The 213,609-nt window shown below is 40.3% G+C and overlaps 12 protein-coding genes across 18 annotated transcripts; 4 read left to right on the top strand and 8 right to left on the bottom strand.

The window, feature by feature from the left end:
- Positions 1-39,295: 39,295 nt before the first annotated feature.
- On the bottom strand, positions 39,296-129,236 carry LOC106655972 (multiple PDZ domain protein). 5 transcript variants are annotated; one of them, XM_023463444.1, is made up of 41 exons: positions 128,792-129,236; positions 128,165-128,250; positions 127,589-127,971; positions 127,340-127,465; positions 127,135-127,250; positions 98,273-98,415; positions 92,779-93,101; positions 88,946-89,239; positions 87,806-87,982; positions 86,750-86,969; positions 86,371-86,672; positions 86,066-86,287; positions 85,821-85,994; positions 85,597-85,755; positions 84,719-84,961; positions 84,417-84,647; positions 77,646-77,748; positions 76,046-76,396; positions 74,874-75,289; positions 73,990-74,795; positions 59,364-59,632; positions 58,531-59,014; positions 57,333-57,603; positions 56,819-56,920; positions 55,388-55,513; positions 50,554-50,667; positions 48,756-48,814; positions 48,106-48,337; positions 45,875-45,965; positions 45,591-45,787; positions 45,414-45,508; positions 44,879-44,948; positions 44,747-44,791; positions 44,440-44,541; positions 44,273-44,344; positions 44,070-44,193; positions 43,835-43,989; positions 43,573-43,731; positions 43,327-43,461; positions 41,945-42,112; positions 39,296-39,499 (listed from the first exon to the last, which is right to left on the bottom strand). In XM_023463444.1, exons 2-40 carry the CDS (start codon positions 128,178-128,180, stop codon positions 41,948-41,950), a joined length of 7,872 nt encoding a protein of 2,623 aa, XP_023319212.1. In that variant the 5' UTR covers positions 128,181-128,250; positions 128,792-129,236; the 3' UTR covers positions 39,296-39,499; positions 41,945-41,947. The 5 variants fall into 5 exon arrangements, with proteins under 5 accessions (XP_023319212.1, XP_023319216.1, XP_023319215.1 ...); XM_023463448.1 differs by having other exon boundaries at positions 87,806-87,961; XM_023463447.1 differs by lacking the exon at positions 128,792-129,236 and adding an exon at positions 128,638-128,719.
- A 7,799-nt stretch (positions 129,237-137,035) lies between these two features.
- On the top strand, positions 137,036-145,359 carry LOC106655973. Its single transcript, XM_023463430.1, has 18 exons — positions 137,036-137,120; positions 137,202-137,287; positions 137,372-137,633; positions 138,435-138,564; positions 138,634-138,785; positions 138,860-139,135; positions 139,822-140,133; positions 140,235-140,327; positions 140,404-141,043; positions 142,708-143,261; positions 143,331-143,509; positions 143,580-143,719; positions 143,800-143,949; positions 144,030-144,119; positions 144,192-144,546; positions 144,623-144,819; positions 144,898-145,044; positions 145,140-145,359. Exons 1-18 carry the CDS (start codon positions 137,045-137,047, stop codon positions 145,357-145,359), a joined length of 4,059 nt encoding a protein of 1,352 aa, XP_023319198.1. The 5' UTR covers positions 137,036-137,044.
- Positions 145,360-145,442: 83 nt separating this feature from the next.
- Positions 145,443-147,104, bottom strand: LOC106655974. The gene is made up of 3 exons (XM_014376583.2): positions 146,791-147,104; positions 146,501-146,694; positions 145,443-146,324 (listed from the first exon to the last, which is right to left on the bottom strand). The coding sequence occupies exons 1-3, from the start codon at positions 147,102-147,104 to the stop codon at positions 145,960-145,962; spliced, it is 873 nt and encodes a 290-aa protein (XP_014232069.1). The 3' UTR covers positions 145,443-145,959.
- A 489-nt stretch (positions 147,105-147,593) lies between these two features.
- LOC106656144 (TM2 domain-containing protein CG10795) lies at positions 147,594-148,848 on the bottom strand. Its single transcript, XM_014376834.2, has 3 exons — positions 148,412-148,848; positions 148,182-148,263; positions 147,594-148,107 (listed from the first exon to the last, which is right to left on the bottom strand). Exons 1-3 carry the CDS (start codon positions 148,608-148,610, stop codon positions 147,831-147,833), a joined length of 558 nt encoding a protein of 185 aa, XP_014232320.1. The 5' UTR covers positions 148,611-148,848; the 3' UTR covers positions 147,594-147,830.
- Positions 148,849-157,502: 8,654 nt separating this feature from the next.
- LOC106656087 (forkhead box protein D1) lies at positions 157,503-160,080 on the top strand. Its single transcript, XM_014376751.2, has 2 exons — positions 157,503-158,151; positions 158,238-160,080. Exon 2 carries the CDS (start codon positions 158,260-158,262, stop codon positions 159,421-159,423), a length of 1,164 nt encoding a protein of 387 aa, XP_014232237.1. The 5' UTR covers positions 157,503-158,151; positions 158,238-158,259; the 3' UTR covers positions 159,424-160,080.
- Positions 160,081-175,556: 15,476 nt separating this feature from the next.
- On the bottom strand, positions 175,557-185,794 carry LOC106656037 (protein disabled). 2 transcript variants are annotated; one of them, XM_014376659.2, is made up of 7 exons: positions 185,030-185,794; positions 181,939-182,153; positions 181,724-181,867; positions 181,501-181,635; positions 181,187-181,417; positions 180,851-181,111; positions 175,557-180,646 (listed from the first exon to the last, which is right to left on the bottom strand). In XM_014376659.2, exons 1-7 carry the CDS (start codon positions 185,064-185,066, stop codon positions 176,594-176,596), a joined length of 5,076 nt encoding a protein of 1,691 aa, XP_014232145.1. In that variant the 5' UTR covers positions 185,067-185,794; the 3' UTR covers positions 175,557-176,593. The 2 variants fall into 2 exon arrangements, with proteins under 2 accessions (XP_014232145.1, XP_014232146.1); XM_014376660.2 differs by having other exon boundaries at positions 181,187-181,288.
- Positions 185,795-186,661: 867 nt separating this feature from the next.
- LOC106656156 (survival motor neuron protein) lies at positions 186,662-188,025 on the top strand. Its single transcript, XM_014376849.2, has 6 exons — positions 186,662-186,832; positions 186,982-187,154; positions 187,251-187,365; positions 187,448-187,730; positions 187,792-187,862; positions 187,930-188,025. The coding sequence occupies exons 1-6, from the start codon at positions 186,787-186,789 to the stop codon at positions 187,983-187,985; spliced, it is 744 nt and encodes a 247-aa protein (XP_014232335.1). The 5' UTR covers positions 186,662-186,786; the 3' UTR covers positions 187,986-188,025.
- Positions 188,026-188,055: 30 nt separating this feature from the next.
- LOC106655975 (katanin p60 ATPase-containing subunit A-like 2) lies at positions 188,056-190,352 on the bottom strand. The gene is made up of 9 exons (XM_014376584.2): positions 190,280-190,352; positions 189,972-190,042; positions 189,721-189,897; positions 189,340-189,637; positions 189,110-189,278; positions 188,935-189,047; positions 188,642-188,850; positions 188,132-188,566; positions 188,056-188,074 (listed from the first exon to the last, which is right to left on the bottom strand). Exons 1-9 carry the CDS (start codon positions 190,337-190,339, stop codon positions 188,056-188,058), a joined length of 1,551 nt encoding a protein of 516 aa, XP_014232070.1. The 5' UTR covers positions 190,340-190,352.
- An 8,990-nt stretch (positions 190,353-199,342) lies between these two features.
- LOC106656282 (omega-amidase NIT2) lies at positions 199,343-202,104 on the bottom strand. The gene is made up of 5 exons (XM_014377152.2): positions 201,964-202,104; positions 201,748-201,894; positions 201,411-201,595; positions 200,723-201,125; positions 199,343-200,640 (listed from the first exon to the last, which is right to left on the bottom strand). The coding sequence occupies exons 1-5, from the start codon at positions 202,010-202,012 to the stop codon at positions 200,549-200,551; spliced, it is 876 nt and encodes a 291-aa protein (XP_014232638.1). The 5' UTR covers positions 202,013-202,104; the 3' UTR covers positions 199,343-200,548.
- LOC106656281 (G-patch domain and KOW motifs-containing protein) lies at positions 202,042-204,483 on the bottom strand. 2 transcript variants are annotated; one of them, XM_014377150.2, is made up of 5 exons: positions 204,247-204,386; positions 203,688-204,146; positions 203,270-203,580; positions 202,574-203,069; positions 202,042-202,128 (listed from the first exon to the last, which is right to left on the bottom strand). In XM_014377150.2, the coding sequence occupies exons 1-4, from the start codon at positions 204,384-204,386 to the stop codon at positions 202,579-202,581; spliced, it is 1,401 nt and encodes a 466-aa protein (XP_014232636.1). In that variant the 3' UTR covers positions 202,042-202,128; positions 202,574-202,578. The 2 variants fall into 2 exon arrangements, with proteins under 2 accessions (XP_014232636.1, XP_014232637.1); XM_014377151.2 differs by lacking the exon at positions 202,042-202,128 and having other exon boundaries at positions 202,170-203,069; positions 204,247-204,483.
- A 483-nt stretch (positions 204,484-204,966) lies between these two features.
- On the top strand, positions 204,967-209,482 carry LOC106655976. Its single transcript, XM_014376585.1, has 4 exons — positions 204,967-205,055; positions 207,373-208,060; positions 208,140-208,536; positions 209,148-209,482. The coding sequence occupies exons 1-4, from the start codon at positions 205,048-205,050 to the stop codon at positions 209,480-209,482; spliced, it is 1,428 nt and encodes a 475-aa protein (XP_014232071.1). The 5' UTR covers positions 204,967-205,047.
- Positions 209,483-210,894: 1,412 nt separating this feature from the next.
- LOC106656112 lies at positions 210,895-213,257 on the bottom strand. The gene is made up of 3 exons (XM_014376788.2): positions 213,008-213,257; positions 211,978-212,516; positions 210,895-211,902 (listed from the first exon to the last, which is right to left on the bottom strand). The coding sequence occupies exons 1-3, from the start codon at positions 213,144-213,146 to the stop codon at positions 211,126-211,128; spliced, it is 1,455 nt and encodes a 484-aa protein (XP_014232274.1). The 5' UTR covers positions 213,147-213,257; the 3' UTR covers positions 210,895-211,125.
- Between the last annotated feature and the right edge of the window lie 352 nt (positions 213,258-213,609).

The following is a 213,609-nucleotide window of genomic DNA, read 5'->3' as shown; positions in this document are numbered from 1 at the left end:
TTGCGATGGTGTATGTTAGATTTCGATAAAAAAATCACTGTGGTACTGGTACACGTTCAAACAGTCATTTTTTTTCAGTAATTTTTAGGGTCACGCTCAAATACTACTGGTAACTCAACATTAACTCAAATCTTATCTTAATTTATATGGATTTAAAGAGGACAAAATTTCCAAGAAATTAAAAAAAAAGCGCGTCGATACAATAAATCTAGCCCAAGATAGAAGCATTTGAAAATCGACAAAATTTCGATAAATTTTTTTGTTGCGATAATTTTGTTGCCGAGTGTACATTGAACGAGAGCACATCATAATAGCCGCTGCTGCTGCCGGCGTTTTAATGAACGAATAACGTGTTCGACGTACTATATCTTGTTCGCGCAGCTTAGATGAAATATATAGAGCGTCAAGTACAAGCTGGCCTTCATCCGTACGCGGCACGTATATAATACGAGTTACCGAGCTGCAGGTAAACTTGCGAGTTTTTATACACTTTCTCGGATTCGTTCGATCCTCGCCGTGCAACTTCTTCTAATTTTTTTCTCTTCTTCTTTTTGCATCGGGCGCGCGCCGCGTGGCGAGGGAATTTTGTATAAGCTCGAGCACGAGCTGCTACACGGCCTGACTATATGCAACGACAAGGGCAAAAACGACTTTCTAATGAGTTGTATCTCTTTTTGATTGTCGACGACTTTTCTGTTTCTCTTTATTAAAACATTTTCTGGGCCGCCGCTGGACTTTTGGAGAAACGAATCGAATTTATACGACGCTACGAGGATAAAGAGCATAAAGGTGCCAGGGACACAGTCGGGCAAGTACTGAGCGCAAGGAGGGAAAGTTTTATCTCGAGAGCGTGAGCCCAGCACACCGGATTTAAGGAAAACTTTTGCGAGAGGACATTAAAAGTTCGATTGAGGAGCAGCTCCTCGAAGAAAAGAGCCAAGCTGAGGCAGAGATTAACTCATTCGTCGGACAAGTTCATTCGCCTCGTACCGTAAGAGGGCAAAAATTATGCCTCGAATTTTACTTCGAGCTCGATTTGTATGAATAAAATAAACGGCTGTGCGGCGCCGTGTAAGCGTACGAGGCTCTTCGTGCGCAGTTCGAGCATATTCCGCAGCGCGGGCGCGCGCGACTTTGTGCATACAGAAACGGAGAAATTTCATATCCTATTTTCAGTGGGATCGAGTTCGAGACTCCTGCAAAGTTGTTTCAGCGCCAACAAAAAATGTATCGAGTCGTTTGTAAAATTGGAAGTATAGTAATTTTTCCTCTATTTTTACTCCAAGCACGATTATAGTTTTTGAAAGACATCGATTGTCGCTGTAGGATCAACTCGAGCACATAAACGACGCGTGTGCACGCGCTTAAGAAGTGAACTGTATTATCGCCAAAAGTAACAACAGCGCGAGCATTAGAGCGCGTATTTTCTCACGCGTAGCGCTCGACACGCGATTCCGAGCAGCAGCAGCCCCTTTTCGTGGTGCTATGCGGCGCTCGCGCGGAAATCGATCTCGTTAAAATCACTTGTACTTTCTTTTGAGCCCGAGGCGGGCCAAATTGTCGAAACAGCGCCAAACGAGGCGATCGCGTCACGCGAACCTTTCACCGGCGCATTTTTGCGCGCGAGCTGACCCATGCGAGCGTGCGCGTACGTCTGCAGCTTATACGACACCGGAATTTCCTCGACAAAAGAGTGACGCCGCATGAATAACGAATAGATAGGACGTGTCTTGGCCTAGCCTGACTCCTTCCTATACATATATGTACGCATATATGCTCCGAATATACGTATGTACGTACATTCCCCATTTGGCGCGTTGAACTGCGACCTACTTTTTCCGAGCTTATCGCGAATTTTTTCAATGTCTTAGGGACGAGTTGAGAATGAATAAATAAAGCTTTATAATACGCTGGTGACAATGCACCGAGCGCCTGCGAGTACGTGGATAAAAGTAAAAGCTTGCTCTTTTTACATACTGAACCAATATCACAATTCAAATAATTCTGATTTTTTCTTCGCTAACGAATGTGAGTAATTTTCAACTCAATATACGCGAACATTTCTGACAAAAAAACTTTTTTTCGGCTCTGCAAATTTTAATGAAAAGCTTACTCAAATAAAACGAACGTATATGGAATGGAAGATTGATTCAATAGAATAATAGAAGTGAAGGGAGCAAAGAATCACTTGGAATTAAAATTAAAATATTCATCTGTTACTATAGTTGTATCTAAAATATAGTTTCAATTTTTAAGGAATGAATTACGCTAGGAAAACGTTCGTCTTCAAATATAGATGGCGCATTACTTGAAAATGGTAAATCACACAGATAAATTATTCATTTCAATGCTTTATATCATTACCCCACATTTCATTCTTCGGTTAACGCATCATAGTCGAGAAGTCAATTGACTTGACTAGGTGTCGTTCACCAGAAAAAAAATTAAAAAATTAAAAAGACCAAGAGCAGTCTCTAGACGCGCTCTACTGTTCATTGTCATATTTTGTTAGTACTTTTGATTCGATTGGACGAAAAATGTAGTACAGACTTCAGTTTCAGATGGCGCATTAGATAAATATTATTGTCTCGAAAGCAAAGTGTCGCTTGTAATACTTTATATTTTTCAATGACTTTCAACTCTGCAGTGAAGCTGAAACGGAGTTTAGCACTTTTAATTCCGATTTAGCTTCACCGGCATATAAATATAACAACAATAAAATATTTACTTTATAAGCACGATTGACTTGAAAATTTTAACGATTCCAACTAAACATTGAATTACTTCGTAAGTTGGATTAATCTTGTCATAGAACATTTATTTTACTCTCATCAATAATTATGTAAATTTCAATGATTATACTGCTGTTATTACACATCTTTTTTGTTCTTTTGAATCGATAGCTCGTGTGTAATTTTACTTATTTTGGGCTTTAATTATTTCTTTGTGGAAGTACGGATGATAACTGTGAGAAATAACGCGCAATCAAACATTAAGTTGTACACTCGCACTTACGTGGACGCTGCTTGTATTTTCAATCCTGTAAATGTGCGATTTTGCGGAGCAAATTGCATCGAGACTCTTGGCGAGTGGTATTAGACGTCGGATGAGGGTTTTCTTTTCGCTGGGAATTAATTCGATTGCGAGATGTCCTACTTCGAGCACGAGGAAAAATGCAAAAAATGGCCGGAGCGCACGCGTAGCATATATCAGTGTCTCGTATTCACGTCAAATAATAGAAATCGCGACTGCAGAGAAGCTTTTCAATCCGTCAAATTTCCATTTCTCGGGAAAGGTAACGAGCGTGTTAAATTGATATCAGCGTATGACTTCATAAATCTCATTATCTGGACGAAGTAGCGAATAAAAATGGGAAGCGCGAAGTAAAGAAAGAGATAGATGGAGAGGAAGAGAGAGAAATATCAGTGCTCCACTAATGGATAAAAGCTCATTCGGAATTTCATTAATCATAAATTTCACACGATTTCTCAGAGAGCGTTGGGTTAGTCGATAACTAAGGCTTGGCAGTATATGCGCGAAGGCACGCGCCAGCGATTTTGGTCCTGAAAGAGAAACGCCTAGGAGATTTCGTGAGTGTGCGCGCGTGCGGCAGCAGCAGCTATTCCGCGTTAATTAAAAAATTTATTTCTACCCCGAGCCGATCTCTCTTGAATCTTGGAAGTTTTCGAAGCTCCGCACTGTACGCACGCTCGATTTTTATCGTTTTCCTTTTTCTTTTCTTTTTTTTTGCAGCTTATCCGATAGAGGAATTTGATTGCTTGGAAAATCACTCGTAATATCGATTCCCATAATCGCGCGGGGCGAAATTCGAGTTTTCTATTTCCAATCGGTCGTCTAGATTCCAAAGCAAAGATACGTCCCGCGAGCAGATTAGCCGAGAAAACGTGCTCTCGTAACGAGTGTGCGTATAAACTTTCGTGAATAGCATCGTATTATAAGTCGGCGCTTTGAACAATAACATTGTACGCGAGCGCGTTTTTTCTCTCTCTCTCGAGCCTCGACACTTTTAGCCTCTCTCGCATTCATATAGCGTGGATATAATAACGAGCTCGCGCGCGCCGACAACCGAAAATTTTCACTCTCGCAGCGCAGTGGATTAGTATAGTACAAGATCGGTTGCTTACGGTACAAGAGAGTACAAAAAAAGCTCGCACGAGTGCATCGACACTGTCTTATACTACTACTACTACTATACTCGCGCACGTACTTAAGCGGCGTCTGGACAAAAAAGGTCCCAGAGCACTTAATATGATAATGCGTGTACGAAGTGCAGCAAGTGTATATTCGATGTACGTAGGCCGCGGGTCTTGACTCTCGGATGTTTTTTTTATCTCTCTCTCTCTCTCTCTCTCTCTGTGTTTGCTGGAAAATCTCGCGAGCGTGTGCGTGCAGTGCAGCGCCGGCTATATTTATGCGCTCGCGGAGAGTCTGTATACGCTCCAGTTTGATGGAATCTCGTCTCGGTACGACTATATATATACGTGCGCGCGGATAGCGATGGACTTTCTCGTGCGGGTGTTGTAAACTACACCGTACACGGAAGGTATATATTATGTGACTCGAGCAACTACATCATGCGTCTGTGTATGTATGCTCGTGTAGATATACGAGTTGATGTTTGTTCGAAGAGCTGCTGCTGCTGCTGTGCATACACGAACTTCCTGAGGCAGCGAGGCAGGATTTTTTTCTCGACACCGGTCGACGGGCTCTATGAAATTCTGCAGTTACTAATCGTCGCTGCGATATACGAATACGCCTTTTGTATAGTCTTTTCCAAGACACACGAGCGAACGCAAGCGTGAAAAACTCGACTATTTTCGTTCAGCTTTTTCTTTTTCGTGCAAAAATTTTTGTTATACGAGCTCGCCGTGGCAGCGGAGGCGCGATAACGTGCAAGAAGAATACTCGAGAGAGGGAACAGGACGAGACTCGAGTTGGCGCATGTACACACGTATATATGCGCATATAAACTGCGATGGAAATGTTTGCGAGATTCAACGCTTTATTTTCGAATGCCAAGGTGTTGGCTGCGTTGCTACACGTGTAAGGGACACAATAGGCACGTAAACAGCATACTTTATACGAATGGTTCATTGACTCCGTCGGAATCTGCAAATCCTTTTCTTCCCTTTGAATTTTTTTTCTCCTCTTCCAAATTCGCGTCGACGCAGAAAGACCCAGGATTTTTATATTGCTATATACGTCGCATTGAGAAAATAGAAATCGAAATGCAATTATGATTTTCGCGAAAACGATTAAGCTTCCTTCTATACATGCAGTATAATCGATGGCGGCGCGCACACGAAAAATTTGAAACTCGTCCCAGATAAACACAAGAGAACATAAACAAATGTGTGTGTGTGTGTGTGTGTGTGTGTGTGCCTCGAGTTGCTCGCTGCTCGGCATCGAGACGGATTGTATAAATCTTCAATTCGTTCTCTCTTTTTTTCCGTGCGTAATATAAACATTGATCTAGATTTTAAAGCATCATCAGAGCGTATCATCACTTTTCTAGCTCGGGAGAAATGAATCCATTGTAAATTATCGCATATTCGCTACGTATACGAGGAAGAGAACGAGCGAGAGAGGAAGAAGAGAGCAGAATTCGCCGCGAGGGAAAAAGTATTTTACACGCGTGCACATGAGGCGCATCCGTGACCGTACATTATATACGCGCCAAAGTTTTCAGTCTTAAATAGCTGCACTGACACAGACTGAGCGCTAGTACATCGGCAACAACAACAACAGCACGTACACACGAGCTCGCGCGGTAAGTATATCACTGGCCAAATGGCAGCAGTCGCTGTGGTATACACGAAACATCCAAGCCTGCAGACAGTACGTTACGCATTTCGCGGCTATGGGGCATTGGAGCACATAGCGCATGAAATATCATCTTCCGCTGCTGCTACGGCGCCAAGACGAAAGAGAAAAGCACGTGCGAATGCACACGCGACCTCTTCTCGTATACTATACAGCGATCACGAGTCGCATTCGCGAATGCAGTCCATGGCAAATAATGCGTAAAGTACAACTGATCCAGCCACGCTGCAATACGTTTTCGAGCTTTTGCGTACCTCAAGCCACTACCTATACGATACGAGTGCGACCGAAGTAATCCAGCTCTCTCGCGCAGGAGGCTAATAATCGCGCGCATGCACTACACGCCTCTATTGGCGTTTTCACGCGCATACAGCAATCGTGCCTTGCGTTTACGATCAGCAAAAGACTTTCTCGCGATCGTGCCGGAGCGCGTATTATTGTGAGCTCTTTATAAATAATAGATGGGCCTTGAGATCGCGAATCTTTCGCGCGAGTGTGAAAGAAGCGATTCTATACACGAGTACGCAGACAATCCCTCCTCCTCCTCCTCCTTCTTCTTTCCGCAAAATTCTATCGCGATATATTTTTCCTCTCGACGAGGCAGAGTTTCGAGAAATTTTGCGCGATTACGCAAGCGCGCGCATGTGTGCCGTACTGTGTGTATGGCATCGGCGTAGAAGCAGAAGCAGCTCGCAGTAGCTTAGATTCACCGAGATCGAGCACCTATACATGCATAGGCGATTCAGATAAATGCATCGCCGCCGAGACCGAGAGAGTTGCAAGGCTCCTCTTATATGTGTGTGCCCTCGGTGTATATAGCTATCGTATGTATAGGAGCGCGGAGTCATGCCAGCCGCAGCGGTGCGCTGAAACACATCCCGAGTATGGAGAAATTCGTCGGAGTAGGAATGACTTATCTGATCAGATATTCGACTGCGCTGGCTAGCCAAGCTGCCTTCCTCATCCTCCTCGTTTCAGCCTCTCTATCTACCTCTCTCTCTGCGCGTTTGTATGGATGTATACGTCATATACGTAGTTATATACATATAGGAGAGCGAACACGAGCATGTTTGCTGCGCCGCACTCAAACTTCTTCCTCGGCTAATAATATGCTTTACATCGGTCTTATTCGGGAAAATGATGGTTGCATTATAATATGCGCCTGTGCCCACATAATATCTAAATACATTGTACGCACGCTTACGGTAGCGCGCGATTACGATTTATTTGCGCAAAATCAAATTCGACGTAGGCTGAGGCCACCATATTATAATATTATGTGCGCGCGGTATACGTTTCGCTCGACTAATCTCATAAATGTCTATGATTATGCTCACACGGATATATGCTCGTTACGAGTATCCAGCTACTCGTGTACAAACGCTTACGCGTGCAGCTGCACATACATTGTTATAATAACTACTGCGATGAATTAACGAGGAAATAACGCATCTATTTGATTGTACTTTCCATTATACCGAAGCTCAGTTACCTTTTAGAGAAAACATCGACAAAACATTTCGGGTATTCCGCCCAAGAGCTTACGCGAGAGACTTTCGGAAGCTCAAAAATCTGTCGTCGTTGTATAAAGATGCACTTCCGCAAATTCTCTCTCTCTCTCTCTCTCTCTCTCTCTCACGCACATCTAATGCTCCACTCCATTTGCATTTGCATGCGGTAGTATAGAGGCCAAAGAGCTCGTGCGCGCCCCCGCGCATCGTTTAAACTGCGGCGCTTCCTCGTCTCTTCTTCTCTCTGTGCCATGCCAGCAGCGAGGAAATTAGTCGGAGCTCGCTGCTGCACGGCCCGTTACCGCCGCTGATGCCGCTTACATACACCAGCTACTGCAATTGCCACCAGTTCTGTACTCCCCTAAAATTACAAGTAAGATTTTCAGTGGCGCGAGCGAAATGGCATTAAAGCCTCGCGACGAGGCAGGCAGCTTCGCAAGGGGTTTGTCTGTGCGTGCCTCAGACTCGCTATCTCGCGTGCAACACAGCAGCAGCAGCAGCCAGCGACTAAAACGCGCTTATCTACCTCGCGCTCCCACTTTCTGCCTGCGATATAATACATTGTATACGCGCGCACACATAAAGAGCTCGACACGCGTGCTCTGTGCATTTTCTTCTCTCTCGGGCGAGCTTTTTAGTAGCGTGCACCCCCGCGGAAGAGGAGGAAAATTCGTGTAAAGCACCTTATACGGGCCATTTGCCGAGCTTTTTTCGGAGCTTTCACCGATCGCTCGTTGTAACGAACTTTACGCTCAACAATTTTACTTTGTTGCTTTTTTACAGCGAAAGCCTTTATACAATACCCAGACGAACCCGATTTGCTCGAAATATGTTGCCTTCTTTTTGCATAACGCACACGCACACGCGTACGCACGTTGTTCGGATACAAAAAAATCCGATCGATAGTTACGCGATTGCCCTCGCACGTTTCCTTCCTAGAAATTACACTTTGACTTTCGACAATGTCGATATCGAGCAATAAGCGCGTCGAGTTAATAACGAGGCTTGTCTCGGCTTGCGCTTTGTTCCACCGCGATTGCGGCTCCATAAGTCTACGTATCATAACGTGCAGCATGTACATACGCACAAGGCACCCGTGGCTCGAGCTTTCTATTTCGTATTATTTTGAGTGAAAACTCGCGACTACACAAACGCAACGGAATAAACGCGAATCGAGCGTTATATTTTTATCCATTTATAATTTATCGATGCAATAATGCTCTCGACTCTGGCAGCGAATAATTTTGCCCCCTGCTAGTAGTACAGCACAACACGCGTGGAACGATTTGATTTACAAATCGCGCGCGTGCGCGCCTTTACAAGCTTCCACCGACTTCTTGTTTATAATCATATCTTACGGACTCGAATACGCTCGAAATTTTTCGTGCACACAAAAGTTCCGCGCATCGTAGCGAGTGCGTGACTGCGTGCGGTTACGCAAATAATAATGAACGATGCAGAATGCAAATTTGAAGTTTCATCGCGCTTGCCATTGTTTGATTAAGCAAGAGCGCGGAATATACAGTTTCAACTTTTGCACGAGTAGCTTTTTCGCTTGTTTCCTGTTCTAATTGAGTACTTGTAACAGGGCTGATTCGCGAGATCATCCAGTTGGAGACGAGTATGTATAATGACGAGTATTTCTTTGAACTTGTCTCAAATGTCGTTGTGCGATACTCATGTAACTGCTACACAATCGTTTTAGTGGTAATAATTTGTTTTAGACAGCTCATCACGCTATTTTCCTTTCAATTTTACTTTATGCCTAAAAAAGGAATTTCGTAAACGTAAACTATACAAATTTGATTTGGCAGTTTCTACTTCATTCGTATGGGAATTTGATCGTATTAAAAAAAAAGAACACTAGCATAACGTAGCTAAAACACCTAACGCAAATTTTTCTTTTTTCCTAACTTTGGTAAACCTTTAACTTTCAAAGGACCTACGACACCGTTTTTTTTTATAATATCGGAATAACTCTGTAGCTTGGCAAAGAGATATGTATAAACTGTATGAACTATTTGAAAGTTTAAATGAAAGTACAGGATCATATTTCAAGTCTAGATTACAACATAGTTCAAGTTTAATTATTACATCAGCTGAAAGTTTTAATTATAATTACATATATTGTCAACTGTATAAATAGTTGTCAAGTTTGAGTGTTTCGCTATTTTATAGAAGATTATGAAGTAAAGATCAATGAATTTCAAAATTTGAACAAGTAAATAATACCAATTTATAGTCAAACTTGTAATAAATTATTTGATTTGCAAAAATGCAAAAACATTGATATAATTTATAACGATAAGTCGCAGTTCTCGTTTTATGATGAGACTGCCTTTTTGTTCGTGGAATTCCAATAATACTGTTAGTTTGAAAAAAGCAGCATTCGATTTTTTTGGTGCAGTCTAGTTTCTGATGATATAGTCATATGAAGTAATTAAAACTTACATTTAAGGTATTATTTATTGTCTTACTTAATACCATCGAATCAATTTCATTTATTAACGTGTACTCGACTGTTCATTCAAAAAGTATAAGAAAAATAAATTCACTCATAAAGAGGAGTTAATTTTTTCATTGTCATGGCTTATTTATAAAAGTACATTTTATTACAATTTTTTTCAAATAAATTTATAATGACTATTTTTCACAATAACGAAAGATGTAATATTAACAAATAATGCAATAAAGCGTGAAGAGCCCGAAGTCGATATGTTTTTCTTCTTTGAAATCACACAGCTTTCATTCTGCTACTGATATTGGAAATAATCCTGGAAAATCAGTAGAGAGATAGAAAAGATTTGATTTAATGTTCACTTATCGGATAAAACGAGAGTATAACGTCATCGATGCTTTTTGAGGAAACGCCGACTAATGCCGATAGCACATATATAAATATGAGTAAGTATCAGAATCGCCTTTCAGTTATTGCAAGTGCAGGCTCATAAAAGGAATTTTCACAAGATCGAAAGTGTGTGCCGAAGTGTCCTTGAATTTTTCGCTGCACATTAAATGCGCTGGTATTCAGGTCGCCGTCGCTATACGGTCGAGGCACTGCTGCTGCACCGACTCCTTTAATAAAATCCTCATTTTTCCATCGCGCAAGATCAATGCTACACGCTTTGTTGCCGAGTCGCTATTCGTACGTAGTGTATATATACGGCTGCTATTATTATAAGAATTAATATTTTCACCTCTCGAGTCGATAAGCGCGCGCATAAAAATTGCTGTACATTGCTTGCGCGAAGGTGTATTATACATATCGATTACCATTATGCATACGCACGTAATTTTTCATCGCACAATTGAAAAAGTTTTATTGTTGTTCTCATTGACTCGGCTGTTATAATAAAAGCGTTTCACATGTACTTTATTAATGCTCCCAACCCTCGTCGTTATTTTATCGCTTTAACGGGATCGGCGACTGCTGGTCGGTGCATTACGGTCGGACGAATCAATCGCTGGCACAAATCAAAAGATAATTGCCAGCGGTCAGTGGCGAGCGCGCGAAAAAGATATACACTATACTGCGAGTCGCGCTAGAGAGTCAAGGAATAAAAATTCAAATTAGTTTAATTAAATTTTTTACGTAACGCGAACACCGCAAAATCGTCTTAATTATGTTTCTCATTAGAATATATAGTGAAAGTTTGATCGAAATTAAGCGCTCGCGCCTCCCGCTTTGAAGGAGACTCGAGAGAGAGAGAAAAAAAAGTGCACGATGCCATAAGCATAAAATTTGCCCAAGGAGGTAGCAGCGGTATATACGGCAGCATTTCCGCAGCCTGCGAAAGAAACTACTCGCTCGGACGAGATTTTGCATGCATATACATGCAGCCACTGCTGCTGCTCGTCGCTCGCGCGTCATGGGCAAATTTTTTTTTGAGCCAAGTCATTTGTGCTCTGCAACTTGATGTACAGTATAGTTACACAGATATTCTTTGCGGTGCGATGGTGCATTTGGCACGCAGTGCATAAGCGATCCTTCCTCGCGATAAATCACGGGGCGTTGAAAAGGAAAACTCGTGTTTATGGGTCCACGCCCGAAGAGCAACATAACGATCTGCATTTGTATATATTATATATGCGCGTGCGTACAACACACAATGGCGTTATTGTTTTAAATTTCGTCAGCGAGGAGCCACGCGCTGATATTCATCAAAGTGCGCGATTGACTCCTTTTCCTTTTGCGTCTTTGCGCGCTTATCGGCTGAACGTTTATTACGCCGCACACTAGGAAGTGCGTATAATATACAATACGCAGTCGCAGAATTACGTCGGCAGCAGCTCTTGATTCATTCGCAATCCTTTGGCGAAAAAGCTCGCGGGCCGCTGCAATTTAGCAGCTGTTCTCGCCATCGGCGAAAGAGAAATTTTTCTCGCGCCTGTGTGTCTGTCTGTCTGCTGCTGCTGCTGCTATGAGTAGAGTAGTTCATCCGTTAAAGTAATAGTCGCCGAGAGACGCGTGTAATACGTAATCGAACTAGTTCCTCACATTCGTGCGCGCTGCAGAGAGTTGTGCAGTAGCAGCAGCAGCAGCAGCTCGCGGCGATTGAACAGTCATGCTCGCGACGCTCAAAAGTTGTTCTGGTTTTTCCAGCTACTGGAAACTCTCGCTCGGCGTTGCACGTAGGTATACATGATATGCGTGCCTCGCGCTCCTCGATGCGATTTCATTTTGTTTCGCTATGACACATACGCAGGCTGAAAATGCACTAAAAAATAAGCCGCGGGTTTATGAAACTATTTCTGTGCGATAACTTCCGACAGATCAATGCTGGAGAATTGTGAGCTTGCGCGACACGTGGACCCCGTAATACTGCAGTCTACGTGGTACGGCGTTATTTCGCTTTCAAGCGTATAATATATCCCGCACAAAATCGGAGCTGCAGCGCAGCCTGGCCCTAACATTTTATCAGGAAAATTTCGAAAATGCTTTCTGCCTCTTCTACTACTCCGGGCTTGGCTTATAGACGTCGAGGACGAGGACGACGACGACGTTGAGTTCATTCTTACACTATACCGCACTCACGCGCAAACTCGGTTCTTATTACTTTACGAAGCTTCCCCGAGGTGTACGTGCCACGGGCGCGCGCGCGTTTACCATTACACGTGACTACCGCGCCAAGCTGCCAGAATAGATGCCTGCAGCTGCTGCTGCTACAGCCACTGCGGCTTTGAGAAAACTGCGAAAAAAGAAAGAACCGTAGATCGCGAAAAGAGAGGAGCAGCTCTAGTTAACTCGACGATGTGTATTTTTTCAACTGCGTGTATGCATAGCGTATAGTACAGTGCCTTACAGAATTCGCTCCGTGTATGCTCATTTTTCACGCGCAGCGAGCTGGCGTACGCGCATGTGTAATACATGTATTCGCCTTTCTCTGTCGCAGGCGCCCCGGCATTTCGCTTTTTAACGATGCATCTCGAGGCCCGAGGTATATAAGAAGCCTCTTCTTTTTATAAGACATAAACAAAGTCGCACGAGCTACTCGCTGCATGTGCATATTTATACCGTTCGCGAATCGTGCATATGTGTATCTCGTACATACGTGCAGTGTACCTGCACTCGGTGTGTGCATATGACTTTTTCTCGCCGTCCTCCTTTCGAACGTGTATACACGAGCGCCAACCGATACGATTGCTAGCCGCAGGATTACAATGAAAAAGCTCGGTTTAAAATCGTGCACCTTTTTTTTGCGCGCTACGATCGAGCTTTGCGCTCTCGGGTTATTTGCTATACGTCAGTAATTTTATCTTGCGAACTTTTGTTTTCATAACATGTTACGTTCGTTGGGCGCGCTCGCAATGTAACCAATTTTTTTTTCGCTCGATACGCTCGAGCATCGTTTTCCGCTGTCCGATCTGTACCGGGGCAATATTATTTATTTTACTTTTTTTTCCTTCCCCGAGTATAGATGGAGCGCATTTTAGTGTATGAGTCGAAACTTTTTATGCCTCTGGCACACGACTGGTTTTTATTTTATTTCCAAATAGATTTTTATGTGCTTTATATGAAATGCGCGGCGCACTCTTTCCTCCTTAAAGCGCTGAAAAAAAAATTTATACATTTTACGTATTATCGTCGTCGTTTGCGGCTCTCTCGCGGCGCTGTGTACTACAGCATGTGCCGGCTCAAAGTGTATAACAGCAGCCGGCGAACGGGAAATTTCACAAGAAAGTTCGGCGTGACAGGTCTACATCGGCAGGCTGTATATATATAATACTGGCAGAAAGAGCGCGAGCCGTGCACTCTATTATATTACAAAATGAGCGCGGAGTATATAGGAGACGTCGATGAAGGACACCCACGGGAAAATGAGATATCCCTTTTACCCCGCGTGCGCAGTCGAATGCGTTGCATCGATAAAATATTATTTCTCACACGTAAAACGTTGAAAAAGTTATATTGATGAATTAAAAGGATCGGCGCGAGTCCTTGTGCCAGCTGGAAGCTGCATAGCGTAGGCGCCATGCGCTCGAGACTCATAATTTAGCTGAGCGAAGCGAAGTCCTACTATTGTTAACTCAGGACGGCCTTGTAAACACGATACCTGAATAACCGTTCAACCGATTAGGTCCAAATTTTTATGGTGCCTTTCTAGCGACCCGAAGATGTGCTGTATAAATTTTGGAATCGATACGATCATTTTTCACCCCTCTATCAACCCTTAAACTATTTACGTGATTCTCGCGTTATATTCATCAGAATTTTTGTATCAATATGTATCTGGAGGATTAAATAAATAAATAAATAAATAAAAATATAAATAAAAAATAAAAAAAATAAAAAAAAATAAAAAAAAATAAAAAAAAAAAAAAAAAATAAAAAAGAAATTTAATAAATAAATAATGCTCTAGATCGAGTTGGAAGCACTTAAATGATATAATGCAAAGAACAAAAAAGATTTATAATATGTTAAATATTTTTATCATCCCTTAACGTCCCCAAGTACGTCTTCAGAAATGTTTTCAGAATTTTTGTGCAGTATTACATCATGCTTATACCCCAATGATATTTATAGGGTAATTTGAATTATGTTATAAATGTTATATCCCTCCTCATATATGTATTTATTTTTTTTTTTTTTTTTTTCAAACGTGAATTTAATTTATTTGATACTGTAATATCATATATGGGTAAGGCTCAGAATTTTTTAAATAAACCTGCGCTCGTATGTCACCGATCTTGACGCGCTTTTGGTATGTTATAGTACATATTAAAAAGGTCCCAAAAACAAAATTTTAGACCCCCTCCCCCCTCCTACTCCCCACTTCCGGTATAAACGTCCATTTTCGATCTCTATTTTTTCTGAGGACATCAAGTAATTAAAAAATCTGAAAAAATTCATAAAAATACTTTTCAACAATCCAAACAACCTTGAATTTTTTCAGATTTTTCGAGTGCTTCAGGGCTTCAGAAAAAATTATTGAAAATTTTGAAAATTAATATACGGCGCTACGATGCAATACAAAGCCCGATCTTTTTTTCCACTTATTTTTGACATCAAATTACATAACCTCAAATTTTTTCAGATTTTTTCAGACAGAACGCAAGCTTCTATAGCCGAAAAACCCCCTTTTTTTACGAAAATAATTTTTTTAAGGCGATACGAAGCCTTAAAAAATCTGAAAAAATTTTTTTCTTGTTTTTCAAGTCAAAATACATAAACTTGAATTTTTTCAGATTTTTTAATTGAAGGCGATAGAATCTATGGCTGAAAAACGCTTTTTTTTATAAAAAACGGTTCCTGGAACCCAGAGGTTCCGGTAAAAAAATTTGAAAAAATATTTTTCGAATTCCTTGTCAAATTTTAATAAATTTTGACCGTCGCAAAATTTCGATTAGAGCCTCCTAGCTCATTCTAGAGCATAACAAAGATTCGAGTGAAATTCTGAAGACAGTCATCAAATTTACATTATTTTTCAGATGTCTACATACCAAAAGCGCGTCAAGATCGGTGACATACAAGCGCAGGTTTATTTAAAAAATTCTGAGCCTTACCCATATGTATTTGGATAATTCGAAAATATTATTAAATTTTTGTTAAATAAAGTATTTCAAACTGTTATAAATTAGACAATTTGATATGTCATTGTTTAATATTGCGGTTCTTCTTTATTCCTAAGTCTTCAAAATCGCATTTAAATCTTTCTGATTTTATAGTACGAAATAAATGAATAAATAAACATATAACCATATTTCGCTCAGCTTTAGCAACAAATGTTGCCACTAGTATATAGATGGATTGTAATATACAGCGGAAAGTAAATCCAATGGAGTGTACATTTTCCGACCTAGATCTGGCTGAGGATCGTTAGCCCAGGAAGACGATCCTGGCTCATAATAACGCGCGATAACGAGGTTAATTCGAAATTTAACATGGGCGTGCGCGTTTTGAGCACGGAGCACGCTCAATTAACTCGGTGTTTCGTTACCTCGGCAGAGACAAGTCTGCAGGTGAAATAAAAACCTCGTGCACCTCGAGCAGTATTGATAATGCACGAAATAAAAGAAGGACGCGTTTGATCTTCACGGTATAACGTCACGCGCCCGCGTCTCTCGTTTACGATTCGAGTTACAGTGCCTTTTTAGCGCGTCTATTTTCTTATCGCAAGCACACGAGAGATCTCTTTTCTCTTTCCCTCTTTTTCTTGCGTTTCCTTCGAAAAAAGCAATAACTTTTCCTCGCATATCGTTAATTAGTACGATAGTTTGAATTTACGTCTCGGGTGTTTTCGAAATCTGCGCGTAGATCGATCTATCCCACAGCTGTAGCTTTTCATTTACAGCGAGCGCAGCATATATAGAATTACAACTGCGGCTCGTATAAGTACTGATGTAAAGCAACGGATATTTTATTTATGCTCGCGTTCGTCACGATTTTATGTCTGCATTCGCGCACAAACAAACAACACACAAATGCGAACGCGTAAAGACGCTTCCAAGTTTATAACTGTATCTTATCTTCCGCACCGATGACGAGAAGAAATATAGAAATTGAAATCCGTATTAGCAGAGAGCGTGTCTACGATACATATAATGCACATGTATCGAAAGTATTAATTATCCGTCCTGGACTTTTTGTTTTCCATACAAATTGAAAAGTCTCGCTGTCAGCGTGTGAACAAGTGTCTTTTATCGTTTCGTCCTTGGGTTTGATTTATCCCGCGTTTAATGTACCAAGAACGAGATTAGCTTTTCGATACGATCTCACACATAGATGAAATAAGAAAAAATGGAAAAAATAAAAGTAATGCAATTGATAATGAGCACATTTGCTCGGGTATTAAGATAAAAGACAAGACAACTTCGTGATACTCTTAATCCAATTAGCTTTTGCCGGTGCAAGCCGAGAGCAGCGATTATTAGTCTCGTACGTAAGAAATATTTCCATAAAAGTGATTGTAGCTGTGGCTGGAAAATGAGTGTGAACTCGATGCAAATGATTCCGCCGTAAAATCTCGACCGTATAATCGATCCCAACGGCGGCGCTTTTAAAGGCTGCATTATACAGCCTGAATAATGACGCTCGAACGATCGCGCAAAATTTTCAAACGTCATTCGCGCTAGACTTTTCTCTCTCTCTCTCTCTCTCGCTCTCTCGCTGCGCCGGTCACTCAATGCAAGTGCAAAATCTGGCTTCGCTGCTATACAGTGCTCGAGCGAGCGCGTGGCAATTGACCTAAAAAGTCGAGCGCGAGAAGACGTAAAGCGAGAAGAGAAGACGACGAGAGGGAGAGAGAGGGGGTAAAGAAAAAATAACGCGGTAATAATAGCGGATTTCCGAGCGCGAAAGTGACTGTCTCGGCCGAGACGTGCGCGTGCATGTATTGTATTATATGCGCGCGGGAAAGCGACAGCTGCCACTGGACACGTATATGAGCAATTCTCCAAATGAAACGCATTTTTTTAGGTAGAATCGCGACAAATTTTTTTGTCAACCTACGCGGATACGGACCCCCGGGAAATGTTTTTGGGGGTCCTAGGAACATGTAACCACGTAGGAACCATTGAAATTTCAATAGTGCTTATTTTTATAGCTACTTTTGTGATTTAGAGGACGAAAAATCATGTTTTCTCGTAAATGCGGCTAATTACTCAATTTCTAAGTCGCTGAAAAAGTATCAAAACTCATCTAAAAAAAATAACTGGCTACTGTGTTCGATAGGAAATTTTCTCAGCTTTCCACTGGTGGTATCAGATATTCCGATAAGTCGCACATTCGCCGAGAAAATCGCCATCAAAAGTGCCAAGCTAAATATCTCGAAAAACTCGGTAAGGAAAAAGTGATCTTTGAGGTTTAATTTCGATTTTTCCTCGTGAAAATGAAATTTATCGAAAAATCTGACTACACCATAAGAAAGCTGAGGAAATTTCCTATCGAAAGCATATCTTTATTTATTTTTTCGGTGGAATTACGAGCTAGTTTTGATTGTAGCGAGCCGAAAACCTCGCGACCGCGCTGAATCAGCTCGGAAACAGAAAACAGCGAACAACGTGAAAGAAATTCCCATGTATAACATTGTAATTCCACCGAAAAAATAAATAAAGATATGCTTTCGATAGGAAATTTCTTTGGCTTTCTCATGGTGTAGTCAGATTTTTCGATAAATTTCATTTTCACAAGGAAAAATCAACAATTATCCAAAAAGTTCACTTTTTCCGTACTGAATTTTTCGACATATTTAGCCCTCAATGTGTGATGGTGATTTTCTCGGTGAATGTGCAATTTATCGGAAAATCTGATACCACCATTGGAAAGCTGAGAAAATTTCCTATCGAACACAGTAGCCAGTTATTTTTTTTAGATGAGTTTTGATACTTTTTCAGCGACTTAGAAATTGAGTAATTAGCCGTATTTACGAGAAAACATGATTTTTCGTCCTCTAAATCACAAAAGTAGCTATAAAAATAAGCACTATCGAAATTTCAATGGTTCCTACGTGGTTACAGGTTCCTAGGACCCCCAAAAACATTTCCCGGGGGTCCGTATCCGCGTAGGTTGAAAAAAAAATTTGTCGCGATTCTACCTCAAAAAATGCGTTTCATTTGGAGAATTGCTCATATACGTACGTATATACCGATTGTTTAATGTATCATATGTTTATGCACAGACAGACGAGGATCGCGTGCGCAATTCGATATGTGGCCCGATCCACGGCTGCATGCAGGATTCAACGAGGGCGACTTTTTAACCGAGCTCCATCGCTGCGAGACAGATTTTGGAGTTTTAGCGCTTGCACATGTACTCGCGCAGTCGGATTGTGAATTGTAGCGTTTCAAAAGTTCCGACTGTAAGGAACGGCCCTCGTGACACAATTTTTCCATTTTATTGCGGTAGCTGAGTTTAATTTACATCGAGATATACACTACGGTTGAACGATAAAAATAGATTTCATGTTTATGGAAATTTTAATTCTACGCATTATGAAAACTTATTGACGAGGCATAATAAAAATTAAACCTCGTGATACGAGTGAGTGCGTAAAAAGTATTAATTGCGATGCGATCGTGGTATAGGAGGACGAATACACAAAAGCATCGAGTACGTGCTGTAGAGCATAGTTGACGATGGTCCATAAATAATACGTAATGGATTATCTAAGCGTTAATCATATAGGTATATAGCGCTTGTAAAAGGCCGTTACAGGATTAAAGCGCGCGCACTGCTCTTCCGGGACACCTTAATTACGCGAGCGATGATTAAAAAGAAGCAAAAAAAACCTAAGGACGGCGCACTGCAGCCTGTAGTGATATTTTTCTTCTTTCTCTCTCTCTCGATGACCTCGATATTCTATTTACTTTCACTGCCTGTAAACACATATACGTGCGACGTGGCACGCATGTGTGCATTATGTACGAGAAAAAATGTTGCGTTGTGATGCGATACAGGTTTTTGCTCGAGCACAGTATACACCTGATATCGCACGAGGGTCCCCCTTCCTTCCGAAAAAAAAATCCTGCCGTCATCGCGATATCAAAAACGAAAACTCGAGCCTTCGATCGGCATTCCGTAGTGAAAGTAATTTTTTTAATTATATTTCGGCTACTTTGTCCTGCACCCAGCTTTTATGCCGCAGCCAATGAATGAGTACTAAAGCGACTGCAATGGGACATAAATAGCTGATTATAGGAGCTATATAATCCGCGTTTATGCAAACGCTTACTGCAGTTGCGGCGCTTAGGGATTAGTCGGCGATACAAACGAATTAGAGAGACTCCGCCGACTACCGATTCAATGGGTCTCGCGTAGCTATAGCTCACCGTTGCTGTTCGCTAGAGATATTCGCAATATGAATTATAATAATGGGAACGTCACGCGTAAACGCTACAATCACTTTCTCCAGGCGACTGTACTCGCGCACTGCTTTGATACGTTTATAAGGCCGATCGCACGCGGCCAGTCATTGTTTTGAAGTTTCGAGCATTATTATTGCGTGTGCGTTATAGCGAGCAGCGAGTTTTGTTGCGAAACGAGCTCTATATATCGATCCGTCGAGTCGAGCTAGGCGACAAAGGACGAGCTTTGGATTTTCCTACGAGCTCTGTGTCCTTCTGCTGTGGCGCATATTCGACAATGGATGAATGTAAATAATCTCGGTTACTGGCCACCGATGTATACATAGACAATGGTAAACGATATAGGCACCGATCCGATTTTGCGCCGCCGAGATGATGTTTCGAATGAAAATTATAAAAGAAACTACTGCAGCAGCTGTAACGCAATACGAACGGAGCACGCGCCAATCGATTTCGGACAGTTGGACAAATTTCGTACACACTATCGCAGCAGAGACACGCGTGCAATTTCGGCCGAATATCTCGTATATTGTGGCAACGGTGACGGCGGCAGCAGCTGCCATCGTGAAATCGCCCGCGGCGCCCGATCGAAACCGACAGCTAAACGTCTGTACACGAGGCGCACAGCGGCAGCAGCAGCAGCAGCAGCAGCGATTTTATCTGCGAATAAAATTTGCTTCATTTTTAAATATGTGTGTCACTATAAATTTTCGATCTCGGCGAGAGATGGATGTGTGCGCGATCAGAAGCGATCGCCGATTAGTCCTAAGCCGAATCGATGGATTAATCTTTTTTTTTTTTTGTTTTGACCCGCTCTGCTCTACATATTGTTGTAATGTAACTTTCTAAAAAGCCTGTATATCAGGCCGAGGCAGAGAAGAAAAAATTCTGGACGCGCGCAAAAATGTGCGTGCGAGCGAGCTGCAGCACGCGCTGCAATATAACAAACACACACACGCTCGCGCTCACACACGATCAATTTTTTTTTTTTGCATAATAATAATTCGGAGCGTATAGAGCCGCGAACGCGCGATGCACTTTTCTCGTAAATTACAACGCGAGCCGCGCCGCGCGCGTGAATGTGCATTTACTACACATGTAGTGCGCTCCGTACGTATAAGAGTATAGTGCCAGCGGCGGCTCAGGCGGCCGTTAAAGCCGCAGATGAGGTGTAATTTCAGCTCGAGCTACTATGGGACTATCCCGTATATGCATAGTGCCGCGTGAGTATATATATGTAGTAGTAGAGCAGCAGCAGCTACGCGTGTGGTTTTGCGCAAAACGTCGTATTATAAATGTCTGTCGTACTTGAGCGTGCCTCGTGAATTTCGCATTATTGCCACAGCGGAACGTGCGCGCGAAAAGTCCGTCGAATTTTCATATACGTTTTTTCGTTTAAACTTTTCGCGCGCATCGCAAATACATAAAAGCGAAACGCAACTAATTTGTATCGTGAGTGGAGGGTGGCAGAATAACGAAACGAAGCCGTTGATGAATCAGGTTGACGGTCATAACAATAGAAAAGTATGTTTGCCGCTTCACTCAGAGCTTATTGATATACTGGCAGCGATAATCAAAGTGCATCACCTGCGCATGTGTAATTATAATTAACGTTTCCATTAATAATTATCAACGTCTATTGACGTTACCACTGTAATAACAAAATACATAAAATAAATGTGTCATTTGCTATAATAATGGCGAGCGCTTGTCGATTGCGTGGGTTGACTTTCTTTTACACTTTTACTATGCTTTAAAATACTCCAATACTCTCCCTGATCTTGTTGACCGAATCGCGTCTCACTAGCAGAAATTCTTTCATTTTCGCAGTACAATAGTAAAGATACTGACATTTTTTATATTCGTGCAATGATCACGGCTAATCGAGTGGCTTTCATGGACGTATCGACGAAACATTGGAAAGTTTTCATAAAAGACAGCGACTTTGAATTTACACGATTGGCAAACGCGCTTGTCTATATATGCGTACACGCAGCGCTGAATAGAAAAAACTAATGCGTGCGTGAACGAGAGGCGCAGAGAGGGCACATTAATGGTAACCGCGAAACGTCGGAGCGACTAGTGTTCCACAAAATCGAATGAGCTTTTCAATGTAAGCGAATATACGTACGCACGCGTGTGTGCTCGATGGGCGTCGTGTTCCATTTGTGCGCGATAAAAATCCCAGTTTTACGCACCTAATAATTCAACCCGCTCCCGGTCTGAAAGTGAAAGAAAGCCTTAATGTATATTTGAACTACCTGCCGCATAAAAAGGCTCGGGCATACATGTACACGAGAGCGTGCGTCTCGATCGTCGTTGGGTGCTGTGTTTGCTCGACATAATCAGCGCCGGGCTCGTTCAATTTTCCTATACATTACACTTGTCAACGGAGAAACGTCATTACCACTCGTTTTTTGCAGACAAACTTTGTATCGAGAATAGGGAGAGAGAGAGAGAGGGAAATTTTCCCGGCTTTTCCTATCTACCACGGTAAATAGGTGAACTCGTAGTGGATCGATGCAAATTGAATAGCTATGTTTTGCTCGTTTTTTGCAAAGTTAGCTGTACATATGCATCGAACTTCAAAATCAATAGATATTTTTATGCAATGATAATAATTATGCTATGAGCAATTACTGCTTTCATTAGTATTATTATAATTAAATCTTCAATAGTGCACTACAATGGTGGGTAATATCCAATATTGACGACTATTTCGACTGACACCGAGTGCACATCCTGTTGTGTTTCTCCTCGACCTTTTTTTGTCATACATATTGGCTTATTCAGAGAGGAAGTTTACTTATGGAAATATTGTCATCACAACTTAATCGTCTCAATACGATGCACTGTTTTTGCTATTGTTTTCTCTCCTTTGTATCTTCACATCAGCTTTGTCATTGCTTTATTTTGTTCCTGTCGAATCGTTATATTCTGTGTATTCTCCGATATTGACCAGGGAATCCGTAATTTTTTTTTTAAGCTCCGAAGGACCAAAGTCCTCAGCCATAAATCTCTCTTTCTCTCCGTCTCGCATGTAACACACATTTCTTTCTTTGAGTGCGTCTGCGCGCGCGTGGTACACATATATTGTTCAAAGCGAGCAAACTTTCCGTTACACTTTCTGCATTCGCAATATTTATCTGTGCGCTCTAGCCAAGTGTAAAATTCTATTTAGACGTATAGACATGCGCGCACAGGCTGCACTAGACATACCGATCGTAAGGATAATGCGTGTGTAGAGTTTCATGCGCGCGCTCGGAATAATCATTTTTAACAGTTATAAAATGCTCTCGCACACCCATACGCGCGCTGTATACGCTGCTGCGCGTAGAGGGTAATTTGAAAAATGAAAGTGTCAGAAGGATATAGTCATCATGCCGTTAAATGCTTCATCGTTTTCCGTCTATGTATATCGCAAAAGTGTTATAAATATATCATGCTCAGTCAGAGGAGCGAGCGAATATAAATTTGATATTTAAATATCCGATGAGAGCGAGAGCAAAAAATGCGAGAAAAAAAAAGGAGGCGCGTTCACGTGCAAAGCGTCCGTGTTATACCTTATTTATACACAATATTTTTTTCCGCGACACGTGAATACGAGCGAGCGGACGATTTCACAAATCTATGCGAAATGACCCATAATGCCACACGTGCTCGGGCTCGTTTCGCCATGCCCTGCCACCGTATACGCGCAAGTCTAAGTATATGCTAGGATCGTTAATATACATTGCTCATGGCCGAGGAATGTTGAACATTTGCCAGATATGTATAATACATGTATACAACGTTCTTTTTTTTTTGTGTTCCCAGGCATCGTTAAATTTCTTCTCTCGCTAATCTCCTGCACTCTGGAGTTTTGCGCGAAAAAATTATAGCTACATTTTGAGTTTATAAGCAAAAAAATAAGAGGAAAAAAACAGGAGAGAGAAAAAAAAGAAAAAAGAGCAACGATAATTCAATCTCGTAATAAACTCTTGTCGACGTATCAGCAGAAGTAGCAGCAGTGTACCACACCCGCGAGAAAAGTCGTTGTACCCAGCGGAGTGAGAGAAGGAAGGAGAGAGAGAGATAGAGAAGGAAGAATATATATCGCCACCCGTGCCACCGCCGACGCCTCACGACTATGCGACGACTTTTCGCGCGAGCTGGCGAAACTTTTTCATCATTCGAAGCACGCGCAATGCCCGAAGAAAAGCTATATGTGTATAGAAATATGTGTGTGTGTGTGGATGTGGGTGTGTGTACGTACACGCGTGCAGCGATGCTTTGTTTCACCCTGGGGAATAACTTGGCTACATCGGCTATATATTTATATTCGTATATGTACGTACGTTACCTGCTCTATGTATGGGCTGCGCTCTTATAATGTAAATACGGATTCACTCAAGGCAACGGATACTAGATACGTGTGTTCACGAAAGAAAGGAAAAAATGGATAACCAAAGGAAGAAATACGTCGAGAAAGATGAAACTCAAAGAGAGAAAAATGAACGAGTGTGTATACATCGGAAATCGTGTTTCGAATGTATCGAATGTAAAATGGTCGCGCGCAGGAGTGCAGAGTGTATACCCACTGTGCTGGGTATATAGCGAGGAGACAGGACTGCGCGACGACGGCTATATATTACACTATAGGAAACTAGCTGTTTAATTACTGTGTGACCGCTGGAATCCGCTCATATATATACAGACCGCACTAATTGAGTTTGGAATAATTTCACGATCAACCGCGCAGGTATATATCCTGAGAGTTCCCCCTTGCCATGCACTGTGCAGTGTACACACTGCGTATCTACGGACGCACACGAGCACGAAGAATCCTCTCCTGTCGTATAATGGATCTTGGCCTGCGTGTGCCACTGTCGTCGGCGCGTAAATTAAGCTTGAAATACGCCCAGCGTTTTATAATATAATGTACACCTCTGCGGGCTATGAACTCGGCTTCGTTTTCTTCTTCCTTTTTTCTACCTCCGTCGCTCGATACGCGAGCCGTGAGCCATTCGAGACCCGCAGAGGCGATGTGCGAGTGTATTAAAAGCACTTGAGAGAATTCTAGAAGCTCGCGTATGAAAGCTCGCGCGCGCGCTAAGGCCAGTGCAAATAGGCGAGCTGGCAGGCAGTACAGCTACCGTTGAAATATCATGTTTTACATTTTGAGTTGTAAAGACACGCTTTTAATTAAAAAGTAGCTTCTTTTATATTCCATGTGGGTGACCGAGGCGAGCTAGCTAACTGCCATAGGGTGTAACATTTTTTCATAATTCAGCACGCGCGCACTCCTTTCTTTCTGTAATTGCACTCGTAATTTTTTTGTCTAGGGACGTGTTGTAAATTACGCGCATCATAATGATTTTCTACTCGAACTCGCAATAGTCGTAGCTTTGAATGAGCGAGCATGTGACGAAAGTTTATCGCTTTTTCGGTGTAGATTTTCGCTCGAGACTTTTATAACGCCAGGGCTGGAGAGGAAAAAGGCATGTTTACAGCGCAAGTATACGAAAAGTTTTGGAAAAGCTCTCGCTCACTTAGCTTCCCTATATGAAGTTGATACAAAAACAGGAGACAAGTTTGCGCCCGAGTATGAAAGGCAGGATTGCTGCAACTATACGCCTTGTATATCTCTCTGCGTGCGACGCCAAGGAAGAGCCGAGCAACGCACAATCGGTAGAGAGAGGATATACAAACTTTTTTCTCGTATTTGTCACTTTTTCTTTTTTTTTAAACACGAGTAACTTTTTGCTTTGCTTTTCATACGCATACGCGCGCAGTACGCACTCGATCGAACGCGTAGCTTTCGCGATCCCCGTTCGAGCTTGAATTTCGTCGTATGCACGCATTTGGTGAAGAGAAAGAGAACGAGAGAAAGAGTGGAAAAACTCATTAATACGCACTAATCAAATAATAAAGTTACGCGCAGCGCGAGTCTCTCTTTCTGTCTGTTTGTACCTGTGCGCGCGAGCTTTAAATTTATCTTTCAGTGTCACGGGTTCGAAACGAGATTGCGCTAATGATGTTGCCAGCACGCTCCGGCTCATACGTATACGCGTGCATACGCTATAATGCTATAGACCGACGTGTACCGCTCGCTGTACAGCACGTAAACAGATGCACACGTAACCAGTTACGTGGTGTGCATATAATGTGCTGCAGTACACACACATACACAGGCGGAGCACACGAAAGCAAAGGTCATAGCACGATCGAATCTGTGCTTATATATAATGCGCGTGGAATTTCACGCAAATGAGAATTTGCTCGGTTTGCCTTTGTATAAGCAGCTGCGCGCACTGCGCAGTTGATACGATCGACGCTGCATACGGACCCGAGCGTGTTAAGTACACACCTATAGCCGAATCATCCTCGGCGTTTTGTTTCGTTTCGAGCTTTTGCACAGCTTTCTCGAGCATTACAATACATAATGGCTCGACGCGCGTATACCGCCGAAAAGCGACACAACGATTGTATTGTGCTGTCGCGTCAAAACTCGTCGTCGTCTTTTTTGTTTTGTCCTTTATTTCTATATAAGTGAATTTGACGCATGCACTTTTGCGCGCGAGGAAACGTTTAACACGTTCGCCGAGGTGTGATTTAATTTCACCTCGCGGTTGCACTGCCGCGCGGCAATAAAGAGAGCGGGCCGGGCTCGATGTTACGCGCGTCTACGCGTGTACGTACAAGACACGGCCGACATCTGACACGCTACGACTTGTTATCAAAATCTCGTTAATGCTTCTCTCCCATTCCGATCGGCGAACTATGCGCAGAAATACTTCCGCTGTTTTTCCTCCTCCCCTTGCGAGCTCTCGCGCAGCTTCGAGGATAAGAATTCGCTCCTTCTCGAGTGTCGATATATACTACTATGTACAAAGCATCTGGCAGTGGAGCTCCGATCATATTGATTTCCATTTAATTAACCCTGTAGAAGTTGGTGCGCTTGGTCTTTACTTGTACGCACTTGCGTTGATGATTTTTCGAGACTCTCGACCGACCGGATCGAGTGAATTTTTTTTATCGCAGTTCATTTAAAAAAAAACCGAAAGTTTTCAACTCGAGCTCTACTTCGACTCACGGGGAACTTTGTATACTTGGACCGTTTGATCGATGATGTGCAAACGCTTTGGAAGGAGAGAAGCCGGATGAAAAAAAAGCATATTACATTTTTAATTACGGGACTTACATCGAGGACCGAAGCGAAAAGTAGGATAAAAAGCTCGTCGCTCGACAAAAGAGTGCGACGAGGAGAAGGGAAAAATTGTTGAAACGCAAAGAGTTCGGGAGGGAAAATTCTTATGTAAAACTCGTTCGTCTTACGAGAATTTTCGAGAAAAGTCAAACACGCTCGGGTGTGTGTAAAAAAAGAATCTGCATTACTCGCCGAGAAAAGTATTTCCAGCTAGTCTGCGCGTCTTAGGTTATCGAAAAGAAGGCATTTTCACGGAGCAAAAAGCGTTAGATCAAAGACTCGTCGCTCGTGTTCGGTTGCAGCGAATCTAGCAGCTGCAGCGACAACTACGACGACTACGAGCAGTCGATTGAATTTCGGGCTCGCGCGACGACTTATCGCGTTAAAATCGATCTACATACACACATCGTCCGCGCGGATTACCTCATACGTATTCCGCTTGAACGATGACGAATGCTAATAACCGCGGCGATGTACCTTCTTTTGTTGTTTTACTATGGGTGTTTTTTGTTCTTGTTACACGTATGCGCAGCGCATATGATGTAATTCGCGCGCGCGAGCACATGCAATAGCCGCAAGATTATAAGCTGCAGCGGCCGCGTATATGGTGCACGAGCCAAAAGCATGTATCGGATTGTGCATATAGCGAGGCGCACTGGACGTATCGGATCCGAGGCATCGTGCCGGAAAAAAGAGAAAACGCGCCTATACAACCTCTGCGCGCATCGTGTATATTCCGCCTTGTGCGTTTTTAATGGAGTTATCCTTATAACTCGTGTGCGCTCCTTTTTCCATCTCTCTGGACTCGAGCATGGCATTTATGCGCTTTGCTTTTATAATCATAATCTGTCTCTCTTTGCCGTACGGCAGATCGTCTAACGATATCGTTGCAGACGTCACGAGTGCAATGCTTATAATCCACTTTTCGTTCATTACGACGAGTCTCTCTCCGCGATGCGCTCGCTCTTTTGCAACGCGATTTTCCGTTTGTAAACAACAATTAAAAATTTTATGCTTTTATTCGTAGACCGAAAGCTGTACAAATCAGACGACGATTGTAAATTTCACCAGACAAGTACGGGTTCGGAGAACGACAATATTTTCCGTACATAATTATTAATTAATTTGAAGTTTAGTCCTCGCGACGCGCAAGTTTAATCTTTACTCTCGGTCCTCGCCACGTTACAATCTCAAACTAATAAACATCAGAGGAAAGTCCTTGTAAATTTCTCAAAAAAGTCGATGTTACGAGCCGAGCGCGCTTTTAAAACAATGCCCCAGCTGTTTGCGCCCGAAACTTTATAACAATGCAGTTTGTTGTAGTCTGAATATTTGCATGGCTCGGGAAGAAAGTTGAACTTGTCGGCTTCTCGGCTCGTTCGTCGACGCCAGTTATTAAATATCGCGTATTATATAGCAGCGGCGAGGCGAGCGCCAGCGATAACGACTATATATATCTGTATCGCCGCGCGGACTGCGAATTTTCTCTACTTTACGTTGATGATCGCATCACATTGTTGCTCCCTCGAGTCTAACAAATTGAATTTGTTTTCTCGAATCACCAAAATATTATTACATTATAGTACAGAATGCTGATTTTACACGCGCTGTAATTTTGGTATACAAAATGGGTCAACGAGCATGTGGCAGCTCGCGCTTATATACGCTTTATACTTTCTCCGTGCGCAATATAATGTGCAGCAGTGCAGTGGCTTCAGTACAAACTGCAAACTCTATATCTATACACGTAGACGTTTTATATTCAGTCAATTTATGCATAAACAGCGCGCGAAAGATCGAGTCATTGTTCCACCCACTGTAATCCAGTGCGCGACGACGGCTAATATGGAAATTGGAATTTTCCATCGTTTTTCATTGCGTGAGTGCGGTTGTCAACGTTCGTGCCAACGCACTCGAACACGGCCGTAGGCAATGCTGCTGCCCAGCAGTCATGACCAATGTCCGCGTGCAAACATTCCATTAATTCGGCCGCATCGGCGAATCTATCGATAATTAATTTCACATGCAGAATATACACGCGTAATATACAGACATATCGTAGAATATAGCTGCGTAAACACGAAATCACAATTTATACCTGCAAATCGATCGAGCTGGCAAATAAATATAAGGCGGCCTTTGTCGGGTGCAAGCCCTTCTGCAGTGCTGCTGCGTGCTTATTTATTCCGAAACTCGAGCTAACTTGGCGCGCGCAGCTTTTCCTAGCGAGCAATTTCGTTCGTCGAGTATAATGCAAAAAGGAGGACTGTGCGAAGCACTCGATATATACATCGAGGAAGCAGCAGGTATGTGCACGCAGACACCCCGGATAGAGAAGGTCTGACAAACTACAGGCTTCAGTCGAATTGAATTTAAAAGCGCCTATGGTCCTTGGGGGCATGGAAGGCGACGAGGAGCTATAGCTGTGCTGATAGCTTTGAACTTTTTGGCCCTGCACAGCTCTCTCTCTCTCTCTCTGTCTGTGCTGTAGCGTAGCTGTAAGCGAGCGCAGAGGATGTATATCGTTTACCGAGCTCAGCTTGCGCGCATAAACGGATCGCCGTAAATTGTCTCGTGCAGCCACGGTGGACGCAATCAAAGCCTTTGGCATCGAGCTAGCTCGCTTTAATTTCGATTTTATTGAGATTCGTCGGACGCGAGGAACACCGAGCGAGGCAAATAATGCAAAAGAACTCGCGGGTTAATCGCACGCGCCGCGGAGCAGTTCGCTTGACATTAAAATCCAGTAAAGCATTCGAAAAGGAAAAGAGTCGAGCACGAGCGACGACCGCATCGTAAATTAGAAATCATTAAATGTTGAGTAATTATCGCTTTGATCCTTTTTCGTCGATTAAAAGACGCGATCCAGTATCCGAATAGCTACCTACAGTTAATGCGACACACACTCGAGCTGTAAATACATGCCGCGCGCGAATGCGTATATTCAGTCTCTCGGCAGCTAATCCACTCGGTCGCTTTATTATTTAGCGGGACCGGTACTAAGTATATCGAGATAGATCGAGCGAGGCAGAGCAAAGAAAAAAGGATCCGATCGCTAACGTATGATTTGGAATATTTACACGGAGATAGGACGGCCCCCGAGATTTCTCGCAACGACGTTTTACCGGTCTTGCATCTTAACGTCAGTGGCGTATAATCAGGTATTAATGCACACACGTGGAATAGCCGCGCTGCAAAGTTCATAAATCTCGTTCCGTAATAGGTATGCTCATATTTGAACGATGACATTGACACTCGCGCTTGATTGCACTTATCAACGAGCGACGTTTGTTTATTTTTCAACGCAAAAGATAGCGTCGCGCGTGTAGCTACAAGATCGGCACACATGCTTCCGTGTGTGTATAGCATGTATATTTGTATGTATAGACACACGACCGAGAGAAAGTACCTATATACAGAAGCGCGCAGAAGCGAGTTTTGCCAGGAAAATGTATTACTTAAGTATATAGGAGCCGAGTTGAGCGCGGGCGAGTTAAGACGTTCGCCTTCGATTCCATGCATTATTCAGTAAAATCTGCGCGAAGCTAACGGCCGATATATCATACGCGATACAATGTGTACAAGGCAGGTGTGTACATTACACGTTTATTTATATTACGGCCACTCGTTGGCAGTCGCGCGGCCAATAATCCGTATATATATACTATATACGCGGCGCACTCCGCAGACAAAAGAAGGCATTATATACCGCACACATGCAGAGAGGCAGTCCGCGAGCTGTACATGCGTGCGCGCCGCGCACTGTAACGAGGTAACAACCTACATTAGCCGAGCACATGCATACACCGTCTGTACTACGTTTCCGGCTTTTACCGGAGGATTTAAAAAGTTGTTATTTATACTCGTATATGTACGATACGCGAGCACGCCACGAATAATCGTAGCGGCAGAGCTGCTGCTGCATCGACGAATATATTATACGCTCCATCGATGTAAAGTAGCTGCCACGGGCAAGAAGAAGATGCGACAGGAGCGAGAAAGAATGGAGAATCCGAAATCGATCAACCTAGAAAGTAAAAAAAAAAAAAAACTAAGGAGAAGAAGAGGCAGCCCGTAAGAGTCGCAGCGACGATTTTACGTGCGATCGTTATCCTAGTTTACTCGGCGCTCTCGGGCTCGCTCCGCGCGCACTTTTCACAGGATTAACATGATCATCGCCGCGCACTCGGCTCTATGTGCTATACGGCTCCGCGAAGCGCGTGCAGCACACCACTGTTTACGCTTTCGTGCATTCTATCGCCCGACGAGCGATGATGAGTTGCTCTCGTTACTTTTTTTTTCTTCTTTCTTTTTTTTTCCATGCGATGCAATATTATACCTGTATACAGACACGCGCCTCCCGTATAGCTCTATGGCATACAGAGAGAGACTCTTAATTATGAGCGAGGAGAAAGAAACGTATACGATATATATAGCAGATCGCACTTGTAATGATTATTCGTTCGCCGATGAATTGGTTAATTGCGGATCATAGATTTTCGCCCGCGCGGTGGGCGGCGCGAGAGATGGAAATGTCGGATAAAAGATCGTGCTCGCCCGAAGTAGGAAGAGATTGAGATCGCCCGGCCCGAGATCTCGCCGACCAGATAGCGCCTCCGTATGTATACATTAGCGCGAACTCGTTGAGTTTTAATTATATGTCATTGAGAGTCGAGCATTATATACACACGAGCGTCGATACCGATACATAGTATATGGGCACACGCGCGCGCGTCTGTGTATTTCACTTTCGATCGCGATTTGCTCTTTTTCTGCTTTGTTTATTATTAATTGCTTGTTTTTTGATTTTAACGAATTACTCTTGCGATATTTACCTCGATATGGTCGAATTTTAGCAATCAGCGTGCGAGACTGCGAACTGCGCGAATCGCTCGAAATAAAGCTAATTGATAATTCGGACACGAGGCAAAAAACTCGGGCCTCGATTTTAAAGAGATTAACCCGATTTTCACTTTTTTATGCGCGCGCTCGGACTGCGCTATCGAACATGGATTTTTTTCGCCCGACTTTTATAGATACATATACAGATGGCATGCAGATGGCACATTCATTAAATCCGCAGCGTTGCAAACATGCTCGTGCATCCAGAAAAAATACCACACATATGCATGTACGAGTTTACAGAGCTTAACGAGCTTTATAGTGGCGCCGCCTCGAATCTAATATCGAAGTGGATGAAAAAATCGGCAACATTTTTATGCGTCCACTTTCTTTGGAAATTCGCGTTTGCATTATATTGCATAGCCCGAATCAACAATTACGATTCGCGCGCAGCTGAAATGGAAAAACGCCCGAGCGTTTCCTCGGTCCGTTTGCGCGAGGCTGCGCCAGCGTGTGCCGCTTGTCTGTATAGTATGTATACGGAGCCGGGCTGATACCCCGTGTAATTACGCTCTCGAGCTGCAGTGACAGAAATGCAGATATACATTTTCTTCTTTATCAGGGAAAGTTAATTTTGTTTACGTCGACGTCGTTATTAAAATGATAATCTATATAGCATAACTTTAATTTGTTCCGTGAGAGATTTCATTTGGGCCGAGATTTCTGTGCGCGCGAGTGCTGCACTGCCAAGACATTGTGCCTGGGGTTTCATTCTTTTTACATAACGAATTTAATATACATTATTGCAACGCAATATCTCGGTTTACAGCAAAGTTTCGTCTCCTGTGTCTGTGAATTGCGCTTCACCGACGACATTTGTCGTTGTTTTTTCAGCGAACGTTTGCGAGCACGAGTAATGCTCACGCATACTTCGAATTCAATGAAATTAACGAACTTTAAGTTGCCATTTGTTTCTGAGAATGTCAGAAATGCAAGGATACATTTTATCAACGTATCAAATAAAAAACATTCGTATATGAGCAAAATTATTTTACGCACTTGGAAGGGTGCGAAAATTCAAACGAAACTCATTCTATTTTTAATTTTGAAAAAGGAAGAAAAACTCACCGGTTAAGACTCCTTCGTTTTGCACTGCTAACACTTAATACGAAATAATCAAAACCAAGATGCACACACAAACTCGTATAAAACACTGATCGAAATATCTATGTCTTCCTCTTGAGTCAAGGAAAAAGTCAGAAAACAAACGAAAAACGTCAATTCAACTCTCGAGGATGAACAATTTCAAAGATGCAAGCGGAATCGTCGTCCGGTGCGTCGCTCATGTATATACGCGAAGCGAGGATCGGAACACTGTGGTCGTTGCCGCGTGCTTTATCGGTCGCGGTAGGCTCGACGTTTGGGACTTACTGGCCGATCGTTAAGCATGTCCGTCGGCATGGGGCTTACGCGAGTCGAGTGGCAGTCCGGCGAGTTTTCTTCTTCTCTCGGAGTGCAGGCGCGCGCGCGCTCGCTCGAGGGGGGCCCCTTCTTGATGTAGCCGTCACGTAGGGCCCCACTCTCTCATTTCGCGATTTGCGCGCGCTGAAAGAAAGTAGTCTGCACTATACGCAGCCAGCGCAGCACACGGGTATAAATATCGCCCCTCTCTCTCTCTTATTCTCGCACACAGACAGGTACTTGCAAGGCGATCGCGCCGTGAGTAGGTTTTAATGTACTGCCGTGTGTGTATTTTATGACTCGTAGTAGATACTTGTACGTTTCGAGGAAACGCGAGCGGGCGCGCATTCGAAGCGCCTTGGGACGGCTCCTGCAAGTGTGTGTGTGTGTGTGTGTGCTTCATCGCGGTATTGCACTATTATGGTCTGGCGCGCGCTATATTCTCGGCTGGCGTCGCGAAAGTTATTAGAATACGCGAGGCGCGAGCAAGTACGTTTAAGACGACGACGGCCCAGGGCTGCTACTGTTGCATGTTCAAACGTTATACGTGACAAAGACGACGCCGTCCCCGCGTTTGCACGCGCGCAACGTTTGTATGCACCGCGACTGTCTACGTATATGCATCTATGCCTATACCGAAAGTGTCGCGCGTTCGTTGCGAGATACGTACAGACCAGTCAACTTGCATGCACAGGCATAATAATCAATGCGCACGTTTTCGATGCATCGATAACACGTTGTGGGGCAATATCTGGAACGAGGTGTTATGTATGCGCGACTTTTACATCGGAAAATACTCGCCACGATCGCACTCGAATTCTTTTCATTGTTATTTATACGAGGAGCATTTTTCCATCGTTATCTACTCCTTGATTCGTTAACATTTTGGCTTTTCGCGCGCGCACCACGCGCAGCTGGGAGGATAATTTATGCAGCGTCGACGATGACACATAAAAGTATGCGTGGAATCGAACGCCCAAGCTCGCGCTCTCACCTCGAATCGTTGAAAAATGAATGGCATTTTTCCAATTCATCGTACGCAACTTGCCTAGCCTGCAGCCACGCATCGCGCGCGCGAGAGGAGAGCCTGCAACTTTGTCGCAATGCGCAGAACTTTGGAAAATATTTGTTAACTGCCGCGCGAACGATGACATAGCTGAACTGCAGCGGCGTGCCAACACTCGGCGCAGAATATAGACTATAACGAGCACGGCTCGCGAAGCTCGAGTACGTGCATAAATGCTCCTCGCGCGCGCGCGGGATAAAAGCTTATACGTACCTATCCTCCGTGTGTACGCGCACAAGTACGTGAAAATAATAACGAGTTGCCTTTATAATTTTATTTCGGGAATAACGTGCGCGGAGCGGGGGCAAAAATTCATCGTGTGTGTAACGCAATTGCCTGCGTATAATACGGTATGTACGCACTATAATGAAACTCCGCGAGCTTCGCTTGGATCCGAGTATGACTAATGCACGAGTGTGTGTACTGTACTGACAAGTGTATGCAGCCGATGAAAAAAATATAGGACAAGTGAAAGTGCAGCGATTATTTTTGCCTCCAAATTGGAAAATTATCATTTTTTAATGCTCACGCGCTAGAGAAGTTCGTTCATAATTTTTTAGTACTTAATCAATGAGAAAAAGATCGTTTTTTTTTATAAAAGTCTCGGAACGATCGGAAAACCGATCCAATTTCACAATATGAGTCACTAAATGCAAATTCACATTTCGCACTAGTACAGGCAGCTCTCTTTTAGAAATAATACCCGACCGCGGAACATAATCAATGCCAGTGTCCTATTAATTCAACATCAATCTATTACACGACGAATCTATTAGGTACTGTGGCATGTGCAAACCTTTCTAAATGGCGCAACCGTAAAATACCACCGTGAAGTCATATATGAAAGAAAAATACCACAAATCTTGAGCAAACTCATTTGCTTTTGGTTGTTCTGTATGATTGTTTGAATGTTTGTTTAGCATATACACGTTTGAGCAGAACTTTGATAATATCAAACACGAGAGCCGCAGCAAGTTGAAATTTGTAATGGTAACTGGTCACGTGTATCGGATTAATTTTTGGCCTTCTTAAAACAAAAGTTGAAAGTTTAAATGGATTTTGATTTCAACGTTTTATCAAAAACTTTCTTGAGTATATTAATGTGATCTGTCAATTATGAGTGAGTTGACGTAAATAGCTGGATACTTTTTTCATATATTTATCAACCGGTTCAAGAAAGGGTCATCGCGAATTCCACTGTCATACAAATAAATCAAACTTGTAAGAAAGCTTTCACAACGTAAAAAGTTTTATATAAGCCGAAGAAAAACATTGTAAAACTTTTACCGTAGATATTTAATTTTCATTTTTACAAATAATTAGAAAAAAGAATTTATCAGGTTAAATAATAAATAATTGGTAGCCAATAATTATCTTTCAATTTTTTTTTATTAACTAGATCATATAAGGATAAAATCACGACAGTCTACGAAAACTTCTTACACTTTTGTTTTTCAAATGATTTGTTTTGAAAGTGATATTTTGAATTTTTTATTGTATTATTTGAACTTATATAAATGCCTTTGCCATCCACCTGTTCCTCTTTAACAATGGTCACTAATTACAAGCTTCGAATAATAATGTGCACTTTACATTAGCGCCAATAAACTACTTATTATAAACTGTCGAAAAAATCTTTACAGTATGAATAGCAAAATGAATGTATTACATTTAAAATGAAATCCCAAATACTGTGCCACGATTCGTATCTACCATAAATGTGGAATAAGTATGTGAAAAAATTGTAATCAATATTTTTTGTATTTGTTGCAACCATAGATTATCAAAAACTTAATACAGATAAACTTTCAATTTCATAATTAACCATTGGATTTTATCGTATTGAGCAAATTTCAACAGCAGTATACAATTTGCAAACGATTTTCACATCTAAATTTAACAGGCAATAGATCAATTACAAATTTAATGTCACATAAACTTATAAATATGTTATAAGATTAGCTTCGTTATATTATTGGTGAATATCAACAACAACTAAAGTGCTTTTTTCGTAATGTTATAATTCACTGTTCGCATACACAAGACGCAATAATTTTTGATGTATTTTAAAATTCATTGAGACAAACCAACAAAATGTGACATCTTAAATCTTTAATGGCAAAACTCAGAGACGGCATACGCATTGATCCAATTATAATGCAGCAAATACTTAGCAGTGAAGTTTTAGATTTTGTTGGTTCGGTATACTTACATATAAAGATATATCTTGGTGTATTATTTTTTTTCTTTTGAAAGTTTCAATTGCCTAAACATTCATAGGAAAATTCATTGGTGTGATATTATGTGAAACTTTTATCCTTAAAATATTCCTTCGCTTTTTTACTGTACTAAAGAAACAAATTTTTATACAATATTATTTTCACTATTCATAATATTTTCATACAAGAATTTATCATTTGTTCGTTTTAATGAATGATAAGAAACTATGGTATGTTCTTATATGAAATAAATGTAATCGATAAAAAAAGAGATGAAGAGTGTCTTTAATCATTTTTATCTATCAGCCTCATTTTTATGATACAATTCATTTTTCGCTTTTTTGTAGTATATGTCTGTATGTATATAGGATAAATTTAATATACTTTAAAAATGTATGTAATATCAATTAGTGACATTTCAAATGTACACGCGATGCAATAAATAGCTATCAAAGTTGTTCTCATTCGTTAGAATTTTTCATTTGAAAATCTCTTTTAAACATGTACTATTTATATTTTTTTCAGATTATCGATTCAGCGTATCCTAATTACAATTACATCAGATTTCTTAAACATTGTCTGATGTTTGTTTTTACATAATGCACATGATTGATGAACAATACATGGCATCAATTCACACTATTATAATAATGTAAGGGTTCTATGATTTATAGTAGAAATATTTCATTTTCAACGTACAACGATAATTAAATCTTCTATCAATTCTATCGCTCTGAAGTTTACGCTAAATAATATTTTTAAAAATGTTCATGTAACACCCAAATAAGAAATTGCAGCTGATATCTTCGATTCAGCTTTTAATATTTGTCGTCGAAACTTGTTGGTACATTTAGCGCAAATTAATATTAGTACCTTAGAGATATTTTTTTATATATTTAACTTTTACACTACTGTATAGAATATTTCTATAATTTAATCTAACATTATAACACGACTTGATTTAATCGACGAGTATAAATGCATATACATTATTGTTTTACTTTTTTCTGGAATATGCAGTCACGTAATTTTAAGAAACGCATGTTTTGTTTCTTAACAGGAGATACTGGAGCCAAAGTAAAAAATACATTTTCTAAACGCGATTTTTTTTTCATTGAATTTTATTTAACTTCACAATGATCTTTGTTTCTTGTTCTGGGCCACATAGATATTATAGTTAAAAAATATTCAATGAAAAAGACCAAAAAACACGTTTAAAAACTATTTTTACATTGACACGAATTTTCTTGTTGTATTTCTAATTTTATTAGAAATATAAATATATTAGGATTTATTTTCCTACACTGATTTCATCTAGAGTGTTATACTTCAATTAATAATTTATGTAGATCTAGAAAATGTTACACTTGTTTTGGTTATAGAAATGTATTTCATAGTTTTTTTTCTAGATTGAAATTACTTTGGCAACTGTTTATTGCCATTAATTTTTAAAATCCTAAACAATATCACGTTTAAATGCAAGAAATTACATTATGTACACCATCTAGTAATAATACCTTTACTTAATTTGTTATTTTTTTAGAGATACTTATGTTCACATGGATATATGTTTTACATTATTCACAGTTTTTCTTATCTACAACCATAAATCGAGACACGCCTCAAAATATTTACTGGTAATAAGATTTTAATTAAACATAATTCTCAGTGAAATAGAGAGAGTATAAATTTTAAAAAATCGCGTTTTTACAAAAATGGTTTAATTCCTTGAAGGTTTGTTGTTAAAATTAAAAAACCGAGCTATCAAAATTTTGTTATTATTTTCTGTTTGTGTCTCATTGCTCAGTACGTTTTAGATCTATATCTTCAATATGTGAGAAATGTATCTCAATTATCTCAAGAGAATGATTCTAATAATTTTTTGGACTCTAATCCAAAACTTGCACTTCTTCATTTTCATGTGTCAAAATCATAATTTATGAGAGCCTTCTAAACTTGACACTTTAAAGGAATTTAAACTAATTTGGTCCCCAGAAAGCTTTTCAATAAACTGTTGTCGATGCATGAAAATTTAAGAATGAGTTCTTTGGTTTGGTAGAGTATTTATTGATAAAGAGATTGTTCTTCGGGTAATGATAGCTTTTTAAGACTTTCCTTGTGATATATTTTGTGATCATAGAAAGAATAGCATAAACCAATAATTTAAAATTTAATTTTTTACTTCCAAATTCAAGAAAATTCGAGCTGTTATTAACATTATTTATTTTTTCTAGTTATTGAAAGTTATTCATTATTTTAAATTTTGATAAAACTAGAAATGATTTAAAAATGTCTTTGAACGTCTTTAAATACCCAAAGAACTTCTTTAAAAAAAGTAGGTACAAAGTCTAGTTCTGCACTATTAGAAAGTTGGCTTGCTCTCAATTTTTTCCATTCTTGGACTCGCGTCATCGAGAAAACTTATTTGATATCTAGTTGTATTATATAATTTTATAAACATAAGACCATTAGAGTAGGATGATGTTCAAAATATCGGGTTTTAGTCACTTTTTCTCATTCTGAAACACAATAACTTTTTTGTTATGTTTGAATATAACTGCCCTATGGAGTGCAGTATTTGGTTCATCACTAGTTCAATATAATGTAATAATGAGAACAGTTGAACATATAAATGATTAATTTCAATTAATTTCACGTATTAGTAGGTAGAGTTTATCATATTAGTACTAATGTTACACGTTTGCACGCATGGACTGAAAATCCAGTACATCATAAACGATTGCTAGGTCGTGTTATTATTCTCACTCTCGATATCCGACGAATTTAATGTAATTAATAATAGTACACATCCTACTGTATCGTATTTTTTTACAAAAGTGACCCATACAGGACGTTGGTTTGAATTTTTTGATAACCTTTCTTATGATTTTTTTTTTATTCATGGTTATTTTTTTTCCTTTTTTTGTTATTATAGACTATTTATAATCCTAGGTTAAATTGTAGTTTTCATATCACACTAGAGTCCTTTTGCTGGTTTTATGCAGCTGATGGAGTCGCGTAAAGGTTGGGATGGGTATTCATCGTAGTTCTGCCTGCAGAACCCTGTGAACATGTCAGAAAAATATTATGAGTATCGCACTCGCTAAACATGACCAATAATAAAGAGTAAACAACATTGATTAAGTAATTATCTATTAACATTTATGATAAGTTTTCCGGAAACTAGTCCAAGTCGAGCCTTTGAAAGAGTGAAAATAGCGAAAATTAAATATTTATCTTGAACGCTGAAAATACACATATGTCGTGCGTGTAAACCGCAAACATTTTATAACGAAGTGCACGAGATTGAGTATTTTCCATTCATTACTTAAACCCATTACGAAATCTATGCGCCGCTCTCCGTACATAAATGCGAAAATACTAGGCTAGTTTACTGCGCCTTGTACGTTTGTGCCGCGCGCGAAAACATTTCGAAAAGTACCCAATATAATAAACAGCGAGCTACGAATTGCTTTCTTATATTGTAGCACTTCATACATCTTGCAATACAGGAAAATATCTTTATTTACGAAATTCGCACGACATTTTCCTACTCGGGCGTGGAAAACTTATATTTGTTTATGCACTCGAATGCAAAAAAATTTATATACTGCACTCCGCGCAGAATTTATTGCAGCGACAAGGCTCGTTCGTTGAATAGTACAAAATTAATTCGGAGCACGCGAGTGGATTATTACGACCGGTCGCGAGCTGGCCAATTCCTAATTTCTTATTAAAAACCTCTGCGACGATTCAATTTGGTTACCTTTGTACGTTGAGTTTTGCGCGTGTTTGTTTTCCATTTTAGTCGGAAAGTATCTCTCGAAGTTGATATCAGATGTCTTTTTTGCACGAGAAGCCATTAGCGGCACTCAATGTATTATTATATGCAAAAGGGTGGTGGGTGCACAAGAGATTCACCAGAGCTCGGTAAAATTATTTGGTTTTTGCCTCGGAGCGACAGTCGGCAGCTGCGGGTAGCCGCGCGGCATTAGCACGAGCACCGCAACGGCGTTTTTGCTCTGTTATTATATATTTAAGCGGCTCTCGCGAGGCAGGGGGACATTTATGTGGGCGAGACTTTATAATGCATCTTTTGTACGTTAATTTCGTGCAATTTTAAGGTTTACTTTTCCGATGAAAAACAGCAATTTCACCGGCGAGATAATGGCGCCAGACGTCGCGCGAGCTCGCAATCGTCGGCCCATTAATCTTTTACTCTTTATTTCTTCACTTTCGAACGTGATTTCTTGGTAATATAATGACACATCTCTCGATTTGGACAAGTTTTAGCGGAATGGCAGAAAATTAAAAAAGATGGATTAAAAGGCGCTTAATTTTCATAATAAAGTCTCGGCTATTAACTCGAGCGCACGCATTGAAGGAAAAAAATGAAACGGTAGCTCGAGTTTCCTTATACACAAAATTTACTCGATTTTAATTAACATGTTACGTTGGACCGCAAAACGGCTGCAGTGGCAACAATTAATTCAAATGTGCAGTCTTACGGGCATTGACGTAACTCCTCTCTCGGCCGCGTGCATTATATATAAATATAAATAAGCGCTCTCTCGCGCACACGCACACACATGTTCGCCGTCGGCACGTGGTCTCTCTATATAACGACATTCCAAAGGAATGAAAAAGCAAAAATCGACGATATGCATCGCACACGTATACACATGGATACATTTCGGCGAGAGGGAGAACACGTGGTGGAATATATATAACAGTATATACAAGCCGCAAAATGTAAAATGACGGCTCGGCATCGCTAATGTCTTTTCTTTAACTCGCATAATCGTGCACGAGAGAGAGATCGTGTTTATAAATATAGACACGCTCGATAACGTATATGCGATATATAATACGTAATATGGGCAGAAACGCTGACGGGTGTGTAGCGCCGAATGACAAAAACTCGCGGCTTATGGAATTATATGGCTTTTCTGTAATAGGCCGTACTACTCCGTAATATCGCGCATGTATGCTATATAATGTATAAATAGAAGCGCGTATACACGTAACGCGTACCTATACACACAAAATGCGCTCCTAATAACGCGGAGGGAAAGGAGTGCGCGCGCGCAAAAGAGAAAAAGAAAAGTAGATAATCAATATAGATCGGCAATATATACACGACGACGTTTTCATTGCATCGATACAAACACGTGTATACTTGGGTGTATTCAATGCGAGCAAAGTATGTGTTTCTGTGCAGCGGAGAACACAAGGTATTACGCAAAAAGACACACGCACCTATCAGCGAGACCGTGTTATTATAAATGTGAGCGCAGTTATCGTGCTGCTACGAGTTTCACGGATTGTGTCGTCGACGCCACGGAAAAAGAAAAACACGCACGGAGAAAGGAGAAAAAATGAAAAAATCGCTCCCCATTGAATCGCAGCTTATATACTGCTTCTTGTATATAGCTCGAGCTGCGCTGTGGGAACTGGCTCGATCTCGGACTGGCCTAATACTTACTGGCACTAACAGTAGCAACTCACCTGTCACTTGTTCTTGTATCTGGCGAGCTTCAATTGCACCGGATTCGAGACTTTCACGTGGAGTGCGATATCCTCGACCGGTGCGTCGCGCAGATCTTGCCCACCGACGGCGACTATTCTGTCGCCCTTCACGATCTTGCCGCTTTCCGCTGCGCTGCCGCCTGCCACCTGCACAAACGTGAACAAAAATAAATATATTTATACGTGTGAAATTCGAAATTGTATTTATGCATTAGACGCCGACTCGGCTTCGTGTTCGATACGCGAATATAAACTCGCCGCGTATATATACAACAATCACGCGTGGCTCCCGGGAATCGCGAGTGGAATTTCATGTTACCAGCAGCCGTATATACCCACGAACCGATATCTATAGCATATACACCTTCGAGTGCAATTCCGAGCGTGCAACATGTTACGCTTGGATTTTCCAAATGACACGACGAGTATTCACGATACGGTATTATACGGTATGTATTTTGGAAGCCCAAATAATAAGCGGGATATATGTATCGACTGACAGGGCGAAAGAAAAATCTAGACAAGGCCGTTGACGTACCAGTCGATTATTACTCAAGGTGCTTCGGAGCAATGTGGTTAAGTACTGCTCATTACCGAGACATTTGAAAATTTCAAGGAATGCGAAATAGTTTATTACCGCGCGCTCCAGACAATCGACTGACATTCGGTCGAGTTTGCGTTCTTCGATAAACTAATTAAAAATTCAAAGCAATTACCTACGACGTTTGACATTTTTAATGTAATTTTTGTCAATCAATCAATTTGCCAATCGATACAACCACGCCGATGTGTCTTGTTCGCGTGTGGCAAAGCGTCGAGCGCGCGACTTTTGACTCTTTCATTGTCACGCTCTCGCGCTGTCCACGCGCGCACCACCAAGAGTGAAAGTCATAAATATTACAAGAAAATATGCCGTTTACCTTGCGCGCCGAGCTGACGCCGCGACCACCGTAATAAAGTATTTAATGCCATGGAGCACTTGATAATTGCATCCATATGTACATGTAACTGTGGAGGTTTGATGATTCTAAGAAAAAAATGCGCGCGAACGCGGCTATTTTCTCACTCGACGAGGTGTGCGCGTGTATACGCTATAGTCGACAACGATTTCGCGCTCGCTCGCAGCCGAAATAACATTATATTTCATATTCCTCCAAACTGTATAAATATCATGGGATTTCTCGGAGAAATGGTTATCGCGTCGGATCGTATCGACGATATCGAGTCGCGAACGCTTCGTTTTATTGCAGAGAACTTTTACTCGGTCTCGTTGTTCGCGACGTAACAATCGTTTAATGTTCTTTTGATAAAAATTAAAATTATATTTTTCTCAAGACGAAAAGATAACTGAAAAAGCTTACCACTTCGGAGACGTAAGCGCCTTTGCCGCTCTTGTAGCCCGTCAGACAAAGACCGGATCCTTTTCCTGATTTCTTTGTCAACTCCACTTCGAACTCCTCGACTGCCTTCTCGTCCCGATGAACTATCATGATTATCTGTAAGCAGAAATAATTGAACGCTCGTACATAAGTATGTATATAAAGGAGCGAAAGAGAAAGCATTGCATCAACAATCGGAGTGCTGCGCAGCTGCTTATGTATACTCACGGGTCCCTGCGTTATTCTCAAAACGGTCTGATAAGCTTTTTCCGAGTCCATGGCTTTGAAGGGCTCCTTGTTGATGTCGACGATACGGTCGCCGGGCTGTAGGCGACCGTCTTTACCAGCAGCACCATCTGGCAGTACATCGAGTACGAAGACTCCGTTCTGCGCAGAAACAGAAAAAAAACAACGAGAGCATTGCATCGGCGACGAAACATTTCGGATCGAAATTTAGCCATTTTCAACTCTCTTTTTTCTCGAAACTTACGGATGGCGTGTCGGTGCCTCCGACCACGTAGAACCCGATCGGCTTATCTTTATCTTTGGGGAATTCGATCGTCGTGTCTTTGTTCATTCTAATCTTGCAATCTTTCGGATCACCCGGTGGCTCATCTTTTGGCTTTTCGTCCTTTTTCTTGTCGTCTGCAAGAAAGAAAGCGACTCGTTGGAAAGTAATTTTTCTCAAAAAAAGGAAAGAGAGAAAAGGATCTGATTAAACTTACCTTTGCCCGACTCCACGACTTCTCCTCTGGCCCTTCGTTCTTCTTCTTCGGCAACTTTGCTCTGATTAGGATTACATACTGTGAGCACGACAATTCCCTCTGCTTTTTTCAGTAGCGCAGTGGCCTGAATAAAAAAAAAGTGAGAGCTTTGTTAATTACCGGTTGAAAGACGTATCGACAGAAATTTGTTCATCAATAATTACCTCGTCGTACGTGGCTCCCATAACGGTGTCGGCATTGACGGAAAGTATCATATCTCCGACGTTTAAACCAGCCTAAAGAGTGGAAGGAATAGAAAAAAAAATTTGTCATTTTATGGCATAGAAGTGAAAGTCTCGTGTTAAGAGCAATATACAAAAGTCGATCTTACTAATTCAGCCGCACTGCCAACTTGAATGTCAGAAACGAATATACCCTGTCCGACTTCGGCGTGTTTACCTTCGATTATCATTATTCCCAGTCCGTAGGTGCCCTGCGTGCGACAGAAAGAGAGAGCGTTTGAGTGTGAAAAATAAAAAAAAAAGTATTAAAGCGATAAGAATTCATGACTTTTGCAACGTGCACGTGGATACGTTCTTATTATTATTATTATTTTTTTTTTTACAACAAAAACAATAGTAATAGAATTGTGCATGGATCGAAAGTACGCGTTATATTGCCTCGAAGACGAAAATTACCTTCTTTATTGGCACGGGATGGACGCCTTTGAGATGGCTGTAATCCTGCAAATTCGTAATAATGAAATTTTAATGAGTTCCATTCTCGAAATTGAAATCTAGTGTAATTAGGCGATGTCGCCTCTCTCTCACCTCTCCAGCGAGCGCAGTTGGGAATTGCGTGACCTGCTTGACGGCGCAGTTCTCGATCGCGTTGTTCCTTCTGTAAATTCAATCATTTCGAGTCAAACGTCGCTCGACAAAAGGGGGAGCAGCAATGCGAAAAAGTGACAAAAGACGGCAATTAGTCAAATTCTAATGTATACAAGTCGGCGCGTATTTGTATGTAATAAATGTTTACACAAGCGATGTCGAGATATAATAGATAAGCGGCACAAAACACACGCACATAGCTACGTGTTAGTTATTATCCCGAGCTCGAGTTATGCACACAGCCGAGTCGGTCTCGTTGTGCAACGATCACGGGTTAAGAACACGCTTATAGGCGGCGAAAGAGCCGCGCGTTCGACAAGACCAAGGTCGCACATAGGCTACTGCTGCCGAGGCGACGCAACTGGCTCGCGATAAGATGAAAAATGAACGGCACACGTGCGATGGAATTTCCATCCATCTACCCCCGACGAAAAATGCAAGTGCGATCCGCGCGTGCGAATAACGTTATTCTCACCGTATGACGATGATCTTGTAAGTCGTTACGCCCATTCCTTTGATCATCGAAGAGGCGTTCAAGTGACATCTGCCTTGAAACACGGCTCCGTTTACCTGCAGTAAGAAATTTTACAGATGTTACTTTTTCGATGCATTGACCACAAAAAAACGATTTCGTTGCTCGTCGAAGATTTACCTCCAACAGTTCGTCTCCTACTTGCAGCTCTCCTTGCTTGGCCGCGACACCGTTTGGGTTGATGCCGCAGATGAAAACGGCCATTTTATTACGATCCTTGTGTCCGGCCAGAGAAATTCCTAATCCTCGTCGATCTTTTTCCAAGACCACAAAGTGAATGGGCTTTTTCAGATTCGCGTATTTCTTTTGTATTTTTTCTAGATTAATCAAATGCAACAAAACATTAGTCACTCTGATGGTGGATTATCATGAAGATAAATGATGAAGATATTGTATCGATTTACTTTTTGTATAGCCGAATTCGTCCTCTTGTTCTGGATCGGCAGCTATTTCCTCTTTGGTCCTTTTAACGTTGCCGGCACTCCTTCGAGAAATCTGTAAATCAGCGAATTATTGTATAACAACGATCCTTATGGAAAAACTTAATGGTACGCAATTAAAAAGCATTTAAGAGAACGCGGGGAATAAAACAAACAATTTCTCAGTATCGCGGAGACATTCGAAAGTGTTGCGTTACGCGTGTTCACGAGTCATTGTAGTAAATTATTACTTCCGATGTGCGTGCTAACTTATAACTATAATTTGTCAATGGGAAATTACGCTGGACTATGTCTGTGACATTTTTTTGCTGCACTTACAACTTACGCGCATGTAACGTATGCGGCGTCACGATGTGCGATAATTTAGTACGGCGCGAGTAGTAGTAGTGTATCAACGGCGGGTGTATGTTTGTTTCGTAACTTTGGATAAACTGAACCGAAACGCAGTACTCGTGTGCAGTTCGTATACGAAGTAATTTTAACCATCGCGCCTGCTCGGCAAACGTTTTAATTTGCTGCGCTCGGCTTCAAAATATTGACGTTAAATTATAATGAACTCGAGTATTATTTCCATCCGCTCGCTTGTAACGTGTACAGTACCTCAAAGCGAGTTGGGAAAAATAAAACTCATACGGATTGGTCTGTAATTATGATCAAATTTGTTACGCACGTCCGAATTTGGCTGGAATCGCTGCAGTCGGGTTTCGTGCACGAAAATCCAACTGGTTTTCAATGAATTAAGAGCTTCTTCGCTCTAATTATTCAGCAGAAAACAATCTCGAGGGAGCGCCGAGACTTTCAATTTGTTAAAAGCGTATATAAACAAATGGAACATTTTCAAGGATCAACTTGACGCATTTCGCATTGAAATTTTAACCTTTAATAGTCATTCGCGAGTGGAGCTTTCTCATTCTTTTTCCGAGCTTATAGCGCGGCCAACGCGGTGGTTTCTACCGCCACGGTAATCCGAAGAAAAGGTGAAACTCCACAAAGAGAAGCAGAATAAAAAAGTTGAAACAACGAAAAGCTGCGCGAAAAGCAAAAAGTGTTAATTTACACGCTGCGGTATACGTCGCGTCTTGAAAAGAAAAAATCCCAAAGCGAAATATTGTTACATATTGTGGCTGTTTGAGCAGCACACAGCGGCCCATATTGGTATTCATATGGCGTAGGTTTTGAGAGACCTTTGGCGCACGCGGCACTGCTTGAGCTTTTCAAGTGGCATTATGGCAATGATGTGGCTGCAATACCTTTTTGCTCGCAGCTCTCTTTCTGCTCCGCAGTAACTAAGTATTACAAAGCTGCCACTGTCGGGGTAATTAATTGAACTTATCTACTTTTTTTCGCACAAAAACTTTTCTAAGGATATATAGTCGAAAAACTTTTTCCAGAATATATTACTTTTAATAATCAGTGCTAACGTAGCTTGCAAAATTTAACTTGCCAAGCTAACACAAACTCCGAGAGAGCTTTCGGTATGCGCAAAAAGTATATAGAGCGTAACGCAACGACGTTTTATTATTCTTTTGCAGGAAGAGCCCGTGTGCACGAGGTATATTAGAAAAAATTCAAAAGACTTTGAAGCTCGAAAATATTAGCTCTACCGTATGAGAATTACCGCGTGTACAGTTTTAGACGGTAAAAATTTCATCGCCGTATGAAAACGAAAGAAAAAAGCTCGTGATAAATATAATGCTCGAGTTTGTAGGCAACATAGAAGCCAATGTAAAATTGTTGCAATTTGCGAAAACCTAATTACTTTCACGGTGAAGCATCCAATGGCCGACGGCATTTCTCAAAGCTTTATCTATTGCAGCTACGATATATATACATCCACAAACGTCTGGCGATATTTTCACAATCCACAGGAATGCATGAATGAGAATCTTTGTAGTTACAAATTCCGACGCATTTACGAACTACATCGCACTTCGCGCACTCTTTTCTTGCATCGTATTTATTGACAAAAGTCGAACGAAATATCGGCCGTTTCGCTCGCGCTTTGAGAGTCTGTGTACTTGCGGCGAATCGAGCACAACTGCCTCTGCGACTCGCAACGACAACGTGTTCTTCGCTACGCAGTGTATCGAACGTCGCATGCGTGCGGTGAAGCTATTTTTAAAAATGAATACATCGCGAGCACTTACGCACACATACGAGAGTTAGATATTCGTCAAAAAAAAGCGTCGACTCACCTCAACGCCACTTTTCGTGTAGACGTTGCCCTCGAGATCTCGAGTGTCCTCCTCTTCCTCCTCGGAGCTTTCGCCGGATGAGTATTTTTTCTTATCGGACGCCGGGGCCGGGGTGGCTCCCCCGGACGCGGACGTTTTCGCCTTGGGCTCGTCGTCATCTTGGCTGTACTGTTTACCTCCGGTTGCCGGTGGCGAAGGTGCTCTCTTGCGGATCGATTTTTTCATCGATGACCTGGAAATTCGCACAAATTTTCTTTCTTTACACAGGCTGACATTTTCATTCAGGAATGTGCAGCAGGCTCGATGTTATAAATCGAAGTATCGGCCTCAGGGCTCGCGCGCGCGTTATATTGTTTCGGCATAGAGAAACAATTTTGATGGACTTTTTAAGCCAAAGATAACATTTATCTTTCATAATACGAGGACGAACGTTCCAATCTCTCGGAGTATATCGGCTAGTCGTGTGTGCGCGCGCGCGCGCGAGCGTCTGTTGTAAAAATATTAGTTTCCAATTTTATATATATCTAGGAAACGATCGAGCGAGTTTTGCAGCGATACACGTATACCGCGTCGACGAAAGACGACGGACAGAAAATTTAATTTCATAAAATATAGAAATGCTCGTATATATCAGAAAGGATGAAACTGACCTTCGTCCACTGGGACCAGCACCATCTGACGGTCCTTCGGAGCCTTTCGACCTTCCGTCCTGCAATCGGGATACAAAACGAGTTATTACGAGCCTTTTGATAGGAGATCGATATAATCAATACGCCACGTTATCCACACAAGTCGAGACTTATTCAACTATTCGCAATTAGTATATCAAAGACTTTCTAATTACAACTAGAGTCTAATGTCATGAATCATTGGAAATTGCAGTGTTCGCGCTCGAATAACAAACACGGACAAGTATCAAATGTTTGCTTTACATTATAATAAGAAAATCACGTTATTTGGTGCTTTCTCGGTTATATTTGAACGTCCAGCTCATTAATGTAATGGTCGAGTCCGAGCGAAAAATCAATCGAACTAACAGCAGAGATACGTATGATATTACTCGAGTGCCGCCTCGAGCTCTTTTAATTTTTTGAATTATATTCATGTCTAGCCGAGTGCAAAAGATTACCTTTAACGCCGAGTAGCCAGAAACACACACGCACACAATCCGAGTATTAAAAAAAGTCATAGAGAGGTGCGTGGGTGCGCTGCTGCACACGCGGACGTGACTATATACCGACGGAGCACCGTAAAAGTAACAGTCCAGGCCGTATTCGCGATATGATCTTGAAGCTCTGACTGGAAGTTTTTTTTTCTCTCTCTTGCTCTCGCGCTCTCTCTCTCTCTCTCTCTCTTTTTTTTTCTCTTGCAAGAAATAGCTAAGAGAGTAAAAGAAAAAGAGACAGAGAGAGAGAACGAGAGCAATTAGGAAAAGAGCTTTTGGTATTTGTTAGGCGTCACTCGAAGAGATAAAGTTGAGAGAGGAGGCGTTGTGTATATATGCGGAAAAATAACGACGAGGCGCGCGAGATAGAGAGACAGCCTCGATACACTTGTATTATGTATACAACTATACACAGTTTATATCTATACAACTGCAGAATTTCCTAAATATGTATGTGTGTGTGTGTATGAATTCGCAAATAAAAACTTTCTTTCATCTGTCTATTGCTTCGCGTGCTCCGTGAATAATATTTACCGAATGCAGCTCGCATCGATCCATTTTTCAAGATACACAAGAGAGCGCCGAGACGAGCTTTTGTGCCGGGTCGCGCTCGGAAAAATTCGCGAGATTTCATAGATTCCGATTGCGCAAAATAAATGACGATCGTTGTGGTTTTATTTATTCATTCTTTTGATTCTTTTGACGTTCGAAGGCATCGGAAATATGCACGACCGGTCGCGTGAACAAAAAAAAGAAAAAAAAATAATTCAACAAATTCCAAATAACTGTGTGTGCATCGACAGAGCGAAGCTTGATAAAATGCAGCGCATTACAATCGATGCGCACGGAAACTTGAGTATGGCGATAAAATGAAATATTTAATAATGCCGGACTAACAAACGTTTGTCAATTTACAAAGCAAACTGCGAACTGCCTCCGAGCTGCTCTCGAGAGCGATCGAATCAAATTACGTTAGAGCTAAAAATCGCGTCGGACCTTTTTTTTACAATACGACTGGATTTCGGCTAATGACGAGGTATTCTATCGCTCGGACAAGCAGAATTTTAAAGTTCAACAAAAAATTTCTACGTCAATAATGAATTTGGCTCGAAGCTAACTCGAACGATAAACTCGACGTTCAAAGATGTGTATGGAAAAAAAATTGAAATAAAAATAAAAGAATAAATAAAATAAAAAAAGGTAGAAGGAAAATTGGCTAAAATATTCAAGATGTATACAGAGTTAGTAGACGGAGATGATGTAGAGCTTGAAAAGTCACTGACCTGTATCAGTTCCGGCGACCTGTTAGACGGACTGTGTCTGCGTCTGATCGACGAGCTCGGCGACGCGCGTTGACCACGCGCTCCTCCTCTCGAGCCATCCTCGTTATCCGGACTCTGTCGGGGCAAAGAGCAGAGAAGGAACGTTTTCATGATTTACTATATGGATAATGAGGCTTCTCCTCACTCGGCGCATAAATTAATATATAAGCCAAGTTAGCTTAGCACACGCTGCGCCGGGGCTACGGGCGAGAAAGAGCAAGAGGTGTGCTGGCTGTATACCTGGCCTCGCGTAAATGTGTGTGTATGTGCGCAAGCTCGCGCTATATAGTCTTGCCACCCTCTCTCTCTCTCTCTCTCCCACAAGCTTAATTAATTTTCACACTGTTGCAGCTCGGCAGTAGTAACATCACGTGCTCCTGCCACTGCTGCTGCTGCTGCTTTTGCTCCAGATTATAATTATTATTATTATTGCTATTATTATTGAGATGGAAAGGCTGTGCACTTCTTGCTCGCTCGAGCCCCGAGTAATAGCTATTTAATTGAATATCGTCGTTTTGGCGATGTTTCACTTGTCGCGAGATCGACCTTCGATCTTCTCTGCACTGGATACTTATTTGAGAAAAAAGGATACGTCGATTCGAACGAGTTAAGCAATGATTCCAGTTTATTTATGTTCGCGTATTTGCGATTGCTCGGGCGTTACACGTATACGGCTTGTTCGACCCGTAGTACGAACGAACGTAACAACAACAACAACGGCGGCAGTGGCAGCAGCGGCAGCAGCAGCAGTAGCGGACACTGTTGCGAGTCCTGGAATTAATTGTTCCGACTGTACACGCTTTGCCGAGCAGAGCGCGTTGAATGGACTGAAACGTTATTAACGACGACAACGTAAATAATTTTCAATGGTCTGTAACGATGTTTTGAATAAAATATATATACACGCGCAGGTAAACGAGTGGAGAGCGCAGCAGCAGCGTTGTGCACATAATGGAGCGTGTTTTGTCGAGCACTACTACGGCACAAACTCGTATGCTAATGGATCGCGACAATTAATCATTTTATATACGCGAATGCAAAAAATTGCCAGCGTCGAAATTCTCGATTGTGTTTATTAATTAGTGCGCAAGGATCGCGCTGGAGTTCAACGCGCGCGTCTGCTAGCAATTATATACGATGGCCTTTACGATTCAATCGGCTCTGTATATACAAGCTGAGTCAAAAGATGAAGAGAGAGAGAGAAAGACAGAGAGAAAAGAAGAGAAAAGAAAAATGTAAAGGTATCATTTATATATATGAAGTTTGCTCGTGAGATGAGGAAAAAAATACTCCAACAAAGTTTTTCCTTCTTACTCCCCTCCTTCTTGCCCCCTGTAACCACCCCGCCACGACTATGGCTCCTCGACAAGCTGACTAAAGTTTTGCAGTTGGATGCTTTCGCTACCCGACGAATATAATATCTACTGGTGCACGGAGACTCGAACGGCTGCATTATACAGAAATAAAAACATCGCGACGCCTCGAGTTGTATAATTATTATTGATGGGTCTGCGAGTAGTCCGAGTCTTATAGGTTTTCAATGAATTATATAATAAGGATGAAAATAACGTCAAGACCGACTGAAAGTTTTTCCCTTTCGCGCGCATCGTAGCAAAAGATATCTCCGATTGTTGCCGCGCGCGAGCTTTCGAGACTCGCACTCTCGGTGAACTTGGAATAACGGTTGATAAGTAGCTCCGAGCGCAAAAATAAATGTCTGTGTTTATTCGGGGCTTTTTTGTCGGAGCGCGCTAAAATTGAATCGAACTCTGCATATATAGCGAGGCTTATTGACCCCTAAAGCAGCGGCGGAAGATTTTAACGAGAGAGACTCTTTGGGACGAGTTTGCGTAGCACTTGCTATGTACCCGATAATCAGGCTATGTATAATCGAGTAACAAACTCGTCAACTCGCGTATACACAGGCTCGCTGAGCTGATCATATACGGTATACGTGTTGGTCGTTTACTTTGTTATTTTAGTTATCTCGTCGCTATCTGTCTCGCGCACAGCGTATTAGGTTCGTTTATGTATACACGCTAATTTCCATAGAGCTAATACGGCGACAGAGCAGCAGAACAGCAGCAGCAGCAACAGCAGCAGTGCGGCTCACTCGCGCGCGCTCCGCTAAAGATACGCGACCGCGTGCATACATGATAAATTTAAAGTTTGTCTTACGGCAGCTCTATACAGCGACTCGAACCGCGTGCGAAAAAATGTTTATGAGCGCACGCTCACGAAAAGGGAAACTGGGTCACGCGCACGCACGCACGCATCGATATAAACTACATGGACACACACACAGAGACGCACGCACGGGCAAAAGTCGTGAAATGAATATTTTATGCGCGAGGCACTGAGCTTGCGAAGCGCAGTAGCAGCTAAAACAACTCGAAAATTCCATGTCGAGTGTATAGAGCGGCAAGAAAAACAAAAGGCGCGCCGATGCGGCTAATAGAGCTGTACGGCGCGACGAAGCTGCTGCGGCTTAACTAGGAACGCGCGCGCGGGGCAATTTGCTCGCTAAAATCAAGATCCCAATGGGGACTTTGAGTGTGGACAAAAGAGCACGTGGTCGCGTCGCATATCGTGCATATCGCACCGCGAGCTTCGCTATACCGCTGCTGCTGTTGCTGCTCATGCACCCACCCCCCGCGCGCGCGTGACGGCAAAAGCACACAAGACCACTAGACACTGTATATAGCCATGTCCGCATGTGTAAACACGAGTTTATAAAGCAGAGAGTCGAGCCGAGCTTTGGCCTGGCAATGTGAACTGAGCGTACCGCATTATGCTTTCTGTCGCTTGACTGTCCGTGACTACAAAATATCACGCGGAAGCACATATAAAAAACAGTCGCACGAGTCCTCCGAGCTAGCGTGGCAAGAAGCTACCCCCGAGGTTACTATCGCGACGACATGACGACGTTACTCCGCTGTCGTAGGTTCGATGTGGATGATTAATACTGCTTGATTAATAAGGTATAATAATAAACGCACAAAAGTGACGAATTTTCGAGCGAAGAGCCGCTGCATGGCAAGCAGCGCGCGGCTACCAACTGAAAACTCGTGCGCTGCAACGGCTGAGAGAGTATACGGACGACGAGGCCGCCGCCACCGCCACCGCACCACCACCTCGTGCCACTGCTGCTGCTGCTGCTGCTGCTGCTGCTGCTGCTGCTGCTGCTGCTGCTGCTGTACACGAATCTCCACTTCTAGCAGCGCGAGCAGTGCGCGCAGGGCGGCAGCTGCTACTTCCACTACCGAGGGTGGATGGGTTGAGAGTATGTTGCAGCAGCAGCAGCGAGCAGCAGCGGCTGGATGCAGAGAAAGAAGCAGCACTACCGGGGGGCTATACAGAGCGCTTATATAGACTGGCTCTCGTGCTATGTACGCGCGCACAGCTACACACTCACTGAGTATAGAGTCGAGAGGATGGCACGTGCGATGGACCGTGTATCTTTGCCTTTTTTTCTCTCTCTCACCCTCTCTCTCTCTTTCTCTCGTGTTCTTGTAGTGTGCACAGCGACGATGACGACGCTGCGAACGATGAAAAGTCCATACGATATACGTGTACTGACCTAAAGAGCTCGAGCCGATTCACACCGCGCGCGCACCGATATATAATACGCAAACAGACATAGTCAAAGTTTTCCGAGAATCATTGGAGCCAGAACAGACGCGCGATCGGTCCGGAGGCTTTGTTTATTGTTCACCACCCAGCACACAGCGCCCGACGCAAGCTCAAAATATGCCCAGACGCTATTGGCCTTCTTTTATTCTCTCCCTCTTTCTCTCTACTCGCAAGTGCGCGCCTATATTATACTCATCCTTGCTACTCCATAGAGCTCGAGCTTTACTCGTATAACTTACTATGTATACTGCACACGCTGTATAGGTGCACGTAAGAAGTTCGGCTTCCATGCCTCGAGTCTCTTTTATTATTCGACGTTCTCTCCACGTGTGTCCGTGTTTGTGTGTGTGTGTATGTAGAGCCTAGCCTGCAGCCCTTTTTTATTGACTAAGAGTGATTTAAGTTACGACGGCAATCGTTTCACTGGGCTCTACGATGCCGGCGCAGCTTTTACCCCCGTTGCGGAGCTTCGCCGCGGTAAAAGCTCGCTTTTTATGTTTTGCGCAAATTAATTGAGTACGGAATCATTCCATAAGCTTTTGCTCGCGCAATAAACTTGACAATTAAATTGATGGCGTCCGAGCTGCACAGCTCGTCGGAAAATCCACGCGCTCCGTTACGTTGTTCGTTTTCTCGCCCTGCCCCGCGTGTCAAAACTCGAGTCGCTCTAAATCGATTAAAGCACGGAAAGCCATAATGAATATATAGATGCGCGCTCATTTCGAGAAATCCTTTTTAACTCGCGCTGACTGTATTATAATAATAGCGCGGGCACGCGGCAGTCGGAAAAGTTTTTGCCCCGAACTTTTGTCCGAGTATACTGGCGCCCCGTCAGGGCATGCTCGTTGCAGACTTTCCGAGCTTGCTATTGTTGTAAAATTTTATCTCCTCTAAACACGAACCCGGCATACAGCGCCGTCTTTTGCTTTTCTTGTACTATTGCTAATAATCCCGTCGGAATAATATCATCCACCGACAGTGCATACAAGAGACGGAAATTCTTGCTCTTTCTCGTTCGGCGGAGGGAAAAAAAACGAAAAGCTTCACGCTCGGTTACTTGTATTTTGCAAAAGACAAAGTAGTTTGAAGCCCCGAGCTCGTCGACGTAGTACGCGACTACTCTACTTGCATCCTGTGCATAAGTTGATGGCAGTATACTCACCAAGTGCACCAGGGACTGAACCAGTAAGCGCACAGGATTTCCAGCAGCTTGAATCGCTTTGACAGCTCGCTCGTGCGTACTGTTTCGTAAGTCCACGCCATCCACTTCGATTATCCTGTCGCCGGTCTGCAAATAAAATCATCGTATTTTCCCCCTTTCTTTTTATCTTCTCCACTCATTTCTGTATTTGCGCCTGTATCTGTGTTACGTTTATTACATTGTATCGAGTATAAAAATCTTTATTTTCCATTTCTTTGAATACGACTCTTTCTTTGCTCGATCCTAATGTCCGAAACGAGCATCTCGTTTTTCCGCAAAAATGTTGGAATACTATCCGCTCGGGATATCGATCTACTCAAATGAACCAGCTTTGTATTATGAGTTCATTCGATCTTCGGAAATGTACTCTTTAATTGATGGTATCGAAGCTCGGAACAAAGATCAGAAAAAAAACACACGCGGGATCAGTTTTCTTGCTTTTCCACTCGCGTAAGACATCAGAAGATTACGCAACTAATCGTCAGCTGACACACCTACGTACGTACAACGAGGCACGCACGAATCAATCAGTGGTCGACTGAATTTCACCAAATCAAAAACAAAAAGTACCTGTACACGTATACCGAGTAAAATGCCATTAACCGCGTATTTAGAAAGCCGAGCGCGTGTACTTCCGCACCTAATGATAAGGTGCGAGCGAAGCGAGAAAGACAGGGAAAAAAACAAAAAAAAAAGAATCGCGAGCGTAACACGGCCTCGCGCGGGACACAGAAAAGTACGAAAAGTTAGTTCGAGTCTCGAGCGTGGATGCTTCTTAGTGTGTAGGCTCGCAGCAATTTTTCATGCGTTTTGTTTTTATCTCAACTCGAGATGTGTATCTTTCGTCGAATCTAATTACACTCGATGTGTATACCGGCTGTTTCGTCACTTTTACACAAGGCGCGCAAGACGAGCTTCGGCACCCGAGGATATAGGATACGTTTCCGCTCTCGAGAGGCAGCAGCGCAATATTTTCTTTTTGCGAATTATAAATACGTATAACTGGCCTAGTATCGGCCGACTCGTCAGTCGAGATTGCGCCAGGCCACGTCGAGCTATTAGCCGATGAACCGATGATGACTTTAATCTCGGCTCGCGCGCATACCTGCCACGTATATAGTCGGCTGCTCGCGTAGCTATTAATACGTATCGTATGCGCGATGCAGTGCTCGAGATTAACGCACGAAAAAAGGATTGGATTTTGAAAGTATATATGCGAGTCGCTCGCAACAAGTTCACGGGCGTTACGCGCTACCCGTCTACCACCGGCGTTCACCGCTAATTACGATATTACGTTTGCTCTTTTCGCGCGCGATGCGTGTAATGCAACTCGATTCGAGTGCGGAAAATGTGTATGTGCGTGTATACGTCCTTGAGAATGGCGAATTTTACCTGTAAACCCCCGGTTCTGCCGGCTGGACTGTTGGGAATGACATTTTTGATGAATATTCCAGATACATTTTGGCCATGGCTCGAGCTGTCCTGTAAATCAACCTGCAAATAAATAGCGAGTGCATTAAATAAAGTCATCTAAATATACATGCATTTATTAGTGGGCTTGTCTGTGCGCATGTATATGTTTAATGCACACAGCGCAGAGTCTACGCATACAAAACTAGAGAGTAGTGCCGAATAGCCATCTCTCAAGTCTCAACTATGCAATGATATATACATGAATTATGCATGGCTTGCTCCGAGTGTGCACCGGCGTACTCCATTATATTGGATTCTACACTCTCCATATTTCAAGGGATACAATCAATATCAACTCCGTAAGCTGATTTTGCAGAGCTTAATAACCTCCGTACGCATCGATCAATTTCATACATCCTAGGCTGGATTTATGGGTCTCTAAAGTCACCGTATATAAACGTACTATACGAGCTACTAATATGGGAAAACTCACTTTTCCGCCGACGATACTGAGTCCGAGGCTCGTCTGATGATCGCGATAGATCTCGACGAGTCGCTCCGGGCCCCAGTGCTTGGCCCAGACGACGTTGCCGTCCTTGTCGCGATGGGTGACCGTCATGTCGACGGTGCCGCCGCTCTTCACCAAAACTATCAGGGGCGGCGACGGCGGGGAAGCTTCTGCGCCTTTCGGCGGACGAGGTGGCGACGATCCACTACCGGTCGGCGATGAGCTCTCCACCGAAGATGCCGAGCATTCGATGACTCTGCAATGAAAGTTAATGGTTTTTTTTCGTTTCTGAGACCCGAGATTCCAAAAAACATTTTTTACGACTTATAACAAATTTAGAATTAAATTGATTTAAATATGATTTAATGATTAGTACGAATTGTTAGGGGTTTTCGGTCAAAAAGGTTTCTGCTCATAACTTTTCATTTGAATTTTTATTTCAATTAGTTGGAGCATATAAAGTATTACAAAAGATACTTTGCTTGCAGATTAACTACATTCAATCAATGCGCCATCTAGATTTAAAGTTTACACTATACATAATTAGTACGATTGAACCAAAAGTAAAAACAAAAGATGTCAATCAACAGTACATATTAATAGCAAAACTCGGTAATTTATACGATACTGGAGTATCGTGTGAACTTTTTGAAAATAATTCAAAGATTAGTTCAAATCATTAAACTTTTATAGTCAACTGAATCATCCAACTAAGAAAATAAATAAAATGAAAAGTGGTGTAATAATATGAAGTATTGAAATTTATACTATTTCTGAGCGATTTTTCATTTTCAATTAATGTACCATCTGGATCCAAAGTCTTTGCTACATATTTAGTACTCCACTGACGATAACTCAACAGTACTTGTTCATCGTGAAAAGTCTTTTTACAAGTATCAGGCTAATGTTGAACTTATCAATTGTATTTCTTTTACATAAAAATTTTAAACGCCAAGATCTTATATAATACTTTTTGAAAAAGCAAATAAATTCTATAAATAGGAGCTGTCACGTTTTACGGTGCACTGCATTCATGGATGCTGTGATCCTGCAGTATTTTCAACTTTTATAATTGATTTTGTGTTTCGATAGATAAAATGAATAAGAGAAAATTTTGAATAATTTTGTTGTTTTATTCCTAAGGGATAGGAATTAAGATAAGTTCAAGCATTCATTTGCTTACCTTCCAGCAACGTCAAGAGCTCGACCTTCCTTGGAATTTCGCAGCAAGTAGCACTGGGTGCTCTTGTGCTCCTGTCCAGTCTGCACCTGAGCCTCCTTTCTCGGGCTACCGCAAGACGCCTGTCTTCGTCGGAACGGGCCGAACTCGCCGGAGGCCGCGAGATCCTCGTCGACGCACTGCGAGGCCTTGGACTCGAGCTCGGTCTGGGTGTCGGCCTCGCGCCTCGGACTTCCGAAATGAGCGTCGAGCAGACACTCGAGCTGCTCGCGCGAATCCGATCTGCTGCGATCCCAGGCGTCGCCGACGTACTCCGCCAAGTCCTCGAGCTCGTATTGCGTGGACTTTTGTTCTCCCTGAGTTTGGGTCTCGACTTCGCGCTTCGGACTGCCGATAGACTTGAGAGAAGTGCTCAGGAGGCTTTGCGTCGACGAGTAATCGAGAGTCGCGGCTTCGAGCTCCTCTACTGGTACAGGACTGCTAGCTTCTGTTGAAAAATCGATGATTTTTTTAACGTAACGTAAATTATTTCACGCCTCTCGTTTTAAAGTTTTATAGATGGAGGAAAAACAAAAGTTGACGCAATTCGTTGGATTTTCAGGTCAGTGTTTTCAAGTAAGCGATCAGAAGTCTCAACTCCCACTGCGTTTCAGGGTAAAAAGAAGAAATTAAGCCTCGAGGTCTCGCACGCGCTGCATCGTTCAACTTATTCTACGTCTTTTTATCGGATTTGGCCGCGCATCAGCGATGCGCATACATTTTCGGATAAAAGCCTTATCTGGTACTCTCGCTGAACTTTGTTCTACGTATAGGATCTCACGGGCGCGCGAACTCACCTGTAGTAGCGAGAAGATCCTCGAGCGAAGCTGGACTTTCGAGAGTCTGTCGCTGATACCTGAGCGAGTGTTCCCGGCTGATTAGGCAGACGCTCTCGGCGCAAGCTCGATCGTTGTACTCGGAAGAGGCCGAGGCGACCTTATCGCTATCGCTCGGGCCGAGCTGCTGCTGCTGCTGATCGACGGCTGCAGTGGCAAGTAGGGCTGTCGAAGCCGGTGTCGAGCTTTCGCTCGTCGACGATTGTATCCCAGTATCAACGGCGGCCAAACTGCAAAGTTCAAGCGAAATATACAGTTATATGGGCGGCGATATACAGCGTATATATACTGCTCGGGGGATTAAATTTTACATTTTGAATCTTTCGTTTGTTCGCAGCGCGGGAATATGTATGCAAACCTAGACGCGCTCGCGTCCGAGAGTAAAGGTAAAAATATATATCCGAGTGTGTATGGTTCGTAGTATCGATTCGGGGTCAGCGAAGCATCGCACTGCCAATAACGTCCTTTCTCTTCGTACTGTCGTTCGCGGCGTTCATTTATCATAAGCCGCGACTGCGTTTTTGATTGAATATTTCGTTTTCAACGTGTATATGGATGTGTATATAAGCTCGCAATTCACACAGTCTAAATTTGCGCGCTTTTATATACGTATATATATCGTACCTATATGCACGTAGCAGGCACGATTGAGCGTTGTTTAAGCTTGGTTGAGCTTTAACCGATTGACTTATGTATTTTTTTTTTATCTCGATACCCGATAATTGCTCCACTCGCTGGCTGTTTCGTTGCCTTGTTTAATTCATCGAATTAATAAAATTGAAAAACAATTTTATGAACTGTAGCAACGCCCGATGTAATAACGCATGATCGTTACTACAGCAAATAAAGGACGCGTACGGGATGACCCATCATTCGTGCATTGTTCGATTTTCATTATATTCCAAATATTTGCGGGCAAGGAAGAAAAATCTCGCTCGTAAATAAACGCGCCAAGCCGTAACAAATAGAATATAACATTTTGCGAATAAAAATGACGAGCAGTGGCAGAAAAAAATGGACTACTTTTACGAAAAATTTAGATATTACAGGCAGCAGGTTGAGAAAAACAGACAAGCATGAGCTGCTTGCATCTTCATGCCAAGCGAAATAATATATACTATACTCGGTATCATTTTCTCGGCAAATGCAATCTCGTTCCTATTTTTCGTTTCTAGTTTTTTTTTTGCGCTTTATTTCCGACCTAACGCGTACTCGACTCGGAAAAAACTATTAAAGCGTAACGTGACATTGCCTGTTAACGCAAAATAAAAGTCACAGTGTTTACGTTTTTTTTGAGCATCAAAGCACGCAGCTGATTACTGAAAAATTCCCAACGTAGTAAGTAAAAATATCTAAAAAAGAAGCAGTTGTCAATCGATTGAAAAAAAGCATATTTCCGTAGGTCGCGCATATGTGCTTTGCTAGCTCGCAACAACAGAGCGTTTCTTCTACTTCAGTTGCAATTCTCGACATTTATATATACGGCCCGAGCCCTGAAGATTATACGAGGTTTTTTCGTATATATACAGTGGGAAAAGCGAATGCCTCGAGGCGACGCATCACGAAGCTCTCGCGCTGCAGCAGCGTCGGAATCGTAAAATGTATATATAGGCATGTACGAAATTATGTACGTGTGCGAGGGTGGCTGTGCGAAAATTACACTGCATATATATGTGGGTGTGTGTGTGTGTGTGTGAGTCTGTGCAGCAGTGGCAGAACTTATTCGGCCAAGTGGAGCAGATCGAAAGAGAGAGAGAGAGGCAAACTGAAAGCCGCGTTTCTATCGACCCGCACAAGTAATATATCGCGTATATATACGTATACACGTGTACGAGTCTTCCATCAGAGCACTCGAGCGATGATGATACACGCGACAGCGACTAATAGGCTTCGCTTCGTGGTCCGATACTCTCGCAGTATATATACAGCCGTATATACTGCGCTTGTTGCCAGAAGACGACCTTTTAACCCGGCGCACAGAGCTACACACACACATACACACGCCTACAGCCTTATATACCACGTACAGTCGCGCTATGCGGGCTCTCGGGGCTCGCGAGGCGCGCACACCAACATTTTACTTCTGCCTATGTACACTTTCAATCGAAAATGATATTATTATGGATATTATATAAGGTGAAGCTGCGGCGATGATGACGAGCTTGATGAGATGTTTGGATCGGGTTATATGCTACCTATACGGTGCACGAGCGAGGGAAGACGCATGCTGCGTGCGGTATTTTTTTTTACACAGCTGCGGTCTCCGACGCGAACAAAAAAACCATAACTATATTTTAAAATTTTTCCGATTGCATCATATTTACTGAAAACACGTAAAAACGTATTTCATTTTTGACACGAAATAAATGCGTGCTGTTTTTCGTTCAACTTCATTAAGAAAGCACTCGAGAAAAAAAATGATTTCCAAAAGCTCTGAAATTTCTGCTGATAATTTTTCAAACTAGCCTCATGAATGTCTAAAAAGACAACAAAAATCGGGCATCTACGTAGCGTTTTAAAAAAGTTACAAGAATGATAGTTTTTTCAGTTCAATACCCTCCTAATTATATTTTTACTTTGAACCTTTCTCGATGAAACTTTATATCGGCTACACATTTTGATTACTCTATGGGTAATGATTATTAATATCATATCGATATAATAAGATATCGCTAAAATTGGTTTTAGTTATATTTTTTATCCGTGTATCAATTTATTTACAAATATTTTTCTATTGATAACTGAAGTAACGTATAGATAATATTGAACTTCATTGACATAACGAAAAACTAGTTAACTTTAAGTTTAAAAAAATTTATAAAGTATACTGGAAAATTATAGGAAAAATATTCTCTCTTTACGGATTGAAATATGATTTCAAATGAAACAATGGAAAAAAATGAATGTAAGGAAAAATCTTTTCGAGTAATATAAGACTTAACATGAAATTTGCGTTCAGCGTACTTGTTACAATCGTAAAATTTCACCGAAATAGAAGTAATTTCATCTGGGGCATTATTTTTCATCGTATATTAAATTATTGAATCAACATTGTATTGTTTATATAAAGCGCAAATATTACTAAAAGATGACTTGGCAGAATATCGAAAAGCATTGTAAAAGCTCAGCTATTCGTAAAATAAACCGACGTAATTTTATCATTATACACCGAGTACGAACACGACAAAAGTGATGCGTAATTCAATGGGTAATGGATATATTTACAAACAAGCTCGTTTCCCGAACATCGTTCTATCTCTCTATGCATGTATACGAGAGTCCGCGTGCGCGTAAAGCTTGCATCGTGTGCGGCTGCTCGTGTCGAATATGTTTACACGATGCTCGAAATGCTCCATCAAAGCCACGCGTGTACACCTTTCTTTTCCGCTCCTCTGGATTATTTAGATTCGACGTGGAGCATAGCTTGGGTCACAGCCAAAGCCCAACCCGCAAAAGAAACGGATGACGAAATTCGTAAACTCGATATATGTCTCAAGGACTCGAGCCTTTATAATTCATGAAGCGACGGTGCAGCTCGTACTTACGTATACAGAGCTCGCGCACGCATCTTTGAAATTAAGCGTATTATACAATACGCAAATACCGACGTTTTGTATTTATAAATGCGATCGATCGATAGCTGTGACGCGCCGAAAGAGAAACAGTATGTTGTAGCACGACGCGATGGAGAGCTCATTTGACTCGTGCGCCTGTCGCTTTTCCGGACCACGGCCTCGAGGCGAATAAATAAGAATAGCTACGCTTGCGCGTAAACGTTTGGAGAGGAAGATAATCCATCATTCAAACGACACGTATTGACACGAGCTTCAATTTTTATACTTTGCGCGTAGAAGGAAATTAGAACCTGACTGAGAAGTCATTGCCTTTCAAAACTTTCTTTTGAACTTTGTAAAATTATAACCTTTTGCCTTTTTTGCTCCGACTCTTTCTTACTCGCTTCCTCTCTTTTTCATGAATTTATCGAAAACTTGCGTATAAGCTTTTTTTCCCCGTTCGAGGATGATTAGTCGCGAATAAACTGGCGCTAAATTACTTTTCTTTTCTTTATTTTTTTGTTCGGTGGCCGAGTCGCGTTCAGCCGTGAATGATGTATGAAAGTCGTAGACAAGCAGCAATATCGCGTCTTGACTATGTTTTTCATAGCGGAGAAAAAAAAGGGGGTAAAATTATCGGTCAGAGGATAAACTTTAGCTGCTTTAAAATCCAGCTTATCTGTTTCTGGCCTGCTGTGGCATAGATATGAGACTCGGTTGATCTTCTGGCGATCTGAATTACAAGGGATACATTACTCTAGTGGCTGGGTAATATTCGAATCGGCTTATGCTGCGAACTCAAATGAATACTAAGCGGTAATTGTAATCCAAACGACCATCGAACATTCGCTACTGAAACGACACGATAAATATTTCAAGATTCGATGAGCTAAACTCAACTGGTTCTCCGTAGCTATGCAGATTCGTTTTTGCGAATGCGCGTATAACAATGAACGATATAACGTATGCGAGGCGATTAAGCTTCGAGTGCGATTGTACAAAACTTTTTAACAGTTTCAACAAAGTATCCTCCTTATAACGTATATATATCGGGTTTGATCTGTGCTGCCGATGTAATGCTTTTCAAATATAGCCAACGCTAAATTGACAAGGTCACTTCGGGCGTATAAAAGTACATCTGATAATACACGCCGAGGCACTACTCCGGCTTCTTTTTTCAATTATCCCGCAGCTTCGGAGAGCACATCGGAGCTCGCGCGGCTATACGCGCCTGCTGTCTTGACATTTTTTTGAATATTCAATTTTCGATTTCAGCTTTATAGCGTCGATTCACGCGGATGAAAATAAAATTGATTCATTGCCGCGCTCGCGGAGCGTGAAACAATTGTCTCGACAAGTACGACTCGCGCGCGCACGTCAAGTCTCGCATTGTTTTCAACTCGTAAAATTTGTTTTTAGCATCTCCACTAACGCGCACAGTCGTGGCTGCGCGCGCTGAAATAAAAACGGCGCGTCCAAATTGCTTGCTCGCGTGCGTGTGTGTGTGTGTGTGTGTGCGAAAACAAACGCAGCAACGACTACTGGGGCGCAGTGCGAGGCAGGACAAATCGAAGCCACACCGCTCGCGTGATTGATTCACTTGGCGCGATCAAAGCGATCGATCTTTTGCAAGAACACGCACGAGGAGCGAGGCAAGGCGATCCGTTCAATGTACCGCGGCGGTAGCTGCATTTAGGAATGACTCGCGCGCAGACACCCATCGCGCGCGGCTATATAACTCTCGCATCGACGAGCCGCACGAGCTACGAACGAGAAAGAAAGTGGGTCTGCACCACATTACGTACCATCCGAAGAGTCATTTGTCACTTGCGTTTTATGTTCATGCTTTTATTCCTGTCGCGTATCGTGCGTGTGTGTGTGTATGCAAGCACATTCAGGCTTGACACATGCACATTATGTGTACACGTATGACGCGCTCTCGGTTACATGCGCGCGACAGCAGACACACTCGAGCATGCCACACGCCGAGTTTTGATTTGTAATTGTTCATTTCGTTTTTTTTTCCTCAAAGCTATATACAAGGACGCGGCGCATTTCGACACTTGAAATTCAAATTATTTCTGCGCATAGCTAAGTTGCCTCTCTAAGCGTGCTTACTCTTCGCATTGTTACGTTAACGGTGTCATTGACTACGTGCTGAATGATAAAATTTCAACTTACGAAAATTTGTTCACGAAATACCAATGCTAACTCTTCCGAGGAAAAATCCCCCTTATCGCTGCGATCTTCGCTCTTTCGTCGTTGTGAAACGTCAATCTAGCCAAGGCAATCGGCCATCACCCACACAAACACAGGAAAACAAGAGCAGCACCAACGAATCCGTGAGCCTAGGATAAATCGCGCACGCACTCGACATATCGCGCGTTGGCGATAAAACGATCACTCTCGGCTCTACCCCCCAAAAAAAATACGGAGAGGGGCGCCGCAAACGCGATGATTTCCCACGTGCGTTTATACCTTTCTATCTATCGGTCGGACGGGCGCACAGCACGCGGATGTGCTCCTGCACCGCAACGCACGAAATTCCGCACTCGAACAGCAGTAGCAGCCGTATACGGCTGAATAATGTCCGAAGAGCACTGAAAATTGCACACACGCGACGACGAGTGAGCGAGAGAGAGAGAAAGAGAGAGAGACATAGACGTGTGCGTGTATGTGTCTATCTACCTTGGCTCGCAGACTATATCTACTGTACTACCTTTTGCCTACTGTAAATGTGCACTCGGAAAGAGAGCGAGCGAGCGAGCGAGAAAGACGGAGTGTGTGTCTCTGCCGTCACTCTCTCGCGCGATGCAAACTGGCTTACGTTAATCTAATAAGCAGTCGCGGTGTGCACTGGGCGTGTATGTATGTATGTACGTCTGTATATGCAAAAGTACGCGCGGATGCACTGCAGCAGCCACACAGACACTCACGCATCACCCACACACACAAACACCAACCGACACACACCAACACACGTACCAGTACTCGGCACGTACACACTTTGAGTCTTTTATGAGTTTACGTATTTAAACCACATGCATAGAGGCGCGCTGTGTATACATATACCGAGCCGAGCGTCGGCGGGTATATAATACGCCCTGCCGATCTCCGCACTGCAGCAGTGTGCGTCTTGCGCGACGTCGAGCAACGGGACGTTTATTTTCGACCAAAAATATCGGAGCACTGCGATTCTTTGTTTTGATTATGCCCGAGTCGAGCGAATCGAACGCACGAGAGAGAGAGCTCGAGCACTCGCGGCTCTACTGAATCGAGTAACGTACGCGTATTGTACATTTAGTAGACCGATAAAAACCTGCATTGGCTCTCAGCTCATAAGAGTTATTTTTATTCAAGCGTTTAAATTTTTATCTCTCGCTCGCTCTCTCTCTCTCTCTCTCTCTCTTGCGATCTCCGTCCAATTTGCTGCCTCGTGTGTACACTTAAGACCATGTCTCTCTTGCAATATGTCTAGATGCGCCTGTGTACGTGCATGTGTGTGTATGTGTGTGTATGCGAGCACAGTCTTTTATTCGCGAATATTTCGACTGCCAGCTCAAGCGCTCGAGCTTTTTCCGGAGTATCAAACCCTCTTCGCGAGCGCAAAATTGGGTTTTACGACATGACACGCGAGCTGCAGTTTTGTGTGTGTCTACGTGTACGTGCGCATACACACGCGAGCTCGCTGCACTCTATCGTATTACTTATGAAAAAAAATTACCTTCACGGCAACTGGAGCATAAATAATTCGATCTCTCTCTCTCTCTCTCTCTCACGAGAGCAATTCGTATACGTATTCATGTATACGCATACATGTAAGCGTAAAAATAAAATAAAAAACACGGGTACTTTTTCTGACAGGGCCAAGAGCGGCGAATTTTTCGTTGTTATTGTTGGCTTCATTCAAAGCCAGCGCGGTAAAATTTTAAATAATGGAAAATGAAAAAGAAGTGCCGAGCCACGCGGCCAGCACACTGTGCCATGCGAACACGAGCTGCTGTATACATACGCATAGGCGGCGATTAATCTTCATCTTCGCTTCGGAAGCAAATATCGTGCGCACGTGGGCATCGCCGCGAAATCGAATGAAAAGTAGTCGTATACGCTCGCTGCGGCAAAAAAGTGTAGGTATCCACGCTGCTGCTGCTTACAAAAAAGCAGTTGAGCGAATCTAATACCGCCTATATCGCGTTAATTGCACCTTAGGCGAGAGTGATATACCGAATTCAGGTCACGTAAAGTTTCGAACGAGAGTAGAACATGCCGAATCTCGTTGCCACGTGCTGACACGTTTCATATATACTCAATTTACCTTTTTTATTGAGTGAAACTTTTTTGGGCGCGTTGGGATATTATATCGACATCAGAAGTAATACCGCGAAAAACGAGCAAGCGCGATAATCATAGGATTACACTGAAAGCAGTTTCAGAGGGCAGCGCCGTGAAACCCCCGAGCCGAGCAGCCTGACGTAACCTTGGCGCTGCGTCGTGAATTCTCAGTACTACGCCGTGAATTCACAGCGCTACATCATGAGTACCACGGAAATGTTGTGAATTCACGGCGCAGCACTGAGAATTCACGACGCAGCGCTAAGGCTGCGTCAGGCTGCTCGGCTCGGGGGTTTCACGGCGCTGCCGCCAGAAACTGTTTTATGTGCAGGATCATATACTCAGCCAAGAGTAAAACTTTGGCCTATTGTTATTGGCCGGCGTTCGACGACATAAAAGTGTCTGAAAGTCCCATAGCTCCCCTCCATTTGCAATTCGAGAAAGAAGCGAGTAGTGCTCGGCGCTCATGCCGCCAAAACGTCTAAATAGCGTCATGTAGCTCTGTCACTCTCGCGCTCGTTTGCCTCGCTCACACTTACTCTGCGCGTTCAAACCGGTTACAGTTGCTCGATCATCGTGTTTCGTTCTCGGTCAGCTTATAGATCGCAGTGTACATTAGGCAGTACACGTTACAACGCCGCGGCGTGAAGAACGAAGAAAGATTCCAACGACTATATCGAGTAATTTTTCTGAACAAAGTAAATTTTATTGGGATCTTACGAGTGACCGTGTATTGTGTGTTGAGTGCGCTGAAAGATGTCCACGTCCAGCGTCGAATCGTATATAAGTTTCGATTTGGATGTAGCTGAACTCCTTGAAAACGACGTCTACGATTCCAAAGATGTGGATAATTGTAATCAAGACAATTTAATACAATTGAAGAAAATGTGTGAAAACATCAACTGGGATATCAAAAAAGAGCGATATGAGCTTATGAAACAACTCGAGCCCTTGTGCAGAAGTTGGAAGGGTCAACTTCCTGATTTCCGAGGCATTTTTCATCCCGAACAGATGGATTGGCTTCTCAAGAAGATCACTGTATTCTCCGAAAGCTATCGATTTGTTGACTTTGTAATCAGGACCGGCTACGTAGACGAACCCGGCGTCGATGACGACGGCAAGCCATTATTACGTCGCACCACAGCATTGCATCTTGCGTCAGGCCGTTACTTCATCGATAAACTTTTTAAAATATACAAAAGATTCGACGCGAATTACACCGACGAATTTGGAATCTCACATTTTCACGTGGCCTGCCAGTATGGCTGCGACGACATCGTCGAGAAATTCCTCGAGCTCGGTCAAGATCCCAATTTCCTCGCGCATCATACAGGTGATTCACCACTACACTTATCTCTGCGCTACGACAACAAGAAAGTGGTCGAATTGTTGTTGAGAAGAGGAGCTGATCCGAACTTGGCCAACGAGGAAGGATTGACACCACTGCATGTTATTTGCAACCGATATTATAATGATAAGCTAACTGAACTATTCTTAAAAATCAACGAGGACATGCAGCAGACCGTGGAGGTCAATGCCCGAGATAAATTGGGCCGAACACCGCTGGTATTAGCTGTGGCAAATTTTATGTCGCAAACTATCGACGTACTCTTGGATCATGGCGCCGATCTGTCGGGCTTCGTTTTCCCGACTGAAAGTGACTTCAAGAAATACTTTCAGTTACCGATTATGGAGATCCTTGGTAGTAAAATTAAATTAAGAGTAACATCTGGCCCTCTGTTCATCATTGAACGTCTAGAAAAAAGAGGATACGAGTTGGACCGAAGCGGAGCTTTAACAGTCATGAAATTATTCGCTAATTACGAAGCGTTCGAGAAGTCAGGTGATCTTGACGAATTTTGGCACCACGACGAGGAATTGACGACGCACATGAAAGCGATAAGGATAAATTCGAGCCTTTCGCTCTACGACCTCATGCAGTTACGACCCGAAGAGGCGGTAAAACTAGTCTCACATACGGACTATTACGAGTTTGCGTTCAATGGTGCCATGTGGAAATTACCCGAAAACTCGTTCAGACCTCACGAGGCGTTTGTTACACACCTAGGCGAGAAATTATCGAAAAGATTTTTTCGACGATGGGCACTGGATCCTTTTATGGTGTTGACACGTTATCGGCTGCCAATTCTTTGCTGCGATATGATCATCAAGCGGCTGAAGAACGAAGATTTATATCATATTTGCTTGGCGACAACAGCTTAAAGCTCATGATTGCTTGTTTATTTTCAAACTATTTGTATAACGAAAAATTTTCACAACGGTATACAACTAGCTGTAGCACAAAAAAACCATCATGTAAAAACTTGCGCTCTGATACATAAGTTTCTATAGAAGCAGAAATAAATTTGTTTGTTTTCCAATCAGTGTTACAATCGAAATAAATAAAAAATAATGGATTCATTAAACTTCTTGTTCTCAATTTCATTCCAATTTCATGGACACAAAAGTCATACAATAATAAGTTACGCACCTTGCCTCGGGTCTCGATACTTGAATTCTATTTCCCCAAAATTCGCCGAAGACAGAATCAACGCGAAACGAGAGGGTAAAAAAGCACGTTGGAAGTAATGAAAGATATATCAATGGCATCGAGTTTAAGACTGCATTAATCTCATGGTCGATAAATTGAATCATCGATCGACGCTGAAAAGTGAGTTAAATGCATCACGTACGCGGGTTCCCGGTTGTATCACAACGTCGCGTCATTAAATCTTAATATCGTCCCATAAAAGTCACGAGGCTCGACTCGTTCCTCGGTCTCTCCCGTATTATATCTGTATACAAGGAGGAATTTCAAATTCTCGGAGCATACTCGTATACGCGTCTCATCTTATATATAGAAAATAACAGCTATCGCTCGCATGATGTGCTATCCGTGTGTGTGTGCAGTGCAGCTGGCTACAGAGAAATGCATCGTGAAATATTGATTACTATCGGAGCTGCGAAATATATACGCGCGTCGGTGGCGGCGAGCTTGCAGCTGACCCCGTCACACGTAGCGCGCGCGCGTTTTGCGCTGCCCCCCCGAGTACACGAGACGTCAACTTTTCAGTCCCTCTCTCTCTATCTCTCTTTCTGTATCGCTATCTCGAAATCTGCCCCACAGAAATTGTGCTTTCTCGCGCGCGAATGTCTCGCTGTGTGCCCGCGCGAGATAGGCTGTTCTAGAATCGAGTTGACAGTGTAGCCAAAGTCATTTGTCTAGCTTCGTACGCCTATGTACACGTATATAGCTTTATGTAACACCCGGGTGGCATCGGGTGAATACAACGAATGTCGTATTCGAATGCACGTGTTATTATTATACGTGTATACGCATCGGCGTAAATGTATATCATGTGCCCAACGAAACACGTAAAAAATTTCGAATTAGCGCGTTGCAGGTCGTCGTGTAGTTTTGCGCGGATATACACGTGTATAATCTGCCTTGTCTCCGTGTCAATGTGCTACATATACACGTAGTTCAAGAGTGTACATACGAACACGTACAGCGAGCTGCAAATAAAAGGTTCATCTCCGCACACGTCGGGCGGCGCAGCTATATAGGCTCGGTCGAGAGAGAAGAGAGAGAGAGAGAGACAACAATCGAGTCGGCATTATTCCGCCGCCGGTTTCTCTCCGTCTCTCTTTCTCGCTCTTTCTCGCGCTCTTCCATATGACCGGACTCGAGGAGGGTGCGGATTTAGGTTGGGATTATGCGCGTGACTGGAAACCCCGAACGCAGAGGGGCATTTAATTGCCGCGCTCGGAATGTAGGTCAAAGTGCAGAATTGCGCTCTCTCTTTCTCTATATACGTATTAAGGCATATATACACGTGTGTAGGCGGTACGCGTGCAAGCACAAAGTCAGAAGCTGCTGTATATATAGCAGCTCCGCTGCACAAACCAAATGCGCATCGCTAGTTTTACGACAACCGGCCACCTTAATTCTGCATCGAAAGGAAGAAGAGCCACGAGAGGGTGACGAGCACTGCACGAGACTCGAGCTTGATCACTCTACTCGTGTGCATGCCTAGGTAAATGACCGGAACGCGACTGTGGCAATAAAAAAGCTCGATGCCTGCCCTCGTATGAGCAGCGACGGCGTCTTGAAGGTGGCTCGCATATAGTACGATGTGTTATAGGCACCACCACCTCGAGCCCTTACCCGTGCACACTGCAGCTCGTGGCGCTATGTGTGTTAGTGTGTATGCAGTGCCAAGCCAACTTTCGCGGAGCTTAACCTTCTTTTCATAGTGCACACACATGTACGGTGAACATATACTATATAGGTAAAAAGCTCGCCTGCACAAACACACGCTGGGCGCGTGACGTTACCATTTCCTCGTGTACGTTGCGGCTACGTGTACGTGTACTCGAGTCGGTATATACTGCGGTTTTCAATTTTTTTTCTTCTGTGCTCTTGCTCGGTCACCACGTACGAGCGCGCGCGCAGCAGTACCTTTTAGCTGTGCGCTCGAAGAAACGGATTATGCCCCTTCACACGTTTTGACTTTGTGCGCGCGCCAGTCGTTATAATACACGTCGTATCGCGACCTAAATTCGTGCGCTTATAAGCTAGATGAAGCTTACGCGAAGGATTGATTGCAATTATGATCAGCGAGCCGTACGAGTGTGTGTGTGTGTGTGTGTGTGTGTATGTACGTGTACCGAAAATTCGTCATGTCCGTTATTCAATTTTCACCTCGGTCTACGGCATACATACGATCTAATTGGATATATTATCCAGCGACTGGCTAATTTTTATCCTCGTTTCGGCTATACACGGGCTCGGCTTCGGTTGCTTTTGGCCCGTATATATTTATTTACCAACCAATTGCATCGCTAGCGTGCCACGAGGAAACTTCATTAATAATTCATCGAGACGGCGACGTATACTCGAAGCTAACGATCCTACGTATATATGTATGCGCGTTCGCGTCGTGCTGGTGCGGAAAAGTTGCAACGACAATCGGTCCGAGAACACACGGGTGATTATGCGCTTGCGGCCAAACTGTGCACCGATACACGTTAACTTCCGCGTACGTTACGTCGAGTATATACGCAGACGTCGTTCGCGCGCAACGCGTTTGCCATTTACCGAGCTGTGGCGAAAGTAATCCAGAAGACGACACTATGTTTTTGTTTCAAAATTTGGAAGTTCGCTCGAGGTATCTGTCGAAAGAAAAAAAAACGCACTCGCACGTAAGCGTCAAGTGCGCAAGTTTTGGCACGCTAAAGAGCGATTGCATCGCGGCGAGCCTCGATAGTTTTGAAAGTCGAAAATCTTCGATACAAAAATTTCGTAAGCTCGTGCGCGCGAGTATTGGAAGCACAGGTGCAATTACGTGTATATACGTGCAGCGAAGCGTCTCTTTATTCTTTCTCACGTTTCCAGCATCGTGCCATTTCTTCTTTGCAGTTCAGCGGAGCGCGCGCCACTACTAACGCGCGAGAGAAAGAGAGAGAGAGAGAGAGAAAAGAACTAACGAGCTTACAAACGGGTAAACAAGACTGCCGCTAGGAGGGAGGAAGTGCAAAATGCGAGAGGGAGAATATACGCGGTTTAGTTTAGCCTGGTACGTATAGCACACGTTACCAATACCTGTATAGGCGTATATAGTAGTATAGGTGTTATAGACATCGGTGCCGATGCTCGGGCGCGCGAAGCTCGGGCACGGAAGCCATTTGTAAACGCTCGGGCAAATACATTCGTCTTTTTCGCCCATCAGGCATGGCGAGCTCCACTCACTCCGCGATGTGTGTATGCAATATATATATCGACGCTCGAGCTGTCCTACATTCAAACACCACTGCCTCGATCCCTGTACAGCATATTATATATCGTATAGACGCATATAGGTACAGCGGGCTGCATTACTTATTGATATAAATGAGATGAAAATTTAGAATGCTGCACGTGGCCACGCACGTATAATACACGTGTATTAGGCAAGCCGTGCGCGCTCGTGTTCCGCGCTCGCGGAGCTTTGTATTATGCCGCGGAATATAAGCTCGCAGAGACGCCCGAGGTACCTTATTATTCGATACGACGCATTCGAGAATAGCTCGAGCTTATTCGTGTATGCGTTTGCGTTCTATCGCTGCGTGGAATATCGGCAGCTGTTTTTATAACTTCGATTTTCTACGTGATCCTGAATCCGAAAGCATCGCTATGTAAAAACGAATCTTATCTTCTTATGCGCTTATTTTTCAATCGTACTATTTACTCTCTTTTTGGCGCTTCGTGTGCATGGTTAACAATTAAAGTGATTTTAATTACTTGTTCACGCTTACGATTGAGGTACTAATTTCCAAAACAAGCAACGAGTAATTACATTTGCCTCTGTATAATATCGCTTATAAAACAGCGTGAAACATAAACAAGTCGCTTTTTTAGTATTTAGTATGATTTTTATTGGCATTAGTGACAAGTCGCTTTCGGCTATATGAAAACCTGCTGCCATCTACGTTTCGTTCCGAGTTCTATGACATTATTTACCAGGTGCGCACGACGTTCAGCATCGAGTATATTTTCTTGCCTCCGGCGATTAATGTTCCATTCGCAAAAGTGTCAATAAATTTTGGACATTTTCGATACAGTTTATTGTTGGTGACGACTATGTACAAAGGGGTTTATCAAAAGGGCCTGTCATTGTATTATTTAAAAAAGAAGAATTGAACGTATTTTGAAAACTCACCTTTTCGAGACGTCTTGGCTCGCTTTTGGCACTTTATCATCCGACGTCGGGATACTCTCGCCCGTCACACCGACGACGTGACCGAGCTCGCGCGAATCAAGGCCGGTGTCGAGAGCACGATCACTCCTCGGCGCGGCTAATAACAAAGTTTGCTCGCTCTCCTCGCCGATGTGAAACTTCACTCGGGGCAGCGGCTGCTGCTGCTCGTGGCTCGTTATGCGACACGCGCTGTCGCTACTGACGCGACTCAATTTCCTCTTGGGCTTGGCGTCGGCGAACTCACGGTCGAGCGGTCGCGGCCCGTCGTCGGCCTCCTCGTTCACGCGCGACAGATCCATCAAGATCTCGGGCTTGATGTTCTTCTCCGACACCTTGTTGTCGTCGCTGCGCAGAGTCAGGGCGGTTTCCGACGCGCTCGGCTTTAGCGTCGTCGCAGCCGTGGCCGACGTCGCCGTGGACGTGGAAGGCGGCGTCGACGTTGCGCCGGCAGCTTGCAAACGATCGCTCGAGTCCGCCGCTCGTTCCTCCCGCAGTCGTTTGTCTTGCTCTCGAGGGGCGGCTTTCTTGGCGTCCTCGCGTTTGGCCAGCACAGTCGTCGCTGCCTCCTCTTGACTGAGGATTTTCGCCGTGACCAGCTGAAGCTCGGGCAGTTCGCCAACGGGACTAACTTCCTTCAGCTCCGTCGCTCCGAGGAATGAATCCTGCATGTCGGCCGAATCAAAGCTCTCTATGCGGATCTCCTCTTCGACCGAGCAAATGCGAACGGTTTTTTTCGTGGTTTCAATCGGCACCACGACGTATTCGTCCTTTACCAAAAGACACAAAACATTATTATTAAATAATCAGAAGAAAAAAGAAATTTATTTGGATGCACGAATAAGCACCTGTGGATCCTTAACGACGGATTCAGCAGGATCTTCGCGTCGCCTCCTGAGCGAGCTTCTCCTCTTGGTCGCCTGCTCGTCAGGTTTTTCGACGATTAGATAGATCGGCTCTCTCTGCTCGACGAGGGGCGTAGTCTCGCTGGCCTCGTCCTCGACGTCGTCTTCGGGACTGACCTCCTCGGGAGCCGCAGCAGCCGCGGTCGAGCCGACGAGTAGGCTTTCGAAGGTCCGCGGTATGCTCTCGCTCGCTCGAGCAGAAGCCTCGGCTGCATTCGGGGGATGCTCGAGATAACGCGCGACCCGCTCCATGCTCTCCATGTGGCGGAGGCTGCGTCGACGAACGTCATGCTGCTGCTGTTGCTGCTGCTGACGAGCATCAGGTGTGCTCATGCGGCGTTTCAGCGCCTCTCGCACGGCTGTATGGGTATAAGATAGATGGGCCAAGTTGAAAAGGAGAGAAAAGTGGAAAACCAAGGATTCGCAAAGTTGGACGCAGCTCGTTAAGAATTCCGCAAGATCTCTAGATCGCTCGACGATATACCGACAACGATCTGAACGCGTGCAAAAGTTTCACCAACTCGTATATACTGCACACTTCGTGCGCTGTTTTATGCGTTTAATTTTATAAGCGGCCCATGATTCACAGGCTTGATTTTACGTCTTTCGAGTCGAGTCGAGGCGCGCTTATATAGACCGCGCCACGCGCTGATCGCTCGCAGCTGCCAGAGTTTCATTGTGAGGGCGCAATCTAAAGGCAGTCGGTTTGATCGACGGCTTATATAATATAATGCGCCGCGCGATTGAAATATCTGCGCGCACGGGGCCGGGGCTGCGTTTGACATTTTTGAACGATTCGATCGATCGAATTCTACATCCCTGCCGCCGACGCGTACGCGAGCTTCTGGCGCTTAATTAAATTTTTTTACTCGAACGCATGTTTCATATAGCCCGGCGAAGTAATTATTACACGCGAATCGAGCACGTCTAAAACGTATATATACTCCGAGAAGCGAATGTAATTGTAAACGTGTATTCGAACACGCGACGCTCCGGCATTCAACGAATGGATAGCCGATAATAAATCATCGCAGCTGAACCAAAAGCAGCCCCAGTTACAGCGGAATAAACGTGTTTGCGAAACAAATGTGTGTGTGCAGCTGATTCAAGCTCACCTGCTTCCAGCAGCAAACCCTGACTGCGGGCTTCCTCGGGCGTGCGGACGACCGCAGCGGCAGCCCCGCTACTCGCCCGCCTCGGCATCAGCAACAGCGGAGTCTCTTCAGCGGCTTCGTCGTTGTCCTCCACCTCCACATCCTCCTTTCGATGCCGCTGCTGTTGCTCCGGTGCTCGACTCAGCAATGCCCTTCTCTCTCGCTCGGAAAAGGGCACTAACTTGATCAACGAGGAATGCGGCTCTTTTCGTTTGTCTTTGGCCGCAGCGGCGGCAACTTGGCTACTCATCGCGGCAGTGGCCACAGTGGTTAATTGATCGACGCTCGATGTAGTCGTGGTAGCCGTTCCTCCTGCGAACGACAGGGTCATCGCATCGTTCAGTCTCTCCGTTGAGAGAGAAATACGCGATGCAGCACACACTCGCGCGCAAGACATTGTAAGGTGCAAGCAAGGAGAGGAACACGGCTTTAAGGGAATGCTTTCAATGGCTTTACTCCTCTCGGTGCTTCGCTAGTCTCGCTCGACTGAGGAGCATAATGTGCGCGGCTGCTCTTTGCAGGAGATTTGGCGTGTGCACCGAGGATGATAACGACGTGCGACTGGCAAGGACATGACTACTCTGATATAGACTCAATTTGATAGGATCTGTGTAGCCGCAGCTTGTTACGTAATGTGCTCCCGTATATAGGCTCCCACAAGTTCGGAGATAATTTTTCAAGTTATCGAATCCAATGTACGTGCATTATATGCATATGATTTGATGATAAATCGAATAGATGTGATTAATTAATTTTCATTTGAATAACATGATAAGGAAAAATATTTTGATATTAAGAAATAAGATGTTAGAACTTTATCAACGTGCTGTAACAGCGTTAAAGCTTTTCCTGCTAGAAATGCTTTACAACGATAATAGCTAACTGATAAAACAAAACTATTAGGGCGTTTAAAAAAATTTAGACCAGTTTTCGGCCACTTTAAATACGGCTAAACTACATGAAACTTTCACCACTAGATGGCGATTATTTTTAACTGCAAATCTGCAAGTGGTAAAGTATTACTAATTGCATAAATCCAAACTCGATTTTTAAAAATTCAGTCGAGAAATGCCTATTACATGACTAAAAAACGTGAATCATTATGCAGCCATGAAATCTTAATAACTATTTTAAGCCCAAAAAAAATTTTTTTTAGCTAAAAACTAGTGATAAAATGTTAGGAATTTCTACCAGAGCTCAAGACATTTTTTATAATTGCTGTATATTTTCTGGTTAAACTCACGTCAAAGCACAAAATAAAATTTTCTCATAAGACTCGCTCAATTCTAGACTTTATTTTTTAATATTATTTTGATATTCCACAAAATCAAAATACATCAAATAAATGTATGTAATATTTTTAAAAATGTCTGAATTCGAGTTGTCATGTTCTCATGTTCTCGATCGTTTCAATGTTTAAATGCATTTTTTCACAATACGTGAATCGAAAAAAGTGTTGGTAGATAAAATTGATCCATGCAAACGTCGAGTTGTGTCATTACGATCGATGGGTGATTTACAAAATCATAGCATATAAACAGGTTGTTGGGAACAGTCTCACCTTCACGTGTAGCGATAAAGTCATCAATTTCAGCCGCATGTTCCGTGGCGTCGCTGTCCGGCAGACTTTTGCTGCGTTTGACCATGCACATTGTAGCCAAGCGCTGTGTGTGTACGCGCAAGAGAGAGCCAATATCGACAGAGTTGACATATAAATAAACAAGGTATTTGCAAATTATATCGCATTTTATAGAGCATTTCGTTGTTTTTATTCACTGTATACGTCGCCTCGATAAATCTCGAGTATCGTACTATAAGTCTCTTTCGCAAAATTTTTTATTTCATAACTATAGAGAAGCTCACGTATATCTATTATATATGAATGCACATTTCATCGTAAAGAAGCCTCGTAATATGCATATAAAAAATATAGCACAAAAACGTTAAACATCTATCACGAGATAAGCTTGCGATCTTTTTTTTCCTCTTTTATTTGAAAGAGGGGCCTCTAAACATGAGTGCCTTCCAGTTATGAAGGTGAATAAATGTTGTATGGTACGGGAATAGCTACCCTTCAAGTGTCAAAAATTATTAGCTTTTTTTTCATTGTTTGAGCTAGGAAATGAGAGTTTATTGCGTGTCAGAACATTGCAATTTCCCAGATATTGTATACCGTACAATCCCATACATCTTTCACCCGTTTAATAGATACGTATGTTTTTTTCTTCAATTGAATTCCGAGCCGAAATAAAGCATGATGCGATTACATTTTTTATTTTTATTTTTCATCGACGTAAATAAAAAGTTTCAAAATGAGCATCTGTGTCGATTGAACTGCTTCCGACACTCAAAAGCTTTTTCAAAGTTAAGCATTATTATAACTGTCCTGGACGTATATGATTTATTGTTGAGGACACTTTTAATTTAAGCATAAAAACATTGTGAAAATTTCATAAATATTCGCGCGTACAAAAATACGCAGATGCAGCTGGAAAACAAAAAAGTATAATGAAAAAACGTGCTCCACAGTTATTCATTACCCTTGTAACAGTTTGACGTTTCTATTGAAGAGCTTACACATTTTTCATCGAATTGCTGTTTTTAGTCGTTCCCTCCCACTGGGAAATGGAACGTGTAAAGAAGATTTTATACGTTAAAAGTCTAAACGAGCTTCGAGAGCTGACATGAATTTTGAAGCTGATTATGAAAAGTTTTCAAATTGAACCCCGAGGATTTTTGATTACCTCTGTGTACTTTTTTTCACGAAGGCAACGAGTAAAGCTATAAAAACAATATCACAGCCAGGCGGGAGGACTGAAACTCTTTTTGAATTGTTTTTTGTATAATGGCCAACAATTTCATGTGTTATAAATAAGATACAACCTCGTTGCGCATAACGCAAGCAGCGCAGCAATGGCAGCAGCAACGTGACACGTTTTGTACATCGTGTATTTACTCATACGCGGGTATATAGGCTGGGCCGTCACGCAGCTCTCGATACTAAAGTGCTGCGCGCTTGCGAGCACGTAATCGGCTTTTTAAGGGGTAGGAGAGGGTGGACTGATAACGCACAATGGCAACTCGTTACGTGCATCGTTCAATGGGTTGCCTCTCTCGCGCTTTCTCACTCCACTCGTTCATTGGCATCCATTTATATCCATAACCGTCCACTGCTTATCAAGTGTTTTTAAGCTTTTCACAAAAGCATCGCCAACTATTCAAAACTTATTGTATTCTTTCACATTATACCGAGAAAATTTTACGTTTTATTGTTGTTTTTATAGTTCGTATTGAGTGCAGAAAGTCTGCCTTTAAAATAATTAACTTTTTTTTTAATGAATCAAACAATATAGGGGCGTTAGAGAAGAAGCGCTTGATAATAATCGATGAAAAAAAAAGTTTTTTTTTTTAGTGCGCACAAGACAATTTCAAATAAAATGGCGAAAAAAGATCAACAGCAGTGCAGTTTCTAAATAGCTTAATGCAATAATAAAATAAAATAAATAAAAAATAAAATAAAAAATAAAATCGAAACATAATTCATGTAAAACTGGTACAATGTTAAAAGTGAATGTGTACTTACCCGACATATCTACCCGAATTAATCAAGATGAAAATCTTTATTGACCGTTCGCGTTAATATTATTATTGATTATCATGACAAGGGCAAGTAATAAGCAAAAATAAACCAAGTTGATATGTACAATGATTTTTAAATCTTTATTTAACGTCAATTTAAGATTTTTTTTTCATATATAATAAGTACTGATAAAACTGACACAATAAAAGACATATTGCATTTATTTGGTCAATAGTAGTTGTAATCAAGTTTGATTATCCTTCCGCGATCCGTCTCTGGAGTTTATAAGTTGTTCTGAAAATCAAGAGAATGTCTAAGTTAGCACCGTCAAAAAAGGTAACGGCAAGAGCTTAATTTTTTTTTTTATTTTTTTTATTTTTATTAATAGTAACTAATTTTCTGTTCTAACATCCCAAATAAAGGTAGAAATGTGATCAATAGTAAGAGAAAGAGAAAGAGAAAAAAGCACATTGGCTCATTCATCTGAATTGTCATGTATAATACTATTTTTATACAATAACTTCTGTACAATATGTATAGTATCAATCTTAATGAAAAAGTCAGGTCAAACTTTGTTTTTAATTCAATTTTTGAAGGAGGTAATGAGGCAGCGGGAAACTCACAAAAATACCCGGGAATTACGTATCAATCCCTTTTCTCAAGCTTTGCACGTATGTACAGTATATGGTTAAAACTATCATCTACGAGATTAGACAAAATATACACAAACACACGCAATATATGTAATGCTAAAAAAAGCAGAGGCATAGTAATTCATAGTAGAAAGATTTAGAGCTTGAACTGAATTGGTGTTAGTAAACTATGAAAAAATATATATTATTTGCAGACATACTTTGGAGATTTTAATGAAGTGTTTAGTTGCTGTTATGGACGTAAGAAAGATGTATTGATGCAATTAATAAAAGACTTAAATGATACAACCATCGTTTGTGTCTTGAAGCATTCAGCATAAATTCGTAGTCAAATGATTCTGTGCTGACAGTCATTATTGAAAGGTATGATAAAATTATGAATTTTTCATTCGAGTTATAGCTTACAAGCACACTTTCAAAAATGAAAATAGTAAATACAAATTAAATAAAATATAAACAATCAAAAGGTTAAAAATAAGTTCGGGCTAAAAATGCGAAAGGTCCAGGATAACTAAGATGATTAAAATTACCAATGAACTATTGTCTATGTAAAATGAAGTTAGATTTGATTTATAGGCTTTCAAATTATTTAATTATTTTATTTAATTATTTTATTTGTTAACTAAATAAAAGATTACTAAAATTATTATTCTAATTTTTAGATCTTTCTAGGAATCACTACTTTATTTGTAATACCTACCTCTATTTACGAGAATAACATACTCACTGAAAAATCGCGTTTTTCATACTTCACTCTCCTTTTACATCTTGTATGTCATCACCAATGATATAAAACTTTTAATAATCAATTTCTAGAAAAATTTATGATGACCAAGAAAGTGTTGCCATTAAAATAATTTTATCGAGGCTAGTGAAATTTGTAAGCAGTAGTGTTTCTCGATCGATTTAAAAAAGTGAAAAAGCGATTATTGCCGAGGAAAAATTGTATTAACAAATTGGCGCCAAGAAAAGACGTCCCATTTTTTATTCTTCTGTTATCTATACGTGTATTACGCGTATAAAATCGCTCCCGGACAAAGCTCACTTTGAACTTTCATATTTTTCACGATCGCTTTATAACTCGTATACAATAGCAATTTTCTTACACACTTTTTTTAAGAAACATTTATGTCTTTCAAGGATCCACATACAGTGAGACTTGGAAAATGGATCGAAGGCATAAAATACAGCCAATGGCATGTTGAATGTCTCTGCGGGGAATGGGCCATGTTACCGCGTGTACATGTACATAGGAAAAAGCTACAGACTGGCTGCATAATACATTTGGAGCAAAAGCGTTTGACTAATGTATTAGTAATTCGAGTTAAGAATAGACTTTGGTGGAAATGACGAAGTGCTCGTTAATAACATGCATTTCCACTTTAGGTGCATGTAATTTTTGCTCGTTAAAAACCGTCACCATTTGTTAGTTTTGTTAATAGAAACGTCAAACTTTATAAAGTTACCAGGTTAAATAGAAGGTCATAGAGATACTTACACAAATTTTAAAATTAAAAGTGGTTAAGATAAAGGAAACATTAAACAAAAATTCAAAACAAATAAACAAAATGAGCAACTTAAGAAAACACAATGTTGTTCCTAAAAATTTTTAATTTTTAAATTATTAGCTGCATCTGCTAATAGTTGTTATTTTTAAAAATGTCACTCATTTAAGGTCATCAAAAGGTCAGCTGGACTTTAATGTATGATGTCTTTTGTACTGGTTCCAATATGTACAAAAGTTTATGGAAAATATTAGATAGCAGTATTGCGCATGAGGGGGAGCAAGGGTAATTAAGATTTACAAATTTATATTAATGAATTTAAATCGTAGATATATAAGTGATAACCACATTTTAACATAGCTCGCTACATATTATACTAGGCATTTGTAAAATAAGTTTTTATCTACATAAATGTTTTTTATATATATGATGTAAAATTTTTTTTTCAAGTGGTTTCCACTGCTCAGATTTCCTCTGCTTCAAAAATCAAATTTGTGCGGGAGTAGTTAAAATATTTTTAGTTCTAAAAGATTTTTAAAATATGAATGATCAATACCTACGAGTTATGTGCATTACCTGAATGAGGTTCTTTTATACAATTCATCGCTATAATATTCAATATTTACTGAAGAACTGTGCAATAATTAAAATTTTTGGTACAACAGTAATTCAACAAGAAAGGTTTTTAGTGTAAAAAAAAAGGATGATGACTGATGATGAATGATGTTCAAAATGTGAATGATTCTTAACAACACTCTGAAAATGCTTTGAATTCAAACTTCCATAAGAAATCACTAACACATCAATGAAAATCTTCTGAAAGCTGAATCTATTAAACGTATTTTATTACAAACAACTGAAATGTATTTTATAAAAAGAAAAAAACATGTGCAACAAAGAAATGATTTATTTTTCTTTAAAATATACAATGTATAAGTACTGGAATAAAAAAATTTATTCATTATGCAATGCTTTAAATGTAAAATTATAAAAACTGACGGAAGGAATTTTTCATTTTCACTATTTGAATTCGTAAACATCAATATGAAATAATAATGGCAATTTTAAACTTGTTAACGATTATTGCAGGGTGTGATTCAAACTTAAATATTTGACACGATTATTATTTTTCACGAGAAAAATATGGTTAAATATTGCACACATAGTTTTTTAATTGAAAAACAACAACCGTGTATAATACTTTAGTATACGAATCACATCTTACAACGATTATTAACAAGTTTTATATAGAAGATAAAATTAGTTCTATAATTTTCTTTTCCATAATTCTTCTAAATTGCTTTTGTATTTTAATACTTGACTTTCCTTCGATAAAAATAAATTTTTAGAAAAAAAATTCGAAAAATTTACAGTACATTACTTTCCTCGGCAAAAATTAATTAAAGGAAACCTGGTCAGTAAAGCATGCAATGCAAAACAAACATGAAGGATGCAAATATTTGATGTGCAAAAAACCAAGTATAATATTACAAACATAAAACGTGAAAAAATATGGTGAACGATGATATGCTTAAAAATCAAATCAACACAAACATATGATGAAAATATATGTACAGAGATAAACCATTCTTCCTGAATTTCAATATGAATAATACAAGGATTTTTCCAATTAAAATTTCACCATCATAAATATTGCACAAATGGAATGTAAAATTTTCGTTATAAATGAATATTTAGTTATTTTTATAACTCACTAACATTGAAATATTCTGTAAATATTTTATATTAATTCAAATACTCATCTGTAAAGGTTGATAGTTAATTACGCATTATTTAATTCGTAAAAATCATAATGATCAAAGATGTAATGTAAGGTTCAATTGCAAACAGTATGCTCTCTTTTCATTATTATTATCCATATTTTGTCTAATAAATTAGAAAAGATTGTTTTCATTCCTTTCTATAATTCTCTACCTGGGATAGCATGCAGTGAAATTTTGTATACTAATACGAAGAAAAAAGTGTCTGAAAAAATCTGAAGATAATTTTCCTAATAAGAGAATAATAGATTATTAACCTACGCATATAAAACTTACTCACGAATAACCACGTTTCATTTTCAACGCAAGCTATCCAAGGCGCACGGATTATATATAACTTAAATTAGATTGTGTTTTGAATTGTAAAAAATTGATTTTTTAAGATAATCGACTTCTATTAATTTTAAATATTAAAATGAATATGCATCCATGATATTAATAAAAAGTAAATTGAATTCTAATCACTTATTCATCTGAACTAAGCTCATTGATAATTAATATTGTCTAATATGTTGAAGATAAAAAAATTCTGAAATAGAAATGTCACTATTTGCTTCTCAATGTTATATAATATGGCTTAATTACTCAACAATAACATTTTTCAAGTAACAAAGAAAATTTCATTTAAAAACTCTCAGACTTAATCAAATTATGTTGATGCTGTAAGCCCTCGATAAGATCTTTATGGTTTAAAGTTTGTTTTATATTGATTTTACGCTCACGAAAATATTCAAGCCTCTGCCTATGAGCATCCATAATAGGCGAGAAGCTGATTTCTTTCTTAAATTCTATCCGGTCGGAGTGTTCGCTCACCTGTGCAATGCTATCGGGTATGGGTAGAGGCTTGGCTACACCGATGCGCACGACACCTTTTGGAGCACCCTTGAGTGCTTGAACTGCTTGGTCTAAAGTAGCATTTTCAAGGGCTATGTCGTTGACGAAGAGAAGTCGATCACCTGGTATTAGTTGACCGTCTACCTGTGCTACACCACCCGGTACGAGGGATCTTATAACTATCACAGTCTCATTGGGGTTCATTGGATCCTAGAAAAATGATACACATTTATTTTTGTTTGTCGAATAAGTCAAGAAGTGTAACTTAAATTGCCATCTACCTGATAATCCAAAATAGAGAACCCAAGGCCTCTCTCTCCTTTCACTAGTTCGATAATCTGTGGCTCGGAGCTCCACATTGCTAATCCAGTCAACGGTTCTAATGAGCGTGACTTCATTTTATTTAGACTAGCATCAGTCACTGTAGCTGTTGTCGTAGTAGACGCCAAGGAACCATCTGATTTAGCTTTTACTAAACGATCTGACGTCGGCAGTAAATTTTGAAGAGAACCACCAAGTATACTCTAAAAAATTGAATTTACATTACCATACTATGTTCTTTATTAAAAGTAATATACATCTTAGAAGCAGAATTTAAATGATACTTCTATCAAAATTTTTACTTTTAAAATAGTTTGAAAATCAAAAAACGATCAATTCAATATTAGAATTGAATTTTTTTGATATTTTTTATCTTGTAAAAATTTTATTTAAAAAGTCTATAAAATGAGTATTTTACGAGAGTATCTGTATTTTTATAAAAGAACGATTTGATATTAAAATCGATTGCGAGAGGTATATTAAATTTAAAAGAATATCGGTTTATGTTCAGCTTTTCTTTCATTCACTTTTTACAGTCATGCATAGATTCATATTTTTTTTAAATTTCCTGAGTATTTTTTCGAAGGATTGGGCTATTTATTTTGTATAAGCAAAATTCGTACACAACATTTTTCAATTTCGTATAAGAAACTGTAAATAACTGGAGATCTAGAAAATCATGATTTTCGTAAACGAGGCTCAAAAATCTCTAGAATGTCGTGTACGAACTTACTCCTGAGAAGACAATTTGTTTCTTTCGAATTATTAATAAATATTCCGATTTGTTTTTACTTTTTCTTTGAATTAGTCTTCTGATTACACGCAATAATTTTCTTACCCTTGTTTGGAAGGCGGCTTGACAGGAACCGGTATCAATTGGACAAAGTTGATCTTGAGAGGAGCTTCGTCCGCAAACCATTCGGACGTGAATTGGCAGTTTTTTAAGTACCGCGACTACCTCCATGTGATTTATACCAAGCAAACGATATCCATTTACCTGCGAATTCGATCATCATTTGAGATGTCTGTTCGATTCTATTGTAGGCGTGCTTAAATTCATACCTCTAATAACTCGTCTCCTGATCTTAAAACGCCGTTCTTACCGACTGGACCCTCGGGTAATATCGAACGAATGTAATGATGCGGTCTGACTTCGCGGCCATTCTCAACGTCGACTGTTCCTTCCAAACTAATGCCGAGGCCACTTTCCTCGGTAAATTTCTTCAACTGCGCAACCTAGGGATGATTATGTCAGTACAGCAAAAGTTCGATCGATAATTTCTATTCGATGATGGAGTGGAACTTACAACAATCTCGATGCCATCACCGACTATTTTCGTCCATTTAGATTTGATCGCTTCCTCGATGTTCGGAGTTAACTCGCTCGATGGTTTAGTGAGCTGAGCTTCGAGCTTGGCGATGTCGTCTGACTTTTCTGCCGCGGCATCCTTGTCAATTTCTTGTAGTATCGTGCTGTCCACGGTCGTGTGCGATTCACCTTCCGGCTCGATTTCCGTCGTCTCGCCGTCCTACAAATCAAAAATCGTGTGACAGGCGTTGGAAAAAAGTTATAATAAATGTCAAAGAGAAGGGGAGAGAGAAGAAAACTCACTGCGCTGATTGGAAAACTGGGCAAGCTGGCGATGGAAGGCGAGCCCGGCGGCGGTGCTCTCAGTTCGCTAGCTGCGATGGCCTGCTGGAGCTGCTCGTACTTGGGCCCGCGCAAATACCGTTCCAGACACAATAAAACCGTCTGTTTGGTGCTGCGCAGTACCTCCACCGCCTCATGATTCGAATAGCCCTGAAGCGAGTGACCGTTTACCTCTACAATGCGGTCGTTGATCTGGATTTTCTTGCTCAAATCGGCGGCGCTGCCCTCGCTTATACTCTTGACGAATATACCCGACAGTTCCTCTGCAAGTTACAAAGGAAGCGTTTAGACTGGTTTCGTTTGATTCGCGGTCGAAGCTCGATCTCGAGGACGAAAATACCTTTTTCGCAGACGTATCCGGCGATGGTGATGCCGAGTCCGCAGCTATCCTTTTGAAGCTCGACGGTGAAACGTTCCATCTCCGGCAAGGCGTTGACATCGATCGACGTATCCATCGAGATGACCGGCAAGTTCTCGATGGCCCTCGCGGTGCCTCCCGCTGCCGCTGTTGTTCTTGCCGAATCCATGATGACGCTCGATCGGACCGGTGTAAGCGCCGTCTATTTTTAGATAAAAACATAAAAACTGTCACATCCTGGTACGAATTTTTTTTTTCTAAATGATCATCAATGTCTGAAGCGATTCGGTAAATCGATGTCCAAGTGTTGGACGAAAAAGTTTCTTCAGCAAGAAAACAGAAAAAACTGCTCGAGTGCGACGAACTGTCCACTTGATTGTTTTATCGATTTTCTTTACTGTGTTGTACGAATTAAACTTTTCGAGTGTATCGTATAACAGAATGAAGTAATTTCGAATAGATTATCAGCGTTCCTCCGAAGTTTAATTGAAAAATGAACATTTTTCTCGTCAATTTCGCAAGCCTGAAGTATAATATACCGTGTAGCAATGGAGAAGTAAAAATTTTAATGAAAAATGAATCTTTGTTATCTATTGAAACATAATTAATTGCCTTTTTTGGCTCGTTGTAAGGGAGAAATATTCCACGATTTATAATCACTTTCATACGTAATAAAGAATTAATTTCCCTTGTCGTAATGAATAATCGATTTGTTTCGTTCTCTGAATTAATCAGTGACATACGCGCGCGCGAAGCTCGTTTCTTCTCTCTGCTCGGGCGGATATGGCCGTGGTTGAATTATGAATTAACGCTTCTAAAACAAAAGCGCGACGCAACGCGAACAAAGACACCCTTCCATCCCCTGGTATAATTCAATTCATCAACGACGCCACAACAATGTGTCGTTTTCTCGATTATCGTGTACGAGCTGAGCAACGAATGAATCGACGCGCTGCGCATTTAGCCGGGACGCAATCAACGCGACACTATATGACGAGCTCGAGCGGACAGGCCGAGTGCTGCACAATAATAAATTACCTCGATCTCGCTCTCGGTAGAAAAGACATTGTTGCCGTCGTACTCCTGTCGGCGTATGGCGGTCGTCTCGGCGCCGAGCTGCATGAGGTGTCTGTCCAGCTCCTCCGGATCGCCGATGACTTTGGTCGGCACGATGGGTACATTTGTACCGTAAACCTGTCCATGAAGACAAAATTGCTTCATTGGTTGAAGATAAAGAAATGCGGTTATTATTTTTAGTGCAAAGGTTTCGAGGGATGGTCTTTTTTTGGATGGCATAGCGAAGAATTTCGATGTCATCGGCTTGGCTTTCTTTTTATGTATAGCTGCGTCATGATAATTCGATGGATAAATCGATGGTTGGTAAAATTTTCAATAATTGCTCGCAGAACCTTGCGCCATCGAGTTGGTCTCGTACCGACGAAGTCGCTGTGTTATACACGCTCACGCTCGCACAAGCACACACCCAAAGAAAAAAAACAACATAAAATGACGTTCGTTCGGTAAAAAAAATATGATTTCAATGAAAGCTCTGTCGCATTCAATGGATTCGCATGAAATAAGATTTCCTAACGCAAAATAAACATAAAAATAATAAAAATGAAAAAATGATGGTAATTGTCGATGTCACATGCACGTATGAAATGTACATTTTACTGTATTATGAAGTGTACCATCACATAAATCAAACAAATAAAAGCAAACAAGATGTACACGATAAAACATTATGACTCTGGAAAAACGCACAAAATGAGATGAAATGCATCAAGTACATTTTACAAACAAGCAAAATGAACTTGATCCTCGCAAGCCAAGATCGTGTTCGTGATCTTTTTTTCCAACGGTTAATCATAGCACGTCGCTACGCGTTAAAATGTATCAAGCAACATTTTCAGCAACAACAAAACAAAGCAACACAAACTCATAATTCTCACACATATAAAGTGAAACTCACTGTTTTCTTTTCCCCCCACTTAGAGACCTGAAAATGATTGGTGCTTTTTTAGATAATTGTGAGAACATTGAGATGGAAGAAAAGTGCCGAGGGAGCAGTAAAATGGGCGTTATATTGTCATTTACTTGACTGCGCACTCGGCGCGAGACGTACGCGGCAGTATGGCATACGTCCGCGCGCGAGCCGAGCCGACAGCATATTCTTACCACGTATTCAGGAGTTATGGGTTCGACCGGGCGAGCGACGACGAGTCGCACGTGCGTGCCGGACTGGCGCAGCACCTGGGCGACCTGCTCGCTCGCCATGCCGCGCAAGTTGACGTCGCCGATCTGCAGCATGTGATCGCCGCTTTGCAATCGATTGTCGCGATCGGCCACTCCGCCGGGCAGTATCGTCTTGACGACGACTCCGGTACTTTTGCCGCCGACGATGCCGAAGCCAAGACCGCTTCCATCGTTCACCAGATTGATTATTTCTACTTGCGAGTATTCGGTTTGTAGCTGCAATGACATAATACAACAATTTTCCAAGCCATTTAACGACGTGATTCATACATGCGGAAGTTACTACTGCGGGAGGAGAAAGCTGTGGGCAGCTACTACCAACCAGCAGCAGCATACGTACATACGTATACGTACACTATGCAGGACGAGCCGGGCGATCTTATGCGTAATTCAAGTCTTATATACGAGCTGCTTCAACGTGCGGCAGTAAACGAGTTAACGCGCGCTCTTTCGCCTCGGCGCCGCTCCTCTATATGCACGATGATACTCTACGTACGACCGAGCGAGAGCGGCAAATTACTCGCGCTGCTTTGTATTCGGGTCATGACAATTTTATGGCCGGTATATATGTATAAATTCGAAAACAGGGTAAACAGCGGAGGAGCTCGCAAAAAATCCCGCAGCCACGCTCCGATGTTTTATTTGCGCGCTCGAGTCCAGCGAGTTCGTCTTAAGAGAATTACCCGAGGGAGTTTTATACGCCCGAGCGACGTAGAAAAGAGCAAAACTGTTTCCCCTCTCGGTCGCGCACACAACAGCGACGTCGAAACAAAAGAAGGTGACAGGTGCAGAGCTCGATATCGCTTTGCAATAGTTTGACAATAAACGTCGTCATTAAAGCTTCGAGTGTGTATATCGAACTCGGGGGGCGGGCACACCGAGAGCCAGAGCGAGGGAAAGAGAGACAGAGAGAGAGAGAAGTCATGGATCGCGGGAAGGGCTGGCCGTTGCCACTGCCGCTGTTGCTATACTACTAGTCGAGCGGTATATAGCACGAATGAATATTGGACTCGAGCCAGAGATTTGCATGGCAGAGGCAGGCTTTTCTCCGCTTGCGGCCGGTTAGCTGCTGCTGCTGCTGCTACGTACGCTATATATACGTCTAAAAGGCTAAAGTAGCTCTATCCTGCGCGGCTCTCGCGGGACTATCTCGTTACCTCTCGGCTGAAACTTATGACGCTGCCTCTGCTACTACTTTTGCTGCTGCTGCTGCTACTGCCTTCCGACCGACAATAGCTCGAGTAAGTCGGCTTCGTGCGCGGCTGCGCATATTTATTATCATTACCCCGTACGCGTTGGACATTTTTTTTGGCCTTTTTTTAATTCAACGTTGCGCACGATTGCCTCTGAATATTCAACAGCTAGCTCATGGATTAACTTTGACGCCTTAATGCTGTGCGGATGTCTGATCTCACGCGATGCTGTACTACTTGAAACTCGAGAAGCGCCGATGGCCTCGCAGTTGACATTTCCATTGGCCGTCGCTTATACTATACGGCGTTACATCGATTTTCATGCTGCTGAACGTAACGAGCGAGATATCAGCTGTCGGACAATTACAGTACTGACCTTTTATCTCCCTCTCGCTCTATCTTTGGATCTACCGACCTATCTTATGTATTAACGCTCTGTGCGTGTGTATGCAGGTATGTTTGTGTAATTCTAAGGAACTTTGCTGCACGCAGGTATATATGCGGACTTGCGAGATTACCCTTAGGGGTATTTTCTTACAACAGTACAAACGGTCGATCGGGAGTACTTGAGTTCGTTCGGCACTCCGACTTCTGTGGCTCTATGGTTATATGATACACACACGTACACTGACGCGCGCGCACGCAAAGTAAATCTCCTTTGTATGAGAAAATGAATACACGCGGAGCACTGGCATGGTCGATATATATTAAACAGTAGTAATTGTCACCAGCAGTTTCCATAACGAACGAATAAACTTACGATTTCATTTATTTAAACGGTGGGACTTTTAGCGCGACTAATTTATTCCTCTTAGGAAGCTTCTTCAGTACTGTTATCATTACTATGAATACACCAATGGGAAACGATATTGTGAATTGGAAAATTCACTCAACCCTCAAAAATTTTTATTTACACAGTACATTCATTACATAAACATTTAATCATTAGCGAGCGTAGTTTTAATTAGTAATTTGGACGAGGATAATAAATTTTCTACGAATCTCACACAGGGTGGTTTGTATTCAACTTCGGATTCGCACGAAACTTCTTTTTTTTTTTACTCCAAATTTTGACCTCAGCTAGTTTTTTTTTTCTTTTATATCCTTTTTATTCTTCATCGCATGATAAAACTGATACTGGGAATTCTCGCAGATAACAAAACGTGCGGGTCGACAAAGACACGTACTCGAGAGCCGGCCTAAATAAATATCAAACGAGTAATTCAACGCCGATATCGTATCGAGAACCGACCGTTGGGGAGCTATAGATTGTTTTTTGCTCGCTTATGCGGCAAACGCTGCGGTAGACCCATGAATTTGCTCATTGTAGACAGCTCTGCAAGATTGCAATTAATGACTCGTTGATTGTTTCCTTTTGAAAGCTTTAGTTTGTTTTGAAAAAAAAAAAATTCGCGAGTACTTCCGTGAATAACAATAAATCAAGACGTTTTTCTTTATTTTAAACAGTACAACAAATTTCGAAGGCGAGATATTTCAACTTCCGAAGTGTAAGGTTATCATGGCTAAGTCATTAATACCGAGCTTCAAGTACTTTACACAATCATTCAAATGGCCCAATGCAAAACCTAATGAACTATTGTTTCAAACGAGCTTATTTTCTATGAAAAAGAGTAAAATAGTTATTTGAAATTGTAAATGAAAAATCGTAACTTCCAATTTTGTTTCATGTTACGGAGATGTGAAAAAGGCAACCAAATAATTGAATTTTTCGTTCATATGGAGTGGGTCGATACTGACGCGAATTATTCAAACGGTATAGAATGTCAGAGTTTCATTAGTTACAGCTTTTCAATAGTGCTTGTCAAAAACACTTGAAAAGTTCCTGAAAATATATGTATTTTAAAAGTATGTCACCACGCGCATCAGGTAACGTATTTCATCTGCTCGCACGCCCGAAACGAAAAACGATATCAACCTTTTAAAGAGGCACATGGAAATGCAAAAATGTCACTGTACGGGAAAAATTATAAGGGATTAAAGAAAAACTCGAATACTTGCACAATATGCATCGCGAGCTTCATCCTATGGATAAAACATTAAAAACTCTTTATGTAATTGAGTTAAGCGTGGCTTGCGTGTGGGTGTGTATGTGTATCGTTCGTTATATTTCCTTTTTTCATTTACTTCACTTCAGTCCTCTAGAGCAGAGCAATTAAGTCCTTAAAAGAGAGAAAAATATTGACACACATTTTCTAGTCAACCTTTCCACTCCCGCAACTTTTTTGCGCAACGTCATGGTAGTGTAAAAAAAGTCACAAAATTAAATTTAGCCAACAACAAGACATGAATACTTCTTGGCGTGTCACGATATTAACAAACGGGTGCGCGTTGGCTTTGAAATTTTCACGCTACCTACAAAACACAGCGTTGCAAACTTTAACGCACCGAAAAAGTTTCGCTCGCTTATGCATACATACACGAACGAAGAGAAAGGGAGTAAAAGAAGAAAGTCTGAGTGCTGCTGCGCGTTGGCAGCGAGTTTAAAGCCTTTAGAGGGTAGTAGAGTTTAGAAACGCACAAGCCACAGAGGCCAAAACTTACCACCATTTCCCCACTCTTGGATGTGTCGCTGACTGCCGAGTTACTCCTTTCAACAGCCTGTGTTGCTTTTGGTGCGTTTGTCGTAGCTGCTGCCGCTGTTCCGCTGGCCACCACCGACGTCTTGGCCACGGACTCTTGTTTCTCAGCACCGCTGACAATCGCCTGTGCCGTCGCTGATCCTGCTGCTGCTGATACCTGTTGGCCGCCGATGGCTGTTGCTGCCGATGATACCGCTGTGGCTGTTGATGACCCAGCGTGTAAGGCTGCCGCTGCACCGGTCGATACCCCGGACAACTCATCCGGCGCCAGAGAGCTCCCAATGTCTGTGAAAATAAAGCCATAGAGATATTTTCAATTCCCGACTGGCGGCAGGGAAGCTTGTTATGATCATTAATGAAGTGATGATGCTACTTGAGCTTTGATGGAAAAGGGGTACTTGACTTCCAAAAGCATCGAATCTCTAAAATACAAATGGAAAAAATGTAAATAGACACTTTGCGAATGATCTGAATCGATAATATTTTTTTTCGTGGCTCCGCGATATTAATGGAAAGAGGAAAATGAAAAGCCAAACAAACCGATTCGTGCTCCCTTCTATCTGCATGTGTGTGTGTGTGTATACGGCGCATACTATACGCGTATATTTACGCACAGGAACGTGCACACACAGAGCCAGCCAAAGATGATCAATCACGTATCGACGGTGCGCTCTCGCGACGAAATTCGACGCGCATGATTGATAGATCGGTCAGACTCTATATGTGTGACGAATTTTTTTTCGCCCGATTCGGAAAAAATAGAGAAAGAAAGGGTTGAGCTGTACTCGAGAGCGTATGATAAACTTTCGCCGGCGCTGCGCGCGTATGCGCGTCGAGCGCGCGCGCCGCGATCGATCACAGCTTTGTCCATGTGGTATATAATGGCTGCTGGGGCTCGGCAAACGATCCGTGCGCGCCGCGTGGAATTTAATAAAATCTTCGAGTGCCGTCGATGTAACTGCATTTTGCGTGTGCGCGAATGTACCCTCGCGCCCTGACAGAATCAAAAAGCAGATTGAATTTAGAAATTGTTCGTAATTACGAACGAGAGAGAAACACGTTTGGCATTATTTTTTAATCGGTTTATTGATTCACAAAGAATGCAATAATAAGTACAAAGGCTTCCTATCCTGCGCTATTCGAGTGAAGCAGCCTAGAGGATTATTAGTCAGCAATGTTTTTAATAATGCTTCGGCAACATTAATCAGGGTCTTGAACAATTTTTTTCCTATTAAAGTATATTTTCTTCAGCCGATTACTTTTTTTATTCCCAAGTGATGAGTTGTTGTTCGCGAAACGTCCAACTTTGTAAATTAAGGATATTTTCTGCATTTAATAAACTTTGAATTTCTTCTTTGAGCAACTTATACTTATACCGTAAAACTTTTGTTTAATTTAGCTCCGAGATATTTTCGCGTCAAATTTAAATGCATATCAGAAAGTTAAGAAGTAATGAAATTCGTCATAATCACAAAGGGATCAGTTACTGTTTAAATTATTTTTAAATTTCCCAAGAATTTACGAGTAAAAACAAATAAAACGAAGCGTCGCCTTTGTTGGAGTTTAATTTTATTTTTCAAGCTCGTGGCACAGCATATACCCATTCATCACCGTAAATTACCATCAGAAAATGAAATCGAAGCGAACAGCAAGACGCAGAGAGCCCGTGCACAAACACTCACGCATATCGACAGTTGTGCATGCACCTGAGAGAATAAAGGACCAAGTTGCGAAAGTAACGTTTCTGCTGATGCCGTCGAATACGGTATACAGCTGCGAAGGTTGGAAGAATCGGATGATGCGAGATAGCCGAGAGTAGCAACGCAGCGGCACTATATGACATTGCATTCGCAGCGGTAGCCAGCCACACACACGAATCCTCAATTAACTAAAACTCGAAGCCGGAACGGCCGCCGCGCGTGGATAACTGGACGCACGCACACCCACGCGTCTATATAGCTTCATCCACAAAGCAAATGGATCTTTTTCTTTTGCCGGCTCTCGGCCTGACGCTGGCTATGTATGCATGCATACACACATGCCGTTGCGCGAACACTGGAGGGATGGTATTTACTGGCATGAAATGAGAGATAGAAGGAAGATAGGAAAAAAGCAAACGAGGGAAAGAGAAAGAGAGAAAGAAAAAGAAAACGATACGCGCTGGAGCTTGCATTGGCTATTTCGAGATTATTGCTGCGGCGGTTATCTATCGTTTTAAGACTCTTTTTATTCTCGGCGAATTGTCAATATTATATAGATCATTTGCGATCTCAAGTTCTGTTAGATACACAAGCAAACCAAGATATTATATAAAATTAGAAACAACTGAGATTTTAAATAATCCTTTAGTGGTAATTCTTTTCTTCAAAAAGATTATTAGAAGCAAGTATGTCAGTTTGGACTCTACAGTAAGAATTAAACTTACCTATGTTTACCTATGAATCTATGATTACCTATGATGTTAATGAAATCAGAAACTTTTTGACAAGTACACAAGCAATTAAAAACTATTGTTGAAGACATAAGATTATGAATAAACTCAAAATTAATTATAAATAATATTATTCATCAGCTATGAAAAAAATAACCATTATAAGTTTTTTCAAGTCTATTGATAATATTCATAAAAACTATGATAAAATTTTCATAATTAATTCTGAATTGAATGATAAGTGGATGAGAGCACGCTAGTTAGCTATAGTATATGAAAAAAACCGTAATTCTATGACTTTACTTGCCCGGCCGTCTAGATTAAATACAAAACGTTTACACCTACTTCAATAGAAAAAATTTAATGTATGCAAAATGAAAATGACGTTTTTGATTAAAACATTATGTCAATTTATGAAGTACTTATATTTATTTATGTATTTTACTTCATTTTATTCATTTTTTTCTTCGATAGATCTCCGAACAATTAATAATGCTTTTTCAAAGTAACGTTTCAACATATCTGCTGCAAAATTATTATGTAACAATCGTAGTTATTTATTTAAAAATTATTTTTCTGTAGTTTAAAAAAATATATATTAATAAAATAATAATTTTTGAATTATCAGTGTTTTTTTTAAAATTATGTCTTTAGATAGTTCGCATCGTTTTTCATCTAGACGGCCGGGCAAGTAAAGTCATAGAATTACGGTTTTTTTCATATACTATAGCTAACTAGCGTGCTCTCATCCACTTATCATTCAATTCAGAATTAATTATGAAAATTTTATCATAGTTTTTATGAATATTATCAATAGACTTGAAAAAACTCATAAAGTTGTTTCTAATTTTATATAATATCTTGGTTTGCTTGTGTACTTGTCAAAAAGTTTCTGATTTCATTAACATCATAGGTAATCATAGGTTCATAGGTAAACATAGGTAAGTTTAATTCTTACTGTAGGGTCCAAACTGACATACTTGCTTCTAATAATCTTTTTGAAAAAAAGAATTACCACTAAAGGATTATTTAAAATCTCAGTTGTTTCTAATTTTATATAATATCTTGGTTTGCTTGTGTACTTGTCAAAAAGTTTCTGATTTCATTAATATCATAGGTAATCATAGGTTCATAGGTAAACATAGGTAAGTTAATTATTTTACTCTAAAACTGTATAAAATTGAAGATGCGCTCGCGCGGAGCAATAGTCGCAAAGCGGAGAAAAGTCTGGAAAAATATTGCGCTTGTGCATTTTGACAGATTTTTGTCTTCTCTTTTCAATAATAGTGGTATCATCGAAATGCATAAGCGCAATATTTTTCCAGACCCACATGCACCGGACACGAGTAAAAAATTAAAATATGGCCCGTGCCAGCGCAGCTTCAATTTTATACAGTTATTGGAATAATTATGTGTTTCCGATTTTTTTGATATTCACGAATTTTTTTACTTTTGTTTCGAGCAGAAGCTTCAAAGCTTTGCAACTCATTTTCAAATTCAAATAATTTTTCTTCGGAACTCAGACTATATTTTGGTTGACTTTTGAATAAAACACTATTTTAATTTAATTTTTTAATTTTTTTGACGCCCGGGGTGATTTATGTACAGTAACACCGCAACTTTCGGTCAAAGTCATCGCCGAGTTCGAATTTCGACCTAGTGCGTGAGGGGGTTACCGAGGACGATATTTGAGCGAAAACATCTCGACTTTCCGAAGAAAGTCATCGTCGAGTCCGTATTCCGATCTAGTGCGTCGAGCGGGCCGCCCGGAATAATATAGTCTAATAATACGGTAACATCGCAACTTCGCGGATAAAGTCATTGCCGAGTTCGGATCCCGAATTAGTGCGTCGAGCTCGCTACCCGGGACGATACTTGTGCAAAAACATCGCGACTTCCCGGAGACTGTCATCGCCGAGCCCGGATTTTGACCTAGTGCGCCGAGCGGGTTACGCGAAATGATATTTCCGCGGCAAAATCGCAGCTTCCTAGAGAAAGTTGTCGTCGATTCCGGACGGATATCAACCTGATGCTCCGAGCGGTCATTCTAAAGAATATTTTCGCGTAAAACCTGTAATTGCGTGGAGAAAGTCATTTTCGAGTTTCGAGTTCGACCTGGTGCCCCGACCGGGTTACCCAGGATAATTGCGAGAATCTTGATGTCGAGAGAAAAATCTACATGTATCGTTTAAAACTCATACATATCAAATCGATGCGCAGCATCTATACATAGATACATTTAGCCTTATTAATCGATTAAATCGATGATATGAAGTTGGCCGGAAGACCACGTGAGACCGCGTTTTGCGTGAGACCGTTTTTTCGTCGGGGATTTTTTCTTTTATCATTCGTATTTTAGTTAATACTGCGTATTTCGGAGAGTATGAATGCACTATTTTTGGTCACTTTTTACAAGGAATCGATTTACCGAATCAGAATTACCGTATGTTTTATAGATTTCAAATAATAACGTTAGGTTGTTTTCGCGGGTCCCGAAATCGCGATTCTCGCGTATATGAGGAGCGTGGAGTGACGCTGCTCTCGTCTGCCATACTTGCCATTCGGAGCGCGACACGCGCTCCTCGATTTCATTTAGCTACATTTTCTACCCATTTCAGATAATATCCTTTTCATTTCTTTTTCGTGTAAAATTTACGATGTATACTAATTGTGTTTTTTTTCTATTTTGAAAAACATCAGATGGGCTGAACGCCCACAATTCGATAATTTATGATTTAATCCTGAATTTTCTCGTTGCAGGATAAACAGATATACTCGAGGAAATTTCATCGAAGGTAATTGTAATATCGGTGGAAAATATCAACGTAAAATCAATGCGAATGAAAGGGAAAAATAATAATTTTGAAAAATACAGTATATAAATGTAAGAATAAACAATCCTTCGTTTAATTCAAAACAGCAACTTAAAAAATTTAATAAAATGAGAATACTGTGATTTTAAAATTAATTCGTTTTCCAAAAAAAGTGAAAATTATTGTTAGTAATTAAAGAGTTCGGTACGTACCTTGGGCGCTTCTTGCAACGATCAACTCCACTAAACCCCGAGCCTTCTGGAGGATGGATATCGCCTGCTCATGGGAGATATTCGAATCCAAGGGCTGTCCATCTATAGCCAATATCTGGTCACCCTCTAGAAGTCGGCCATCGCTGAAAGCAGACAAATAAGGGCCAAGATTACTCGATGCGGTCAATGGAAAATTCGACGACGGGGGCAAATTTTCAGCTGCAATGAACTTCCAGCTAATTCGTTTCATTTTGCAATTAGTTGGGCATTAGCGGTTCGATCAAATGATCCGTTTATATGGCATCGGTCGCTCGGCAAATTAAACTCATATATATCCATCATCCAAACTAATCGATTGTGTAAACTGATACTTTTGCCGAGGTGACGCGTTGCAACGACATCGAAAACGTTTTAAAATTACACGATTAGCACGCGAACAAACGTTCGGAGCATTTGTATAAAGTTTTTCCAGATTTGAATGAAAGTACAGCTATTATTATGTAGCAGCCGAGTTTAGTTCATTATACTTATATCGCAATTTTCCATCATAACACGAGTGTGGGCGCGCTGCGCAAAACAAGCTGCAGCTCAGAAGTCACGCGCGCGCTCAAAACTCGCTCCAAGCTGATACACACACAAACACGGAGAATATGCGCGTGCACGCGCGCGCACTCGGGATAATTTTTCGCAGCCATAATGCAAGCTCACGTAAGTCGACCTAATAATAGTTATATGCACCTCGCATACTCGAGGCCTGCCGCGCGATAAATGTGTTTGTGTTGTGTGTATATATATCGTATAATATGCACATATGCGCACCCCACCTACCCTGGGCTAGGAGATCCCGTATAAACTCGGCCAGATAATGGCGCGGGTAAGGCCGAGCTTTTGCCGCGCGCAAGCTGCGGCAGTTAATGCTCCACTTGGCTATTTCCCGCTTGCACCCGCACATACGCGATACGCCGCACCGCGCCTGCATACGTGTACGTACGTACGTATGTACGACGAACGAGAGAGAGGGAAAGAGAGGAAATCGTGTCCTGTTTGGCGACGCGATCGATAGTCCTAGCATTTTCATGACGCAGTTATTATACACGTAGAACACGTGTGCAAAAAAAAAAAAAAAAATAACGCATGAGCAACTGACTGCAGCAATTTTTTTTATATACCATTCGAATGCCAAGTTGAGTGCATTATCAATCCACCATCAAACGAGAACGTCTAAGCACGCTCCAGCGTACACCGTCGGGTTAAAAATAATTTGTTTTTTTACCGCAAGATCATTGTACAAACGTCATAAGCGTTTTTGCGGTCTCAATGTATATTAAACAGTTTTGGAAAATAATCGCGCAATTTATAACGAATCGATAATAATAAAATTATTACTCACGAGTATATACCTGTTCTGATCTCTCTTTCTCTGGCTATTAATACACTCGATGTCTAGTGTATGTACGAGCTGAGCGTGATATTGCATTTGCATCATCTGCCTGATTATCATATATAGCCTTGTATAGGAAGTATATATTTTGAAATTTCGATAATAGGCGAAAACGATCGGCCGTTGATTCCTCCTTCCACCTCTCAATATGCTTTTCTGCTCTCAATCTCGCTGCTATAGCCCACATTGTTGTTATTATTTACGCACAAGCTAGCTTTGTGTGCGAGTGCACGCCATAAATCAAACAAGTGTCTGGCATGTTCTCTTTCTCTCTCTCTGCCGCACGCACAAGCGCGAAATGTATATTCCACTGCATCCGCGGTGTGTTTTAGGGAAATTATAACTGCACATACGGTATGGCATTTTGCGTGTGCACTTGATGCGCGAGGCTATAAATAACAACGGGTCAGCGACCTTATTCCGAGCTTTGAGCTTTTTGCTCGCAAGCTGCCACCACCATAATATGTTGAGAATTTCGGAAAATGCGCGGCGCATATTTGCGTTTACGCAAAAATTTTAATGCAACTTTGAAAGGGACGAAATAAAAGGGTATGGAATTTTCATCATATCGATCGGTCCTCCTTTTACCCGTTAAGGCGTCATCTTTTACGGGTTTTGTAATTACAATTCGATACCCCCAGAAAAAGGTTTCACTAGGATAAAAGTTTTTCCAGCCGTTAAAAAATATTATTTTCACGAACGATTTCGATTCGTGATATCCATGCCATGAATAAGCCATTATTCAGTGACACTTGCACGGCTCTCTACTTTTTGTATGTATATACATTAAATATAAAATGGAACGAAAATCGCGAACCTACTTTTCGAATCGGATTACGATACGTATATATTCTTTCGCCAGAGGCAGCAGCCGTGGATCGAAATCCGAAGCCATACGTTCTATCTCTTTCTCTCTCTCTCTCTCTCTCTATCCCGTGCACTGTATACTGCAAAGCAATTGAAAAGTTTTTAGGGAGTATCACATTAGCCTATAGCGACGAGTTGCACGAGGCAAAACTCGGCAATTTCACGGGGGCTGAGTCGCGTAAATTTTCCACGAAGCAAAATAAGCGCGTCATAAAGGCTCTTTGTATATGTGTGGATACGTATAAAGCTGCGATGTATATGCAAAGTGCGAACACGAGAGAATGTTTATGCGTTTCTAATTTACGAAAGCACTTGGAAACAAAATGTATACGAGTGCGAGAGAGGAGAACAGAGAGATGACGAGTTAAAGTTGAGATATTATTGTTGTTGCAGTTTTAGCTCGAGTATAAAATTTTCTCCTCTCGTCTCCCGTTGTGTCTTGTTTTTCTTGCTCTAAAGGTATACGCACACGAGCGGAAAGAGCCTCGAATAGATTTACAAAAAGAAAAATAAGGGGGGAGAGAAATACCTAGATCTATGTATAGAGTTAGAGAGAAGAGCAGCGCGAAGGCGCAGAAGTGTGAGTAGTAACATAGAAGGACGATGAGTTTATACATTAGCGAAATTCAGTCAACGCTAGTGTCAAGAGGCACTCGGAGCGAGAAAGAGAGGAAGAAAAGAAGCAGAGCAGAGAAAGAGTGGGACACAGTAGCGGAGAATCCTGACTCTATGACTTTCTGGCTCTTCTGGCGAGAGCCAGATAGTCAACGCCGAGACTTTTTATCTATATACGCCGGCCGACGAGCAGCTGCTCTCCAGCTAGTTGAAGATAAGCTCGAGATGTGCACAGATAGCACTATTAAGGCGCTCATTCGCTCGTTCAACAAGCTTGCGAAACATCAAAGCTCAACGACTCGTTGGCTGCCTGTCTCCTGCTCGCAAGCTCGGCCGGTGGAGTGCAATTTTTCCAACGTATCTTTTGCTCGTCCAATTTTCGACACGTACATGTGACGGTCGTTATATTTTTTTGGATATTGTACATTTCGCTGCAATAATATTCAATTCCCTTTTGCAGCCACGTCCCGTCCTCGATGGAGCGGCAAACGTGTAATGAGTAATTAAATTTATTTGCTTGTACACAAGGCAAACGATTGTGCGTGTTTATAGAGGTTGCATAAACGTATAGACGCCGAAGAGCTTACAGTGTGCGCTCGACGAGGAGCTTTTCAATGAATTCGGAAGGCTGATCGACAGCGTGTAATTCAATACTCTTAAACAGAAACCGACGCGAGCGTAATGGCATAAAGGAAGGTCGTTATAGCTGTCGCACGCGCGCGCGGGCGGGTGGGAGGAGGGTAGAAAGCGAGAGGAGGGGTGCAGTGCAGAGCCGGGGGGACGCACGAACGAGTATACGACGCGCGAGTTCATCTATATCGCTGTACTCAATTATCCAGCTCCACACGGAGGTAATAAACTTGAGAGTGACTGCACGCGCGAGTGCCAGGGTTTATAAAATCAGGAGCGCGTCTCGTTCGTTCATTATATGATACGTGTAGTGCACACCTGCTGATGAAATAATTCAGTGATGGTGTGTGTGCTGCGAGTGCACGTGCGTATGCGCGTGTTTCGTATTATATATATGTATGTTTATAAGCCGTAACCGAAATATTTACCAAGACCTGCACGATAATATTTTTTTTCTTCTCTCTATGAAAAAAATCCTCGCGAAAAGCGCAGACATGTATTATTTAATAGCAGTTTTCGAAATGTATACCCGCATGATCTTTTCCTTTCATTCTCCCTCTCTTCTTTTTCAAAACTATTCCGCCAACTCGCGGCTATACGGTTTGATATAAAAAATGTATCAAATACCGTCCGAGTGTATAGCGAAAGAAAGAAAGAGAGAAAGAGAGAGAGGAAGAGAGAGAGGAGAGGCGGTGAATTACATTTTTGCTCAGCTCTCGACTCTCGAAAATTCGAGAAAAACAAACTATTCTCCGCTACTCGAGCAAATAACACGAAAGAGGAGGAGGTGGAGGAGTAGCGCGGCTTAAGTCGGTAAAATAGTTGAATTCCTCATCTTCTTTCGACTAGATGAAAGAATCTATAGGTATATGAACTCGACGAGGATCCATAGTACTTGTAGCACCGAGCTAGGCTCAATTTATACGAAAAGTATCTCTATATCGTACAAAAGTAAGAAACTCTTGATCCAATCTGCCGTTCGCGCCAACTCTGACGTTTTTCCTTACTCTACTTTCTCTCTCTTTCTTCCCCTACTGTTCTACATTCTACGCTGGCCCCCCAAAATTCTCAACGTTAAAATACTGCAGTCGACGCAATATCCGCCGACGTAGTCGCACGCACTCGCGCCCCCCCCCCCCCCCCCNCCCCCCCCCCCAAAGACCATGCATAATAACGCACACCCGTAAAATAAACGGGTCACCGTTCAAAAAGAAGAAAAATATTTTTCAATTTCATCCTCCGGTAAAGTGCAAGCGACTTATGGTGTCCTTAAGGGTAGCTAGACTGCTCTTGAATGAGACGAAATTCGATTTTTTCTGGCTGGCTTTAAGCGACGATTTCTTCTTATTATTAGATCAGTGCGACATATCGTTTCGCGAAGATGGTCTTTGACATCGTTGAGCTATCAAAGAGGAAAAAAAGAGCAGAGAAGGAGCAGAAAATCACAAAGAGATAGAGGTTTCATATAGGAAATTGCGGTCCAAGTCCATGTGAACGCGGCGCACTCGTGCAAGCGACACGTCATACGTACACCGGCGCACTTGTCTCTTCTTCTTCTTCTGCTTCTTCTGCTTCCTCCTGCTACTGCACACCTATACATTTTCCAGGGGTGCAGATACTCGCGTACAGCCACAAACACCCACACGTTCTCACGCGCACGCTTAGGAGCAGATGCAAATTTTCATATTGACCTACATGTACACGTGTGGCTGGAATGAGTTTTGTGATCTAGCACGGGCACAAATATAGCGCAGCGGAACGAATCGCGCGCTCGGTAAAGATAATTTTTTCCCTGGGTGCTGCATGCATAGTTAGTGAGAACGACCAAGATGAGAAAGAGTATGAAGATAAATCGAGCGCAAAAAATGTGGATTCGTGATAAGAATCGGTTCCCTTTTTCGTTTTTATACTTTTGTTTTTGCGACTGTCTGCCTGACTTGCCTCTGCATAAGCCCGACTACCATGCTCTGTTCCACTACTCTTGCTGAGAGCTCAATGCTTTTCCTTGCATAGTTTTTTCCTTTTTTCCCTTTTTTTTTTTCATTTTCTTGCATTTTTAGTGTGGCTGTCTTTTGCCAACACAATACCAAGCCGGTATATACCGTACATCCCTGTAGCGCGCGCACATATAGAGCGTACATTGTCAAATAAGCGAGCTGCAGAAATATATAAAAGAAAAAGCGAGATGAGGCGTCTCGTTGATTTGGCTTATTTACCAAAGTCCTACATTGAAATGCCAATTGTTTTTCACCGAATCCGAGATGGAGTCACGCACTTATTTTTCATTTGCGGAGTTGAATTTAAAATTTACTTACAAAGCTGCACGAGTTTGTTATGGGTTCGTTATTGCTGCTAATGCGTTTATCGATTGCGCAACACAGCAAGGCGAAAAATACACGCAAAAATTAACGGCATCGTTCGTAACGTTGATAATCCAAAGCTCCGATCAAACGAAATACGGTAATCGAAAGTTCGCACTCAATCAGAAGCTGTTCGTTTACGCAGTGTGTCAAAGTAATTACAGCAATCGGGGATACGTGTAATCGTTACTCTTGTCATGATATTCGCAGCTAATGCGCGATATCATAATTTCTCATTTGTAGACTCGCGCACGTATAAGCGCAAAGTATATAGGCGCGAGAGAGTAGATGTAGGTGAAATAGGCTTTAATATATTTTGAAGCGACGTTCGAGCTTGCAGAGCCAAGAGAGAGGTAGAGAGAAAACTGCACTCGTCGTTCTCGTCATATTTATCACCCCCGATCCATAAATTGCCTCGTTTCTCTCTCGCTCCCAGACGTCTAAGGCTCGAGAGCAATTTACACATTCGCAGCGAAAGCCATATATGCGTGATATAGGTAGATGTATAAGAAACGCGCGAGCGAGTATATATACATGGAGCAAAGCGCATTTGTTACGCGATGGTTATAACGCCACCGGCTCTGCACATACGTACGTGTGTATGTGTGTGTGTACGTGGTATAAAGACCTATGCGGATATATCGCAAGGGTGTGCATTCGCAGGCTAGAATCTACGCTGTGTACGCGAGCCTGGGTCAATAAATCCTCCCGACATCGAAGTCAGGCAGGCAGGCAGGCTTCGAGCGCGGCGGCGGCGGCGGCGGAGGCAGCGGATGGATATAGATAGCGCTAAAGAGCTTCGGGCGTAAGCTCCTCCAGCCCTGCATACATGCGCAAACTCGCACACACAGACGTATAAGGAGTACAGCAAGGCAAAGCTCGGAAGATGTTGGTATACATTCACGCTTGGCTGCAAACGAAATCGACGAGCTTTACGTTTCTCGATCGTACGGGGATGATAAAGCGAAACCATAGACTTTTCCTCGGTCTGGAATGGGATTCCCATCGGAAAACAAAAGCTCGCTAACAGTCCCGTGAATATGCGGCCACTGGACGATACGTGAGCTTACACACGCGCATACACGGACAAATACACACACATATATACACAAAAGGATCGCGCACGCGACGTCGAGCGTACATGTACGCGGCCGTATGAATATGCAGGATATGCTACTGCTGCCACTGCTGATGCTGCCACTTGCGTATGTAAATAGTAATTCTACTCAAAGCTCATACGTGTATCTCTCGCAACTACTGCGTATGCGCTGCATATACGCAGCAGTACGCCTACATATAACAGTACTTGGGAATTGCATTAATATTAGGGACGACCATTGCAGAGAGGGAGATAGAGAGAGAGAGAGAGAGAGGTGAAAAGGGAGATACGCGTGAATACGCCAACATGTATGTGTATGCTTATGTATTTGTGTGCGAGAGCGAAAGTCAGGCTACGGACCGATGTGCCAATCATATAAGGGCCGAATATTGATCATTGCCTGTTTGCCATATATAGACTGCTGTTATTCACGATCTGTAACTCATATGACGCAGCGGACGAGGAGGTCACGTGAAAATTGGCTCCGAAGCTGGCAGCGATAATTTGGCTGATTTTGGCGAGCGCTGCTGCGCACGGGCTCGAATAAAACGCGCACGCGAAAATCGACGAGATAAGATAGGAAAGGAAAAAGCTCTCGAGAGTGTTTTATCGACGAAAAAATAACATGGAATTTCCGCGTAAATTTCGATGAAAGCTCGAATTTCATCCGCGCGAGGAAGAACAATGCGCACAGCATTAGGACCGATCGCGCGTATATGATATAACTGAGTGACGCGAGTAGACACATCGCTCGACATTAAAATCAGCGAGTTATTACTCGAAAGCTCGGGTATTAGCGCCCCAGCTGTAGTGCAGTGATAATTGACGGGTAATCGTTGCTTATTTACTGGAAAAGCCAAGATTCTCCTCGAAATTTATTCGATGAATTATTCAAATCTTCTCCCCGACGAAAATTACTCGTGCGCGCGGTGGCTTTAATTATTATAATTGCAATGAGATTCCACAATTCGAACTAAGCTCGGGGCGATGTTTTCAAATTCGATAAAAAACGCCGAGGATCCGCACAACTCGCGAGCTCGCGCTTTTTATTTCATTAAAGAAAAGATGGATAAGTTCCGAGGATTACCCGGAGCACGGAGCTCTGCTGCGAACATCTGCACAAAATTGCTAAACTAAATTTTGTTTTTGATGTGACTAAGAGTTAAACTGCACTTTTGGGCTCTAGCGGGAGGCGCAAGAAAGACTCTCAAGTGGGTGTGTGTGTGTGTGTGTGAATGAGAGGGATCAGACGCGCGGGCACACGCTCTTGGTGCGAGCATTCGAATCCGACAAGAAGATTTACACCTTCCGAAGGTGCTGAAAAAAGCCGAATTCAATTTCTCCTTTCAAATTCACCTTAGAATGATCTCTATTCGTGTTGGGGATATACCGTAATTTATTCAAACAGGATCAGTCGCCGATCGTATAGTCTACGAGCTGCGTGTCACTCTTCTTCGGCTGTATTAAGGCTGAAAATGAAGACACTGTGTAATCCCATTTTCCGTGCCAACTAGTAGTAACAAAAAGAGACAAAAGCGCAAAGACTAATTCGGTGGCATACAGTGCAGCGCGCGACGGGGGCGGAGAGCCGCTGCGCGCCAGCTGCTTTTTACTCTAAGCTTCCATTCATTTTGCCACTTTTCACTTTACATTCTTCTTTGATGAAAAAAAAGAAAGAAAGAATAGGTATTCCTAAAAGAAGACCGTGCTCGCGCGCCCCATTCGGGCAAAAGCTCTTTACGGTTACTATATCTTTTTGGCTTTCGCGCAAGGACACAGAGAGGCAGAGATATTTTCTAAGTTGGATGTCCCGAGCTTAATCCTACTTTCCAAAACTTAAAGCAGAATCCATCAGAAGCAGTCTAGAAAATTTTATCGAACTTATTTGAAGCTGCCGAGAAAGAGAAAGAGAGAGAGAGAGAGAGAAAGAGAGAGAGCGGAAGAGCGAGCAAGCGAAGCGTGCAGCCATTTACCAGTTCATATTGATCTTTTCACTTTCTCGTTCCACCTTCGATGCGCGCCTACGTATATATAGCGCAGCGGTAACGCACCGAGCTAGGTGCGGGAATAAAACTGCGCGCACCGTTTCGCAAAACGCAAGACACTCCGCTTAATCTGTCACGGTTTAACGAACGCCCGTGTAAATTCAACTATACAAGGCAATACTCACTTTGAAAGAGCACAGATTTTGCATTTAACTTCGCCGAGGCGAAAAGTTGCTCCATGAAGTATAGGAAGACTATGCAGTCTGCCACAGGCAAATACTCGGACGCGTTCATCATAATTTAATATAAGACCATTAAAGTTCTGAAAGTTCCTTCTTGTAATTGCGGTCCAATTCTAGCTGTTATTTTTGTCCTGGTGGTTTATATATAGCCAATGACGTTTCATTTATGGGTAACCGTCGATTGAAAAAACAATCGAATTCACGTCAAGTCAGCATTGAAATCAAACGCAGCCGTTTCCCGAACGCGCCCTGCGTCACTTAAATCCTGGCTATAAAAATAAGCCATTCTAGCCATCGAGTATCCATACAAACATCGCGAGCTGCATTCGAACACTCGTCGTTAAACACGAGCAAGAGACATAATAGAACAGACAGCAGCAACGAGAGGAGCTGCAGAGGTGGGCGAAGTGGTTCCGCATAGGCGACATTGGGTTTTGTACGCCACACGAGGAAAGAGCCGATGCTACTTCCGCATCGCCAATGCAATTAGCGCCAGTAGTTCGAATTTCCACGTGTACATTTATGCTGGAACAAAATGGGTATACGATTCGTGCAGTCTCGACATGGGTCTTCCTGCAGCTCGCATCGATCAACCGACGGGTCGTTGATCGCGTGTAGCAGCGCACCTTGAGATGTACTACTACTACTACTACTACTGCGCGTACCGTATAATCTAACCTGTGTCGGGCATGGCAAGGATCTACGGTGCGACTGGGCGAAATTCGACTATCGATTAGCATGGAAAATGTCCTCGGGCAGCTTTTATTGTCACAACGAATGTTAACTTTATTTTCTGGGCCGATGCATGTTGACTGGAATCGTTAGGGGAATTATATCCCGTGATTGGAAAACTGACGCTATTGTGTCGGGTTCAATTGACGAAACAGTCATCGCTGCTACTTATTAACTTGGATGATTTTTCGATTGGCTTTTCGAAATCGCTGTAAATCGAAAAATGTCGTTTCTGTTCGACTCTACAGGGACTAATACTATTAAGCCAGTCCATGAATTTTCGACTTTCCACTTTGGTATAAAATCAATATTTCAGGATACATAAATACCGTCATCGACGTGGCAGCAGCAGCATCAGGCGCAGAGCAGCCCTCTGCGGGCAATATATCACTTTATGATCTTAAATATCATCGCAATTTGATAACTTTCCAGTGAAATTCCAATATCCCTTTCATCCTGCGCCTCTATATACCCCGTACGACAGATAATGACGAATATTTCTATTCAGTCTTGAAAGTTTTTCTTATCTCTAGTCGCGCAGTTACCGAAGCCTTATATACCTAATAAGCTGCCGGAGTTTCAGCAATGGGTCTCTCTCGTTCTAGCTCTTTCTCCTTCTTTTTCCCTAATTTCATTCGCGCGCGCGACTCTCGACCTATATAAATGCAAACGCTTTGCCCAAATAAGTTTATGCAAGACTCGAGTCCGTCCCCCGGAGGATAGGGGCATTCTTTTTTTCCCTTCTTCTTTTTTTTTTATTTCAACGTCAATATTAATTCGAGATGAGTCAACAAAGTTGACGAAGAAAAAGAGAAAGAAAATAGATGAAAAAGTTACGCAATTATTCTGCCTTTTCCCAAGCGTCCATTTTCCCTGGTGCTATACAGCTCGTGCGCGTACCATACAAGAGAGATATGGAGAAGGAGAAAACTAGAGAGAGAGAGAGAGAGAGAGAGAGAGAGAGTTACATTTTCCGCACGTGAGCTTTTGTTCTATCATATTTCTTTTCGCGCTTAGTTAAATGCACGCGTATGGTACGTATGTGCGTGTGTGTATGTATAGCGTGCTGCGAGGTTAGAGAGGCTGAAAACAAACAATTAATTCGGAAACTAAAGCCATCAAAGTAGCTCGATTGTGCGCTCTTGTTACGTACGGCGCAGTAAGAGTCTTATAGAAACCGACTGCAGCTGAAATCGGTGTGTTACTCAAGTATACACACTCACAGAGTAGGAAGCGAGTAGGTACCTACACGTAAGCGCTCGTACAAGACCGTAACCCGAGAATATAACTTCGCAACGATGTTTTATCCGCGCGCCGAGGCAAACATGTATACGCGCCTCGCACACACCCGCCCACACTCGCGTACTTAAGTTCATCAGCCGAGCAAAAGTGGAAAGATCTTCGCTTTCGCCTGCTCAGAGGCAAATTCAACGCGAAGCTCGCTTCTAATATATCATTCGTTAAATAATGCCCCCACGTACTTGTCCCGCGGACAATAACCTTATTGTTGGGTCAACTTGCTTTTAATTTTCCCAACTTTGTAGCTTAATTGCACACAGGCCGTTCGTGGAAAGAGCTTCTATAACGTGTTATCTGGCCTGCAACAAAAAGCTGCGTCTCGAGTCCACACGGCAGCAGCAGCAGCAGCTCGATAGAACTTTTCTTTCGGCTATACAAAAAAAAAAAACCTCCGTTGCTCTAGCTAACAGATTTCCCCTGGTAATCGAATAAAGCTCCCAAGCTCAATCTAATCACTACCTCTGGCCATGCGCATGGCCGCGCGCTTCTTTTCTTGCCCCCGACCGAGCTACTCTAATTATCCCTTACGTGCTGCAGGAGCGCGCACGTGTCCGCGGACAAAAACAACAAGCACACACCCGAGCTTAATGGCAAAATATGTTAGGTCAAGAGCGACCCAGAGAGAGAGAGAGAGAGAAAGAGAGAGAGACAGAGAGCTTCAACTAGGCAGCTTCGCAGAAATGAGACTACGCGCAAAAGCAAACAAAGATGTCAAGCGTAGAGAGAAAACGAAAAAGAGAGCAAGAAAGAAATAAAGTGCATCGATGACGATGAGAGCCAGGCCTTAAATAAAAGTTAAGATATTACTTTTACCGCTGATGTTTCTTATAATTTCTTTTAACGCGCGCTGTTATACGGTTAAAGCGTATAAAAAGTCTAGGCGACGTTGGTGCGCGTTATATCGATTTCTTGGCTCGAAGGTGTACGTTATACGTGCTGTACGTCGCAGGTGTGTGCATGTGCGCGCGTACACGCCGTCGACCGTTGCTTTATGTTATATATTTTTTGAGGCGAGGTAAATATGTTGTTCGTTTTTTCTTTTCTCGTGCGCGCTTAGAGCCTCCTCCTCCGTCGAAATTTCATATAACCCATAGAGAAAGGCGCGAAACCCCTTAGGGAATAAGTTTCTCTTTGATCCGACTTGACTTTGATAAAAATAGACTCTAACCCGGGAGCGAGCGTAAACACAACGTGAATTTGTAAAGAATTAGGTTTAGCGGCCTCGTAGAGGCGCTTTGCGCGAGGCACGCAATTCGAGCCTCGGGGTCGATGACTCGTCCATGACGATATGCACGCACCGCACGAACTGCTCGTGCCTTCGTATACATGCTTCATGAGGTAAGAATACCCCGAGCTGTCTATGGGATAGTTCAGAATCCGCTTCAATAATCCAAGGCGATCATCAAACTTGACTCGAAACTTTTTTCATTGCGGATGTATTATCGTCGTTTCGAAGCCGAGTAAGTAGAGACTCTTGGCGCGAGCTCTAGCATGATTAAATGCGCCTCCAACGCACAAAGAACGCCATATCAGGCGCGCGCGCGTGCAGTAGAGGGGTTTTCCAGCCAGCCGCAAACAATTAGAAAGTTAACGCACGCAAAGTGTAAACTTCTCGTTTCACCCAGGTAGCAGTTATAGTAGCTAAAGCTCGGGTACTCTTTAAACATTTACAAAGCAGGACCTGGGCGAGCGTAATATGTATCTAGCCGCAGAGTGTCCCCTTGTGCACGGCATCGTGGCACGGCATATCGTGGCTTGCTTACTGCGCCTGGCATGCACACACATGCATACGCGCTGCACGCCATGTATCGACCTCTTCGCGCCGCCGCCGCCGCCGCCACCGCCTGGCATATAGATAGACGCACGATGAAATAGCTTAAGCGAAATATGCTCCCGACGTCGTGAAAAATTAATTCCAAAACTCATGAGACATCATGCGCATATAGTATACAGCGAGCTCGTGGGTGTGTCTGTATGCGTGCGCGAGTATCCAATCGCCCCGGCCGCACAGTAGCAAGTTCATGCACCCCTTATCTACTGAATGCGCACACGTGCATGCACGCGATACATATAGATATTCAATTAAAGTTTTGGACTCGAGACGGGAAACATTTTATCGTATCTTCTCGGGGGTTGGTCACCGCTACTGCTGCTGCTGCTGCTGCTGCAGCTGCAGCTATGCGAGGAAAGGATCGTCCATCGTCCGCAAGGAGAAATTTGATTTTCCTAACTACTCGAAAACTTTGAACAAGTCATGCATCAATGAATACATATACCGGTGGGCTCCTGCCAGAACATTTTAAAGGACCATAACCTCTCGCTATGCGCGGATGTATGAGTCCGTGTCTGCAGCTCAAACGGAAACTGTATACGCATGGCAAATATGCGGAGAATTCTCAAGTGAACAGCGAGCAGCGGCTGACGAAAAACCTAAACTCTAAGACTCCAGCCTCTGAATTGGATTCATTAGTGCATTAAACGACTGCGAAAAATAATGGGCTTTGCAGCTTCGAGACAAGGAGTGATTATATAATACTTTATAGGTTAAATGAAACAGTATTAGAACATTGAAATTTTCATTCATCGATAAAATGCGGTTGATGTTTTGTTTTTCCATGTCGAGAATTTTATGATTCCGTATAATAAAATGGCAACTTTTTTTCATGTCAAGTGTTTTAACGACCTCGAACATTGTACATTTTATTTTTCCCCATTATTCAATCACACACGATGGTTTGATTTCTTCGACTGTCGAATGAAAGCACCTCTTAATCGAGTGAAAAAACTCGGCTTTTATTTGCGATTCGACAGCTTTGGAAAACTTGCTGTTTTAATGTACGTCACGGAATCCTCCGATCCCTCAAAACTAATTTACATGCGGCTAAAAATGCTTGTTCTCTCAACTTTGCCAATTTTCAAACCGAGCAACTTGTATTTATTTTTTTTTCGTAAGGATCTCGTAGTTGCAACTACTCTAGAAATGCAAATTTAATTGCAAAACCTTCGCTACTTTATCATATTTACATAGATAAGTTTAGCTGCGCATAGCTAATCTACGCAATTCTCTTTGTAATTTCGCAGCTTTTACCTTCCATGTTTTCATCGCAACTACAACGGTTTACACACGAGCTTGGCAAAAAAATCTTCTCCACCTCCTTCTCCGTTAAATGGCGAGTCGCTCGAAAACAATTTTTAGTAGTAGTAGTAATAGTGGCGTTTTTACGCTCCATATAACTGCGATTTATCGGGGGGCTACAAAAAAGTGTATTCCTCGGCACAAAAAGAAGAGAGAGAGAGAAAAAATGTTTCCAAGCCCGAACCATTAGTCCATTATATTTATGAAGGCATCAAAAGTTCGTCTGCCATTGTTTGTTGCTAGACCGCCTGCGTATCATTCGATTTTCGAGCAATGGAGCTCCATTACACATTTTTCACGCTGCGCTTGTCCTCGTCGTGTAGCCTCTACCGTCATTTTTCAGCGTTTTAATGGTTTTGTCAGTGGCGCATGGCGTAGCTACATATCTGTATCTATATCTATGCTATCTATACATACGTAGCTGCTCGGGCGGGTGGACATTTTTAAACGGCCGAACGAATATTAAATATGAAGCCGGTATAGCGTGAAAATTGGGCTATATATTTAAGTTATGTGTAGTAATATACTGTGGGGGCCCTTACATGTGTGTGTGTGTGTGTGTGTGCTTGGCATGTTCGGGAGGCTTTTGAACAGGTTTCAGGATATTCTGGTAGCGCCGTTACAAGCCAATCATACGATCCATATAAAGTACAAGAGTAGCGTGGAAAACCACCAACTCATTAAATTTGATATTTCGCCTGGCGCAGTTCTCTCTCTCTCTCTCCATCGAAACGATAACGCGCGCGCGAACCACTTTAGTCGCGCATTGATTGCCATGTGCGGTTTCCAATAGCAGCGATCGCTTGTGCCACCTTTACTTCTTTTTTTCCTTCTCTTCCAATCTGCGTACGAGCATACATGCATACATATATTACATACGCATAAAGAGAACATTTCCATGCATTGTTTTTCGTTTCTCTTTCTCTCCTTTTCCATCTCTCTCTCTTGGAACGTTATATTTCGATTTTCATGGGAATGAAAATTTCATCGCAAGCGCTCAATCCTCGCACCTAACATTCAAATTTCTGTTACGTGCGTCGATTTTATAGTAATCGAACGATCCTCGTTATTTGCCAATCAAGCGAGGCTCGGCCAATACTGCCGAATCAATTAAACATTAAGACGAGCGCCCGAAGCATAACAACGCTAAAACTAATAGAAAATCAATCAAACTATTTAATGGTCGAGGAGGTGCGGTGTACTAACCTCAGGTCAGAACTCTATATATTCTAGGGTATTATTATTTGATGAAAAAATCGAAATTGACGAAAATGATATTTACCATTACATCTGCAGACGCTTAATAGATGCCACGAGAGGCACGAGAAATTCCTAATCGAAAAATCAATCGCAAACTTAATGAAACCGCAATCGCGTTCCGAGCCGCAGACTCTTACAGGAATACAAATCGATTTTCATGCCAGCTAAGAAGTACAGAAACGAGCAACGACTCTTGGCAGGCACACAAGCATCAAAGCACCGCGCGAGACTTCATTATGTAGAATACAGAAGTGGAAGATCGAGGGGGTATTTTGATGCGCTGGGACGTGTATCGAAGAAAAAATCATCCAAGCAATCAAACATAATATAACCACGAGAACCATCTGAAAATATTGCATTTACATGAAATGGGAATTCACATTCATATTCCTGTAAACACATAATCGAAGTCTCCGAGCGAAAAAGAGCTCTGCGCGATATTTTTATATTTTACTTGTCAGTGACCTCATCAAGAGATATTTCAAAGAGAGAACAATGCCCTACTTACGGCGTCTTTTTCACCTTCCTCTCTTTTTTTTTCTTTTACATGCATAGTTTTTGTGCTTTCTTTTTTCGGAACACAATCGATCGATGAGGCGCGAAGTCTGACTGTCGATTCGGCGGCGCTGTGCAGCCCGAGCTTTAATCTCTGCGGAGTTATAGCAGCACGGCGCACCGAACAAGCAAAAAACTAACGAAGTGCAAATAGCTCCGAGCAATTGGAGAAAAAAAGAGAAGTAATTGATTCATCGGCTATGTACACAAGGGCCATTGCGCTAAATCAAGTACGAACGGGTATTAAATGAATAAACGATCGAATATATAAAAGGTCAAGAAAACCATTGAAGAAAGAGAGTAAGAAAACAAGTGCTTGGATTAAATGCACGAGAGAATCTCAGAGTTTAACTCACAGTCCTTATGCCTAATTCAGAAATAACAACGCGATTGCTAATAATCCGAACTTCAATTTGACACATGGTATTTGCCCAAGATTGAGAATGTCATCTACGAATACAATTATCTACTTATACTGTTTGAGTTAATTCACTAGAACTTATGACGCAAAAAGACCATTTTCTATCCAGCCGTCAAGTTTATCGCCAAGAGAAAAGGCCAACATTACTTATGACAGAATATTTTTCTTCTTCTACATCGAGAGTATACGTCGTGACGTCTTACGAGGCTTTTTTCATTACTCAAAATAAATCGAATGAAGCACGTCTAGTTACGACAATTGATATTTTATACCGAGTAAATTGTATTCCCTCGTTGTTTAGATAGCGGGCACGTGCCGCGTAAACGTCGGGAAGGGCGGAAAAGCAAAAAAGAAAAATAAATGTCGCAGGGATTCTTCTCGAAGGGAATATTTTACCTCAAATTATTCTGGCCTGATTTTCCCCGGCATTGAGGTCTTGAAAAATTCACAGTAACCAAAACAAAGCCGAAAAAAATGACGCCATCGCAGCAGCAGCAGCGCGCACGCACGCATGTATATCAAGTCGAAATTTGCAACGAGGGAAGAAAAATAAATTCCCCGAGACTCGACTGATCGATCATCCTGCGTGAAAGCTCCTCTCTGTTGTTGCTGCTGCTGCTGTTCTGCCTTGTGTTCGCTCGTTTGTTTGACGCGCTTAGCGAGATATATTTACACCGGCGTACATGTGTGAGTTCATACGTGTACACCGGAGTACAGTAGGTACAACGGGAGTTTCAAGGTAAAGCCACCTTATTCTCATGGTAATGACGATCGTCATCGTTATTCATCCTGCCATGACAAGATTTCCACGCGCGCGCGTGTATATAAATGCACGTGTTAGGCCTCCAAAGTCACATCAAATAGGCGCGCGTGCAGACATGTGCGCTCATATATTGATTTTTCTCACCTCGCGATGAATGGATTAATTACGACCGATACCATTGAAATTTATATATGCAATATTTCAAACACGCCACGGCGTATCGGCGAGTCGACGTGCGTGCAAACACACGTATATAAATATCGGATGCAAAGCAGCGGCTCGTCGAAGCCTAAGGGGGAGGGAGACGCGACTCGAATCGCAGCTCGAACAGCAGCAGGCCTCGCGCGATTGCAACTTGCTGATACACATGCATTTGCCGATAACACGCGAGAAGCCGGAATAAAAAATCAATCGAATCAAATGCTAATGTGTGCGCTGGCGGATATTTTCTGTGCCGCGCAGACATAAATCAGTGTATTACCGCGAAACGCGAGTCGCGGCGATATAGCAAAAAGCTGTCTACGTGATGTACTTTCCCGGGTGCCATCGTCAACAATGAGTTTATGCACAGCTCTACCCTGCTGTATGCGAGTGTATACATGCGGCATTTCAGAACGAGAAATTGCACGTATAGAGCTCCAAAACGAGAACGCGCTTGCGAGTGTATATAGCTTTCTTTAAGCATAATAATGGCATCGGTTGCCGCTATGGTGCGCGAACCGCACAAAAGCCTTGAATTAAGTTTTCTTGTGCTTGCGATGCTATATTTTCGTGCTGCTCGCGCGAGTGTATAAGGCAAAAAAATTCGGCGCGCTCGCGAGTCGAAAATTGCCGGCTACACAATAGCGCCATTTCCAAATGCGAGAGAGAGGGAGACGCGCGCGTTTAACCGCATATGATGATATTGTGTACGAATTAAGCTGTCAGTCAGCTGCAGTGTAAGGGAAAAGCAGCAGCAGCAGAATCAACCCAGGCATAGAGCATCATCGTAGCAGCTGCGCGTCGCTCGAGCTCCGATCTGCCTTTTAATTACGTAGACCCGCGAGCTATCTCGCTCGCTCTCTCTCTCTCTCTCCTATCTCTGCGGAGTAGTCTGCATAATACCGCATTCATGAATGAGATATCCAACGGGCTCGAGCCCTGACGCGAGCATCTCTCTCTCTCTCTCTCTCTCTCTCTTGCTCGCCCTCGAATTGAAAACCAGTTCGTGCAGCAGAGCTTGCGACGCTCAACATATACTTTGCGCCTGTAATTTTGTATATATCACTTCTCTAACGCGCGTGACTAGTTAATTAAATCAGATGTGACGCTTTTGATATATATTTGACCTTTTGTCAGCTTAGCGAGGCAAAGTCAGGACGATTATTCGGTTGTTTAGCTTCGGGCGTGAGCTTTACACTAATGTAAGCATCAGCGTAAATATATGTACGTACATGATTAAAAAAGGAATTAAAGCAGTTTACTATGCAAGCTCTCGTTGTCTGATGTTTTCCTTGGGAAAATTTTCAGCTTGAAATGATAATTACGCGTTTCACTGCTCCTGGCACTACTGCTGCTGTTGCTGCCACTGCTGTTGCTGAATAGCTTCCCGGGTCAAAATTCAAGAATACGCATTTTCTTTCTCATTTTTCGCTTACTACCCGCACGAAATAGTATGCCTTTATTTCGTGTGCAAAAGAGAGAGAGAGGGAGAAAAAAAAGTTACGCTAAATTTCGCCCGTTGTAAGATATGCAGGCAGACGTGTCTTTGTTCTCTTTTCCGGCTGGCGGAAATCCGAAAAAAGTGGAATAAAGCGCGAAACGAAAATAAGAAAGTATTGAAGAGCAATTGGGAATTAGCTAACGAAGATGAGCAATGTTTGTTCAATGGTGCGTCGGTTGGTCGGGTAAAAAGGGAGTAAAATGGAATAAAAATCGACATCTCCAATAAAGAGAAAAACTGGTAAAAATGAATCCAATCGTGTGTTTCGCCATCTACTTTGGGTAATAACATCAAGCCATGTTATCTTTCATTCTCATTTAACTCCGAGTGTTGCCATAAAAATTAGCTTTTTATAAATACCACTTTCCTTTGCGGCCAGTCCGTGCGGCTGGATTATATACGCACAAACATCCATAAAACCGGTTTGATCGAGCTTGCAATTTTTATCCTGCAAAGTTTAACAAACAAAAAATCCAGAAGCTGCTGTGTTCGCGTGGAAGTACAGTGACCATTAAGCTTCGCCGTAAATCTCTAGGAAAATGGAAAGTACTTGATAACCCTGGGCAGGCTCTTTTTACTTACCACCGAGCTACGCGCCGTGTAAAAAATGTTCATATTCTTGGTTGAAATATTTCACGCACTGGCGTTTAAATACTTATTTGCGCAACGAAGCCGGGTGAGAAAATAAAAATAATCGCGAGCTGCAACAACTTTTTTATTTGTAATTGACTTCAGTTGTATCGCTTTTATTTGGCTTTCACCTCCAGGTATATAAAAACTCGAAATTTAATTTCATAAAGTTCCATAAATAAGCTTTATTTCGGCTTATGTGTGCAGTGGGTATACGTACATTCGGCAGCAGCACATGCTCGGTTACTTCCATAGAGCCGGGCTGCGCGTTTTATTTGACCGCAGTAAGAGAAACACAGAGGCAGTCTGGAGGAAAGCTCGCACACAGCAGCAGCAGCCGTAGTAGCAGCAACGGTGGCGGTGGCGACGGCGGCACACGTATAAAAAGCGCCAGCACTGCAGTACAGCGCAAGTAGTAAAATTCCGTTTTGTTCCGCCGATATATAGCTAGCTACGGGTACACGGGGACTGCGCGCACGAAGCCTATATCCGCGCTGCCAGCCTGGAAAATTATTCTCTTTATTCTTACGCAGCGCAGTCGAGAGAGATATCGCAAGATCTGCTTTACGACGGTGATACGGGGGTGGGCTCGGGGGGCTGCGATAAGGGGGTGAGAGTCACGGAGAAAAAGGTGGAAGAGGGAGCAGCAAAAAAAAAGTTACAGACGACATGTCGTACACAATAGTTACGATGCAAGCGCACCGAGTCACGTTAATGCTGCAACGAGCGCAGCGAGAGAGATCCGTGAGCTCGAAGGAAGAAAAAACGCGCGAGCAACAGCGCACCGGCATATATATCGGAAGGAGAAGAGCAAAGTAGCATGCAGAATGGGCGCGTATTTACATACGCAAATACAAACAGATTGCATAGATACACAGAAACGCATACACATGCACACACAGAGATGCACGTACGCTCGCAGACGAGATGGAGAGATACTCCCTACGCGCTTAAAGCTCGGATGCACGCTGGCAGGCAGAAAGAGAGAGAGACGAGCGAGAGAGAGAGAGTGAGAGCAGGCACACATTGCTCGCGCGAGGCCTATCTAGCACCTCTCCGAACTTGCACATAATGTACGCGTCTACTCACTTCGTGGCGCGTGTATATATACCGTATGCACTACGTACACACACGACATCTCGTAAAAATCGATCGCTTCACCTCGTCATCGTCGTAGCAGCTTCGGGGTAGCAGTCGGGGTAGTAGTAGTCGGCGCTTTTATATTATATGCATGTGCTCGCTCGCGTTACTGCGGCCTATAGATACGCCACACATACAATATACTTATATATGCAGTCGCGTCTAGCAGCAGCGAGGCCTCGTCGAGCGATTTGCCCCGGCGATTGCGCTAAAGGGAAGAAAGACTAGGAAATGGAAAATAAATCCCAAGGTAATTTACAATGGAATCGATCTATAAACGCTGCGGACACCTGGGGTGAACATTGCCTCTCGAGGTAAATATAACTCGTCTCGTCTCTGCCACCGTTCTCGAGGATTACATTAATCGACTGCGCGACGCCAAGACACAGCTTTTAATAATATATTGCACGCGGATATGCGTAAATAATAATTAAAAGCTTTAAGGCTCGGGCACGCGATCGAGCTTGCGAACGATATATAATAATTCAGCCTACGTGGAGCGTACATAGGAGCGATGGCTTACTTGGGTCTTCCCCACGGTTGTTGGGACGTGCTCGCACGTCATTGTCCTAACGAGCATCTTCCTGACTTGGCTGCAGCTGGCTACGTCTGCAGATTTGTCGTCGTCGTTGCTGTGCGGCGTCGGCGTCGGCCTCGTTCTTGTTATTGCTTTTGTCGTCAACGTTGATCGTTGCCAACGGTGCAGCACCAAACAGCCGTCACTAATCAAGAGCATTTGTCGATACGTGCCTCTTTTTTTTCAACTAATTCATTACGCACTGTTTATAACATTTCTCGAAACGCTCATTTATTTCATCACATCGACGCACTGATCAATTTTAACGTTTGCATTTTTTTTCTCAATCAGAGAGAGAAGCTCAAGCCGAGCAGTTGATTAAAGACGAGAGCTAAGGACACAGTAAACACTTTTCGACGCGGAGCAAAAAATATATAACAGGATAACTTAGAGAGAGAGAGAGAGAGAGAGAGAAAAATAGAGAGAGAGCATAAAAGAAAGAGCGTTAGAGTAGAGATAAAAAAGAGCGCGAGCGCGAGAAAAAAAGGAAAGGCGGCCGGTAGGAGCTCCTTCGGCCACTCATCGGCGACTAGTAGGTAGTAGTACGAGCGCGTGCTGCGGGCTATACATAGCGAGAAAGAATGACTGAGCGAGTGAGTGCGAGAGAGAGGGAGAGCTTCGCAGCGGCAGCAGCAGCAGCAGCGCGCGCGGCTCTCTGTGCTTTCTCATTCTCTCGCTCCCTCGCCTCTTCTCTACTCCACACTACCACGGACATGCGCGCTTCGGGGTGCATCGCCAGCCAGCGCTTGCAGCTCACCTATACACCGTCTATATATACCTATGTATATGCTATGCGCTATACGGCAATGCAACTTCCGAACCTCGTGCATTTATGCACATATACACGCTCACACTCGTACACGAATATATATCTGTATTACGTCAATTGGCCTACTCTGAGATGCCCTCGTATATTGACGAACAGAGACTCTCTCGTTTAATATTATTCGGACCGTTTTGTTTATTTTTTGTAGGGGGTTTTCGCGCGTGGGGTTGTGAACGTTTCATCGCTTTACAAGTTGGACAAAAAGGGTCAAATTGTCGCGGACACTTTGCCGGGATTTTTTTTTAAGGTTTATTTTTAAAATGTTTTGTACTACATTACATCGCTCTGCGCGGCGGAGAGCTTGTTTTTTTCAAGTCGTGGTCGCTTTTTTTGAGGACTTGTTTGCTGCGCGCGCTCGCTCTAGCTCAACTCGCGGAGCTTGACAGTTTGGAAAAAGAAAGTTTATCGAGGACACAATGTTACCACGTTGAAAACTCACACCGCGGCTCCACGCGATGAAAAACATATTCGTCATTGATACTGAGTACGGCTTTTTTCGTATTTTTTGGAATTTCAAAAAAAAATTGTTCAACTCTTTTTTATTTACAATGAATTTGAGCTTTCAACGTAAGAAAAAAAGTAATTTTTTAAAATATTTGAAGTGTTACAATAAAACGGAATCCAATTCAAGTTTTTCAAAGGTAGATCAGATTCAATCTTGATTTTTCGAAGGTTGAGTTGACCAGAACGTCTTTGATCGCCAGGTAGTAACATGCCATACATTGACAATATTTCTTAGTGACTTGGATTCAAGTCGTGAAATTATTTCAATGAGGGATTCGGGCGCTGCACTTCAGAATTGATTAAATCGCATACATTCGAGTTGTTTTTAGTATACATTTGTAAAGTTAGTTAGTGTACTTTTTTTAAGCTTCTAAGTAACCAGTACATTTTTCTGAGAATAATCTTAGCTTCTTTCTTTTTGTCTAGGCATAGGTTCTCCACAAAAGTCTGCGATCGAGATGCATTCAAAGGTACTTAATTTCGTATGACATCAAGAAAAACAGTTGAAAAGTAAGGCTTCTTCAATTTTCATTAATATTTTATTCATCTGCTCAATTTTGGAGTGCTGCTTGCGGATACCACATCGATATGAATCAATTAAACAATTGTTACGAAGTGTACGTAAACGAAAATTTTCGGAATACAATAAATGAATATAATACACAGGCGAATCTTCATCAATTGATAGAACATTGCTGAGTATGAAAAAGAGTATGAGAGAGATTATAAAATTGGATCCAATTTAGAAATTTTGCTACGACAGAATTCAGAGTAGTGGCGATCGATATTCTTGTATTTTAATATTTTTCTTGCAAGTCAAAATGCACGTCCAGTATCGTCAACTCTTTAATTCGCGACCGTACATAAAAGCTTGTAAAATGTCGCTTCAACGTATGCACGTGTCTGTTTGTTTTCGCCTGAAAAACGAAATTATACGTTGCTTTTGGTGAAACAAAAGATTTGCAAAAAGTTTTCCCGTATATTTTTGCACGAAAATATTGGAGTTTTACAACTATCTCGCATATATTTTATACACCGAAATAGATGTAACATTTTCTATAAATAAACAAAAAAAGGAAGCTCGAGCAATATCAATCTAAAGTCAACATAACAAGTTCAATCACAATCTCGTACACACGCAAGCAATTTTCCCTTTCCCGAAAATTCATATTTTTTTTTCTCCAATGGATTTCCGACTTGCCTCCAGGTCTTCTTTCTCTCTCGTTTTTTTTGCAGAAAAAGTAAAATTATGCGGAAAAGGTTAGCATCCACGAAGAAACACGATTTTATCTTTTTTCAGACGAGAAATAATAAATTAGCCGTTAATCGATATAGGATATAGAGTGAGCAGCAGCAGCTGCAAGCTGTGGCCGTACAGCAGGCCATCATGCAACATTCAGTCAATCAATATTCATTCGATCGATAATAAGTTATTAATGCGATGTTATCGTATCTATCTATACTGCGGACGAGTTGCGAGCGAGCAAATACAAGCGAGCGATCGGAAAAACGTATGCATAACGTTCAATACTAATAATAATGCGACATCTTGGCTCTCTCTCTCTCTCGAAAGTCCATTGTTATACATAGACGCCGACGTACGTGCGGCTATGCACGAGCAAACGTGCAGCCCGTCGTAAAGCAGCGAAATGAAATCATAATATGCGCTCTCGTTCCGCATAGAAAAAGGCTAGGGCCGAGAAAACAGATTTTCATACCCTTCAACTTGATCTTTTGCGATCCGGCGAATATAATCTTTCTACTTTTTTCGCATCAAGGGGCTGCTGCTGCTTCTGCCGCTACTGCTATCTGCTGCCATCCCGGAATATAAGCAGCGGCAGCATATCAGAAGCATAGCGCGCCGAAATATACACAGCACTTATATACGTATATATATGTGCGCTGCAACGTAGCGAGAGGTTGTAGCCCTTGGGCGCTGCTATTGTATACATACACATCCATATATACACATATATAACGTCAGCGGCGACGTCGACGACTTTTCTTTCCTCTCTTTTTCGCTTTCACAAGTATTACCGGTGAGCCCGCGCTACCAGTGTGCCACACACACTGCTACTGTAGCACTGGTTGCTTCCAGCGTCGGCCTCGTACAGCACTACTCGCTACTGCTACACTGATACACACACACACACACACACACATGGTCCACTGCATAGCTTATTCTGCATGCACAGAGCCCGGCTAGCACGAGGCGAATTGTGGTCGCTCAGACTGGCTCTTCTCTCGACTTTTTTCTTCTTCGCGAGCTCTTCTTTTCATCGCGGTCAATCATCTTCGTGGTCGGCCTGCCTCTCCCTTCCGCGTCAACTTCACCTTACACTCCCGTTTCCGAGTATGCGTGTATATATAGTGCTAGGGCTGCCTCTGCTGCTGCCGCCTTGGCCCGCGCCTTATTTTTTTCTCTCTCTCGCCAAGCAGCAGCAGCGGGTGCTTATACCTTATAATGAATAACGTATATATTATACGTAAAGCAGCGCACGGTCCGCGTATATATAGCGGTAGGTATTTTTCTGTCAGGGTTGAATGTAACGCACCTTCCTTGCCCTTTCTCTCTCGTTCTCTCTCGTGCCCAGATATATCACGAGAAAAAAGTTTTTTTTCCTTCTTTTGCTCTCTCGCAGAGAGAGTTGCTCCCTTCGCTCTCGCGAAACATTATGTGGTAGTATTTTTCCTTATTTTTTATTGCGTGCGCTAGTGCGCGCAGGCACACGCGCGTCCCGAGTCGCGCGGAGCTGGCTCTTTTCTCAACTGATTTTCCTTTAAAAATATGTTCTTTTTAGCCGCGGCATCAAGAAACGAAAAAGAGACGTTACATTTTATTTTTTCGAGAGAGTAAAACGACTTTGATGCGGAAGTAAAAGAAAGTAAGTCTTACAACGTCGAACTGCGATGAAAATCATATATATGATAAAAAAAAAGTATATACAAGACACACGTTCGATGAGCTTTTGGTCGCTGCAACTTGGAAAATGAGTTGTGCAGCGGGACGCGCCAGAGATGGTTATTTCAGATATTGCACTGGAGTACTGGAAAGAGACGAAATACCCAATGTAGAGAGCAGGAGATTTTTATAATCGAAAAAAACAATTTCTCCGTTATGGTAATCCGCTAGAGCTTTTGTATCGAAAGCTCATGAATTTTAATCAATGATTTCAGAGTAAAAACCTTTCCAACTTAAAATCTGATGGAATTCCGAACTTTTATGGACTGTTATACGAGAGAGTTTTGCGGAAAAGTAAGGCTTGAGCTGAAAAGTTAGAAAGCCAACTGCTTGCCAATGTTTATAGAAGACATTGATCCGCTTATAATCGATATTTCTGTAAAGGTAAACAAGGCAATTTTTGAGATTCGCTAATTGGTAACGAAGTGCAAATAAAACTGCACAATTCTGACGCGTAAGTATTAACTCAAGTAATTGTGCAAATATTTTTTTTTTACGATAAAAAAAAGTCTGAAACAATTGGACGTGTTGGAGTACCGAGCGAAACATGCATTGGTACGATCACATTACGGTATAATGAATGAAACTTTCTAGTGCTTTTGTACAATTTCCTATTTTCCTTGCTCGAAGAAAAAAAAGGTCGTTTTGTTGCAGCAAAAGCCTCGTTTATACGCATATACAAAGAGAGAGAGAGAGAGAGAGAGAGAGAGAGAGAGAGAGAGAGAAAAAGGGAATACCAGGAGAATGGAGAGAACAGTTGAAGTAAGAGAAGGAGGAGGAGGCCAAGGAGAAACGAACAGAACCAATGCGCCGTGTTCGCGCAAAACTCCCGCGTGGTACATTCGCTTGGCGAAGTTTTGAGTATGCACGCATAGCCACCCGTGCTGCAGTGCGTTGCCACGCCGCGGCTGAAAGTTACTGCACACAAGAGACGCACGCGACGACTTTGTCGTTATATGGCGCGCGTGTACACATAGGCGCAGCGAATTTTGCATCTCTCAATTACTGATTCAATCCGACAAACTTAGCAAGTGCGAAAATATGAAAAAAACGCCTCACGCTGTAAAAATTATTTACGATACGACGCTATAGGTAATTGAATGAGGCGATTCATCGTCGAAACAAAGAACGCGGCCCGAGCTGTACGCGTACGCGTTATTACTTATGTGAAAAGCGAGGCGATGCACACGTGCATATACTAAATGAAGATGGAGCAAGGCCGGGGGCTTTTTAAAAAATGTACGCCTTATTGCTGGGCGCGCACACGCGACTATATACGCTGCGAGCTGCAGACGCGAGCAGCTCTCGACTGGTGATTAATTTTCGTGGGGCCCTTATTAGAATGACAGATGAGCGCGACACGCTGGCGCAAGCACACACACACGGGCATAACTGCTTTTTATATCACCGAGGCTTGAATATAAGAAAAGGTATAACGAAGTGAAATTCTGGAGATCATAAACTATCCTAGGTTAAGAGGATATGCACTAATAAAAAATTCTTGTAATTTTAGTAAACGCTTGAATTACAGATTGATAATAGTAATAAAAAAAACTAAAAACGTGGGGTACCCAAAAATTCAAGTACTCGACTCAAGCTCGAAAAAAAACTCGAATCGGTCGACTGAAGCCAGTCGAGATTTTTTGGGTATTCGCCCACCTCCTATAATATCCAGTTATAGGCGTGGGCGCGCAAAAAATTTGCCAAGAATATATACTCGTGCGCGCCGTATTTTTTACTTATTCTCCTCTTTTTTTCGTATTTGCCGTAGGCGAAACAGGTGCGAAAAATAAAGCACACTTGCACGAAACTTTTTAAACGTGCATGCTAGATGGTGGCGGAGCAGTTTTATATGTGCGCGCGCTCTCTGCAGGTAGCAAGCTGCAAGCACAGAGCATGCGAGACCCTGCTATGCGCTACACAAGGTATAAAAATCGATAATTCGCAACACGCCAACTGCCGTGTGGCACTGCTGCCGCTGCAACACGGCGTAGTCAGCGAGACTCACGAGGGATCCATTGTACGGTATTCTGCGAGGCTGCGCATGTAGCTACCGTCGACACAGACGTATCTACGACTTGTTGATGGTACGCGCGCCGAGAGACTAGTGAGAGAGCAGCGCAAAAGGCGAGAAATATTTCACGAGCTCGAAGCTTTTTCAAGTAGCGATTTTTCCTCTCTCTCTCTCTCTCATTCGCTCTAGCTCGCTCGTTTGCTGCGCGCCTGCTTGTATGAAGTACAGGCGAAGCTTGATGAATAATTCGTACGCCGTGTCCGCGTGCGCGCGTTGCACCTTATCGCGTGCGGGCACACTCTCTCTCTCTCGCATACATACACACACACGCGCATAGGACGCCATCCTGGATGAAAAGCTTTGTTGCTTTTTATTTTATACTCGCTTGCTTGACGTACGCTTGCAAAAATTACCCGAGACTTGTCCAGCTTTCGAGGCTTACGTGCGTGTCGGAAGGGAGGGTCCGGGCGGACTGCTCGCGTCGTATTTATACAGCGACTGCTGGAGAGAGATGCTCTTGCGACTATTAATTCTGAATGTTTATACATGGTTCGCCATTTATAAGAACCTTGCGAAGGACTTACTATATTTTTCTTCAATAATGCATCGTTTAATGCTACATTGAAAGATATTCAAATTTAATTAAAATTCGCATAGCCGTCATATCTATTTTAAGTCTGTCATTTTGTTTATAATCTTTGAATAATGGAAATTAAAATAATTTGTTACGGTAAATACTGTTCCAAGATAATTACGAATTATATAGATGAACTAAATGTCGACCTTTCAAAATTGTAGTATATTACGCTAAACTAATTTTTCTGTGCATCAAATATTGCTAAACTTTATTTCCTGGTAAATACAGGTATTAAACCCCAAGACATATTGCAAAAAATATTTAATACAATAGGCAACATTTATCTTATGATATTAATTATAACAATAGTAAATAAAGTAATTGCGCGCTAATATTTTTTGCAAAAATAAAGTTTTCTGTAGAGATAAATTTTCAAAAAATGCCCATCTTTCATTCTAATAATTATAGAATAAGATATTCAAAACTTTTCGCCTTAATTTACAATATTTTTGTAGTAAAACTTACCTTCCAGCTATACCATTTGGTTGAATCTCTTGTAAAAATATTCCTAATTCATCTCTTTCTTTATTCCTCAAACCAACAACACTGAATCCTAAACTCATACCTTCTGATTTGAAAAGCTAAAATTAATGAGAAAATGAGAAACATAAATTAATATTCAATGTGAAAATCTATTTAATTCAAAATATTGGTGTAAAATCTGAATTACCTGAACAGTGACAATTTGACGTCCTTTAGCTGCTGTTTCTATAACTTTCTGGAACTCTTTTGCATATGTTGGAGTCATGATAGGTGGCATTCCTATCACTTCAGACGTTAAGTTAGGACTTGTTACCTACAAATGTATTTGTATTAAAGTATGAAAAATATCAAACAATTTATATAATATATTATGGTTAAAAGCAAACTAAAGTAATGGAACATTATTGAATTTTATTGGTACGAAAAAATTAACTACCGGAGCATTTGTCTCTTCGCTACTGCTGTGCAGTAAAGGAGCAACTGGAACTCTTTGATCTTCAACTTCACTCGAATCTTGATACAAATTTTGATACATTGCTTGTCCGACTGGTTGAACAGGAGTAGTAGGAACTGAAAGCTCTAGCTGCCCTCCTAGATTAATATCAAAGTCACCCGGTAAAATAGATGGATGCTGTCCAAGCTGAGAATTTAATTCTTCCAAAGAATCTTGAATTGTAACAATGCTTCGAAACACAGGATCTTCCAAAAGCGATATGAGCGATTGGAGATCCTGACTTGTATGTAACTGCAATTTTGGATCATCGCAGTCCTCCACTCTTTTTGAAACATGCTCTAGCAAATGAAGAGCGGTCGATATATCTGTAAAACATTATTTCATTATTAGCACACCAAATTGTTAAAAATTTTTATGTATTAGTTAACTATTATAAAAATGTTGTTTCAACTCAATCAAGATTTAACAAGAAATGAATTATGTGAATTTTTTTGTGAATTATAAATACTTAATAAATTAACCACAATTTCATATAAAAGTTGCAAGTAAAATACATACCAGTATTCAAAGTCATTTTAGCTGCTGTTTTCTTGAAAGTCCTTACATAAAAAGCCCTCTTAGGTATTTAGTCCCTACGAGCAATCCTGCAAAATGAATGCAAAAATATTAAACAACTCGTACATGAAAATTGGCAATAATGTTAATAAAACACATGCATGACAAAAGGCAAAAAAAAACTTGTCTGTGGACGTTAGTTTTTTTTGCTCGACATGAAAATGAAAATGTGTCGTGGGTCACCGCGTCTATGGACCGAATCGCACACACATGTTTACAAACGAGTCTTGCGAGAGGAGGAGTAGGAGTTAGTAGATAGATGGGCAAACGAGGCCAGTGAGTGAGTAAAATCAATAGCACAAGAAATAATAAGAATATGCTCCCTCTCATTCTGCGTCTAGATCGCGGGGAAAATTGCGAGAAAATCCATCAAGTGGAAAATCCTGCGTTACTCGATCAACACGTATAACACTCACGAACGAGGAAGTGGATTTCTCTAATTAGCAGCGACACGGGTGTGTGTAGGTAGGCTGCTCGCGTTTAGGCAACAAAAACGTCACTCGCTATGGCAGAAATGTGTAAGCAAAACAAACGAGACAAAAACACTGGTGATGAAGTATTTACACGTACACAGACACTCGTTGTTGACGAGACTTTTTCATGCGGTCGGGCGATGATGCAGCTGCAATCATCGGACGTTACACAGTCGAGTTGACAGGTAGCGAAGCGACGGGCAGCAGTCACAGCAACTAGGAAATGAACAGCACTCGAGCCGCCGAAGCGTAGGTGTGTGCGCGCGTATGCCTGTGTAAGTATCCCTGGGCTAAAAACGCCTGGCTGCCATTCGCAGGTGCACGGCGTAACACAACATCGGCTCAGCCGAACTTTAGCGCTGTAGGTAAGTGTGTGTATGATGTGCTGCTGCTGCGAGATGGTGCGTGCGAATTCGTGACGTCGCAGCGCCGAGGGCGTCCCAGTCGCGCGCGGAAAATGCACTTATCCAGTAGTTCGGAGTAGCTGCGAAACAGGTCGACGCTCCTCGCGCGCGAGCCAACGCGAGAGCGACAAAGACGGAGATATGCGCGGACTGCGAGCACCGGAGAGAAAACATGTGATATAGCATGCCACAGCTCAGCTCCGTAGATATATACGATGCTACGTAAGTATGTATGGTATACCTACTATGCGTAGTAGGCGTTTTTGCGGATTGAATAGACGAGCCACCAGCAGATGGCGGGAGCTCGCGGCGCACGGACGGCGCTCGATCTTATGTGGATTGTAATATCGCGTGATTTTCGTCACTGCTATCAGCAGCTACTCGTGCGTTATAGGCGTAGAACATCGATTTGGATTCTCTTTCATTGCGTTAAGCAATGATTCATCGAGAATAATGATGAAATCATAGATGGTAATTTAGATTACGCTTCATAATGGATTTCACCTTGATGATGTTCACATTTTTGGAATTTCAATTGGCAGATTAAATGAAATTAATCGGTAGTCAATTTGTTCGGGTGACAGATTTAGTTTTGATCTTTTTTTTGAAAATTATATTTGGCAAATAAATAGCTTCATCGACGCGCTCATCTCATGCACGTTGCTATTGAGTTTGCTAATTTCGTTTCTCTTTGAAATTTGAATTTATACTGAAAATAACGTCCGATTCTGTATAAAAAATTAATCGTTAAAAAAATAATCAGACCTTACTCATGGAAAATGATGGGTTTAATAACAATGAAAAATTGTTTAAATGAAACAAAAAAAATAAAGAACATTATAATGTTCACCTTAATAATATTAATAAAGCTTTTCATTCAAATGACAATTCTATGGTAGTCACTGATCTATTTACGCCAACAATTTTCTTCGTTACGGTGGTAAATCCATTTTACTTTAACAAAGTAAAGTAACTTAACGAGTATTAAATATCGATTAATAATGTAAATGAAAAGAAATTATGATTAGTTCGTGAGTGATCCATTCAGAGGTCGGAAGTTCAAAAAATTTTATTTGAGAAGTTGCAGCAAGTTTTAAAGATTTTGAATTAGTTATATTGAAGTTTTTATTACTTCAAAGAGACGTTTTTAATTATGATGGGGCGGGGATTTTCTTTACAATATAAAGGTTTATTATAAAGAAGTTCCTTTGTAAATATGTGGCTATATAAAAATGAATAGAATGTGATGCTCGAGAGGTACTCGTCTCAATGGGGTGTAAGATCGAAATCGACAAGATGAACGTAAGCTCATTACGTCCTTTTTTTCAAATACTTATTACACTTATGCAGCTTTGAACATTCGTCATAACGTTATGAAAATTTATCGTTTCCGTCTTTTGTGTGTGTGATAGCTCGTTGTCTGCACCCGATGCAACTATTGCGAAATATTTCTGTTCTTTCATGGTTATTCTCACAATGGTCATTTCTCTGCTGCATTAAGAATCGCGTATTGACCAAAGTGCGCATGGAAACGTCGCAGATTTATAACGATAAAACATAAGTAATTACTCGAGAGATGCGGACGATGATTAATCTTGATGGCAACAAATCCCAAGACGGAAGACAGCGAGAGAGGGAAATGGGATGTAGAAGTTTTGGATTCATACAGGAGTAATTATATCGCGACACAACAACTTTGATTAATTGAATTTTTGATTGATGCGCGATGGACTTGAAAGTTTTTGAACGTAAAACTTGGTAAATATTATCAGTAGAAGCGAACGAAATTCAGTTATTTTTAATTGTATTACCAAACGACTCGAACGAGAGTTTAGTTGTGCTCTCGAGATAAAGAGCAGACTAAATTATTCGAGCCCGAATTACTCGGAAAAGTTGGGCAATTATCTAGGGAGTAGTCGAAATGCATGCCAAATCCAGACGCATTTTCGATAACATAAACACGGCCAAGGCTGGGCGAAGCTCGGAGATGGTAAGTTTCTTATCCGTTGCTCTGGATCTGGAACGCGGAAGTGCAAGCTGGAGTTCCGTGCGCCTATATATATATATACCTATCCCTTGCACGACTCGTGCTAAAAGTGCGCAAAATCTATCGATATTCATTCCCACGGGCGACCGAATGCGATGCAGAGCTGCTATATACATAGATGTCGCATGGATCAGTTGGAAATTCAGTATATCGGCCCTATCTGTAACGGGAAAATCCACGACTGAATTGCCATGACATCGAGGCGTACGGGCGAATTGATACACTGCGAGCGTCGCGCGTCGTTCGCATGGGAATCTCTAATCCGTGATTCCGCAGGTGACGCGAGGCGCTGTATATACGAGCGCACACCATACAGCAACGAGCAGCAATGACTCCAATAAATGCAGCCGCAGAATAGGCAAAGTAATCGCGTATAAATAAGCATACGTACACACGCGTATATACACAGTACGCGGAGAGTTGCTCTCTCTAGTGTGTTTTCCCGGATATACATGCTCGCGGAAACGGCTCGAGTACAATGAAGCCCAACTTCCGCTCGGCAAGGACAGTTTTGTGCGGCACATGAGCGCGATTTTGTACTTGCTACTTTTTATATATACGCACATGTACCCCACCTGATTGTTCGTGTACACTGAAAAATGTACCTATGTATGTGCGCGCGTGTGTGTGTGTGTGTGTGTAGGCTCGAGGGAGCGAGAGCGAGAGAGAGAGGAGGTAACCCCCCGCGACCTGTACTTATGGTTAGTAACGCTTACACCGTGCAAGCTCGGACCTGTTATTTCTCGCGATTTTGGCTCGGATCAGTACGATTATACACGCTGGTCGCGTGACTACACCACCGAGATCGCGCTTAACTATTATTTATCTATTTTCTTTTTTTTTTTTTTTATAATTCGGTGTGAACGATTGAAAATTATTAATTGTGCGGTCGATCAATTTTACCCAACAGCGAGAGGAATCGGCAAAAAGTTCGACGACACTGAATCGGAAATCGAAGAAACTCAATGATAAGAAGTGGAGAACCGATTGAATCGTTTGGGCGTACGTTTCATTGACATAAGTGTGAATAAAATAATTGCATCGCTGCATGCCACCGGCTTGCGACAAGGGGTTTTGCAGGTAAGAGCGTTTGTCTTTTTAAATTGTTTATTCTTTTTATGTTCAAATTGATTGAAAATTAGGGTACGTTAGTGAAGGTTCGACCCTTTGTTTTAACGTAGATAACTCATTTGAGCTGCTTAAGCTGTTTTAAGCTCGATCGATTGAGCTTTGATTTAGTACAAAGTCGTAGATATATATAAAGAAAAAGAACGTATCAGCGTGAAAGCGCAATGCCAAAGCTTCAATTATTTTACCGGCTTAATTAAAGCTGCGAGTAAATTGTCACTATTGTTCTAATGTTTGCCAGTTATTCAATTGTAAGCATCATAACCGCATGTATAAACCTATAATCAGTTATTACCTACACCTGCTACGGATGGTCAATGGTATTATTCTTCACCTAAAACTTCAGGGTGCCGTTTTGTAAAATGGTAATAAAAATTGTTGTGTAAAAAATTAAAAAATTGGACAATTAGTCATATTTTTTTAACAGTAAATTCTGATAATTTTCAATACCTATAATTTTGCCACTTTGAACTGTAACACTCGATTTTTAATTTGATATTAGCATAATTCTGTTGAAACGTATGAAGTCTTTGCTCATCATTTCAAATCCTTGTGCATAAATTATTCAAGCTTTGTAAAAATTATACCATTGTATACAAATTATGAAAAAAATCGCCCAATTGTTCACAGTAAATTCATTCGCTTCAGATAATAATCAGCACTTGCAAATCGACCATCTTTCATTGTGATCAGACCCTCGGCGAGCATTAAAAGAACAATTGACTTATTTGCCAAATCCGTCCTTCGAAGTAAAATTGCGCGTCGGGGGGTTATTCACCGATAGCTCGAGTTGCACATCATAGCAAGCGATTCGCAATAAGCGCGATAGAAAATGAGACAGTGAAAGAGCGCAAGAACAAAGGTAAAAGGCCGATAAAACGCATGCACACATGCACCAGACGCTTATAGGTATAGCTCATTAACCATGCATGCAGACATAACGCGGCGAGTATACGCGGGTCCCTTTGTCCACGCCTGTGCTTACGTGTTTTTTTATTTTGCCCGCGCGCTCGAATGCCTCATGCGCTGCAGTCGGCTTTCGCAACTCTCGGAGTCGTTCGCGATCATCGCGCGCTCTTACGTGCTCGTGTATGGCCTCGCTCCTACGCGACGGGATGAAACTTGAAAGATTCGTATCGAAGGGACGCGCGGAACATATCTGCACATCCACACGAATCCCGAACGATCCCGCAGGAAGGGCAGCGCAGCTCGCGTAAGCGCACGTAGTACGAACTACGATCGCGCAAGTGCAGACTCGACGAGTGCACCGAGAGAGAGAGAGAAAAGCTCGCGCGCTAGTATGGCGCGGCGAGATTCCTGCCGCTCGCTCACCCTGAACCGTGACTCCATCCATCTCTTTCTTTGTCGCACCGCTGCAACGCGAACGAGAGGCGACTCTGGCTGGACATTGGACACTCGCAGTCCTGAGGTCCGCGTCAACGCTACTACTACACGCACACCCGCCGCGCGCCCGAGCCAGCCGAGCGTAGTTCCAACTTCCCAGTCGCTATGCGCGATTCGCATTATGTACGACGCACGTACACGCGTTATGTATATATAGGAGCAATACGCACGGGGATCCTATTATCTCAAGCTGTTATCGCAGCCGCGTGCGGAATACTTGGTCGCGCGCGCGCACATACACACACATATATATAAAATACGCATATAACAGGCGTATTATAATGAGTTATATGTATGCACCTGTGTGGAGAGCCGCGCGCGCGACAGTTCCACGTCTGCCGACGAGTGGCGCAACCGTGGCCCCGACCCTTTACTTTGGCCCGAGCGCGTGCCGACGCGATATGATTTACTTTTATATTATACGCCTGTTCGCCTGACTTTTACCTACCCGCCAGCCCGTCGTATATACACTGGTAATTTTGTGTACGCGATATTTCTTCGGAAATTACCGTGTCAACCTTCGCGGTCGCTTTTTCTTGCGTCTTTAATTACCGACTTTAATTGCGCTACGTGCTTGCATTTTTGTCATTTTTTACATCGTATTAGATTATTTTTATTAACAACAAGAAAAATGTTGACATTTCATATCTTTTTGAAACAAAGTATATCTCTTTGACACTTTGGGGTGAATATAGAAACTTACTTTTAGTTTTGATATTTCCACGCTATTTCATTTTAATGAGAGTTTTCTGTAGCCTTTCCTTTGATTGAAATTTTTAAGAGATACAACTCAACGAATAAAAACTTGAAAAACTGTAAAAATAAATTTTACTTTACTTCTACCGCTTTTATTATCGATTAAGCATTTTTTGTACACTAAAAATTGTTTGAAAACGTTTCTCGTGATTTTAAATTTTTTCTTAAAGTCGATTTCTTAGAAATTGTAAATTAAATACAAGCATTCAGCAATTTCAATCATTAAAACTGACACATGCACTGAAAAAAAATTGGGTGTGTTTAATTCCCACTCAAGTCGTATAAAGCCCCTATGTAGTACGGGGAGAATTAATCACTGTATTGGTGTTAATGCTCAATTTTAGGTAAGATTCGCACCCAAACATCTAAAACAAGTTCTGTTCTTATTTTGAGCGCGAAATCCTCCCAGTTGGGATGAAAACGATACCGACATCTCGGGCGATAGCGCGCTACCACACCGCGTTACATTTCGTGACCGCAAGCGAGAGTATAATAGCCTTAAATTTCTTTTAGTGTATTACTTAAGTAAACGTTTTTTTATACAACACATTTTGTGGTAGAGTTTTTTTCCATCGAATTTCTATGGATACGTAAAATATAAGCTTAATTAATTGATGCAAAAATTTTCATCTTGAATAATCAAATAAAATACTAAAGAATTTTTCAAAACCGGACTCTAATGCAATTTACCAATAAATCTTAAATTTTACAACCCGTCAATAATTAATATTAATAATAAGTACATTAAAATTATAACGTTTATCTTTATGTGAGCTTATAAGTATAGAAAATTTAAATCATTGTATTTTTTCGTCATTTTAATTTGTTAAGAATGATTTTAAAGCATTTTTAATCGAATATAATTTCAAATTCAATGACGTAATATTCATAATACTATAATCATTTGAAGTACTTGCATTGAAATCGAAGCACACTTTTTAATTTAAAGATTCAGGTACAACGCTCTAAAATCGGTGTTATAAATATATATTTCCAACACAATTCATCCGATTCGTAAAGAAATTGATACTTTATTATAACAGCTTTACGATTTCTCTTGAAGTTTTCGAGAATTTTGTTTACATGCCAACTAGCGGTAACTTTTAAACTAAAGCTTACCCGAAGAAAGAATGAAAGTGCGAAGAATTTTTAACGCGCTTGCCTTATTGTTCTCAATACACTATAATTTTGTATTTTTCAAGCATTTTTTTAACATGAGTATCTAAATCAACAATATTCTAATATAAAATATATTTTCGTTAATTTCAATATTGGTTCTTTATTTTTCTTATAAAAATCGTGTTCATTTAGAGTAACTTTTGTTATTTTGAAATAATTCCAATTTAAAAGGTTAAGATATTTTTCAATTGAATTTTTCGGTACAAACGTCAATCAAATTTATTTGAAATTTACGAATAATTTTTCGAGTGATAATGACCTAGTACCTCGTTACATTGAACATTGACTCAGTACTTTGCGCGCACATTGATGAAAATCCAATACCCAAACATTTTACGAGCAAAAGAGAAATTCCGGAATGTCGCTGTAAAATAGCACTACACCTCATTATTCAGCAGCGGAAGTATAACACCATTTTTTTTGCTTCATACGCGTGTGCATAGCACTATATTAATCCAGCAGCATCGGATGGGGGCATCGAATGTCTGTGTGTCACGGCGAGTTTTTCAAAGTCCCTTCAATTCGCACTTCGTGTCGCGACACACATGCACAGTCAACTTTGAAATCAGCTCGGTGAACGTTCACAAGCGCGTAGTTGCTGTCCGATTGTTTTTAAAATTGTTTATAACGCTTGATCACTATTTTTCTGATATAAGATTTCATGCACAAGAGTGTGTGACAAGTTCGATCAAAGAAAATATTGAATTTTGAAACATCTGATCTCAAAATGATACGACGAATTTCGTATTCGATTTTCAGGATCTCTAAGTCATGGTAAGCTCATAATAATAATATTAATCACCTACTTCTCATATTTGCATTTGAAAAATAAGAGTGACATTTAAAAAGAGTACAGCAATTTTTAAATATTTACAAAATTTCTTAAAATTACATGAAAATATTTTTGAATAAAATAAAAAAGGTTAATTTTTACATGAATAAATGTTATGAAGGGCTTGATTTCAATTATTTCTAATATTTGATAGAGCTGTGATATTTAAAATTCTAAATGAAAAGTTTAATTTTTATTTATCTTTTAGTACGCTAAACGAGCTAAGGTTTAATAAGTCACAAAACGTAGCATATTTTGACGATTCTATTGAGATGAGTTAGAAAAAACCCGATTTCCACACTTATTCAAATTCATTCAACTGTTATTTTTACAAAATGAATCAAAGTTCATTTGATGCACGCATAAGCTATGTTGGAATAAATACAAACGCGCGCACAATTGTCAGAGGCCTCACAAAAGCAGTTCGACGTTTAGATAGAAATCAAAGTGTGTCATTCGTCTGAAAAAGTTCATTTAATGAATAGCAGACTTCATTGTTCAATTATTGCACGGAGTATAAACTTGAATTACATTATCATGCATTTCAGTCCCACTGCGAGTGACATGACTACTTGATGATACCCGTTATCAGAATTCAAAATGAGAAGGATCCATAATATGTTCAGCATGGTCCAAGCTATTACTGTTCTCACGGTTTTGAAAATGCTCGCCAATGGTTAGTTTCGATCCATCGACGTTTGCCGGACACTCGCACGAGAGCAGGTTCGATAAAATTTCATACTTTTGATGCTTACAGCACAGACGACGTGCAACGGGGGCGCGGGTCGAGTGGTTTACGAAAGGCTACCGGACCAACAACTGCAAGGGTTCGACGACGAAGTGGTAAGTTCGCGCGCTACATCGATGAACCCCTATTTTTTCAGAGCATGTACGATTCCAAGCATTTTACTTTTCTGCGCTTTACAGGTGAGAGATTCGGCACCACCCTTTCGGGTGTTGGAGAAGTGCCAAGAGCTTTGTTTGCGCGACAGAACGGCGACGAACAATTTGGTGCGAGCTTGCGCGAGTTTCGACTTTCAGCCCGGCAGCAGGATAGCGTCGTTCAGCGGCGCGGCCGAGTACGAGGAGAGCACGTGTTACTTGAGCTCCGAGCAAGCCCAACCCGAGGGCATCGGCAATTTGATGATGGTACCCAACAGCGTTCACTTCACCGAGATATGCCTGACTTGTGAGCTGCTTCTTTTCAACTTCTTTTTTTCTCTTTATTAGCGCATAAAATCGTTATTGTCGAGGGGAAACAAAAATATTTGCCGTATAGTTCATCAAATCAGATTGAATTTAAAGACACCTTTGTTCTGCTCTTATGAAATACTTGTATCAGCAATATGACCATTCAAATCATCCACGCGATTTTTTTTCTCGTTTCCGCTGAGCCACACGTATTTCTCATCGTAACTGCTGTTATTTCGAATTGCGCGTGCAATTTGAAAAAGCCATTGTTTGATAATCCACTGACTCGTGCGTTCGGTCAATTAATCCAGTCCTGAAAATAATATTTCTCTCGGCTTTGTATACGCGCGAGCATCGTCACAATGTATTGATAATAATCATTCAAATTTTGCGGCGATGAAGTAATCCGCGGGCAATTATCCTGTTTTGTGGAGATTTTTATGGGTCAATCCGCATCCGGTGAATTTCAACCAAATTAACGAATTCATATTTTTCACTAACAAAACACACAAACTCGGGCGCAGGAGAGTACACGGACTATCGACAAAGGCCAAACGAAGGGCAGTCGTAATGTAATGTACGAACGTGCTCATGAAAGGCGCGAGTGCACACGCTGGGTCACGCGTCGATGCCTCGTAACTCATTACGTACGCGCGCGAGCCTATTGCCGATACTCGAATTTTCCGCAGGCGTCACTACGCATAACGAAGCAGCTGCCCCGATATTTTTAGAATAGAAATGGATTTTTTCGAAATTTTTACGCGTTTTTGACTTCGATGAATTATTTTATTTTTTCTAGCGAGTCGAATAGAGAGGGAATGTCCTAACAGACGTTACGCTTTCGAGAGACATTCGCGAAAAAAATTGAAATTGCCAGCGACCGACATCAAGGAAGTCACAGCAGCTAATAGAACCGAATGCGAAGATCGGTAAAATTTATGAAACTACATATAGCTTAATTCAGTATGATATTCTCCAACACGTATTTCTGTTTTTAGATGTCTCAACGAGTATAGTTTCGTTTGTCGTTCAGCTACTTACGATGTTTCTCAGCGAAGCTGCCAATTGAGTCGTTTTACAAGAAGAACTCACCCTGATCTACTCGAGGACAGCGCGAATTCGGAATATTTAGAAAACACGTGTTTGAACGGTAATACAAATAGCTCGCTGGCAATTAAAGAGCATCAAAATATGAACGAAAGTATTTTTCTGTTTCACCTCAAGCCGAGCATCGCTGCGACGGCTTGGCAGTATTTATAAAAGAAGAGAACAAACGTCTGCGCGGTCCGTTTGAAGTGGACATTTATACGAATTTGACCCTCGACGAGTGTCAAGCGCTTTGCTTGAGGGCAGAAAAGTACTTCTGTCGGAGCGTCGAGTACGACGAGCAAACCCGCCAGTGCGTCATATCTGAGGAGGACTCGGTCTCGCAAAGAGATGATATTGGCATCAGCAGCAGTCCCAGTTATCACTTTTACGATCTAGTTTGCTTGGACAACCGTGAGTTAATTTTCATTTTTTTTCATTATGCTTTTCGCTTCATTTTACTATTGACACATTTTTTCTACTTTTCATTTCCACCAATCACAAATTCAATTTCTTGATAAAAGTTCTTTATCATTTTGAAACTTATCAAACTTTTGCACGCTTTATTTCGAAATTATTATTACATTTGCGCCCACGCACTTTAGCCGACTTAACAGCTGTAGACAATCTAAACTTAATATGCTGTTTGAAAAAGCCTTATGCACTTTTTGACGTTATTTTTCACCAACAACTTGCCGTTATTGCAAAAAATAAACTGAGATAACGCCAGGTGGAAAGTAATACGATGTCCTGGCACACTAGCAACTACTTTTCCTACCACTTGATGTAATGAATTTAAAACACAACGGAATGCGTGACCCAACGTCGACTCAATTGTTTCTTATCAGGTATCTTCTTTTGTTATTATTGCACGCTCTTTTCGTTTCATTGGAGTTACACTTTTTTGCATCAATCTTTCTTCTCTTCATATCACAATGCAAGCTTAGCGGCACTGAAGCATATAACCACAAAACCGTAATAAGCCGGCTCGAAGCACAAGCATCTAACGCATCGAATGTAAATACTATATATACAATGAAAAACATGTAAAAAGTGTAAATAACGAGCCTGGCGTAACAAAACTCGCTTACGAAACCCAGATCCGTCTATAGCACGAGGCTCCGAGTATCCGGACAATAGTGTCTCGTCGCATTTGTTTTCCGACGGTCGCCGTCCCGACACGGCCTTTCAACGTTTTCGAAACTCGCGACTAAGTGGCGAGTTCCATTCGGAGATTACCGGCAGGAGTTTGAGCGAGTGCCTAGACGAGTGTCTGAGACAGACGAGTTTCCAGTGTAGATCGGCTGTCTACTCGGAGCACTACAGAACCTGCAGGTTGAGTCGTTTCAATCAGAAGGACGGCCACAGAATTATCTATGATGCTGACTACGATTATTATGAAAACTTGATGCGTAAGTTTTGGACATTTTTGAAATGCCCAAAAAAATTTAATAAAAACGTAGAGTTTAGCATTATTATAAATAAGTTGCATTGGTATATTTAAACATCTCAGATCAATACTTAGACGGTGATGGAGGTTCGGGATCGAGACCTGATCCGCTGGGTCAAGATACGAAACACGGTCGACCGTTTTTGGGACGACCAGGTAATGCATACTCATAGATCGCGCTCGAGTTTTATCGACTCGAAAAAGAGCTAACCGAGTATTTTTCTTCCTTCAGGCTATCCAGACGATCCAGGATATCCAACAGGAAACAGTAAAGGGGGTGATCGCTATCCCGACCGATATCCAATTCCAGGCAACCGGTACCCTTACCCCAATTACTATCCCAACGACGATCGTCATCCTTCGAGACCATACTATCCACCAGCGGGTCCCGATCGCTACCCAGACGATCGATACTCAGGAGGGGACAGGTATCCACCACCTCCGAATCGACATCCAATGGATCGTTACCCACCAGTCCACGATCGTTATCCTGATCGCTATCCCGATCGTTACCCCATGGATCGCTACCCCATGGATCGCTACCCGAACACCGACGAGCGTTACCCGATGAGGGGACGGTATCCGATGAGGCCTCAATCACCACCACCACCTCAAGTTAGACCTGGAATGGGAAGTCGTTTTCCGGCGGTCATTCACAAATATCCATCCCTTCCATCTCAACGATTCCCTGTTGGATCAACTGGATTTCCTCCAGCGGACGACAGATATCCACAACCACCTGTTGGATCACCCTTGGATAGATATCCTTTGCCGGAGGACTCGGCAGATCGATATCCAACTGGAATAGAGGGAAACAGAATACCAGACAGATATCCTGATAAAGATGTCAACTATCCGTATGGTGATTCCAGGTACGAGCATGAATCCCCCCACATAGCATGAAAGCTTCTTGAAAGCATTTCGGAAGTTTCCAAGAAAGTTTTGGAATCTACCAGGAAGCGTTCATGGAAGCTTTCAAGAAGCTGAAAATGTCCGTGACCAAATGGTCTCAGAAAACTTTCTTGAAAGTTTCCTGAGAGATATCATGGAAATTTCCAGAGAGCTTTCTTGAAAGTTTCCTGAACTAATTCTCGTAAGTTTTTTGGTAAGGTTTTTTCGCAGAAAATGTCCGCACTCAAATTATCACAGAAAGCTTTCATGAAAGATTCCTAAGAGATTTCATGAAAATTTTCAGAGACCTTTCTTGAAAGTCATTTAAAAGGGTTTTAAATAGTATATTTTGCACCTAGGGAGTAAAAAACTGGAAAGTCTCAGATCACGTGTAATTTATTATCCGAGGCGAAGCGGAGGTTGATAATCACGAATGAGATAATTAATTTATCCTAAAGTTCACAAATTAACATATCCTCGAATAACTGAGTATTCGTCAAAAGAACTTTAGAAAATTATACGAATATATAACAGTTTACAAATTAGCAATCAAGAAGGAGAGGAGTACTTGTATAAAAATTTCCTGTTATCTACTAGTGAGTTCGATAAATTTATGTATATATGCCACCTGTTGGCGATTTATGAAGCTAAAAACTTGCTCGGAAGTATCTAGGAAGCTTTTTGAAAGTTTCACTGAAACTTTCGAAATAACCTTTCAGAAAACTTTCATAAAAATTTCTAGGAAATTTTCCTGAAAGCTTCAATGAAACGCTCACTTATGAATCCATCCTCGCAACCTTTCAGAAAACTTTCAAGTTTTCATGGAAGTTTTCATGGAATATTTCTGGAAAGTTTCCTGAAAGTTTCTCGAAAGTTTCCGTGAAGCTTCCTTCAAGCTTTTATTGATGCTTTTAGAATAGTTTCATGGAAGCATCCCTGGAAAGATTAGGGAAGCTTCCTGAAATTTTAAATGAAACTTTCAAAAAATAATTTGAGAAACATTTTTTGTAACCTCTCAGAAAACTTTGCAAAAGAATCCATGAAAACTTTCTAAAAAGCATCCTGAAATTTCCTCACAAGTTTCCGTAAAGCTTTCTTCAAGCTTTTATTGATGCTTCTATAATGGTTTGATGGAAGCATCCCGGGAAGGATTAGGGAAACTTCCCAAACGTTTTGATGAAACCTTCAAAAAATATTCTATGAAATCTTTCTTGCAACCTTTCGGGAAACTTCCGAAAAGATTTAATGAAAGCTTTTCCTGTATGCTGCTGGGAAGCTAAAAAAAACTTTCTGGAAACTTTCTGGAATCTTTCATGGAAAACTTTCTTAAAAGATTTCACGGGAAGCTTTCATGTTATGTGAGCCATTAATATAAGGTCAATGTGGGTATTTTCGCTCAGCTAAGCCCCTATTTTCGCTCAACTTTGAATTCAATTTTTACATGAAATCAAAACTTAATACCATTATTTAAATAATAAATTTATGTTAAACATGCTCAGCTCAATACGATCAATTTAAAAAAAAAATTTTGTGTTAAATTAGATTTTTAATATTAAATTATTGAGCGAATATAGAGACATGAGCGAAAATACCCACGTTGACCTTATTTAATTTTAAACACACTAAACTATTTTTGGGCGCTTAGGTATCCAGGAGGGTATACGGGTAAAGAATACGGGGAACGTCCGATTCATCCAATTCTAAGTGGCAGCAGTCCCTACGGACCACGACCACCGGTCGGCGGAAATGCCTTAGGGACGAATGCTTACGACGATGGATCCATCGTCGGAGGGGGTTACATAGGCGAAGGAGGCGTTTATCAAACTCGTCCTTTCGGAAATACAGGAGGGCCCATAATAGGCCGACCGCCCCTGGTCTCGCGGTGCGATGAACAAGAAAATTTCCGACAAGTCGGCCAGGGCACTCGCGTGCGCAAACCGTTCGTTAGGCGCTACACGACCGCGTCGTCCTTGCAACAGTGCGAGCGCGAATGCGCCGACGCCCGAGATTTCGTCTGCAGGTCGTTCAACTTCAGGCCCTACGCGGCGCTATTCGGTGCCGAGAGAGACAATTGTGAATTGAGTGACAGAGATTCTAGAGACATGGATATGGGTAATCCAATTTACTACGATACGAGCTCGGATTATGACTTTTACGAAAGGAATAATGGAAGACAAGGAGGTGACGAGTGTCTCGATGGTAAGGGAAATGCACTCGATTAAATTAAATGAATGAATCTTACAGTTGAAAAATTACATTTATTTGCAGTAAGTCAAGTCTGCAACGAAGATGGTATGGAATTTACACTAAGAACACCCGAAGGCTTCATCGGCAGAATATATACGTACGGGTACTACGATCGATGCTTCTTCAGAGGAAATGGTGGCACCGTTAATGTCTTGAGAATAAGTGGAGCCCAAGGTTATCCAGAGTGTGGAACTCAAAGAGTAAGTTTTATTCACCGTAAAACATTGTTTACCGAAGATTTTTGAATACAATATTTGATCTTGGCTTTAGTACGGCGATACAATGACCAACATCGTAGTGGTACAATTTTCCGACTACGTGCAAACTGGCAGGGATAAAAGATTCAATTTGACTTGCTTGTTCAGAGGTCCAGATGAAGCTGTTGTAACCTCGGGATACATTGGCGCTGGGTATCCATTAAATGAATTTGATTTTAACTTTAAATGTTTAATTAATAAAGAATTATCTTACATAGTCGCTCATTTTTTAGCAGATCCGGCTCTCCGATACCGATAGAATATCTTCCAGCAGAAAACACCCTGAGCTCACGTATAAGATTGCTGATTCTTTATCAAGGACGACCCACAACTACCATTGCCGTTGGAGATCCATTGACATTTAGATTGGAAGCTCAAGATGGGTAAGTGAATTTGATAAAGCATTAGAAAAATAAAATAAAATGAATAAAATTGCTTACGATTTTGATTTTTATTCTTACAGTTATAGCTACCCAGCAGACATCTTCGCCACGAATGTTGTTGCTCGCGATCCTTATTCTGGCCGTAGCGTTCAATTAATCGACCGATACGGGTAAGTCGCCTTTACAATTATGATCCTGGAGTGACGTGATTCTATGCATTCATCTAATTCAATTGACAACAGGTGCCCGGTTGATAATTACGTATTCCCTGGCTTGGACCGACTGAGAGAAGGTGATAGCCTCGAGGCACGTTTCAACGCCTTCAAGATTCCTGAATCGAATTTCTTGGTATTCGAGGCGACGGTTCGTACCTGCAGAGATGGCTGTCAACCGGCTTTCTGCTCGTCGGCCGCAGGTAGAAGCGAACCGTCTTACGGACGAAAGAAGCGATCCATAGAAGGTGAAGATAGTGGCGGCAACTCAACTGACTTTAGTAGCACAACCGAACTTTACGAGGGCGAAGGCAGCGGTAATGGAACTGATACCGAGGACAAAAAAGACGACGAAGAGCAGGAATTCGTTCAAGAAATGATAGAAGTAATTTTTGTGCTAATGATTATTATTTCACCAGCATTTGTCGATTCAACGCCATTCATTGAAATATTATTTACAGGTCCTGGATTCAAGATTCGATATAGAAAATTCAATCAATGACGTAGCCGAGGTCGATACTGTTGCTGAAAAACACATTTCACCTGTCGTCAACACTGTTTGCATTACTCCTAATGAATATTACGGACTTATAGTTGCTGTAGTAGTTCTTGTCTCCCTATTGATATCGATAGTGTTGCTGACGATAATAATTTACAGGTACTCCAATGTTCATGCCTCTTACTCATTGAAAAATTGTTAATAGTGGGTATAAATTTTACGCTAAACATTTTTTAGGAAATACGTGCACTGTGTGATAGTAAAGAATAAAAAAGTTGATAGATTATCGAATCATAGTAGGAATTCCGAAGACCTATACAGCACGCGGAGCAATAATTTTTCATTCCTACGAACGGGTCTCCGTCCGAGTCCCAGCGGCTCGTCGTAAGTCTTGCATGATTTTTCATAAAGCCTTGCTCGGATACCGATCACCTTATAAATAATCAGCGATTTTGATTTTCACTTTTAAAAACAATTAGCCCGCTGAGATCGCTGGGCCAGATGATGGGCCAGCGCACCTTGTCGACTACCACTTTGGCCGGAGCATCGGGCAGCCGTCGATCGATCGTTGACCCGAGCGAACCGATCTATACCGATCCGTCGCTTTTCGAGGTACCGGTGAAAAAAACCACCCGAGGCCGTAATGGTAACACTAGTGCTAAAGAAGACTCACGGAGCGAAAATCCAAACACGATGTGATTTTTTTAAGTTTCTTAGATAACTTAATGAATGTGTAATTTTTCTCAACATGAATAGAGTGCATGTTATCTTCCTGATTTCATCTGAGAGTATCGATCGAATGTTTATTGCTTTCGATCAAATGCAATATTTTAAACGAGATGCAATATGACATTTTGGATATGCAATAATTTTTTGTAAATTTTAGTATAGTTACATAATCAAATACTTACCATTATAATAATTATTATTTTGAAGAATATGTTTACTTAAGAACACAGACAAAATATTTATTGAATAATATTCGTTTCTAAGCCTGTATTACTCATTAAACTGTTTTTCAATCCTACTTTTAATTATTAGAGTAATAAAGACAAGCATGGTAATCCATGTTTTGCTATAACTATGCATTTGTAAATTGTAAACAATTATAGATATCTTTTTTGTATTTGTTAGCCTTTTCGGGCATTATGTCATGTATTTTATAACGTATTATATTACATTTAATAATAATGTTTAATAAATAATTCATAAATATCGTGGCACAAATAAACTCAATAAATAAATAACAGTACGACAATTAAGGCAACGCCCTTACAGAAGAAATTTCGAAAATATACACTAATCAGCCTCTATCGCGCTTTCATACTCTTCCCTTAATTTTTGCAATTTGTACGAGGCACAGATCATTCGCATTTTCGCCTCCTCTTTTTTGTATTCCGCTTCCTCGAGTCTCAATTTAGCCTCCTCCTTTAGTATAGCCGCGGTATCGAGCTTCAACTGTGCCTCCGACATCGTGTACTCGTGCATCTCGTTATTGCTCTTTTTCGTCTTGTAAGCCTTTTGAATTTTCGGCTGCTTCTGCGGGATTTTGGATTTCGGCGAGACGAATTTTCTCTTGTGCGCGTATTTCATCCGAAAAGACTCGAGCTCTTCGTCGGCCGTTTCGTCCAGCATTTGTTTCTCATCTTCGATTTTTAACAAGTCTAGAAAGAGAATGCGACAATATTGAATTTGACGAAACTACAAACGATTGTTTGCAATTGAGGTTATTAATTATGTCTTAAAGTGTACTTTATGAAAATGTATGCCTTATTTGAAGTGTATCATTTTGTATTAAATTAATAAAATTTTGTATAGAAAAATAAAAGAAATGCATTACCATTTTTCGTATCATCCGTCTCCAACCCATCTTGCGACTCTATCAGGAGCTTCATTGGGACCGGGACGGAAGAATCACTCGGTTGACTCAGTGCAACACCGTTGAGGGATGAATTTGTACCGCCAACAGCAGACGGTTGCGACGTTGTACAATCGGTCGCCGTCGCCTGTGACGATGTGCTTTTTTCCGCGGCTCTGCGAACGATCATTAAAAAAAACGAACGTTAGAACTGTATTGCATGTAATAGAAAAAAAACCACCGAATCGCACGATTCATAACTTTGCACTAACTTTTTACTCTCTTCTTCGCGATATTTTTTCTGATGAGTTTTCATATTCTCCCAGCAGCGACGCAATTGTATGCAGGATCTCGTATTTTCTGCACCGACTTGCGAATTGTATTCATCGGTCAGTTGCGCCCACAGGGACTTGCGCTTGACGGTGGCCGATGTGCCCGACGTGGACGGAGCTGCATCGGAATTATCATTTCTCTCTTCTTCGCTGTTGTTGATCAGATATTTGTAGATGAGATTCACTAAGAGCTCGCGTTCGGCGAAGCTGTAGGTTTTTCGTGTACCTTTTACCGGTGTAACGGTCGCTGACATTTTTCGTGACTGTTAATAGTGTATCGAGTTGGCGGCGTTTCGCTGCACTTTTAGGTGTTAACGTTAAGTGTCTTTCAATTTTTTTGCAATACAGTTGACCCTTCAAGAGATCATTCTTATACACACTTGAATAGAGTAGAAAGTAGCTCTTGTGTATTGAATAAGGTTAAACAATGGATGGAACGTCGCTTTCAAATTTTCATGAGACGCTTTTCATAAGTGAGTATTTTTAATATTAAAATTATTCATAACCAAATTATAATTATTTTAAAAATTCTTGCAATTATTTATTAAATTGTAATTGTAATGTTCATAATCATGGTTATTCATTTTTGTCTTCTAAACAATTTTTTGAAGAGGTTTGCAATTATTTTCTTATCAGGTAATGTCACTTTCAATATTGCGTACTCATTTGAAAATTAATGCGAGTTAATGATATGATTGATTTATTTATAACAATAATTATTTACATTTGAGAAAAATTGCGCTAGCATAACTGTAATAAAACATTTATAGCACTGTAAAAAATCATATAATAATATTGATGGATATTCTTAGAAGAATACTCATAAACTGTTTATCTTAATATACTTTTCATTTTCACAATCTTTTTATAAGAATATCTTTAACACAAACTTCTTTCCATTTTTACATCAAGCTTAATTCAAAAAGTTAAGTTTTTTGACCAAAGTAAAAAATTATAAAAACTTAAAAATACATTTCATGTCACCAATCAGGTTGAGGTACTCTGTATGTAAAATTATCACTTCTCACTATTGTCACTCCAGCTCCATAATAAGGCATTATATAATGTGAACCATCAGCGGGTCCAACAATTTGAGTTGCTATTAATATTACATCACAAAACTGTCCTAAAAAAAGAAATCCTAAAGTACTTAATTTGAGTAAGCCTATTGCTGGATATCCCAAGTAAAATCTATCGATGCCAAACATTCCTAAAAATATTGATAGCAATAGTGATGTTTCAAACGAATAGCCATTACTGCAAAATTAAAATTGATTTATGAATTGACGATATATAAAATAATACATTTTAGAAGAGAAGATACTACTTACGTCCATTTACAAGGTATGTCTTTTTTGAAGGTATCATTTAGAGTTTCACTGCATTTCAGACCCTCGGCAGCTTGGCATAATACTGATAAAATATTTTTGATTAATGAATAAAATTGAAATATGGATAAGAATATAGAAGTTTATATTTGAAATATTTTGTTTGAAATTATGTTTACAGTTACAGGTTATGTTTAAGTAATGTACATTATATTTAAAATAGCTAGTCTTACCTTTGGCTTTGTTCGCTTTGGTACATCCTTTAGGTTGTTGCGTTTTAGGATCTATGAAGTCGTAATGTGGATGTGGACAAATATATTGTCCCATCCGCAAGTTATTGCAGTCAATTTCATAGCTGTATACTGCACCAATGCTTAATGGAATGCATAGCAGTAGTAAGAAAAACAAACAAGATTCAATTAGTTGTTTCATTTTAACATGTCACATTGCTCTCTTGAACAAATTTATTTTATGCTTGTGAATGTTGTTTTAACATTTGATAAGCACACTATCTTGATTGTTTACACTTATCCTTAAAGATACTTTAAATGAATTATTGAACTCTAAACGGCATTTTCAAATGCAATAAACTTAGATTTTCCTCTTCGTTTTCATTGTGTTTGTTGGCACGATGTTGATATGAAATGAAAGTGTAAAGTTCGATCAGATGAGTCGTGCTACACTGCCAAAAGGCTCATTATATCCTTGTCAAGTCGATAAGGTTGGTTGTTTTTCATGCGGGTAAATTTAGATTTAGCAGCTGTAGATGGCGCAAATATCTAAGAAAACTTGGAGCTTCTGCCTAGCAAAAAATTCATGATTTCATTATTTAAATTTGAAATATCTGTTTCTTAACAATTTTCTGATTATTTGACTACTCTGATTGTGATTTGATGAATTAATTAAAAGCTTAATTATTGAAATAATCAAGTTTTTGAAACAAATCGGCAAAACAGAAACTCGTGCGACGTATAGTTCTCGCAAAAAATGAAACAAAAAAAGTAATTTAGAGTTAGTCCGTTTGTGCGTTAGACTCGAGGCCCTGTTACGCAGAGAAAAAAAGCCTTGATCTTATTCATCTTATGTGCATTACTCACGCCTCGCGAGGCAGTTTGCGACTGTACACAGAGAAGCAAGAGCGCCTCCGTACGCGACTCGCTCTCCTCCCCCATTTTGCGTTTGTCGAGGCCTCTAATAGCAGTGCGGGCAATTAAACACGCTGATGCATATAACTACCCGTTATTACCTTTGGCAACTTCTGTGCATACGTGTACGGGGGCGCGGGGCTTTCAAAAGGCCGTCATCTTGGCCTGGGGAAACGTTGCGGTCTTCGTTGCTGCAGAGAAGCTTTACGGAGCTGCTGCTGCGCACACTTGCTTTGTTTTAAATGCTGAGAGTACAAGTGAGAGCCCGAACGGTCTTTTTTCTTTATCTAGAAAACCTGGAATAGCTTACTCGTGCCTTTTGAAAATACCTTGGCCACTTGAATGCTATTTTTTCTGTCAAATTCTTCAATGTGCGTAAGGCATACACCTTTCTTCTGAAATACAAAAATTTGTTGAAAAAAACTGCATTATTGAATTTTACCCATATGTTTTTGGTCTTTTATGATGCTTTAAATTTTTCTATATCATATGTACAGATTTATCTGAGAAAAAGTTTATCTAATGTTGAGTTCCTCTAAAAGTATGCTTTTCATCTAAAATTGTAGTCAACGATTTGGATATCCTTATTTTTATCTATTCATAACTTATCAAAACTGCTTTTCAAAAAAAAAAATAATAATAATAATAAATAAAGTAAAATGAAATACATACTTAAATTGGTAACGTGGGAAACAATAGTACATGAATGTTAAATGACATTTTAAACTCCATTTTTCGATGTTGATGTATAGTACTTGATGTGAAAAATATTCAAAAGCTTCAGATCAAGGATCTGAATTCTTCGGTAAAAATATACGAATGTACACCAAAAGAAATTTTCAGTCGATTGAAGGCTCATTTTTTTTCTCAGTGTGGTGTTACATTTTACAATAATGAAAATAGAGCTGGCTTTAATGCATTTGTCACGTGTGCAAATACATGAGAAGTTTCGGTCGAACTATGGAGTAGCTGGTAGGACGTGTGCGAACACACGTACACATTCGCGTACAGTTGGAAGAGAGACAGAACGAGAAAGAGAGGGAGAAAAGCTTACACGTAGAGTTACGCGGACTATATATCTGTATAAAATGTATCTAATATGCCTCGGCCTTTGTCGGCTTCATCAGCGTGTGTGCGCTAAAATGTCGGTCCTCTCTTTGGCTTCCTTGGCACATACAAGCTCGAGCGTCAACAATCGAGCGGGAGCTTTCGCAACGCAGCAGCAGCGGTAGCAGTAGTGGCGGCGGTGGCAGCAGCATTACTATATAGCTACTGGTGTGTACGCCTGCTGCGTGTACATATAGATATAGATATATATTAAAAGCTCATCCACAACAGGAAAAGCAGCACGCGACGGAGCGCGTCTATTTATCCACCTAGCGGTATGATATTACAGCCCGGGGGCATCATCGCGCCCTCACCCTCCTCTCGCACGAATACAGAGAGAGAGAGAGATATCGCAGAGATATAGATAGGCAACAACTTTCATCCCCCCGTTGTGTTGGCGCGAGCTTTCGCGTGGCGCGGATGAGAGAGAGATGGCCACGCCCCGGAGTTTACCCCTCGCCGAGCTACGAGTCAGTTCATTGGCCCGGCCATCGTTTGTCTCTATCCGTGTCTGCGTTGAACTAGCGATGCGCGCAGCCGAGTGAGCTTACGCGCCCCGCGATATTCTGTCTATATGTACGTGTATATACGCGAGATGTAGTGCTCGCGACCGAGCCAGAAAGCTCGCCTGTGCAGACGAATGGCACGGGGAGTACGAAAACATCGAGGCTCGAGCTGAACGAGAGCGAGAAAGGAGCGACAACCGGAAGGTGTTGAAAATTTAGGAGGCTTCATTTACTCTATTCTTTGGCTGCTGCCTCGTACACGCTGCAATTGTCTTTGTATCTTCTATAAGCGCGTGCGTCTGGGAAACAATTGCAAGCTCGTAAATCTCTATTCATACATTTTCCGAGCGTCGAGGTCTTGGATTTATGCGCGAAAAAAAGACGGAAACGAATATATTCTAGGATGGTATATAAATGAAAAAGAGAATCGAATTTAGTCTAGCGCATCGAAGATGGAATAAACGTCGTTGTTAAGCGCCAAAGTTCGCGAGGGTCGGTTCGCGTATACATATATAGCCTGGAAAAGAAAGAGGTATATGTAGGCAAGCAGCGAGCCAGCCAGTGCGGCAAAGGCTATAAGAGGGTACATAATAGAAGGCATTTTGTTGTTCGCTAGCTCCTTCGCCAACTATGTCCTTTCGGGAACTTTGCTGGCCCCTTCGTTGTTCTGCCACTATTGCATGATTCTCGGCACTTTTGTATATCTATATGTACAGAAACAGAGAGCAAAGGACTAGCTTTGATTGGAAGCTTCGTGTATGTTTCTGAGAAGAAAACGACCCTAGCTAAGAGATACGACTTTTCTGTCGAGTAAAGAAAAAAGTTGATGCAGTTAAGTAAAACTGTTGATACTTCCCATTTCATTTGAGTTAAAATTCATGTCGTCTGTATAATGCCAAGTTATTTTTTTACGATTGTTTCATTATCATCAAAATTATTAAAATGGAAAATGGATTAATATTTCTTCCATTCTCGTAAATGATTCGGTGTTCATAATATAGCCAAACTTTGAATATAATGGTATAAGAGCACTGACTATGTGCGTTGTCGAAATTAAATTAAATTCATATGATGGCATATATTCGCGAGCACGATCCCGAAAGGTAATAAATTGTCTCTGAGCCAACTCGAGCTTGCGAAAACGGGACGCGCGCGCGCTAGCTGTATATAGCACATCCTTTAGAACAACGCTCAAAATCAATATTTATTAGAAAGGATCCTTCCACCCCCTCCGCACTTGCCTCCCTCGAGCAATATTATGAAATGTGCGTGAATGGAATGGAGTAATATATGCCGTTTGGGACGAGATCGTTTCGGTAGTATATCATGCAGACTGACAAAACTTTTACGATGTTTTTCCGTGAAAATATCCTATGAATATAATACCCCGCCCGAAAATGGCAATGTTGACTAGCTCTGTTATGTGTGCGCGTGTACTTTCAAAAAGAGGGAAAAGGTACGAGCTCGTGCGCGTATATACACACACGCATACGAGAGCTTAATATTTGACTTTGTGCGTGACATAACAGGTCATTTTAACCAACATCAGTGGTCATAATATAGTTGGCGCGTGGAGGGGTAGCCAGCAACAGCGGCAGCAGCAGCAGCAGCAGAAGCGACGTACATAACGAGTGGGGTTGACGCGCTAAACTCTCTCTCGCCTGTATACAGATCGCAGATATTAGTACTACCATTATTATGTCTATTGTGCGATGTTATATGGCGTGAAAGTGCATTATATGCGAAGCGAACGATTTGTCACGAGCGGGGATCAGGAGGTCATTTAAAAGGCGCGATCGAGTAGTTTATCACGCGCACTGCGGCTTGGCACGCGCGCAAGCAAACCTTATACACCTATTCGTAAGCCGTATAAATACCATATTTTGAATGCTCTCTTTTTGTGAAAGGGACAAGATTCAATGTATGATTTTAGTACATCGAGACGTCGGATTAATTTGATTCATACGTCATAGTTAGACCCTTTATATGGATCCCGTGAGTGTTGGCTATTGGTCTTTCATTATTATAACTACGATGTATTCTAGCTCATTTACTTTTTTTAGTATTTTTTAATGAATTTAACGATTTTACCGAAAATAACCAGAAGTATATTCACTACCTTGACATTTGCTACGTTACGTAAAGTTTATCTTTTACAAATTGTCAATATCTATTGTACTTATCGCTTCGTTTGCACAGCGAGCGCACTCGAGAGCGAGGTATCAATTGCGCTACTCCTAAGTTCAAGCATCAACGCTCGGATGGAATATTTGTAACTTTTCTAATTCCAAATCAAACGCGCGGGGTTTTCAATGCTATACAGATTATTCTACGGCAATGACAAATGATAACTCTCCGCGTAGAAAACTCACGATCGAGCCGCGCGCGCGTGCTATCTTAGCAAGCGAAAAGCAAAATGCTTTTATCAGCCGTAATAAATCTATTGTAATGCGATTTATCAGCGAGCGCTTACACGCGTTCCTTGTCGTATACTCTGTCAAGGTCGCGCTGCAACGTTTTCATTACCATTACAGAAGAGGCTTTTTTTAATTCTAAAAAAGTCATCGATTGCAGAAACTTCTCGCGTACCATCGATCGCATAGCGTACGAAAAAAGAGCAGGAATTATTCGTGGTAAAACAAAAGCGGGTCGTATTCTCATTTTTCGAAACTATATTATTTGGGGGAATGTCGAGCGCTCAAGAGGTGGGGGCAAAGCATATGAAATATGCAAGAGATTCGCTCCCGCTGACTACAGAAAGCGATCAGTATTTTTCAAAACGCCTTTCCGTTTCATTAAATTATTCATCCTTTTGTCATAGTGTCGCATCCTCATGCGCTTAAAATCTTTTCAGGAATTATATAATCCGTCGGTTTCAGCTCCATCTGTTTGTACCCATATATATTTATATGAGTATGCGTATGTGTAAAAAGCAGGTGCAGGTGCCAAGTAGATTAGGGGTAGAAACGCTTTTGTTGGGTCACGTGCTCTTGTCAAAATAAATTTGTTCTAATCCGATTTATATGATCGTTTTCATTATGTTCTCTCAATCGCTCGTGCTTATTTATTTAAATTCCTATTTGATATTATTTTAGCGCGTTGCTTTACATTATTGCACTTTTAATCCGGCTGCACGTATTGTATTGTGAATGCGAGGGAGCGAATATTTTCCAGCTCTCCTCGGTTGGCTCGCATTTATTCGGGTCCTCGGCCGGTACGTTGCGCCATATTTCCCGTGTATAAGCCCATTAAAAGTTGAGCTTGCGGCGAATCGTCGAAACGAACTTAGCAAAAATGTTATGGAGAAAGCAATTTACGGATAATTAATTGCTTTTACTTGGCGATTAAAGGAGTTGCGAGGGAGAGAGGCAGAGAGATTCTGCAGCGAGCAAAGATTTAATTGCAAAGTTTCTCGCCGCGTCGATGTTTCTTGCTCTATCTCGAGAAAAAAGGAACGAGCGAAAGTATTGGGGCCATTTGAATTGGAAACGTTCGCGAACAAAAACTTGATTAACCGAGAACGCTTCGAGTTAAAGTCGTTGAAATGCTTTTTAAACTGTCAGATGCTCTTTGAGTATACATCTTCTATGCACAATAGCGATTTAAATATCAGGGCATGGCTATAAGCGTGCATTGTTCTTCATTGATACACAATTGACATTTAAAATATCCGATCGACGATGGCCAGTTCCACTCGATCAATTAAGATCCGAATCTCGGATAAATTCGTTATAAACTCGATAAATATTAAGGAGGTGTGTGCGATTGCATCGGAACAAGTGAAGCGTCGCGTCTAGATTTTAATCGAGGTAAACTTTATTGCTTGTCATCGATAGCCGGGGAGAACAGTTTGCCCCCATCCCCCGTATACATGTATTATACGCGCATCGTACATGTGCTGTGTATGTATATATGCATGCGCGTCTAGCGCGCGCACGACACGAGATGGAGAGCGAGAATGACACTAGAGCCTAGTGGGGTGTTCGTTCGAGTGTGCATCAACGCACCCCTAATTGTTTTATTCGCATAGCCCCGCAGTATCCTCTCAATCTATTTCATCCCCTGAGCTACTCTCTGTCTCTCATCGTGTCGTTTCGTCGCTCGCTCTTACGGGTGCGCGTCGCTCGCTACGTAACACACCACCACCGCCACCCGCAGCGCACGCTTAGGCCGTGATCACGCGTGCACCGCTGCCGTATGCTACACATACATACGCGCGCACGCCATGTATATATGCATGGCCATAGAACAGGTTAACGTCTGCCAGGCCTACTTTGTCAAACCTCTTGTATATTTGCCTTTGATATTGGCAATTTTTCAGCGCATACTAATATCTGCGCGCCGCTATTATACTTGTCGAGGCCTCATCGATTGGAAAAATTAGTCATACGTGATATAACATTATGCAAACTACGTACATGGGCGCCTCGATTGTATGCCTATGCTTCATCACTCGAGTTGTCTGAAGAGTTTACGTTGCAGGGATACACGTATATCGATCTCCGACTTTTCAGAGGATTATTAGAAAATGCCGTAATTTACGGAAAAATGCGGCGATAAATTTTGAATCGGAAAAATGTATAAGGAAAATATCTTTTAGAATTGAAAGTAACATTTATCGCTGTATGTTTCTAAAGTCGATTATTTTCAAACTATATTAACTATTATTATCTTTATGAAACATTGTATCAAGTAATTGATAAGTAATGATATTAAAAAATAAGTAGATTTCACTTATTTTATTATCTCTAAAGAATGATTCGTTACATCATGATGTAATTCTGAAATTTCTCACATAATGCTTTTTCCGTTAAAATTTGGATATTTTCCGAGCTTTGATCGTCCGATGCTCCCTCTTAATTGCTCATCATTAATTTACTTGTTCTATCATCGATGCTTAAGATTTGTTTGAAAAGCTCGCTGATGTGACGAGTATTGTTTTTTGCCTCAGTTATCTCCGATGAGAAAATTAAGATGCGTCATTCACTAAATACACGTGCGTTAAAGTTTTATTAAAAAAATCGTTCTACTATCTAAAACAAACTATTGTCGCTAATCTTGAGTTTTATTGCTTACAGTTTTCCTCGACATTGACAATACTACAATAAACTCGCGATGATTATCTTATTTTTCCGATATCTGATCTAAATAACTATTATTTTATCTAAATAGAAAATTGTCGCTACACTTGTCATTATCTGTTTCATACTTAATAATTAAATAGCATAAGGTGTCATGTAAGGTGTTAACATAAAGTGTTAGTCTGATAATCGAACATTAAAACACTTTACACAAGATTTTGTGGTATAGACCGCATTTTAAGACTCCAAATCTGTAAATTTATTCATTTTACATTCAAACCAACATAATGTAGATCCATAAAATCTCCGTGGGAATAAACACTTTGCTTGAAAAACGCATCTTCTATGCTTGTACGCACTGGACGGGACACAGCGAGTAAAGATAGTAGTCGTCTCTTACGCAAACATGCGTATATACGTATACAGCATGGGCTTTATAATGCACTGCTGAGTGTTTGCAGTTGGTCCTAATGGCTATAGAGCTTAGCGAGATTTAAATTCGCAGCCCGCGTGAGCGTGCCCACACCGGCCCGAGGGTAATCGGACGGTTTAATCTTAGGAAGTTCGCGCTCTGCTTTATACACACTCGCTCTTCTTTGCTAACTTACGTTGCTCGCGGCCTTTTTCATGCTTATACTTTTGCTACTTAACGCCATGCGCAACGATATAAATATCATATGATGTGCGTTTGTTTCAAGTTCATAGTGCTTTACCAAGGTACTATAATCATTACTCACTTATACTCTGTAAAGTAATAACTATTTCCAAAATTGCGTTTCACGATGAAATAAAAATGTTGTCAAAGAAAAAAGAAAGAATATTCGACATTGTGGAAACAAATGCTATTTAATTACCAGCCCAATGTTATATCTGGCGTCGTTACAATCGTGGTCTAAAAAAAGACCGTCTATAATTCTTAGCCATTCATTAGATAAAGGTTCGATCTTCTTCCGTTTACGTTTTGTATGTTATCGTCTTTTTCTCGTGCACAGTTAGTAGTGGTAATAGCAGCTCTTTATCGCGCATGCATACACTATCGCGATTGCGGTCGCAGCTTGCGATCACACTCGAATCTGCGCTCGTCCCTCTCGCCAGTCGCGCGCTCAAAGCAAAGCAGCCCCCCAGTTACAATTTCGCCTCCTTTCCTTGTTGCCTCTCTACCCTCTCTGGTTTTTCCACCTTTGTATACATTCCCTCTGTCTTCGTGCTATTCTCGTATACCGCTATTTTCCTAGCCGTCCCCGGCAACAGCAGCGGCAGTAGCAGCAGCAGTCCATGCGTATATGCGGGGGTGGCCGAAACGCTACCGCGTCGATCGACGAAGAGTGGGGTTGACTCGATATCTCCGCCCTCGAGACTGCGCACGATCCGCCTCTCTCTCTCGCTGGTGTGGGCTAGCGTCAGAAGAGAGAGAGAGTGAGATATTTTGTCGAGCTAGAGGTTGAGAGAATCAATTCGTTATAAGCTCTCGTGCGTGACGCGTTGGTCTGTCGTTCTAATCTAACCTGCGTCACTACGCACTGTGTTACCGATTTTCTACCGAGATTTTTGTGACAAGAATTTTTGTTTGTACATCTATAATGTTCTAAAAACGATTAGTCTGATTATGGACGATTGTAGTGAAAATTGTTTTTGTGCTTATCTGCAAGTTACATAAGAATATCAAGAAAAAAATTATTAGAAGTATTGTTGTCGACGAAAAAAACTAGCTTAAACTTTATCATTCAGTAAATTGCTATCGAGAACAATGTCACTAATTATGTTACAAGGCCTTCTTCAGGCTGAAAACAATATAGTGGTAGTAAAACGTTATTTGTGCAAATATACTTGTCAAGATCAGTGAGAGTTGTTCAAAAACTCCATCAGCTCGTCTCTACAGGAGCTGTGAGCTTGCGACACCGAATGGTGATAGTACAAGCGACAAGTTAAAGTGCGCGAGCGAAAATAATTGTTCATATCGCTTGAAAAATAAACTACTTACACGAGTTAAAATATCTTCATACGCGTATGCATAGTAGTTGCGCAAGTGAACGAAAAATGACACTTCGCAGAGTTTATTTTTTCGATCTACCTTACGACCAAATTGCACCGGTACTCAATTTCACTCCGAGCATGTCGCTGTCACAACTTTAAGGTAAGTCTCGTTTGTTTTGTGAATCGGATCAATGCTAAATTTTTCCGAGTGGAGCTCAGTGTCCTAATTGTTTAACATCCTCAAAGGTGGCATCTAAATCAAGTTTAAATGTTGAGCTTGGACATGGAGCCGATGATGATGAGATCGACGGCGTCGTGCGACGGCTGCGCCGACAGCGATCGAGACTCAGACAACAGCATGATTCTGGACCCAGTGACGATTGACAAGGTCGAACGCTTAGCTTCGCCCTTGACCCTCGGATCGTCCCAGTCTACTTCGGGCCGAAACCGTAACCGCAACAGCTTCAAAAAATCTTACTCGATGATTTCGTCTAGCTCTAAGAATAGTTCCAATAATAATAACAACAACAATCATAACAATAATAATAGCCCGAGCTCGAACTACTCATCGGACAAGCTGTCCTCGTCGTTAATAAAGCCGCCCTACTCTTACATAGCCTTGATCACAATGGCGATTCTGCAGTCGCCTCAAAAAAAGCTCACCCTCAGTGGCATATGCGAGTTCATCATGTCGAGGTTTCCTTATTATCATGATAAATTTCCCGCCTGGCAGAATTCCATAAGGCATAATTTGTCGCTCAACGATTGTTTCATCAAAATACTCCGGGAGCCAGGCAATCCTGGCAAGGGTAATTATTGGACTTTGGATCCTCTAGCGGAGGATATGTTTGACAACGGCAGTTTTTTACGTCGGAGAAAACGTTACAAAAGACCATCACCTCACTACGTTCTGCGGGACAGGGCGTTAATGGCCACATTTGCCATTTGCGGTGACAGAGGTCCTTGTCCTGGTGGAGGTTTGCCAGCCGGTATACCATACCCAGGAGCTTACTTAGCTCCTCCAGCTGGTCTTCCGATTATGGATTTTTCAGCGTCAGCATTAGAAGCCTTGAAAATACGCGGCTTCTTGGAGCAACAGCAGCAGCATCCGCCACCGCCACCTCTTTACAAGCCAGTGCCGATCAGTGTACCTTCATCAGTTAGGCCAGTTATGAATAATAATGCCAGTGCCTCTGCGAGGACGAGTTTAGCGGGATCAACGACTACGACGACGCCGTCGGCAGCCACAAATATTCTTGTAAACGATAAGAAAAGAAGTTTTAGTATTGACGCCATTATTGGCAAGCAAGTCGCAGTGGCGAATCATTGCAACACAACCGAGCCAAACACGATCAGCGGTTTACTAGATCTTAGTCCGTCGGAGCATCGCGAAATCAGGAGTCAAGCTTCAGCCTTTTCGCCGCTAGTGTAAAGTTTATTCAAACGCGCAATTCTGTTGTCGTATCACAGAAAGACGTTGCTGAACGCGAAGCATGTTCTAGTGGAGAATCGATGTTACTATGGGCCAAAGATTGTATGTATTATTATATGTTTAGTGAAATTATGATATTGGTAAAATTATATATATGGTGTAACCATATAAATTAATATATGATTGATATTTCTAAGACAAAACTTGAAATAATGCCGAAGTTGTAAAAACTATCCTGAAAAAATTATTTATTTTACCAAACAAAGTGATATTGCAGTCTCGTTTTTCCAACCGAGCACTGAAAATGTATATTGGTATAACATTTTTTCTAACAGATAAAATTAGCTGAAATTCGATCCAGTTATTGAAAACAATTCAGAGGACTCCACAGGGCAGTTTTTCGAAAATTCGTTTATGAAAAAAGTTATGGCAATTTATATTTTCAGTGCTCGATCGTTACAAACGAGGTTGCAGCATCATCTTTAAATAGTGCAAAATATCAAATGCAAGAGTTGTTCGTTTAAATACGATATCTTGTCATTATGTCCAAAGTTGAGAGGCTCGTTTGATATCCATAATTAGTTCGAAATTTTTTTTTTAAATTAATGTTTATCAAATATTAAAATCTTATTGAATATTGAACTAGTATAAAAAATGTCGAGTTATATTATGATTTTATAAATTTGGAGATTTTACTAGTTATGTTTAAAAATATTACTTTTGAAAACTTTGATTGCGTAATCTTCAGAAGTTTTGAAACGGATATTCTTGCCATTACGTATAGCATATATTAATTATAAGATTGAAAGAGCCATGCAGAGTGCAATAATTATAGGATAAAATACTACTTACTTGATTTTTTAATTTGTGTGTTTTAACCCCGAATAATATAAATGCAAATTAATTATTTGCAATTGAATTTTATTTTTCATTATTCATTTAGCGTTCTATCTTGTATATGTAACATGCAATTGTTAATAACAATTTTATTTATGATCATTGTAAAGTTTAATAAATCTTGATAATTTTGTAACTCAATGGGAAATAAATATTTTCATAAAAGTTGTATAGCTACAAGATTGTAAATACCTTCAACGTTCAGTTTAGACATCGATCAATAGTAGACATCGATTTTTTTAGTGTTTCTCATATTTTATATCCCAGGTTCCAATTTCCATGGATAGGCTTACAACCACTGTACATAGTACATTAATGACTTATAATATGCATCATGTAAAATTAAAATTCAGTAAAAAACGAAAAAAAATAGTTATTTAACATTGTTTGAGGGAAACTTCATGTTTTTTTAATTATGCTTTAAGCTTTACGTGATATTAAACCAAATAAAATGATAATATTCCATTACTGTAAACAAAAAAATAATCATTTGATAATATCACTGAAAGAAATATTTCCAGAATGGAAAACTATTGTAAAATAAAAATCGAATGTACTAATGCATGCACATCAATTGTCTGTAGAGATTAAATAATTTTATGATTACTTTAATTTTAAGCATACATTACAGTACAATAGATTTACAAGCATAAGCGATAAGAGGAGTCTTAGTTAAGAAAAAATTGTCATGTTCGTAAGTATCAAATAGATACTTGCACTATGATACTCGTTTAAATATTACTAGATAAAAGAGAGTCAACGAAAGTGTCAGTAAATGTGTAATCTAAGATCGCTTAGAGTCTGCGCGCGCGGAACGAAGAATATCACCTTTTACTTTTAACTTCAAAAATAGTACTTTTTAATTTCCATCTTGACTTTTATAAAAATATACATATTAAAAGTACCCATACAATATTCACGCGCGCGCATGTTTTATGAGCTAGTTGATGTGCAAAATTAAACAAATGATTACATGGGTGATATGAAAGTATTAGTGGATTATTGAACGTACACACGCATGCATACACAATAGAGACACGATGAGTGAATGTTTGTTAAACCTTGATAATGAAGACTTGCTATTGCAGTTAAAAAATGTGAAAAGAATTCATTATACATTAGACGAAAATGGCATTGTACAGTGACGACGATGTGTGTAATCTGCGGAATATTCTCAAAACTCAAGACGTTTCTGTAGCTAGGTATAAAATATATGAATGCGTCGAAATGATAGATTTATAAAATAATAGTACCACGGTAATATACATGAATATATAAATATTTCAAATGAATATGAACAAAAAATATTATAATAAACTATCATTCGATATGCTAAAATTATATTTTTCTTTAATTACACTTTTATTTCAACAAAATTCCTATTCTTATTCATAGAATAGTCAATTTTTTTTTTAGTTATCATCAGTATTAGATTCTGATACTTTTGTCCAATTTCCAAAATTTTCTTTTTATACTACAGTTCCTAATTCGTGCGATAGCAAATAGAAAAATTTGTTAATTCATAAAAGAATAAGTTCAAAGTAAATAAATTGAACATTTTTAACTTCTTATTAGGCAAATGAATAGAGCTGAACTTGAATTAATCATATTTAATTTAAACTATGAAAAAAGTGATGGACAGCATTTAAGATTAAAGATGCAATATTATTGGGGAATTGAAAATCATATTTTTCTTGCTTCATATGCAAGAAAAAAATATAATTTAAAATTATGAAAGCACATCGGAGGGAGCAAAAATGTTGTGTGAAGTTCTTACTTATATATTCCCATTGGCTTTTATGCGTAAAAAAAGAGTAATCTTAAGAGGTAAAAAAGGCGCAAAGAGAGGTGCGCTTAAGCATACATGCAGAGGTTTTCATTGCGTTTTAATCCCCTCTTAAAAAACCCTTGCGGAGGAGGTGCAGGCAGAAACGGTGGCGATGAGGGGAGGTTACTTGACGATGACACGGCCGAAGCAACCTTTACTGTGTCGCTTGGGGTGAGAATATTGCATTCCTTGATCGTGATGAAGATAACAAGTCTCTCTCGTTCTCTCGTTCTCTCTTTATTTCACCCTTCCTTGTGTTATAACACACGCGCGCATGGTAGTATTAGATCTCTGTGTGTATACGTGTGTCCTCGAGACTATTTCCTTGACAATCTTCGCATTTGTCACGAAAATGTTTGTCAATAAAACCTTACGTAGGATTGCTGCCTGTTATACTTTTTTTTTACTTTTTGGTATTTTTCGTCGTAATACAGCGAGATTATTGCTCAGATATTTTTATTAAATCCTAACCGCTCATAATGAAAACTATACAATGCGATTCATATTTTATTGAAAACTTTCTAAATTGTCCTGACAGCTGAGAAATATTTTTAATTCAAGTTCCATTGTTATCGAATAATTAAAAAAGGCAATATAACAGCAGTATATCAATAAATGTGTTACAAGTACTTGACACAGTGTTTGCCGATGAGAAGGATTAGGTGTGCATCGACAAGGATCGAGAAGCGCGATAATGTCAAGCGGTTCCCATGATCGCCGCTTTCATCCTGACAGCTTACGCGCGCCTTATTTACCCTTAGAAATGGGAAATAATCTAAATGCAAAAGGGACTCAAGTTGTAATAGGCTGCCCATACGTATATCGCTATACGTTTAGAAGAGACTGAGCGCGCGTTACGCGCCTTTAGATGCCTGACGGCTGCGTAATATACGTGGTGACAATACAAACCGAAACAAACACTTATAAGACACGTGTCGGCCACGCGACCGTATTCTGCGTTATAACTCGAGATATATTACATTCCCAGAGCATGCACACTTGACAATGGCTACTGAAAGTATCGTAAGGGGGGTGACATGTATCTCCGCGACAAATTACGTAGCTCGATGGTTTCATTATTTATATGCTTGCTCTTTGATTTATTTTCAATTGCAAAAATATTTTTCTTATAAAGTGGATTTTTTAAACTTACTTTTACAATCATTAAAATTAGCACCATATCTGAATTAGTTTAGTTAGATGTTTACAAATGCAATTTTTCACGCTTGGGGTTAACTCATTTCGGTCCATAGCGTAAGGATTTAATTGATTTTCTGTGTTTTATCAAGAAACAAAATGAACAAATGCAAATATCACACGTAATGCATATTAGTTGTGTTTTCGCAAAACATGACAAAAAGTTATAACAATTTCTCTTTTTGATTTTGAAACTCATTAATCTAGATACCATAAGGGTTCCTGTGGCTAATTTATGTAGCCTTTTTTTAATGTAGCATATTCTCTGTATTTTTGGCTGCTGATTATGAACATCGTTGGTGAGAATCGATTCGAGTGGGCAGGAATTAGTTGTTAACAATTTAATTGTTTATATTGCCATGCCTCCTAAGCTGTTAAAACAATTTCATATCATTTTATTGTCCTTTAAAAAACAAAGAGATTGACGTCTCAATCTCTTGGATCTCTTGAACGTTTTTTATTAGCAAATTTGTCAAAAAGGCTGGCTACGGCGCCTCTAATGGCGCCTAGACTAAATCATGAGCTACATTTAATGCAACATCTTTTGTCTCACTATTTTTACTTGTACTACTTACCATTTTTATGAGAACTTTAAAATTTTCTATAGATGCTTGGATTAATCTTTTGAAAATAACGAAAGTCCATTTTTTAGACCTTACATTGCATTACTGCAGTGAAAGTCATATTGATCAAATGCACTCACATGATTATTATACATTTGAAATGCTTGTAAGAAGGGTAAGTCCATTTTTGTTGTTTTTCATAGTAACATTGAATTGAGGATGGTGGTGTGATTCCTGATGCTATCAACAGACGACTTGATTTATATAATCAAGTCGTTGAATTTTTCAAGTCATTATAATCTTTTGAACCACAATCAGATTCTTCACTTTAGAAAATATCTCCTAATCTTCAATATCAAAAAGTCCTCGTTTTTTATTCATTGCTTTTGCTTTTGATATTTTTTCATATTTGCAATCAATTGCGTTCGCATTTACAAAATAGATGGGAATCCATGAAAATATTTTTAGAAGCTCAGGTAAAAATACCCTTTTTGTGCCACCCCAACCTAAAGTAACATTTTACTCCCGCTGAGCAAAACCAAAATGTTACTTTAGGCTGGGGGATTCAAAAAAAATTGTATTTGCACCTATGTAGCGAAATACTATTTCATACCAGCGTCCAGAAAGTGACTACTTCTCGGCTGCTGCTCAAAACTAGAAGAGCTATTTTCGGGCCACTGTGTATGAAAAATAGTATACAGGCCTATGCCGCGAAAAAAGAAAGCCCCAGAGTACGTGTAATTAGTAGCCGAGGCGAAGCTGAGGCCGATAAACTTTTCTGTTTTTCTGTTTTTCGCGGCCTAGGGCAGTAATATACTATTTTTCACTAGGAAATATGTTAGATAATATTTCTAAAATATACTGAAAAGTGCTTGCGTTGACACCAGTCAATTGTAGCGTTATCTCATTATTGCTTGCTATGCTTTGATATTCTTTGAATCTACGGATACCTTTTTATTTTCGCAATTTACTAAGGCTGACACATAATTTTTGGTCAGTCTTATTTTTATTTTCTTCAATAGGTTCTATAGAGGTTGTGCATCATATGTTTCAGCATCACACTTATTCAAAATGCTTGCGGTTGAGGACATGAGAAAACAAGTAACAATTTCTTGCATCACTTTATCTTAATTCTAAAAATCTTCTTCAGTTCCTACATTCATTTTGATATTTTTTCTTGTATTCCTCCAATATTCTACTCTTTTATCAAGAGATTTTCATCTCTTTTTTCTTTTTTATACTGGCTCCGATTTATTCATTGAACCATTTTCAAGCATTTACATGTTGACACATGCATTGTTGTGAGTCAAGGAAACAAACACATAAAACGTTGGTTAGCCTCCTGATATAAGTCAGTTGAATGTCAAATAGTTCCGCACTACTTTGCTAGAGGGCGAGGCACCTGAAAAGTCGAAACCTGCTACAAAAAACGTAAAAATAGGTAAATAAGTCGAGGTGCGCATTAGCACACAGCGTTTTACTAATGAGGTGAAGCGCCGTTTCTCCATTTTCATGTTAGCCCTGGTGCCTCTTCTCAGCAGCCTTCCAGCTAACCTTGGGTTATAGTAGTTATAACCTTGAGTTATGGTACTCTTGAAATCAGCTTGAAATTAAACTACCATTTTTGACAGGGAATTCTTCTGCTACCGCAAATGATTTTAATGCAAGAAATAAAATTAATTAAATACATTAATATTAAAAATAAGAATTTTATTGGAGGAAATGAGTAACTTTAACATTGTTAAAATGGAATACAATGTATTAGCTCCTTGCACTTCAAATAAAATTGATATTTTTGTTAGCACATTCACAATGTTAAAAAAAAACTTAAAACGTTTACACTGTGAGACTGCTTTGCTGCATGTGTTGTTGGTGTATACAAAAATACTTAACCTACAATATTTTATTATGCAAAAGTGTAGTCACTAGGTAGGAGGGACCTTCGCGGTTCGCCCAACAAGTTGACACCAGCAGAAGACCAATGCGTTGAGCATCATTGAGCAACCCACTTAAATTCATATTCAAACTTTATCAAGCGGAGATAACCACAAGAATCATTTGATTCTTGCAGCAAGAATTCGGTCTTCTAATAGCAAGAACAAGCTGATTCTTGGCATTAGCTTTTTATTTCTATCAGTGTAGGCATCTGATAAAATGGAAAAAAAAACATCCATTGAAATAAACTGCTGGGAAAACTTCCTTTAAAGCTGTCTTTAAAGGCAAGTGAAATCCATTAATAGTGCTCGAATATCGATGATCCCTCCCCGCGAAGTAGTGCCCAACGGCGGTTCCGCGGGGGTTAAATAGGGGCAGAAGGAGAAGTGGATGGGCCACACAACACCTATATGTTTTATATCTCAGTTTGTTTCTAACTCCACCCGCCTACATAAAATATGTAAAAACGGAAACAAAAAAAAAATGTACCGAAATACATTTGATCTAATAAACTGAGCCCATCGCTCCATTATAAAAAAAAAAAATATCGATGATGACCGGAGTTGCTGAATATTTAACCGTGACCATTTTTAAGTAGCTTTTGTGTGTTTTTCATGACAGAAGAAACCAAATGATTGAAATTGGGCGAATGTAATATGCAACCATTACAGTACCTAATTGCAAATTGAGACCCAGTATTAGGGGACATGTTTTATAGGTGAAGTCAATTGTTAGTGTTTTCACAGTCACTCGTATACGATTTAATATTTCAAAATCGTAACATACGAAGTGGAAACAACCATCTATATCAGAGATGACGCGCCTCACCTGAGCACTACGAACACATTTCTACTATCCATGATCCGCGAGGTAGGCACGTAGTCGACGATGAAAGAGCGAAGACAGGTGCGCTTCGCAAACCGCCAGCGGCATCTCGTTCCACATTCTCGCCCTCGCGACGGGAAAAAACCGCCGCCGCAACTCAGAGTCCAAGTCCGGCACCATCAGCTGGGTCAAGACACTGATCCGAGTCCGCTCTAATCTCTCTCCGATGAAACATGTCACCAAGGTATCGAGGACGGATCGACACTTCTGGTGTACCAGAACTCCAAGGAAAAATCGTTCAAGGCTGACGCAACCTCTCTTCTCGAGGAAAGGAGCCAGCCGATCATCTAGTCGCAACCCGAAGACAAAGCGCACAGAGTGCCAGAGACGCTGCAGCTCGTTGGCAGGGTATTCGAGCAACTCGAGGTATATATTCAGTGGAGGCAAAGATTAATTGAACATAAGATAAAAAACATAAATATATTTAACAATTTGAATAAAAATATTTATCTACCCAAATTTGCTGTCAGATAGAGTTTGGCTAAAGGTGTGCCTTCATAAAACTTTAATAAACACTGTAGTTTGCTCTTCATATTTTACAATTCGACAAGTAATTGAACGTGAATTCAAAATCACCAATTTGATCTCGTAAACTGCAATTATCAGCTATATAAGATGTCGTAAGGTTATTTTCATACTATATCGATTTATAATCATTTATGCTAATCAAAGCACATATGCAGCCTCTCCTCTTAGTTTTTGTTGACCAAATCCGTGCATGGTACTTTGGCCCTTCTTACAAAAACTCTTAAAAATGGAGCATAGTAAATTTTTTTTCTCAAAAAATGGTTGCTTCTTAAAAGTGAAAGGGCAGAGTATTGGGACTTGGTATTCTCGTAGAGATAAAATAATGGTATTGCCATATCCTTTTTTCATCTTCATAATCGTTCTGTCTTTGACCTACAATTGAAAAGCTTCCATAGCTTTCCACTATTTATTATTCAATTTAACAAGGAATATTTCGAAATGCAATGTTTAATGCAAATATTAACAGTTGATTAGATAACTGCAAGACATATATGCAAAAAACATAATAGTATATTTCTCAACGGGTGCAGCTCTGGTTTTTTTAGCAAAACGAGGGATTATAAGCACTAGGGATTATATCTCGCCAAAGGGGGCCAAAACGTGAATTTAGCACAGTGCTATAAAAAAACGTAAGATACTTATGACTCAAGTAGCCCATTCTTACCACGGCACTAGTACCCTCGCTTCGATTGGGTGCTATCCGTGCCGTGCAATAATGGCCTGCTTAAGTCACACGTATCATAATATACTATTATGTAAAAGTTACTGAATCAAAAAAACTAATTAATTCAATTCAATCGGAAAAATATCATAAAATTTCAAGTTTATAATTAAAAAATTCGAACGTAAAAAGGGTTTTTATGTAAAGTGTTATTTTCGTGTCTTCACTTGCATTATCATACTTAAATGTGTATAAAACATCGGTATTTATTAAGTGAAAATGGTACCCAAGGCGTTTATGTGGGGCATGCGTTAGGTAGACGGTCTAACAAAATGAAAAGAAAAGAAAAATTTCATCGAAAGCCCGTTTTCCCTTCGCTATGTACACATACACACCCATACTAACGTTGTTTTCGGCGTGCGAGCTTAATGGCAAGTGCTCTCAGCAACTTTGCTCTTTGCTCGTTGTTATAGAGCGTATATTTTCCGACTAATGTCCACAAGGAAACTTTGCTCAAGAATCTAATACAATCTTGTGTACGCGTATGTGCGCGTGTGTGCTTGCCAAAGTGTGTGGTTTGGAGTGGCGCAAGCTTATACGATCGAGCATTCTAAAAATTCTTCGAGGCGCTTCGACCATGGACCATACAATCGACGCTTGTATACGTGACTGTGCGTCGTCCTCTATATGTATATCAAATATATTTACATGCGCATATTGCAAGAGCGTATCAAAAGATTTTCCTGGGGCGGAAAGACTCGCTCGAGTGTACACGTGACACATAGATACGAGCGCATATGCATCTACATATACTGCAATGGTATAGGATGTCTATGTAAATAGCTCGACGTCTTTGCTGGGTACCGAGTTGTGCAGGAGGACGATGAGACGGCGACGACAGGCGCGCGCAGAAAGGACGAAGCTGAACCGGGCTCCGAGTCGCGCTAGCTTTCCGTCTCTCTCTCTCTCTCTCTCTCTCTCTCTTTTTCTCGTCATCTCTCTTGGATGCTATCTTAGCCACCACAAAGCAGTGATAACATTTTCCCTCCTGGAATACTACGAAGGGATAGTATATAGAGAAATGTACGGCGAATAGAGAGGGCGAGCAAAGCCCTGACAACGTTCGGCTGCGCGCGACACGCGCAGTCCAGGTCGATAGCTCGACGGTCGCCGGGGCAACTGCTTGGCTGATGCCTGCCGAAGCAAGCCGGAGTAGGGGAAACGCAACAAACCACGCCTCCGCAAACATGGCCGGATTAAAGCTGCTGCCGCTCTATAGCTATACGATCTGATGCTGTGCCTCTCTGAGCCAGCGAGTGCAAATTCGCAATGACACTGTCTCTGTGTGTATGTGCTTTCCGCTTCTTTTTCCTCTTTTTCTACATCCCAACTTCAGCTCCTTTGTGCTGGTCTGCCTGCTCTACGTCTATATACATACAGAGACTCTTTACGTTTATGGTTGAGGCTTGAATTATCATAATATTGGTCATTGACACTCGTTGCTAATAGGCGTCGGCACGAGCTTTTTTTGTGCACTTTGAGCAAAATATTAGGTACGGGTTTCTCAAGACGAATTCAATTTTCATACATCGAAAGATAGCTTTTGAAGTTTTGATTCTGTTTCATACTGCGATGTTTTGAGCAAATTATTCTTCAAAGGATTGTTTTATTTGAAAGTATTTCTTTCATTCAATATATCTCAAAATTTCAATCTAGTAGTTTTCATATTTGATGTATGTTTCAGTAACGTAAATAAATTATAATAATATAAAATAAATAATGTAGAGTATGAGTTTCTGTTCAATTGAGACATACAATTTTCAATTGTGCAATAATCGCAACATTTTAATCAAACTGCGATCAAGGCAATTGAAATTTCTGATGACACAATGCAGAGAGGGAGAAAAAATAACAATTGTATCTAAAGTCCTACATGCAAGCTCGCTTATTATATCGTGTAGAGTGAATAAAATGAACTGCTGATAAATATTACTCGGCATATCAATACTACAGATGAAGTGCAGAATGAAAAATTTTAAGTTTATACATAAATGTCCAATTGAATTGGTTCGCAAGTTTGCCGAAGCTACACTTGGCAAAGTGAATATCCTATCTTTTCCTCAATACGCGTGCATAGACACAGACAGAGATCGAATTCGCCATCAGAGGAAGCGGCGGTGAGCTTTACGATTGGCGAGTTCAGCGGCGCAAACCTCGTGAAACAAGAGATAGAAATAAACATGTACACGGCTATATAGGTGTACACGTATACATGCAGGAGTGCGCAACAGCACATGCGAAGCGGTATAGCGATGGCATTGCCGCGCGCGCCTAGCTTCGCTAGCTGATGCACGCATGACAAATGAACATCCCCGAGGCAGCTCAAATAGAATCTGCATTACGTGCATATGTGTGCGTGTGTGTGTATGTGTGTGGCGTACAGAGCAGCATCAGCGCACGATATATTGTGCGGTAGTGTACAAAGTGAAATAGGTAGCATGGATGGATTGCAGTCAGGTCACCAATCTAACGCCGGGTAACTAGACGAAAAGCTGCCTCGCGACCGTGTATAGGTATACGCAGCTGCTGCGCGTGGCAGCTCGAGCGCAAGCTCCGACGAGTGAACGATGTGTATGTGTGTGTGTGTGTGTGTGCGTGCATGTGTGCGCACTCGTATATAGAGAGACAAATAGAGTGGTAAAGCGACGCGTATCTATGTATACCTGAGCGCGTCCTATCGCTTTTCTCGTGCTCATTTATGTGAACTTGTGTGAGCACCGAGCATGCTACCCACCGGCTATGTATGCATGCGTGTGCGTGACTGACGTCCCATATGTACCGTTATATAATTACACACAGCGTATATATATGTCACAGATGTGTAACTGCATGTAGCGCATATATAACGCGCGGATCTGGCTGCAATGTAGGCAAAGAGCGAATATTATGTTTACTCGTACAAACGCTTCCGCGATGCAAATAATCTGGTATTATTGCACTTACTCCGGAGCTTCTGGGTTTATGGCTACATGTATATGTGCAGAAACATCTCTGACTCTTTAGTGCCATCTCTGTTAATCCCCCTCCTGGTGCAGCCTCCCACCCTTTTTTTCTCCTCATTCACTTCTATTATTCAGTCACCCTCTTTTTTTCTTTCTTTTTCTTCGAGCTGTCTATTGATATATACGTGTACCTGCAGCTTTTCGAGCATCAATCTTCTAAATTCTTTCTATTGTGCAGTCAAACTGAGGTATCGAAGTTCATTCGTTTGAGTTCTGAAAAAAAGTGTCATTTTCCTTTTAAAACAATATTTTTGTGACAATAGTTTAAATATTATCAACATAATCTTGATGGTTTGAGTAACCATTACAATAAAATTAAAATTTTTGGTTTTTCTCGAAAAAGCACAGATTTACATCGTTGACATCAAATAGATTTTGTAAGTCCTTAAGGACGAGTTTTCTTGGTCAGAAACCATTCAAAGCGAATGTACGGACATGCCTTTACTCATGTCTTCCTAAGATCTTCGGCATGCGAATTCTATCGCATAACGAATTCCAAATATCTCCCGAGCTCAATCTGACATGTTTGTAGTGTCAACACATGATGATGCTTTTAACAAGGTTTTATTAATATTTATTTAAAATCCCTATTATTTTCTATATTATTTACACTATATGACAATAACTAAGATGAATTTTTGTAATGTGAGAGAAATTAAATAAAAAAAGTTAATTTATTGATATTGTACGGGAGTCGATAAATGACAAAGAAATCTTATTCCATTAATTGAAATGAATGTATTTGTGAATGAAAAGAATTTATCTCTTTTAACCAAGAACATCTAAAAAGAGCAAGAAGTATAATTGTTTCTTTTCGTTCGTCTCATAAAATGATCTCCTGAAAATTACAGTAGGTATTTGATCTTCATAGTCATTATCTCATTCGGACGAGTCATAGTTACTCTTGATCGTATACTTACAAATATTTAGCACTGTTTAGCCCATTAGAAAGTACAAGCGCATGCGAAACAATATCTGCTTGAGTTGCCATATAAGCTCGCGGAAATAGATGGTAAAAGCGTATACATGTAACTGAGCGCGAGTTTCACAAATCAGACCTCTCTCTCTCACTCACTGAGCGTCAAAGTATAGAGCTTGAAAGATTACGACGCCATCTTGGATGTTGGTAAATATACCGCCCCCTCTAAAATAGGAAGCTTGTAAAGATTGAGTGAAGGGTGAGCGACGTATGTACATACACCAGAAACTCAGGATACACCAGAAGTTCGGATTTTCTTCGGTGTTTCATACGTGGGAGTGTATGCGCGCGCGTGTGTGTAAATGTGTTCTTTCATCTCGCTACTGCTTGGGGCTTTTTCTTATACACACTCCTATCCGGTGTGTCTTGAAGGACGATTGTAACGGTGGTAGTAGCGGTTAAGCGTAAGTCAGCGCACAGAGAAAAAACGAGTGTGAAGAGGCAGCAGCATCGCGGAGGTATTTTGCCGTCACAAAGAATACTGTCGGCTTTGCATCTTTTCAAAGATGCTACTTTACGGACGAGGCAGCCAAGCAAGCAGGCAGGCAGGCACGGAGCTTGTTGTTGGCAAAAAGGGGCGGAAGTCACTGTGCTTTTTTCGTTTTTTTTTCTTCTAAGAGTCTATGTAGCAGTCGCGTTGCTTTACTATAGACTGAAGTTCGCTCTCTCGCGCACGCTGTCACTCTTTACGGAGGAAATTATTCTCCTTGTTTCGCTGTGCACATCGCAGTCGCGCGCGCGCTACACTTGCCTTTTTATATTTGCGCCTTTACCTCGCTTGGATAGCTTTTATATTCTTTCGCCGCGAGCGTCGCTTTTTTTCTATCCTAAACTTTTTCAGTTTTTAAAAGGGGTTGCGCGGGCTTTATGATTAATCGTCTTTGTTTGCTCTTTTACTTGGTGATGGAGGAGACATGTTTGATAAGCATTTTCTTTTTTCATTACACATATGATCGATTCATTTGTTTTGGCAATAAGATGGCTTTCTACGATATTAATTTTTTCAGGATAACGTAATTTTTTTCCTTTCTCTATTATCTTATCCTAGCCAGATGAGAAAAAGAGCAATATTTATTGAATCGGTTATCATGAATCATTCGAATCGTTATCATAATCGACCCAACAATGGGAAAGCTATTTCTTATGTCAAATAAATGTACCCAGTGAAGTTTACTCTTAAAAGCAATCGATTACGCGAGCATTAGCCTTTAAGTACAGCAGCTATTATATAAAATTCGACGATTTTCCACCCAACAAACTTTAGTCTTCGTCATTCATTCGATAATCTTTTGGCAAACCGACGCGTATAGGAGCAACGCCGGACAAAAATCAAGCGGACAATCGTCCCCGGGTATTTTATATTTGCCGGCTTAAGCATATATATAAATAAATAAAATCGTTTCTTCGCTACCCCATCTCCCGTTGAAGCGCGCACACACACAGTAGGAGCATTAAGTCTCGCTGCGAGCTCGCCGTCGATGATGCTACCCTGTGTGCGTATACACACATACGTGTGCGTTAGCTTTGCCACTGCACTACTAATACTTACTGCTGCGCGGGGCTACACACAATGCACAATAAAAGAGCATTAGTAGATCGAGCGCGCCAACACGAGCACATACATGTATATAGCAGAAACAGGGCGCGCGGCGCGACTTATGTAGTCGAGTTTCTGCCGGTCGACTCGCTGCCGCTGCTGCAGCATAGGTCGCTGCGAGAAAATACAATGGCGTGAGCGTATTATACGTATGTGCTGCGGTAGTCGCGCGTTTGCGAGTATACTCGAAGCACCTGGCAAACAAGGAAACAATGCAGCCTTGGCGCGACCGCGCGTACACTTCGACGGGATTTCGCGCATTTGGCCCTGTGCAGTATTGCGCACGGCATACAACAGCAGCACCAGCAGCCACTCGACGGCCGACCAACTCCTGTTGCGAGCCGCCAGCGCGTCTATCATAAATTACCACTTCGCCAATTTTTCTTTTCTCCTTATTTTACACATTTTTTAGAGGAATTAATTTTAAGCTGGCATGAATATTTAAAATTGCTCTGGGTGGAAAGGGTTGAGAGTGTGTCAACTGTCGCGTCTGAACGAGCTCGACTGCCGTATAAAAAGCTTTGATGAAAAATTTTCATATAAATTATGCATAAGTTTATAGTGACATAGCTAATGTTATGCACTCGCGTCAACTAAAGACTCGTTTAAGATGCAACATCATCAATACTTGGCATGATTTTTAGGGATTGAAAGCGTTTGTCTAAAATTAGTACTCTTTGCAGCTACTATTACTCATTTTTTTGTACATAAAGCATGTGAAAAGACAATTCTCATTTTTGTAAAACTGAGAAAAGTCATTTTTAACAAAGCCTTTTACACATTGAATAATTAAAAAAGAAATGTGCACAGAGAAACCTGCCACTTTTTAAAAATTATTCTTAACTTGCACGAGCTTTAAGATTTGTACACACGATTAAGAAAAAAATATTCACCGAGGAAAAAATTATTTTCTCGAGGGCTCTGTCGCACAATAGCAGCCAAAGTTAAAACAATACACCCTAAGCCAAGATTTCTCTTTTTTTTTACGCAATTGTATAGGTTTCGCTTTACTTATATACGATATACGAGTACGGCCTAACGCGCACTTGAAGTCGCGGCTAAGTACTTTCGTCCGATATATACGCATACACACAAATGCGCGAGGGGGTTATAAGCGTCGAGTTGTAGCACTGTGTGTGATTGTCTGTGAATATACATACTGCGAGGAAATAAAATGAACTACGACCCGCACTTTCGCTGTTTTTCAGCTTATGCTATATATCACTTGCTATAAATATAACTCAAAAAGAGAACAAGAAATGTTTATAATTGGGATTGTCAACCCTCGATGTTTCATGAAAGAGATTAATTTCCTTGATATAGAGTGCAGTTTGTGATACAAACCTGTTTTTAATAAAAGAAACGTATAAAGTTTTACCTTCCTTTGGCAATTCATCTCTTTATATAATTTTAAAAAATTGACAAATTATTCTATAATATTCATGGAAGTATACTTGAAGTACACGATTTACATCAATATTCTATATGCTATCAGTGAAATCGATAAGTGTTTACTGAGCTACTTTCAATTTCATTCACGCCATGATTCATTTTGTCTGAGCAAGTCGATATGCAGCTAAAGCTGTATGGAGAATTTGCATATGATTGAATTTTAAATCGATGAATGCTGTATCTCGAGTGTTACTCAATATATCGAGATAAAACGAAATTATTAATATAGTTGAGCAGATGCTTTGGAGTATTTTAATATGCTTTACGCTTACAACGCATACATTTTGACCCAAAACTCCAGAAATCGAAATACCTCATACCAAATGAATTATATATAATAAAATTGCAAAATATTTACCACTTTTTTTTCAATGCTTTTATTAGTGTAATAAATATTTATAACTAAATATTTATAATCATAATTTTCTTCAACATTTATGTAAAATCTAATTGACTTTGTTCAAATTAAATTTAAAACAAATTAAAAATTAATAAATTTCCTATATTAGACGAGGAACCATATCTCTGGATCACTATGTCAGGATGTATTAAAAAAGTTGTATTATATTTTTTTATATTTTATATTAATAACAAAGATATTTGGTTTACAAATGTTATTATCTATATACATATTGAATTCATACATCGTTTCGTTAACTGTTGAACAGTTCATAATTTGAATTACGTTATACTCGATTTCAGTGAAGCGCACGCGAAGAGAAGCCCTGTAGTAAAAATTTCTTAGCTAGGAAAAATGACCCAGAGTCTAACTGTGTCGATTTTCTGTTAGAGTACACAGTGATATTTATCATATTTTATTACAAAAGATTTTATGAATATAGTAAAAATCACTGTATCCTATAACAGAAACCATCATAGTTGTGGGACTCTTTTTTAAAGAACAAAGCAATATATACCATAAGCCTTCTCTTCGTGCAGTTAAACAACCACACGTGTTATAAATCACGTCAAGTTTGAGGTAACGTCAGGTCAAATTATTATTTTCATATCTAACTTTTTTCAATTATTTCTTGCATAATGACTTATAATCAAATAACTAGATTTTCTACAAAATGTACACATTCTCACCGGTCTTCATGTCGGTACGGTGACAGAATTATGTAAATTTATTTTTTATTTAAAAACTCTATACGGTTGCAAGATTCAATAAACAACATATATGATACATGGTACTCTGAAAATCAAAGTAAATATAATCCGCAGTTTGCGAGAACAGTTAAGTTTTTTAAACTTCTAAATTGCACAAATCTCGTGAAACTAAATGTATTTTTACAATATATTTCTCTGTAATGAATACAATTAAATTGTTCGATGACCGCGTATTATTTTAATTTAAAACAAACAATAATTTCAATGGTAAAGTTCTATGCACGCAAGAGATTTTTTTGTAGTATAAAAATATGGCTTCCGTAGGCAGACATAAATTAGTTATCTTCTTACTTGTATCCAAATGGATATGAGTATTGCATTCTGCTTGAATGAGTTGATGTTTTGGTGAAAGGAGCAAAGCTGATTTCTTTACGTGGTTTTACTGGTGTATGAAAGAAATCAGTTGTTGGTTTAGATCAGTTAAAAAATTCATCGTCATCAAAAGGATCATTTTCACGACGGAATATATTAACTGACTCAGACTTCTTGATAAATTGGTCTCCTTTTCCTCTACCATTATTATATTTTAAGTGTCTCGAAGATTTCATTGGGATGGTTGTTCTTTCTGGTACTTGATCTTCTAATTCCGAACGGAAGGTAAAAGCATCATCATCAAATCTTGGATCACCGTTGAAAAAGGAATCTTTCCCACTATCCTCGGATGCAAAACCATCTACATTAGGATCTTTCACCTCAGTAGTCAGATCTTCAGGAGTTACCTTCAAATCAGAGCCAATTCTTTGTCTATCCGATGCGTCGCTTGAAGCGCTAGGTGTAGGAGTGAGATCATCGTCGAAGTAACTAGATGACTTGTATGCTTTTGGATCCCTTTTGCTTGAGTCTTTAGCTCCTCGAGGACTCGCAGGTTGTTTGATATCAATTTCAGGTCTAATTCGATTTTCTACGTTAACTGGATCGATCGGTGCTTCAGTACGCTCCACACTTTGAGTGAAGTCATCTTCAAATGGGGAACTTTGCATTTTTGGCTGCGGTCGACCCCTGTGTCTATTCATTCTTTTACGATGCAAACTTTCACCCTTTCCTTCTGGCCCTTCAGACCAATAAGGTCGTTCGCACCAATCATACTCTTGATCACTCTCCCAATAACTATCACGGCTTCTTGATCGATAAGGACGATGGTATGGATCAGCATCATTGTCACTGCATTCTGATCTTGACATAGCACATTTAGGTCTAGGATCCATGTAAATCATTTCTCTTCCTTCATTTGCGCTATTAGGTCGTTTTGGCCAAGGTTTCTTTCGAGATAAATACCTTGGGGATTCCTCGGTTCTTTTTGTTTCATATTCTTCTTCCCAGCTCGGCGGGTAATCATAATATCGATCTCTACCTTCTCGAAAATAGTGTGGATCGTGAGGCTTTTTATAAATATCACGTGCAATATAATCACTTTCCGACATATTGGAAGGAGGACCACGAGCTCTATGTACCATATTGTCATCTTCGTAACGCCGTCTGTCGTATTCTCTCCTATACCATCGTTCGGCATCTTCAAATCCCATGCTTTCTTGACTACTGAATCGCTCTCTATTGTCGCGTTCTTCTTCTGTCCAAGGTCCCATTCTTCTTTCACATTCTTCATCGTAAAATTGATGTTCAGGTCCCCAAAAACCTTCTCTTTCACCATTCCAAGGTCGTTGTTTGGATCTGTGTTTCCAATAAGCTTTATATTCTTCCTCATTCTTATAAGGAGCTTTACGCAGTGGATGTCGTCTTCGTTCTTCTTCCCACCTTGATTCGTCGTACCAAGACATGGGTTCCCGGTTTCTATATGCGCTTTTAATTCGAGCTTCTCTGATTTTTCGCGTCATTTTATCATGGAACATGCGATTTTTCTCATCTTCTGACGCATCTTCGTAAAGTGGTCTATCTTCAAAAGGTGGTAAATCATACCTGGGATACGATCTAGCAGGACAACATGGTCCTTCTCTCTTTGGTCTACCATTGCTTTCCTCGCTCTCGTCATCTTTCCATTCATTATCACTTTCTCCTGGAAGACGATGTCGAGACCTCCTTATTGATCCTTCTCGTACGAATTCCTTCCCTTCGGGCGACCATGGTGAAGCACCACTGATTGATTTGTCTTGTGCCTCACTAATTTGTTTAGAAGTTACAAAATCAGTCGACTCAAATTTAGCCCAATTTTCGTCATCGTTAGAAGAATCTTTTTGAGGCTTATTTTCGATTAAATTTTTTGGAACAGAATCTACATTTTTTGGTTTACAAGGATCTGAATCGAGTGTTTTTATTTCTTCAAAAATATCCATTAAGGCCGACATTGTATCTTCTTTTTTAGTTATTGCCGTTGCTACCGTTGTTTGAGGTACAAAAGAATCTGCAAATAATTCTTGCAAATCGTTTTCGGCCGAAGATTTTATGACACTCTCTTTTGAAGAAATAAACAGATCATTTTTCATGATTGGTGCTTCAACTTCCTCTATTATTTCTCGTAAAGCAGCGTACCTATCACTAGATGTCGATATTGATGTTTTCATTTCGTCCTTTTTATCGGCAAACTTTGATAACTCATTTGCTTCATCAGATGTTATGATAAAATTATCGGAAGGTTCTCTTGACTCATCATCTTTTTTACTACCTTTCATGCTTTCAGATTGATTGAAAATTTCTAAGTCTTCATTGTTACTTTCTAGCATATCACTAGGTGAGTCGTTTGTTTTTGAGATATCTTTATCGAAAGATTGGTCTTCTGGTTCAGTCTCATCTATTGGTGTCATTTCCTTGTATTTAGGAGAATCTGAATCTTCGGGATTTGATTTCACGTCGTCATAATATGAAGCAACTTCTTTGGATTGATCATCAGAGACTGGTGGTAGTTTTACCATTAAACTAGAGTGATTGTTAATATTTTCTTCAATCTCATCGCTGTGAGCATCTTCTTGATCATCAAGGTCACCTGACTCTTCTCTATTTTCTAAATTCATTGGATCTTCATCTTCGCTAAACTTTTGCGATTTTACATCGCTTGTTTCTTGTTCAATTTCAATTAATTCTCTAAAAACTGCGTACTTATCATACGAACTATTATTTTCTGCCTTAGGCTCATCATCAAATGTAGCTTTAAAAAGTGGTTCGTTCGTTACAAAAGAAGAAGTTTCTTCTGTTTTTGATTTATTTGGCTTGTTCGAATTGAAACTAAAACTATTTTCAGTATTTTTTGTTTCAACATTAGTTGGTTTGGTACATTCTGTTTTGTTTCCCTGAGTATTATCTTTTTTCGCTAAAGACTCAATGCATTCTGTGAGTTGTGCTAATGTTAAGCTCGTTACTTCGCTAGTAGACATACCTAAATTAGAAGCCAAATCTGTAAGAAAAGTTGACGTTAATTGACTCAAAGTTATATCTTTTGTTAGATTTGCCCAATTTATTGCTGATTTGTCATTGTTTATTACTGATGCAGGAGATTGTATTATTGAATTGAATGAATCTTCAAAACTTGAATTTGAAAAAGATCCAACATCAGTTCTTTTTGGTAGCTGTGGTAACGGAGGACTAAAATTATCGTCAAATCTACTATTATTTCTAGGTGAGTTTGATCCGTGTGAACGACGAGTTGGCGATGGTGATCCTTCTTCCCTTTCCAAGAAATCATAATGAAAATGACCATCACTGTAAGGCGGTCTGGGAGGAGGTTTAATGCCGCCTCTACTACCATACTTTTTAGGTGGCAAGGGCGGTGGATTAATCAGTATACTTCCAGCTCCCCTAGGCGGAGGATCAGGAACATTTTCCAATTCTGCACTAGAGCTAGATAATCTAGAATTAGCTCCCGAAGAACATGACCTGAGTGGAGATGCTGGTGATTCACTCGTAGATGAAAAATCAATTGGAAAAGACCGATCAACTGATTTATCGAGTGATTTATTCCCAGGGTAATCGGAGAACTCAGATCGTCGCGAACTATATGAATATTTCTTAGGGCTCTGTATTTTGACCGAAGACTCGTCTTTATCATATCGACTAGAAATCATAGAATTAGACATTCCGTAACCATACGAATTTTTTGAAGTAGTTTTTTCTTCAGGGGGTAATGAAACAGACAACGACTGCTGCTGAACTTTTCTATTCGCATCTTTCATGGACATTTTAGGTGAACTAATTTTTTCTGTAGAAATCGTATCTTTACTTTTAAACTTATCAAATTCAGAAAATTCGTCATCGACAAATTTTTTTGCGTCACTTTTATCTAATTTGGATTTACTTGTATCCATTAAATCTGAGACTGAGGATTTATTAAAATCTGTAGGAAAAGTATCATCGAAATTTGTTGAAACTAATTCTTTCAAAACTTTTTTAGGAGGATTCTTTAAGTGTTGGAAAAAATCTTTTTTATCTACATAAGGTTTTTTAGAACCTGTGCCTAAAGGATCCAAGTCTGAGAAGATGTCCAATTGCTTATAATGATCGTGTTGAGTTGAACTGGAGAGTGTCTGAAAATAAACCATGATGATTATGTTTATTATAATGGTACTTAAAATTTACAAATAAAAGCTACTTATGCTATGAATGCTCTACAAATAAATTGTAATATTTATAATTCTAATCAATCATTTTTAACTATTATACATTATTTTAACTATTATATATTTTTAACTATGATGAATATTATTTTAGATAAATTGTTTTTTACCAACCATTTCTTTTTCTTCGTTGCTACTAGATGAATCTTTTCTCTCGATGTTAGAAGATTGACTCTCATTGAAGAACTTTTCTGCATTTTTGTCAAACCATTGACCTGAATCTTTGGGTGGAGGCGTTTTATTGGTAATAATATTAGCAGGACTAGGAGCACCCGTAGATGTTGGAGTGTGTTGAAGAGTTTGCTGCCTTTCAAAATGACCTCTTTTCGATGAAGAAGGAGGAGGAGGTAAAATCGGTTTAATTTGTTCTTTTATCTAAAATTAAATTTGCATTTTTAATTAAAATATTTACTACAAATAAAACTTTATAAAAGAAATTGAACATCTTACTTTCATATTTGCGAATGAATCTCCAAAAGGATCGGCATCAAACAAGTCATCGGTAGGTCTAGGATTATCAGGAGTTATTTTATCCATTTGGTGAATACCTTGCTGTAATGAATTTAATTCAAATTGTAAATCTAAAAGGTCAGCTACTACTCCACTTTGGGCTTCATGTTTTTTTGTGCGTTCACTATCGGAAGCAGTTCTATGAAGGGACGTTTCACTACCGGCTGCTCCCTAGAAGCAAATTTGAGATTTTCGAAATTTGGGAATGATTTTATGATACCTAGTGCGTTGATTGAATATTTTTTATCAATTACCTTAGTATCAGGTGACCGTTCGGAATGAACGTTACACCTGACAGAAGCATGCTCGATATGCTGCTTGGCTAGTTCAATTTCTTTTTTCTTCAGCTCAAAAACTACTTGGAATAGATCGCGCATTGCAATAACTACCTGTAAGCGTTTGATTGATTATTTAAATATTAACGTACCAAGTTATTTTTTAAGAGAAATATTTGCAAGAATATAAATTTTTTCATACTTGACTAGCTGCTTTATCCGTCTTAATTCCAAAAAATCGGTGACCTGTATCAGGTGAACCAAAAATGTAACCAAATGCACGCGAATCGCTCATATCTTGTGCTATGAAGGATATTTTATGAACTGGATGGTGATACAAACAATCCTAAAGCATAAAATAGTCACGCATTGATGTCTGATTACAGTTGAAACTTTTTCAGATATATTCATACTCACTCCATTTTTTTCGTCTCTTAGTCGAAGACCATCGATGCTGATTTGTACGGTGATACGTTGCTTGTGTTCTCCGGCAGCCCGTATAGCCATCTTTAAATCGGCTAGTGCCGCTTGACACATCCGATCGCCTCGAGCTTCTGATACTTCCAGAATACCAATTAGCTTGGCTTTGAAGGATACCCCGTCTCCGAGAAAACGGGTAGGTTCGTTTTTTACTGGAATAATAAATTAAAATTAACATTAGTTACTACGATAGGGTTTCATCAAAGCTCTACTCATCGTTTGGTGAAAATCATATTTATTTTTTAATTCTACGCGTGATCCAATCGAAAGGGTGCATTTGAATTATTAATGCGATTCAGTCAATCGAGTATTAAACGGAGGCGTGCGGCAACAGCCGGTATCAATACTTCAAGTTACTTTGTGGCGTAATTCTGTTATATGAAGCTTCAAACCACTTTTTTGTCCCGCAGAGAATGAAACTATTCTGCTTGTCAACTTATTGCAAGTCTCTCCATCTCACTTTCCTCGCTTTTCTCTTCTCTATATACATTTCTCTCTTGCTCTCGCTCTTTCTCTTTTTCGCTGTCAGCAAATGCAATCACGTCGAGCATGCAAGCGGGGATCAAATTGAGTTTTGCGTCGTGGGGGGTTCGTGGGCTGCTGCTGTTTCTACGCCAAATATAACAGCGATAGGTACAAACGAATTAAGTCGTCGTCATCGTCGACAAGCTAGATCGATTTACGTCTGCTCGAAGAAACGCTTATAAACGTCTATAGTATACAGGCTCGTGATTTTGTACGACCATCATCCGATTTTAAACTTCCCGCAGTTTTCGGGTGCAAAACTAATCGTATGAAAAACATTCTTTGTTCTTAGCCTATTCTTCTTTTGTATAAATATTTTTTCATAGAAATAGCATTCTCAAATGATTTCAAATAGCCTTTTTTAGTTTTTTAAAATGTCTAAGTAAAGCGTTGAACTTTAATAACTCATAAAAAATATCATTTGTTTATCGTAGTGCCTTGAGTAAAAAGGGTTGCGAACATCAAAACTGACAATGCGAGTTTTATGAAAAAACGTCCTCTAAAAATAAAAGTCAATATTGACTAAAAACGTTAAATATCAAGAGTTCCATTCAAGCGAATATTATTCAATCACATCCACCTGCTGAGAACAATCAATGTGTATTGTATTTCATACGGGGAGAATAATAACTTTGTCTATGCGCGGAATACACTTGATCAAACTTTTTCTCTCTCTCCCTCTCTATCTCTTTCTCTTTTGGTCTCTCCAGCTGCTCGAGCGCTTTCGGAAACTCAAAGAATCAACTAAAAAAGTCCTAATGTATACATAAGCAGTCGTGAACACACATTTATTTTTGCATGACGTATATACATACGATTGTATTGCTCGCTCGAGTGGAGGAGCCAACTGTCGACACTCGGTGTGGTATACATATATAAACTATACTAGAGACATAGAAAGATGAAGAGAGAGAGAGAAAAAAACTCGTATAATTCGTACGCTCGCCCTCCCAGGCAGTTGTGTTCATAATATGCGTGCGGCAAGTGTCGTGATTCTCTCTTATTTCAATCCTCGGCAGTGCTGCTACTGGTTCGTCTGTAGGCTGCCGGCCACTCGAGTCTCGTAGCGCCAGATGCGTCTGTAGTACACATCGAGACTCGCTACACCGCATGCCCTGATAATATTCCGCAGCTATTAAGATAATGTTAGGAGCGCGTACCACGCCGTGCTGCGCCTGTACCATGCACACTCGTCGTGCTCGTCGTCGAGCGAATTCTCGAGTGCGTAATTGAAGGTGGCCCCGACGTATCGCGCAAATGAAAAGCACAATTATGCTCCCGGAGCATCTCGAGAATCTATTATGATCGCGTAGCGAATATACGCGGGTGTTTTTTTGTCACTTCATTTGTGCGTCATTGAATTTTCGATTACTACGCAGCCCTAATTGAGTTATATGCTGCGTTGCGGCCGAATTTTTGCTCGTCTTGTCGCACCATTTATAAATCGCGAAATTATTACTTACGAAGAAAATGTAGTTAAGGTAAATTATGTATGCGCGATCGATAAGCATCGTTCGATCTACATCACGTATAGCTAGCTCTGAATTGAACAAAAACACGGAAGAATGCACGGAGTCACGCGATTCTCATTTTTGCAGCTCAGTTTCTAAAATTCGTGTTAATTACAATCTCATATTACATAGAACGTGAAGGGAATGAAAAGGGATGACAAAAGTAGAACAACGTGAAATAAAAATACGTGGGGAGTCGAGTTCGTGCAGCTTCCTTATTGCCGAGAGAAAAATCAATAAAAACGAAGCATCGAGAGCCAGCCTATACACCGGTCGACATAGATTTGCCGAATTGGCTGACAAAAACGGCTTGAACTACTGCGGATTCGCGATATATTTCGCAGAGGCAGTCATCGGTCGGCGCTACGTGCTGAAGAGCAAAACACAATTGATGTCGCTCGGAGTTCGTGGAGTTCGTGGGGTCACCGATGGCGCCATCTAGCACGAGACGAGCGCGTAAAACTACCCCCTTGCAACTCGAGTGGAGAGCAGCGAGAGCAAAAATCTCCGGTAAGGTAGATTGCGCAGACGGGGGGTTAGACCTCGTTGCTCCGCAGCCTCTACGTTACATGTACGTGCGTAAGAATCAGCTGAAGCAATTGTCTGCGTGTGTGAGTGCGTGAACACTCATTTTGATACATGATTCATTGGATGCTTATGTGTAAGCTATACGTATGTAATCGAGTCGATCTCGACGTCAATTAGGCTCGTCATTCTCAATGACTGTACTCGATCTTTCGGACTGGCGAGGCTCGCCTTCGATTCTACACATGCATGCCAATAACAATAGACGAGCCGAACACAAAACACGATACACATCGAGTTGCAACGCCAAGTTGCATTCACGAGGAATACAATGATGTTTTCACCTTGGCCTCGACAAGTCGAGTGCGGGCCTCGGGGCTCCATGTGTATCGCTGCGATTGTCAAAAGCTGAAAACCCGATTGTTTTGGCCACTCGTAACAAATTAATCGAATGCAGATGTACTTACACTTGCATGGGCTGTTTTTTTTGCGTAGCGTCTGCATGAGGAACTCCACTTGTCCGGCTTCCCGAAGGACCGTCGATACCGCGTACGACGACTGCTGCTGTCGCTGCTGCAACTCCAGTAGCAGCAACGCGCTCGAGAACGAACGCTCGAATCACTACTCGTACCACACCCGTGCGACACTTTAATCGTAATTACACACGCTTGACATATATACTGGTAAATATATTCGATCGTGCACCAAAAAAAAGATGAGAAGATGATAAAACGGAGTCGTTAGACGGGACGAGCGAGGCGCGACGATGATCTTTTCAAGCGCTGCCCGTGAGTGTGGAGATGATCACTTGCTGCTGCCGTGCCTTCTGCATTCTGCTACTCTCTTCTCTGTTGAAATGACAAAATGAAGCGCGTGAGGAAATGTGCCGATCTCTGCACTCTCGACGCTAAGCGCGCGTTGCGATATTTTTTGTTGTCAATCGGGATGAATAAGCAGCGATGCGAGAGGCGGTGCAACAATGGCAAAATATTTAATTGTGCCAGTGTGCGGATTAAGAATATAAAGTCAGCAGCAGTGTCGACGACGTCTCTATGTTAGTATATATACACTCTCGCGTAAATGTGTGTTAAGCGTATATCTATATATAAGCAGCGCTCACGAGCAGTTGGAAAGACGTACAGCTGCCCTGGTATGTGCTAGTGGTGTAGCAGCAGCAGTACACGAGGGGCCGTCGTTGCACACACAAACATACACACGCACACACATCCAAAGTATACGTTTACACACGCGCGCGCGCAATATACACGCATGTGTGTACAGTATATACGAACGGAGCAACCTTTCGTTTTCAAGGGGTTCGACTCTGAGCGCGCGCGGGGCCTTCCCTGTCTCTCTCCAACGCGCTCGGCAACCCCTAAAGCCGAGCAAAACTGCTGTCTTCTCTCTCTCTCTCTCTTTCTCTCGTTCTCTCGTTCTCTCCCGCTCTCGTTGATCAATAATACAACTCGGACTGGGTGACGCGTGGCGTCGCTCGACTCCCTTAAACGTGACTCCGACGTTATCGCGTTTCAAAGATTCTACCGGGACTCTCTTTAACGCAGTAATTATTTTATTGCCAAGATTAGAGTTTTCGATTTCGAAAATATAATCTCTGTGACATGACACGAACGAGTGCCAAGAAGACAAGTTACGATAATTGAAATGTGGTTGCAGCCAAACAGTTTTGAATTTTCGTGCGAAAATCGAGCATTAGAATGCATCTTTTATCGACTGAAATAAACGAAGGAATCTGTTGGAAGTATAAGAATGCAACGTAGGCTCTCATAATTATGTTATTAAATTTTTGATTTTTATTCTTCCGATACCGACGTATTCATCCTGATTCAAATGCAGTTTTGTTGTTAGTTTTGTTACACGTGATAATTTCAAATACAAGATTTTCCACATGATTGATTGTATCCTTTTTCAAAAATAGATTCTTTATTCTTCTCATGGTCATTTTTTTTATCACTTTTTAATGTAAATTAAAATTGATCAATATAGATACTTGCAACTTTTAAATTTTAGCGCGTCCGCGCTTATCGTGTTAGTTTTAATTTATGCCATGGCGGGTCGCCACCATACAATGTGTACTGCTTTCAGCTGACAAGATGATGTTTTGTTGATTTATACGATTATTAATTACTCTATACCACATTTTCATAGAAAATGTTGATCATTTTTAGAAATTAAGCGTAAAACTGTTATAAAAGTCGTATTTAAAATGTCTCAAGAAGATAATGTGTTATTCGTGAGAAGTGGTGAAACGTGTAAGTGTTAATATTGTTTTAATTCAAGCGAAAAAATGAGGTTATTGACTCAGTTCTGCAGCATATAAACAATCGAATTAGTCTTATTTAACATTTTTCGATTGTTACAAAATTCATTCTTTGTATTTACCTCGTTCTTTTCTGTTAAGCTGTGGACGACGTGTGGGACGATTCAGCACTCATCAAGGCCTATGACAGAGCTATCAACTTGGCGAAAGAAGAAGTCTCCAAACGCCTGGGCGTTGAGAGCCAAACAGACACGCGTAAACAAAAGAAAGCCCACTCAAAAAAGCAAAATCAACAACAAAAACAAATGCAAAAAGTACTGAAATATTGACAAAAAATCAAGTATTTTTGACAATAATTAGTTACTTCTTTTTTCCAATTTTTGTGATTTTAATTTGATTTTTAATTTCAGAAATGGGTAGTTGGTTCTCCTTGCCGTGCAATATATTCAGAGGATGGAGAATACTACGAGGCAGTTATAACAAAAATTTTTGAAAATACTGGCACTTGTACAGTAAAATTTATAGGTAATATTTCATGCTCCTGTTGTTTATTATTTTATTTAATCAGAAAATCTAATTTTACATGTGGTTATATTTTTGTATTTAGGGTATAATAATAAGGAAACAGTTGAACTTTGTGCTTTGATTGAATCGGATGGTCTACAAAGTCAAATCGCCCAACAAAAAGAGGCAACGACGTCTCAAGAAGAAAATTCAAATTCAATGGAGTATGAACAAACTCAAAAAGTGAATGGTTTTCATGTCAATGACAGTGATATAGTAAATGAATCTAAACTATTTAATAACATGTACATGACAGCACCTTCATTCAATCCACCAATGAGTTCTATACCACCAGCACCACCACTGCCTCCACAACTAATGGCTCGGTTAGTTTCATTATTTTAATTTAAATTAACTATCATTTATATTATGATTTTATTTTAATAGTTTGCCTGAGACTGATGCAGATGCCCTCTCAAGTATGTTAATGTCTTGGTACATCAGTGGTTTTCATACAGGTAAGCACAATTTAAAAAAAAAAAAAAAAGAATGAGAAATTCAATGACAACTTCAATTTTATTTCAGGTTATTACCATGGTTTGAAACAAGCTAAAAGTAATCAAGAACAGAAAAAAAAGTAGTTATAGAAATTTATGAATAATAAGTTATTTTTGAAACAAACATTTTCATTCCTTTTTTCTAGTAAACACCTCATTCCACAATGCCTATTCTACAAGTCATTTTAATTTATAATTAAAACATTAAAGTTTGATTATAATTTACAGACCTGGAACTATTAACACTTAAACAACTTGAAGTTTCTTTAGCATTAGAATTACTTATTGGTGTACCATAAGTTTTGTTCCAAGATTCATATTTTGACTGAATACTTGGTGAAATGGGCTTAATTATTTTCATTGCTTTTGCCAAATAGGCTAAATCATTAATACCATCATCATTTTTATATTGCTTCAAGGACAAATTCTCACTTTCCAAATAATTCCACACAGGGCGAAGTTGCATCATCCAAGCTTCTTTGCATAGTAGTTTTAGTTCTGCACACGAGTATCCATGGGTTTCTTCCAATATTGCTTCATATTGTGATTTTTTTAATAACTCAGGTTTGAGATAAATTTGAAATATATCATCTCTTGCACTTCTTTCTGGCAAACCTACGTAAATACGTTTTTCTAGTCGTCTCAAAAGAGCAGGATCAAGTTCCCTGTGTTCATTTCAAAACAAAAAAAATGAAGTCATTAATTGCAATTATAAAAAGAGTTGAAAGTTATATATTAACCATGGAACATTTGTAGCAGCTAGTAATAAAACGTTGGCATTTTCCATGGACAATAGCCCGTCTAAACGAGCTAAAAGTTCAGCTCTGAATCTTTTGCTAGGCTCTGATTTGTTATCAGAAGAATTACCAGTGCCTCCTCCGACTGTCCAATCAACTTCATCTATGAAAATGATCGAAGGCGCATAATACTTTGCTAAATCCGAAAGTACCTTCAGGAAAAAATAAATTTAACATAGAATCAAATGGCGTTGAATCAAGAAAAACATCTTGTTTATGATGGTCAAACTACTTACTCTTACGTATTTTTCGCTTTCTCCTCTCCATTTACTGATGAGAGAACTAGATGTAATATTAAAAAATGTGGTTTTACATTCCGTGGCTACAGCTTTAGCCAACATTGTTTTGCCTAAAGATAATTTATTTTCAACAGCAAATGAAAAAACAGTTGAAAAATTATTTCCAACTTGCCTGTTCCAGGAGGTCCATAGAGCAAGACACCCTTCCAAGGTGTCAATTTTTCATTAAACATGCATGGATACTTAAATGGATAAATTGCAGCTTCTTTAATCAACCCTTTGCAGTCTTCCAATCCTTTAACATCAGCCCAATGAACATTTAAGTCGCTTAAGACAATTTCCTGAAATAGTACGCATTTAAAAAGAAAGTCAAAGGACAAGTAAAGTGAAAATAAAATAAACCTTCGCTATAATTTCTGCTATTTCTCGCCACTCACATCCTGATGGGTAAAGACCGCTGAGTGGTTTTAAAAATCGTTTACTCAGGCCCATTTCCATAGTTTTGCTAGTATTTTTATTATCATCGACGCTTTTGTCGGCGAACAGTGGCGTCACGCATACATCGAAGGACGGCTCTAAATTCGCTTGCTGATTATTCTTACTTATTTTCTTTTCAGATAAATTTGTAGAAATGCTCTCTTCTTCCCATTTGCGATTCTTTCCTGTAGGCTTGGAGTTCCGTTCCTTTTTCGCATTTGGCCTAAGTTGATAGATCAATTCGCGGTCTTATTTTCATGGCCCAAAATTTCGATTTAATTTTAATAAAGTTCCTGTCCAACTTACGTTGAACTAGCGAAAGAAGCCTCGCCCTTTTTACAAATCTTCGGGTACTTGTTAAATTTTGAAAAATAATACTCGGAATATTCTAGCAATATTGTTTCCAAGTCAATGTTATCGCACACTTCGGTGTCAGTGGGTAGATGAGCTTCCTTTACGAATACGTCGCATGCGTCGGTAAATCTTAGCATGGGAACAAAAATTTTTAATGAAAAACTCACAGGATATACAACTCTCTTGATGAAGTGAATATTTACCCATGTTCTCGTAAGTATTCGGCAATCAAGTATAATATATTGCGTTTTCTCTCCACTGTACGTTTTTCCTCCTGATTAAACATTATAATCATTATAAAAATTACGTTTACAAGGTGAATGTTTCAATATTTTCTCAAAAAATTGATAGACAAAATCAAAGTAAAACTTTCAAATAATTAAAAAAGATTATGAGAAAAGATCAATATTTAGTGGGTGCATAAACATTACCAAATGTTTTCACTACTTTGTGATTGGAAATGTCAATGTGTTAATAATCGTGCGATAAAAGAGCTTATAGAAAGATTTACTTTTTCACGTGCGAGTTGAGTCGCGCGATTGCAACTGGCATTCATCGTTAGCCCTTCCATTTTCACAGATTTAACACTTGGCGAATTATTTACAATTTATTTTTCACAAATCATGTAATATTTTAGTTGGCCACTTTGGGATAACCTATGGTTGCCCCTTAACGGGTATAAGAATCACGGCTCGACGACGAGTGGCCGGAATCGGTAGTCATAGCAACATCAAACTTCAATTATCTGTGTCATAATTTATGATAAACAGCACTACTTATTTAGGTAATGGTACATTTATCGATACAAATAAGATAAATATAAACCTATTTTAGATGGGTTGAATGAAAATGTTGATAAAGAAAATCCTATTTGAAATTAGTCATATCATAAAATTTGAAACTTTGAGCAATTGTAGGAATACGGCTACGGTCTGGCTAAAGTCGCGCTCTTCCGCGGCGGTCTGCCGCTTACACACCCTCTCTTTCTGCCTGTAGCATCGAGTGCACGTATACCCGCCGCGGTGTTGGTGTACTACCGCTTGCGAATGTTCGATCGCGCGCCGCAAACTACTCGGGTCGTCGCTGCAGTTGCAGCAGCTCGCATGCGACAGTCTCGCGCGCGCCACGGATCCGCTCGGTGCACTCCCTCGACCGTGCCATGTAACCGCAGTCATCGCATTATAAGAGAGGAGTCCTCCCGCGAAGATGATTCAGCAAAAGCTGTAGATTTCGGGGTACGCCAGTCCCATTGGAGCTTTCGTTGGAGGAGCAACTCCGTCCGAAAGAGCAAAAGTCCAAGCTGAGATTCTGTATTGCGTCCGGATTAAACTGGGAGTGCACTACTCAGCTGCCAGTGCTGCTGCTGCGAGCATGTGCGACGTGAGGCTGTGTGCGTGACGACACGCGAAAAGTCGACGATAGCTGCATGTAAGCTGTGACGTGTTGTAAAAACTCGAGTGTCCCACTCGTCGAGAGCATTGCCAAAACAATTATTAGAGACTATTGAATCAATCGGAAGGTATACCAATAAATAACGCAAACACACAAAAGTGATCACTTAGTTCTCTTTTTCATCTTTGCTGCACATCGTTTGCATTAAGCTCTGCCTTGCCGTATACGCCTCAAACGCGTATATATAATCGTTTCCCACCTGCCGTTTGCACTCGCATCTTTCGCCGCGCACATCAGCGCACGCAGCATCGAGCTTGCATCACACGTATACTTGTATTATCCGCACCTCCGCATTTACAGCATCCGCAGTCGCTCCTTAAATGCTTCCGATTAGGCCAAAGCGCTGCCAAAGCGGTGTCATGTTCATCTGCACTCGCGCGATTTTAGGGAAAGCAGCGCAAACACGTGTTTTCATTCATGTATCGACATCGTTACACTGGAGCTGACGAAAGATTCGATGGGTTATTATTCGAGGGATGCACATGCCGTCTATTGCAAGCTCTCGAATAAAGACTTTTAGTTAACTTACATAAATGCATTTTAGCAAAACTTACTTAGCTTATCTGAAAGGTTTGACCTGATAAATGTTTACAAGCGGTGGATGAGTCAACTTGACTTTAAAACATTTACATCTAGATTTCATCGGTCATATGGAAATGTGTTGAAAAGAAGAGCTAAAAACTTTTGAACGAATAGTTATAACAATTAGATGGAACATTAATATTGTCATTACACCGCCCGGCCTTAGACAGACAGTTTCAATTGCAAAGATATCCTTGCACCGATTTGAAACGAATCTTAATTATGGCCACGTGTCGAGCGGCGCATCAAAAAGCATATCTCACTTTTCGACTTAATTGTTTTTCCGAGCAATTTATACATCCTTGATATCTCGTGGCTTCTCTCTGCGCATATATACACGTATGAAGTATTTGTTTGGCCCTTGCCTATCTGCAAATCAACACACACAAAATGATTCGCCTTCTTCGGTTCTATATCAAGCCCTTGCACTTCCACCTCTCAATGCCAAGTACAAAGGCAAGCTCCTCGCGCGCTATCGTGTGTCATGCACTGCACACACATTCATATACATAAATGCTGCACGCTCCGGATCGCCTTGAGATCTTAACTTGAATTATTTGAGAATTAAGCAATTTATATAGATATGTTATATGTACGTATATTCATTAGGAGAGGCATGTAGTCTACCGCCGACAGCAGACCCGCAGTATATACGACTGAGAAATCGCACCGTTGAAATAATAACAATATCCTAAAGAGAGAAAGAGAGAGAGAGAGAGAACAAGAAATCGATCTTGTGTATTATACTCGTACACGTTGTGAAGCGTCGATTTTCGCGTGCCTCGGATCAGAGAGCCTGCCCAATTCTAAGCGGACTGGAGCTCGTGCGCGTGCAGCGCAACAGCTGCGAGGCGCAATTTCAAAATCACCTCCAAAACTTTCGTTCGTTTTTCGCCACCCGTAGTAGTACTGTACGTCGAGGCGTCCGAAGAAGATATATAGAAGGGGCCTACCGCTGAGTCGAAATACAACAACAGCTATACTATGCTCGGAAGCCTCTACTTAGCCCCTCTGCTGCTCTTTCTCGTTCAAACAGGTGATTGTGTTTGCTGATTTTACTTAACATACTCACTTAAAAAAAACATCAAAAAATTGAAAGTTATCAAAAGTAACAAAGATGTAATCGCGATATCGGGGTTAAGTTTCAAAAAGTACAAATTTGACTCACGCATAGTTTGTTAAATGCTTAAAAATAAAATTTTCAAGCAATTGTGAATTAATTTGAATGCTGTTGTTTCTAATTTTGAAAGCAAATTCTGCACCTTGCATTTGGTAAGACTCATTCCCCTGTAAAAACTCTGTTCTTGAAAAGTATTATATCTCATTGCTAAAGGAAAAGATAAAAAAAATAGGTCAATTGATTCTAAAAGAGAAAAAGACGTGGAAAATTCGCAAAGAAAGTTTTGCGGTGTCGGTAAAAAGACTTGTTAAACGTGCACACCTTCGCAAACAAGCTTACACATATACATGTACCTAGCTTATTTTTCAACTCATGATGAATTCAAATCTCGTTCTTTTGGCGCGGCCCGGTACAGATGCGCTAGAGGAAAACTGCACGGACTTTCAGGGAGGTACCGTGAGGCACGGCTTGCTGTACGTACCAGGACCCGCGGTCTGCAGCCTCTGCGTTTGCTATCACTCCGAGCCGATGTGGTGCCAAGCCATTTACTGCACGCCTCCTTACGTAAGTATCAAATTTGCATAATTACATTATATATTTATACGCGATAAATTTAAATCGCATGCAGAGGATCGTGTTCCGGGCACTCTTTTATTATATATTGCCGAGTGGACCTTTGCTGAATAATTTACCCGATGCGAGTTGGAATTTAACTTATTTCGAGTGTATCAGATTCCTAGGGACTGCGATAGCTGTTAGAGAATATTTGATACGCCAGGTATTATTTACCGTCCGCAGATCCCACTGATATTTCATACGATGCGATGAATAGATTAAGGTACTCTTTTACTCTCTGAAAATCGATTGGAATTACCGTAGACTGTGAGAAGAGCTGTCATCAAACTTTGATAATTTAGTATTCGTGTTTCAAACACTTTTCATATCGTCAGATTCATCAAGTCTCAAGTTCTGATCAAAGTATTGATTATTGGATGTTGAAGCTAGATATTTTTTTGCATAGGAAATTAAGGTGCTTGTCAGATATTAAAAATTATCAAACGTTCACATAGTAATCTCTCAATTGTTACAAAAATATCGAATAAATATGCTTTATAATAATTTCAAGTTAGTACTTTGAGTACGTTGAATTGCGTGTATTAAACGTTTACTTGTAAATATGTTATTCAATTAAATCATACACGCACACTGATGTAATTTATTCGAGATAAAAGTCGGCTCTAGCATTTCACATGTTTTCGGCAACACGCGATTCATGTTTTTTCAGAAAATAGTCCCGATTCGATTATTCAAGTTAGTTGCGCTTTTTAATGCAATGTTAATCCCCCTAAAAGTAATCTGCAAAGTATTTTAAATAACAAACGGTGAAATAAAATACCTCATTGGAAATTGAGTTTGAGTAAGTGCCTTTGTATAAAGTAAATATTGCAACTGTGACCACATCCGACTATATTCTCACTGTTACTACTTGATTTAAGTCAATATTTAATTTTCTTTACGACAGATTTTTTCAACATAATTAACGCATACAAGATTGTTTGAATTCTTCATTAAAGATTCATATAACGCAATGAGTACCTTAACGAATATGAAAATTTTGTAAACGAAATTATGCGAAATATAAAATTTACTAAACCAAAATATGGTAAATTTTAAAAATTCAGAGAAAAAAATCGAAAAATGTACATTTGCCCGCGTATTTGTATGCAGACGTCACATTTAATACACCTGATGTTTATACATATAGATGGTCATAAGTGTCGGCTCAAAGCCAAGTAGTTGAGTAGCTATACTAGTGTCACATTGGAACACCACGAAATCTTTTCATTTATTTTGTATCGTATTTTGTACCGTGAACCATCCATCCATCACAGATTTCAAGGTTTTCGTTTTGCTTGGTAATTCATTTTTGTACATATATGAATGATGTACTATTGATTTTTATGAAACTTCTGGAATTCATTTTATTACATTCATAAGAAAAAACTTGAAAAACAAAAAATTTAATTTTAGTCAACAGAATATCAAAAATAACAATTCGTTTAAAATAAAAAAGTTATTTTTTGAATATTTTTTTTCCAACGGTAACTATACTGCATATTTGTTATCGTTTAAAACTTTTAATTGAGGCATCCTTGATATTATACATCAATCTTGTTAAAAATCAAATGTATATCGAGCGCGTTCAATTTTTGGCTTGATCAGCAATTTGAAGCTCGATCTAAATTTTGCCCCATTTTTTTTCGATAAACTCGATAATCCTCTCTATACTGGAAAGCCAATCTCGATGAAATGAAGAAGTTAATAAACAAGTTTTTTACGTGTATATTATAGTCTTACTACCCTTACCTTTTATACGTTAAGCTCCTCAACTTGCTACATACGTTTGACCTACAAGTTCAAAGAGTACAAAGCAAAGCTATATATTTTTCCCTAAAAGTTCTCTCTTCACTCTTAAGAAAACTACCAAATGTCCTAAGGCGAGGAAGAGTTTGAAAGCGAAAACGTGTCATTGACGCGCATACTAAGTTGATATTTCAGTCACATTGAAGAAGTAAAAGTAACTTTGCTGGTCAAACCCACTGCTTGTAATCTGCGCAAAAAAAATTAAGATCTACGAATGATCATTTATTTTTACCGCTCGTTTTTGTAATAAAAAATTTAATGTTCATTTCTTATTTTAATTTGAAAATTTGTCATTTCTAGAAGTGGAGAAAAAATCTAGTATATATCTGTCCAATAGGTTAAAATATCGTTAAATTCTACAATTGAACTCGATGATATTTAACAATTCGATTCTTCGAATTGATCCCATTGCTGTCACGTAGTATTCGTCTTCGAAGTCACGTATGTTGCTGAAAATTCCAAAAGAACGCTTTGAGTGTGTGACAGAATTTATTTTCTCGAACCGCTATGTAGTATAGCTAGCTACCCACTCGCGTTATTCGATTGTGTCTCGGAAATATTTCGGGAAAACGTAGGGATAGATCGCGTGACAGATGACAAGTTGATCGCCGAGGATGCGGTTACATTTTCGAATGCTTCCTAGGCCAATGATGTGTAATTACTTAGGCTCGAGTTTATATCCAGTCTGTACATAGGAGTCATTTCACGTCAAGTCTCCTAGCGCGGCGCCCGCGCGGCATTATTAATCGAAATTGCTCAATTTGTAACTCGCCAGAAAAGCACCTAAATGCACCCAGAAAAAATATGAGCCATATGATTTTGGTAGGAAATCTCCTCAGCTTTCCGATGATGAGGTCAGATTTTCAAAATTTTTCCATTTTCCCCGGAAAAACTTGACATAAACTTTCAAACTCAAATATCTCAAAAACGGCATTTTTAAGATTTTTTTAAATAGTGCCAATCGAAAGCTGAGGAAATTTCCTATCGATATGCAAGTTTTCAGAGAGTACTTTTGATAATTACTCAATGAAATACAGCGACGAACGTGTAAAAACGTGAGATTTTGCGCCGCGCGGGGTACTGCGCGCGGGAACAGCTGCCGCACGGGCCGAAATGTCACGTTTTTACACGTTCGTCGCTGTATTTCATTGAGTAATTATCAAAAGTACTCTCTGAAAACTTGCATATCGATAGGAAATTTTCTCAGCTTTCGATTGGCACTATTTAAAAAAATCTTAAAAATGCCGTTTTTGAGAAATTTGAGTTTGAAAGTTTATGTCAAGTTTTTCCGGGGAAAATGGAAAATTTTTGAAAATCTGACCTCATCATCGGAAAGCTGAGGAGATTTCCTATCAAAATCATATGGCACATATTTTTTCTGGGTGCATTTAGGTGCTTTTCTGGCGAGTTACAAATTGAACAATTTCGATTAATAATGCCGCACGGGCGGCGCGCTAGGAGACTTGACGTGAAATGACTCATAGATATAATACGCACAACACGAACCTCGCCACATGCAAATGCATCGCGCGCGACCAGAGACCCTGCCACGGTAGAAGGTCTAGTGTACGGTTAATTCTTTTTCCGTGTCTGAACGTCGTCAACCTTGAAATGGACATTTGTACGTGTGTGGCTTGCAGATCTTGCACGCCTTGCGTACGTATGCAAATTATTTTCAAAGCATGTCTGCGTGTGTATAAATATGGCCAATTCTCTGTGAAATTGAGTGGCCAAAAATTGTTTTTTTTTTCTGCTGGAATGAAAAATCTGATGTATTTGATGTTATACTTGTTTTCACCATCTATCAGCTTTTTTGCTCTCATTAAAAATTGTCCAAACATTCTGAGGAAAACTCGTGAATTTTTTTTCGATTAAAGTCCGAATGAAAATAGCTAAGGTTTGGACAATTGTTGGTTTAAAAATTCTCTAGCCCTTTTTTCTAAAATCATTCCGGTTTTTAGTATCTATAATAAGTATTAATTTATAGAAAAAACTTCAACTTTGATGCATTAAAAGAGAGTTAAAAACGGTTTCAAGTATTCTAATTGAATTTTTTGTGCATGTATGAAATCAACAACAAATTTTTTTTCATTTTAGTAAGAAAAAAAAATTGTTTGGCCATTCGATTTTACCAAGAATCAGTCATATATGTATGTTTTATATTATACGTAAACGCAAGTAGGAAATTATAGCAAGATTTATTACTGCGTGCAGCCGATGACATTACAATGACGAATAAAGTCTCCGTTATTTCAAGCATCGCGTTTCTTTCTTTTTCTTCGTTGCATTCGTAATGCTTTGCACGGTACTATCGCATTATACATTTGTAACGCGTGTTACAATTTTTCATTTTAAGTACTCTCAACTCTGTATGGTTAAAAAATGAGATTATTAATAACGTGTTCACGGTGAGCTTTTCAATTCATTGCCACACGCACATGCAGGCGGATATTTTTATAACGAAATTTCGCGAATAGTCGTCACTCATCCACGCGCAATCGATATACGTATATTTATGTATTCGAGTCATATTGAGCACAAAGATGCAGTTCTAATCTAGTCTATTTATCATTGTGGTCCGAAGCTATTCAAACACGTTGATCCTTGCGGTAATTAGGCTCAATTGATCTTTCCATCGTATCAAAATCGAATATGGAATTATTTCAATGACGAACAAATTATGTACGACGATAAAATAACTTTTTTATTTTAATTTTATATGATAACTAATGTCAATATTATCTCCTGCAGAAATGCAAAAAGTTTCGAGTGGGCGAGCGCTGCTGCGAGTTTGAGTGCCTCGACGGTACGGACGCGGCCAACGAATGGAACGACTCGGATTTGGTGATCGCCGCCGCGTCCGAGTCCATACATCGATGTCAGCAACTTTGGGCGTACTTCACATTGGGAATAGTCGTATCCACACTGATGTCGCTGTCACCTCGAGCCATTTTCAATGTTCGAGCTTCCTAGAATAGCCTCATTCGTCTTTGTGCGTAGAATGCAGAAACACACCCTTACACAAAGACAAATGGCCAAACGATGGCCTCGTAGATAGGTTCGTAGTCATTTGTAAGATTTTAATTTCTTATGATTGAAATATCACTCTAATACGATTTCTTACTTTTCTGCAGAGAACGATAATGTGCGCAATCGACTGATGTGTGTTACCCAGCGCAGCATATTCAAGCACTAAGATCTCCCACACAATGTCCAACAATCCTCGCTTAAACCTAATATGAATATATATAAAAGTATAATAATACATGAAAAACTACCTGTACGTACGTATGTGTGTATAATATACACTGTATATACTTAAACGTGTAATTTATCGCAAGGTAAAGCAGAGCTGAAGCATCCTCAAGAGAAATCAGCTGTGCTTATATACATACATACGTACACATATTAGTAGCTCTTCGCGTTAGCTTTCAAAGTCCATGTATTCGTTAGCGCGCTTATAACAAGCTGCCGCGGGGGATGCGCCGCTATCAAGCCATGTCCTTTGCACTGGATGGCTCAGTGAGAAAAAGAGGGAGAATTTGAGCTTTCAAGAGAGATCGCAGCTTTAAAAATATGAAAAAATCTTTTCGCAGCATGGATTGGTACACTTACTGGTGCTACACTCATAAGTAAAAATGCCAAGACGTAGAAAATAATGAGTGTCTGCGTATGCTACTAAGTATGTACTTAGCAACGAATTATTATACTAATAATATTATACGTGTATATTTAGAAAAGGGTGAGCAATGAGATTTGTGGAAAAGCGGTGAAGGTGACGAACTTTTCGAGTATTTTAGATTGCGAGTGCACGTTACTTCATAGGCGAGAGTGAGAAACACGAGTAAATTTTTTATCTTGTTTCGCGTAGCTTTTTCAGGGTGACTGTGGCATAGCATATATAAGTATAAAATAATTATGTACAGCGGCGCATTCAAAAGTACGTTGATCATTATTTGCTCATTAAGAAAACGAATAAATTATGTTTTAATTGAATTCCAAGAAACTAAATGTATTTCAAACGCCTGTTATTAAAGAAAGATACAGATTCATTTGCAACAAATAATAGGAATGAACGACGTTTAAAAACTTGTAAATACGAAGAGTGTCGATTATCCGTTTTTTTCTAAAATGAAAAAATGTATCTTACAAATATGCCTTTTAAATGATTTACGAATAATACATATAATTTTGGATCGTACTTTATATAATAGTTAAATTAAATTTTAACTGCTGATGATAAAAAATTAATCATTCAATATTCGAATACTTTTAAATTTTTAAAAATTCTTCACATAGTTTAAAGTAAGTTGAGCTTATAGTCTTTGAAATTCATTGGTGCTTACGATAGTAAATAACATTTTTCAATTTTACGGTTGTGTTAAAGTACAGACACAATTTTATTCCATTTAGTATATTTTTATTTAAAACGAGGACTTTCAAAAGATTTAATTCGCTAAATTTCAACTACGTAATTTTCCTGCTTTTAAATAATCTGATTTAGCATTGTTATGTTATTTATTACACTGAATTTATATACATGAAAAAATATGCATGAACATGAAATATATAAGTAATTAAAAAGAATTTTCATTTAATAAAAAAAAAGTAAAATTTGAAATATTTTAAATATGTTGCAAAAGTTGATTAAAAATTTTAAAACAAGTTGCTCCAAATATTTACAATCAGACAAACTGGCAAATGTTAGAATTTGAAAGATTTAGATTTAATCAGCACATGTGGATCATGTACTTTGATAAAATTAGCGTAACTATTCATCAAGTATTTCTTGTAAATTTGATCTACCACTAACTATTATTGCCAAACTCTGGGAAATCTGAAGAGACCACCCTAAAAGCGTTATATCAGTACCTGTGAAAATTTTAATCTAAAATAAAATCATGAGCATGTCATGAGACAACTTCAAGCAAGTTAAATATATATTAATATATATTCGTACATATATTGCGTCATATAATCATCAAGTGGCCTTTTATGAAAAATAAAATCATTGTAAATTATTTATTGCAAAATATAAAATAACATCGACATAAAAAAAATTGTGCCATTATTCGCTCGTAAACACAATAACATACACTTGCTAAAAATGTATCTTTAGTTAACAAGTTATATACCTTTTCAATGTTTTTTAGAAAAATACCACTCTTTATTGTCTTGAAAAAGTTAAAAGCTTTATTAGTCTCAGCTTTTCAGCCACAACGTATCGTAAAGGTCTTTACGCCTTTGGTTGAAAATCGGTATTTGTGATCGAACTTCATCGATAACTTTCAAATCTGAAAGCAAATGGTGCAAAAATTTAATGATTAAGAAATTATTTCTGATTGCAAAATGAATGTGATGTTGAAAAAAAATTACCGATATCTTTAACTATCATGTCCTCGATAGCCTCGAGCTCCGCAAGCACCTCGCCCCATGGGCTTGTGAGCATTGTGTGTCCCCAAGCGATGTAACCGGGACCACCGGCTCTCGCGGGCGACACACAAGCTACATAAAGCTGGTTGTCGTTGGCTCTTGCTCGCTGCAACAGCGACCAATGTAATGGACCAGTCGTCATGTTGAAAGCAGCAGGGTAAATGAGCATGGAGCAGCCTTGCTTACGATAAAGTTTTGCCATTTCTTCGAATCTAATGTCGTAGCAGATGCCCAGGCCGATTTTGCAATTTTTCACTTCGAATGTGTTCAAAGTTTCACCCGGGCTAAGAATATCGCTTTCTCGGAAAGTTATTTTGTCCTTGATGTCGATGTCAAATAAATGTACCTGTCGAAAAAAAAATGTAAGAACGGGGATAGTACAATTTTGTATTCGACTGGGTCATAGTTCAATGTCCGTTACGTAGTATTGGTAAAAAAAATTAAGCTTACGTCGTCATGGTGGGAGGAACAATACATAATTCATCTCATTGAGAGCTTTAGTTAACTGACTAAATTTTATCGCAGCTAATGCTTATTTTATGCGGTTGCAAACTGCGTAGAAAATCAACGTGACAAGCTTTTGATGCGATAAGGAAAATCGTGGAACAAGTCGGATTGAAAATAATCTTACTTTGCGATGCTTGGCAACAAGCTCTCCTTTTGGATTCCAAACGGTGCAAGTATTGTAATATTTGTCACCGTCTTTTTCTGGTATCGTTCCACCAATCACGTATATTCCATTTCTCTTGGCGGCATCGGCTAGTGCGATGCATGTTGCACCTTTTGGAATGGTCTCGGCGTATTTTGGAAAATGATCTATTGTTATAAAAGAAATACAAATAGAATGTTGAACGAAAGATCTCAAACATTAATTGTAAGTCGAGAAATTTAATAATTTTAAATGTTATTAGCGTAAGCGCAAGTATTGTTTTATTTTCGCTCTAAGAAAAAGTAATGAACTTATTTACCTGTGCCGTATGGAGAATTAAAACATTCTGGGAGAGTAATAATGTCAGCCCCTTTTTCTTTGGCTTTAGTAATAAAAGAAATTGCTTTGTTTATATTTGCCTCCTTATCATCGCCAACTGATAGCTGGGCAAGAGCCAACCGCAGAGCTAAAAAATTGGTAATATTTTTATAATAATTTGACAACAATTTTTAAATAGTTAAAATTTTTTACTAACTCGACATGGCTCTGACAGCTTGATTGGCAAAGTATCGAGTTTGCAACATTCTGAGGTTATGGTGTGCAGAGTGTTTGAAACCGCAATCTCGCTCATTTTCTGCGTCGTTCGTATGCAACACTCTTATCAATATTCAACAGATCGAGACATTTTTATTCATTTTATCTAAGTGGTACAAAAAATATTTAGAAATAAATCAACCATTATTTACTTGCCTTCTTCACTTTATTAACATAGTTTTTCTTTCAAATGTTCTTTGTTAATTGATTGAACACACACATGACATTTGAATAATTATTTATTATTAGAATTTAACTATGAACAAATGTTCATACTTTGAGGAGAGTGGATATGAATTTCTTTAAAAAATTGATTAGAATTTATGTACACGAATCAAAACGTTATGACCACATTTAATATTTCTAGTATTCTAGATTTAATACTTCTAGATAATATTACCAAAAAAATAATTGATAAAAAATAAGCATCACAAGCAAATAATTTTTTTTTTAAACGTCTAGGTCTCGAATAAAAATTTATGAAAATAGATAATCCTTGATGAATCCATAGGATTCATTTACATAAATATACTCATCAATCAGATGAATACCTGAGTTATTCTCTTCTTCTCGACTTTGGAGAACGGCTTGAACTTCTAGATCTTCTACGATGCTTATTCCTAGCTCTTTCAGAAGGATCTGAGTAATCTGATCTTCTATGCCTCGTTTTTTCACGTTCTTTCTCTTTTTTTCTATTTTTATGACTTAGTCTTTCTGATGAAATGTCACGATTTTTGTGTTTCTTAGACTTTTTTGATTTTTTAGGTTTATAATCTTCCTCACTAGTGTCAGAAGAATTTCTTCTGTGAGTTTTTCTTGGTTTTTCATCTCTATTATCATCAGATGAATCTCTATGTCTACTTTTTGATGAGCTCCTTTTCTTCATGACTTTTTTTGATTCTGAGCTACTATCAGATGAATCTCTTTTCTTCTTTTTTGTATATCTTTCTTTGGATCTACTTCTTCTACCATTTTTTTCATCAATATCTTTGGATATACCAGGCTTTGCACGTTCATTATTTTTATATTCTTGGTACTTGTTGATATCTATAAAGAATCAATGTTTATATTAAAAGCTAACTCAACAGTATAATATTTATCAATTCTGTATTTAAAGGGACTTTTAAAGCCTAGTATCACTTTGACTTGCTTATATTTTTTTAAAGACTCATTGTGTTCTATTTCAATATCAAAATAAAATATTTTAGATAAAAAGTCCCTTATAAATTTATTGAATAACTACTCACTTAAAACCTTTGAGAGGCGCAAATACTCGTCAGCAGTTACAGGTTCAACCAGTTGTTCGCCTATATTTATAACATCTCCTCCTAGTGCCAGTTTAATCATTAAACGAGCGTCTTGTTCATCAAATCCTTCTATCTGACCATAAAGACCAGCATTTTTGCCAGCTAAAATTCTCACATAACCAAATTTCTTTAGTTTTAATTCTCCTTCTTCTTGGTTTGCTTTCTTCGAACGGGCTTTCTGAACAATTAATTTGTCTGCTCCAAGTCCCATGCCTTTTGGACGTAGTTCTGGTATAGCCGGTGCCACAACTCTGTAATTGAATTTATCATTAAAATTTAAAATCAAAAAATAAAAGCCAAAAATTCAATTAAGAAAAGTTGTTCAAAAAATTCAATTATCAAAATGAGAGGTACTTACTTTTCATTTTTACCAATGCCTTTGTCTGGCTTCCAGCCCATTCCCCTAAGCATGGCTATGCCAAATTGTTCAATTGGAATATTTTCATAGTCTTCTAATGTAGACTGTTCCTGTCCTACTAAATTGTCTTCATTACCTATTGGGACGGTGAGATTATTTTCTGGTTTAGGTTTTTCTGAACTGAGGTCAGAAATTATTTCACGAGCAGCTTGCTCTTCTAATGTTAATGGTTTTTCATCATCGGGTTCTTTTTTAATATTAGTTACTGGAACTGGCAATTCACTTTTTGATGTTGTGCCATTCTGTATGTCATCATGCTTCTCTTGTTTGATAACTAATTCACTATTTTTCGTTTTTGACTCATAAATGTCCGCATCTACTTTGTTAACAATTCTATCATGCCAAGTCTTTGAACCAGTCATAGGAATTACTAGTTCGTTTTTTACCTCTTCTTCTTTGCTAAAATTAAAAAAATAACAATCAACATCTCATTTTGTTTTGTTATCAAATGTCAGTCAATAAGAGGTTATGTAGAATTGAAAACTAATGCAATACATACCCTATTATTTTGAAATTTTTATCATCCACACACTGGATATACTCGACTTTTTTCTTTTCCGGTGCCGGTACATTTTTTAAAGTTGGTTTTTTTATTGATTTCGAAAATCCAAAAGAAATCTTCTTCTCCTCGTCTGCCATTATTTATTTTTAAAATGTTGACGTTCGGGACGATTGACACTTTCGAGACTACTGTTGGCTACACTGTATTGTTTACTGTTGCGGGTAAATTTGCCATTGCCAACTGCAAATTTTGAATTGCATCTGTAAACGAAAATTTGAAATGATTAAAGTACTGTTGAAAATGCATATTTGGAACTTTTTAGTAGAATTTTTTAAAGCAATATATTTAGATTATTAAGTTAAGTAAAAAAAATTGATGTTGTTATATTGGGCATTCAAGATATATTTGTAAGTACGGAAATACTTTGGTATTTGTCTTTTCCAACAAATGAAGTAATTAAAACCTCTTATTACATAGCGAAAAGCGTTTAGAGCAATTAGAGGAAGTAAGTAGCGTTTGCGGCTTGGCAAAATATACATTAACACGCGGTACTTAATTAAAAGCCGTAAGTTTTGCTGAAAAGCACTGTCAATTATGGTATTCTGGAAAACAACGGTTACAAAAAGTGCGTGTTGGAGACGGATCCAGTACATAGCCGTGAGTGATTCTGGTGGGGGCGGCCAGAGAAATGCACTTGATTCATGTAAAATGTGTTTAGCGCACGGCGTTCACCTATGGTATCCCTTCAGTCATTGCACACTATTCACGAAGTTAACACGGGACGCATGACACTGCAACATGTCAAGGTAAGCTTTTCTGATTTAGTTTTTTTTTTTTTTTAATTATGAATCTTATCTTTTTTACGTGGAGGGATAATTTACTTGTGACAACGATGAACATTATTTTACCGTAAAAATTGTTTTCTTTAAAATCGAATGGATTTTTTTCGTGAATGTCTAGGCTTTACAGACATCAAACTGTTTGGATAAAAATACGACAGAATTGACAACATTTTTTATAATAATTAAAGTTTCTGTTTGATGAGATCAACAAGTTCCACTCAGCTCCAAAAACGTTGATTTACCACCCAATCCTTCTTATTTATTGACTTAAGCTGTGCTGCAATAATGAAAATAATTAAGAAAGATACAGGAAAAATCATTTTAATGTAAAATTAGTTACGTCCCGTTGTCCACGAGAACGCAAATAACTGTAAACACCAAGTTCTAAAGCACTTGCAAAGTGTAACACTGTATGCTTTTTGGAGGAATTACGATGATGTACCTGAAATGTCTCACGAATATTATATTTTATCTTTTTAACGAAGCTTGTGTAGCTTAACACTATTATTGATAACCTTCCAATTATAGTTTTCTTTTTTATTCTTTGAATTAAGTTCTTATTTGCATTATTTGTTTTATTTTCATTCAACATAATGCTTGAAATCTCAGCTGACGCTTTGTTGTTCATCTTGCAAAATTCAATTATTCACTTTTAACCTTGAAGTTAAATTCACGGTAGGGCTTGACCCGAAAGATTTTTTCTCACTGCATGTTGCAATAGTTTATTATGAGCGTTTGTTATTTATGAAATTATGGGAAAAAAACAAGTTTTGAGTAAGCTTTTCATAATTCATAGCAAATGTAACCTCAGTTTTATTAAATTATGTTTACTATTCGAACATGAATTCTATACCTTTCGTTGTAGACAAAATAATGTTAAAAATCTCAAAACGTTTGATAGAACATGTTGCTGAACCTATATTCCTCTTCGAGCTTTTTTTCATCAAATTGAAATAAACTGTGTTCGTTCAATTGCTCGTTGCATGCTAGCATAGAAAGAAACGAACTCTATACAATGCAAAATCGTAAAAAGTATTTCGCTGTATAGAACGCGCAATCGTGGCTTTGTCCCCGTTCGCGCAAAGACTCGCACCAGAAATCGGGATAAGAATTCAATGCAACGAGGATGCAATTATAGGAGCTGATTCGGTATTGGAGGTACTCGGTGCAATTTTCGAGATTGTCCAAATGTCCATTGTGCGTAAAAGACCGAACTAAGTTGGGAAAATTAATTGATTGCGTAACCCTGCTGATCGCTATACTTGTTACAAAAGATCGTTGAATTGTACGCACCATGCTTGCACGCGTTTCGGCGCGGTAATTAAAAACGTCGTCGCGTGCGACGAGTTCCCAGCTGAGATCGACGAGTCTGCGTGCTCGCGTGAGCCTGCGCTTGTCTGTGCGCTATCATGGAAATCCGATCGCTCCATTCATACGATTTTTTTTCCTGGTTCAAAATCCCTGGAGTTACGTATAGGCGAGTCAGGCCGTTTATCGGCGCACTCGGCAAAAGGCTCGAATCGCTCGTCATAGGATGGCGCGCGAGTGACTCGACGCGCGATGGGTCGCGCCGTGGTAAGTTGGCCGCTCGAAACCGGAACCGCGCGGATAATGACGCGGAAGCGAGTTATATTTGTCACGGGGATTGGGCTAGTACGCGCGCGTCGTCGCGCACCTGTCCGCACCGGCACACGCAGTCTCCCGATCTGCATGGTTTGTTACGTTAGACGTTCGCATTCATACGCGTACATAGTCATACGCGTGTATGCATGGGTTCTGATACACGGCAACCAATGCAGCCGGAAGGAAGATGCAGGCCGCGAGTATACGAGCCATAACACACATCGCGCGCTCACACATACGCGCGACTTGTTTATGCGCGTGTTCCATTGTTGTTGACGCGATCCAAACTCCGCGGCTGTTCGCATGCCATAGGCGCAAGTCATTAACCCGAAATCTTTACGCTTCGTCTACTATTTGCATTTTTTTTCCCACACGCAAAAAGCCCCGTGTGCGTCAAATTATATTATATGGTATTATGTGCGATATATGCGCGGGCGCGTGTGACTGCTCTCCGAGTGTATTACAGCACTCGCGCGCGACCATCGACTGAATGACTTGCGTGACGACGCTTTTCCCTTTTTTATTTCACGTTTTTTAATTGCGATAAAGGAGGGTTGAGAAACTATGTCGACCGGCACTTGGCTTGGAAATTTCGCAGCGTTCGCACAGGCACTTTTTTACGAATCAAAGGTGTCATGATTTCTTTATCGACTTTCAGACTCAATTTCATCCTAGTATTACTGTCCATTTCTCACGTGAGGGCGTTCGGTAAACGATCCACCGAAGGAGTTGGCTTCGCGTGGGATGTGACACCGGCCGATCGACAAGACTACCATCCCGGGAATCAGCTCGGTTGGTCCACGCTCCGCCTCGATGATTCGCCTTTCGAGGTGCGCAGCGTCAGTGGAGTCGGTAAGCGTCTCTCGAGCAAGTCGTCCGACGCAACGAGCGGCCAGCAAAAGCGACTCCGTCGCCAGGTCGACGAACAGCACATCGTCGATATCAAGCCCGAAAACAAAAGCTCGCGAGAAGCTCGAATGATGCCGTCGTCGTCGTCGGACAGCTGGTCCAAGTCGTTGGTTTCGCCGTCGGCGGCCTACCGACACCGATACGACCAGTACGATCCGATTTACGACGACGACGTGGACAACAGCGAGGCGGCTAATTTGCCTCCGCTCATAAGAGCCCACTACGCGCCAAAAACGGACTTTGTAACCAGTGGCAGAGGCAGGTCACTGAATCCTCACCTAGATGGACGCTATCCCGAAGCAAGAGAGTCTCGGGATTTACCGGTATCCAGAACGTACGAGGATTACGACGTACCGGTGTTCCGCAATATCGTTCGAGAGCACGATTTCGATGTTCAGCTACCGAAAAATTATTATCCCAATCGGCATCGGTCGCAGGTAAGACCACTCGTTGAATTGCCAATTAGTTTTTCTTTTCGTGGGATAGAGCTCGATAAAAATCGTATCGGTTTTACAGAGAGACTTTTATCACCGAGGCGCCGCCAGCAGCAGCATTCCCTACAACAACCGATATCGAGACGAAGACGAGGATTACGAAACGTACGGCCGATACAGACCGATGCCCAAGCCAAAGAGAATCATCTATTACGCCACCCTTCCGGAGATCGTGCGGAAGCCGGTCGATTTGAGAAACTATCAGCGCCCGTACGAAGCTGTAGTCGTGTCGGCGTCGCCGCAACTTCGACCGGAAGCCCAGATCGAGCCCGAAAGAAACAGAGTGGCGCCGAATACCGTTGCCGTAGTTCCAGCCGAGCCTAGCAGAAGGCCATTGCGATATTCCTATGATAACAACTATGACAATTACGTGAAAAGGTCAAGTTATTACGATCGCAGAAGACCTCCTTACGCCGCAGGTAAAACTACCTTCAGTGCGACCAGCTTTGAATGAGTAACTGCTGTGCAATTTGTGCAACTAATTTCTTGCTCTATATATTCGGGCCGAAAATACTGGTGTAGGCAATACTAACCAAATAATACTTCTTCATTTAAGAATTACCTTTGTGCATTGAAAGAAATCATAAATCGGTTCTGAAGTAATTAAATTGTATTCGTAATTTTTGCAAAAGATTTCTTTCAACGTATTTCTAATAGTTTGCTAGATTTATTACATAACGAATGATTTCATTTTCACTTATATTTTAAGCTTTCCTATGGGTACTGCTGATTTTCCTGGACACAAGATTTTATTTATAACAAATTTGTCTCTAATCAAGAACGCTTTCATTAATTTGTTTTGTAAGCATTTAAAAATAAAATGTCTATACATTTAATTTAACGGCTGTCCTATATTCTAGAGTTACCAAAATAAAACTCATAAAACCTATGTTCAACTTTTTCTCAATTATTGCAAATTTTGCAAATATTTTATTATGCACGTCAAACGATACAAAACACATAACGACAAAAATGAATTATGTAAATAAATAATTATAATTGTATAAATGAAAAATGAATTCGTTTATAGGTGAAGAGGATCGGTTGGATCGAATGCGAGCTAGTTTCAACGATCGAATCCGAAGCGATGATCGTAGGTATGAGAGCTTGGCTCGATCAGTCAATGATCGTAAAACTCCTTGGCCAATTCAGATTGGAGCAGAAGTCAACGTTAAAGAAAATGAAAGAATACCCGGTAGAAAGTTTTTTGGTCAAATTGATAACTACGGTAGATACGATGATTCAAGATACAAAAAAATTATCGATAACGAAGATAGAAAAGAAGTTTTCAATGACGAAAGAAAAAATAACGAACGCATTAATAATACAAATAGTAATAGCTACAATAATAACGACTCCAAATGATGATTAAATAATTATTAAATATTACTTTTGATGTAACAAATGAATAAAAAATAATACAAACACTATATTACAAATTTAAATTACAAATTAAAATTGAAATCGTTTAAAACCAATGTAAGTAATAAGTATGAAATTATAACTAAAGAAATGTCAATTAATTATTTTAGAATCAAATCTTTAAATTATTGATAACTGTAACTTTTAAAGCCTGTCCAAGTGAAGCTATTTTTACGATTTTCATATTGGTAATATAAGTTTTTTTTTCACAAATATATATTAAATATACATTAATTTTGAAAATTCGAAATGCTAATAGAATTAATTGGGATGCTTTATTCGAAATTCTACTGATTTTTTAAATTTTGCAACAGAAATTTTGCGGATTTCTATTTTGCTATTAAATGGTATCTACTGAAAAGATAACGAAAAATTTACCGACTGAGCAGAATAAGATTCTCGAGAGGTGCTGCCACCTACACCTAATTATAATAGAGAATATGTATTACAGTCTATATTTCTCGTGTGTCTCATTTGTAAACAAAGTTGGCATTTTTCAACCAATTATGTAGAACACACTAGGTAACGTAATCTCGTCGTATTTCAATACTTATAAATCATTGCCAACGTACCTCATTTTGGTTCAAAAAATGTCATTTCATGCGTTTAAAAATCAATAAATTTTATGAGAGAGTATCTTTTTTTTCATTTTATTACGAGTACTTTTTTATAAAATTATAGAAATTACTCCAAGTATTTTATGCTTATAAGTATTAGTTTCCAAATTTTCAGTACAATATTTTAGTTGACATATCAGTTCAATTTTTCATTGCTGGAAATAAGTATGAGTTTTGCAGTGCGCACCACGGTATTTTTTACTACATTATATAGCTTTGAAAGTTTATTCAAATTTCATTTTTTAAATTTCAGGTATTGAAACATAACATTTTTAGCTTGTTTTTTATTGTTCCAAAAGCCTTATCTTGAAATTAATTTAATGGACATTTTTTTAAATTATTGTACTATACTGAGTACGTTAAAGAAGTACTCTCGAACATTGTGCGCGTTTATAACCGTTCAAATGAATAACTTTTAATTGTTTTTGCTCAAAGTTTTCGTGAAATTTAAGAAACGTACACCATAGGTAAGCGTTAGCTCTGTTTGGGTCAACACCCGAGTGGTGAAACGTGCATAAGTATAAAAAATTCGGGCGTTCCATTGGACAGAATTACTACTCACCAAATATAGTTGAAATTTCTAAAAATCATTCAAATTTTTTTACTTGTCCATTTGGCATTTTTTGATGAATAATTGGTTAATTATTATTTATACAAGCTTGTCTGACAAACAGAGAAAGTATAATAGGAGCATATTAATTGTCAACCGAGGAGAGAAAAGTAAATAAATGTTTAAAGTTTTTTAAAATTAAAGTTCGTTTACATTTCTTCATATACTAATGTAGCAAAAGTATAAATTTCTTTCCAGCAACTAAATAATATTAAAAAATTTTGACATTTTTGATGCAGCAAAAAAACATGCATTAAATAAATAATATTTACAATTGAAGCTGCAATTAATTTTATAGTTCATAATATCAGTAATTTTGATATTCTAAACAAAGTTTGAGTTTTTATTTGTAAAGTGATTCATTGTTCTTCTTCTCTATGGTTTTGTACTTGATTTTGTTCTCTTGTTTGTTCTCTTATTATATCTTCGTACATTCGTCTCAGAAATGGTAGATCTTCTTCGCCATTTTCAATTCTTTGTAGCATTTCATGAATTTCATCGTACTCGTCTTTGAGGTCAACATATTGGCCAGGTTGTAATTCGGGAAAAAAATAAACTTGAATTTGTCCATTGTTTCGTAGTATGTACAAGCAAAATCTTTCTTCTCTTTGTACTCCACGGCAGATTTCTATCATATTCTCAGTAATCATATCATTTTCTATTAGTATAAGTAATCTCATACAGCGCGCGTGACCTAATAGATTTGTCATACTTTCTTCTGTTAAAGAAGGACATGAGTAAAGACAAAGTTTTTTCAAATTGTCACATCTGCGAAGATTTGTTCCTCTGATCTCTGTTTGATGACTTATAGATAATTTTTTTAAAAATCGTAAATTTAAAAACTTGTCTAGGATATCATCGTTAAATCCTACAATGTTTCCTATGTCTATTTCTTCTATTTCTCTATTATTACTAACAAATTTTTGTGCAATTTCCGTGGTGATTCTCCCGCCAAAGAGGATTAATTTTTTTAAACCACATACTCCAGACAAGAAGCTTAAATTAGTCTTAGGGTTTATTTTACTTATATGCAACACACTTAATTTTGTTGGACGGGCGAAATAGATTGGTCGAATCAACTTTACTTCATTTCCTATAATATGCAGTTCTTCTAGATTGTCAAATCTATCCATATTCTGTCAAATATTAGAATTCATATAAAATATTTTGCCATTTTTGGTGAATTATTCTTTATTTTTATCAATTCTTACCGTCAATATGCTTTCGATAAAATAGGCCTCTGGCATTTGAATATGCATATGTGTGATTGTCCTGGGCAATGCTTCCATAAATATTATTAAGTGACGAGCATTAAAATCCTTTGGATTTATTTCCCAAATTATTGTTTTTAATGTAGAACCCTTTCTGAAAATTGGTGCAAATAATACCATATCTATTTTATTTGAGGGTAGTAAAACTAATTCTTCAAGATGATTTATCACTTTTCCAAAAAAATTCTTGAGTATTTTTGATGGAACTTTAAAGTCCCATATTACGCTACGCAACTTTTCTCCTTTTGACAGCATGCTGAATACTTTCTCTATCCATCTTGGATGGTCTCTAGTATTGATTATAGGATGATGCTCGAAACATATACAACAAGATGTCAAGTATTTTATACTTTTTTCAAGTGTTTGCAGAACAGTATTAACTGTCAAATTTGGTCGTTTGATGAAATGTTGGCATACTTTCCAACCTGTCACGTTGATCCATCCTAATTCTTTCAATACATGGTACCAATTTTTACAAACTGAAAATATATATTAATAACTAGACTTAGTAATTTTTAATATAATATGGTATTAAATACGTAATTTTTAATAACTAAAGGCAGTTAGAGAATAAAATTAAAAAATAGCTAAGAAAAATCACTCATATTAAGGTGAATACTTTAGTTTATGAATGTTATGAAATTTAAGAATAAATTAGCTCTCTCTCTCTCTCTATTAAAGCCGATGAGACTATTGTTTGTTGTTGTTATGAAAGCTATGCTGAGACGATTCAAAGTACTACCGTAAACCTGAAATAGCTTTTGATCAGAGGGCGGGAAAGGTTACACGATGAAATTATTTTTAAAGAAGAAAAGTCAAAATAGTATGTTTGAGCAGTTTTGTGATTCAAACACGCAAAATTTGTGAATTAAATGCAAATTATTTGTTTACAAATTTCAAGAAAATTGATAAATTTGTTATAAATTGAGGAGGATATAAACGGAATTGACTCGATTAAAATATCACTTACCTAATGATGTAGCAAAACGATCCTGGATTGGTAATGTTGAAAATATACGTATTAAACAGTGTTCGCCTATTACATTAAAATTCCGCTCTGCAATTTCAAATGCCACTGGAACTTGTACTGCTTCTGGAGCTTCTTCCATTTTTGTTGCTGGTGTCTGCTCAGACTTGGATTTTTAATCGATTAATTGCTACGTACTGGTAGTAGAGCGTGCGTACGTATGAATGAATTCGATTTGATTGTGACCATCGACAATACACTCGACTTATTTTGTTTATTGTCAAATATTAGAATAGCTGCCGGCATTAAATTGAAAAGGAATGTTTACATAAATCATATTTTGAAATTAAGAGATTTGTTGAACTATTATTTTATATTATTATTTTTATTAAAGTGATTCAATTGACAAATGAATAGAAATACAAGTATATTCCAAGAAGCTCGGGGTTGATCTGGTCGTTATTTCTTGAGTTTAAAACTTACTGTAATGGCTAAAACAAAGCCATCAATTAATTTTGAGTAGTATTTGTAATATTATTTGTATTTTTTCGAACTGGATTAACCCATTAACGCGCAAAAGTGCAATTTTGTGCACGAATTTTCCG

Source organism: Trichogramma pretiosum, unplaced genomic scaffold, assembly GCF_000599845.2.
Source record: "Trichogramma pretiosum strain Unisexual culture from Peru unplaced genomic scaffold, Tpre_2.0 scaffold72, whole genome shotgun sequence".
Lineage (NCBI taxonomy): Eukaryota > Metazoa > Arthropoda > Insecta > Hymenoptera > Trichogrammatidae > Trichogramma > Trichogramma pretiosum.
This window is presented reverse-complemented; position numbering and strand designations above follow the sequence as displayed.

Coding starts and splice junctions, on each gene's coding strand:
- LOC106655974 (XM_014376583.2), bottom strand. CDS start 147,104: ATGTCAGCGACCGTTACACCGGTAAAAGGTACACGAAAAACCTACAGC. Junction 146,695..146,790: donor CGCGAAGAAGAGAGTAAAAA/GTTAGTGCAAAG, acceptor GATCGTTCGCAG/AGCCGCGGAAAAAAGCACAT. Junction 146,325..146,500: donor GACGGATGATACGAAAAATG/GTAATGCATTTC, acceptor TTCTCTTTCTAG/ACTTGTTAAAAATCGAAGAT.
- LOC106656144 (XM_014376834.2), bottom strand. CDS start 148,610: ATGAAACAACTAATTGAATCTTGTTTGTTTTTCTTACTACTGCTATGC. Junction 148,264..148,411: donor CAAAGCGAACAAAGCCAAAG/GTAAGACTAGCT, acceptor ATATTTTATCAG/TATTATGCCAAGCTGCCGAG. Junction 148,108..148,181: donor GACATACCTTGTAAATGGAC/GTAAGTAGTATC, acceptor TTAATTTTGCAG/TAATGGCTATTCGTTTGAAA.
- LOC106656087 (XM_014376751.2), top strand. CDS start 158,260: ATGTTGAGCTTGGACATGGAGCCGATGATGATGAGATCGACGGCGTCG.
- LOC106655975 (XM_014376584.2), bottom strand. CDS start 190,339: ATGGAAGGGCTAACGATGAATGCCAGTTGCAATCGCGCGACTCAACTC. Junction 189,638..189,720: donor GCTTCTTTCGCTAGTTCAAC/GTAAGTTGGACA, acceptor CTATCAACTTAG/GCCAAATGCGAAAAAGGAAC. Junction 189,279..189,339: donor TAGCAGAAATTATAGCGAAG/GTTTATTTTATT, acceptor GTACTATTTCAG/GAAATTGTCTTAAGCGACTT.
- LOC106656112 (XM_014376788.2), bottom strand. CDS start 213,146: ATGGAAGAAGCTCCAGAAGCAGTACAAGTTCCAGTGGCATTTGAAATT. Junction 212,517..213,007: donor TCGTTTTGCTACATCATTAG/GTAAGTGATATT, acceptor ATATATTTTCAG/TTTGTAAAAATTGGTACCAT. Junction 211,903..211,977: donor TTATCGAAAGCATATTGACG/GTAAGAATTGAT, acceptor AATATTTGACAG/AATATGGATAGATTTGACAA.
- LOC106655972 (XM_023463444.1), bottom strand. Junction 48,815..50,553: donor GGTCGCCGGAACTGATACAG/GTCAGTGACTTT, acceptor TCCCGATTGCAG/GACGGAAGGTCGAAAGGCTC. Junction 44,542..44,746: donor ATCCCGTGCCAATAAAGAAG/GTAATTTTCGTC, acceptor TGTCGCACGCAG/GGCACCTACGGACTGGGAAT.
- LOC106656037 (XM_014376659.2), bottom strand. CDS start 185,066: ATGCAGACGCTACGCAAAAAAAACAGCCCATGCAAGT. Junction 181,418..181,500: donor AACGGTCACCTGATACTAAG/GTAATTGATAAA, acceptor ATTTGCTTCTAG/GGAGCAGCCGGTAGTGAAAC. Junction 181,112..181,186: donor ATTCATTCGCAAATATGAAA/GTAAGATGTTCA, acceptor ATTTAATTTTAG/ATAAAAGAACAAATTAAACC.
- LOC106656281 (XM_014377151.2), bottom strand. CDS start 204,386: ATGGCAGACGAGGAGAAGAAGATTTCTTTTGGATTTTCGAAATCAATA. Junction 203,581..203,687: donor GGCATTGGTAAAAATGAAAA/GTAAGTACCTCT, acceptor ATTCAATTACAG/AGTTGTGGCACCGGCTATAC. Junction 203,070..203,269: donor GCGCCTCTCAAAGGTTTTAA/GTGAGTAGTTAT, acceptor GATTCTTTATAG/ATATCAACAAGTACCAAGAA.
- LOC106655976 (XM_014376585.1), top strand. Junction 208,061..208,139: donor CCAATCGGCATCGGTCGCAG/GTAAGACCACTC, acceptor TCGGTTTTACAG/AGAGACTTTTATCACCGAGG. Junction 208,537..209,147: donor AAGACCTCCTTACGCCGCAG/GTAAAACTACCT, acceptor ATTCGTTTATAG/GTGAAGAGGATCGGTTGGAT.
- LOC106656282 (XM_014377152.2), bottom strand. CDS start 202,012: ATGTTGCAAACTCGATACTTTGCCAATCAAGCTGTCAGAGCCATGTCG. Junction 201,596..201,747: donor TAATTCTCCATACGGCACAG/GTAAATAAGTTC, acceptor TTATAACAATAG/ATCATTTTCCAAAATACGCC. Junction 200,641..200,722: donor CATGATAGTTAAAGATATCG/GTAATTTTTTTT, acceptor ATTTGCTTTCAG/ATTTGAAAGTTATCGATGAA.
- LOC106656156 (XM_014376849.2), top strand. CDS start 186,787: ATGTCTCAAGAAGATAATGTGTTATTCGTGAGAAGTGGTGAAACGT. Junction 187,731..187,791: donor CCTCCACAACTAATGGCTCG/GTTAGTTTCATT, acceptor TTATTTTAATAG/TTTGCCTGAGACTGATGCAG. Junction 187,863..187,929: donor CATCAGTGGTTTTCATACAG/GTAAGCACAATT, acceptor ATTTTATTTCAG/GTTATTACCATGGTTTGAAA.
- LOC106655973 (XM_023463430.1), top strand. CDS start 137,045: ATGAGAAGGATCCATAATATGTTCAGCATGGTCCAAGCTATTACTGTT. Junction 138,786..138,859: donor AGAAAACACGTGTTTGAACG/GTAATACAAATA, acceptor TTTCACCTCAAG/CCGAGCATCGCTGCGACGGC. Junction 140,134..140,234: donor TTATTATGAAAACTTGATGC/GTAAGTTTTGGA, acceptor TAAACATCTCAG/ATCAATACTTAGACGGTGAT.